The 288,358-nt window shown below is 37.5% G+C and overlaps 1 protein-coding gene and 2 pseudogenes across 6 annotated transcripts; 1 reads left to right on the forward strand and 2 right to left on the reverse strand.

Moving 5' to 3' along the window:
* The first annotated feature begins 60,080 nt into the window (after positions 1-60,080).
* On the forward strand, positions 60,081-225,583 carry KCNK2 (potassium two pore domain channel subfamily K member 2). 6 transcript variants are annotated; one of them, XM_077157811.1, is made up of 8 exons: positions 92,614-92,713; positions 95,374-95,684; positions 122,492-122,609; positions 158,963-159,123; positions 161,474-161,660; positions 175,494-175,633; positions 223,394-223,745; positions 224,256-225,583. In XM_077157811.1, the coding sequence occupies exons 1-7, from the start codon at positions 92,668-92,670 to the stop codon at positions 223,709-223,711; spliced, it is 1,281 nt and encodes a 426-aa protein (XP_077013926.1). In that variant the 5' UTR covers positions 92,614-92,667; the 3' UTR covers positions 223,712-223,745; positions 224,256-225,583. The 6 variants fall into 6 exon arrangements, with proteins under 6 accessions (XP_077013929.1, XP_077013928.1, XP_077013927.1 ...); XM_077157814.1 differs by lacking the exon at positions 92,614-92,713 and adding an exon at positions 60,081-60,190 and having other exon boundaries at positions 223,394-225,583; XM_077157813.1 differs by lacking the exon at positions 92,614-92,713 and adding an exon at positions 70,940-71,030 and having other exon boundaries at positions 223,394-225,583.
* On the reverse strand, positions 82,400-82,702 carry LOC143679071 (non-histone chromosomal protein HMG-14 pseudogene; annotated as a pseudogene).
* Positions 150,234-150,934, reverse strand: LOC143679245 (cleavage and polyadenylation specificity factor subunit 5 pseudogene; annotated as a pseudogene).
* Positions 225,584-288,358: the final 62,775 nt, after the last annotated feature.

The following is a 288,358-nucleotide window of genomic DNA, read 5'->3' on the forward strand; positions in this document are numbered from 1 at the left end:
ACCATAGAACTGTAAACTTGCAACTTAATAAATTCTCCCGTTTAAAAGCCTTTGTTTCTGGTATATAGCATTCTTGCAGCTAGCAAACTAGAACAATGAATAATAGGCATCTTGAAATCGGTATGTCCAAACCCAAGATCCTAATATTCCCTCCCAGACCTGTGTCTTTATAGATTTTGCTATTTCAGTTGATAGCAACCCCACACTTCTAGTTGTTAAAACCAATATCTTGACTTTTCTTTGATTCCTCTTTCTCTCTCATGCCACAGTCCAATCTGATGGCAAACCTATTAGCTCTACCTTCAAAATACATCTAGAAATTCGACAACTTAATATCTTCTGCATTGCTTTGCCCCAGCCTGAGCCACCTTTACATGTCTCCTGGATTAATGCAGTAGTCTCCTAACTGACCTCTCTGCTGCAGCTCTCAGCACAGCACTGGAATAGTCTTACTAAATAGTCTAGGTTATATCTCACCTATCCTCTACTCAAATCTCACCACTGACTTTCCGTTTAACTCACGGTGTAAAATAGTCTCGTGTAATAATTGAGAAGGTCCCCCATGACCAGCCCTCTATGACCTCTTTGATCAAAATTCCCACTCACTTCTTTCTTGCCACACTGGCCTTTTTGCTATTTTCTTCAACACTCCAGGCCTTTATCTGCACTCCCTGCTCCCTTTGCCTGGACTGTTTTCCCCCAGATACCACATGGCTCCCTCCCTCACTTTCTTCAAGTTATTACTCAAAGGTCACAGTTCTAAGGGAACATCGCACATTTAAATTTCTTTCCCTATAGTTTCTATCTCTGTGTTTTATATATTTTTCTCTTCATAACTTATCACTGTATAATATACTATCCATTTTATTTATTTGTATTTTTTATTACCTCTTCTGTACTAGAATATAAGCTCTATAAAAGTGAGCCTGTGTCTCTTTTGCCTTACTCCAGCACATAGAGCAGTGCCTGGCAACTGGAAGGCATTTAATATATATTTACTGAAAAATAAATGAATGAAAAACTTGAGCTCTTAATTAAAAAAAAAAATTTATACTCATCCACAGGCCTAAGGGATTACATAATATTCTTGTACATTTAGCTAGTGGTAAATGAAAGCGAGGGGTAAGGGGTATGGTATGTATAATCTTTTTTTCTCTGTTATCGTTTTATTTCTTTTTCTGTTGTCTTTTTACTTCTTTTTCTAAATCGATGCAAATGTTCGAAGAAATGATGAATATGCAACTATGTGATGATATTAAGAATTACTGATTGTATATGTAGAATGGAATGATATCTTAATGTTTTGTTTGTTATTTTTTTTAATTAATAAAAAAGTTTAAAAAAATATTCTTGTACATTTAATGAAAAAAGGTTACATATATTTAGGATAACTTTGTTAAGTCTTGTCCCACTTGATTGTTAGCACTGTGAAGGCTGGAACCGTATGTGTTTTGCTCACAATTGTCCAGGAACAGGATTAGGGTGAGGCAATAATAATATTTTAATGCAATGCTTTTTTAAAGTCAAAATTAGTGCAAAAATCCATATTGAATAAAATATCATCATTTTAAATAAAGATACTGTTCTAGTTTGCTAGCTGCTGGAATGCAACACACCAGAGATGGATTGGCTTTTAATAAAAGGGGATTTATTTTGTTGGTTCTTCAGAGGAAAGGCAGCTAACTTTCCACTGAGGTTCTTTCTTACATGGAAGGCACAGGATGGTCTCTGCTGTTCTTCTCTCCAGGCCCCTGGGTTCCAACAACTTTCCCCAGGGTGACTTCTTTCTGCATCTCCAAAGGCCTGGACTGAGCTGCGAGTGCTGAGATGAGGAATGCCGAGCTGCTAGGCTGTGCTACATTGCGTTCTCTCATTTAAGCACCAGTTAATTAAGTCAAACGTCACTCACTGCAGCAGACACGTCTCCTAGCTGACTGCAGACGTAATTGGCAACAGACAAGGTTCATGTACCATTGGCTTATGTCGGCAGCAACAAAACTAGGTATGTTCACCTGGCCAAGTTGACAACTGAATCTAACTAACACAGATACTATCAGTGTTTTAGTTTGCTAAAGCTGCCAGAATGGAAAATAGCAGGAATTGATCGGCTTTTATAAATGGGATTTATTAAGTTATAAGCTTATAGTTCTAAGGTCTTAAAAATGTCCAAACTAAGGCATCCAGAGAAAGATACCTTGACTCTAAAGAAAAGCCAATGTCTGTCCCCTGGGAAGGCACGTGGCTGCAGTCTGCTTAGTCCTTGTTCCCTGTTCCATTGCTTCCAGCTTCTGATACAAGTGGTTTTCTCTTTAACCATATGTGGGTCTCACTTAGCTGCTCTGGGGAAAACTCTGGGTTTCATCTCTTACTCTAACATCTCCTGGGGCCAGAGATTTCTTCTCTTCAAGCATCTGTGACTTGGTTTCATACCACTTCTCTAAGTATCTCTGTTGGCATTCCAACAATCTCCAAATGTCTGCATTTAAGCTTTCTCCTAAATGTTTCCCTGTGTCAGCTCTTGTAAGGACTTCAGTAAACTAATCAAGGCTCACCTTGAATGGGTGGAGTCACATCTCCATTTAATCAAAAGGTCATGCCCATAATTAGCTGTAACACATTTCCATGGAAACAACTAACCAAAAGGTCCCACCCTACAATATTGAATTAGGATTAGAAGAACAAGGCTTTTTTGGAGTACATAACAGTTTCAAACCAGCACAATTGTATGACCGAGTTCCTTTAACCTCAGGCTCTAACATGGCCCCACATGGTATCTTTTGGCACCTGATAACCATTCCTTGCCTGAATGAATGAATGAATGAAGGTCAGTAAAAGTGGTGTTGGGGAGGTAAGAGGCGCTATAGCTCTTGAAAGTCTTCTTTGTGCTCTGGCTTTAGTAACAAAGCAGCCAGTGCTTACAATGTACCAAGCATTGATCAAAATGCTTCATGTACATATTAATTATTTAAGAAACTTAAAAAACCCTATGTTTAGGTGTTATTGCTATCATCCCCATTTTACAGATGAGGAACTTGAGGTCTAGAGAGATTGAATGGCTGGTGCGAGTTCATATGCTAGTGAGTGGCAGAACTGGGTTCAGGAGTTGCTTTGTCAGATCTAGTGTGGATCGGAAGTCTGATTGATCTGCAAGGCACACGGAGACAGGCCAGGAAAAGTAAGTTTAAGCAAATTCCTTTTACTATTACAGAGCAAGTTCACACGGACACCAAAATAAATCATGAAAACATAGGAAAAAACAGATGTCATGATCCAAACATTAGGCTGGAAAACTAATGCAGGATTATTTTATGAAGCATGTCAAACATATGGAACAAATTACAAAGCAAGGCCATTATAGTTGTTGTTTTTTTCTTTTTTAAACTACCCTTGGCTTCAGGAACCAGGGTGGAAGTAAACTTAGTTATATGAGAAAGAAAAATGAAGACAGGGGAGAAATGATCCAATCTTCTTTAATATCACAGAGAGGTTGTTCTGATTATTTCCTTATATCATTTTAAAAATTATCTCTCCAAGTGAGAAATTTTTCATGGCATTCTTATGGGCACACAAGCAATTCTTTAAGCTCAAAATGGTTTTGTATAGAAAGGATGGAAACACAGGTGGAGATCACTTGCTAGGGATTACTTACAAATCTATTAATGGTAAATGCCACTGACTTTAGCCACACTTATTTGGAATCTATGCTACTGAGGTTCCATTGAAGTTTATCATCTGAAAGAAGACTTACCACATAACATACGCAAGCAAATTTTCAGGGAGTACCATTAACAGAGTTAATAGAAGGTAATCTCCATACTTTCTATAGGAGCATGGTCTTCCCTTGCTTTGTGTGATACAGAGTGGTTTAATTGCATTTCGTGAGTGTTGGTGAAAACATCTTTGGGAAACATGTTACGGGCTGAACAAATGTAAAAGGGCTTTCCTGTATGGAGTCTATATTTTAAAACAAATTACACAATACTTGTGTGTTGACATAAATTTGGATTTCAGGCTCTCAGGCAAACGTTTTCTATTTACCTCTCCTCATTCCAAACATCACCTACAGAAGTGTACTCAATAAGGATCCTGGAGCCGCAGGCTTCCTTTCTGAGCTACCCAGCGCTGACAGTGCAACCGATACATTTAGATTAGAAAAACTAGGAAAATCGTTGCAGTCATCGTCAGGTTCCAAGTGGAAATTTCTATTCTCACCTGACTTTCTTAAAAATGTGTTAAAATAAAATCTGATTTTCCTTTGCTCCCTTTTCACTTTTACAGGAATTTCTGGGGCCCTTGGAAGCTCCAGAGGGGACTGATAGTCCTGCTTAGTTGCTTTTATAAGACCTTGTAAGTGCTTTTCCACTGGCACCATTTTGTTCTGTGTATTTCTGAGAAGTGGAAACTCAGCTCTTGATGATTTTAGGGTGTGCATGAAATGATCCCTCTTCTAGTCACTAAAAGCTCCTGTGGAAATGACAGAGGTATTTTAAAGTAGTAATTTCAAAAGGAAAGCATAGGCCCCAAATGCCATTTTTCAATGTAAGGAGCAAATTAATTTGGTGCTTCTCAACAGAAAAATAAGAGTCAGGGAGAACTGAGACCTATAAATTAATAATTGGATTTCTTTGATATTTCTTCAGTAAAGTATATGGCTCTGAGAGAAAGTGCTAGGTTTATAACAGTGCTTCTGTTGGGCAATATCACAATAAATTACAGTTTAAAGTTGCAGCCTATAAGAGGGCCGAGGAAATTTCCATGGCAAAAAACCCTGTTATAAATTAATGTGTGACCATGGGCAAGACATTTCACTTTTCTGGGCTTTGGCTGCTTTGTTTTCTCTACAATTCTTCTCTTCTATATATATAAGATGAAATTCAGAAGTTTGCAGATAAATATTCATTCATTCACTGAACAAATGAACATTGGCCATCTACTTATATTCCAAGCTGTGTTCTAGGTATGATGCCAAACAAGGCCAGATTTGGTTGCCACACTTTTGGAGTTTACAGTCCAGTGGGAAGAGATGTACATTAATCAAAAATCATAAAAACAAAAGTAAAATTGCAAGTGTAATGAGTCCCAAAGACAGAAATACTTTGAGCTATGGAAGCATTTATAAAGAATTGAACTATCCCACCGTGAATATTATTATTTGTGCAAGGAATAGTGTAGGAAAAATAAAATGTTTCTGACTATATATTTTTCTCACTCAAAAATAGCTTTAGTGATCTCACAGGGAAAAATTTATCTTATTTCATGATGAGAAGAAAAAACTTTAGTAGCTCATAGGAGAACTCCTTGTACTTAGAAAACCAATTTTGTTAGAAAAAGCCAAGCTTCCCAAGGCCTAAGTATAAATGAGACTCTTCTTTGGGAGAAAAATGGAAGGATTTGTCAATGCATTGAAGGCCCAGTACAAGAAGAGGGAGTAGGGAAAGTGGAGTGGGCAAGATGGCAGATGGCTAGGCAGTGCAGGTTGTGCCTCTCTTAGGGTCTCTCCAATCTTCATTAAAGTTAATAAACTCACAAAGTGTTTCCATAGAAATTGATGTAGATGTTGGACTTTGCAACTCTAGGGAGCAGGCTAAGCAACAGAGGTGCTTAAGGATATAAAATGGTAGGTACATGTTGAAATCAAGGCTGCAGGGCTTTGGGCTTGCACAAGGGTATGGCATTAGATTTAAGGTCAAGTTTAACAAGATTTATGTGGGGTAAGTAGACCCACCAACTACAATTTAAATTATAAGATGTATTAAAATAGAAGAATGTCTAAGGGAAAATTGGCCCTGCTTTTTAGTTACTGAAATGGTATTAGATGGCTTTGATGTCTCTGTTCAGATCCTCTCACCTTCACTTCCATGTGGGCTTCAACGTACCTCATGCCCAAAGCATCTTCTCTTACATGCATATTTTGTTTTCTATAGTCACTGGTGAAAGTCTGCTCTCTTCAAGCATTTGTTCATACCTGAAAGTAGAGAGGAGTAATGCCTTGGAGACACCTTATGGATTATGGCAATAGAAGGGCAAGTACCAACCTCTCCACCCCCACCCCCGCCAGCTGACTTGGGTGGACAGCTCTGAGGGGCATTGTTAGAAGGCCTCAGTAACACCAAACCCCAGCTGTCACAGCATTGACCTCAAAACTTGGCTTTTCCCTCTTCCTTAACTCTCCCCATTTCTTGTCTCCTTCTCCTTGGAATTGGTTCTCAAATAAACTACTACATATATGTCTCAGAATTTGCTTTTGAGGGGAAGCCAAAGGAAGACAAATGGTGATACCTGTGCTTATTTGAACAGAAACAATGTGGTTGCAGATTTCCATCTTTTTATCCCTTAATTTGTTTAGCACTTTGGAATTCACAAAGTCATTTGGTTATTGCATCTCACCTTTGAAATTATTCTAAGAGAGGGCGTTATTATCATCAACCACTTCACATATGGAAGAACTAAGGCCCAAAGTGAAGAAGTGACAAGTGACAATTGTGTAGCTCAATGTCACTTGGTAGTTTCCCAGCTGGGGCTGAAATTAGTTACTCCATTCAACCCAGCCTTCATGGAATGCCTATTGTATACCAGGTCCCGGCCTCTCTCCATGTGTAGGGTCTTTTTTTCTACTTGAGCTGCTGTAGGCTTGATCCAGAAGACAGGAACACACTAAGTGACAATGCCTCCAGTCCCTGGCAGGACTGGCTGGCAGGACCCTCGGGTTGCTTTCTTCTTGGAGTTGGTCCTGTCACCAGAAGGCTACAGGCCAAATCCCTTTCTTGAGGTTCAATCAGCTGAACAGCTCAGGACCAGCCATTTGAAGCCATTCCCCTTCAAAAAGATGGCTTTGGTTGCTTTTTCCCTAATCTCTTTGCTAAGTATGTATAGAAAGGTTGTGATTGAATTTAAATTACAGGCTTTACTTCAAAGTTGTGTAGGCCATGGGTTGCTCCTCACTATTTTGAAGTATGTTGACCCTTAGATAGGCTATGAGTGGATATTAAATTATTCTGCACCCATAAGCAAGGAGCAACCAAGTAAAAATGGCCTGATTTTCAAAAAAGACCCATCAATCTGATACGAAATTTTTGTAAATGATATTGATCTGGATCAATAATACCAGACTATCAGTCCACAAATCGATAAGCATGCTTTATTTCAATTGTGCAATAAGAAGGATGAAAACCAAAACATTAGAAAGTCTATTCTGTTTTGCTAGCCATGATAGGATGGAATACGACAAATTTAGGAAGTTATTGATATTTAATAACAACAGAGCACAGATAAAGGGCCCTCAAGTGTACAATTATCAAAATATGCCTCTCCATTAGCAGAGCTTTAGTTTCAGGCCACCCAATATTTAAAAGAAAAAATGTTTTAAGATAAAAATTGTGTCTTCAAGGCACTCATTCACATATATTTTTAAGAGTCAGAAACCCTGCTTTCATGAAGGATCGGTGTTCTTATTGATCATTTCCCAGTGTTTGTGGCAGATATTTCACAAAGTCCATATTTATTCATTTGTGCAAAGCCTTTTTTTCACTTGTAAAGAACAAAACAAAACCATAAAAGAAAACAAAAACTCTGGAGTTTCTATCGCTCATACAGTCTTTATATTATTATCATTTCATAATGTCACCATACAGTACTTAAGGCTACTATGTGGTGTGACACTTTGTAAGGGATAGCAAAGGGAAAGAAATTATACATATTATATATCTTGATACATAAATATAACTATTTAGCTATAACTATAGATAATTATATATATAACTACATATTTAAAATTATATGCACATATACATAGATAGGTGTATATGCTTTAGCCTGGGTTCCCCTGAAAATAGGGCTTGAGACAGATTTATATGCTAATACTTTATTGGAAAGAGACTCCCAAGGTTGCAAGAATGAGGGAAAAAGGTAAATGAGGCAAGGAACAATGGGAAGCAAATGCAAGATGATGTGTTGACATGTGGGCCACTGCTTCACAAAGCTCCACAAAGAGACACAGCCATCCTACCTGCTGTGTACCTGCTTGGCCAGGTACAACATTGTACAGATGAGATGGCAAAATCAAACATCAAAACTGCCCATCTTGGGAAGAAGTGAGATGCCAACTCTCTCCCATCTTCTGATTCCTGTTGGTCAAAGTTTGCACATGGAAGTCCACTCCTCCACACTTAAGGAGTGGTATCACCTGGTCCCTTTGGAAGATTTAGAGAAGCTACTTCCCAGTGCTTCATCCAAATCTGGAAGCGATGGAAGCAGCCAGGGACTCCAGGTACGTTCTGTGTTTGGTCTCGGGTAGAAAACCAGGAAGCCAGCCCATGAGTACGTTTCGGGGCCAGTGGTTGAGATGGAGCGTGTTTCTGAGGTTCTGGGAAACAAGTGAGGACAGGAGAATGTGACCAGAAGCATAAGATGTGTCTGATGCAGCACAAATACAGGTATCCAGACAAGGCAACAGTATCAACACAATGCATTCTCAAATCTCTGCCTTAAGGAGGAAAATGAAGTATGTGTAAATTTGTTCTGTAAAGAATACAAAAATATGCTGAGCTTTGGAATGGGTGTTTCTATTTACTCTATTTAAAACAGGGTAATGAAGATGTATTTAGAAGAACTGATTTAGAAAGCTAAAGAAAGCTATCTTTACCCTCTTTTTTTTTTTGCTCTTGGATTTACCACTTACAGTAAAACCGTGAGTAACTGGGGATTTACAGGATAGTTTTCCAAAAATGTCAAGAATCAGATGTCTAGGAAGAGATGTCTTCCCAGAGCAGAAGAAATAGTTGGAGCTTTGGATTTCAAAGAGCTTCCCTCCAGGCAACCTATAGAGAAAACAAAAAGAGCAAAGAAGTTAACAATGCAAGTGGAGAAGCTGAATCAATAAACCAAAAATCCAGAAAACTGCAGTGTGGATAATAGCTCTGCAGATAAACAGGACTGAGAATTATAAATACTTAATAGTAGATAAATTTTCTAGATGCTATTAGAAAGAGATCTATGTAGGAAAAAGTTTGCATTCTAGAAATCGACGATTTCAAGGTTCAAAAATAAAACTATTAGACCAATATACTCATAAAAGAAAATTATAATGTAATAAAATGTCAAAGACAAGTTGATTTTAAAAGTAAGAGGCAATGAATTTTGGGGTGGAGTTCTGGAATTACCCATACAGGGAATGGGAGAATGCAAACCGTTGAAAAACAAAAGATTTGGGGGAAATCAGAAACTAAATAACAAAAACAACAGAAAGACATCAGAGAAAGATTTTTGGAGATAAAAATACTTCCAGGAACCTCTAACTGTGTTTGATACTCTAGACTGAGCTAATGATTTTTGTGCTAATTAGCTACGTTCCAGTTGTGAGTCATTTGTTCTCATTTGCTAATGTAGGTCTAAATATCGGAGTTTGAAGAACCCAGAAAGAAGTTGCCCCATAGAAATTAAGCCTCTATACTTAGAGATGCAGACTAGTGGTCTATGAGAGGTGAATCCAGGCTGCAGATGCTTTTCAAAATGTTTTTTTTTTTTTTTGCATAGGCAGGCACCGGGAATCGAACCCGGGTCTCCGGTATGGCAGACAAAGACTCTGCCTGCTGAGCCACCGTGACCTGCCTTTCAAAGTGTTTTAAAAATCAGGAAATATTTCACAAAATTCCAGGTTTCTTTTGAAAGTGAAGGTGCTCATTCCCTCATGGCAATGATGACTGGAGGTGGGGAGCAAACCACCCTTGATACAGAGCAAGTACCTCTCCAGTTATCTCGTCGCTCCCTTTATATGCATGGCATCAAGTACATTTCAATCATTCCTGTCCCTGTTTGCAATTGTGTTTGCAACTATTGTTCTGCTCCAACAATCCCTCCCAAACCATTACTCCAGAGAGCTATCACCCAAGATTTCACATTTTGGTTTCTCCTTAGTGCTTGCAAATTTTGGTTGTCTCTGTTCATGCCTTCAACGCAGCCTCTGATGCTGATGCCATATTTTGATGTTTTACCTGTGCTTTCTTAGGACAGTTTCCCCTCAAAACCCAACTTGGCTTTCCCTCTCCTGCTTTGGTACTGAAAGCTTTCTCTAGTCTTAGTTCAGGCCACCTGGTGTTGTCTTAGTTCCATCCAAGTGACTGAATCAGACTGACATCTTACCGTCAGTGTGTCTCTGGTACATCAGTTGCCTTAAAGGTCTCAATTTGCCATGGCTTTTTATATCCGCATCCTTTGGTGGTGTCCTCCTGCAGTGATTGTGAGTTTCACCTTGCACCTTGCTTTGGCCAACGTGACCTTAACTGATTGACCTGGGCAAGGGCTTTAAAAAGCACTTGTACATACATTTCCACTTCATTTCTTGCTTCCCTGTGATTGCCCTGAAAATCTACCCATGCTATCCTGAGAACATGCCTCAGGTAGCCAGTTGGAAGCATATGAAAGAAATGTACAAGTGAGACACACATGGAGGGGAGCTCAGTAGTCCCAGCTGAAACTATCTTATGCCAGTCTAAAGTCAGCTGCCCCCAAACATGTTAAAAAGCCCAGCCCAGATCAGCAGTTACCTATCCAACACACAGCTCCCTGCATGAGTAAGCCCAGCTGAGACCAGAACTGTCATGCTGAAATGTAGAATAGTGAGTAATAACATGTCCCTTAATTTAAACCACTGGGTTTTGGAATAGGTGTGTTATATGGCAATGGCTAACTGACAAGGTCCCAACTGGTGAGATTTTGGTTGTATTTATGCTATATTTTTCTCTTGAGATATGACCCTATAGGAAGAGCTTGAGCAGTTACTCACTTTACAGTGTGCCAAGAAAATACTCTTATTGTTTTTGGAAGATGCTCAGAAGCAAAAGAACAGAAAATAATTAAAGGGTTGCTTTGGGGTAGATTGTTTTGATTTGGGAGAATGTAAATATGTCTCATCTAAAAACTGAACATGTTCTGGGGAACATTCAAACCCGATGTTTATATAGTAAATGGTATCCCAGACTCATTTTCACCTAGATAGGGGTATCTTGGGCTGAAATACAGAAAATATTTCCGACAAACCCTTGTATTCGCTGTTACTTTGAGGTCTCCATGCAGAAATATGAGTGAAAATAAGTGCTTTGGGGACCTCAGAAGGTTTGGCACTGGATTTTAGATGCTTATCTGAGCCACACAAGTAAAGAATCTGGAATGGAAATCTCCTAAGAATAACCATTCTCACGAAATTTCTGATCCCTCTGGTTTTTGGCAGAATTAAAAATTCCGTGGAAATGGCTCATGTCGCAAGACTTCTGTGTGGTGCTGGCCAACACGGGGAAGGAGAGCGGCCCAGGAAAGGAAAGCCATCCCAATGTGGCTGCATGTTTTCACGCCTTTGAAAGGTTTGGGTTTGGCTCAAACCGAGAAAGAATACTTGGGGTCTTTTTTTTTGTGCCAGCTCTTTCAAATTCCATTCACCTGACTCATGAAGCTTTGAACATCAGGAGGAAACAAGGGAATGAATACATTTTCAATATTCCTGATGTTCAAACATACTTTGAACGAGACTCCTTTTGGCTGGGAGAAAGAAAAGAATACAAAACACCACTGGAGCGAGATGTGCTCTCACACCCTTTACTGAGGCATGAAGTGGCAATGCAATTTGTTTAGCAGTAATATAGGTGATGCTAAAATATAGTTCCTCCCCATAGGTAGCTCACGTGATTGGATAAGGGAGACAACCCTGGATCAGATTGCCCTGCCCTTTCCAAAATTCCACTGGAATTTATAATCCAGCCATGCACGTTATTTGTGTTGTTGTTAACTTTATCATCTCAACTCCATCTCATCATTGCATATACTTAATCTACTTCTGGAACATTCTGCCACCTGTTGTCTTCTTGGAAAATTCTGATTATATTATTGCATTTAACATACAGAACTGTGCTCTTAGTACAGTACCTTGATCATATTAGATACTCAACGAATGGAAATGGACTTCATGATACAGCACTATAGCAAATTTTCCCAGTCTGAGAAACATGAGTCCTCAATCAGCATTAATCTTATTCCTATCTCTCAACCCCATACTAATCAATTAGTTGTCAATCCCAATGGGGTTTTCCTCCTGACAATTTGAATACGTCCTCCCCATATCCCAGGTTAGCCAGGTAGCCCTCTCACATGCAGGTTTCAGAAGTCTGAAAATACTCATTAGTTAGCTAGCACATTTTTATCAACAACTCTAATTCTAAAGTGCTAATTTAAAAGGATCTTTTCTGTTCACTTCTGGTCTCTAGCATCATTTGCAGCACTGAATTACTTGAAGTCTATTGTTATGATGATGTGAAGATGATGTGCTTGTGTTTATTTATATTCGGTTTCAAAATACCAAAACTCTTGGTCATAAAGTTAGAACAGGAGAAGGATAATCTGATTTAGTTTTTTCCTTAGGTTGCCAGTGACTGGGTACCTCATCTGATTACAGTATGAGATGGTACTAATGAAGCAAAGGTCAGGGGTTCACATCTCTGGTACAATTAGTGTTATTATTTTTCACAGACCTTAATCCTGGCCAAGTCTTCTACAAATTAGTGCAATTGTGCCAACGGGTGTCAAGAAAAGAGAGCAAGGGAAGAGTTCAGGGAAAACTCATTCTTACTTCTGGCAAAACAGCTGGCAGTTTATGGGCTTCTGGTGTGTGTGTGTGTGTGTGTGTGTGAATGGAAGGGCTATCAGTGATCATTTTTATATATACACAAATATATGCACTGTCTATGCATCTATCATGAATTACATGATTTGAAAAACGTTCATTGTTTTCGTCAGATTGAAGGATTATATTACCTGAACACTGGTATTTAATGTACATTATCACATTCATTATCATATGAAAACCAGATGTTTAAAATTTGGGCTAGAAATTCCATAATATGGGTTATATTACCTCAGGGTCACCCTACCATCTAACACTCACTGCTCAGCTGTATTTTGTTATGACTTTAATAGAGCAGTAATGTGTTTCTACAAATCTTAGTCTGGTATTAGATGACATGTGGGCTAATTTTGGTGGCTTCAGCAGAATGGTAGGGGGTTATACAAACCAGAATTTTGCTTTCCTAACAATAAAAGAATATGTGAGGAATTATTGCTAAAAATCAAGGCATCTCTTTCTCTCTCTCTTGCTCTTACTCTTCCTTGCTCTCTCCTTTTCTTTCGTCTTCTCTCTTTCACTCTTTCATTCATTCATTTCTTTCGCCCTTTACTTAAAAGTTTTTGTTGTCTACTATCTCCGATGTCCCTCCAACTTCTTCCAAAAGCAGAATCTACCTGCGATGACTAACTTTATCCCAGCAAAGGCTGTTTGAAACCTTCCTCTTATTTGCTTTTCTTAAATTGCTTCTCTAGAGAAAAGATGCAAACAAACAAGCTAAGGAAACTGATAATTCTGCTGATTTTAAAAAATCATAATCAACGCAGTTCAGATAAGGTAAGAAAAAAGAAATAAAAGCCTGTGTGAAACCATGCCAACAATTCATCAGCTTGCATTAATAGGTTCCAGGGATAGTAGCACAGGCACGGAAAGCCTGTTCACCACTGCACTTAGCAAGCACATGAGCTTAAAAATAAACCTTGACTATGTAGATCTCTTTGTCCTTCCAGGAATGGAAAACATTATGCACTTCAAAGCATACTAAGCGTGATTTTAAAATATAGTCGGGATGTTGTTACTGTGGCAATTGGGAGGGCCCTTCTGACTGCTCACAATACATGGATGCTTCCTGTGTAAATAGTGCTTGAGCCGCAAACGAGTGAGAATAAATGGGACTGGTGATTTTGATATGTTCATTCATAAGGGAAAAACTTCTGTCTTTTGAGTTCTTTGGAACAAATGGAATATAGCTCCTCATTTTAATCGGGGTATGTCTTATTTATCCTAACTGCAAAAAACAGAGTATTTGAAGAGCATATTTCACTTGCATACAGCAGCGTTTGTTCATTTTTTAGTGTTTCTGGACAGGAAATTGATTTACAGGGTAACATTCACACAGAAAAGGAAACAGTATGGGACGATGGTTTGTTCGTACAAGTGACTCTGTTTTGGAAATTACGGACAAGAAACCTTGGAGGAAAAACAGCATTAAAGATCAAAAGCATGATGACCCCTGATGAAAACATCACCAAATGATGAACCCACGAGTAAAAAGGAACTTCTACTGTAAGTATCTTATTTATTTTCAAAATGTCTGGAGTATTCTGAGTAGATTTCAAAGCAAGTATTTGATGTAGAGAGTCTTCATTATAGACAGGTCTATAATTAAACTCATTCAGTGGTTCCAACTGAGGGTTAGTTCCTGGAATTTTTTTCCATGAACTTGCAACACTGAGATAAATTGCCCGTTAATTTGGGCATGTTTTATACCATAAGCATGTTATGTCAGGCTTTTATTGTGTGGTTTATTATTTCTGACAATGTATAATTGATCGACCTAAGTATATATAAATTCCATTGCATTTGGATTCTGGCAGTTTGAACTATGTTCACTTTGGTTTCATGTTGTGGTTAATCCCGAAATCAATTACTCATATGTTCATTCACACATATTATTTGTGATTTACCTAGAAGATTAGCTATTTTCTGAGTGAATCTTGTTTGTATAGTAGGGAAGAGATGGCTTAGAATATTGGATATGGGGAAGAAATGGTCTGATAGTTTAAACGTAATCTTGGTAACTAAGACCTAGTCGTTTTTTTTTTCTTTTTTAGTTCTAAATTTATTTGGTAAGTAGTTTTGTTTGAAAATTATTTAGGTTTCTCTATATCAGTCTGCTCAGCCCATAGGATCATTGTGGTGGTCTTGGTTATGTGAACTCATCAAAAGCATAAACCTATGTAAATATTAAATATAGTAAAGTCCATCCTTAATGCCTGACATATAGTACATATATAATTTTCTGAATATTACATAAATGCTGGTGCTGAGTAATGGGGCAAACACCTTGATTGTCTAGCAATCATTTTATATCAGGATTTTATTCTCTGGACTTATCCATGAGTTTGATTGAATTCCATTTAACAGAGAACTGTAAAGCAAAGGGCTTCTTTTGTATTGCTTCTTTCAATAAGACATTTCTTTTAAAACCAAATTTCTAATTCATTATTATTCTTGGGTGTTTTTCTTTGAAATGTGATAGCATTTATGCAGCTTATTTATTTGAAAGTGTAAATTAAAGTTTTGGTGGAATTCAGTATATAAAATAATTAGCTATCAGATTAATTTCAATCAGTTGTAAGTGGCATTGGGACTTGGAATTAGCATTCTGAGAGGCTCCTGTGCTGAAAATTGATGGGTAGACTAAGACACTGGCCAAATACTTAGGATGGGAGTGATGGTTTTTCAGATGTAAAGGGCATGAAAATAAGCTGAGATGTGAGTGGCTGAAGAGACTCTTGGAGTCAAATTGAATGTGGTTGGAGTGACAGAAGACCAGCAGAAATATGGGGAAAGACATTTAGTGGGAGAGACCTGGAGAGGTAAGGTAAAACTCACTATAGATGACAATTCTATTTTCTCTCATGCCAGATAGGACTGTTCTAGCCCTCTGTGCTAAATTTTTTTCTAGAACACTTGATATAGCTACTTGTGAAGCTGAACGCTTGTCCTTCTGCTACAAGTGAGAAACAAGAGTGCTGTACATACTATTTTATTGTATCTGATAGAAGTGGTGGTGGAATCCTTTGCATAGGAATTGACAGACAGGGTAACTAAGCAGCAATAATCATTAAGGTAAAATTCTTTTGGATAATTTATATATTACATTTAAATGGACAAAGTTCCGCATGTTTCCTACTTAAAGATGTATTTTGCAGTAAATTATCCAAGCAGATCTATTAGAATCCAATTCTAATTAAAATAACATATAAGAATCACTTGGAAGTTCTTTTAAGTATTAAAGTATTGGTTGATATCATCTGCATGAATACTTCTAAAGTCATCTGGATTTATTGTGCAGAATTCTGGGACCTCAATCAAGAATGATGCAACGTTAGAGAAGTCCTAAAACTTTTTTTTTTTTTTTTTTAAAGAAAAGGCAGGCATTTGATTGCGATAGAAAAGGCAAGTAAGTAATATATGGTAGAATTTTGGAAGGCAGTCTTGAAAAAAAATTTAAACTAAGGCCCGCTTACAGGATCAGTCCATAATTATTGGTTATAAGCGATAGCTAGATTTTTTGTGAGATATAATTATTTCTAATTAGTTGATTGACATCAAAGAGATCTATCTTCAGAACTGTCAAAAGTTGGAGGAATGAGTTCCATACCACTGGTAGTTTCATATAGATAAGGAGGTTCAGCATGTAGGAAAAAGCGAACATTTTGAGTAAGACAAAAATGTGTGTTGGAATCCCAGATCCCCCATTTATAAACTGTGTGACTTTGGGCAAATTACTTAAACTCTAGTTTCCATTTATAAAATGGGGTTAATATTTCTTTCTTCTTAGAATTGTTGCAAAGATTCAATGTGATAATTCATGTCAACACTCTGGCAGATAGCAAGTGTGCAATAAAATGGTTGAACTACATGACATTTAGGGACCTTTCTAACTTTGAAGTTTTGTGATAAATGCTATCCAAAGATGCGTTAACTCAATGGAAATATCGATTGTGCACCTTGATAGCTGCTAATATAAGAAAATTGTAAAGCAAAACTACATCTAGTGCAGTAAAGTAATGAGTAAGGGAATCAGGATGAATGGAGTCGATTATTTTTTAAAGATGTCTTAGGTAGGTCAAGTCGATGTGATTGACCATTCTATAGTCCTTGATAATTAAGACATTGGAAATCCTAGACTGGTGATTGCTAATTAATTTCCCCTTCCGTCTTTTGTGTATAACCCATGTCGAGTCATCTTAGGAAGCTAGTGGAGCCAGCAAACTCATTCTCTGTAGAAAGCAATTTTTAGAAGTTTAAGTGCTGAAAGTTTCATCTTCACTTGTTTCCTGTAATATCTCCCTATGGTGTCTGCGAAAGACAGGTATAATGTAGGTGGTATATGGCTTATTTTGATGATTTAATTTATTGTGTTTATTTGTGCTGAGCATAAGTCCAAAGTCCACTGGCAGAACCACTATTCTTGGACTATTGTTTAAACTGACTTAAGCAATGTTTATAGATCATATATCTGAAATAAAATTCTAGGAGTTAGATTTTACTGTATGGAAAAATCACTATGTATTTGGGAGAATTCCAGTAGTGGCTATTAAGGAAGTTATTATCTTACATTTATACTATGTCCTTTCCTTTTCAAAATTTTCCATGTGTATTGTTTCATTTTTTCCCTCACTCTTAAAGTACAGAGAAACTATCTTCACTCTGTTTACTGCATAATGCTAATAATAAGCCCAGAGGTTAAACAGAATCATCTAACAAGAAGGTTGGCTAGGAAGTAAGGAGACTTAGAGTCTAGTATAATTTGTCTAATGATTTTATGACCATCTCTGATTTTTATCCAGAAATAGATGACTCATCTGCTTCTCTCAAGCTTTAACAGGAGCCTTATACCTGAAACTAATTAACACTTTGCATTGTGCCATCCACAGAGGCCCAACCAATCTGGCACAAAAAAAGATAAAGTACAACTGGGTTGAACCTCTCAGTTGGAGGTGCACAAAACCTGACAATCAGAAATTATCTGTAGTCTCTATCATCAGTATATTCCAGGAACTCCAAGAAATTAAAGGTGTTCATATTTACTCACATCTTTGTTTTAACAAAGGAGTCAAGGCCACAAATGTACTCTTGGCTACCTGCCCTAGCTGAGATGGCATGGAGCTGTATTTTCTGCTGTTTTTCTGTTCCTTTTGCAGAACTGAAATTTACTAGGCTTATTTCTGACTGGGAATGCTAAAATTCAGACAGGCAAACCAAATTATGCAGGGGCCAGGCATGCAAGGTGCATGAATCAGTCTGGGTTTCAAACACTAGGAAGAGTGTGAGGCCAACTGGAGAGAACCTGACAAGGCACAGGGGTCATGACTTGGCTCAGCTGCAGGTGACCTGTGAGAACATGTGTCCCATGTGGCTACATGTACCTATTTTTATATGGAAGTTGGAGGTCCATAGTTTAGAATAAAATCTCTGAATTTTGAAGTTTTGTAAGGTAATAAGGATGTTAGGAAGGAAGCAAGGAGGGAAGGAAGGAAGGAAGGAAAGAAGGAAGGAAGGAAGGAAGAGAGGGAGGGAGGAAGGAAGGAAAGGAAGGAAGGAAAGTACATAAGCCAAATTAAATTTATCTATGGGTGGATGAGCTACAAGTTTGGAATCACTTGCTCTAAATAATAACAGATTGGACTGAGCTCTTTGAAGATTATTCAACCAATGGACTACCATAGAGTATTGAGAACCAATCATTTACGTCTATTCAGATATGGGTGAATCTCTCAAACAATATTTAATAAAATTAGCAAACTATGAAAGACCATTGATATGGTTCCACTCATATCAATTCCCTGAACAAGGCAAAGCTCATCTGTGCAATTTAAAGTCAGGCTAGTGGGGGAAGGCTGGTAACTGAAAGGAGGCAAGGTGAAGGCTGTTTGAGTATCCCTTATATTGTTTTGCCATGGTTGCTAGTCATAGTTTATGAAAGTAAATCAAGCTGCAATTTATGATAGATGCCATTTTCTGAAAGTATGCCATACTTTGATGCAAAAAATTTTAAAAAGTAGTTGGACCAACTTCTGGCAAAGGAATTGTTTTAGCTGTAATGATCATGGGGCTATATACTTACAAATATAATCTTTGACACCAGCTCAGAGTCATTTGCTTAAAATCAAACTTAAAAATGTAATAGGATTTAATGTATACATCTGGAGAAGAAATAGAGTGCTGGGAAATTCTCATCGAATGTGAGGTGCTACCATTGAGTGTTGCATAAATGTGTATTTAACTGGGGTTGTATTTTCCCGATTGGGGTAGAGACAACAGGGTGGTGACAGGACCACAGGCAGGTGGTGATAGCAAAGCGACATTCCAAGTGGCTAATTCTATTGACTATGGCATCAAAGACTGCATTTGTGCTTGCTGCTCCGGTTTTCTTTACAAAGCCTTCCAGAGCAAGTGGTGATTGGCAGGGGTTGGGGGGAATACTTGATTCAGGCGCTATGAGTAAGAATTCCACCCTGAATCCATGGGTCCTCTGGTGTCTTTTAGGACCTGCCCTTTTCCAAGCCAGGTAACCTAGACTTTTGGTTTATCATGTTGGTCTTTTATCTTTTAAAATTAAGTTTCTTTTCTTTAAAACTATCAGAATTTCTTCCTGTTGCTTGCAAATTACAACCTCTGATATAGACATAGTTCTAGGAGTGGGGAAGGAAGGATACTAATCCTTTGGATTTCATAATGGGAAGTGGCACAGACCCTCAGACTATATACTATGGGTGATTCCACAAAATGAAAAATGTTCACCATAGTTGGCCAACAGGCGAAGCAAAGCAAGACTGGTCCTGGAGACAAAACTATGGCGGAATTTGAAGATGAAGTTTTCTTTTTATCCACAATGAAAGAAAATGTAAATCTATCCAGAGATGAAAGGGTATGAAGTAAACACATAGACACACACACACACATGTACAGATCGCATATATAAATTAACAAAGTGAGAGCAGGTAAATTCAGTTCCATAGTTCTCAGGGCTTGATAAACTAACTCATGTAGGGATAGATTTTGAGGGTCAGGTCGTGGTTCTATCTTTTGACTTCAGCCTAGTAATAGGGTGTCTTCTTTGGTATGCTGAATGCTTTATCCACCAGGAGCCACAACTTACAGCCTAGTTACAGCAGCATGGTCTGACTATCTCACACAAGCTATCCACTCGGTGATTTAGAAATGAAATATATTGATGCTTTTCACGTAAGTAGATTCATATGTGCAACATTCTTCTAGCTCCATTCCTTCTTTTCTTCTCTTTCAAAAGCTTGCCTTTGGCTGGTGGCATTTCATGAAAGTGTAGGCTTAAAGAGGAAATCATGGAATAAAGATTTAGCTGCATTTGAAATCTAATAAAATGAATCTTAGAGAAGACCTTGCTTTGCATGAGTATTGCTTAGACTATATTATTCTTATTATTCCTCCTTCTGTCAGAGAAACAGATTTAAAGATTAGACTAAACGTGGTAGCACAAATAGAGGTGCTGAGGTAGGGCATTAGATAGAGTGATGTCAGGGTGGTTGTTTCCACTATACTATTTTTTTTCTTTCAGAACCCAAGGTAAGAGGTCAAGGGCAAATTGAACAGTAATGTGTAACAGCAACTACTAACTTTTTACTTTGACTTTTTTTGAGTTTCTGAGTACTGCAAGCCTGAAAGAATTCTTGCTGAATTTCTCTTCATGTTTTAAAGGTTTGCTTTATTTTTGAGAAGGGAACAGAATTCTCACTTCTTCAGGGCGATAGTCTGCCCACAAAACATAGATGTTTAGTTTTTTTTCATTTTTGTACGTATATTTGAAGTTAATTTACATAAAGTAAAATTCCTGAATGTTTGTGTTTATAGTTTTGTGAGTTTTGGAGAATGCATTGAACTTTGCACCCACCACGATCAGGATATAGAACAACCCCTTCAGCCCCTCCAAATTCCTCTGTGCTGCCATTTTGTAGTCAAAACCTCCCCATCTCTAACCATGGAGAGATCACTGATCTGTTTTCTCTCCCTGTAGTTTTGGCCTTTCCAGAATGCCATACAAATGAAATCATTGTGTTTGCAACTTCTTGAGTTTGGTTTCTTTCATTTAATGCATTTGCAATGTATTCATGCAGTTGCATATGTTAACAGTTCATTTCTTTTATTGCTGAGCAGCATTTCATTGCAATGATGTACCTGAGTTTGTTTATCCATTCACCTCTGAAGAACGTTTGGACTGTTTCTGTTTTCAGAAATTGTGAATAATATTATTTAATCATAATGTGATCTAAACATTGTTTTTTCATATGTGTTTTCATTTCTCTAGGGTAAATGCCAATGGAACGGGATTGCAAATCATATGGTAAATGTACGTTAAACTTTATAAGAAAGAGCCTAATGTTTTCCAGAGCAGATTTCCTATTTTGCATTCCCACCAGTGATGTGTGAGAATTCCAGTTCTCTTACAGCTTTGTCAGCACTTAGTATTATCTGGGTTCCTTTTGTTTTGGTTTTCAGTTGTTGTAATAAGAATGTAATGGTATCTCTTCATGGTTTTAGTTATTGAGCATCTTCTCGTATGTTTATTTGTAATCCATTTTTCTTTTTGGTGAAGTGTTTATTCAAATATTTTGTCCTTTTTTTTTTTTTTTTTACTGGATGTTGGTTTTCTTATTGCTGACCTTTGAGAGTTCTTTTCATATTATGGATATAAGTCTTTTGATGGATTTGTAATTTGCAAATTGCTTTCTGTAGCTCATCTTTTCATTCTGCTAGCCATCTTTTAGAAAGCATAATCTTTTAAGTTTGACCAAGTGCATTTATCAGTATTTTCTCATATGATCATGTTCTTGGTTTCATAGCAAAGAATTCTTTCCCTAATCTAAAGTCATGAAAAATTTCCCATGTTTTCTTTTTCCAGAAGATTTATTCTTTTATATTTTACATTTAAGTTTGTGATCTACTTTGAGTTATGTTTGTATAAGGTATGAGGTATAGGTTGAAAAGATGATCCTTTATCTGTAGTATGTATGCCTTCGTAGTTTTACTAAAAATCAGTTAACCATATTTTCATAGGTCTATTCCTGAACTCTCTATTCTGTTCCATTAATATGTACACTTTCACTAATATCATACTATCCTGATTACTATGACTTTATAGTAAGTCATGAATCAGAAAATGTTAATCCTCTAAATTTGCTCTTTTTAAAAATCATTTTCCTATACATTTTAGGATCCTCTTGACAGTAGCAACAGAAATTCTTCTGAGAATTTGAGAAGCATTGACATTTTAGTAGTATTGAGCCCTTTTAATTTATATATTTTGTTCTTTTTCAATTTCTCTTATCAATGTATCATAGTTTTCAGCCTACATATCCTTTACGTTTTTGTGAGACTTATACCTAGGTGTTTCATTCTGGGGAACTATTATAGTCATTTAAACAATTCCCATTCCAATTATTCATTGCTAATAGATAGATAAAGGATAGTTATAAAACTAATATTTAAAAAGATATATTCACATTTACCTTGCAAACTTGTTAAGATAATTTTTTCAGTACTAGGAACTGGTTTTAAAATTCTTTGCTTGTGTTTGATGTACATAATCATGCTGTTTGTGAGTAGAGGGTGTTTTACTTCTTCCTTTCTGATCTTTGTGCCTTTATTCCTTTTTCTTGTGTTATTGCATTGGTTGGACTTTCAGTACTGTGTTAAATAAATGTAGTAAAAGCAAACATCTTTGCCTTCTTCCGGTTCTTAGACAGCAAGTATTTAGTCTTAATAACTAAATAATATGTTAACCATGAGTTTTTTTTTTTTTTTTTGGTAGATGCCCTTTATCAGGTTAAGGAAGGTCCTTTCTATTATTAGTTTTCTTTTTTAATATCATGGATGGATTTGAATTATTTCAAATGCTTTTTCTGTATCTATTGAGGTGATCATGTCATTTTTTCCTTTATTTCATTAATATGGTATGTTATTTTGATTGAACTTCTAATGTTGACCCATTCTTGAATTTTCAGGCACTCTCCCCACCTCATTGTGAGGTATTCCCTTTTTATGTATTGTTGGATTCTATTTGTTAATATCTTATAAACTTTTGCATATATGATCATGACAGATGTTGGTCTGCAGGGTTTTTTTTTCTTGTATTGTCTTTTTATTTTGTCAGCATAAGGGTAATACTGACCTCAGAAAAGGTAAAAATTTTCCTTTCCAAGATCCTTGGAATGTTCTGAAGTTAATAAACTGTTTAAACTGACATATAGTGGAATTAATGATCAGCTATGCTATAATGCTATTCCATGTGGAAGGTGGGAATTTAGGGAATGTGTAATAAATAAATGCAGTGGAACACATCATTCATAAAATTTAATGAACCTGCTCAGAAAATTGTTTAACATTCTAATTCAAACATGCTGTGAATTAGGAAACCACATTCAATCAGGAATATCGCTCATCCCCAACTCCCCATCATTACTTTATTTAAGTAGCCCATTTGGTAATTTTTCCATGAAACATAAGACTCTTTGGCATTTCCACATCTATCCTGAACAGATAATAGTTAAGTTCCACAGAGATGAATTTTCTATTGCTGGTGGAAGCACATAGTTCTCTCTCTATCCTGTTAATGATACTGTTGTAAGTTGCTTTAATAGTATCGTACTATCGTGATAACAAATGTATGAATATCAACTGAAAAAGAGAGCCTTAAACTCTGAAATTAGAAAAATGTAGATTAGTATGGTCTTTTTGAACCCTTTTTATTCAGGTAGAATGTGAAAAGTCACTTTAGCATACTATGGTGATTATGAAAGTGAACTCTTCAGTTAGATGCTTGGTTTGAACTTGCCAGATGGGTGACCTCAGGCAAGTGGCTACATTTTTAATTGAGCATTTTCAACATAATTAATTTAAAGTTCTTTTCAAATTTTCTCTTATTGTCTCTAGTCTCCCAGGTGTGAATTCTCTGTTTTGTGTGTGTTTGTGTGTGTGACGGTGAATGTTTGAGTCTTTGGAATGTCTTTTCTATATCTGTCACCCGTGTGCGACATCTCCAAATTACTCACTTTGCCAGGAATAATTCCTGCTGTAGTCCTTTGTGTATACCAGACTGTGATTGCTTTTCATTGAGGTTGTTTTTTGGTGGTCCTGGTTCAAATGCTTCGGGATTCACTGATTCTGAACCACTTTTCATATCAGCTTATCAGAGTGTGTGGCAATTCTTGAGCCATACACAATTCAGGCTTACATTACATCCGCATGTGCCTTAAGATCTTTGACAGGTAACTCTGCATCCATACAGAGTTACAGACTATGTCTACACCTGTGATGGGGTCGTTCATTTCTGGATGAGCCCGTGGTTAGCAGGTAGAAATTCCATGATGGAGGCCTGTACTTCCTGTACCATTTTGCTCATGGAGTTCCAATTCTCTCACCACCATGGGTTCTCTCTTCATTTATAGCAATTGGAGATTTACCTTTATTGATTTAGAGCCCAATAAATTACAACAAACTTATTTCATGTATGGCTGAATTACCAGAAAGTAGGAGAAATGTAAGGGGGGAACTGTGAGCTGACACCAGAATATAGAACAAATAATGAAAGTGAGGTTGCCTTGAAGGCAGATACAAATGTCAGGGATGGCGACCCTCTTCTCCCTGTGGGTCAGAAATTTCTTCATTGAACTGAAAACTTGGAAGGGAGCTAAAATGGCTTCAAATTAGTAGCAACATTTACAGAGATAAATTTGTAATATTTAAAAAATTATAGGTATATATAATCTTGGTATAACAAGTCTACCTCTAGGAATTGCTTATACAGATACATTTATATACATGGGTAAAGTCACATGTACAAGGGTATTTACTTCAATGTATTATTACTATTATTTTTTGGCAAGGGCAGGCTCTGGGAATCGAACCTGGGTCGCTGGCGTGGCAGGCAAGAATTCTGTCACCAAGCCACTGTTTCACGGCCCTACTTCAATGTATTTTAATAGCAAAATTTGGAAATAATGCAAAAACAATTACTAAGGGCAGGGAGAAAGAAATTACAGTGTGCGCATAGCTGCGCAAGCTGAGGGAATGAGAATAAGGCAACTCAATGTGTATTAAAACAGAATATCTCTAAGATATCATAATGTAATTTCCTCCTTGGAATATAAACTTCGTAATTAAGTTGAACGCTCTAGAGATGCAGGATTTTTTTTGCTTGTTTTAGTCACTGGTGTACCTAGAAAAATGATTGGTACATAGTAAGGCTCAATTAATGTTTATTAAATGAGTGTAATTACTATATAGGTAAGAAGTAAGGTGCAGATCAATATATATATATAATATGCTACCATTTGAAAAAATACTATATGTATATATATTTAAACAAGCATATATTTATGTTGCAAAAGTACACCAGGAACACAAAACAGTGTCAGAGGGAGTGTGGCTAGAACAGGGGTGGGAACAGGTCATATTTTTTCACTAGATACCTTTTGTATGGTGTTCTAATTTGCTAGCTGCCAGAATGCAATATACCAGGAATGGAATGGATTTTAAAAATGGGAATTTAATACTTCGCTAGTTTATAGTTTATAAGGCTGAGAAAATGTTAAAACAAGTCTATAGAAATGTCCAATCTAAGCTATCCAGGGAAAGATACCTTGGTTCAAGAAGACCAAAGAAGTTCAGGGTTTCTCTCTCAAGTGAGAAGGCACATGGCGAACAGGGTCAGGGGTTCTCTCTCATCTGGAAAAGCATGTGGTGAACACAGCGTCATCTCCTAGCTTTCTCTCCTGGCTTCCTTTCATGAAGCTCCGTGGGAGGCGTTTTCCTTCTTCATCTCCAAAGATCGCTGGCTGGTGGACTCTCTGCTTCTCGTGGCTATGTCGTTCTCCGCTCTCTCAGAAATCTCTCTCATTCTCCAAAATGGTTCCTTTTTTATAAGACTTCAGAAGCTAATCAAGACTCACCCAAATGGGTGGAGACACATCTCCCCTAATCCAGTTTAACAACCACTCTTGATTAGCTTACATCTCCAGGGAGATGATCTAATTACAGATTCAAACATACAGAATTGAATAGGGATTATTCTGCCTTTACCAAAAGGGGTTTTAATTAAAACATAGCTTCTAGAATCCATACATCCTTTCAAGCCAGCACATACAGTATGGATTTTGCATCCGTAAGTATGCATGACTTATTTTTAAAGTAAAATATTTTGAACAGATTGGACAGAGTGGAGGAAGAAAAGATTGGAAGTAAGAAGTCCAGTTAGGAGACAATAACTGTGGTGCAGGGGAGGATAGGTCAGTGACAGTGCGATACAGAGGAGGGGTTAGATTTAAGAGATAATCAATTGACACCAAAAGGGCAAAAAGAAGTGCATCAAATAAGGTATCAGTGGCTGTGCTGGTTTGAAAAGAAGTATGCCCCCTAAGAAAAGCCATGTTTTAATATAAATCTCATTTCTTAAAGGTAGAATCATCCCTATTCAGTACTGTATATTTGAAACTGTAATGAGATCATCTCCCTGGTTGATGTGATTTAGTCAAGAATGGTTTTTAAACTGGATTAGGGGATGACATGTCTCCACCCATTTGAGTGGGTCTTGATTAGTTTCTGAAGTCCTATAAAAGAGGAAACATTTTGGAGAATGAGAGATTCAGAGAGATTCAGAGAGAGCAACACTACAAAGCAGAGAGTCCACCAGCCAGCGACCTTTGGAGATGAAGAAGGAAGATGCCTCCCGGGGAGCTTCATGAAATAGGAAGCCAGGAGAGAAAGCTAGCAGATGACGCTGTGTTTGCCATGTGCCCTTCCAGCTGAGAGAGAAGCCCTGACTGTGTTCACCATGTGCCTTCTCACTTGAGAGAGAAACCCTGAACTTCATCGGCCTTCTTGAACCAAGGTATCTTTCCCTAGATGCCTTTGATTGGACATTTCTTTAGACTTGTTTTAATTGGGACATTTTCTCGGCCTTAGAACTGTAAACTAGCAACTCATTAAATTCCCCTTTTAAAAGCCATTCTGTTTCTGGTATATTGCATTCCAGCAGCTAGCAAGCTAGAACAGTGGCTGACAGAGTTCAGATAGAGTTGAGAGGCTACTCTGGAGATCCCTCTTACGCAAGCTTCAGTTAGACATTGCTATCTACCATAACTTGCCAAACCCTAACCAAAATCATTCCTGCCAATCCTAAAGAACACCTAGGGCATTATAAGATAAGATTCTACAAAGGTTCCATTCACTTGGATAACTTTCCATAAACCTCCAGATGGGTCCCTGGACCAGATAAGTCCTGAATTGCAGAGGAGCTACCCTCTCCAAAACATCAAGTCATTCCACCCCCCACCCCATATTATCAACAGCCCCTTCCAACTTGAAAAATTTAGAACGGGCATAGCCTAAACACCCCTAAAGAGTGAGAGAAAGATCAAAAGTGATGTGGAGTTGTATAAAGAAGGTAGGGTTTAACAAACAAATGTGATTGCTGAATCATTATATTGATATTTCTTTTAGTCTCCAGTACCTCAGAGCAGCTAGAAATAAAAACCTAAAGTTGTGGCACTGTAACCATACCAAACCCTGAAATCTGTTCTATAGCTAGTTGTTGTGCTGTATTTTGAAATTTATTGCTTTTTTGAATATAGGTTAATTTTTCACAAAAAAAAGAGAAGGAGGAGCATAACAGAGAAGATAGGATTTAACAAATGAGTATGACTGCTGAATCATTATATTGATATTTTTGTTGGTCTCCAGTCTCTTGGAGTAGCTAGAAGAAAAAAACGAAAAATCATGAAAATGTGACCCATATCAAACTTTAAACTCTGTTCTGTAATTACTTGTTAAAATGTACTTGGAGATTTATTGCTTTTTTGTATATATGTCATATTTCACAATAAAAAATGTTAGAAAAAAGAGATACTCAATTGATATTATTTTGTAATAGGAAGGAAAAGAGAAGCAAAGGGCATGAAGTTTCTAGCTTGGAAGACTTGGGAGTATCCCTAATCAAAAAAGATGCACAAGAGAAAGAACTAATCTGATGAAAATGATAATAAATTCTCTTTAGAATATGTTGAGTTTGAAGTATCAAAGGGATAGCAGATTAAAGATGTCTATTAGGCTATTGGAAATATGACTCTAGGATTGGAAATAAAATTTCAGTATTATTTTCTAAATCCATAGATGTAGGTGAGATGTAGAAGTGGTAAGGTAAGTGTGTTGAGACTAGGATTGAGCATTATTATTGGGTTGCATCAATGTATAATAGGCAGGTGGAGTAAGAACCAGCCAAGGACGCTGAGAATGAGCATGGTCATAGACGGTGATAAAGGAGAAAATGGTGTTTGGAAGCCAGAAAAAAGACTTATAATGTAATGATGAGGTTCTTGAGGTTTATTATATGTATGTCTATAGGCTACAGCTAATAAAATCAGCAGGTAGAGCCATCTTCTCTGTTACCTTTCTCCTAAGTTTTGCACAAGCATCAGTTATTTATAACTGCAAGATAGATTATATTTAGCTTATTAATGTGTTTTGGTTTGCTAAAGGTGCCAGCGTGCAATATACCAGAAATGGAACAGCTTTTAAAAGTGGAGTTTGATAAGGTGTAAATTACAATTCTAAGGCCATGAAGGTGTTCAAATTAAGGCACCAATAAGAGGTTACCTTCACTCAAGAAATACTGATGCCATCTAGAACACCTCTGTCAGCTGGGAAGGCATGTGGCTGGTATCTGCTGGTTCTTGTTCCTTTGCTCCTGGCTTCTGATACCAGTAATTTCCTCACTAAGTGTCAGTGGGCCTTTAGTTGCTCTGGGACAAAACTCTGGGTTCTGGCTTGCTTAGCATCTCATGGGAAGGCACATGGCAACATCTGTTGGGCTCTGCCCATGTCTAGGCATCTGCTCACTCTGTTGGCACTCCAAGTGTCTCCAAATTTCCATGTCTCTGTTAGCTCTGAAGCAACTGCTCTCCAAGCAACTGCATCTGAGGTTTCTTCAAAATGTTTCCCCTTTTAAAGGACTCTAGTGACCCCATCTTGAATGGGTGGAGTCACATGTCCATCTAATCAAAAGGTCACAAACCACAATTAGCATGCCACATCTCGTGGAGATACACTAATCAAAAGTTTCCACACTTTGATATTGAATCAGGATTAAAAGAAACAGCTGCCCCCACAAGATTCGATCAGTATTAAAAGATGGCTTTTCTGGGGTACATAATATTTTCAAACTGGCACATAATGTAATGCTAATTGCTGCTTCCTATTAAGTCGCCAAATTGTAGCAGCTTAATAAAATAGAGATTTATTTCTTCCTCAAGAAGAAATCTGATATATTTTGATCATGATCAGTGGACAGCTATTCTCTAAATAGTAACTCAGGGACTCAGGTTCCTTTTATAATGTGGCTCCAACATCGTCAATAGCTGGCTTCAAGGTTAAAAATGTTTATCTTTTTTAAAAGCAGGAAAAAGATAAATATACAGCAGGCTGCGTGTAGTTCAGTTCTGTGGGTAAGGCTTAAAAATAACCTACAACATTTCCATTTCCATACACTGCAAGCAAGGAGGAGAAAAGGAATGGGTCCTAGGAAGAAGAGGAAATAGGTTTGATGATCTGCTTTGAAGCTCTAACCTTTAGGACAGATGGATCAGAAGGCTGAGACATTCTAGACAAAGGGCAAGAAAAGCAAATTACTTTTGCTTTCATAGCATAAGAGTACTTGCTTTCATAGCGTGCTATGCTTTTATAGCGCATGTAGTAATTATATAATTTATGGGATTTGTTTTTGTTTATTTAATATTTCTTTTGGGTACTGGGTAGATAGTAGGTTTAAAAGGATACATGGTCTGTGGGAAAAGAGCAGAGAAGCATTGGGTCATCTAATGGTTTTGAAACAGCAGAAATACAAAATAATTAACAGAAATCACAGAAAATTATGGCAGACTGATTTGAGACATCAGTTGAAATTGGGAGGGGTTTTACCCAATCTGGTAGTGGGTAGGTGGAAAGGACTCATGGAAAGGTCTAAAAAGGCTTCAGAAGTCTAGACCCAGTGAACTCTCAAAATAGATCAACCAAGGCTCCCTTCCAAGACTGATGGAAGACTGACTTCTAGGTTCAAGCTTTACACACTCGTTCGCAAACACAAAGCACTTCATTCATTCAGTGAATACCCATGGGGAGCATCAAACATATTGTTACTGACAGAAGTAAGATCAAATGAAGGTTAAAAGAGAGAGAATGTAATATGCAATGGGTATGTGCTCTGAAAATGTATATATTGTATGACTATTAAAAATGGGAGGATACTAGGGCTAACATATACCAAACAAAATTTTAAGATGCCCTCAGTAATCGTCTTGGTTGGTAATATTAATGTTTTTATTTTAAGACTATTCTATGTTTAATGTACTATAAAACAAATGAGTAATAATGGTATACTTTAATTCTCTCATCAGCACTGACTTTGAGAGCCAGGATTCTTTTTTTTTTTTTTTTTTAACTTTTATTGATAAAACAATGTACAAGCACATACATCTTTAACATAACAAACATTCCATACATGATGTACAATCAGTGGCTCACAATATCATCACATAGTTGTATGTTCCTCACCATGATCACTTTTTAGAACATTTGCATCACTTCAGAAAAAGAAATAAAAAGAAAAGAGAAAAGACTCACACATACCGTACCCCTTACCCCTCCCTCTCATTGACCACTAGTATTTCCATCTATCCAATATATATAATTTTTTAATTTTCACGTTTGTTTCCCATATCATTTATTTTTAATCCATATGTTTTACTCATCTGTCCATATTGTAGATAAAAGGAGCATCAGACACAAAGTTTTCACAATCACGCAGTCACATTATGAAAGTTATGTCATTATACAATCATCTTCAAGAAACATGGCTATTGGAACACAGCTCTATAGTTTCAGGCACTTCCCTCTAGCCTAATACACCTTAGACTAAAAAGGGGATGTCTGTATAATGTGTGAGAATAACCTCCAGGATAACCTCTCGACTCTGTTTGAGATCTCTCAGCCACTGACACTTTGATTCATTTGAGAGCCAGGATTCTTGAATAAGGGAAAAAAAAACAGATACAGATGAAATATTGAAGAATTTAAGTCAAAACTTTTTAGTACAAAATTTGAATTGGAAATATCAACATTAAACTCGTGGTATTTTATATACATATGCATATAATGCATATACATAGTATTTGAATTGTATGTATGAGAACATATATAATGGAATAGTTATGTAGCATGCTATGCATAATGTAATAGAGATATATTCCTTAGCTGTGTCTGTAAGAAAGACCTAATAAAAATTGCCAATCACCCAGTAGCAATGAGAATCCTTAGTCCCAAATTGTCATCTTGGTACACCAGTTTCCCACTAAAAGACACCAAGACATTCTTGAGAAATTGCTGATTTCTAGTTATGAGACAAGGAATGGACAAGATGAACCTGGAACCTCTTATCATATCAGATAACAAGGAAGCTCTCAAGACTATCAGACTCTTGTGAAAAGGGCAATGGAATCAATTAAAAAGATGGCTTACCATTAGCAAAAAATGAGACAATTGAACAGGTTAATAATCACAATGGATTGAAATCCATCAAATATTTAAGCCCATGAGTGCATCATGATTTGAAAAAATATTAATTGGCCATTCAGAGAAGGCTTCCTTAAAAGTGACATTAAGTTGAAATGTGAGGATAAGCAGGAAAGAGACAGTGAGGAAGAGGGGTAGGGAATATGTGGACAGGTCCAGAAGCTGGAAAGAGCTCAGTCCCGTGGGAGTGTAAGGGAGTGTACGGGAGAGGAGCGCAAGGCGGTGTTGGAGAAATATTCAGGGTAGATCACTCAGGCCGTGTAGTCAGTCATACTTCATGCAAATCATGAAGATTTGGTCTTTCATCGTAAATTCAATGGGACCTTATCGAAGATTCATGCAGGAAAGGAAAATGATCAAACTTTTATTTTTGAAAGATCACTCTGGCTACCACAGGGACAATGAACTGGGGGACCCTAGAGCAGAATGGGGGGTGGGGGTGGCGGGGAGAGAGAGAGGAGACCAGAGCCTACTGCAGGCGAGATGAAACTGGCCGGTCTGGGAAGTATGTGCGGAATGCAATTCCCTCTCATCATGGGGGAAAAAAAAACAATCTAAGAAATATCTCTTGCTCTCTGGAGTAATTTTACAAGCTGCTAGGTCCTAAATATCTGATTAAACACGCTCTTTTGTCCTTACTTCACTGATATACTTAACTGAATATAACATCGTTTTCTCTGACAGAAACTAGACTCCGTGTAATATTTATAGTTATACTAAAAAAATCAGGAGGATTTTTTTCATAGACTGTCTATCCAGTAGAATCATTATCATTTTACTTTTTAAGCCTGTAAACTTATACAATTACTTACTTTCGCTGTTTATTTTTACGTTTTCTAATTCAAAGCATAGATCAACAACAACAAAAATAGGTTGCAATTAGAGTCTGTGTTTCTCATTCGGGGCATATTAAAAAGAAAAAAAACAGTTCGTATGTGAAAAGGAGCAATTTCTGCCCTTGAAAAACAGCCATGAGCAAACTAATTTTCAGCTGAGGTGACCATTATGACAATTCATAGTTAATGGCTAGTTACCATCGGATGTTATGTATGTTCTGATTGGTCAGTACTTAAGTGCTAATGTTTGCTAAATATTTAAAAATTGCCCTGCTAATGAAATGAAAAAAAATTTTTTTTTTTGGAATACCTTTTAGTTATTTCATCTTTTATATGATTGCTATTAGAGATTGAGGACAAGCAACATTCAGACCCACCCCATAGAATCTTTTTTGGTTTTGAAGGAAAATTGTTGAAGAAACATAATGTAATGTAATTATGTTATAGGTTGCCCTTTCTTGCATTTTCTGGTTTTCAGTATGCTTGATGAAGCAAGGACACTCCAGCTGGCTTGCCTCCCTTATGCTTTTTTTTTCTTTCTTTGATGCATGTTATTGTTTTGTTTTCAAAAAGGCGATCCCAATTTCATCAAATTGTATTGCGAAAAAAAGTAAAGAGAATTTAATTTACTATGAGTCACCATAGATTTGTTAGTCAGCATTCATAGAACTGACTACCCTTTGCTCCTCAGAGAGAGGAGAAATCTCCACATTCCCTACGATACACGCCAATCCTCTGACAGTTAGCTAGGTGCCCTTCTGAAGTGTGTTGTTTTGGATATTTTTGATGGAAGCTTCACCTCGTCCTTTAAGGATATTTTTACGCTGTGAACTCAGTTAATAATGTTTGGGATTAAATCTACTGAATAAGGATCAAGCTTGAAAATATTATTAATCAAATATAAGGTTTGGCGATAAAGAAGTTTAGATTGTTTTTCTTGATTTGCTTCTATATTGCTTAAAACCCAGTTATTTTCTTGTTGGGCTCTTATCCTGCCTCAGAAGCCAACTTCCAAAGAAAGATTCCAAAAATATTTTCAGCATCTGTATCTTTAGGTCCCAGTGGTTTTCTAATGTGATAATTGAAGGGTGGTACTCATTTGGATTTGTGCATTCTAGAAAGATTGCTTTGTACTTTATTCTATGTTCCCATCACATACTCCCAGACAAGTGATTGGGATTAAAGGATTTGCAGGTAAAATGTGATACGTAGGATACCATCTCTTAATTTCACTTTAAAAATTTTCTTGTTTTCACGACTCTAATCTTCTCATATAATCGAATACATTTCTATACTGATGGGGAGAGTTAATCATTACAATAATTTTAAATGATCTCAACTTTTTAAAAATCAAAGAATGTATATTTTCATTAATGGGTGATAAGTGGATATTGGATATGGAGGATGCATTTTATTAACTTTATAGTAATTGTCATCTATCTTTGGACAGTGAAAAATTATGCTTGAAGTCATTGTGTGAACTGCCCATGATCCTCAGCTTATGAAATCAAATGTTTAAGAAATATGATTTGACTCGATTTTCCAATAATTGAACTTAACTTTTATTTCAAGTTCCCATTTTATCTGGTAGAAATTTAATCCTGGTCAATTTGGGGTTTCTTCCATTGTTTCAGGGTCTCTCAAATCTAGATTTGCTTCTAGGTTCTGTAGCTTTCAGAGCTCCAATACCTTGATGTAGATATGAACATTTGCCTTGGTAGCATTTGCTGGGACATCTGGTTTCTTGTCACTGAGTCCTCACAAGTTGTGGCTGTGTCTTCCTTCTCCTGAACACCAGACTTCTCCAAGTCTGCTTGGTGACTTCTGAACCTTATTCGGAAGCAAGAGAAATGTCTGGCTGTTTCCTTTTTGGGTCTACAGGGAATTCTCTGAAGCTGCCTCAGCCTCCTTTGGCTAAACACCTGAGCAGTCATTGCTACTTGAATGATACCAAGCCAAGGAATACATTACCTTATTGAGAATTTTGGCTGAAGCAAATCCAGGTCATAGGCTACTCTTAAATCCCCAAACCTATCAAGGGCCATGAATCAGACTTGGCCAAGGATGGGGAAAAGGTACGGGTCCCCTTCCCAGGGATTTGAGATCATCTAATCTCTGCCTCTCCCTGATTTTTCTCTTCTTTTCCATCTTAGATCTTCTTTTTCTTCTCTGAACTAGAAAAGAAAAAAACTCTGGGTTTCACACATCATTGTTCTTCCAACTTTCATATTTATATAAAGATTTTGGCTTTTGAAACTCAAAAATCAGGGATATACTTCCTTGTTCTTTCTATCCTTGGGACTATAAGTGTGGAAGTGGCTCTGTCAACGGGCATAGTCACAAGAGTAAAGAAGAATTAAAGGACTGAAAAGAGAAACAGCGCTGTTAATCTATCAAAGTACTAAAAGTTTGGCTGTGACCACATGGCTTCCTATGACTCAAAGATTTTGTAACTGAGAAAGATGACCCTAAACTACAAGCCTTCAATTTTAATGGAGCCATTGCTAGTGTAAAATAGCTGTATCAATCTCTTGGGAATCATCAATCTTGTATCTTAGGTACTTTCTCTGAGTTCTTTTGGTTGTATATTTTTTTTCCTATGAGGTAGATTAGAAAGGAAATTTATTCTTGGAAATTCATGGGCTCTTTGGGTTTTTGCCAGCCATTCTATTACCAAGATATCTTCTTGTGTTCACCGATTAGACAAGGAGAACCACTACTATTATTATTCAGCTGTGCATAACAGCATGCCAATTCCGTGACCCTTTAATGAGTCATCTTTTAAATCCTCCCCTTGGCCATGAGTATGTCACTTTGATATTATTTTATAGCTTGAATGGAAGCATTTAGAGAATGGGAAGTGATGTCAGAATTTTACTTTAAATGACTCCACATACCCTCCCCCACCAATGAAAGCATTACTCAAAGTGTTTGCTAGTCTGATGGACTTTGAATGATGGCTCAGTGTTACTTCACTTTCCATTTCCCTATTAGTGAATTTTAAAAATATTTATGCATATTTGTTGGCCACTTGGATTAGCTTATCTGTGAATTAGCTATTTATATCTTTTGCTCATTTCCCTCTTAGATTGTTGTTTGCTTCCTGTCGATTTTTAAAGCACTCATCATATAATTACAGACTTTAAACCCTTATCTGTCATCTGCACTGCAAACATGTTTTCTAAATCTACCATTTGTTTGCTCTCTTTATTTATAGTATCTTCTGCCACGCAAAATTATTTTTCAGCATCTGTCTAGGTCTTCCCCAGAAGAACTGGTAAAATATGAATATTATATTTAACACTTTAATCCATTTGTCATTTATTTTGTTACATGTTGTGGGATAGGATTTTAAGATTTTTTATTTTTATTAATAAAACCAATCAACATACAGTATGAACATTCTTTTTTCATCACATAGTTGTATATTCATCATTATGATCATTTCTTAGAACATTTACATCAATTCAGAAAAAGAAATAAAAAGAAAACAAAAAAATTTCATACATACCATACCCCTTACCCCTCCTGCTCATTGACCGCTAGAATTTCAATCTACTAAATTTATTTTGACATTTGTTCCAGCTATTATTTATTTATTTTGAATCCATATGTTTTACTCATCTGTCCATAAGGTAGGTAAAAGAAGCATCAGACACAAGGTTTTCACAATCACATGGTCACATTGCGAAAGCTATATCATTATACAATCATCTTCAAGAAACATGGCTACTGGAACACAGCTCTACATTTTCAGGCAGTTCCCTCCAGCCTCTCTGTTACTCCTTAACTAAAAAGGTGATATCTGCTTAATGCATAAGAATAACCTCCAGGATAATCTCTCGACTCTGTTTGGAATCTCTCAGCCATTGACATTTTATTTCGTCTCATTTCTCTCTTTCCCCTTTCAGTCGAGAAGGTTTTCTCAATCCCTTGGTGCTGAGTCTCTCAGCTCATTCTAGGATTTCTGTCCCACATTGCCAGGAAGGTCCACACCCCTGGGAGTCATGTGGGATAAGATTTTTACTTTTTTTTTATTTTCTCCAAAATGGATAGACAGTTTGGTGAGAGAATTTTAAAACAGACCATCTTTCTTTCTCCCCCAAATTGAAATGTCTCTGGGCCAAAATATTACATTCTTATGTATATTCTGTGTCTGGGTTCTTATTCTGTTCCATAAATCTATTTTTTTTAATACCTCTCCCATCCCTGTGTTGAAAATATCTGATGGATCTTACTTACTTTCCATTCACTTCTATAGAAAATGGTCAATAAAAAATTTCTCTTCTTTTCTTTGGTTAACATTCATATGACACCAAAAATGATCCCCTTCTATTTGTTTTGTAAATTGTCATAGATATGTATGCAATATGTTGTTATAATCCTTTCAATTTCTTCTGCATTTGAAGTTATAACATTTTTCATTCCTAAGAAAAGCGAAAGTTTAATTTTCTCTCTCTTTTTTATTAACCAAAGATTTGTCTAGTTTAATGGTCTTTTAAAATATAGCTTTTGGAATTCTTCTTAATTTCACTTTTTACAAAATGCCTGTAGCTTTAATCTCAGCATCATCTTTCTTAATTTCCTCTGCCTAGTGTCTCTTGTTTCATTTTATATCTTCTAATTTTTATGAAGCACATTAAACTAAATTACTTTCTTTTTAGTCCTTCTTTAATAACAGAGGCATTTTAGGGCTATGCATTTTTCTCTGAGTCCAACTTTCACTGTTCCCCATAGGTTTTAAAACTTAAAAAATATATATGATGTATTTCATTCAGTGATATGCACGGATCAGAAGTATATTGTTCAATGAGTTTTGACAAATGCACTCGCCCATGTAATCTACACTCTATTAAGATATAGAACATTTCCATTACCCCAGAAAGTTCACTCAGGTCCCTTTCCAGTAAATGAAGCCCACACTTAGGCAATCATCGTTCTGATTCCTATCACCACAGTTTAGTCTTGCCTGCTGAAAACTTCACATAAGTGGAATCATTCAATAATTCATTGTTATATTCATTTAGGATAATATTTTCAAAAATAATCACATTTTTATATTTATCGAAAATTCAGTACTTTTCGTTCCTGAGTAGCATTCCATTCTATGGATGTACCAGCGTTTGTTTATACTCCCTCCTGCTGCTGAATATTTGTGTTGGTTCTAATTTTTTAAACGGTTTGAACAAAGGTGACATGAATATTCTTGTGCAGGTCTTTTTGTGGTACAATTTTTAAAATTCTCCTGGTTAAATACCTAGGAACTACTGGATCCTATAGTAAGTGTACATTTAACTTTACAAGTAACTGCCAGTGTTCTAAAGAGGTCATTTAAAAATATCACTAGACTGCATGAAAGTTCTGGTTGTTTCATATGCTTGCCAGCGAATGGTATGGTCAGGCCTTGTAACTCAAGCCTTCAGAGTGTTTGTGAAATAGTATTTCATTATGGTTTTAATTTGCATTTTCCAGCTGACCAATGATGTTAAAAAATTAAGCACATTTTTATTTGCTTAGAGGTCATTACTAGCCATTCTTTTGTGACCTGTTTGATGAATCTTCTGCTTGTTCTTTTATTGGATTGTCTTTTGTAGTTTTTAAACTTTTTATTTTGCAATAATACTGATTGACAGAAAAGTTAAAAAGATAGTACAGAGAGGTCCCCTATAGCCTATATCCTTCACCCTACTTCCCCCAATATAACTATATGTTTGTCAAAACTAAAAATTAAACATTGATCCAAAACTATTAACTATAGTGATCATAAATTCCATTCAAATTTCATCAATTATTTCACTAATACCATTTGTTACAATTAATGAACCAATACCGATAGATTATTATTAACTAAAGTCCATAAGTTTCTTTAGTTTTTACCTAGAATGTCTTTTCTCTATTTCAGGATCAATCCAAGTTGCCACATTACATCAAATAGTAATGCCGCCTTAGTCTGTATTGATCTGTGACATTTTCTCAATCTTTTCTTGTTTTTTTTTTTTCCATGACCTTAATAATTTTGAAGTTATACAGTTAGAGAACTGAAGCTATGAAAGTCAGTATTACCCCATACAGCATCTGTTAAGAAAGCTGAAAAAGTGATCAGATTTTGACTAGAAACATGGCTGAGAGATTTCAAACAGAGCCGAGAGGCTATCCAGGAGGTTATACTTACACATTATACAGAAATCCCTTTTTAGTTTATGGTGTATTGGAGTGGCTAGAGGGAAGTACCTGAAACTGTTGAGCCATGTTCCAGTAGCCTTGATTCTTGAAGAAAATTATATAAAGATATACCTTTTACAGTGTGATTGTGAAAACTTTGTGTCTGATGCTCCTTTTATCCAGGATTTGGACAGATAAGTAAAAAAAAGATAAAAATTAAATAAATAATGGGGGGATAAAGGATAAGAAATTGGATAGAGTGAAATACTGGTGGTCAATGGGGTGGGGTAAAGAGTATTGGATTTTGAGTTTTTTTTCTTTTTTCTTTTTATTTCTTTTTCTGGAGTGATGCAAACATCCTAAAGAATGATCATGGTGGTGAATACGCAATTACGTGATGATATTGTGAGCCATTGATTGTATAATATGGTTGGACTGTACGTGTATGAAGTTTTCTCAATAAAAATATTTTTTAAAAAAGATGTTCTGCAAGGCTTCTCTACTGCGAAGTTATTGTTTTCCTTTTCTATACTCTATCACTGCATGCATCTTACATTCAAGGAAAGGGGGTTTAAGCTCCAGCACCTAAAAGGGAGAGCATCTATGTATATTATTTGCAATTTTCTGTAAGAAAGATTTGTTTCTTCTCCTCATTTATTTATTTAATCGTTTGTTATATCTGTATGGACTCATGGAGATATTATTCCTTGGGGTTATATAATCCAACACTATTGTTATTATAATTGTTATCAGCATTACTACTTTTGCTCAGATGTGTCAGCTGCGGCCCTTGGGAGCTCTTTTAGTTTGGCTCCTGTGTCCTTTTGACATGCCCCATTCTTTTTCTCCTTTTTCTCTCCTTTCTCTCTTCTTTTCCTTCTCTCTTTTCCTCCTCCTTCTTCTTTTTCCTCCACCTCTTCTTCTCCCCTTCCTCACCTCGGTCTCCTTCCTCTTCCTCTCTTTTTCATCCTTGTCCTTCTTAATCTCCATTCCTCCTCTTCCTTATTTGTCGTCATATGTGTTTTATTCCGAGCATCAGAAGATGCTCCAGGCTCACCTTGCATTTTCTCTGCCTCAGACTTAGAATCAACCATTTCTTCAAGGAGTCCTTGTTCCTTTTATAGGACAATGATATTTTAAAAAAGAAGAAGCTCTGAACATTTGGTATACTCATTGGTATTGGAGAGTCACTGCTTTTAGGCTCTGTCCTTGGACAGAGCAGGGAGGTGTATGCATGTATACCAAGTCATGTATACACATAGCTCTATATGTTTTGTGTCTCTATGTGTATATATTTAAAAATACATATTAATTCATGCTGATATTGCTGATGTGAGTTCAGCATCACAGGGTTCATTCTAGTCTCCCCACAACTCCCTCTCCCTTTTCTTATTTATAACTTATTTCTCTTGATAGTGAGAAACCTGGATCCTATTACAATTAGTTACTTACTTGTTCAACTCTAATATACAGGTAGCTTAAGAATTGCTAATATATACCTCTGTGAGAAACAAATTCACCAACCAGAATTAGTGCTTGTGTACAAATACTTTTGTCTCTGTACTTACACTATCCAATAAAAATACGGCTTTTTAAAGTTACTTAGGTCAACAACTTTTTCCACACTCCCTGCAGTGATAATATGTCACACATTTGTAATATAGATTCGTTTGCCATCATCTGTGTTTTATTCTGAGTTCTCCTGACTGACAGCCTGGCTGATTTTTTTTAATTGCATGAAGTTTACTTTTGTATTGTGCAGTTCAATGGCGATTTGACAAATGCATAGAGTCATGAACCCACCACCTCAGTACAAAACACACCAATTCCATCACCCTACAAATTCCTCTGTGCAGTCACTTTGCTGTCAACTTCTTCCCTTTCTCCCTGGAAATCATTGATCTGTCTTCCATCCCTATATTCTTGCTTTGCCATAATGTCATATAATTGAAATCTTACCTATGTTACATTTTAGTCTGGCTTTTTTTCACTTAGTGAAACAGATTTAAGATTTCTCCATGTTGTTTCAAGAATCACTCAAGTAGTGATCCGCTGTATGTTTGCACCATAGTTTATCCATTGACATCTTGGTTATTTCCATTTTTTTTTGGTGATGGTGAATAAAAGTGCTATAAACATTGGGGTACTGTTTTTTTTTTTTTTTGTACGAACATAAGTTTTCATGTCCCTAGGATAAATACCTAGGAGTGGGAGTGCTGATTTTACAGTAATTATATGTTTAACTTTATAAGAAAATGTCAAATTACCTCCTGAAGTATCTGTACCATTTTTCATACCAGCAGTAATGAATGAGAGTTCCTTTGAGTCTGCATCTTCACAAGCATTTGCTACAGTCTGCTTTTTTATTGGTTTATAGGCGTTCTTTATATATCCTGGACACTACTCTTTTGACAGATACATGTATAACAGCTAGAAAGAGAAATCTGAAGTGATAGTATGGTAGCCCATGACAAACTCTGGCATCTGTTCTGTAACTACTTTTTGAAGAGTGCTTTGAAAATTATTGCCCTTTTGTTTCTTTGCTTTGTATACATGTTATATTATACAATAAAAAAGTTAAAAAAAAAAAACACCTGCATTGATTTTGATTTGGGTGACTTTGAATATAGAGAAAAATATGGAGAAAATTTACATCTAAACTACTGAATCGTCCAGTTCTTGAAAAATACTCTAACTCTCCACTTAACATTTTTTTCTTTTCTCTCAAGAACTTTTGGTGGGATTCAGTGCACAGGTCTTACAAATCTTTTATTAACTCCATGCTTTCATGTTCTTTGATGTTATTGTGTATGGTTTTGTTCCTTTAATTTTATTTTCCAATTGCTTGTTGCTAACATATAGGGATGTCATTGATTTTGTGTATTGACCTTTGTCCTGTAACTTTAATAAATCCACTTATTGTTTTAACATTTGCTTTGTAGATTCCTTACAATATAAAAAGTGGATAACCATGTCATCTGTTAATACAGCTTGTTTTTACTTCTTTCCAATCTTTCTGTCTTTTATTCTTTATATTCTCATTGTATTTTCTAGTACTCCAGTTTGATATTGAATAGAGGTGATGAGATGCAGTATCTGTACTTTGTTCCTCATAGAAGGGCAAAGCATTCCATATTTCATTATCAAATATACTGTTAGTGATAGGTATGTGAGGCCTTTTTCGTAGCTAATTTTTATCAAGTTGAGAGAGTTGCATTGTACTCCTAAAGTTGCTGAGAGCTTTTAAAAAAAAAACATGAATGGATGGTGGATTTTGTTAAATGATCTTTCTATATCTACTGCCATCATTATATGAGTATTCTTTCTTCTTTATCCTCTTAATTAGTTAATGACATTGATTGGTTTTCAAATGTTAGACCAATTTCATGTTCTTGAGATAAACTCCAACTGGTTAAAAAAATCCAATTGGTTGTGATGTGTAGAACTTTTTACATTATTGATAGGTTTGAGTTATTAATATTTTGTTGAGGATTTCTGGATCTAAGTTCATGAGGGATGTTAGTTGTAGTTTTCTTTTTTGTAATGCCTTTGTCAGGCTTTGATTATCAAGCTCATACTGATATCATAAATGTTTTAGAAAGTTTTCTTACCTCCTTTATTTTCTGAAGAATTTCTGTAGGTTTGTATTGTTTCTTCTTAACAGTTTGATCAATTTTACCAGCTCTCTTTGAAGGAAGGTTTTAAATTGTGAATTCAATTATTTAACAGTTAATAATTAACATTAAGATAGCCATATAATTATTATTAAGATAGTCTATTTTTTCTTGTTAGTTTTGCTAATTTGTTTCATTTAAGGAATTTGCAAATTTCATTTAAGTTATCAAATATGTTGGCATCATGTTGTTCTTTTTATCATTATCTTTTTAAGATTTGTAGAATCTATAGTGATATCTTTCACTCCTGATATTGGTCATTTGTGTTTTCTCTTTCTCTTTTTTTGAGAGGTACTCAATTTAGTAAAAAGGAAGCTATGCGTGGTCAGTGACAGAACCACGGTTAGATTGCCAGTTCTCTTTCAAGACACTAAGAGAAAGCCACTCTCCCCCCAAACTCCTTTTGTTCTCCTAACCTCAGGGGTGGAGAAAATTCAGTCCACTTGTTTATATCCTCAACCCCTTAGAGACCAGAGTCTCTGCATTCACAAAGGACATAGAGACCCACCCAACCCTTCAGGGGTCCAAGGATCTCTTAAGGTCAAGCCTTCCCCGGTTCTGTCTTATTCATTTCCTGGGATCCCCAGTGTCCTCTAAGCTTCACTCAGTCCCCAAATGCAGGAGGTTCACACTTCTTTTGCTCACGTCTTCCAGGCATACCTTGCTTGTGGCTCCAACAGCTGCTGGGTTCTTAAGAGATGGTTGGTTGCATTAAGAGTTGAGAGTGGATGGAGAGAGGATGTGATAAGATGATAACCCTTCTATTTTAGAGTCCAAACAGTATTCCTTCAATTTAAACTTGTGATACTAACCTATGTAGTATGATCTAAAGATTTACACAGCATTTCTAGTAGTGTAGACAGTATTGAAAGATCACTTCTCATTTTTCCATATATCTCATTTCTTCCGCAAGGAATTTGCAAAGGGACACAAAAGGAATCAATGAGATTGTCTGTACTCCTGGACCAGGAAACTCTTTTCCTTTGCTCTTCAATAACTTTTTTATAAATGTTCTTTATTTCTAATGTTTAATCAAGAGGCACGGTTATCTGAAATTCTCCTTCAGTTTGACCCTTTAAACATCATTGAAACCAATGAAAAGCATTTTCTTCCAAGCAATTCTGCTTTCTGAAAACTACTTTGTTTGCTTCTATTTCTCTTCTCTCTCTCTCTCTTCCATTATAAGGTCGTTTACATGAAAATGGTATTGGAAGATGGTTTATCAATATGTTGCAATTATTTTTACCTGCAGCAGAGAGAACTCATCAAATCTTTTGTTGTTGCCATGGAAACAATCACACTAACAAAAGAAGGGAATTAAGATTTCAGTTAGGGTAGAAATTAGGTTGGGCAAATAATGCAGAAGAAATGAAAAGATGCCTACGAGTTGTACCTGAAGGAAAACAAGATATAAATTAGATAATAATTAGTCATTTTGCTTTAAGAATATCTGTAATGATAGGAAATCAAGTTTGGAGTTATTTATGAATTTTGCCGATACAGCAAAGCCAAAAAGAGTGTCAGTCTGTGCTCTGATGGGACTTTAATTTTTGCCAACTGCATTGGGCTACAAAAATAATTATCCTAACATGAACATATTTCTATTTTAACAAGCTAACTCATAACTGAGACTGCAGTTTTTCTAGTTAGGCAGGGACAATTCCATCTGTTTATAAGATTATTTCTCATTTCAGAACAAAATTAATCTTGAAAGATGAAGGGATAGCTTAATCAGCCATTTATCACAAAAGCCAGTGAGCCATATAGTAACTGCCTTACAGTCTCCCCCTAGGAGATTCTTTTCTCCGGTCTGCCAATAAAACCGAACCATAGATGTTAGGTTTCCATTATTTTCCAAACTAGAAATGAGACATTGTCAAATAATGTGGTATTAGGTATTGAAGAAAACTAGTTTGAAGGTAAGTTATTTTGTAAACTGATAGATGAACTCAATTTAAATATATAGGCAAGTCACTAAATCTAACCTGGAGAACAGAAAAAAACTTATAACTTCATAGCATTTAAAAAATTATTGTCAAAACCTAATACAATTCTAGCTAATGAGTATTTTAATGTCCATATGTTCTCTTGCTACAGTATTTTCCCCCTTTTAGACTGTGGATAGTTCAGGACTTTAAATCTTTGCCATGACATACAGTTTGCTGTCTAACAATTTATGATTTTACCCTTTGCAGAATTCATCTACTCTAAGTCTCCTGAGATCAGGGTACTTTCTCCCGAGAGAAGGGATGAATGAAGGTTTTTTCCCCGTCATTGTTTATTTCCTCCCAATAGAGTTGCTTGTCTGCAGCACATTGTAATTAACCAGGCATTGAGCATTCTGACTGTGCCACTTTGAAGAACATTATGGAAAGTCATTCTTTGGGCAGTTTTAGAAATGAGAAAGGAAAGCGGGGTATAATAGAAGGAGCCTGGATTGAGTGTTTAGTATCTTCCAGTTTCTGTGCTAAGTACTTTATATTGCCTTACAGTAGTATCCTTGTTAATGTCAAAGAATTTGGAATACTGGGGTTTAAATTTTGGGGTGTTGGGCAAGTTATTTAACATATCTCTGCCTTACCTCCTTATCTGTTAGGAAAATGAGAAGCCATACACCTTACGGGTGCTGTAATGCACATACTCGCTGCTATTAACTTCAATGTTTAAAATAAACCTATAAAAAAGAGTACTATTATTACCTCCATTTTATAGATGGTGAAACAGATGGCTAGAGACAATCACATTTTGCTCAAGTTCACACTCTCAGTCAGTTGGCAAGTTTAGAATCTCAACCTTGGCCTGTTTAACTTTAAAGATGTTATTCTATATGATGATACCATTTGTGGCTCTTAGCAACTGTGTGATACTGTGAAAGAGTTGATCATTCAGAGCCTTCTTTACACAACTATGTGATTAATAAGATTCCCACGGCTTAATGTAAATAATGACCCCCCACCCCCTGCATTAATGGAAGCATCTGCTTTTAATTAGTAGGGAAGTTGTTGTAACTAGAGGTGAAGACCATCTCTGGGAACGGGCTTGTGGCAATAGCAAGTGCCTTGGGGGTCTTAGTACAACATACAAACTTGCTAGCATTGAGGACTTGGTTGAACCAGTTCTCTCAACTCTCTTTGGGATTCAGCCAAGCTGCTAAACCTTCAGCGTGCACCTGGGCTGTCAAAGGTGACAATAATATCAAGGAAGCGTGTTGTTCTAGTTTGCTAGCTGCCAGAATGCAATACACTAGAAACGAATGGCTTTTAAAAAGGGGAATTTAATAAGTTGTTAGTGTACAGTTCTAAGGTCGAAAAAATGTCCCAATTAAACAAGTCTATAGAAATGTCCAATCACAGGCATCCAGGGAAAGATATCTTGATTCAAGAAGGCTGATGAAGTCCAGGGTTTCTACTCTCAAGTGAGAAGGCACATGGTGAACACAGTCAGGGTTTCTCTCTCAGCTGGAAGGGCACATGGTGAACACAGCATCATCTGCTAACTTTCTCTTCTGGCTTCCTGTTTCATGAATCTCCCTGGGAGGTGTTTTCCTTCTTCATCTCCAAATGTTGCTGGCTGGTGGACTCTGCTTCGTGGTGCTACAGCATTCTCTGCTCTCTCCGAATCTCTTTCATTCTCCAAAATATTTCCTCTTTATAGGACTCCAGAAACTAATCAAGACCCACCCAAATGGGTGGAGACACATTTCTCCCAATCCAGCTTAACAACCACTCTTGATTGGGTTACATCTCCAGGGTGTTGATCTAATTACAGATTCAAACATGCAGTATTGAGTAGGGATTATTCTGCCTTTACGAAATGGGATTTAGGTTAAAACATGGCTTTTCTAGGGGACATACATCCTTTCAAACCAGTACACATGTCAACCTCTAAGGGCTGTTTGAGGAACCAATAAAACAGTTCACATGAAACTGCTGCTTAAGGAGCCCCTGAGCTCTGCCTTGGTGAAGGGCTGGCTGCTGGGTGGACTGCTCTGTCATCTCTCCCCAGCCAAGCAAAGAGGGTCTCAGCAAGTTCTCAGGTCACAGTTTAGGACCTTGACCCAGAGCGTGACTTCCTTCTTAACTTTTGCATTCTTAGGTTTCACTACTCTTCTCCCCATCTTCCACTTCAGTTATAACTGAAAGAACGGAAAACATAAAATTTTCAATCTCAGCTCTCAGTGTTTCAGGAACTTAGGGTTCTCCAGAGAAACAGAACTAAAAAGATTTATTATAGTAATTGGCTCAAATGACTGTGGGGGCTGGCAAGTCCAAATTACCTAGGACAGACTGGAAGCTGGAAATTCCCATAAAAGTAAAGTTGAATTCTCCAGGGGAAGTGGACTGGCTGTAGTAGAGATAGAAATTCTTCCTTCTGACTGCTGAGAACCTCAGTTCTGGCTTTTAAGACCTCCAGCTGCTTGGATGAGGCGACTTCTCACATTCCTGAGGGCAATGTCCTTTGTTGATTGTAGATGCAATCAGTCATAGATGCAATCAACTATCATGCATGTAAATGTAAATCCATCTATGAAATACCTTCACAGTAACACTCAGGCCAGTGCTTGTTTGACCAAACTTAGCCCAGTTGATCCACTCAGTCGAGTATTCCTGCCTTTACTCTTTCCTTTCTGTTGTACTTTTGGAGCTTGAGTAAGCAGCTCTGCCCTTTTTAGGGAATCTGAACATGACCTTGGGTAATTTATGTTTCCTTACTAAACCTCAGTTTTCTTACCTGTAAACTGAAGATAATAAATGCCATTTTCAGAAAGAATCGTATTGAAATATGACAGTATATATAAAATACTTTGCAGAGTGCCTGGCTCATAGGACATGCTGAGCAGCAGTTGGCATGACAGTTAGCATGCCAACTGCTAAGGGGGTATGAAATGACATGAAACTTGAGTATGTAAGTTTCATTTCTTCTGAGTAACTATCCAAAGTGATAGAAAAGCCCAGTTTATTGTCTAGGATGGGATTTGAACATTTTCTGAGATACAGGCTGTCTCTATCCTTAAAGTGGACACTCAAGAAAAAGCATGTAAAGTCAGATTTTTTACATTATTATTTTGCTGAAAATGTCAGCTTTTAAACTCAGATACTTGTCCTCAAAAGTTGGGTGCTGCATTCTTTGATTTGCCTGTGCCCGGGGAGGTATTCAGACATTCCCACCAATGGGAATTTTCGGATGAATCAAGATGTTTACAAGCACTATTTTAAGGTATATAACTTAATAAGGAGGGGCCTAACCTCTTAAACATCAGTTTGTCTTAGGGAATCAAGCTGAAGGCTAAGCAGTGGTCTTTTTTTTTTTTTTTCCTGTAGGTGTTTCACAGACAAGATTCAGGCAGCAGTTGATGGGTGATACATGAAGGCAAGGCAACAAGAACTGAACAAAATTATTTAATTGCATTCATGGGCCTGGCTTGTCCAGAGGGGTATTTTTTTGGGAGGTGCTGGTTGAGGAAACAAGGAGAAGCCAAAGAAACTTGAGAAAGTTTGTGTAGGAGCTGGGGTTTTAGAACGTGGGTTGGTGATGGAGTAAAATGGGGTTGATGATTTGTGGGTCACATTCTGATCCAAATAAATTATAACCTTGGGAGATGGCATCAGCTGAAGCAAAATGAATGGACAAAGGGAGGATTGAGTGAATCTGCCTAAGAGTAATAGCAGAAGAGTAGAAAGAATAAGCACATTATCTTTACATTTGCATTTCAAATTATCTGTCACTGACACTATTGTTTCATCAGTCACCCATGATATTAAACTTAAAGCCATCTTTTATTTCTTCTTCTCTTTTGTCAGATTCTGTCTCAAATTTTACAAACCCTCTTGGGTTCATTTTACTCTAGTGTTTCAGGAATGAGTGAGTGGTCTTGCTATTTCCTATATGCACTCACATCTAGAAAAGTTTTCCCAAAACAAATACCCATCTCGTTTTATTCATCTCGTTAACTTTCTCAAAACTGCAATGGCTCCTACGTACCCACTGGACAAAATACAAATTCATCTTTCCATTCTGGGCTCTCTCCTTGAATCTCATATTCTCTCTTTCTGCATAATACATATGTATTTACCATCCACTGTGTCATATATTCTTCTACGTACCCACAATCATGCATTAAATCAACACTAAGAATCAGTATTGATATCACTCCTCAGTGAAGCCTTTCACAAACAATGTTTAGCAAGATATTAGTCCCATGAAGGGATCAGAGGGGGGAAAAGAATGGCCACATATTAGTACATTTTGGAAACAGTATAAACATTATCTTGGTGATTCATAAAACACATTTGCTTCGAGAATGTCCATGTTAAAGAAACTGTTACTCTTTATTTAGTCCATCATTTCCCAAATTTATTGAAACAAGATACCTAGTAGTAACCCAACATGTACTTTCGAAAGAATGGTGTAATTGAAAGCATGTGGAATTTTGGGGTCAGGAGACTTAGGTTTTCTGAGTCTTAATTTTCTTAATTATAAAATGAGGATGATGATGATGATGATGATAATACTATCTATGTCATAGGCAGAATATTTGATGTTATGTGCAAGTAGTTGATTTAATCATTTAACCAATTGCCACCTATGTCATAATTTACGTGGGTAGAAAGTTGAACCCTAAAAGAATGGAACGACCAATGGATGCAATTTGATGGGGAAATATGACAAACTATAAACACAGGGCAATGCCTTGCGCCATAATTAGGGATCCTGATTGGCCATAGTGGCCATTTTTAGTTATCTGGGGACAAGGCAGTGTGAAATAGGAGCATGCATGCGTTGATGGTGAATTGGTAAGAGTTTCCTAAAAGTTGATCTTACAAATAAAATAACCCTGAGTGGTTTCATATGAAACCAAATTCTGCCTGGCAGAGAAATTTGACTGGAACTTTGTACCATTAATTATGTCCCTGTGAGATGCTGGAGGGATCTAATCTCCTCTGAATGTGACAATTTTCCTTTGCAAACCAAAATTCAAAGAGAACTGTAATCTTGCTTGCTGCTGTTCATCAAAGGATGACCTTGTGAGTAATACTTGAGATAAGAATGTTTAAGGATTATGCATATCTTGGGTTTTTCCTAAATGCATATAATATAACTTAGAATATGCATATAACCTTTGCTTAATATGATAGCCAGCCTCTGAAACTTTTGTCCTTGAATTATTATCTGAAAACCTTGCTATCCTATCATTATGTATAGTTTAGCCTTGGATACTTTTTAAAGATAAAAGATATCCTTGAATAGTTATGCAAGGTGGTCTATGTTTTCTGAACATATTTTCCTAGACACTCACCTATAAATAAAAATTTCCATTCCATTGTCCCTGATTTTGCCATGCTAACAAAGTGTGTCTGCTCTAAGAGGGCTGATGTGTGTTTTATGAATACATCCCTCGATGTTAATATTGATGCAGTCAATTTGTAATAATTAGCCTGTTAATTATGGTGGGTTAAGCAATCACAAAAATATCTGGAACAGCAATGACTTGTTTACAATACAGAAGTGATTGACAAATATTTAGAAATTAAGATATACCCAGATTTGTAAATTTGGTGAATAGAAATTCTCCCCTGGAACAAACGGTTTTGATTTAGAAAATATTTGGGTTGAAGAAATAAAATAGTTCTCCATAGAGATGGCTGCTGGCATAAAAAAATGTATCTAGGAAAATTCCTTAAAGGATGAAATATATATATATTCATGAATTTTAATTTCCAATGCTATATCTGTTCTTTGTTTTTTTTTGTTAAGTGCAGGGTCTGGGAAGCAAACCCCAGTCTCCTGCATGGCGGGCGAGAATTCTACCACTGAGCTATCAAATTTGATCTTAGTATACAGGAATATGGAACTTGGGGAGACTGGATTTTCTGAAGTTTGAGAAGTGTGGGTCACTGTCAGAGTTAGATTGTGGCAAAAAGAGAAATTAATATCTATGAAAACACAATAATGACTTACATACCCCTTGTTTGGGGATGAAAATATCTCTATGGTGATTTTCTAGAAATTATCTAAAGTGATCATATCAAATTTGATTTTCAAAACTTCCTCTTAGCACCTGGGAAAGACTGAAAACCATTAAGTATATTAGTCCTCAGAAGATTCATATAGAGAAAGTTCAGCATGATTATAAGAAAATATCTCCTGGGTTCAACTTGCAGGGAGCTTAAATATGACAATGTCCTCTCTGAAAACATTTTTCACAGAAAATGGGCATATATATATAAGCACCAATTCCCATAAAAATAGTGGGAATATTTGGTTTGGATAATATTAATGAAAATAATATTTATTTAATGCTTACTAAGTGGCTATTATACCAAACATTTTGAATTAATTGTGTTGAAGGACACAAAACTTTGGCATCTTTGAATTTTCTAATTTAATTCTCAAAATAACTAAATTAAATAAGTAGGATTGTTATCTTTATTTTAGAAATAAGGTTTAGAAAGATTAAATAACTTGCCAAGGTCTCACATCTAGCAAATGACAGCATCTAGACTTCTCCTGGGAGTGTCCAATCCCTCAACCTCTGATGTTTTTTTCTTTGGCATGTTCATGCTTTGGGAATCAAACCTGGGTCTCTGGCATGAGAGGCGAGCATTCTACCACCGAGCCACCCTTGCACTGCCTCAGTCCCTGGTCTTAATCATAATGTTGCAATATACATTCTCAAGCCTATTAAGCAATGATGTTGCTATTTACCGCCTCTAGTAAAACCTGAAAATGTCAAATATCCCTGGAAAACTTGTCCTACTCTTTTGGATATTATTTTTTATATTTTGGAATTAATTAAATGTTTTCTCTTGCTTCAACAATGTGGAAACTACAGCTTTTGTATTGCAGATCTAATGAAGCCTATTTTCCTTTAACAATCTCCACATAGAATTAAATGTCTCAATATAGATCTATTCCATATGGAAATTGAGAGATGTCAAATCTGTATCAAATATGGCAAAAAAGGTAGTGTTTCATGTACCTGTGGATAAAAGATTCAGATAATTAAACAAACAAGCAAACAATTTAGTTTATTCAGCTTAAATAGTTTTGACACAGCTTCAAGGAAACTACTGAGCTTTATCAATGGTCTCCCTGGATTGAGAAAATAAAATTCAGTCTTCCTTACCAGGAACGAACTAATCACTGTGCATAATCATCAACAGATACATCACTGCTATTGCAAAGAAGAGCGATAGTTTGTTCCTTTGTCATTTGTGAGTTTGGTATTCTCATCAGTTCGGAACTAAGCTATTGAGCAGAACTAATTTGAAAGTTCTTTTTCATTTCCTCTTCAAACAATGTTCGGGTAGCACTCAGTATGCAAGACTTTGTGACAGTCTTGACTGGTCTAAGAGTTTTTTTCAAGCATAGTGATTAACAGGGAAATTTCATAGCTTCTGTGGTTCCCTGACTATGTGTCTAACTCTGGCTGATCTTATGTGCCGTGGAGAATCATGCTTTGCAACAACAACAAATCCCCCATATCTCGTGTGGTTCTGAAGAAGGTTTGAATGATCATTGAATCAAATTTTATTCAAGTTAAGTGGATCACAAGTGTTTCACCCAGATAATACCACGAGTAAATTCTCTTTTAGGGCTGTAACATGCTTTAGGGACTCAACCAAGGGTTCACCAAACACTGTGCCCTGGCCAGGCTGTGTCAGCTTGGTTGAATGTGGAAAGGTGGTGGGGCTGGTGATGGGTTGGGTAGGGGGGACATGGAGGGGAGAACGGGGTTGGGGTTGCAAAGCCCAGAGGGTTGCTTTTTACAATTTAGTAGTCCTACTGTTTTTTTTTTTTAGCATGTGCAGACTCCAGGAATCAAACCCAGGTCTCCCACATGGCAGACACTGAGTTCCCTTGCACTGCCAGTAGCCCTACTCTTTGCAATATATGGAAATTGGAACAGGTATAATTCTCATCAAAAATTTGTTTTTCTTCTTCTCTTTCTTTTTCCACAGACAATTTAAGAGCTACATGAGTGAAGAATAAAAGTTAATAAAATTTAGGAGTACTGGCAGGAGCATGAGTTTCACCTGCAGTGGTAAACATTGTAGATGGTAGCCCATGGCTGGGAGCAAATGTCTAGGTACCAATCACACATGCCATAGCCCCTTAAGCAAAATTAAAAAAAAAAAGTTAATGTTTTTCTGAGACCTAGCACTCTTCATCACTTAGTAGTGCTCAAGGGAACATACACAGCTTTGATAGCTTATCAAATGGTAGTTAAGTTAGTGTTTAATATTTAGAATTCAAGAAACTCTGATATCTGTATCTATAGTTTTTCCTTTGTTTGCCTTAATTTTAAATTGCTTTATGAAACTTACTGTATAATCTCAGGCTTTATAGTGATTATATTTTATTTAATATGCCTATGGATAAGCTGACCAAGATATCCATTTTTGGTGGACAAGATTTTCATAAATTAGTTATAAAAATATTTGCATCTTTTAATTTTCCTGTAAATCAAAAACTTGAAAATGTTCAGTAACATAGGTCATTACTAAAGTAAAGTTGATATTTCTAATAACTTTCTACTTGATACTTTGAGAACATTCATAGTTTTGACAGCTAATCAAATGTTATATAATTAGTGTTTAAGATGTAAAATTTAATAAACTCTAATATCTGTATTTGTAGATTTTTTTCTCATTTGCCGTAATTTTAAATTGCCTTTTGAATTTACTGTACAAACACAAGCTTTACAATGAGTATTTGCATACTTCAAATATGCTATGGATAAGGGAGCTAAGATATCCATTTTTAGCAGCTGTAAGTATATTGTTTGTTCCTTTAAATAAAATATTTAAATCTAAAAAAGAAATAGTGCTCAAGGTCAGACCTCAAGGAATATATTTTGATTAGTTTTTTGATTTCTTCCCTATAGGATGAGGAATAACTCCCACTCTGGGATAGATAAAATGGAAGTTTTTTTTTTTTAATTACATCTTTTACCTATAGATAATTGTAGACTCACATGCAGATGGAAGAAATAATACAGAGAGAGTCTTTACCCAGCCCCACCCCCACCCCAGAAGGCAACGTCCTACAAAACTATAATACAATGTCACAGCCAGAGTATTGCTATGGATACATTCTACAGACCTTATTCAGAGTTCCCCAGTTCGACTTGGGCTCATTTGTGTATGTGTGTATGTGTGTGCGGGTTAAGTTCTATGCATTTTTTATCACCTGTGTGAGTTTGGGCATCTATCGCCACAGTCAAGATACTGAACGGTTTCATCACCACACAGAACTCTAGTCCTGTCCTTGACCCTGTCCGATCCCCAGCTCTCCCACTATCCTCTCCCCCCACCCCCTGCCCCATTCCTAACACCTGGCCACCATTAATTTACTCTCCAACTTTAAATGTTGATCTTCCAGAAATGTTTAGATAAGTGGAATTACATAGTATAAAAATATATGGGATTAACTTTTTTTGTGCAGCATAATTTCCCAGAGAGTCATTCAAGTTTTGCATGTCTCAATAGTTTGCACCTTTTATTGCTGAATAGTATTTCATGGTATGGATATACCTTAATTTGTTCAACCATTCACCCTTTGAAGATCATCTGAGTTGTTTCCAATCTTTGGCAATTATGAATAAAGTTGCTATGAAATGCACATATAGATCTTTCCGTGCACATAAATTTCCATCTTTTCTGATCCTCAAGAGTGCCATTGCTGGGTCATATGATAATTGCTGTTTTGTTTAATAAAAACTGGCCAAATTGTTTTCCAGAGTGATTGTACCGTTTTTCATTCCCGTCAGCAATGTAGGAGCAATGCAATTTCTTTACATCTTTGCCAGCATTTGGTGTTGTCACAAATTTTAATTTTAGCCTTTCTGATAGGTTTGTAGTGATATTCTCATTTTGTTTTTAATTTGCATTTCCACAATGGCGAATGACACTACACATCTTTTCCTGTGCTTGTTTGCCAGCTGTATATCCTCCTCAGTGAAATGTCCCTGATCTAGCTACTAATTGATTAGTTTAGTTTTAGTTGTTGACTTTTGAGAGATTTTTATATATTCAAGATACTAGTCTGTTGTGGGATATGTTGCTTGCAAATATTTTCTCCCAGTCTTTAGCTTGTTCTTTCATCTTCTTAACACATTCATTTGCAGAGCAAAAGTTTTAATTTTGTTGAAGACCAGTTTTTTAGTTTTTATTTTCAAGGATTGTGCTTTTGTTGCTAAGTCTAGGAATTCTGTGTCTAGTCCTAGGCCCTGAAGATTTTCTCCTATTTTTCCCAAGAGTTTTACATTTAAATCTATTATTCATTTTGAGTTAATTTTATGTAAGGTATGAAGTTTAGGCCAAGGTTCTTTTATTGCTCGTCTCCAGCACCATTTGATGAAAAGGCTATCCTTTCTCCAATGGGTTGCTTTTACATCTTCGTCAAAAATCAGTTGTGCAAAAAAAAAAAAAACCAGTTGGGCATATTTGTATGGGTCTGCTTTTGGACTCTCTGTCTAGTCCCTTGGCATGTGTCTATTCTGGCAATGTCTTGATTACCATAGTTATATTGTAGACTTTAATATCAGATAAAATGATTCCTTGCATTTTCTGCTTCTTCATCAAGATTATTTTAGCTACTTTAGAGCCTGTGCCTTTCCTTATAAATTTTAGAATAAACTTGTGCATGTCTACAGAAAACTTAACTTGGATTTTCATAGGAATTATATTAAACCTATAGCTCAGTTTGGGGTTGTAATAGTTTACTAGCTGCCAGAATGCAATATACCAGAAACAGAATGGCTTTTTAAAAGGGGAATTTAATAAGTTGCTAGTTTACAGTTCTAAGGCCGAGAAAATGTCCCAAGTAAAACAAGTCTAAAGAAATGTCTAATCAAAGGCATCCAGGGAAAGATACTTTGGTTCAAGAAGGCCGATGAAGTTCAAGGTTTGCCTCTCAAGTGAGAAGGCACATGGCGAACACAGTCAGGGCTTCCCTCTCAGCTGGAAGGGCACATGGCGAATACAGCATCATCTGCTAACTTTCTCTCCTGGCTTCCGGTTTCATGAAGCTCCCCAGGATGCGTCTTCCTTCTTCATCTCCAAAGGTCACTGGCTGGTGGACTCTCTGCTTCATAGTGTTGCTCTCTCTGAATCTCATTCTCCAAAATATTTCCTCTTTTATAGGACTTCAGAAACTAATCAAGACCCACTCAAATGGGTGGAGACATGTCATCCCCTAATCCAGTTTAACAACCATTCTTAACTAAATCACATCAACCAGGGAGATGATCTCATTACAGTTTCAAATATACAGTATTGAATAGGGATTATTCTACCATTATGAAATGGGATTTATATTAAAACATGACTTTTCTTAGGGGGCATACTTCCTTTCAAACCAGCACAGGGATGAATTGACATCTTTATTATGTTGAGTCTTCTAATCCATGAACATACACTTTTTAGTATTCTTTGCATTCTTTCATCAGCATCTTGTAAGTTTTCAGCATGCACATCCTATGCATATTTCAAGTGTAACCCTAGTTATTCCGATTTCTTTGGAGCAATCATAAATGGCACTGCATTCTAATTTTGGTTCCTACAGGTTAGTGTATAGAAACCATGATTGATTTTTGCATGCTGGGAAGATATTTTTGATGTTCACAGCTCAGAGATCTCTTGCATTATTATATTATAGATCTCCATCAGTTAATTAATTCAACAAATACTTAATGGGAGTCTCTTATGTGCTAAGAGTGATGGATGTTCAAGGTAATGGGGATGGAATAATGAACAAAATAAATAAAGTTCCTGTACCTATGGAACTTACATTATACTAAGGGGATGGGGGAATAAGAGAGAGAATAAACAAATAAAAAATAAATTTACCATGTGCCAAATGGTGATAAATAATATGGTGAGGGACATAAGTCCTCTTTCAAACTAGGACACCATCAAAGATGGTACTAACTAAATGGTACACAGAAACGAGAGGTATGAGCATGGAGTCTCTCCAGCGAACCGGGATACATGGTTACTGTATTTAAGGTCATGGACACTGGGGTTTGGAATTGCTGTTGTTGATGCACTCCAGGAAAAGCCCACCAGGAACACAGATGTAAGCGAAAAAAGTCCGGCTGATTAGAGCCGTGCAGTGAGGGACACCACACACCCCGGGGAACTGTGGGATGGCTCAGCTAGGGGTTACTGACAGCCTTTTTGCTGGATTTGAGCTCTGTCAGGTGACTGTGGGAAGGTTTTGAGGAAGAGCGGTTTTGTACTTGAGTTGGTGCTGTCAGAAAGTCAAGCAATTTTATGATTGCCTTAATGATCTTAATTTGTATGTGGATGGTGAGCAGAACAAAGTGTGGATAAATCTGTAATTGGTAAAGAAAGAACAATCACTCATATTAGTAGGAACAAGGAGAGGGACATTTTTGTGGTTTGTTTTTTGTCCATGCTCAGACACAATTGTAGAATGGTCTTGTTTTTGTCTCACTCCATCACCCAATGGGGTAGCTTTGTCTGAGGTTGATGTTCTGTAAAATTATTTGTGTTCAAAAGGAGAATAGCAGGGCTTGTTAGAGCCGGGGCTGCTCCAAGCTGATGGTGGCCAGGAGCTGCTTTCTCTTTCTTACCATTTTAATTAAAGTGGTCAGGGATGACCACTCTAACAAGAGGACACTTGACCAGAGACCTGGAGCATGTGAGAGAGTGAGCCCTGGGGACACCCAGGGCACAGCCTCCAAGCCTAGGGAGCAGCAGGTGCAAACACTCAGAAGTAGGCATGTACTTGGCATGCTCAGGAGCAGAAGGAAGGCCAGGCAAGGCTGGAGTGAAGAGTGAGAGATGTGAGTGGTAGGACATCATGTCAGTAAGGCTGCAGTGGCCCAGAACACATGGGGCCTTGCAGGCAATTGTTAGGGCTTTTGCTTTGAGTTGGGGTGAGAAGAGAAACCTTTGGAAGGTTTAGCATATTTAGTAATATAAAAATCATACCTTATTTAAAAATAAAGAATATTCTCACTTTCAAACAGAAAACATTATTATTTATGGTTTTCAGTTATTTATTCATTCACCAAATAATTATTAAGCACCTACTGTATTCCAAGTGGCTGTTCTAGGCCATGGGTTGTACAGCCACAAATAAAACGGACAAAGTACCAGCTGTGATGGAGCTTACATTATAAGCGGTGAACAGGCAAAAAAAAAAAAAAAAAGAATAAGTAACATAATTTCAATAGAAACAATAAACATAATTACAACCAAAGTTAATGCATGGTAATGCCATATCGAATGCTGGAGGAAAAGGGGCTATTTACACAAGGTAGTCTAGGAAGAACCCACTGAGAAATGATATTTGGATGAACCCATGAATACTACAAAGGACACAGAATTCCAAGGAGAACGTGTATAAATGTTTTCAAGTGGGAGGAAGCTGACGTATTTGGAAAGCAGTGCAAAGCCAGTGAAACTAAAGAATGGCGAAGTAAGGAGAGTATTATCAGGTGATATGGTGAGCAGCGACCAATGAGGAATCTTAAGAGAGAAGAGAAACGATATAAGCTGGAGGTTTTTAGATCACTCTGTTTATAGAGTGGAAAAATGGACTAAAGTAGAGTGGAGTGAAAAGCTATTGCAGTGGTTCAAGTGAGTGATGCCGGGAACTTGGTTCTCAGCTGGGGGTGATTTTGCCTCCCAGGGCAACGTTTTTGGTTGTCACAGCTAGGGAGTGGGGAAGGGCTACTGGCATCTAATGGGTAGAAGCTAGTAATGTTGCTGAATATCCTACAGAGCACAGGTGGCCCACACAATAAGGAGTTACCTGGCCCAAAATGTCAATAGTGCTGAGGTTGAGAAATCTTGGATTAGACGTTGTGCAAATGGACGCAAGTGATGATTCCTAGGTTTTTGGCATCGCAATGGGAAGATGATGTTTATTTGTCAGTAATTTTGCAATGGGGAAGAATCAAAGAGCAACAGTTTTGAGTTAAGACTATCACCTATAATTAACATTCTATATATGAGGGTGATTGTGGGTATTTCTCTGAATATTTGCTGTAGTACTAGATTCCTCTCTTTTTTCCTTTCTATGAAGAGAAGGTATGTTAAAGTCTGCTAGGTAAATGCAAGAAAGGAGCAGTAGGTTAATTGTCTCCCCCAAACCCAGAAAGATGCAAGCTTCTCATACTTGCACTTGCAGGGTTTCTCTTATCTGTATTTCTGTGTTTGGCATTTAATGATGAGTTTTGAGGGTTCCTTCTATATAGTCGAGGCAAGGCGAGCACATCTGTGGACAGACATGAAAAACAAAACTCCTCTGAGAAAGCGGACGTAACCTATCTCCTGGAAATTCCCCTGGGATCATAGTAGCAGGAACTAATATCTCTCTGGGCTTTCTGGGTAGTAGGTAGGGAGGCTCAGAAATCAATCAACTGACAAATGTTTGAGAACTTACCAGGACATGAAGTACGAGTTGGAAAATTTGTTGAATGAATGAATGAATGATGAATGAATGAATGAATGAATGAACAAGCAAACAAACAGGTGATGAAGAAAGTGGAAAAGGAAAATCATTACAGATTGTGGAAGAAGTTAAGTGTATGGACTATAGAAAGTTCTCTGAACAAAGAATTCACCAGAAAAAGTGATGTTCCTAGGTTTGAATTCAAATCACAACTGTATCTAGGAAAGGCTAGAAAATTGAAAATGAAAAAATTCAAGAAGTCTTCTCCGGCTTCTTCTTGTATTTCTGTATTATATTTCTAGCTTACAACGTTAGAAAGAAAGTGTCAGGCAGCTGTTTGTGAACTAATTAGAATCCTTGGCCATGATGCTTTGAATTTGTATATCACACCTTTCTCTTTTGTCTTTTCCCAGTTAATCAAAATGGAACTCTACTGTAAAAAATAACAGGGACTCCATAGGATAAAAGTCTGCAATCTTTGAGGCACAGGTAAATTTTTGAGCGTTGCTATTTCTGTAATTATTCACCCCAACGATATTTATGGTTGCCGAGATCTCCCTTAATCCTGGGTGGAAAATGTCACCTGTTTTGGGTGGAAAGGAATAGGATAGTAGGAAACTGTGGAAGGGAAGTTTGAGTCTTTGCCCTCCTAGTCAGAGAGGCTTACACACAGCTCCTTTTAGAAGTTAGCTCTGACTGCCGAGGCCCGTGGGCCAATCTGAAAAACTCTGAGACGTCTCAAAGGTTGCTTTGTTTCCAGCACCATCCCTGCACCAGGAGCACGTAATTCGTCACATGAGTGTAAAAGGTGCTGTAATCTGTTCAGTGTAGTTTAGCCTCCCCAGACATGTCTGGCATGCACGTTTGAAATGGTTGATTCTCCTGCAGGCTGCACTGCACACACCTCGTGCTCTGAGATGTGCTGGGGACAGGCAGGCGCCACCAGTGAATGTTCTGTGCGCGCTTGGAAGGAAAAGTCTGTAAGTTCCGTGGCGAGGTAGCTAATGTGTCTTTCTAGCAATAGCAAGTGATAATGCAAACCATAAAAATATGTGGAGACCAGAAAAATATTACCTGACTGGAGACATTTTTTACGTTGCAAGAGAGGCTTTTTGGCTTTTTTCCCCACTCAAACCAATCAAGGCTGGCTGAGAGAGAGGCTGTTCTCAGCGCATGCATTCTTTAAATTGTTTTTCTTTTTTGTCGAATGTGTTCTTCTTTCAAGATTAGCTTTTGCTTATCTTGTCTTTGCCAAATACTGTTAATGTTCATGAACCATATCTCGAAATCACTAATTTGAATGTTGGGCACACAATTCAAGTATTAGCTCTCTAATTTGAATAATGAACATGGAATTAAAATTTCATGGTAATTTCATTAGATGAGTTACTCATTTAAGACTATTACATAAATATCATAATTTATCCTAAAATTCAAAATACATTAGAATTCTGAAAGTTTTGACCTTGAATAATTAGTTCATATTATTAAAAAAAAGTATCACATTATCTCTCAAAGTAGATTATCATTATTCCTGAGCCGACCAAGATTTAAGATTCATCAGCATGTGGGTGTTTTTATACCACCTTGGGACAAGTGTCTTCTATTTCCCAATCACAGCCTGTGGTTAGAATTCCTCATTCACTTGCTCAGAATGTGTTCCCACTTCAGAGGGAGTAAGAAGCATTGCAGTTCCTCATAAATACGAGACAAGAAGTATGCAAAAAAGACTTAAAAAATGAACTTTGCTCTGTTCATTGATTTTACACCAGATACAGCAAGGTTTTCCTAAAGAACTCGTTCTGTACATACAGGTATGTTCTTGGGACTTTGGGATGTAGCGCAGGAAAGGGACATGCCCTTCTGGTTACTATTAGAAGTGCTTTGATTTTTTTTTTTTCTGAGGAAGCAAAATGAGTGCCCAGAATGCCCTTTGCAGGTTCCTGTCTGTTATTTTTTTTTTTTGGTTTCACTTTCCCCCTTGAATAAAGGGAGAAAAGCTTTCAAGGCTGTCTTGTCCCCAAACTTCTTCTCACCCTTCATTCACCATGGTTTAAACTTTGTGCCTTCTGGTTGGATCTCTGTGGCCAGCAGGGAATGTTCGTTGGGTCCATCGTAGGAATTCTTGTCACTTGCCTTTGATCTTCTGGTCTACCTAAAAAATGCGTTAATCTGGAAATCAAAATCCAGCGATCATCCATTGCACCATTCTTAAAGAATTTCTGGCTGGTGGCATAGCAAATTGCTGGAGAATTTTCTTTTACGTACAGTGGTTTGTGGGTTGCACATCTTAAAGCATCCATATAAGCCTCAGGCCACCTCATAGACAAATTGTTCTGCATTTTATTCTCTTTAAATGGGTCATATTATGTGAAGGAGTACCTTATAAAGGCACCAAAAAAAAAACCCCACAAAAAACACAGGAATATAGGAGCATCAGGATATCTAGAATGACTTATTGTATAGCAACAATATTTGTTATTTATATTTATCAAAAGTGCTAACTAAAGATGAAGAGCTGACATGATGACTTTACACATAATGACTCTTGTATAGAAAAGAGAAATGGGGCCAAGACAATAATGCAAGTAAATAATGCAAGTAAATAATGCAAATAAAATGTTTGTAAAAAATGTGTATCCTTGCCATGTGCATGAGGTAGGATGAGCAAGGGATGAAATAACTTTGGCCTGTGAGGTTCGATGGACCCAGCCCCAACTCCTAGAAACTCATTTCCTATCCCAGAGACTAAACTGCCTCATCAGTAGAATAGGAAAAATATTAATAATTACCGTAAATGTTTGTTGTAAGGACTAGATGTAAATTACTTGCCACATGCCTACCTTGGCGTCAGTGCTATGTAAGTGTATTCTTATCTTAAGAGATAAAATTTATGCAGCGATGCTCATTTCCCAATCTACCTTTAGTTATTTTCCAGCTACATTCATTATGTAGTTGGGAAACCCAATAGTCAGAACAGACCCGTACTTGGGGCACTTCATTTTTTTTTTTTGAATGAAGCTGAGCATGCATACTTAAGTATAGAAGTAATTATGGGATAGTCATAATTTTCTTGGACTTTCTTATCCTTACTTTTTGGCTCAGTGCTATTTTTATTTTTATTTTGAATTGCACACGGTGTGTGATGTGGGGAGAGACAAAGTGATCTTTCAGGGGCTTATAACCATGACAAGACACATGACAAAGTTTCCACAAGAGCAGAGGTGGTACTTGGAGTGTTGCGGGGGCTGGACTGGAGGTCAGGGCAGGGAGTTGCCTCCACCAATGGCATGGTGCCAGGTGTGACAGCCAAAGCGGGACCTGCAGGTGGCAAGGTAAGCTGTGTGATTTCTGCCTTGGTCTGCATTTGCACTTTAGGAGAAGTGATTTTGCAGAGTGGAAGCTACACTTACCTGCTTTTAAGTCTTGGTTCTGCCTCTGAGGGTCTTTCAGCTGTGAAAGACTTCCATTTGTATTTTCTATTTGTGATAATAGCAAATTTCAGATCTGTAATGGTGAGATCGGGGGGAGAGGCCAGGCAAGACAGTGTGACGGAAGGAGAAGAAAGAGAAAGAAGAAGAGAGGGAAGAGAGGAAAAGATGGGCCAGGAGAAGACATGAGGAAGAAGAGAAAGAAAGTACGAGAGAGGCAAGGAGGGAAAGGGCAGTGAGAGTGAAGGAGAGCGAGTGACAGGGCAGTGGAAGGCAGGCTGAGGACACGGGCCCCAAAGTTGGACCAAACTTGCTCTCACCTCCTGGCTCTGCTACTTTCTGGGCTGGGAACTTTGGGAAAGCCGCTTCATTTTGCCAAGTCCAGGGAGGAGAATAACTATCAAGGGACTTAATCGGGAGAATTAATTCAGATCATAAATGTGTGCCAGTTAAGGATCCAATTACTAGTGAGGGCGGTGGTGGTGATGGCCGTGATGATGATAGTGAAAGGCCAAATTAAAAGAGTTCAAGAAAAGCAAAGAGAAAAGAAGTCTGGGGAGTGGGAAAGTAAGATATGAGGAATGACACAGGAAAAGGTGAATGTGAAACTGTCTGCGTGTGTGAATGCCAGGAGGGACTTAACTGAAGTTTTGTCCCCAACCCTCTTTAAAGACTGCCTTTCTTTCTTTTTGCCCATGACCACAACCCTCCACGGGTACATGTGTACCACTTCGCTGCTCACGGGATGGCAGAGGTGCCCACTCCTTGTGGTTGCTGCATTTTCCCCTTTCTTTTTCCCTTCTTTGAGGAATGGAAATGCATCTTATAACTATTGGTGTATAAATATGGGTATACATGCCCACATATTGTGTATGAGTACATGCATATCTTTATTGTATACATCAAATGCAGGGAATACCAAAAGCGAAGAAGTTATTCCTGATCCCCCCCTTTTTTTTTAACCCATCAGTAAGTCCTACTAATTTTACCTCCAAAACATGCACTGAATTTACCCACTTTCTATTTCTACTACTGTCCCACTAGCCCAAGCCACTGTTAGCAATCACCCAGATTCCTACAACTTCTGCTTCCACTTTGTCCCCTGTAATTTTTTCCAAAGATAAAATCATTCCTCTACTGAAAACCTCCAAAGGCCTCCCTTTGTGCTTTGTGTGAGATCCAACCCCTTGCTCCTTGTTTGCAGAGCCCCCTACAAACTCCCCCATTGACCTCCCCGATTTCACTCCACTTTACTCCTCCAGCCAGACTGAAGATGTTTCTCTCTGGCTTTTGAACAAGTCAAGTTTTGTTTCTTGCCCTTTGGGGCCTTTCCAATAGCTGTTTCTTTTCTTTCTTATCTTCATCCACCAGACTTTCTCCTGTCATTCCGATTTTAGCTTAAAAGTCACTGCTCTGTGTGGTTAAGTTTACCACCCTCTGTCTCTTGGATTGTATTGCACTGCCTTATTTCTTTGCATGGGCACGTCTTACCTGCTTTTCTGGTTTGCGTGTGGGCATATACAGGTATGTAGACACCAGTCTCCCTGCCCCTAAAATGTCAGTTCCAGGAGAGTAAAGGCTTCTTCTGTCTTAGTAACAAAATCTTTTCCCAGTGCCAAGAGCTGTGTTCAGCACATATTAGGGACTGAAATACATATTTTGATGAATGTTGTTGAGTTAAAGACTCAAACTTTGAATACAGACTCCTTGCCAATATTTGAAATGCTTTCCTGGTAATCATCATCTCATTCAAGCTAATATTTCGGAGAGGCTTCCTGTCCCTCCCCCAATTTGATAAGGCAATAATGAGTAAAATTTGCTAAATCAGTAGTGATAAAAATAAAGTGAAATACTGCTTAGAAAAGAATTAATATGACTTTTTTCTTTATTATTATTATTATTATTTGTACTTTCGATGTACAAATAGATCTCTCTAGTCAGCTCTAGGCATCCGTCTGCCTCAGGGTAACGTGGGAATTAGGATTGTCAGGGAAAGAAAAATGCAGCATTTATATTTTGACTTTCAAAACAGGATTTTGCAGCAAATTGATAGCTTTAAAAACCAGAGACTTGAAAAAGAACAGATTTTCTAAATTTCTATAGCTCCCATTTAACAGTTCAAAAGGCCAGGCCTGACTCATCTAGATCACAGAATTTTGTATATGGGCAATCCATGGACAGGAAAGGGAAGTAAAAGAAAAGTCCAAGTAATCTAGCCCTAGACATGGAGAAGGAAACAGGAAGGATGTTTGTGGGAGGTAGAAAGTCAGAAACGCATCCCCTCCTTCCCTCTAGTTCTGAGTCCCAGCATGGCAGTGGTGCGTGCTCCAGGAGCCTAGGGGGCACCCAGTGGAGACACTCTTTGGCCCTGCTCCCCTTCTGAGATGAGAGTCCGCAGAGGCAAAGTGGAGGGGTGGGCTTGGGTCTCCAACAGAGATAACAGGGCAACCCAGCATGGTGTGGCATCTTGGGACATCTCGGTCGCAGTGGAAAGCTGCTTCAGCTTCTGTGTGGCATGGGCTCTGTGCTGAGGTCAGCAGACCTGCTCTGAACTCAACAGACTTGGCAGAGCCTTAGGGTCTACAGTCCAAGGCCGAGCAAGAGTGGAGAGGAGGCTGAGCGAGCAGGTTGAGCCTGGGCCCTAACTGCAGGGGGAAAAAAAGACTCATTGGCCACAGAAGTCAAAGAGTTAATCCCAGCAGAATGCCCAGGAAGAGACCTCAATGATGATACCTCTTGGGCATCAGCTAAATGCACAGCAAAGGAGCAGCCTGAGGTCAGAGGCCTCTTTCACCCTCAAAGAGAGAAATGATAGAAACACCTCCCTGTACCTTAGAAGCCACCTCAGAAAAGAAGAAGCTGAAGAGGAGAGTCTGAAGGACAGAGAAAATATTCCCAAAGGACCTGGTAACTCCTAAGAGCCAAGTTTAAATTGCTTGCTCAGATAGGCTTTTGAACCAAATTGGACTCAATTTCTGTCTTTCTTTCTTTTTAAGATTTCCAATGCCTTATAATAGGTGAGGGTTTTTGAGGAAGATCAGTCATTTTAGACAGAATTATGAACCTATATTTTCCCTACATACCTGAGTGTCATGTGAGTTATTTTGGAAACTCATTCTACAGTGTTGACCTGAAACTGGGTTCATTCCTCATTCGGATGCTTTGAGTATTCATGAAATACAAATAACCTTCTCTAGAAGATATGAGACTAGTAATATTAGCACAGAATCTGGTTTTTATAGTACATCACTAATTGTGTGGCTATAAAAATATAAAAGAACAAATTTGAGAACACAGTTATATAAGCTAAATGTTAAACCTAAGAATATTTGATTTTGCAACTGGGAGACTATATATGTAATTTTAAATTTCAGAGTAGGTTTCCTGATTCCAGAAGACATAAATACTCAGAAAATTTGGACCACATTATATTAAAAGAAATAGATTGAGTATAAAATTGGGCCTATGTTGTGTATTGTTTTCTACTTTCCTTTTTAAAATTTGACATTACAGTAGCTAATTTTGTCCTTACTAAATGCCATGCTTGATTTCTAATCATTTAAGATATTAATTCAGTCATATTGAGTACAGCTTTCCATGCCATTAATACTTTTAAAAAGTTTTTATTGTGTATGTAACATTCAACAATGCATTTATATTATAATTTATTTGACCACAGCCCTAATGACGAACAATAAATCTATTAAAACCCTTTTTTATAAATAATTGTGTTTATATATAAAAATTTGTGCACATTACCCAATCAGTCAAGAAATGGTAACATATTAACTAGCTCATACGAGACTGATATTTCAGTATTAATGGGTTCATCTATTAACTACCTATTTTCACCTCCAAATAATATGTCCTCTGCTTTTTGCCAAAATGTTTTTAAGCATCAGTTTAGCTTCCACATAAAAAGCATGGGGTTTGGCATCCTTTTAAGTTTGAAAATAGTTAGAAATGTGAGTCTCTCCAGTGTTTGCATAGTTTATTTTCAATTGTTTTTCATTAAAATTTTTTTGTTGTTGTTGTTTTTAAGAAATATGATCATCACGTATTTGCATGTCTAAACCCTAAAAGAAAACAAATACCCAAACAAAGAACAAGTATTTAAATTGTTTTATTGGTGGGAATTTTTGTGATTCAAAAGTCATTCACTTAGTTCAAATAAGAAACCACCGATAGTCTGTTAAATACGCGAATAGTATTGTGGATTAAAAATTAATCAGTTGACTAGTGCTAGTTCTTGGGGTTTTCAGGTAATAAATACTTTAAGAGTTAGTTTGCATTATATTATTAATAGATATTAATAGAATGTTACTACTATTAACATTAGCAGAAGCATTATTTTTCTCTGTTAAAAAATAGTTGTCCTTGTAATTAGTCTTAACTTTTGACTATTGGGAACATTTTAGGAAATAGTTGAGGAGTAGGTGGGATAAAGAAGGCGTTAGTGGGGATTTCACTTGTTTTATTTCTAAAAGGAAAGAACCTTGAAATTATAGAAACTTTAAACACTGACTGTAAACTCCAGACATTATTTAAAAATTACAACAGTTTGAAGTAATTTGCAGTATAATAATAGATGCTAATGATCTCCAACGCAACATTATTAGTATGGCAGCACTCTCTCTTTTTGCTTTAGCCAATACATGGCTTTCATTAAATAGTACACAGGTTCCTGACAGAGTTAATTGTCTAAGCTTGTTCAAAAGGCCAGAAATTATTCTCAGGGAATAAAAACATTATGCTGGAAACCAAAGTCACAGATAAGAGTGCGAACTTTAATTTAAAAATAAGAGCTGAGTGTGGGGTAACCAACAAAGACAGCCAGTATTGATTTGAACAGGTACAACCTTTTCAGTTTTTTAAAGCACCACTTCAGATAGTTGAAACCCCTTGAAAACTAGACAAGACATGTGGTCAGCTGAGCAGTCCAATTTGTTGATTTATATGGCCAGGACCTTAGCCATCCTATGGTATAGGTATTCACGTATAGATGGAAGCCACTGGAAAAAATAAAGTATCAGACTTCAAACAGGACAACTCTAAGGGGAAGGTAGGGAAAACATACAAAATCAATAAGAGCTTTAAGCCTGAAATATATAATAAAATATATCATGAAAATCAGATGTGAGATGTTTACTCTACTTTAACACTAGTAAAGAGATAGTTTTCTAAGCAAATACATGTTGCAAATAAGAGCATAAGCTCATTTCAACCAAAGACCTGCTTTTAAATCTTTGGGTATTTAAAAAAAATAAATTTTGTTGATTCCAAACTCATTTATTCTACTCTTTAAACATTTATTTAAGCATCTGCTATTTGTTGGGTGTGGTCAGAAATCTTAGGATATAAGAAATGAAGGAAATAGGTCCTGATTTCAAGGGAGGATGAACACACTGGAACAATCAATAAGGGCAATACAGTGGGATAAGAATTAGAAAAGGATGAACTTGGTGCTGGAGGAATGAGAAAGCTTCTGCGAGAGAAGCAAAGAGAGGGAAGGTAATGCTCAGTCTTGGAAGGGGTATTGAAAGATGAGTAGAAATTGACCGAATGGATTTGGGTCAAGGGGTGGAAGCCTTTGAGAGCTTGGCTTGTTTAGGGAAAGGGTGGGCAGGAAAAGCTTGGAACTAGGGGACATTGGTGTCAAAATGAAGTTAAGGAAACAGGCAATTGAAGAGCCTTATCTTTCTTGCCAAGACTTGAATTTTATCCTTGTGACTATGGAAACCACTGGAAATTTCCAGCAGGGTTGTGCTATTATCAGATTGTGATTCCAGCAGCCTTATGGTGAAGAGATGAGGGACAGAGATGATGGAGGCAGGAGGACCAAGTAGCAGACTACTGCAGCAGTCCACAGGAAAACTGATTAGGGAGAAGGTCCATTTTGCTTAATCAGTCCCCACCACAAATGGACCACACCCAACAAACGTCCATTTGGTCCTCTGTGAGGAGAGGACCATTTTACCCATTTTACAGAAAGGAAAAAAGAGGAACAAAAATTGACAAAGCCAGTAGAGACAGAAACTGGATTCAAAGTTGGGTTTTAGACAATTTGCTGTACTGTCTGTTTGCTCTCATTTCTGTCTTCAGACAGAACAACAAAAGAGTTTTCTTATTAAATTACCTTCTCTTTCCTTTGTCTTGATGACTGCCCCCAGCTTTATTTGATTTTGTTTTGGTCTCCTGGATTCACACAAGCCCAGCAATTTCTGCCCTTAGATTCCATCCTGCCCAACCCTGGATTGAACCCTCAGCTGGGGTTTATTCTCTTTTCCACTTGCCTCTAGTAGAGACTTGAGAGCCTAAGCAGTAGGATGGAGAAGAAAGGGTGACAAAAATTTGGGGGATTTATTGACCGGATGGATGTTTTGGATTAGGAAGAGAACAGGTGCAAGGTTGACTTCTAGATGGCTCTCTTGGGCAACTGCTTAGATACCTTCCACCAGTTCCTGAGGCAGTTAATTGGTGGTGGTGGTGGTGGGGGGAGTGCATTATGCATATTTACAGAGAAGAGAAAAAGGAATGTGAGGGCATTTATTTTCCATATTTCCCTTTCAGAAACTTATAGGATTTCCGAATAATGTTTACTGTACAAATGGAAGCATAGATCTGGAGCCAAGGACAAAGGTTTAGGCCAAAGATAGATGTGGGTACAACTTCTATTTGAGCATATTTTCTGGTTACTCTGAGTTGTTTAATGTATACAAGACATACCTTTTTTTAATTTAATTTTTATTCTAGTCAAAGTAATATGAGTATTTGAGAGTTTCACTACAGGTGGTCTGGCAGGCAGTTAGGTTGTTGATCTTTCTCTTGGGGCAGTCAACTCCCCACAGAAGAATTACCTAAGACTCATCCTAGGGAGGTGACTTGCCTGGCTGTCAGCATTTTTCCAGGAGCCAAGTATGGGAAGAGAATATTTTATTAAACTGCCTTAAACAGTTTGACTCACTCTTCTTTAATTTGATCTATATTTCCTCCCAATTTGTTTGGATCAGTGATACTTTTCTTCATGAACAATTATTAAACATCTGGACCAGTCCTATAAATTAGGTGGTAGTCACTATATACTTTAAAATGTGTAAGGTTCTAAAAATAAGCCTTGCAGGTGATTCTGTAATTTTGTTAACTTGCAGCAATGACTGAGAATTTTGCCTTCAAACTCAGTGAAGAAGACCTCCTTTAAATCACCTCTGTTGCCTGAGAGATGCAATCATCATCAGTTAGCATTCCCTCTTAGCTAGACATCTCTCACGCAGGACTCTCTGAAAGAATGACATGCAGAGCAGGTCATTTTGCCTTTTTTTTTTTTTTTTCATGAGCAGGCACCAGGAATGGAACCCGGGTCTCTGACATGGCAGGCGAGAACTCTGCCACTGAGCCACCATCACACCACCCAGTCAATTTTGATTAGGAGGAAATATATAATGCATGATACACTATCCTTCATTATGCCCTAATTGGGGGCCCTGGAATACATTAGAACACTGAGAACCTGAGGGATAGGGTGCTAAATGGAAAAGGAGAAAGAACAAAAAGAAATAGTGCCTCCAGGAAAAGCCTCCCTTTATAAGATTTTCAAAGGATAAACAAAATTAATAGCTGGTTAGATCTATAAAGGCCAGAGCTAAGAGTGACCAGAGAGGTAAGAGACTCGTATAGTATATCTGGCCAGGTTTTAATCGATGAATTCACATGTGGAGTTCTAAAATAGGAAAAGTAAAATGATCCGGAGGTGACAAGACTGAGAAAGAAGCTCATTGTTGTCTATCGATGACATTATTAATATTTTTATTATACTCTAAGTAAGCTACGCAGAATCATGTGTGCTCATGCAAAGACAATTAAAGAAATGAGAGTCTGCATCAATAATTCAGGCTAAAAGAACACTTTTACTGAAATATCTGAAATATTCTGAATAATTGAGAAAAAGTGCATCAATTTTACATGAAAATATTTGTTTGCGCTATGGAGAACTGCTTGAGTTTTTCTGTGTGTTTGCATGTGTGTGTGAAAGGGTGTTTAACATGGATTCAACCAATGAAAATAAATGACTAATTTCACACATATGAGAAAAATTAGGATCTGCCCAAGTCCTGGAAACACGATGTGTGGCTGCATCACCTTGGTGATGAGGTGGCAGATTCCTGTGTCTAGAACAAAGTTTACTTCCCTGGGTGATTTTGACAAGCTTGGACTCGATCAGTATTTTCCAGGGAGCTCACCACTTGGACACAGAGCTGCTCTGGGAAGGGCTGCAGGTGACTCAGAAAGCCACGCCTTCTTTAGATGCAGCTGGAACCTGGGTCAGGGAAGAAAAGGATGATACAACGGGAAAGTTTTGCCTTCCAGGTACCGGAAACAGGCCACTCCTCATTTTTCCTGAACATCAAGGGCAAGCTTCATTGAGGGAAGGGCTATTTGACATTCAAGTGTCCAGGGTGAAGTCCATCTCTGGTAATTATATAATTCACACTTATATTCCTTTGTAGTTTTCAAATGGAAAAGGATTAATTTCCTTTTCCCTCTGTTCCTTCTCCTCATTTATTCACTTTATGTCCTGTGTGGGTGGGTTATGCGGTATTGTGGTACAGTCATTTATTAGCTGTGTTTTAGTCCAGAGATTGTATTATTATTTGATTCGGGAAATCTTGGAAATGAAAGGTGATACAGGTTTACACATTTTTAGATATTGCAATATGCCACACTTATTTTGAATACTTTTGAATTGGGCAATTATGAATTGTATTATCAGGGGCTTGCTTTCTTATCCATTCAGATTTATTTAAATAGTTTAAGCAAATAGTTTTAAAATTTTGTGTAAACAGAAAAATGGAACAAGATGTTAGGGGCTTTTGTAGTTTGAAGCAGCCCTGAGATGAATGCTCTTGAAAAATCAGTGACTGACTGCCACCTATTTGATTTGTTTTTGAAGCTTGGCTTTTGTACATGGGTATCTTGAAGCACACACCTGTGAACCAGAAGTTGTTGAGAAACTTATGTGTTCTTCAAATTTTTTCAAAACATTTTTATTGGTTCTTAGCCTAAATCAGATTTTTGGGGCGGGGATGGGGAGAAAGAAAAGCAAGAAATGGGCTTAAAGACTTAAGCATCAAATTCACGAATTGAGAAACATGAAATGCATTTATCAGAACATTTAGGACCTCAAAACCAAGTTTAATAATAATAAACATCTGGCTGTTGGCTGGAGGTAAGTTATAATTTCTTAATATTTCAATGCCATATCAAGTAAGAATTAGGTGCCCAGAAACCATATAATAAAAGGGACTTTGTCTAGGCAAATGCTTTTAGGAAATCCTTTTTTTTAAAAAAGTAATTAGCAAGTCTCTTTAAGTTCCTGCTTTGTTTCCGTAAATATTATACATCCTTTTTTGATAGCAAAACTTGGTCCTCTTGCCAAGACTGCTTGGTCATCAGTAGTCTGCGTATTGAGTTGGTCTATTAATAAATTATACATCTTTGGAAGAAAAGTTTGCAGGAAAAGAAGGAAGGGTGCCTCTTCTGAAATTTCAAAAGAGAAATTCCCACCTCCTTTACTTGCCAATGCTCTAAACCAAATTTGAATTGGGGGACTGCTGGACTGTTTTTGGTGGGAATCTTTGGGTCAGTGTGCATGGCTCAAGCCATGCCTTTCATTTCTGATCCCTGGCTCCAAAACCAAATGGTTTCCTTTTGATACAATAGATAATGGAGAGCACAGGCCAAGGTGGTCTAACAATGTGTGAAAAAGCATGAAAGAGACTCTTTGCCCTCTCTCTCTATTTCATAGTCATGGAAACTTCTTTTATCATAACCTCAGACCAAGTATTAGATTTTGGAAGATAAAGATTCTCACTCTAAATTTGATCATGGAAAATGAATTATTCTAAAAAAGCTCTGCATGTCTCAATATGGGAAATCTTGACACCATAGTGTTGAAAAGGATTCATAAGATATGATACCATATATGTAAATTTTAAAATGTTCTGTAATGTTATAGCTATACACCTATATTAGAAATACTGTATTTACATTCTCAAGAAGGATACACATCAACTCCAGGGGAGAGGTTACTTGTGGGAAGGGAGGAAGAAGAAAGGAAAATGTTGGGTGAGAGGATAAACTGTGACTGTCTCTGTATCTGCTTTTTCTCAAATAAGGAAAAAAATATATCCAAAGCAAAAATGGCAAAATATCAGTACATTTAAAGTCTGGATTTATACTGTTTTTAGGTCTTTTCCATACCTTCAAAATAGTTAATACTTAGAAATTTACAAAATTTATATAAAGCAAAAATAAATAGAAGTATCCAAAGCTGCTGAAGTAGTTCAGTTCATTTCAACAAACCTGTATTGAGAATCTACTATATGTTGGGTACTGAGGAAACAGATTTAAGGGTGACACAGTCCCTACCTCAAGGAACTAATGGTCAAGAGACAAAGAGGGATATAACAAACACCCTCAACAGATTTGGTAATCACAATTGTCTGTGATGATTCCTAAATAGAATAATTGACTCTGTGACGGACTCTTTCCTAGAAAAATTTTGATGATATCTAGGCCAGATTAATGACCCAAAATCATATTTATTGAATTAAAAAGAATTTACTTTCATATATATTTAATATCTCAAACTAAGTGCTAACAATGCATTGTCAAAGAAAGTGCCTCAAACTGTAATTGATAAAGATGATCCCATGTAATTTAGTCAAGTAAATATCTATTATGCACCTTAGCAGGTGTTTCCTATACAGTTCCTTCTAAGTCTGTCTTTATGACTCTTTTTTTTTTCCCATGGAAACTTAGTCTTCCTAGCTAGATAATGAATTCTTTACGGAAAAAGCTGTCTGTTTTTCACATGTTTATCTTCCATTCTGGAATTTTTAATATAGTCCTATACAATAGACAGGAATGGGTAATATGCTTTGAATGCTGACTGTGTGTTATGGGACATAGCAAAGGGTACTTCACCCTAAATTCAGAAAGGGGAATGGAGGCACCAGGTAAGACAACCTGGAGTTAAAGAAGGTCTACACTGCCCAAAATAATGCATTTGCAATCTAAGGCTATAAAACCACATATGAAAGTGATGCAGATGACGTCCATTGCATCAGGACAAAGAAACACTACCATTAGTTACCAAGGAGTTTAACCAGGAATTTTGGAATCTGAACAATGTGTGCTCTCTTGGAAAAAAAAAATTATTTGAAAACACACATCAGGATTTTAAATTTCCACCCAAACTGTCATCCAAAAGAAAAAACCACTACAAAATTTAGCATTCCACTGTTGGGGCAGATGTGAAAGCAGAAAAGAAGGCAGTTTATTTTACCCATAGCTGTACTTGGTGGCTAACAGATTTCCATCAGCAATTGTTAAAAATAGAATGGTAAATATTTGACATCTCCCTTTTAATTAAAAAGAGCATAATGTGATACTCTCGTGATAGGGATATCTCTGATAAATCTGCAAAGCGGGAACAGGTACAATGCATGAGTCACAGTAGTAGGGACATATTACACCTGTTGGCTGAACAGAACACTCTTTCCTGAGGACTTTATTGTATTTACATGTTGTTTGCATACATTGGCTGGCTTAGCAACCAGCAACTTGAGGTTACAAAAGTTTTACTTTAATTTTAAACTGTTTATTAAAAAGAGGAGTTTTGTCTGTTTCTAGAATGTAATATCTATAACAATGAAGGTGGGGAGAAAAGCAACATGTAGAATCCTGGTTGCTGAGGAGATAGAAAGTAAAGTCAACACAATGAATATAAGGGAAAATTTCATATAGTGACAGTCCAAAATAGTGGAACCACAGCCAAAGGAAAATCTGAGTATGTGCATGGTAAAGAACCACCACATCATCACCACATTTATGATAGTGAGAAGATATCCGTGGGTCAGTCTCTGGGCTCTCAGAGTAGCCAGGTGAGCCCACCTGTTGTCTCCCTTCCTAGGCTAACTGGCTTGCACACATAGGCCCTTTGTTGGCTGAGAATTTATAAGAACTTCTCCCACATCAGGGAGAGTGTGGGAAGGACTCTCCAGTCCAGGAAGGAGTATCTTGAGTTTCAGGGTTGTTTGCTTCTGGAACCAAAGAGCTGGAACCTAACTCCCATTTTTTGTAGCCTCCCTCGCTTCCAAGATCCCAATTGCTCAACCGGCTTCCAGTTGTTTTCTGGGCCAACCCCCAGAAGATAACTGGTCTTTTCCTTTTAGTTTCATTTCTTACCTCGGATCCAGCTTCCTTACCCCTTTCAATGGTTCAGTTCTGTCAGCAGGAATATTATGGAGCTCTTATGCATTTCACGCACTGTTCTACAACAGATTTTCATGTATGTCTCATTAGCAAGTTGAGATTGGCATTATTTTCATCCCTATTTCACAGAAGGGGGAAGCAAGGCAGGGCCAGTTAAGTGGCTGGCACAGGCTTTGAATCTAAGCAGCATATAATTTTCACTACCAGATATGCTGACTTTCTTTCTCCATGTGAATTGGTTTGATAATAGAATTGCTTTAGGTTATGAATGACATGGAAGAATTACAGTGACTTTCAACATGCCAAAAATACCTCAATGTGAATTAAATGCTTTTTAAATAATAAATGTCACAGTTATGTGGAAGTCCTTCTCTGGAGGTTGTAAGAATTAGTGATTATGTGCGTATGGAGCTAGTGGTTTTTTATTCACACTCATTCAACAAACATTTGAATGCCTGCTATATATATTCTAAGAAATCAAAATAGAATTCAGATGAGTTGGTTTTTAGTCTAGTGGAAGAAGCTAGATTTGCAAATACACATACATGTAAAAGGTGCTATATGTGTATATTAGGGTATCCAGGTAACTGTAATCAAAGTTATCAGAGGTAAAGCACAGGGAAAGCTTCACAGAGGAGCATACTCAGAAGGCAACTGCCCTGACCAAACTAAATTAATTTTCTAATTACATTTTTTAAATTTCCAATGCACGAAGTAGCAGATTTCACAGGAATTTGTCAGTCAAACTTAACTTTTCTTCTCATATCTTGTTATTCAAATCACAATTCCATAAATTATGTAGCCCTGAAGTTTCTATGCTAGCTGTTGGTTCCAATTGGGTTCCCAGTGGGTGCTTTGACAGTTCATAAATATATTTGCATAATTAGCTATGCTAGTCCTGGTTTGATGGTGACATGTCTTGTGATTCTTAAGGTCTGAGAGAAGCTTGCAGAGATTGTAACAATCCTGAATCAACATTTCGTCCTTCATTATTACCTAATTATGCAAATTATCCATGGAGGCTATTGTGGTGATGATGGATGAGATGTCTGTGTTTTAAGTGGCTGCTCAGGAAAGATCAGAAGTGTCCTCTCTAATATCAATCCTTAAACAATTCAGATGTGATTTCCAAGCTGAAAGCTGAATCAACCTAGGGTAACAAACCTGTCTCTTTTGGGTTCCAGCTGCAGGCTGTTTGTTGTAGGACTAGAGGCAGATCTCCATTTGAATTATCTAACAGTGAGGCAGAAGAAAGCAGGTATTAGTCTGAAGCCTGGGAAAAAAGTGGAATGAAAGCAATTCCATGATACGTGAGTAGCACCATCTTATAGGAGAAGACATAGCAGCATTTTAGATTCATTCCTCTATGGAGGAAGATGAGCTGAGAATCCATAGGAAGTGAGAGTTACTTCATCACATTTCAGTACGGTGCATGTTTTGGCCTAGTATTTTGGGTGGGAGGGCAGGTGGAGAGTTGCTTCTTCTATTATCTAGCTCTGGACCAGGATAAAGGTTAGATTAGTAAGGTCTAGTGAGGCAAAGACAGAGTTAGACACTATTTATTTAAAATGTTGGTATTTTGTTCATCATGGCTTTTTTTTTGGCATTAATCTTGACTTTCTATATTGCAGTAAAATACTATTTATATTAACTACCGAACTTTTTTGGCACCCACTTAAATCTTTTGCCTGAGAGGACTGCCTTATCCTAGTGCAATATGACAGCAATTGAAAGCCTGGTGACTAGATCACTGCATCTTTTTGTAGATGTGACCTCACAGGGTACATGAGACCTTTACACAGAGATTGCAGTTAGGTGGCCTTGGGACCATATTCAGCTTAAAGACGCATTTGTCACTTGCTAAGTTGCTTATTTTTGAAAATTGAGTTAGCTGCCCACATTTGAAAATTTTAAGATCCCTGGCTTCCCATGAAAAATTGAAAGATCTAATATATCTGATCTATGTTCCCTCGTGGGAGTTGACAAATATCTCCTCCAGTTCACTGGGCTGACTTCACATGCTACCCACCTGGTGGTGTTGGCATTTGAGCCTTAATTAACTGCAGGATTCTTTCAACAATACCTATTAAAGATAGGCTTTCTTTCATTTAACAAATACTGATTTTTTTTGTGCCCACTATGTACAAGATATTATGTTGAGAAGCAAGATGACAAGGTCTCTTCCCACTTGGAATTTTATTTAGTCTCATTGGCAGGTGTTAAATAACCATTTAAGAAGTAGTTTAAGAAAAACCGTGATGGGTCTTTGAAGGGAGAGGGCAGAGCTTCATGGAGGCATATGGTGAGGTGGGTGGGTGGAGCTCGTTTGGAGATCGGGAGGCTTTCCTGAGGAGGGTATGTTTCCTTTGAGGGCTGAAGGATGAAAAGAAGTTGTCTTCTAGGAGTGAGGGAAACACTCTAGAGTGTAGAGTCTGGGACTGGTGGGACTGGTGTGTGGTGTGTTTGAAGGCTTTTGGACAAGAAATAGACTATATTAGGAAACTGGGAGGACATTCTTGGCTGAATCACAGAGAATAAATTGCTGAGCAATTATATATATAAATTATATATAAATTATATATATAAATAAAAAATATAGAGGTGGCCCCTATGTAGCAGGGTATATCCGCTTAACTAGCTGTTTTACTTTGGGGACATTACCTAACTTCTCTGATGCTAATTAACTGTACTTAACTCACACAGCTGTTTGGAGAATTAAATGAGATAGTAACTGGAATGGTCTTAAAATGATGCCTGACACATAGAAAGAACTCGAGAGATGCTACCTATTGTTAGGATTTTTATGATATTGTTTTTAGCAGAGCGAAGCTATTTGGGATCCTAAGATGCCCTGAGGATTTCAGTCTTTATCCTGAAGGTGATGGGAAACTAGTGCTTGGTTTTCATTAGGGCTTTGACATAATCAGGTCTTTTTTTCAAAGGACTGATCTGGCTTTAGTGTGGAAAATGGATTGGAGCTGAGTCAGTGCATGGCAGAGGCCAGTGAGAGGTCCTGGGGAGAGGAGACTAAGCTGCTGCTGGTGGGGATATTCCAGTCTTGATGGTGACACTCCTGTGTTGATCGTTCTGAAGAAGGAGGAGAGTTCTCACAGCCAGCTCTACCGATTTGGAAACTCCACAAAAAGCTGCTTCCTGGTTAGTGTTTTCTTCTGCAAAGAGCACAGCTTGGGGTAATACATGGAACTTTAATCTCTGGTGCGTCCATAAGCTTACCTGGTGGCCTTGGACAAGCCTTATGTGCTCATTTAATCATAGCAACAAAAGCTAGAAGGAAAAGCTAGATTCTGTATATGGTGACATCAGCATCTTTGCTTATTGAACCCATTGAGAAATATTTCTAGGAGATTCCTAATACATTCCCTATTTGCTTTTTTATTATTTTTTGTCTTATGACTTCATTTTAGAAAATCCTTTGGATTGATTTGTTCTTCTCAAAGCCACATTCATTGCTCTCAGACTTTTGAGGTCTCAGGTGGAGGCAAAATCCTGGACTGGCATATGTGCACGACAAATATAAGTTTTAAATTATGTTTAAATTATTATACTGGATGTACTATATTTAAATTAATATGCTGTAAGGACTGGATGTGCCGAAAATTCATCAGGTAATGAAAGTCATCAAGAAATATAGAAAATACTCTCATTCTCTCTGGATTTATGGCTGATTTTAATAAATAAACATTGCATGTGGTATAATTAGTTTGTCTATAATTGGCAGACTTAAAAAATTATCGAACGGATTCATTGTCGTTAAAGGATTTACGTGTGGTACCAGAGTTGGACAGTGTTAAAGTCCAGATTCATATCAGCTTAATGTGCATTTCCTAGTGATGGTTTATGACACTCAGCTTTGAAAGTGGAAAGGCAATTCTGGAGCGGAAATTCCTTTCTCCCTGTAAACCAAGTAAATTCTAATGTTTTCTGAATTTATTCTCTTAGAGTATCATTTTATCAGAATTTCTTTCCTTTACAGTGCCCTAACTTACTGTCTTATTCCTTGTTGAGCAAAGTTTTATATAAATATTAGCTTATTTTTAAATAATTGAACAATTTAATGATTGTAGAGTATACAGTGATTAATGCACTAATATTTATATTCAAAAGACGGGTGTTTTGACTTGCCTAAATTTTCAAAACTAAAAAAGAGATGATATAGTACGAAGAACTGTCATTATAAAAAAAATTAATGTATTCAATTATATGTATATACCATATTTTATTACTCCCTTCATTGGTTGATAGACACCTGTGTTGCTTCTACCTTTTGGTAATTGTAAATAATGCTGCTATGAATGTTGGTGTGAAAATATCTATTCAAGTCCCTACTTTCAAATCTTTTGAGCATATATGTTAGGATGGCTTTTAATTTATGAAATGATCCTGCTGATTTTGATAAATTTTGGCAAGTTTTTTGGCAAAATGACGTTTGTTTGTTTTCATTTTTCAGAGTAAGGTGCTTTAATCTGAAAACCTCTAGGTAATCCAAAGATGTTTTATTAGTATATGGGCATCATTTCCTGAGCACGATTCATTCATTAGCATGTTAACTTCATGATGACAAGAATTTAGTGTATCTTCTTTGCTACTACATAGCTTCAAATGCTAGAAAATAATGTCTTCTAGTGCACAGTAGGAGCCAATAAATACTATCTGAACAAATGAATAAATATATTTATTGAACCATACATTGCATAAGACATTTAGGTGGTGTTACAAGTGGATAGAATTTTTGAACTGAGTCCCTTTGAGATTAAGAGCAGATATTGATACGTGCCAGGGCCTGCCATGATTTGCTGATCCTGTTGGTAGAGGACTGGAGGATTTCATTATAATGCTCAACTTCTCACCATTGCAGAAACTGCATCTGTGACTGTGAGATGGCAGAGCTGAGTGATTAAGCATGTGGACTCTGGAACAGTCTGCCTCAGTTCAAGACCCTGCACCAGTTCCAAGTAGATATCTGTCCACGGGCAAGATACTTTGCCTTTTGGTGCCTTCAATTTCATATCTTAAAATGGGACCTAGTTTTTTGAGGAGGATTAAATTAGTTAAAACCTGTAATGTGCTCAGACAGCTCTTGGTACATGATTCCATCTCAATAAATGTTAATTATTTTTTCTAACAAATCATTAATTAGTTTGAACATTTAAACTTCATTACCTCTCAAAGGGGTCACTCTATTTTTAAAGAAGTCTAATTGGTAGGAAGTACTTTCACATTAAACTGAAATCTACTTTCCTATGACCTCATAGTTGCTGTGAGTTCTGCTTTCTATTTAGAATACGTTTAATATTTTTCCCAGTATGCATACTTCTATTCAAATATTTTAAACCAGTTCATCTCCCTGACTTTCCCTCCTTCTGCCTCTCAAGCCATGCCCCTTCTCCTAAACCTGTCTTCTCTTTTTTGCTAATATCCTAGGGTGCTCAAACACTTAACCATGACATGCTTTCTTGTATTGGTTTTCCTTCTCTGGCCAATCTCCTGTATGCCAATATTCTTAAATAGCAGGCAGAACTGGACGTGATCCTCCAATTGTGTTTAAGGACTATGAGCGCTGACATTTTAGAAATCTCTTAATGTAGCCTAAGGCACTTACTGGGTTCAGCTGAGCATATTTAATAACCATTACTTGGGAAGAGGGCAGTTATGGGGGGTATGAAGTAATGTCCAAACTGAAAGAATATTGGTCCTACAGGTGAGGAAAAGATTGTGAATAAAATATAAATGAATAATAAGGAGAATAAGGGGTAAAATAAATTGGGTAGATGGAAATACTAGTGGTCAATGACAGGGGAGGGGTAAGGGGTATTTGGGATGTGTGAGGTCTTTCTTTTTATTTCTTTTTGTGGAGTGATGCAGAAGTTCTAAAAAATGATCATGGTGATGAATACTCAACTATGTGATGATACTGTGAGCCACTGATTGTACACCATGTATGGAACGTATATGTGTGAAAATTTGTTAATAAAAAAAAATACTGGTCCTAGTGCTGGAACGAGAACCTGGAGGCCCATTGCTCTGTCAGGTATTAATCTTTTAGTTTCTGCGTTGTACAGTTGGGGAAGTTGTCCCAAGGAGGCAGGGTAGAATATTAAGGAGAGTTAGGTGAGGGCAAGGCTTAGGATATGTATATTCTAGAGTAGAAAAGTTCTATAGAATTGTAATGAGCAATGCAGTCTTAACCCAAGTTATCTTTAGTTCCTTGTCTTTTTTTTTTCTTTATTAGAGAAGTTATGGGTTTACAGAACAATTGTGCATAAAATACGGGATTCCTACATCCCACCTGTTCTGGTTTGAAATTGTTATGTGCCCCTGAAAAGCCATGTTCTTAGAAGATGGTGATACAACATTGTGAATGCAATTAACAGCACTGAAATATATATCTGGTTATGATTAAAAGGGGAAATGTTAGATTGTATATATGGCAACTGAATAAAAAGTTTTAAGAAAATCCTATGGAACAATACTACACAAACAGTGAAGTCCAATCTTGTGGGGACAGACCTGTGGGGCATTTTGATTAGGTTGTTTCCATGAAGATGTGACCCACCCAATTGTGGGTGGGACCCTTTGATTACATTGTTTTCATGCAACATGGGTCAAGGTGGGTCTTAATCAGCTTACTGGAGCCCTTAATAGGCAAACATTTTGGAGAAAACTAAGACACAGATGTTTGGAGATGCAGACATAAATGCCCCTGGAGATGCTAAGCTAAGAAATGAAATTCAGAGTTTGCCCCAGAGGAGCTAAGAAAGGACCCACAGATGCCTAGAGAGAGAAAACCACTGGAATCAGAAGCTGAAAGCAATGAACAAGGAGCAAGGACCAACAGCTGCCAGCCATGTGCCTTTCCAGCTGACAGAGGTGTTCCAGATGCCAGCTGCCTTTCCTCTGAGAAGGTACTCTTTTGTTGATGCCTTAACTTGGACATTTTCATGGCCTTAGAATTATAACTTGAACTTAATAAATCCCCTTAATAAAAGCCAATCCATTTCTTAAACATTGCATTCCAGCAGATTTAGCAAACTGAAACAACACCCCACCCCACCAACAACAACTTGCATTGGCTTTAAACATTTGTTACAATTGATGATAGCACATTTTTATGATTGTACTATTATTGAAGTCCATGATTTAACCTGGGGTTCACTATTTGTGTAGTATAGTTTCATAGGATTTTCTTAAAAATTTTATTCTGTTGCTATATATACAATCTAACATTTCCCCTTTTAATCATAACCAGATATATATTTCAGTGCTGTTAATTGCATTCACAATGTTGTATTATACCATCATTACCATCCATTACCAAAACATTTCCACCATTTCAAATAGGAACCCTGTACATTTTAAGCCTTAACTTCCATTCCCTATCTCCACTCCCTGCCCTGTTAACCTACATTCTAGATCCTGACTCTATGAATTTGTTTATTTTAATTATTTCAAATCAGTGAGATCAAATGATATTTGTTCCTTTGTGTCTTGCATACTTCATTCAACATGATATCTTCCGGGTTCACCCATATTGTCACATATTCATTCCTCTTTATAGCTGAATTATATTCCATTGTGTAGATATACCACATTTTATTTATCCATTCATTTGTTGTTGTGCAAATATTTCTTTGAATCCCTGCTTTCAGTTCTTTTGGGTATGTAGCTAGTAGTGGGATTGCCCAGTTGTATGATATCTCTATACTTAGCTTTCTGAGGAACTACTCAACTACCTTCCATAGTAGCTGCCATTTTACATTGCCACCAGCAATGACTAAATGTTCCTATTTCTCTGCATCCTCTCTAATACTTGTTCTTTTTCAGTTTTTTAATAGCAGCCATTCTAATGGATATGAAATGGTATCTCAGTGTGGTTGTGATTTGCATTTCCCTGATGGCTAACAATCCTGATTGGATTTTCATATGCTTTCTGACCATTTGTATATCTTCTTTGAAGAGCTATCTAAGTCTTTTGGCCATTTTAAAATTGGGTTGTTGGTCCTTTTTTGTTAAGTTGAAGGATTTCTTTACATATACTAGATATTAATCCTCCCATAATTCAATATCCTACTCTTTTATGGTTATATAAGAAAATAACCTACCATCAAATGATCTCCCCTCTTAAAAAAAAAGCATTTATACTTTAAAAATGGTATGAGGTGGGATTTCAATTTCCTTCTTAAAAATGTTTCTTCCAGAGCTACTAAAAACTTGCATTTACAAAATAGTTGATAAAAATATTCCTCTGGACTGTATAAGAAGGGAGAAACAAGAAGCACTAGAAAGACATGGCATATGATGCTACTCGGATTTGGCTTCTTTCTCTCCTGCTTCATCAGACGTTGGGTTCTCTTCATTTTTAGTTTCTCCATTTTCTGCAGGTAAATCTTCTTTAGGTTCTTAGTTAGCCAGTTCAACTTGCTTTCCCTTTGCTTCTCTTTTCCCTTTTGGTTGTACTTTGTCTAAAGACTTCTCCTTTCCTGCTGCCTTTTTTGGCTTTGTTTCCATTTTTGCAGGAGGAAGTTTGGCTGACAACCATGCTGATCTCCTCTTGGACTCTTTCATCCCTGCCCCTTTGGCCAAGCTGACCTTCCTCTTATGCATCTTGACAGTGGAGTGGGTGTGTGCCAGGTGTTGTGGGCTGTGGTGTGCTGAGAGACTTTGTGAAGTTGCACTGCTGGCCACTCCGCTCCACCCACCACCAGAGCTGCTGAGAACACCCCCTTGTAACTGTTTTTTACTTTACGTTTATTATATCTGATATGAGTATAGCTACCCCAGCTCTCTTTTGTTTAGTATTTGTGTGGTATATTTTCTTCCATTCTTTCACTATCAGCCTATTTGTGTCTTTGACATTAAGGTGAGTCTCTTACAGACAGCATATAGTTGGGTCGTGCTTTTTTATCTTTTCTGCCAAGCTCTTCCTTTTGACTGGAAAATTTGATCCATTTACATTTAAAGTTACTACTGATAATATATGTCTTTCTTCTGTCATTTTGCTATTTAGCCTTTCAAATCTTATACCTTTATTGTTCCTAACTTTCATTAAAGCCTACTTTGACATTATTTGCTTTCTTGTTTGTCCTATATAGAGTACCTTCTCATTTCTATCTGGATGCATTTTTTTTTTACCTGTTTTCCTTGGGGCTATCATAAGGTTAAACTTTAACATCTGAAATATGTAACAATTATATTTGTTTTGGTACCAATGTAACTTCAATTTCATGCACATGAACTTTTCCTGTACCCTGTCTGTCCCCCATCATATTTTGGTACTTGTTACTACTTATATATTTGTATATTGTATGTCTAAAACCCTAGATTTATTGTTACTTTTTAACTTTTTTTTTTTTCATGTGGGCAGGCACTGGAAAACAAACCCGGGTCTTCGACATGGCAGGTGAGAACTCTGCCTGCTGAGTCACAGTGGCTCCACCCCTAGATTTATTATTATTCTTACATTTGCATTTTAGCAAATGCATTTGCATTTTAGGATCTGTTGGAAGTAAGAAGTGGAGTTATATACCAAGCAATACACAACAATAATACTGGTATTTATAATTACCCAAATGGTTACATTTACTACAGGTCTTTACTTCTTTAGTTGCTGCTTTGAACCACTGTCTAGTGTCCTATCATTCCAGTCGGAAGAACTCTCATTAGCATTGCTTGTAGGACATGTCTAGTGGTGATGAACTCCTCAACTTTTGTTTATCGAAGAATGCCATAACCTCTCCCTCATTTTTGAGAGTCTGGCCAGATACAAATCACCTGCCTGGCAGTTTTCTTCCTTCAGCATTTTAAATATTTCAACCCAGTGCCTTATTGCCTCCATGGTTTCTGATGCAAAATTGGGACTCACTTGTATGTCTAACTTTGCTTTTTCTTGCAGCTTTCTGAAACTCTCTCCTTCTCCTTTGCATTTTATAGTGTAATCAATATATGACAGGGTGTATTTTTCTTCAGATTTATTCTGTTTGATGTTCTCTGAGCTTATTGGATGTGTACATTTATATCTTTCACCTTAAGTTTTGGAAATGCTGTTCTTATTTCTAGAAAATTCCTTCTTCCCTTTTCTCTCTCTCTCTCTCTCTTCTAATATGTATATTCGTGTGCTTGATGCTGTCCTGTAGCTGTCTTAGGCTATTTTTGCTTTTAATATTTCTTTTTTCATTCTGCTTCTCAGCCTGACTCATTTCAAATGTCTTGTCTTCATGTTCAGTGATTCTTTCTTCTGCCAGCCTCAATCTGCTCTGGAATCCCTCCTGGGCAATTTTCATTTCAATTAGTGTGTTCTTCAACTCCAGTAGTTCTATTTGGTTCCCTTTAAAATTTCTATCTCTTTACTTAGACTCTCATATTGTTCATTCATTGTTTACTTGATAGCTTGTGATTTTTTCTTTGCTTTTTCAAGCTCATTTTTTAAAGGCTTTATTTGCTATGACACTATTCTTGTCTTCTCACTGGTGTTTTCTATATTTTTATCCTTTTCTTTTGGTTGGGCCATCACTTCCTGTTTCTTTTTTTTTTTTTTGCCTTTTACTCTTTTATTGCACACTTTTAAAATGCTAACTCTGGGATTTACTCCCTGGGATATCTGTTTCTTGTTTTGTAACCAGCTGGTGACAACACAGAGATTTTCTTGAGCTTCAGCCCCCCTATCAGTCAGGTCTGCCTAAGGCAAACCCAGTGTACAGAGTTTTCTCTGTCCTTCTCAGCCTGTATTTCATCCTGGGCTTTTGCTTGTTAGTTGTTTTGGAATTCCCCTGTGTACAGAAGTTTTATTGTCCCCCTTGTTTTCCAGGGGACAGTCCTCTTGTGGGTATTTGAAGCAGGTTGCCCTTTGTCCTAGGCTATCTGCCCATTGAGTATTTTATACCCCTTTCAATGGTCTCTCTACACTTTTGCCTAGGGGGCAAATTCTGGGGGGAGGGTCGACCTGAAGAGGGCTTTCCCAAGTGGGTCTTCCCCAGCCATTTCAGGGCCAGGGACCCACAAAGGGGGTGCACACTGGCTCCAGAGTGCTCTGTGGAGGGGGTCAGGACAGGTGCCAAAAGCTTCTCCAATGGCTACCCAAAGTTGATACTTCCTGGCCTGCCCAGCAAATGCAACCCTTCAGCTCCCTGCCCCCCACAGCCCTGAGGAGGCTCTGTGTCTTTACATCTCCACCACTTTCATCCCTGTCTGGGGAGGTATGAAATGATGGCTGCCACTGGCTTTGTCCAGAGCAAGTATAATGGTTTGGAGGTTTTATGGACTCAGAAGATCATGTTCTTAAAGCTAATCCATTCCTGTAGGGGCAGAGCTACTGTGGGTGGACCTTTTGATTGGGTTATTTCAGTTAAGACATGCCCCAGGTGTGTTTTAATCCTCCTACTGGAGTCCTTTATAAGATCATGAAATTCAGAGAAAAAGACAACAGAAGCTCAAAGAGAAATTCCCAGAAGCAAGAAACTGAAAGTAATGAAGCCTGGAAGAGAGAGAGACCAGCAGATATTGCCATGTGGCTTGCCATCTGACAGAGGAGTCCAAATATCATCTCATTGATGCATTGATTTGGACATTTTCATGGCCTCAGAACTGTAAGCTTGTAAACTAATAAATCCTCATTGTAAAAGCCAACTCAGTTCTACTGAGCAACTATATTGCCCTAGATTGCATTTCAGCAGTTTGAGCAACTAAAACAGTAGGCTTGAAACAGTGGCTGCTGTTTCCTCTGTCCAGGGCAGAGTTGAAACAGTGGCTGCCCTCAAGGCCAGAACCCAGCCATCCTAATTTTGCTAATCAAAAGCCGTGGTCAGTGATTAACCACACCTATCCCTTTTCTTAGGGAAGAGGGGGGTTTTATGTCCTTTTCTGTTACCAACCATCAGCCAAGGACTGGACCTGCTAAGAGACTGGCGGATGGCCACCGGTAACCAGGTACCAGGCAGGGCAATTTCCAGTTCTTCACTGCAATTTTTCAGTCTCTTCCTCCCTCTTTCCCCTGGATGAATTCTAGTGACCTCTGAAATTTCAAAATAGCTGTTTCTGACATTGCCTGCCTGTTTGATAGTTGTTTGGTGGAAGGACTGAGTCCTGGAGCTCCCTACTCTAACATCGTCCCCTGAAGTCCTTTTTTTTTAATTGCTGCTGCTAGAAATAATTGGGCTTTAGTCTAGTCACCTGTGGAAGCTGGCTGGCTGGCCAACCACAGTCTAGAACCAGTCCTTTAACTTTGCAGGTTGATAAACCTAATTAGCATAGTGAGAGGATCCTTATGGCTCCCTGTTAACCAATTTCACGACTTGTATATATAAAACCACAATGTTATTTATACATTTTTAGTGAGAAATATAAATGACAAGCAAAGTAGATACTTACGTTTGTAAATTAATTTTAGTCTCACCTCATTTGTAAATCCACCTGGGAGCCAAATTTTAATCAGAAGGTCACTTGATAATCAAGAAATCGGGTGATATTTTAGGCCAGATGATCCAGTGAACCCCCACTCCAATGAAGGGCTGTACCCAAATTGTGAGTCAGAATCCTTCCTCTAGTCCAGATAATTGCAAATTATCAGGACACTCTCAGAGTGAATGAATCAGAAACTCTGGGAATGGACTCAGCGATTTATGTTTTAACCAGCTGTCCAGGTGATTCTGATGCACTAACAGGTTTGAGACCATCGCTGTAGACGCTGTATGGACACTATTAATTTGCTCCCTTCTTCATGTTTCCAGTGCTGTCCAACTTCCCTTCTGACTGACACATTCTAATTTTAGCAATATAAATTATTCAAAATAAATACATTTTGGGCCTTTGAGGAATTGTCTTATTTAGGTAATTTGCTTCACTTAGGTCTGACACATTAGAAGGTGTTTGGAATTTAACTCTTTGAGGTTGTATCAGTTATCCATCTCTGTATAACAAATTACCCCAAAACTTACAGGCTGAAAACAACAAATACGATCTCATAGCTTTTGTGGATCAGGAATCCAAAGCAGCTTACTTGGGTGGTTCTGGCTCAGGATTTCTCAAGTGGGTTCACTTTAACATAGTGTTCGTGGCTGCAGGCAACTCAAGGCTCATCTGGAGAAGGAACCGCTTCCAGCCTCACTTACATGGCTCTTGATAGGTTTCAGAAGATCCACTTTCAAGCATACTTATGTGGGCCTCTCCTCAAGGCTGCCTTGTGATATGGCAGCTGACTTCCATCCAAGGGACAGATCTAACAGAGATTTAGAGACAGCACCCCCAGTCTCCTTGTAACCTAACCATGGTAGGAAGAGTCCAGCACCTCAGCTGTATTCTGTTCATTAGAAACAAGTCAGTAAGTCCAGCCAACACTCAAAGGGAGGGAATAACACAAGGGAATGAATACTGAGAGGGAGAGATCATTGGGGGAAACTTAGATACACCCACAGAGGTCATTTTGCTCTCACTTTCTTCAATTTCTTGGACTGTAATGTTTTGATTAGGACTTTTGATCTCAAAGTGTTGGAAATCTCAATACAAACTGGCTTCTATAAAAAGAAAAAGTGTACCTTAAGAGGTGTGGTTTGATACAGGGGGTTGATCAAATATTGTCACCTGGACCTGGTCATTTTGGTTCTGGTTGCTCTGTTTGGCTCCATTCTCAGGTAGCTTCTCCTTTCCTATAAGTATGGTAGCTTCAAAGACTTTCAGGTCCAAGCTCACTGGTACAGAGTGAAATCCTCTTTCCTAGGAACCCAGGCCCAACCCTTTGGCTGGTTGGGTCTACATGTTCATGCCCAAACTAGCCTTGAGGCTGAGAATCACTATCGTATAGACTGAGAGCCAGCATACACACCATCCCTGACCAGGGATGAGTTGCTCTAGAAACACAACCTTCCCCTGCTGTATTCTTGCCTCCCTCTTGAATTTGCAGTCAACCAAAACCTCTAGGAAAGTGCCCACTCTCTTCCTTGCAACCTGCTTTCTGCCCACTTCCACATTCAATGGGTCACAGCATCCTGTTGGTCTACTGCCAGCGCTCATCTCCTCTCTCACTCCCACCCAAGCCACAATGAGTCTACCACCTGGGCTAAAGCAAAATCCTTTCAACTGAATTCTTCCCATGCTTTCATTTTTGTCCCTCTTCTGCTTGTTCTCCATGTAGGAACCAGAGTGACTTTTTAAAATGCCATTTGATGAGGTTATTTCACTGCTGAAAATTCATCAAAGAAGCCCCATTCATCAAAATCCAGATGCTGCGTGACCCACTCTGTCTCTCTCTCCAGCTTTATTGCTGACCTCACTCTCTGAGCTCCCCAAATTCCTCAAGTTTCTTCCTACCTCAGTCTTTTTTATATATTCTCCCCTCTGCTTAGGAAGTTCTCTCCTTGCGTTATGCCTCTTCCTCTCCACCCTTGCTCATTTTCAGGTCTCAACATTAGTGCCACTTGTTAAAGAAAGGCCTTCTTTGACCCTCTAGCATTAAATACTCTCTCACAGTATCTTCTCTTCAAGGTTCTTGTCAGAAGTTTAATTTTATAGTTGTTTCATACCCCCCCGCCCCCCCCAGTCCATAAGCCTCATAAAGTGACCTTGCCATAACTACAAATCTGTGTTTGGTATATAGCAGACACTCAATAAGTATTTGCTGGATGCAGTTTACTCTTCTTCATCTTATACATGTGCAGTTGCACAACCCAGGAGATGGCAAATTTCATCATAAGGTTGGGATTTGGTCTGTGGTCTTGTTCAGTCAGGAGGCCCCTGGTTGATGGTGCCAGGTGAAAGGAAGTACAGGATTAGAACACAACTCTTTTGAGGACCTATGATGATAAGCACATAACTTATTTTCCCACTTTATTTCTTACAGCAATCTCCTGTGAATTAGGTGTAATTAGCCCTGCTTTGTAGATGAGGAAACTGATTGTTAGTGAGAAAAAGCAACTTCCTCAGATTCACATGGTTCAGATGTGACAGAGTTAGAATACCTACAAAGATCTCTTTGACTCCTAATTTCCAGGTCTGATTGGAATTACAGGCTTGCTTATTTTTATACTATGGCATTTTGAGAAGGCCAAGGTAATAAAGCAAAGTAGACATAAAAACAAAGCTCCGGATATTTCATGCTGCTACTTGGGGCAGAACTATAGCTCTGAAACGATATAATTTGATTGGTATGGAATTTGGGGGAGCTACATCTTTTTATTGTGTATTTCAGTGTTCCTCTCCATTAAAATAAAGTGAAGGGGTGTTGAGTAGGCATGCAGCATGAACGAAATAGACTCAAGTTAGCTATTCCAGCATACTTTTGATGGAATTTTTATGTATTAAAAACAAGGACATAAAATTAAACAGGATAAACCATCCCATTTCCTTGTTTCTCCAGTTGCAATGATACACAGACTAATCCACTTCCTTTATATCATCTTACTTCAAATGCCATAAGTGTTTGTTTGGCACAAGAAGGTTCTTAAAAGGATAGGAAGGTTCTTAAAGGGACAGGAGTGTCCAAGGAGGAGGTGATGTGCGGTGGTATTTGAAAGTGGAGCAAGTGTCAGTTTCTCAGTTATTTTAGTTATTAGTGAGGCAGAGCTTTCAGCTTGTTGGAACAATTTTTGTTAAATGTTACAGTTGGGAGTATAGTTCTTATTTTAACCTTTCTGCTGGGTACAGCTATTCCTCCAAACACCCTAGATATATGGGAAAGCTAACGTAGGAACGATGCAAATGGGAAAATGGAGGATAACTGCTCCATGTTTTATTGATGGGGAAAAGTAGGGAAAATGGCCATCACCCTTTTAGGATCATGGTGAGTCTTAAATCCCATGAGTCTGAGGCACAGTGGTGCTGGAAAAGGGAAGAACTATGCAGGCCTCTGGGGACTGTGAGTTAGTCCCCCACTACAGTAAGCACTAGCCAGGCATTTAACCCAGGACCAGTGCTGGAGTAAGGTGTGGTTATTTTTTGCAGAGGACCTAGAGGAAACAAAAAGCATCAAGAAGTTGTTGAAAAAATATGGGGAAAGGAAAAAAGAATATTCAACGCATTTGGGATTATTAGTCTAGAGATTTTAAAAAAACTTGAGATAGGGATAGGGTTCTGAAGATGATGAATTCATCTCAGTTCTTACAGAGATAGGATACCCTGGGTCCGAATACCAGGAAGGAGGCCAGGTGAATGATAATGTCTGCTATTTATTAGCACTCATGCTTTCATTCAGTTGTTTATTGAGCATATATTTAGTACCAGTCACTCAATTGGTTGCTGGGGATAGGTGAACTGAGACATAGGGTAGTTTATGTTTCCTTGGGTCTACAGTCTAGTTTAAAGAAACAGCACACGTGAGAAATGCAAAGGCAGAAGTACAAGGATCCCTGGCAAAGCAAATTGTGAGATATCTGACCACCTAGGATTCAGGGAAAACTTCCAGACAGTGGGGAGATCTTAAGGACAATGTCCCAGTCAGGTAAAGTTGGGGGAAGGATTGGGGAGGGAGGGTGTGTGAGGGAAGGTGACAGCACCCACATAGGCCTGGGATGGAAAAAAGAGGCCAAATAATAAGCCCATTAAATGTGCCCCAGAGAGTTTGGAAGTGTTTTAAGTGAGGGAATGAGAAGATCATATTCACACTTAGAAAGAACATTGTTCTTCTATTTTTATTGCAAGCAGAAGTCAAGCAAAATGTGTTTAAATTCCAGCAAGACAGATATTAAGGAGGTATTTTTAATAGGGGAAAGAGGTGTCGAATATATTCTGGAATTTAAAGTATAAATTGGTATCTTTATCTTGCAAAAGATTTACAGCATTCCTTTTACAGACAGGAGGCCTACTATTATACCTTACCTCCTTAGGTAAGCTTTTTAAGGAAGTACTCCTCGTAACTGGGAAAATATTCCAATCTGGCAGGATGGAATTATGGAAGATAAACTCTCCAACAGTGGGGGTGGGAGCGTGGAGTTCAGTAGGGCTTTCCTGCTGCAAACATTGGAAGGAAGAGAGCATTTACTCTGCGAAAACGGGGTGAAGTTCTGCCGTATCTTATGTGTGCACTGAGAGGACTTTTCTGTCACAAGGGCTGCTTCCAATGCACGCGATTTCTTCAACTGGCCGTGCACCACGGTCTTGGGCTTGGGAAGGGACCGCTACCTGCCCAGCTGGGATCCTGCTGAGAGCGGTGGGAGGGGGGCAGGTTCAGGCTAAGGTCCGAAGTCTGCCACCTCCTTGCCTCCACGACTACTTCGCAACTTCTGTTCCCAGAAGCGGACTTGTCCTGAGAACCTAATCGTTTTTCTTCTTCAGTCCCTCGGCATCCCTGGACTTTTAGCCCCAATCCCGAGTGCATTCCCATCCCCGCCCCCCCCCCCCCCCCCGAGGTCGGAGACTTGGGCTGATCAGAGCTCCCCCTCCAGTTCAAACTCCCTGGGAGGAGGGGTGGGGGCTGATAGTGGCTTGATACCCCCACCCCACCCCCGCGCCAGGAGTAGCCTGGAAGGAGCCGGAGACCTCATTACCTCTCCAGGGGTCTCCGAGAGCCTTTGGGAGTGCGTCCCTGTAAAATTCTCGGCGCCCACGAGGGAGGGGAAGACGCGTGGACCCACACCTCGCGCCTCCGCCGGGAAGGGGATGGGATAGAGCCCTGTTGCGAATGTCTGCTGGATAGTTGGGATGAGGCTAAGGAGGTGGTTCGGGGGGGAGTGGAGGAGACTAAAAAAGAAGGAGCAGGCGAGCCCAAGGGGCTGTGTCCCCGGGAAGGAGGCGGCCACGGGGGCACTGTGGAAGAGAGCACCAGGCAGGGGGGGGGGACGCAGGCGAAGGTGGTGTTAGGAGAGGGGGTGCGGTGAGACGAGCCCCGGCCGTGACCGAGAGGGAGGCGGCGAAGAAGGGAGGTGGGAGGGGGGAGTTTCGAAAAGGTGGGGGGAAGGAGCCGACGAGAGGGGCAAGCCAGGAAGGGACAGCAGCGGCGGGTGGCCGAGCTGCGGGCAGGAGGGCGCCCGGGCGCCGAGACTGTGCCACATAACCCCTCCCCATCCCCACCCTCCCGGAGAGACACCGAGGGCGCTGCGAGGGGGAGATTCACAAAGACATGCGAAGAGGGGCTGATCGCGGCTGGCGCACAAAGACGCCGGGGCGCAGGCTGCACCGACCGCCCCCGCGCCGCGGCGTGCCGGGGTCGGCCGAGCGCTGAGCCACGGGCCAAGCGCGCGCGGCGGCTGCAGCGGCGGTGGCGGCGGCGGCTGCGGGCGGGCGCGGGAGCCCGGGCGCGGGAGCTCTCGGGGTGACCGGGGCCCGGCCGCAGGCGCGCGCGGGGGCGGCGGCGCCCGAGCCCAACTTGGCCTGGGCCTCGCCCTCTGCCCAGCCGCGCCGGTGTCCCCTCCTTCCCGCGATTTCGTTTCTTCTCACGCTTCCCACCCCTCCCGCGTCCAGCCCGGCTCTCCCCACCTTGTAAAACAAAGCCGGGGAAAATGCCTGCCCGTGCAGCTCGGAGCGCGCAGCCTGTCTCTGAATAAGAAGTGAGTACAATGGCGTGTTTGTAAAAAAAAAAAAAAAGCTTCAAGTCCGTCTTTTTCAAAAAAAAAAAAAAAAAAACAACATTTTTGAATGCTGCATGCCTCATGCTTCCCAGCGCCTCGCGGGAGAGACCCGGCTATAGAGCAGGAGGTGAGACCCCCGGGTACGCCCCCCCACCCTCCACCTCCCGCCCGGCGCGCTCTCCAGTCCCAGCCTGTCCCGGGAGGGCTGCAGATGCCCCGCTCTCAGCAAGTGGACATTTTCCGCCTTCGTTTCCCATCCAGATTGGGGCATAATCTGGGTTTCGAAGCAAACCCGTCCCCGGATCCTCTCCTGACCGCGTCTCCCCTTCTCTCTCCTGTGCCTGGGGATTTTGCATCTGCCTTGGGTACGTGTTTGGAACACCTTGGGGGGGAGTTTCCGAAGGAGGAGGAGGGCCAGCTCTTGGGAGTAGCCGACAGGCAGGACGCATGGTGACCCTGGTCGCACTTGTTGCCCGTTGTGTGATGGGACGGGCGGTGGTGCTGAAAAAAGCTCGTTTCTCACGGTCTCCGGTCTCCGGCCGTGGCAGGGAGCAACGGAGACATACCTGGGTGAGGATGAGAGACCAGAATTAAGAAAGGACTATAATCTGCTGGGGGGAAAAAGGAAAGGGGGGGGGATAGAAATGGTGCCGAAGGTGTGTGGAAGGGGTGAGCTTTCAACTCCTTATTCTAAGGAGCCTCTCTGCCTGATCATACATCAAACGAGGTGGAGATGGAAACACAGAGGTTCCCGTTAATAGGGCGAGAGAAAGGCTGTTGTTTTTATTTTGGTATTTCATCAGAGTTTCTGCCCAGTCTGTCAGCCAAACGTTCATTATATGTATTTCTGCTAATTAAAAAATAAGGCAGTATCTTAAAGGAATTAAGCTCCATCAGGAAATGTATTACCTTGATTATATATGTATATATGCACACATATAAATAATAGTAATTATTAATACCTGTCCCCTTCCCCCAAAAGCATATTATGGTGTGTTTAGTTTGGGGTTGGAATTTAGAGGCATCAAGATAAACAGTCCTGAGGTTTTCCAGTTCTATGCTAGAAACCACTAATGTGAAGAAAGAACACAGAGAACTGGAGAGGAGAGACTGGGAAAGCTTTCCTTAGAGTGTTAATTTGAAGCTTCTGTGTGATTTTTTTGCTTATTGTATTCCAAAAATGGTTTAATTTGGATTTTGACTGCTATTTTTTTTCAAACAGTTTAGGGGGTGAGTCTAGATGATAGTAATTTTAGGTATTAGCAGCACTTCTATTAAAAACTTTAATTTGAAAACCTCATGTTAAGCACATACATAGTGCTACTTTTGAGTAAAATCGCTTTTATCAACACTGCATTTTAAATGTGTTTACTAGATTGCTGTTTTACCCAGAGCAGGTGAATATATCAGGATGGAAATGTGTACATACCTGCAGGTAGTAGGTTGAACTATAGGAAATTACTGTGATGAGTTTTGTGTAAGTGGAATCTCCACTTTGAGCCATGGGTACAGTAACCTCGTTACAGCTCTGACTTCACCTCTTTAAAGGAGCCTCTGTCCTCTGCCGTCATTTTACAGCAGTACTTATAAATTGACTCTATTCTCTTCTTGTCAGGTAATTTCAGGTTCTTGTAAAATATTTGGGCGCAATTCCATGGGAATTTCTTGCATACTTGCCTTAAAGTGTCTTTCACATTGGGTTGTCATTTTATAAAACCTATGTTACATATGATACAGTAATTGTGCTTATGTACTGTACCAACTAGGGGCTTTAAATGCATTATTCTGGTTTGAATTGGTGCTTTTTTTTTTTTTTAAGCCCTCTAGGTTTTGGCCATTCCGTTAACTGTGTTAGTTCAAAATTGCCATTCCAATAAAAAATTCGGGGCATATGGTTTCCCCTTAGGAAGTGGAAGTCTAGTATTTCTTGTATTTTCTAAAAAGAATCCATTAATGATATTTTTGAACAGATGAGATTAATAATAAATGGTCTGAGTCACCTTAGAGTATAAGGGCGTTTGTAAGAGAACACATAATCCACTCTAATGGAGCAATTAGCTTTGTACAGGGCATGGAGGGTCTAAGGTGTGAGCCAAGGTTTTAATGTTTTTATCTTGCTATTGTTCACTATTGCAATGGAAGGAATTTGTCTTTTCTTAGTTGTACATAGGATTGTGCCACAATGGGTAGCATTAACTTATTTTTGTTTTTTGAGTGTCAGGTTTACCAGAAAATTACTAATGATTTCCTTTGAGCAATAATATTTGGATCACAATAATTCACCTATAATACGATTTCTTCATTTTATTGAACTTCTAAGCAAAAATAGAAAACGTCCTTTATGTTGCTTGCTTCTGGTCTAGAGGGTAAATTCTTGAGAATAACAATAAGCCGTGAGCATTCTTCAGGATTATTCTCATATTATTTTTACTACCGTTAATCTTAAAAGCTCAGTAGGTATTTGGTGGCTAGCATGGTGGACAGATATAAAAAATGATCACATTTTAGAAATTAATTTGGAAGACCCCAATCACTCTTATATTATTTTGAGTTTCTTGGTCTGCGTCCTGATTTTCCTCTCCCATCTGAAACTCCAGTAGCAATGGAGAGTGAAGTCCCTGCCCCTTGGCCTTGAGCCCATAAATATGGTCCTGGATGTGATATCCTGAGTTTCCACCAGGAGAGAAAGTGAAGCTCAGTCAACCTCCGCTGAGCCCCTAAAGAAGAAGCCCACCCAGTAGCCCTCAGGTCTCCTCCACCCTAACCCTCGTTCTCTGTTGTTGTCAGTGGCGGCACCTGACTTGCTGGATCCTAAATCTGCCGCTCAGAACTCCAAACCGAGGCTCTCGTTTTCCACGAAACCCACAGTGCTTGCTTCCCGGGTGGAGAGTGACACAACCATTAATGTTATGAAATGGAAGACCGTCTCCACGATTTTCCTGGTGGTTGTCCTCTATCTGATCGTCGGAGCCACTGTGTTCAAAGCGTTGGAGCAGCCTCATGAGGTCTCCCAGCGGGCCGCCATTGTGGTCCAGAAGCAAACCTTCATTTCCCAACACGCCTGTGTCAATTCGACCGAGTTGGACGAACTCATCCAGGTAATGACATGAGAGAAGTTGTTACTCATTTCCTCGAAGGAGAGTGCAAGAGTCAGCGTAGCAGGAGGACTCCATCTCTTCCCTTAGCATCCACCTCTTTTTTCAGTTTTTCTCCTTTTTGCTTTTCTTCTCTCTTTTCTCACTTCTGCCATCTTTTCTCCTGTACTTTTGCTTTTCCCGCCCACTGTTCCTTCTCATCTTCTGCTCCTGCTCCTCTGTATTTCTCTCCTGTTGATCTCTCTGCTTTCGTCTCCTTTTGCCCTCTATTAGAACTGCTGGTGGCATCCATGGAAATGGGCTACTTTGCTGGAGACCGGTCTCTTCTAGTTAGGAGATTAATGCCCACTGAGAAAAGATCACTGAGGCAAATGGGAAGAGAACAGGAGGCAGAAAGTGCTTTTATCTTGGCAGTGACCATCATAAAACAGAAAAGATGAGCTTGTGGTGTGACCTTATGTGATGGGCACGTCTCATGGTTAACCAGTCATAGCTCACTTCTTTAGTCCAACCAAAGTAGAACTCTGATAACTACATTTTATATGTATCTAGGGAAGAAGTGATTAATTATTGCTTATCTAAGTCCCAACTAAAAGCAATTTACTACTACACAGAAAAACTGAGTTTTTTTATAAAAACTAATTTAGTTTTAATTTACTCTACAATAGCAGAGCAATACCCTTATGGAAAAATATTTCGTTTTAAACGTTAATCCCACAATGATTTAAAAGATTCAGCTAGGCTCCTCAGAGTTGGCTATATTTTTGTTGTAGATTGCTTTTTCATAAAATAATTCGTTGGCCAAAGCAAGAATGTTGGTCAAGAAGAAAGCCCTAGAATTTTCTTATGAGAAGAGAGCTGACTGGTTTGTGAAACCATGTGAACTGTGCACATACGTTCATTCACCTATAGACCTTACTCTTCTCACCTGGCCAAAATCAAATTGGACTAGAAATTATCTGTAAGTCATCATCTAAGCATGTTTTTCTTTATTTTATAATTGGTTTTACATTATTTGAATGAGCTGGAATAGCAGGCTGAGGGAAGAAATTGTTAGTTTTAATCAGTTGATCAGTTCTAAGACTTTTTTTTTTTTCTTATTTCCTCTTGCCTTGGGTTCCCCAATGGTGCTTTGGTCCCTCATAGGACTCTCTGTTTATAGAAAATGCAGCGAATTCTTTTTCAGCATATTTTATTGAACGTTATCACAGCTAGTATTCTCCTACTCCCTTTATACAATTCATTTCACTGGCTCGAGTTAAATTTTGAAGAGTCTTTGTATACTTATATGCTGAATTCTCTATCACATTTAGGTGACTGTGGCATTTGCACTCCTGATAGTAAACCGGTCAGCTAATATTATTGTCCTAACCCCCCATTCTTCATTCCTACATAAGATCACTTTCATCCTAATTCTGTGACATGTAATCCTAAGAGATTTTAAAAATCTTTGAAAAATCTCCATTTCCCTTGGGTTTTAGCAAAAGAGCTCTTGGCTGTCTTTGGTGGAGGCAGCACGGAGTAGTGTAAAAGCACACATTTGGCATTAGATGGGATATGTTTCAAACTCTTGGTGAATACTTTGCTAGAAGGGTCTTTTGAACAAGTTATTTTCCTCTATAATCCTTAAATGGCCTAACAGGAATGAGGAAAGAACACTCATCCGAGTGTTTAGATGCTTAAAAAGTATTAGGTCTCTTTGTTGTTTTGGTTTTCCCTCCTTTATCCCTTTGTTGGGTGGTAGTCTCTGATTCAGGCAGTTGCAGCTTTATCCTCTTGAGTAAGGTGGTTGGTTTGGGCAGGAAAAAAAATGACTGAAATTCAGGAAGAAATCCTGTGCAAATTTGAAAATGGATTCAGTGTTCAGTATTGCCCAAATTTGTTCAGAACTCTGAAAATAACTTGAAGGTCTTGGCAGGTGGGAAAATAGGGAGATGAATACTGATTGTTTTAGCTACATTGTTTTTGGAATGACCACAAAGCAGAGTTCAAATTGACCTCTTTTATTTTTCTGATCTTCATGGACTTTACATTTTATTAATATTTACTGCTGATGGTGTATTTTTGCTTCTTAAAAATCTTTGTTTTGTGCTTGTGCAGTATTGTTCAGTGCAAAGTTGCCTATTATTTAATATCATATCACTTACCTTCAGAACCCTGTGGTTTTAATAACCTATTTTTTTCTCCTTGAATATAATTTCTTTTGATAAAAGACCAGTGTGTAAATATGGAAAAAGGCAAACGAGCAAGTTATCATTTATTAGAATCACATTTCCTTCACAGTTTAGATTCTTCTAAACTTCCCAGTGTTTTCTCCACGTTTATTTCTCCATTTAAGCATCTTTTACAAACCTCATGAGCTGGTATATTAGGCAGTAATATCATGTCAGTAAGGTTAGTAAACTGAGACTTAGAAAGTCCCAGTGACGTACCCCAAATTGCGTTATTCGGATGAGAATTCTGTTCTTCAGAATCTTGGTCTGGCCTTATTCCTGGGAACCTCTGTTTCAGAGCTCAACTTCTTTTAGTGCTGAAGTGGGAAAGTAGCTGGAGTGGTTGGGAGTCCAGTCCTAGTCCGGGAGGAGAAGGAGTTCTGGATGCTATTTATGAAGAGTGGGGAAGGCAGAGCGAGTGAGTAGTCAGGCTGCAAGGCCCAGTGGCAGGTGCAGTTAATCTAATCAGACCCCAGGGCCCAGGTTACTAGTGACCTCTGTGGATGGGCTATGGGACCCTGGATCTTTGCTGTGACTGTGTCACAGGGCAGGGAATGGGTTGATGAGGGGGAAGAGATGGGAAATAGAGTATTAAGAAGTATGCTCTTAATCTCTCCCCCCTCATCAACCCATTCCCCGCCCTGTGACACAGCCACAGCACAGATCCAGGGTCCCATAGCCCATCCAGAGAGGTCACTAGTAACCTGGGGCCTGTGGTCTGATTAGATTAACTGGTTAGACTGCTCCTGTTATAGAGTCACAGCACGTGTGCTGGTCCTCAATACTGCCCTGATACTGGCTCCTAAAGGAAAGAGTGAGAAGGAGGCAGAGACATCAAGACAAAGATTCCTTTGCAGGTTTGATGGAGAATGGACAAGGTGTTTTCCAACAGCTGGAGTTGTCTGGATGGGAGGGGCAGGGGCATGAGCACATCTGACAAAGTAGACTGGGCTATTCCACATCACAGCGGTGGACTTTCTCCTTGCCTGTTCTCCCCTGCCTGGAACAGACATGACTTTGAGGGTGGTTGGCGGTGGTATATTAGGGGATTCCAGGAGCTACAGGATAAATAAATAAACATATGACTGTTGTCCAGAATATGTAAAGAACTTTCAACCCCCCCCCAATAAGAAGACAGATAGCCCAGTCACAAACAAACAAATAAACAAAACACAGGCAATGGGTTTGAATGGACACTTGGAGACATGCAAATGGCAATTAAACACATGAAAAAGACGCTCACCATCCTAGATGCCAAGGATACTAGATTTTGTTCAGAGAATCTGAGCAGCATTATTTCATACTAATTCTATAATCGTGCATTCAAGGTATTTTTAATAATGAATGCCATTGTTTAAAGCACTGAGATGCAGTAGAGAATGAAAGCAATAAAAATTCTTGCTCCCGATGAGCTTATATTCTACTGGGGGAAGAGGGTATGCTAGCAATATATCTAAGGAGAAAAAATACAACAGTGAAGGGGGAAAGGAAATATCAGGGGGCAGTGAAGATTAAGTTTAAATGAAATGGTTAGGGAAGCTTTACTGCTAAGGTGACTTTTGAGTAGAGGGAGGGAGGGAACTTGCCAAGTGACTGTCTAGGGAAGAAATTCAAGCAGGGGATTCAGCAAGTGCAGAGGCCCTGGGGAAGTGAGAATGTGCTGGTACAGAGGAGAACAGCAGGGCTTCTGGAGGGAGTGGTGGGCAGTGACATCAGGCAGATATTGGGGACCAGATCCTACAGGGCCTCATAAGTTACAGTAAGGAGCAGATGAGTGTCAAGAGCTGGCTTCTGTATCAGGGGCTCACTGTGCTGCCGTGTTAAGAACAGACTTCGGGAGGCCATAAGCACAGCAGGGGGAACAGTTAGGAGGCTGTTGTAATAATCCCGGCGGGAGACAGAGGTGGCTTGAAAGAGGCTGGTGGCAGTGGGAAATGTGAGATATGATCAGACTGTGGATATCTTTTGGAAGGAGAGCCAAGAGACTGGCTGCTGGGAAAGGTGTGCAGTGCAAGGAGAGGAGTCAAGGGAAATACCAAGGTTTGTGTCCTAAGGGCATTTAAAGAATAGGCCTACCATTTCTGAGATGGGAAGGCATACAGGAGGAGCTGGTTTGGGGGATAATGTCAGTTTGAACTTTGTGCTAATAGTGCCAGAGGGACTGGGTTCGGTTTTTAAAGAAGATTCACAGGACCCAAAATAACAGCACTTGAAAGTCTACAGTTTATTGTAGAAAAATGATACTGGATAGTAACAGCCTTCAAGTAGGGATGCATGTCACAGACAGAGTGTATCAGCAAGGTGTCTAAAGAAGCCAGGTGCTCCGATTAGTCTCCTCTGCATGGCTATACCAGGATGGGTTTCTCTCTTGGATCAAGAACACCAGCTTACGTGGGAACACCTCAGAACTAGTGAGCCCAAAATGGGATCCTGGCTGGAGTTTCTTTTATTTTGCTGGTCACGTTGGCATATTCTTGCCATGAAACCAGCTGTAATGGGCAGAGCTCTCCAAAGAGTGGCAGAGCCCTCTGAGATCTCACCTGGTTTAGGTCAAATCATCAGTGTCACTACTATCAGTGAGAAGTGCTGGCAAGCTGGCACTAACCTCCCTGAAACTCCATGGGTCATCGTAAAAAGCAGCACTATTAATCAGTATTTTCATGCCTTTCCCATGCACAGGGATGGTGCTGTATGGTACTTAAGCCAAACAGCTCACGTCAGTTCCAGGTATGCTGGAATTGTCCTGCATAGCCCATGGTTTATCCTGTATGTTAAACATGAGTTGTTTATTAGGCATCTAAGTGGGCACATTGAGAAACAAATTTGGAGTTCAGGGGAGGGCCCCAGACCAAAGGTAGAACTCTGGAAGTCATAATTATATTGAAGATATATAAAGCCAAGGAACTTGATGAAATCACCTGGGGGATGAGTGCAGGTTGAGAAGAGCAGAGATTCAAGTATGACCCCAAGAGCACTTCAGTATATAGAGTTTGTGAAGAAATACAATCCGAAGTTCCAGTGAATAGTTGATTTTCAACTTAGAGTTTCGAGGACATTTCTCTCATTTTAGGGAATAGTCTTGGACTATATCCCCAGACCTCTTAAGGTTTTATATTTCTTTCCATTTCGGCATACTTTAAAAGAAATAAATGTTTAGGAAGCATGTTTCCAGGCATGGGAACCATTGAAGGTGTTTGAATAGAAGAGTCCATTTATGTTTTAGATGGTGACTCCCTTAGCAGTGAATGGGATGGTTTGGTGTATGAGGAGCCGACGTAATGCTGATGGTGTAGTGATAGTGAGTGATCCGACATGGTCTTATGCACAGTGTTTGGGCGGCTTTTCTTCTAGTTTTGGATAGGCACCCAGGTATATTAAGTATTTGGCTTCTGTCTTGGAAGGAGTATAATTATCTTCCATTTTAAAATTTATGCACATGATATATTGCCCAGAAAGTATCTAAGACAGCCTCTTCTTCTTGCCAGTAATTTCACTTTTGTTCAACTTTTTGGATCTGAATGTAGATTTCAGGGACAGAATTCTGACAAAAAGTAGCCTGCAGAGTACCTAAACTTCTTAAGTATGTCATGTACTTTGGGTTCAGATATTGTCCTGTGGGAAACTTCTTGGATGCATATTAACCATCTAGCTAGGGTTATGTTACTGTATTATCTAGCTGTTACTTAAAGGCCTGGACTTCAAGAGTGAGGATTCCTATACTGTACTGTTTTGATAGTTACTACAGAATTTGGCTACCAAAGGAGTATATAGAAGTCCTAAAGAAAACCTTGTCATTATCCAGTTTTCCTAGGAATTCCCCAGGTGTTCCTTCTTAGTGGAATAACCAATGATAGCCTGTACTTCCTGACCATACTATCTTGACTTTCAGAATGAAAGAATTGAAAGGGAAATATTCAACAATATGTGAGTTCAATAAATAATAATTAAAATGTTTTCATGCATTGTTTCCTAATAATGTTCAGTTTTGTCTTGTAAAACAAAGAAGTTTATCAGAAAATATTTTACCTCCAAATGATATATGAGGATTAACTAGTTAATAGTGGTAAAGAAAATTTAGAAAGGTGCTATATGAATGTCATATATCTATAAAATATCACTTAAACTGATGTGACTAATATCTTTAAGTAATGACTAGGAATGTAACTGGTAGCTTGGGTAGTTATTTGAGAATGAGAGCCATTATTCTGTGTACACATCGTAATGAGTTTTAAAATACTTTTTGGCTGACAGCTTGTTTAGTCTAAGCTAAAACAGGACTTAAATGTAAAGCTCAGCCAAAATAGGCATTGTTAGAGTGAGGTTTGACTACTGTAGATGTGTCACTAGTAATTATGATGATGACTCTAAAAGCTCTTGGAGTTGCACTTTTCATACTTGAAGATCTTATCTCATATTTATAAACTGTTTTACACTTTAACTATATAATTTAATTCTCACATTACATAGACATGGGTATTTTAATTTCACATTTTGTAAAATGAAGAAACTGGGGCACAGATGGATTAAGTGCCTTGCAATTCAGAAAGAGACAAGATGGCTCTTGATCAGGTCCTTCCTTGTGACTGCATCTCAGTTACCTTGTCTTAGTTTACGGGAGTGTGTGACACAACGTCTTGTGACACTAGATACCCTATTAATAAATAGTCCAAATTTGCACAGTTTTTTGGAGCATTTTAATATATATTCACTCTTATTTGGTCAGGATGCCCACAGGTTATTGTTCATCATCACCCTTTTGCAAATGAGGAAACTGAAGCACAAAGTGTTCAATTCAAGGCCACTCAACCACTTTTTTAGCTTAAGTTGCTGAAAGTGGCACAACAGCCATGAGAACTGTAGAACTGCCATTCTGGTGGCTCTAAAGCTTGTTTTCATTGTACCAAAATGCCTATTTAAAAGGTGTGTTATTTTGTTTCTTGTTTCTTGACCTGGGCTCCTTTTTTTATCTGGCCCTGTAAACCAAATCAGACTTATGCCTTGTGCATCTAGGACACCCTCTCTTCGTTTTAAGTTGCTGGTGGATTGTCAGCACTGCCCAAGGTGTCTGTGCTCTGTGCTGTACTAGCAGAGGTCAGTAGCAGAAGACACGAGCAGGCCTGAAGATGTAAAGGCAAAGTATATACTCGTGGAAAACTGGAACACAATTATAAGACCACAAATGGACAACGAAAATATTATGCTAAAACTTGTGAGGTTGGTCATGCCGAGGCATGATGAAGCGAGCTGAGCCAGCAGAATCTGTTTAACCTGGGAGGATTCTTACTTGTAAGGAAGAGATGGACCTGGCTGGAAAGAGGAAGAACAGAGGGAAAGAGTTGCCAAGCACACGCTAGTTTAATATTTTAAGTATAGGAGTGCAGGACTCTTACCCTTTTTTTTGCTTTTTAACATTCACAAAGATAATAGTGATTCTTTGTTGAACCAAATTAAAATAATACAAGAAAGTATAAAGAAGAAAGCATCTAAAATTCCTCTACCCCATAGATGGCCAAGACCTTTTTGTAGGCATGTATTAAAAAATATATAAATACACTTTACACACACAGGATGACAAGTATGCATTTTTCCATCTCCATTTTCTTGCTCACCATTGTATAAGGATGTGCAGGAATATTCAAAGTCATGATTTTAAATATGGTCTTTGAGAGTTTTGGCGTGGAGGACCTGACACAGAGGGCTTCCAGTTTCCATCCCCTTGTGGTTGGGGTGGGTGACAGAATGGGGCTTCGGAAATCTCTCACAGCAGCTCTTTATGGTAGACCAGTTACAAGGATCTTTACAGCATGGACCATTTTGGATTCACGTATGCTTTGACAGTCAATCCAAACATAAACTGTCATACTGTATTTCTGAGAAGACAGAATATAGAGCCAAACCATGTACTGACCACAGAGTTCCTTCAGATAGAAAGTTTTTGTTATCAGGTTTATGATGCTACTTGATATAGAAGCCTTTGATTTCACATATTGTTAAATATTGCAAAAATTGAGGCTTCTCTGAGTCATCCTCAATGAGATACAATTTCACGCCCACTAGATTGGAGAGGATGTGGAGAATTAGGAACACTCATTCATTCCTGGTGATGGTGTAAAATGATGCAGTGGCTGTGAGAGACAGTTTGGTGGTTCAGAAAGTTAAGTATAGGGTTACCATATGATCCAGCAATCCCACCTCTATGTATATGCACAAAATAATTGAAAGCAGGGACTCAAACAGATGTTTGCATACTAATGTTCATAACAGCTTTATTCACAGTTGCCAAAAGATGGAAACAACCCAAGTATTCATTAAACCAATGAATGGATAAACAAAATCTGGTATATACATACAATGGAATATTATTCAGCTATGAAAAGGAATGAAGTTCTGATATATGCAATAATATGGATGAACCTTGAGGACTTCATTTGTGTGAAATAAGCCAGACACAAAAGGGCAAATGTTGTATACTCTCACTGATATGAAATAATTAGAATAAGTAAACTCATAGAGTCAGAATCTATAATGTAGGTTACCAGGGAATGCAATGGGGGTAGAGAATAGAGAGCAAAGGGTTAAAATTGATGCAGAGTTCTATTTGGGAAGATAAATTTTGGCAATGAATGGACAGTGGTGATGGTAGCACAACACTGAGAACATAATTAATAGCACTGAGGTACATATTTGAATTAGTTAAAAGGAGAAATTTTAGGTTATATATATATATAAATGCATATATATATATATATATATATATATATATATATATATATACGCACACACATATTTATTACAAATATATATGCAAAATGTTTCTACCCTCCCTTCTTCATGTCTTCTGTCACCTTCTTTTCCTTTCTGTTCTCTTATTCTTAAACAGCTATTCTGCTTTGGCCGTCTCTCCCACGTCAAGATTTATGTTAATTAAGAAAAGGGTTCCTTTTGGTAGCATCTGAAATTAGAGAATTTTCTTTCTCTCTGGTACCTTTCCACATCCATTCCTTACAGTTTCAGTTCTGGATTTAAGACCAAGACTGTGCTTGCTTTAGTTTCTGACAGTGGTCTCTAATGGATGGTGTCAGATGAACTTTAATGAAAGTTCTACAGAAGGTGTTATTTCCCTGGTGATGGTTGGCTCTATGAAGGTTATTCTGTGGTTCTGTTAAACTAAAGCGTAGAATTTCTGGACAGGTAAAATTGAGGATTAAATTTCTGTATCTTTCTTGGGCCCAAATGACTCATTTTCTTATTAGTTAATGAACAGAGGAATGGAATGCCCTCACATTCTCCCTCCCCCAAGGCATTGCAAAAGACAAGGACTTTGGGGGAAGTAGATGGCGGCTCGTTTCAATCGATGCACTGATGTCTGCTCTGAACTTGTAGGCATGGCCTATGACCCATTGATCCCTATTTTTTTATTGATTAAATACCCATATAGGTTAGGTAATACCCTTATCAGTTAGGAATGAGACGATCTTTTTCATCCCTTTCAGCTGTCTGTTTGCCTTTTGTTTTAGTGAATATCTGAATAATGCCACTGAGTCAAAGACAACTGTTTCTCTAGCTCAGTATTCCTACTCTTAGCAGTGGTACCAAGGAACATTTAAAAATAGTGCCAGCAGCCCCTTTGTAAAGCCAGTTTGGAAAGGGAGGGCTGTCCCCTGAGCAGCATCATGACATTATAAAAAAATCTGCCATGAATTTAATATTCATGAATTTAATTTATCTAAGCTGTTTGAATTTAACTGTATTTTAGCCTGTAACTTCTCTTGACATAAGTGGTTCACTTTCCACATTAAAGTTTTTTTCATTTGATTTTTTATAAAATTACATCCTTTCATTTTAAGCCGTTTATGTAGCAAATTTCGTGAAACAAAGTCTTGTAATTCCCAACTAAATATAAAAGCATTATCTTTTTTATCTTTATATCCCTATAGCATCCGGGATTCATTCTCAGTCAACTCTTTATGATTTCATATTCCACGGCCATATGTGACTTGGGTCTTTGCCTTTCTAGTAGCCTTGCTTTTTAATCTCTTCCTTGGCAGTTCTGGTGTTCCCTTGATTATTTTAGTTTTCCTTTCCTGAGCTATATTCAGCTCCGTTAAAACTTTGATAAGTGCCAATTAGAACCGTGGGCAGGATTCCACAAGAGGAGGGTCTTAATTTAGTACAAGACAGGATTTCTGTTTCCTTTCTTTCTTAAAAAAATTTTTTTTTTCTGCTTTATTTCATTTATCTCGCTGGTGATGGCTAATGTTTTGTGTGTTCACAGTTTTGAGCAGTGTCTTTGGCCAAGAGTCACAGTGAGTTTTCAGCCTTCTTCTAGGTTTCTGAACCCCCTACTTGAAAAGTGTAGCATGGTTATTTTCTCCCAAATCCGTTAGTTTTTTCTTAACAAGAATGAGCCTTAACTCTCATTTGTGTGCCTGTTCACCCTGGCTTGTGCTATTTAAAGATCATGGTGATACTTTCAGACTTTGATATTTCCTTATTTAGTGTTAAATTAAAATATCCTGGACACATACCTGTTCCTTTACACTGATCCCTTAAAATATGTATTTATTACATGCAGATTTTTAAAGCTATTAAAGCACTTTCTTTTATATCTGTGACTGAGTATACCATTCTTACAATGAGTCAACTTTTATCAGTCTTTGGTGATAATCTTCTTTTCACATCTATTTGCAGTTTGTCAAGGCTTTCTCTCTGTGGTCTTATTTACCCCTTGTAGTAATTATTTAATTCTTGACACACATTTTTCTGTGAAGAACTGTTTTATTCCCCTGTGGTTAGTTACACTTGCATTTTGTTGTTCCAAAATATTATTCATTATGTGATTTCACTGTGTTTTGCGTTGAGGTTTTTATCAGAAAACTCAGTCTCATTTAGAATTGATTGTTCTATGTAAGTGAGAGATATCAAGGTAATATATTCTCAGTCTATAAGGTTGATAGACATTTGCAGATGGCTGAGTTAAAAAAGTTTGTCTTTTTAAGAGTACATAAGGAGTCCAAATTTACCAGAAGCCTGTAGAAGTGCAATGCATTCTCTGCTAACATGGTAATGATGGGGCCTTTGGGAAATACTAAGCAGTACATTGCAGGGGAGGGCTGGAGAAAGGGGGAGGAATCTCAGAAGAAGCCATTGCGTGGCCACACGGTTGAAATTGAAAGGCATTTTAGGGAAGAGTCTTTAACTTTTAAAATTTCCATTTTTGGGGTCCCAGCCTAGTTTCTTGGCTATTTTGAAGTTTCTGGTCTGGGTTTGTGCATCTGTTCTTGACATTTATTTTGGTAAAATGTGCTTAGAGGAATATGAGGATTATGGTTTTATCAGAATCTCACAGACTTCTAAAAGAGACCATGCTCCTCCTGGTCAAATGGGAACCTCTGCTCTCCCATCAGTACTATTCGTATGCTCTAAAGGATGATTTGAAAGCATTTAATTTAAGTGACAGACAATAGAGCGAATGCCTCTTTCCCCTGACATTGAGTGCTTCCTGTACTGCTCTGAGACTAATGGTACCAGGAAAGTGGATGCTGAGATTTACAAATAAAGAGACCCAAATTTATGTCTATTTAGACATTTTGGTATTAACCCAGAGAATAGAGGTACTTCAGTTGTCCTGCAGATTTGGATTGGAGTCCTTTCATAGGCTTATGGAGTCCCTACCCACTGAAATAGGACGCTCTGTTTCTTGCCAAGAGAGTGACACTCCATTGACAGTGTTGCAGGGATTCCCAGATTTCCAAGCAATGCAAATCCAAATGGACTAGAAAGGAGAAGTACAGCTATTAAATGGATTTAAAGTTCTTTTACTATATTTTGTGCTGAGAATAAAGGGAAGATCTTATTTTTCTTAATATAGTCATGAAGATGTTTAAAATGATGTTCTTTAATGGGCAGCCTTTTTTAGTAGAGCAGCATCTCCGAAGATCAGAACCTAAGTCTTGATCCTGTGGCTAGCAAGGTAGAAGTCAGTGAATGTGGCAGAGGTCTTGTTAGCTCATTTCATGCTTGTTTTGGCTCATTTTGCTTCTTTTAGGAAAAGTAATATTTACAATGTCAGCAGCATGGCAGTCTCTAAAGAAATTTAAAGATTGTTGAATGTTGTTCTGATGTTCCTGTTGCAGTAAGATTTGGTGATGGTCTCAGGACACTTGTTTTCCTATAGCTTCTCAGAACGGGAGGTAGACTGCTGCCGCTTTCTTTGGTTCCAGTCCATGCACATATCATCAAATGCATAACAAAGGAGATAATTGATCCCAAATGTTACTAAGTAAAATTTTGTCAAATTTACATTTAATCACCAGTCAAAATAATTTAGCAGTCTTATATGAAAAGAAAAAAAGAACGGATTTGCGACATAGTGTTGTGAATCTGATTTTTTTTTAGGCATTTGGACACAAACTATCTTGTTTTCTTTCTGAATCTTCTCTGAGAAACATTTTGCATTTGTCATGTTCAGATGGCATTTTAGCTGTTGCAGAGACTTGAGGTAATATAGTTGATGTGAGGAGTTACTCTCTTAAAGCAAATGCTCCCTCATTCATTTATTCATTTTCTGAAGTGAATTTTTTTTCAAAGGTATTATGTTATGAGCACAGGGCATAAAGAACAGGGAGTTTAAGAAAACCCTACTCTCATGAAGTTGCTACTCTAATGGGAGAGACTGAAAATAGCTCCACACGTATCTGAACAAGATAATTTCAGATTCACCTGTTTTGGACATTAGCAATGGCCAAATGAGAGAGTGATGGCATGTGTGGCTACTCTAGATGGGCCATGTCAGAAAACTTTGCTCTGAGGAAGTAACGTCTGAGATGAAATTTAGGTGAGGAAGAGACAATCATGTAAAGATCTTAGGGTTTGGAAAGAGTTCTAGGCAGAGAAGGCAATGCAAAGGTTAGAGCGTAGGTGGTATATCCTAGGACCCATAAAAATGCTGGCAAGGCTGGAACAGCAGGAGCGAATCCAGAAAGCTGTAGAATGTAGTGCGGCAGCCAGGTGGGGTCGCTATAAGTGATCTAAATTTTAAGTGTAATGGGGAATCAACAGATAAATAATTTTACAAAGAAAGAAATATTTGCATCATAATTGTTTTAGGCAAATAATGGTGAATTGCAAGGGGGATTTGAGCAAATGAAATCAGTAAGCTTAGTTGGAGAAATAGAAAAAAAAGAGGAATGCTGGTTTTGCAAAGAATTTCAAAGAAGCAAGACTGGGAGGGGACAGGCAGGATTTGGGCTGGTAAGAGAGGAGAGAATGTTTCAGAAAGGGGTGCTAGAGTGCTGATACTGGCAATGTGTGTATTCTGGGGAGAGAAGAGATGGCTGGTTGAGGATTCTGAAGCTGGTACTAGCTAATTCCATTCAATGTATCTGAGACACCTTATAAAGATGCTTTTAATGAGCATAAATAAGCACTTGGTGATTATTTTGCAAGGACCTGTATGGCAGAAGCCTTTTATTTTATTTTGATTTCCTCAAAATAAATTTTAATATCTGTTTTATGATAGAGATATGTACTCTATCCTTTTACATTTGTTGTTTCTCCTAAACCTTCTGCAAGATTGGTATTTTAGAGCATGTTGCAGCTTAATGCCCCCCCCTCAATGATTGTGTAATTAATTTTTCCTCAATATAGGTTTCCTTTCTCCCTGTGATTAACAAGCCCCAAAGCTTCACATGTATTTTCATTTCTGGTAGATGTTTCATTGGATGCTCAGATTTGGCTCATAATTTGAGCAGGCCTAAAAATCTGTTTCATGAGGTTAATTTTAAATTATTTGGTTTAATTAAAATTATAAATGGTGCTATTTTATAATAATGATATCATTCCTGAGTCATTTTTCTTGGACAGCTGTACCGTACCATTACGCAAATAGGTATGTTTTTGACAGGACAGCAATACCTGCTTTATTCTCCATTACTCAGTACCTCATAGCCTTGTTATTTCCTAATCCATGGAGAGTGTGTGTGTGTCTCTGTGTGTGTATATCTGCTTTTTTTCTCCCTGTGATTCTTCCCTGTTGCAAGATTAAATTGTTTCATATAGCCTTCTAGACAGAGAACTGTTGAGATTTCCTTCTTTTTTTTTTTTTTTTTTTTAGAGAGAGGGAGGAAGGGAAGGAAAGACAGAGAAGGAAGGAAGGATGGAAGGAAGGAAGGGAGAAAGAAAGGGAAACATTTTTAAACATTTTCTTGTTTTATTATATTTTGTTTGTTTGTTTGTTTTTTACATGGGCTGGGGCCGGGAATCGAACCGGGGTCCTCCGGCACGGCAGGCAAGCACTCTTGTCCGCTGAGCCACCGCGGCCCGCCCGAGATTTCCTTCTTGTAAAAGAAAAAAAAATAAAAAAATTGTATATATAAACCAAACTGGTATGTGTCTTTGAGTCTACAAGAAAACATAGAGAACAAGAAAAAATGGTAACTGTATTTGCAAGGCATGGAGTCAACGAAAGCATCATCAAAATTTTATCACAATGTATTTTAATTGGATTAATAATCTTAAGGAATAAACTCATTGAATGTTGGAATTGAAATCTATAGAAGGTATTGCCTTCTCTGTCATTTTAGGACTAAGAAGATAGGCCGGCCAATCATTTTCTGTAGTTAGGGACAGAACAGACAGGATCCACTACTTCTAGCCCCTCAAAGTATCCCCATCCCCTTTTTCCTTCTTTCCCTTATAAATATTAGCATCTTTCTAGGGTTATAGCAGGCTATTCTAACATTTAAAAACATTCTTTTTGAGTAACTAATGAGCATATTGTATTCTTTACCCTCTAAAGCCTCCCCAAACCCTGTAGAGAATGTGACTAGCTGGTTTGCATTTATCATCTGGATTTTCTTGCCACTATTGCTTGTTGCTTTTCTATGTGTTGCTGAATGAAAGAGTGAAAATTTAGGATCAAAGGGAAGCCTACTGAAGCATCAGGAAAAAATATTTTGAAGTCAAATAAAAGTGGGTCGTATCCTTAGGAAGCGTCTTCCCTCCAGATGAAGTTTTACATGGGTATCTAATGGAGATAAATCCAAAATAGATAGTAAAAAGAAGTGAGATAACTTAGAATTTTTTTTTTATTATTATTCTGTCAGGTGAATGAGTGAAATTCCCTGAATATTTACTCATTAAGTGAATATTTATTGAATGAATACTATGTGCCTGGCACTGAGTTTAGTCTGTGGGTTTTAAAGCCAAAAACTCAAGTGAGGCAATTATGATTATGGAAACCACATTAGAAGTAAACTAATAAATATATAAGGTCATTTCAGATCATTTGAAGTGTTTTGAAAAAAAAGTTTAATGGGTTGTATGAAAGAGAGAGACTGCTGGGTGAATTAAAATGGCTGTATGGGAATCTCTGAGAAGTTGATATTTCGGCAAATGTCTGGAAGATGCTGAAGGGCCAGCTGTACCAGAGATGTGGATAACTGGAGGAAGGTATTTCACGTAGAAGGAAGAGTTAGTTCAAAGGCCTAGAGGCAGGTGCGTTGTTGGCAAAAAATCTAAATGGAGAGAGTAGAGAGTTTGAAAGGGGGTGGGGAGAAGGGTATGTTATAAATAAGGCCAGAGAGTAATAGGGCCTAGACTCCTGTAGAGCCTTTAGTTCCCTGTAAATATCTTGGAGTTCACATGGAGTGAGCTGGAGAGCCATGGACGGGCTTTGAGCAGAGCAGGGACATTATCTGGCTTAGTATTTAAAAGGGTCTTTAATACCTATGGCTTTCCTGAGGGAATTAGAATGTGGGGGCACAAAATCCAGTGTAAGCCCCAGGTGGGAGATAGTGGTCCAGATCCAGAAAGAAGCAGCGGATGGGATCAACTTTGTGATCATTTGAAGGAACACCTAATAGGATTTGATGTGAGGTATAGAGGAAGAAGTCAAGAATGATTCATAGGTTTGGGACCTGAGAAACTGGAAGAGTGAAGTTGGCAATTAATGAGGCAGGAGAAACTGAGATGGGGCAGGTTTCAGGGGGGCGGGCATTGGGGAGTTTGATCTGGCACGTGAGCAGTTAAACTTTTCAGATATTCAGGTAGGGATGGCAGGTAGTTCTTTCATATTTGCTTCTGGATTCAAGGGAGAGATCCAGGATGAAGATACAAATTTGGGAGTCATCAGCATCTAGAGGATATTGAAGACTTGAGTTTAAATGGAATCAGGCAAGGAGTGAGGAAGGATAGAGAAAGCTAGGGTCATGGCTCCAAGGTGAGAGGGATGAGAAAATGCAGTCAGAGATGGGAGGAAAGCTAGAGAAGGTGATGCTATATGGGATAAGTGGAGAAAGTTGATGTAAGAAGGAGAGATTAGCTGTGTCACATGCTATTGCAAAGTCCAACTCTCTTCGCCATGACTTGAAACATATAATTAGTACTCCAAGCTGTCAGTTTATTATGCTGATTTTATGCATAATTAGAAATTGGTAAACACAGACTATGACACACATAATTCTTGAGCAATTCCCATTATGCTAGGCATATAGTAGGTCATAAGCAGGACAAACATATAAGACGAGGCCCGATGACTCTCTCTAATACATTATGTACTCATGGACAAAATAAAACAAGTTGTACACACAGCCTCAAACCGATGAATGAATTCTCTTAAGAATTCATTTATAAACGTATTTATCATTTGGAACTTAAAGTGTTTTCTTGTAGAACTCATATGGTGAATGATAGCTATGTTTAAGGGTAGACAACAAAAACTATCATACAGTAACTAATCTATAGCACCAAGATCCGAAACTGCTTGCCAGATTATTTTATGATTGTATTTACTTATTTTGACCATGCCATCCACTTAACTCTGAGACTCTGTGCCTCATTTTTTGTGAAAGGGAAATGACAGGCGTCTGATTCTGTAAATGGATGGTGGTCACAGGGTTATTATTATTATCATTATTTTTGCATGGGCAGGCACTGGGAATTGAACCCGAGTCTCCAGCATGGCAGGCGAGAACTCTGCCCCTGAGCCACCATGGCCTGCTTACAGGTTATTTTGTAAGATGTTGAAACACTTCAGGCTTGCTTGTCCTGTTGGTCCCACATATTTACTTAAGGAGAGATAGCTGTCCCGAGAACACCCAACAGATGCATAACAGGTAAGATTAAAAGTGAAAAAGCGAGTGAGGTTCAAATACGGTCAGTCATCTCCTAAGGCAGACACCCTTTCCTTCCCCTGCCCCTCCAGAGCCTCACAGACTTGTTGCTTTACTGTAACTTCTCATTTCTCTTCCTCCCTGCTCAGTTTAAAGGGTTCCCCCTAGTTTCACCACTGCTTTGGTGGATTGCTGGATTTAAGGGGCCAGAGAAGTAAACACCGCAGAGGATACTGGACTCAACTTGGTATTTCTGCAGATATTCAACCCTGTCCTTCACTGAAGAGAGTAGTGTCATATCCTGGGCCTCTGAGCAGAGAAGAGACCCCAGCTTAATGCTCCTTACAAGCATTGTGAGGCATCTTCCCTTTCATTGATTGCTGTGCTCTGAATTGCTCCTGGAGTGGGTAGCCTTGTGTGAATAAAGATGAACAATACAAGAGATGCAAGTGACTAGTGTAGGAGACATGAGGAGGGGGCCAGGCTGGTCTGCGATGCTGCTGGTTGTCGTGTGACACCCGAGACAGCCTGAGAAGCGCCCGAGGGAAGGATTTAATTGCATTTTTGTGCAGTAACTACTGGACAGGTGTCAAAGGGTGGCTATAGCGTCCCAGTTGGCATGCAGAGCTGTAAGAAATCTTATCAGGTTCCCATTTCTCAGAAAGAAAATGTGTTTCAGCCAATTCACTATTGGCTATAAGTGGTGAGCCTATGAGTGTTTAGTCAAGAAAGTGGGGAGAACCTTAGAGAAAAGCTAAGAAACTAGCAGACAGGATGAGTATGAATCATAGTGTTTTGGGAAGTCATTCAATATATTATTTTTGCTGTCTTGGTTTTATAACACTGAGCCAAGAAATATAAACTTATTAGGCACATTTGCAAGGCTTCCCTTTCTCTGAATAATGTTAGCAATTCATTAGTAAACTTCATCTGCACTGTATTAAGAAATTTTACCTGGAATCCAAAAGCACAGAAATTGCTTGTAGGCTTATTAATGGCAATGAGTCAACTCAGTTGAGGAGAGAAATACATAAATTTTATGGGGCCTGAAGCAAGGAGGTGTCTATCAGAAAATTATTGGAATGTTTTAATGTTGTGCTGTTTTGCCTTTATTGATAACTGACTTGGGTTATAAGGAGTTTGTTGATTTATTCAAACGCAAGTTCTGTCAACTGGTCACTTGGCAGGTTGTGTGTGTGTCTACAGAGCCTGAGGTTTTTCAATCCTTGCTGTGATTTTTTTTATTATATATTCCAGAAAGGCAGGGAAAAAAACGTTTATTTCTTAAAGCTATTATTAAAACATTTGCCTTTTTGTGGATAATTTTGTGAATAATTCCCTTAACTTTCCCTCTTATGATTGTCTTTATATAGGTAAAAGACACTTATTTGCTTTATATTTCTATCTGTTATGGAAATACAGGCTTAAGTGTACTGGAAAATCAAATGAATTGAGTTCAATGATATTCTATTGGAAAAAACCAACAGCATTTGAAAATTTGGAAACTCTAATTTACAGAGTAACTCCTTGTGGTGCATTTTGGCTTCTTTCTTCTCGTCATTTTAGAACTTCAGGCCTTGAAAACATGAATAAATGTTGGTTAGTGTGGTACGCCTTAGGCAACATGTTTTGGAAGTTTTGTCTTAGGTACTGTGTCTTCCTGATTCAGTGTTCTGCCTACTCAATCCTATTTTAAGGACAACCTCTTTTTAAAAGAACTTCCTAGATAAATAGAGTGCCTATAACTTGTATTAAGTGCCCAGATTATTCTTCTAGAACTCTCTGTTGTCTAAACCACCTTTATCTACTTCCCTTGTTGTTTCTTTCTGATTCCTCTCTCTACCTCCTCTCTCCATCTTTTCCTTTTCCTTTATAAATATTTTCCCCTACTTTTGCTGAGGTGGATCGGGAGGTAGCCAGACAGAGATTAATTTCCCATAGAATATTAATATTCTGTACAATAACGTGGAATCTGGGAAAACTTGTGGAGAGGTGCTCAAATGTAGATTTCAGTATGCTTGCTCCACTTCTATTTTGTCTCCTTCAGTTGCAAGGATGTGGGGTCCTGGCCATGTTTTATCCTTTGTGTTACACCATATTGCTCATTTCACTTAAGGTTCAAAGAATCATAAAATTTCAATGTTTGAAGTTCAGTCCTTGTCTGATATATATATCTTCTCCATAGCTACTTTACAAATGGTCCTTAAGCCTCTGCTTGGAGACCATTATTCAAATACACTCAATGATAGAGGAATGGTTATGTAAACTGTTACACGAAGCTATTCATTGAGATTACATGATCATTAAAAATGATGATTATGAATATTTTAAAATACCATGGAGCATAGTCATGTCATATAAAGAATTCAAAGGCAGATTTTATGATTAAAATGATTAAAAAACACAAAAATTGAATATATACATACTGCATGAAGATGATTTTAGGGACCATGAGTGATTTTTTTTTCCATTACTCTTATTTTTCCAAATGTCCAATAATATGTATATTACTTTTATAAGTCAGAAATCTTCCTAAGTGGAAATGATGAGGAAGGACACCTAATACCCAGCAGATTGTCTCTTGTGTCTTATCCGTATCGATGGCATCCACCCCCACTCTTTGCTGGGTCTTGCTTTGGATTTTAAGCTGTTGTTTCTACTAATAGGAAGTAAATTTACACTTTTGAAAGAGCGAGAAAAAGCAGTACACTTTATTAGTCACTTTAAAAATAACCCTGACATACTATGGCATAAGCCCTAAATAGAAGGGAAGACATGGGAAAGTAAGCACGATATTTACTTTTAGATGTGTTTTCTAAAATCTGTGGAAACTACAGACTTTATAGGGAACTGCAGACTTCTTATAGGAAATAGTACCCTTTTTAAATGATGGGAATTACATTTTAGTCTTTTAAAATAGGATGCATTTTTAAAGACATATCTAATGGGTGGTTTTAAACTTAGGTCACTCATTACTTAGAAACATCCAAGGACTTTGAAAGCCTTTTAGGAAAACATGAAATATATTTTGATTCACATTGTTTCCAACAAAAGCAATAGATTAAAAACGTTATTGTGTATTACCTTTCTGGCTTAAATATATACTCAGAAGAAATCATAAAAACAAACTTCTTTACAAGACTCAAAATACAGTATGATTTAATCATCTGTGTTCTGAATAAAATATGCAGATGTTTCACTACATTTTTTTTTCTACATGAAATTAGAAATACATTTTTAAAGAAAGATTACTGATACTAGACTTAGGAGAAGTAAAGACAGCCTGACTGAACAATGTGGCTAGAAAAGTCCAGATAACAAAGTAATTGTATTACCTTTGTCAAAACTCACAATAGCTCATTTAACTGTAAATGCAATAGGGGGATTTCCTTTTTTTTCTTTCTTGAATTTAGGTAGAAGCTTCAGTTTGCCTTCCAAACAGACAAAAAAACAAGCGCCAATTCCACGTAGTATAGAATCTCTGCAAAACCAAAAGATATATTACCTGTAATATGTCTCAAGTTCATTTACCAAGTCAGAGTCTAGATTATATATTAGTATGGAATATTTGATACTGCATGATAAACATAAATGAGCAAATTTACTTCTAAAAAATTAGTAATCTTAAATATGACTTAATATCCTTGGATTTCTCAAGTATATGCAGAGGTTGGCTAGAACTTGAATATCCAATAAAGATTCAGCAGTCATGTTTTTTTAGAATAACATTCTCATTTTTGGTTTAACGTACTCTGAGTACATATTCATCACATCAGAATTGTATATAAGATCCATCTAGATTGATTTGTTCATAATAGTTGCCTACTTATAGGAAGTAGCTTTAAATCTGTAGTAATAAACATGACACTGCAATAAAATTAACCATATTTTTGCACATTGTTCATTGAAACACATGCACCATTCTTTTGTACGTTGACATGAAATTGCTAGGTTTGTAGGCCAGATAGTAACAATGTTCAAATATTTGCCACTTATATGGTTCAGCCTAGTACTATTATTAGCTTAGAGCTGCTTCTGGAATGTTCTTGAGGAACAGTGTGCTAATGTAGCACAGTTTTCAAGAAGTTGTTTGTTCCCTTGGTAGATTATCGACAATCCAAGTGTCTTTCTGAAAGAAATGTCCTTTCATGCAACGAAGCCAATAGCATTGCTTTAGTTACTAGAATATCATGAAAAGACAAAAAGGTAAAGAAGGTGGTCTGATGTATGTGGCTTATGCCCAGTGCAAAAGATGTATTGTGAAATGACTTTGTATGTAAGTTCCCCTGATTTGACATCTATAATGGCCCAAGAAACAGCCCCCCTGATTTAAGACTGGTACCTTTCAATGGAATTAAAGAAGGAGTTTCTTGTGCAAATGATCGACATAAATAGCATTTCAGGCAAATGTGGCCAGTAATGTTAAAAACAAAATAGGGTAGGCCATGGTGGCTCAGCAGGCAGAGTTTTCACCTGCCATGCCGCAGACCCGGGTTCGGCTCCCGGTGCCTGCCCATGCAGAAAAAACAAAACAATACAATAAAACCTTTGGAAATGCATAAATGAAAACAGCTCCTCCTTCATGCAGACATGCCAACCCAAACTGCCTAAACTCCACCAGTGTCTTTATGTGAATTCCAAGCCTGTAAAAATTAGGATCATCTTGAGTTACTCTTTGGTTTTATTAGCAGGATCTTTCAAGGGAGTTCACATCGTCTGACATTAGGTAGTCATGCTATTGACGCATAGCCTGAGGGTTAAGAGTGAGATGTATCAGAATCCCGCAGCCTTTGACAACAGGACTTGTAAATGACAGCATATGATTATTTTTGTGGTGTGACAGTAAATCATAATGGTACCTACCATTATATTTTTTCACAAGGTCCTTTGGCAATGAGAGCATTATTTATTATTTTTCATTCCTCATTACCCATTCTTTAGGTTTTTCAAAATAATCTTGCTTCCATGGTTGAAATGTTCAGATGCAGTGTTGTGAGTGTGTGATTTGGTTTCTTCCTTAAAGATTAGCCTCTTCTCAGGATGGAACTGATTCCTCCACAAGGAATTAGTGGCAAATAAATGTCTATAATTTTACCCAACAGAAATTTGGCAATTTGAGGAACCGTGTTATTATACAGATGCCAGTATAACTATAACTGGATTTAGCCATTGTGCCAATTTATTGGAATAACGTCCTTTTTTTTTCTCAGCTTTTTCCTTCTAGCTGCTAATAACGTTCTTTTTAAAAACAGAAAAAAAAGAGAGCAATCTTAGAGATCCGATTAAAAATTGTTATTGAACCAGTTATACATATATCATTGGTATAACCCAATTAGGTGCTAAATCCTTGTACTAGCATTTCAGAATTTTTAATAGCACTTAAAATTTTTGAATTATTAATGCAACCCTACTTTTAAGATTGTCGCTTTGATAGCACATTTTAATGAAATCCTAATTATGATATTAACAGAGGAGGAATTTGTGGAAAGCATTCAGAACATTCTGTATTGTTTTGATGAACATGAACATCTGAGTATGGGAGGGAAACAACAACATGAGACTGAAACTTCTGGTGTCATCTGTGTTTCACCATCCGTAATATCACCTGTTGCGGAGACAATGTCTTCTTCAGGTCTGCCCATGGTTGATGCTCAATTTCTATTATCTTTTCCTTCAACAATAACAGCAAAAGTAGTCATGCGAGTACTTTATAACACTGACAAAGTTTTTCTTTGGACATTGGACACATGAGAACATTTTCATTATTGTCAGTTATTGCCTTGAATTCCAGGGCTGTGCTAGTCTTATTTGACACAATCTATAACTTTATCAACCATGGTTTTACTTTGGTGTTCTTTTCCATTGTCTAGAAACCTCCGTGCTTCATAAATATTTTTGAATGAATGAATGCGTTAAAGAAATGTCTGCAAAATAGAAAAATATACTTCGGATGAAATAAGAACTCCTAAGTCCCCCTTCCCTGATTTTAACAGGAAGCATTCTCTTTTCCTGAGTGTTAGGAAAGCACAGCTCACTCGGCCGGGCTCACGATGTTTGTGAGCACTTGAGTCTGTGTGGCAGCTCCATTTTTAGAAATTGTGAAACTGTCCCTCCCCATGCAGCTAAGTAACAGCAAGATTATTGCAAGCATCTCTTTCATATTTCTGTAGCACTGATTTTTTTTTCAGCTGCATGGCCCAGAGTCTCATCTTAAAACATAGAAACCAGTAACTTTTTATTTGCTTTGATAAAATAGAGTCCTTTTGTATTTCTTTACTTATTACATCCTTTGTATGTTTGCTCCCATCCTAACATATTTCTAGAGACTTTCTAGTTTTTTAAAGTTTTATTTATCTTTTTATTTATTGGCTCTCACAATTTAAGTAAATGTTATTTTCTTGCTAACAGCCAGTATTGTTCATGTTAAAACACTAAAACCATTGAGGATTTTGTGTGAGCAAAAATAGTTTACTATTATTTAAGAAAACCCAAAACATTGCTTTGGAAATACTAGCCAATGCAATAAGAAGTGAAAAGTAGTAAGATGTAGCTGTTGTGGGATGTGGTGATATAATGTCATTATTAGTAAGCTGTATGCTTACTTACTTTGGTTTTCTGGTTGGCAAAAAAAGTTACACTAAACAAAAGAAATAATAAGCATTCAGCATAGAGCAGTGCTTCTAAAAATAGAGTTCCCAAGACACTTGTAGAGTTTTGATGAAATCAAAGCTATCTTAAAATGTATGTAAAATATTTTTGCCATTTACTCTCATTGTTGTATGAGTTTTACAGAGGCCATATGATATGATATTGCAACAAATTGAATGCAGAAGCGTATGTGAGAATCTAGCTGACTTCTATTAAGCCAGACATTAAGGGGAGTTACAAACTATAAAACAGTTCCTTTCTTCTAACAATATTTTGTTTGTTTTGGAAAACATAATTATTTTTATAAAATAGGTCATGTTAACGTGTATGGGATTATTTTCAATTTATTCATTAATTTAGTCAATAAACATTAAAACATTGGAAATTCAAACAAATACAGTAAGCATCAACAGTTATAAATCACACAAACAAAAGTTCTTTAAGGTATTCAGTAATTTTAGGACTTTAAATAGTTTTTGAGATAAAATATTTGGGAGTCGCTGGTATAGAGAATGGACAGTATACACTTGTCTATACAACAGCAATAAACAGTTATAATTTAGAGTGAAAAAATGCAATACCTAAGAATAGACATCCAGACTTACGTGAAGTATGCCATAATACTTCATTCTAAGATATTGAAGGGGACTCAGTAAAAGGAAATTCATGCCATGCTCTTTGATGGGAAGTTTGTCTATTATAATGCTGTTCATTTCCTTAGTTAATTTATAGATTTCACATATTTTTAAACAATGAAAATAGGTTAAACCTATGGAAATGAAAGTTTCTCTAAATTTTAACAAAATGATTTTAAGGTATGCAAGAATAGTGGAGCAGTAATTGCAGAGAAAATTTTTATAAGAAAGATAATTAAGGAACTCTGCCTTACCTGGTATTATAATTGGAATAAGGAATCAGAGAAATAGAATCAATTATCATAAAATGAGCTTCACTGTGTACTCTGTGTATATGTGTATATATATATGTATATTTGTGTGCATTTAATTTGATGAAGGAATCAGTAGTGTTCAGTTTCATTAACATAGAAGATATAGAAATATAAATAATACTTATCAGTAAAAATAAAATGTCATAAATATTACATATAACAGTATTGCTAAGCATTTGTAAATTGTTGGAGGGCAGTTGTAAATTGATACAGCCTTCTTGGATAGCTATTTGCAACTATCCATCACATGCTTTTAAATAGCCAATTATCTTTAATATGTCAATTGTATTTCTGGCAATTTCCCCTAAGGGAGCATTCAGAAATGAGAAAAGTACACAAATTTGCCATAATGTAAATATATGTAAGTATATGTCATAATATAAGATGTCTAACTGCACAAATATGTTCACAACAGCACTTTTTTATAACAAGACAAATTTTAAAATAATGTAGACACCCACTTATAGGCCAATGATTAAGTAAATGTGATAACGATAGGAAAAACTGCATATGAAGCAGTAGTACAAATAGAGAAAACAACCTTTCACGTACTTCATAAGTCCGACTATGTAAGAATTACAACAAAATGCCAGGAGTAGATACCTTAATGCATTAATAATGGATATCTCTGGATTCTGAAATCATGGGTAATTTTCATTATTCTCTTAAGTCCTCTGTATTCTCCTTTTTTTTTTACGATGTGTGTATTTACTTTACACACAACTATTGGTAATTTAATTTATAGGGTAAGATGAGCCAAAAATATTGTAACCGCTTGAAATGAGATTTTATGTTACTTTTCATCTCTGACTACCTGCTCTTTTTTTCAAGTGACGGTAATTTTTAGAGTGTGGCCATTTGCTAATGAGCTATATAACCAACTTTAAACAAGCCACGTTCCCCATCTTTGTCTTGAATTTCCTTACCTGTTTAATTTCCTTAACCCTCCCATCTTAAAATCTGAAAATTAAGGGATAAATATTAAAAAAACTCTGTTACCAACAGAAATATCTTCTCCTACATTCACCATGTCTCTGTCTTACTGCACGTTTTCTCCTAACATGTTCTCCAGTATTTTGTATTTCTTGATCTTCACCTTCCCACACAAAGTCTGATAATCTGATCCCCTTGGTAAAATTGTATATTCCTCTAAGAAGGGATTATAATGTCACCTTCTGTCTGTCTCCTAGTACCACATGAGCTAGCATCAGGTCCTCTTGGTCTCTATATGAATATTGTCGCTTGATTTTCACCTAAGGGTCCAGAAGATTCTCATTGTCACAGAATTTACAGAAACCTGTAGAAATCCTAGGAATCTAGATATAAATGGACTGACTGACTTAACCATGACATTCATGGCTGTTGCTTTTTCCTTTCATTTTAGCCTGTTTCATTAGACCTTATTGATACACGATCTCTACAGTTAAAGATAACCCAGGCTTGGATGCATATGTTTAAAATTAGAAATTATTAGCAATACAGGAACACTTTTTTCCCTTGATGAAGCTATTATCTGATATTTAAACTGCAGTTTGCAATCTGATGTTTTTGTGATGCATACCAGTGAACAATTGCTATGTTTAGTTGTTAATTTAAATAGAGCACTAAATATATTTTAATGGATGATGATCTGAATGCATATTGGTAAAATATCGTAAGCATCGTGCAGATTCGTTCACTTATTATCAAATGTAATTTTCTTATAATCTAACTGCTTATTAAATTCTTCAGTCTAATGTTTTCATCTCTGATATACCTTTTAAATGCAAAAGCAGAACCTTAGAACGGGTTCTGTTTGTCTAATTAGTAATTTCTGGGTGGAGTAAATGCTGTTTGATGCCTCTTTGTGATTCATGTATACTGATAAATTTCTTTTTAAACTTGCAGCAAATAGTGGCAGCAATAAATGCAGGGATTATACCTTTAGGAAACACCTCCAATCAAATCAGTCACTGGGATTTGGGAAGTTCCTTCTTCTTTGCTGGCACTGTTATTACAACCATAGGTAGGAGACAACTTATTTTGTTTTTTATTTTGATAAAGTTTGTGAGCTAAAATTCGTTTATTTGAATTTTTTTTAACAGCTGCTCAAAATGTTCTACTTAAGATAGAAAACTAGATTTTATTAAATTGCTTTTGAAAAGCGGTTTAAAGGTTTGAACAAAAGGGTGATGGAAATGGATTATTGTCTTAGATATTTAAAATACATATGAAACTTTGGAGCAGAGCAGTTGAACCATTTGACTAATGAGTAGAAATAGCTAAAAAGAGCTTGAATTGATCATTTTCTGGGCAAAGTAGTATGTAATGTTTAATTGTACTCCATTTTTGATTCTTTAGTGTGACAGGACAGGATTTGAGTACAATTTTAACATTCTTTCGCGAAGTTTTTATTTGATAGCTCCTTTTTCAATTTGTAAATTTTAACTCTGCATTCCAACAGACTGTACCTGTTTTTATATACTTGTCTATAATGGTCACTTCAGAGCTTGTCTTCTATATATTGTATTTTTCCAAGAGCACACATGCATAAAAAATAATACTGCAATGGGAGGACTGAAAGAAGAATGAAAGTTTAGGTTCTTGCCGATTTACCTTTTAATCCTATTGTTTGGTATAAGTTAAAATAGTGGAACATTGTTTCCTTTTCGTCCTTGACCATGGGTGTACCTTCTGTGCTGCAGAAGTAGACCTGTTTCTTTATTCAGTCATCCAGTATCCAAGAAATATCCAGGGATGTCAGTGCTGATCTGGAATTAGAACCCTGCTTCCCCTGTTGTGGGGGTCGGGAGGGCTTACAGCTGTGCTGACTTATGAAAGGAGGTGGGTTCAAACCATCGTTTTCAAGCTAGGGAGGGAAATTGCCCATCACAGTTATAAAGGAATTTCAGGTATAAGAAAAGGTTTCTACAAAAAAGGAGCTCTTCCCTCCCACGTAAGCTTGTGACAAGATCTCTCTTCGTGACCCTGCTTATGGGGTCTGAATTAAGATTCTGAAATGGTTATTGTATTCTTTGATGACATTCATAAATTAGAAAGTATATATTGCTTTCAAATCACTACTTTAACTCAGAGTCCTAAATAAGAGAATAATGGACAATCGATGGATGAAATAACACTTAAAATTCTTCCTTTGAGAGGATTTTGTAGTGTCCTGTCATTATAGAAATCCACTGTAGTGCCTCTTTACGCTGGATCACTTGCCAGTGAAATACCTTGGATTGTTGATTTTGCTTTAGTTAAGAGGTCAAAGAACTATATTTACTCTTAAATTTCCATCAGCTAACTCAAAAGTTGTGTGGCTGTGAAAATCTGGAATGATGGAAGCCTTGAGCTTTTAACCATAATAACAGGATGACTTTCAGCTTAGACATCTTGGCCATTTCTACTATGGAAATAACCGTCTTTTGTGTAAACTGCTTAGTGTCAAAAGGAAAAAAAAATGGTTTGTTTCTGCCCAGTGAAAACTCAAAAGTCTAAGTTATAACTCATCATGACCACCACCAAATCATTTTGCAAGAGACTCAGTCATTATACAGATTTACTATTGCATCGTATGCTTATAAACAGTCTCAGTTTTTTAATCGCCAAATTCAGTAAGTTTTGCAGACATGTACTTTAATACATGAAAAAAAGAAATAAACCGTTATTACTGGCCTTACCACAAATTATAGCCATTAAATACTACAATAGCTGATTATTTAGGTTGTTAGGTAACTGCCCAACAGCTCAAATCTCCTACTGCTCCATCTCAGGCCCTTAGGTGGGTTAAGCTACTCATTTGGGAATTTTTTACTCCATGGTCTCTTCTTCCTAAATCAAGGCCGTTTCCTCTTACTTTGGAACAGATCATTGTGTAGGGCAGGTTAAAAATTTTGGCTTCTCTGATAAGTGCCCATTTGACCTCCAAATCATTATTTCATAAAACTCGAGTTTAATTAGTAATTTTGGTAATAATGATAACTGCGTGATCTCTGAAGTGGTTTTGAAATTGTAAGTCCAGCACCAGCGGCACTGCCTTAGTCATTTAAAAATAGGCCTTGAGAGAGTTTTGGAAAATAAATTGCAGTGGCTTTTAAAGGGTGCCCCATACAGACAGTCCTTCATGGAGCTGGACTGGATGCAGTTGCCCAAGGTTTTTCATTTGATTTAATCAATTTGTCTAAAAAAGCCAAAGTGACCTCACTGTTCATTGGAAACATGCCCAAGGGAAGTTTGGTTATGTGAAAAATAGTTAGAATGTTAAAATTTAAGGCCTAATTTCAGAGAATATTTTCTTACACCTGTACACTCTTCTCAAAATCATACCCTTCCAAATACTTCACAGATTCCATCCCACAGTTGCACAGACTGAAACCTTGAACTTGACTGTTGTCCTTTTTATACCTCACTTCCGGTCCATCAGCCGACAGAGTCATGTTGGTTCTGTTTTAAAGACGGATCCAGAATTTAACTCATGCTTTCCATTTAAAATGCCACCATTTTGGTCCAAGCCAGCATCATTTCATGCCAGATTATTGTAATAATAATCTGCTCAGAATTCTTCTGTGTTCCAACTCATTCACAGCAGAGGCCATATACTCTGATTGCCTGTTTTCTGTAGTAAGATGCAAGTCATAACAGGTTGGGAATTTTTTTTACCTGTTTGGGTCTTTGCTATATTCACAAAGCCTGGTGCATGTGGGAGCTTAATAAAGATTTTTGCAATTAAAAACTAATTGAAAAAAAAAAAGGGCAGGCCATGTGGCTCAGCAGGCAGAGTTTTCACCTGACATGCCGGAGACCCACCCAGGTTTGATTCCTGCTGCCTGCCCATGCAAAAAAAAATAAACTAATCAAGGGTAGTTCAGTGGTAGAATTCTCCCCAGCTATGCAAGAGACTCAGCTTCAATTCCTGGTCCATGTACTTCCCAAAAACAAGCAAATAAGCAAGCAAACAAACAAAAACCCAAACAAACAAAAATTCAACAAATGGTGCTGCAATAATGGGATGCTCATGGAAAAAGAATGAAATGTCACCCCTGTCATACAGCTTACAGCAAACAAACAAATCAAATCAACGTTCTAAGTGATATGAACAGTGGCTTACTAGAAATTACATAAAACTAAATTGAAACTTGTGATACTAAATTCTTAGCGAGTCTAACAGACTACATAACTAGCAAAATTATTTAAAAGTTTGTTCCTTTATTTGTTCAACAAATCTTATACCCTACAAACAGTGAACTGTAAGTTAAACCATGGACTCTCATTAATAATATAGTTATGAAAATGTGCTATTATCAATTGTAATAAATGTTCCACACCAATGCAAAGTGGTATATGGGGATCTTGTATTTTATGCATGACTATTCTGTAAACCCACAGCTTCTCTAATAAAAAAAAAATCAGCCAAAAAAGTTTGTTCTTTTATTCAACAAAGTATAAAACATAATTTCCCTGCTAATGTAAAGATAAAAAATAGATTCCTTGATCCTAAGACGCCCACAGACCAATCAGAAAGACCAATGGACAAATAGGAATTTACAAAATAACATGCTCAGTGCTTTGGGAGCATGAAGAACCTTTAATGGGAGTGTACGGTATAAGCATTTTAGATGGATATTGGAAATTAGTTGGAGGGTAAGTAAGGGGAGTGCTTCCTTTTTCCTAGCAGATATTGTCCCACTTGAGACTGAAAAGAGAATTAAGAATTTTCCAGGTGAGTATAGGTGAAAAGGGAGCATTCCAGGTTTCAGCAGCATATGTGGGAATACTTAGGGATGAGCAATAGCCTGGCCTGAAGGGAAATGATAGGTTGTCTAAATGGTTGTTTAAGGTTGAAAGGATTCATTTTTAGGATCACATAAATCATAAGTGGTCCCTGTTGGATATACACTACCTTGGCCCACTTCTGGGAGTGTAAAGGCAATAAAGATGCAGGTCCTGCCTGTAGTATAATTTGGAAGACAAAATTTTACATTTTTAAATTAATTGAAGAATCATAGAAAAATGTCTTGTATAATCAAATGTTATATGGAACAATGAAGAGTTAAGTGCTGCAGAAATAGGGGCAAAGAAAAGAATAACGTGAGCATAAACTGGCAGGAAAGGCTTAATTGCCAAAGCTGGGTTTGAACTGCACTTTGTAGAAAATGTACTGGTCTAGATAGATAGAGGGGAAAAAGTCCCCCAGTATGTGGCATGGCTAAGCAAAAATACAAAGAGAGGAATGAACTTGATTTATTTTGAGATTAGGAAGGTCAATCTTTGATTAGACCAGAGAAAATATGTAATAGAGTAGTAGGAAATATTTTTGTGTGATGTACATGGAAAGAATACAGTGAATATAATTTGATTTTTGAGGATTTGGGGCCTACTATAAGAATATAGAGCATGGATTTTGAGAAAGTGAAGTGACAGGCTGAGAGTGATGTTTGGTGCTGCATCTGTCAGTGGGAGGAGAAGTGGAGACTGAGAGCTGAGAGGGCAATTAGGCGAAGTGACCGAGGGAAGGGGGTGAGATGGGATGTTTGGAGTTGGTGCTGAAAGATCAAAGTAAGAAAAAAAAAAAAGGAAAATATTTAAATGCAAGAATCAACAGGCCTTGGTGATTGATAGGAGACGGTGGATTTGAAATTTTGAAAGAGAAATGAGTATTGCAGTGTTGTATGTCATAGACAGGGCTAGCCCATCCTATTAAGAGCATGGAGTAACAAAATGAACAAAGTTTTACATGTTGTGTTGATTTAGGAAGCTTCATTTTTGTAGCTTTTTTCCTTCTCCCTCATTTTTTAAAATTCTTTTATTCATTAAAAATGGCTCCCTCTTGGAGCTCAGGTTGGGGTTGAAGAGATGGACACCAATCAATTAATTACAAGACCATTTAAGATTGTAGTAAAAGCCACAGAAGAAGTTCTTGGGGCGTGAGAGAGTAGATGATAGGGCCAGGGAAAGGGATGAGAGGCTGCCTTCAAAAGGCTGATTCAAGCAGAACTCTGTGTGGCGGTGACATTTAGGCTGAAACCTTGAAGGACAGAAGGAAACCTGCCCTGTGAAGAAACGTAGGAGGAGGAGAAAAGGCGGAGGGCCAGCGATGGAGAAGGTCCTGAGGTGGGACAGATTTTGGCCTGTTCCTGGGGTACACGGGGTGGGGGGCTGTGTGGCTGGAGCTGGAGGGTTGGAGGAGGTAAAGAGTGGCCAGGATCTGTGACTCAAAAAAAAAAAAAAAATTGCAGATGGAATTAGATTTAACTCTTAGAATGCTGCCATCAGGGGAAGTTAGTGTTTTTAGTTATTTTAAAGCTAATAAATCATTTAAACTCTACAGAGACTGTGGGCGAAATTGATCTGATGAACTATTGTATTCTATTTTGAAGTCAATTTAAAGATTAGAATCAAAGGTAAGGTGATGTATTACCTGAAGGTATTAAAATATAATAAAATTTTCTCCAATGGAAAGTAAATTGGAAGGCCAGCTTAGAATTTGTCCAAGTTCTTAGTCGTGGATCGTGGAGGGTCACACTGTAAATGACAAGGATGGCGCTCGGGTCTGCAGTGACATCAGGAGTCCAGCTATCGTGTTAATGCTTACAGACAACATTTCCTTAGAGTACCATTTCTCATTCTCATATTTACGAAAGATGTTGTTCTCTACCATTGGAGTATAGAGATTGCACTCAGCTATATGGTTTGGAATGGTTCGTTATTCTCTACATTGGACCGACCATTGAGACTCCCCCCTCAACCCCCGCACGGCCAGGCACCGGGAGTCGAACCCGGGTCTCCGGCATGGCAGGCGAGAACTCTGCCACTGCGCCACCATCACATTTCCCAGCCATTAAGGTTTGAATTTGCTTTTAGCTGGATTGAATTTCCAAAGCTGTCGCAATAATGGCCGCAGGTTGACTGCAAATGTATATTTTACCAGTTTGGCAAAATGTTTAATTGGAAATATAAATCTGAAAACACCAAGCAAAAAAAGGAAAGATTTGAATTAATTTTAGCCTGCAGTTCCAGATAAAAAAGAGAGGTGGACTTGGTGAATGCAGAAAGTGTATTGAAAATCGTAAGGCCTTTTGTACATTTTCGACAGGGCGTCTGCTACCTTTTTTTCTTTTTTTTAAAATTTTTTTTTAAACAAAACATACACAAACATTATTACCATCTGATCATTCCATTCTTGGTATATAATCAGTAACTCACAATTTCATCACATCGTTGTACATTCATCACCATGATCATTTCTTAAAACATTTGCATCCATTCAGAAAAAGAAATAAGAAGAAAAAAGAAAAAAACTCATACACACCATACCCTTTACCCCACCCTCTCATTGGCTGCTAGTATTTCCATCTACCCAATATGTTTTAGCCTTTGTTTCCCCTATTTTTTCCTATCCTCTAGTATCTTTTTGTTGGATGTGGTAGACACTGTCACTTAAAGGGTGAGGGAAAATTTTTGAACATTTTCTGTTCAACTTTGTGATTTCATGAAGCTAACACCTGATTTTGAAAGTGAATAGAGTTGGAGGATTGGTGTAGAATTTGACAGTAAGTATTTTCCCCAGGGCCGATAGCAATCTGGCTTTGGATATTGGGTGTCATCCTATTAACTTACATGCTAATAATTCTGTGGTATTTCACTGATCTCTTGGCTGTATTCAGAGAACTGCATATTGGATTTTGGAAGCCTATTTTTAAAAAAGGCTAAGATGATTTCAAGTATCTTAAAAGTCTTACAGTCTCATAAAGTGGCTACCAGCTGTTAGACTACAATATCATAGCATTTTTCTGTATGTCAGTTTATTAAAGTGGATGATTATTTTTCCAAAATGTGTAATTCTGGTACTGTGCAGAATTGGAAGTTGAAATTAAGGAATTGTTTTGGATCTTAGACCCTGTCATTCTTCCCGTCCAATTGAATTCATGAAAATAAAGCCTCTCTTGGGATGTAACTTACGTGTCTGCCATTCAGAATCTTCTTGTAGGTTTTACTTATTTTCTGAGTTAAAATGCATGTTCTCAGAGAAAGCGTCTTATGAGTGGTAAAGTTGGCAGAGTGTAAATTTGTATTTGATAAACATTAAAATTTAATTATTGCATAAATAGTATTGTACACTCTAAGGCAATAATGAAATAGATTAATCATCTTCTCTTCTCATTATATAGATGTTCACATCAGGCAAGAATAGGTTAAATTCGGAGTATCAGCACTCCAAGCCTTGGTTAGAAGGGGATTTGGTAGCCATAGGGGTATAATCTTCTCGGGAATTAAGGGACTTTTTTCTTTTTTTCCTTTTTCTTTTTTGGTAGTGGGAAAGCACAGAGCAAGATGGTAAAGAGGTAGCAATTGCTGGAGGAGCCCTGGTCCTTGGGTAACAAACTGAGTATTATTAGTCGTTTATATCTCACATGTGTTCAAGTCAGGAATTGCTTGCATTCTGGAACAAAACCACTTTCATATATTTCTGCCTATTTCTGAAGAGTTTGCGGTAACAATTTTTTTAATCTTCTGAAAAGCACTCACTGTGAAATAATGTGATTTTGAAATAACCCAAAAATTAAAAGCAAAGAATTGATATGAAGTGCATACCCTGAAGAAAAAGAATCTACTTTTTCTTGTCTCTTCCCCCTCCCAACCACTGAAATCTTGTGCTGTTGTCCTAGATTATAGATTTTATACAGCATTCTACTGACCACAGACATGCAAATATTGCTCTGAATGTTACTAAAGCCAGGTGAGATGATTATCAGAAAAGCACTTTTTCTGAGTGTCTCAAATATTTCATTTGATAAAGAAGGAATGTAATAACATTTGTGTGAGCCTTTCTACTTTCAGTTAGTTATTATGCTGTATATTTGTTTTCTTCCTAACCCTTTATTTGAAAAAAAATTGTTTAAACCTGTTTAATTCTACTGTTGGAAAATTGGCATTATTTATGTGGCACCGTAGCTATAGTATGATGTTTACAAAAAGAAATGCCTGTGTCAAATGAGATCCATGTTTAAATATTGTGGCCGTGTGCACATAGAGTAAAATGCAGATATGGCTAATTCTAAATGGAAAGGAATTCCATGCCACCAGCTTTTCATTCTAACATAGCACTGTGGGGGATAGTGATAATATGAGTAATTAAATGTCACAGGTCATCAAAAAATGTACATTAATAACTAATCTTAAGTGTTTTCCTTTCCAACTTTATCCTTAAAATGAAAAAGTTTTATACCTCTCCCCTCCAAGTTTTTGTTTACCTTAATGAAAATGCTTTCAAGGAGTGAAAATTCAGAAGGCAAGCATCAGGAAAGGAAAAAAAGTAAATAAATTGTATGAAAGAAGTCATAATTTGTCTAAATAGCTCCCAAAGAATGAATGAATAATTTTAGTGATACCTGTAGATAGCTTTAATGGAAACTCTATGCTTTAATTTGATATAAAAATATATATTTAATATATAATATATATAAATAATATATAAAATGTAAATATATATTTTAAGATATTGAGACATGACCTTCTCCTTAATATTATACTGCAACTACATAGCTTGTTGTACATATTCATGCAGGCATTTCAGCTAGTTTTAGTTGCACAGCTTATAATGAAAATATCCCCTCCCTTCTATTTTAATGGAGTGATACAGTAGTATAAACATCAGATTTCATTTCAGAAAACCAAAGTTCAGGTCTTGTTTTTGCAACTAGCAAGGGTTATATTCTTAGAGCAAATCACAGTTTTTCTATAATCTTTAATTTTCTCATTTGTTAAATGGAGCTAGTATTTCCCACAATCAGAGTTGTTATGAAGCTGAAATAAGATTATTTACATGAAAATAGTATGTGCAGTAAACAATGGTGTTCTAATTTAGAATAAGCCAGCTTTGTTTTGGAGTGAATATTATTAATATTTTATTATTAGAGTAAGCCACTAAACTTTTTGCACACGTTTATTTATATCACTAATGTTTACAAAGAAAGGAAATCCATTGTTTCTTTAAGCATGGATCCAGACATTTTAATTCTTATAATGCATATAGTGCCTCCCTTCACATAACGTCTTAGCATTTGCATGGCAAAATTCAATTGATAAAAATTCAGTATCAAATTTGTTATTCCCACAATGCCAAGGGTTATACTTGACTTACTTCTTTTCCTAGTTAATGTGTATTTGGATTTAATGAATTGAATTCATTGGTATTTTAATCATATATTAATAGCCCAAAATGTGATCACAACAATAATATATAATGCAAGTTTGAGACGTTAATATTGGCTATGGAGTATAACCACCTTAATACTTGTATAAACCTGTTTTCTGTCTAAATCTGTGCTGCTGTATTAGTCAGGGATACTAAGTTATGATCTGTAACAAACAACCCCCACATCATGGTAGCCTTACAAAATACAGTTTGTTTTTTGTTCAAATTACATGGCCAATGTGGATGGCTAGGATGACCTGGCTCACTATAGTTACTCAGAGACCACTGCTGGAGTGGCTCCCTCTGTCCATGTCCTTTCACAATCACTGGCTTAGGGAGGAGAGAAGGCGCATTGCACACTGGCTAATAAAGATTCGTTAAGTGCATGCATCAATTACCCTCATATGACATTGGCCAGACCAACTCCAGGTGTATAAGTGGGAAGCACACTCTTACCGTGGGCTCAGAAGAACCAGAATATTTGGTGACAGCCCTAATGACTGTCATATTCTCCTTTTAAATAAACGTCCTAATTGAATACCCTCCTTTAATGCCATTCAAAAGTCAAATTAATTAAACATTATAATAAAGTACATTTCCTATTTTAATTTGCCATTCCAAACTATGTCTGGTCACCTTCATCACTGCAATTAAGATTTTGTGTTTTTCACATACAATATCTAATGTGAACACAAATATCTAATGTGTTACTGAAGGGGTTTGTGTCCCCAAAGCACCTCTGTCTACAATGGTTTTATCGGTGAAGCTGCCCTCAAATTAAAATCATTATTTAAGATCCTAATGTAGCTTTCTGGAAGAAGTTTTGCTGCTATTGGTGATATTATTTAGGGCATCCATAAGCATTTGGAGTACCATAGCAATGATTGCTTAATAAGATTAAAATCATGGTGATAAAACCATTTTGCACATTTAGGGAAAGGAATGAAAAAGAATTCATGTATGTTGTACCTCATGCAGGGGTCAGTAAGCTATGGGCTGTGGGCAAAATCTGGTCCATTATCTCTCTTTTGGTAATTATAAGAGCACAGCACACCAGCTGGTTCATGTCTTTGGCTGCCTTTAAGCTATAACAGCAAAGATTACGACACATACCCTATGCGTCCACAGCTGAACATATTTACTCTTTGACCATTTATAGGAAAATGTTCCCAACCATTGAACTAATGGAAAAGTGTAAGGCAGGGAAAAAGAATTGATTTGTAAGCTGAAGATCTGGATTTCAGTTCTGATTTTAACATTTGTTCGCTGTGTGATTGAACAGATCGTGTAACTTTTTTGAGTATTTTTTCCTTCATGTGAGTAATCTAAATAATTTCATAACAGGTCAATAATAGTTGTTGCACTTGCCATCTCACAGGACCTTTCGAAAACTCAAATATGTATTTAACAGTACTTTAACAACTAATTGCTATCAAATAAAATTTATCATTTTGAAAGAATATAGAGTATTTCTCTAGTTTTCATCATTTTTCAGTAAAGATTTAAATAAGGATTTTGACCCAATTTATACAAGGTTCTGGAAGGTGTATGGTTAAGCTTCAGAAATCCATAGTCATGTTTTCTGGAGAGAAGGTCCAGAAATCTGTAATCATGTTTCTGGAGAGAAGGTGTTCAGCAGATTCTCAAAGACATCCACAATCTGCAAAAGGGTTTAGAATCGTTGGCTTCAATAATTTCCATTTTAATTTTCAGACTTACTAAAATGTAATTTTTGTGGCACTTCACAAACTGAGAGAAAATGCCCTGTTAGAATTGTAGTAAAAATAATGCTCATGTAGAAGCTAGCAGACTAAATAGCTACTTAAAGAACTGAATATAGTGTTGAGAAGGAAACCATGTGAAAATGTATTTCTAAAAATAAGAGTGTCTTATTCTATTGCTTAGCTCTGAATAATTTTATAGTGTCAGATAGTCTCAGTTCTCCCGTACTTCTGCAGGTTCTGAGTTGTTTTATGTAAACATGATAGGAAATGTTATGTTAGAAAACTCTAATGCATTCAATCCCAGTCTGTGACACTCTGAGTTTAAAAATTCAGACTTCAGAAAAAATTTCAGGAAAATGATGTTTTTCCAGAAAAATTAGTCAATACATTCTTTTTGGAATAAATTATGTGATAGAAATTGTAGATTTATAATAGAAAAGGGACTTGTGATAAAAACACTGTTAATTAGTGGATAATGGAAGAAAGAAAAAAGAGGTACAAATGTGATTGTAAATCACATTTCATAAATGTTTTGCCTCTCTACAGTGTTTCCTGATTGCCTTTTATAAATGTTTGCTTAAAATCTGAAGGTGTGTAGTGCTAATTGCATTTCAAAATTCATGGAAGATTTGGTGATAATAATCAAGGCAACTCAATAGGAGTTTTGCTTATGTCAGTATAGAAGGAAGTTATATTCTTTCACATGTCTACATTAGATGTGCGAATGAGGAATTAATGGTATGTTCACTTAAAATCAAATGCTGTCTATTTATAGTGAAATAATTTGATAAGCAGTATATGTACATGATTTAAACTAATGACAAACAAGCAATATAAAGAGTATGCAGTGACTGATAACTTTTCCCCCTGCAGCTGACCTAGTTCCCCAGGCTCATCCCCTACCCAGAATCAACCACTCTTACCATTTTCCTGTTATCATTATACGTGTAGTCTCTATATATGCAAGTGTGTATGTGCAATTGAAAAGTACACATTCACTTATTATAGGAATAAGAGCTGCCCTGCGCCTTGCTATCATAGCTCTTAGAATTTTTTCTTACTATTTCTTGAAGATTTGCTTATGACTTCAGTAGCTGTGTAGTATTCCATTTTAAGGCTATATCAGCTTATTTTTAATCTTCTATTGATGATCATTAGTTTTTGCACTGCAAACATTGCACTGCTTTGAATATTTAAATATACATATGTTTTAAGATTTCATATTTTCCTTTATCTAATAGTACTTTACAACAGCCTTTTTTTCTGCTCATTTTTTAAAAACCGTGATTATGATTTTTTACTTGCCAAATTGTATATAGAAATGAATATTTTCTCATATATGGTAATATTTAGTTTATATAAAAATACAGAAATGCAAAAATATATAAAAAGTGAAATAGCTAGATGAAATCATGTTTCCTCACACTGATTTTCCCAAGCAAGTTTAACTTCATTGATATAATATCATCACCGATTTTTTTTTAATGATCACTGATTTTTAAAGACATATAGTAAGCTAATATCCATGGTCTTTATGGATAGATGTTATAAATTTGAACTTGATGGCATATGATGTCTATCACTAAATGGATTATAAGTCTTTCAAAGTAGCAAGTAAAAATAATATAACAACCTAGACAGAAAATCATTTCTTAATTTCCTTGTCATTTGTAAAGGCTCATAGTGCACTGTGCTGCTTTATTTTTGTAAAGGAAAAAAAAAGATTGTTTGCTTATACTCTTATCCACACATAAGACCCAAAATATATTACTTAAACTATGGAAAAAGAAATGTGGTATACCATATAAATATCCTGGTATTCTGGATTTTTCTAACTATTAGCTTATATAATCCTCAGGAAAATTTTTCAATGAAGGTAGATATGTGGGTGAAATAAATATTTTCATCTGTGCAAATGCCTCTCTCCCTTGCTTTCAGACATGAAAGATAATTTGGTTGGGTATAAAATTCTGAAATCACAACATTTTTCCATCACAGCTTTGTAGATATTTCTGTTTTCTTTTCACATACGCTGTTAACACAGGAGAAGTTTGATACTAGCCTGATTTTCCTTTTTAAGCAGTCTGTTTTCCTCAGCTGGCTTTTAAAAGAGATTCTCTCTTACTCTCATGCTTGCTTCATTTATTTTACTTGGAACTTGGTGAGTTTTTTGTTCTGCATACTTAGCTGTTTTTCAGAAAAACTTTCTTTAATAGTGGTTTTGATTATTCTATTTTAATGATTGTGATTTTCTACCTTCAGGGACACTGGCATATTTTATGTTCTTTCTCTAGTCATCAATTTCTCATAACTTTTTCTGTCTTTACTTTTTCCTGTAATTCTAAGAAATCCTTTGTATTCTGTAAGCTACATCATTGATTAGAATTTATCCTATTTCAATTCTGCCTCCTAATGATCTTGAAAGCAGATTTTACTTTTGTAATTGCACATTTAGTTTTCTCTTAGTCTTATTTCGTCTTTCCCAGCTCCGTTTTCTTCATTTATTTTTAATCTCTTGATCCCAGACATTCTCTCTTGGTTTAGTCTCCAAATTCATGGATATCCTGTTTTATTCTTTTTATTGTGGTTGCCATACATGTTTTGGGTCTTGCAGTATAACATTTTCAGAGACATACTCTTCCTAGTCATTCACTTAGCAAATATTTAGTGAGTTCCTATTGAGTAGTTTCTAGATGTTGGGAATACACCAAACAAAGCAGACAAAAATCTGATGAGAGATTTAAAATAATAGAGACATAAATTATATAGCATGTTAGACGTTAATTATATAATTTTGTGAAATAAACAGGCCAGGAGTATAGAAAAATAGGCTGGGAGTGGTAAGCACAGTCTTAAAAGAGTTTGAAAGATGTTATTTACTTTCCATTTTCTATGTTACTTCCGTTCCAACTTTGAATTTGTGTTTCTAACTGTGGGCATAGGATAGGGGTGGAGGCTTCCAAAGTTCCATCTACTCAGCATGACAAGCTCAGTATTGAAATAGCATCGGTGGTCCACCAGTTACTTCATCTATGTCCACTTTTCTTCTGAGCAAAAACTCCTCGCGTATTCTTTCTCTGTAGGCTCGGAATTGCTCCAGAAAGTATGAAATCGCATTTTTATAGTTATTGAGCTGTCTGTGAGAAGTAGTCTTGTTGCTTTCTTGCCAAAATCCTGCGTTCCAGGATTTAGGTTTTCCAATGCACTAAATTCAGGGTAAAGAGCTTATTCTGAAGTAGTTTTGATGGCTGTGAAAAGATTACATAAAGGGGAAAAATGCGTCAAGAGTCTGTATTTAAGGCAACCTTGGCAGAATTGTCCTTTTTTGTACTTGAATTTCACTTCAAGGTTAAATGAGATATTGTGAAAGAAATTAAGTTGTAAGGATGCAGCATGGAGTGGAAGAGTGGTTTTCATACTCCCCCCTCTTCCCTGCTGTAATCCTCTCTTTAAAATTGGAAAATTTCTAACATATATGAAACAGATAAGTGGGTCTGTTTGTGTGTGTGTGTGTGTGTGTGTGTGTGTGTGTGTGTGTGTGTGTGTGTGTGTGTAGTGGGGCAGTAGTGGTTGTGGTTGTATGAAGGGAAGGCAAACTGGTTTCAAGTAAGGCAGGACTTTGACTTCAGGCAGATCTAAATTTAAACCTTGGCTTTGCCGCTTGCAGTTGCCCCTTGTGTGTTTTACTCAATAGTTTTAAGCTTTTTAGTACAAATACATTTTAAAACCTCTTGTCTGCAGTGTTGTTTTGGGAATCAAATGAGAAAAAAATGATCAAAAGTGCTTCACATCCCAGGGTCTCTTGCTCATGTAGATTCTGAATCAATACTAAGTCCCTCTGTACATCTTTCCAACTCAGATGTTCCCTTTCAGAGACTGAGTTATTGTGCTTGGTGCTTTTTGGAAAAAAAAAAAAAAGCTTTTAAATTGTGGTAACATATCCCATTTTAACCACTTCCAAGTTTCTTTGCTTGGCAGAAATGTATAAATTGGGAGGACCTATTAAATGCAAGCATTCTTGTGGGTTCAGAAAATTATGGCATCACACTGAATGATTTGTCTTTTGTATGGTCTCTTGTGTAGTAGTGTAACAATAGCAACAAATATAGCAGTTATTATGTTCCAGGTACTTGTTTCAGTGTTTTATGTATACTTAAAAAATACGATGCGGTTATTCTTATTCCCAGTTTTGTATAAGCAAACTGAGATAAGTCACGAAGTGTACACGTGGCTTGAAAACACCACTGAGCCTGCCTGCGGTGTCGGCACCCCCTACCCCTGACCATTCTTCCTCTAGTGTCTTCTGACATTCTTTTTACTTGTAAGTATTGACTTAAATGTATGTACCCTTACCATATATAAGGAAACCGCGTATGCTGTTTAGGCTGTTGAGAATACAGTTTTTAAAAATTTCTTTAAGAAAACAAACAATATGCTCAGAACCAGCAACTGTGGATGACTTAGTTAGCCTAACCACAGGCATATTTAACTAAAGTGTCCATAGAATCATTGTAAAGCCTGTGTTTGCACAGTAAATTTCAAAAGCCAATTTAAAATTAAGGCAACAAGGAAAATATCTACATATTCAGATGGCAAATTTCTTAAACTCTAAGTCTTAAACACTACCTGAGATACCATTTGATCTGCTGTCTCAAAACTGTGAATGTTCACAAAATATCAAGTAGAAAGTTCCTTAAAATATCTGCATTGCTATAATAATGACCTGTGCCAATGAAATATTTTCCTGATTTCAGGAAAATGTGAAGATACAGATATATTTACAATTAAGATACGGAAATTTTAACCACCTAAAATGGATATCTTAGTTAGCTTATCCATAGGCATATTAAAAAAAAAAATCTAAGTAATCACAGGAAAGCTTGTTTGTATAACATGTTTCATAAACCAATTTAAAATTAAAGTGAAGAAGGAAAAAAATCTACAAATACAGATATCAGAGTTACTTGAATTCTAAATATTAAACAGTTTCTTAAATACCATTTGATTAGCTATCACTACTATAGCAAAGTTGATATTTGTAATAACTTTTTACTTGATATTTTGAGAAAGCACACAGTTTTGATAGAGAATATAGTTTTTAAACATGTGGATGTACATCCTTAATTTTTCTTATGGTGTATTTTCTAAAAAATAAGATACATAAATAAATAAATTAGTTAGACCATATTTAATTCATCAGACTCAAAGAATGCATGGATATCTAATCTCATATGACAGATGACTCTTAAAGATGCTGGCAAATGCTGCATTTAAGCTGAGTTTGATCAGTGCCTCTTAATGGTTTTGGTGATGTTATCCTTTCATCTTAATAACTCGATTTCAGCTGTCATCACTCAATTTCAGCATCTGGGTAGTTAAGCATCTTTCAAGTAGATTGTCTGTCACATTCTCTTCCAGTATGAGACTGACAGTAGTTGATGATTTTTGCATTGCATTACTTCCCCAAGGTAATAGCCAAGATAAGTATAGGTCCTTCCAACCTAATTTAAAATAAAATTTTATTAAACATAGACAGTCAACACTTGAAAACTTTGCATTTATTTCTTTAATCTGTGCTACCTGTTTACCAGCAATACCTCAATTTTGTTGGCTTCCATTTTCCATATTTGTATAATGGTGGGTTTAGAATTCCATAGGCCATTTCAACTCTTAGATTTTATGATTTTGTTTTAAATAAATTCAGGTGCCTTTTATCATCTATTTATTCATCGCACTTTCTATCTTGAATATAGAGAAATAATAGGCCATCACAAGCAAGATACTATTTAGCAGTCTTGTGAGAGCTGTCACAGTCGTTCCTGCAAAATAACAGGCTCTGCTGCAACAAGGTTATTATATTTACCACTTACTAATGAAAGATGGAAAGTCAGATAGCTGCCAGTGCCTGCAGCCTCCATGGCTGTGACAATGAAAGGTGAACCACAGTAATTTAGAACACTTTATTTCAGAGATTAGTTCATCAGATATCAAGTAGCTGTTTTCTGTTACATAATCTGCAAAGTGAAAAAAGCTTGTTGGCTCAGTCCCTCTTTACTTTAAAGCAAGTTTCAGGGAGAAAGTACCATCATCATCATCATCATCATCATCACCACCAGCAGCGTTATATTTATCAACAGTGAACACTTATTGAGCATCAGTGGCAATACTTGTGCCATGCTTTTAGGTCACTAATTTTAGTTAGCTGATACTCATTGAATATTTACCTTGTGCCAGGGACTGAGCTAGTCCTTTGTGTTTGTTATCTCTTGTAATCCTCTTTACTGTTTTACACATGGGGAAATTGAGGTGGATAGCTAGCTAGTTTGCTAGCTAGATGATGGATGGATGAATGGATGGATGGATGAATGGATAGATAGATGCATAGATAGAAATTTTTCAGTGACATAGTGGCAAAGCTAGGATTCAAATCCAGATGTATAGACTCTAAAATCTGCAGTCTTAACCACTTTGTGCCTTTAGTATATATGAAAATAAATTTGAATTACTCTGTTTGCAATTGGGGGGAATTATTGCAAATCAAATATAATTTAAGCTTCCTTGTCAATTCAAATTATTAATGGTCACCAAGACCCATCTTTATAAAAATAAATTATTTTAAAAGGTTTGTGTTTATTATGTCTATTATATTAGTTCTAGAGCATTTGATGCCAGAGAAATCATAGTTTTATTTTGTTGTTTTTAGATAGTCTAGCTTTATTTGTTGCTTCTGTAGCAATTGCTTGGTCAAGTCTTGATCAGAAACATGCCATTCAATTATATGAACATTCTTACAGGAAAAAATTTAACTATACTCTTTAAAATGGGATTCCCAAGAAAAATATTGTGATGAACAGTTCAGACTCCTGACTTTCAGTCTGTCTTAAGACATGGGGAAATTTGAATATTTGCATTTCTTGCTAAGAAATAGTTCCCCATTTCCTTCATTCTGGTGCTTCATTCTTTAAACCTGGGATAAGAGGAAAGAGAATCAAATAATCGGAAAGGTAAACAGCACACGCATGTACAGCCATCTATAGAAACAACATCACTATACCTTGAACAGATCTGTTTATTGATTTGCGCTCCAGATAAAAATTTGGCTGGGATTTTGTGGCCATGTTGTAAAAACAAACACACACACAGAAAACCCCACCTATCTTTAAGTGCTTAACAGCAAATCCCTGACCGTGAGATGCTCTCAAGTGAGAGACGTGGGAACTGAGAAGGGCTTTGCTAGCAGCAGTTTCACTTCTCCAATATCATGTTCCCTTCAGGCTATTCTTTAAGAATGACGGAATGGTGAGTAGAATACGGTACAGTTTAAATATATGCTCTCTTATCTCTCTCTTGATTGCACACTCTCTCTCCCACTATTTTCCCATGTCTTTATTAAGTAGGTTTATGTAAGTGAAAAGGGGCTATAATAAAGTTCCAGTGTATTAAGGAGACAACAAGGGAAGAGAGGAAATAATAAACACCTAGATTCTTAATGTTGTTTGGCAAAATTCCTGGGCAAGGGAATTTCTGTCTTAGCTGCAGTTGTAGGTTATATAAATGTATCTTGTTAGTTAATAGTGTTCAGTAGAAGTTCACTCACGAAGCAACTGTTACTTCCTATAGATTTGCAAACTTCAAACTGTTATGTAGAACTTTATGTAGGTTGCAACTAAAAATAGCAAGGGAGCCATCTTGTGAAATAGTCTTTGAACTGCAGGCGCATGGTTTCTGGGACAAGAGGGAGTTGGTGATGTTAAAGTTAAAGCAAAATGTCAATGTATCCCTTTGATTTTGTCACTTTAACTGATGCATTCGCTTTTATGCATCTATACATTCTTCCACAGTCTAACTAGGTAAAACAGCAAGTATTTGCAGGATGGTATACCCAAGAGTTAGACCTGTACCCTGGTTATATAATCTGAAAAAACTGTTTGACTAACACTATCTATAGCCTTGATCCCAAATGCTTACTCAGACCAATTGAGTTAGTGGTTTAAAGCTCAGCCTTCACATTCAGTAACCGTTTAACTTTGAGCACATGATTTTGCTTCAATAAATTCAGTTCCACCTTCAGAGAATGGGGATAATTAATGGTAAATAAAACCTCACTGGGTTGTTTTAAAAGTCAAATCATGTTCAAAGGGATTAGCACTGTCTGGCACAGAGTGAGAGAATGTGTATTCAGTAAATAATAATGTTAGCCATTACTTTTATTATTGTTAATGAAAATAGAAAACTGCTCTGTAGTAATGTCCCTACTAGTCTAGAAGAGATGCTCTCATCAGAGTAGTTTTGACTACAGAGGGGCAGAGGCAGGTTTTCCTTGAAGCTACCAAAGCTTAAGCTTCAGGATTCCTTACTTGCATGAGCCTCCAACCTAATTTAGATTCTTTTTTCTTAAAGAGACTTGTCCAGTTGTATATCTTTAGACCCATGCGTCACAGGCAAGTCCGTCAGCATCATTTGTGTAAAGTTAAATATGGTATGTATGGCACTCCCCCCTCCCTCCAACCCCCCTCCATCCCCCACCCCCATCCTTCCTTCCCCCCTCCCCCCCCATCAGTTGCCCTCAGTGTAGGGCAGTGAGTTAGTTGTTCTAGGGTAGAAGCCCAAGGGTCTGTAGTTTGTGAAGTACCATATGTGATTGTGATGCGTGCCCTTAATTTAAAACCAATGATAATGAGGAACAATGTACAACTTTGAGTGTGAAAGATCTGAAATGAGTGCATCTTTCTATCAAGATACTGTTTCCGTGTTTCTTAACTAGAATCATATTTTTCTGGGACCATGTTTCATTGTTGGTGCTTGGTTGGGTTCTTAGATATGCTTTTTTTTTTTTTTTTCCTTTTGCATGGTCAGGCACCGGGAATCAAACCTGGGTCTCCAGCATGGCAGGTGAGAACTCTGCCTGCTGAGCCACCGTGGCCTGCCCTCTCTTAGATATGCTTTTTTTTTTTTTTTTTTTTTTTTTTTTTTAAAGGAAAGACAGAGAGAAGGAAGGAAGGATAGAAGGAAGGAAGGAAGGAAGAAAGGGAAACATCTTTAAACATTTTCTGGTTTTATTGTATTCTGTTTCTCCGTTTTTGTTACATGGGCTGGGGCCGGGAATCGAACCGAGGTCCTCCGGCATAGCAGGCAAGCACTTTGCCCGCTGAGCCACCGCGGCCCGCCCTCTTAGATATGCTTTTGACAGGCTTTTTTAAAAAAAATTTTATTGAGAAATCTTCACACACATACATTCCATACATGGTGTACAATCAGTGGCTCACAGTATCATCACATAGTTGTGTATTCATCACCATGATCGTTTTTTAGAACATTTACATCACTCCAGAAAAAGAATAAAAAGAAAAAAGAAAAAACTCATACACACCATGGCCCTTACCCCTCCCTCTCATTGACCTCTAGTATTTCCATCTACCCAATATATTTCTTTGTTTCCCTTATTATTTATATATTTATTTTATCCTTATTTTTTACTCATCTGTCCAAACTCTGGATATGAGGAGCATCAGACACAAGGTTTTCACAATCACACAGTCACAGTGTAAGCATTATATCTTTATACAGTCGTCTTCAAGAATCTAGGCTATTGGAACACAGCTCAGCAGTTTCGGGTACTTGCTTCTAGCCACTCCAATACATCATAAACTAAAAAGGCATATCTATATAATGCCTATAATGCATAAGAATAACCTCCAGGATAACCTCTCGACTCTAATCGAAATCTCGCAGCCACTGCCACTGAACTTTATTCTGTCTCATTTCTCTCTTCTTCCTTTTGGTCAATAAGGCTTTCTCGATCTCTTGTTGCCAGGTCCTGGCTTATCCCAGTCTTTCTGTCCCACATTGCCAGGGAGATTTACACCCCTGGGAATCAAGTCCCATGTAGGAAAGGGGGCAGTGAGTTCACCTGCTGAGTTGGCATAGAGAGAGAAGCCACATCTGAGCAACAAAAGAGGTTCTCTGGCTGTGACTTTTAGGCCTAATTTTAAGTGGATTTAGCCCATCCTTTGCAGGAATAAATTTCATATGGGTGAACCCCAAGATTGAGGGCTTGGCCTATTGATTTGGTTGTCCTCACTGCTTGTGAGAATATCAGAAATTCCCCAAATGGGAAAGTTGAATATTTCCTCCTTTCTCCCCGTCTCCCCAAGGGGACCTCGTAAATTCTTCTATATTCACTGCCCAAATCACTGTGGGATTTATGGGGCATCACACTAACCTGGACAAACCTTTTGATAAGCTTAAAAATTTTTTTTTAATATGGCTGTATTTTCACTATGGCTTCTGAAAGTCTTGCAGTTTTCCTAGTTTGTTAATTGAGTGAATCCTGAATTTATGTTGTTCTGTTTCTCTCTCCACCCCAACCTTTTCAACTTATGTCCTACTCTGCATGTAAAATAATTTAAATTGTTTTATGCTAAAATAAAATTTTGATTAGTATTTTAGAGGTGATTTCTTATCATTCATATAAATCAGGAGTTGTGCTTTGTGTAATCAGTACTGAATAAAATTAAAAGCAGTAACAGTAGTTAGGACAATGAGAGTATTTAGAGCTCATCATGCCTGTTTAATTAAAATATAAGCTGTTAATAAAATCCCACAGGAAATTCTTTTCAATTCAAAATATTTTCTTGGCTTCTGCTGTGAGTAAGGCAAGATTCGTAAAAGAAATGAAAATGATTAAAACAGAATTTCTCTTCCCAAGAGGTATATTATTAAGAAGAGAGGCAAACGCATGTAACCATATGGCAAGAATTCACATTAGAGTGATACAGAATTTTCTAAAGGAAAATGCAGAGTGCTGTGTGTTGAAAGGAGGCACAGTTGCAGATTGAAAGGCTAAGGAAGGGTTATGGGTGTTGGAAGTTGTGTGTGAGAGGAGCAGAATGGGCAGACAGGATCCTAAGATGATGATTGAAGGGCCTCACTTGTGCAAGGTAGAAGGAGCAAACAGCAGAAAGCATGAAAGGAATCAGGGAAGTTCAAGTGTCCCGTCCCCCCCGCCCCTCCCGCCCCGTGAGTAGCAATGAGTCTGGTGTTACTAGAACTTAGACAGTGACCGCAGGGGGTGCTGGGATCTGTACCGAATGATCTCGGAGCACCTTTCAGAGCTCGTAAGGGGTTTAAAACTATGGAGGGTCAACCATGAAGCTGTGGTAGGGAGAATGAACTATTCAGAGATGGGTTTGGGTGAGAAAGGACCCTTGCCATGCTATTTTGATGCCTTGAGGTTGTGCGGTGCGACTGTTAGGCAGCAGGGAAGGATAATCGAGGGGTGTAGTGCTAAGACACAAGTTTGCCTCATTGTCTACCAAGCCAAATGGCTTTCGGGTCTGGGAATTAGGTAGATTTGAGAGCTCTGGCCTTGTGGGGCCTAATGGTAACATGGAGAAGATTGTGATTATACTGTGAGTGCTGGAGGGGAGCAAATAAAGTAGTGCCCAGAGGACACAGAGTGTGGGAGCCTCTCCTGTCCGCCTGTCAGTAGGACGTGAAAGCTGGAGTCTTCTATGAAAAGATGCTCTGTGAAGAAAGTGTTTGCGATGCAATCCCAGGGGTATTAGAGAAAAAAACATGAAAAGAGAATAGCAGGACAAAAAGAGTTACCTCTACAGTTATCTGTTAGCCATTCACTAAACACGAGACCCCTGTATTACTGTAGAGAGGAAGATGATGATTTTTAAAGGAATATTACTATTCCCATTCAAATCAATAACCAGGAACTGCAAATAAAACCCATGTGCAGAAGAGATTTCAAAGACTACAGGATAGCCAGTAGAAGGATATCTTCGTGAACATCTTTCCATAACCCCGCCATTTTAGTGAGAGCCCCAACTAAAGAATTGTTTGAGAACTTTTTAGGTCCAAGCTCTGAAACTTTATCAGATATTCTTGAAAACCTCAACACTCATAATGAGAAACAGCCAGAGTGGAATGAAAAAAGGGCTACAATGAGCAGTAGATTAGGAAGGTAGCTTCAAGAAGCATAGATTTATGTGACTATCCAGTGGAAATGCATTGGAATTACAAGTATGTTGTTTTAGTTTCCTAGGCTGCTCCAAGCAAATACCATGGAATGCATTGGGATACGTAATGAAATTTATTCAATCATGGTTTTGAAGTTGGGAAAATGTCCAAATCAAGAGATCATAAAGGTGATGTTTTCTCCCCAGAATTGTGGCATCTCGGGCTGGCTGCTGGTGACCGTTTGTCCTTAGCTTGTCACATGGAAAGACTCATTGCAAGGCTTCTGGTTTCTTCCTTCTTTTTTGGGTTACATTTCAGTGTCTTGCTTCCTGTTTCTCTCTCTCTCTCTCTAGCTAGCTATCTCTGTCATTCCACTTACAAGGACTTCAGTAATAGGGTTAGGACCCATTCTGAATGAGTTGGGTCACACCTTACCTGAAGAAGCCTCACCAGAAGGTCCTACCTACAATGGGTTCACATGATTAGAGATAAGAGCATGCGTTTCTGGGGTACATACAGCTTCAAACCACCACAAATGCCTAAAACATTAACCTTGATCTTAAATATCTTTTCTAGTGGAGGAGACAGATTACAACCTTGTGGGATAAGTCTTAGGATAGTAAAATATGTGCACAGAGTTGTTGGCAAGGCAGGAGGGGGTCAAACCTAGACTGGGGACTACTTATGGAGGGCTTCAAGGAAGAATTGATATCACCCTAAATATTGAGTTCTTAGCAGGAAGCCAGGTGAGGAGCAGTGAGACTGGGAGGGAGTACGTTTGAGGCAAAGCGAGTAACATAATTGAAGGGAATCAATAGGAAAGTAATTAAGTTTGGCTAAATTATTCGTATCTTTCTTTTGCTTGGTACTTTTTTTTTATATACTGTGTATAGTGAATTTTCTTCCTTCAAAAGAGTGATCAGTTTCCCTAGCACTAATTGAATAATTGTTCAATTTTCAACTTATTTGCATTACTTATTTAAAAAGTACATTAAAAACCAATACAGAGAGCTTCTGGGGAAGAGGACAGAGTAGGGAGCTCTAGGACTCTCTCCCCTTTGAGAACAGCTAGTAGATAGGCTGGGCTGTGTGAAACAATAATTCTGGGGCTCCAGAGCCCAGAAAAACACTGTATGGCATCCAGGGAACTGGGGAAGGAAGAGGTTGAGAAACTGTCGTAAAGATTTGTGAGTAGCTTGCACTGCAGCTGCTGCCAGTGCCCGTCTCCCCCTCTCCAGGTGGACTGCCTTTGGGGTCCAGTCCTGGGCTAGCTGCTGCAGACAGAAAGGGACATAAAAATCCTTTTCCCAAGAACAGGGGTTGGGGTGGGGTGGGGAGGTGTGCAAGGCCAAGCATTGATCATGGAGTTGATTAGCAAATTCGGCTCATTGGGTCTCAGCTGTGAGTTGGTGTTCCAACCCGTCCCAGAGAGGTCGCAGCCATTATTGCAACCATGCCCTCAACTAGGATGGAGGTTGGTTGTGCCGCTTTGAATGCACAGTGCCTCCTTAGGGCTGCAGGGAACAGTTTGCTGAAGGTACCATCTGCTCGGTAGACCAGAAATGCGCACCTTTGAGGAACTGTCAAAAAGGCTTTCAACATCTTTCCTGACCCTACCCCCCAGGGTTCTTTAGTGCTGGTCTACATCCCTCCATAGGTCCCTGGCCCTGCTTTGGCTGGGCAGTACTGACTTGGAAAGTCCTCTGTGGAATGACCCTCCTCCCAGAGTTTGACCTCCAGGAAAAAGCAGCTAGAGGCAAGGAAAGGCGTATTAAGCAACAACAACAGGGTGAGCTGGTGGTTTAGTGGTAGAGAGCTTGCCTGCCACGTGGGAGACCCGGGTTCGATTCCCGGACCACGCACCCAAAACAACGACAACAACTACAAACAAAACAAGAACAAACAGAATAGATCGAGATTCTTGGAGAAGGAACACGGAAATGAAGCCTCCTCCTGGGGTGAAACAATTGTGCACTTCCTGACTTTAAACCATATTACAAAGCTACAGTGGTCAAAGCAGCATAGTACAAGCATATGGATAGATACATTGACCAACGGGATCGAACTGAGAGTTCAGAAATAGACCCTCACATGGCCAGTGATATCTGACAAAGCTTACAAAATTCACTTGACTGGGAAAGAATATTCTCTTCAACAAGTGGTGCTGGAAGAATTGGCTATCCATTTGAAAAAGGATGAAAAAGAACCCCTATGTCATGACTTATACAAAAATTAACTCAAAATGGATCAAAGAACTAAAGACGAGAACCAGGACCATCAAACTCCTAGATGAAAATGCAGGGAAGAATCTTCAAGCTCTCGTGGTGGGCGATGGTGGTGCTTACACATTACTCCCAGAGCACAAGCAATGAAAGAAGAAATAGATGAATGGGGACCTACTCAAATTAAAAAAACAAACAAAGACATTTGTGCTTCAAAGAACTTTGTCAAGAAAGTGAAAAGGAAGCCTACTGAATGGGAGAAAACATTTGGAGACCACATTCCTGATAAGGCTCTAATATCCAGGATATATAAAGAAATCCTGCAAGTCTACGATTAAAAGATGAACAGCTCAGTTAATAAATGGGCAAAAATCAGAGTAGACATCTTTCCAAAGAGGAAATAAAAATAGATAAAAAGCGCATGAAGAGATGTTCAACATCACTAGTGATTAGGGAAATGCAAATGAAAACCACAATGCAATACCATTTCACATCTACTAGAATGGCCACTGTTAAAAACAGAAAACTGCAAGCATTGGAAATTTTCCAGTGTGGAGAAACAGGAACACTCATCCGCTGCTGGTGGAATTGTCACATGGTACAGCTGCTGTGGAAGACAGTTTGGCAGTTCCCCAGGAAGCTAAATACAGGATTACTGAATAATCCCGCCATCCCTCTACTGTGTATGGAACAGAATAACTGAAAGTAGGGACTCAAACAGATGTCTGCACACCTGTATTCACAGTGGTGTTAATCACAATTGCCAAAAGATAGAAGCATCTTTTGCTTCTATCTAGTGTCAATCGCCTGATAAGCAGATAAACAAAATGTACTGTAGACATACAATGGGATATTTTTCAGCTGTAAGAACTAATGAGGTCTCGGATGTAGTGGATGTGTATATTATAGAATGGAGGTTAGAGGATAAAACATGGGGCTGTATAACAGTGCACCCTGTTGTGGCTGATGGATGTTTCATGAAATATAACAAATGTATGACACTAATACAAGGTCTTAGTAATAGGGTGGTATATGGGGAAAATAAATCTAATGTGAACTACAGACTGTAGTTAAGAGTAATGTTTTAACATTCTTTCCTTAGTTGTAACAAAGGTGCCGTACTAGTGCACAGTGTCAAAAAATGGGGGGTATATGGGAATGTTATATGTTTTTTATATGACTTTTCTGTAAACCTACAAGTTCTCTGATGAAAAAAAAATAGTTGAAAACATTATGCCAAATGAAAGAAGCCAGGCATAAAATACTACATATTATATGATCCACTTATATAAAATGCAAGTATACGTAAGTCTATAGAGACAGTATTAGGTGAGTGGTTATGCGAGGCTGGGGTAGGATGGAGCGATTGAGAGGTGACTGCTATGGGGTGTGGGGTTTGTCTCTTTGGAGTAGTGAGAATGTTCTGAAATTGATTGTGGTGATGAATGCACAACTCTGTGAATATATTAAAAGGCCATTGATGGCTCACTTTGGATGGGTTGTATGGTATGTGAATATATCTCATTAAAACTGTTTTCAAAGAAGTTAGAAGAATAAGAGATTAGAGAAGTACAAATAAAAAAAAATCAGTATGTGCTACTCCTGATGCAGGAGTTCTTTCCTTTTTTTTTCTGTTCTTTCCTTTTCTATTCTGATCTGTCCCATCCTTTCCCATCCCAAACCATTATCTAAAGTTTCGCATATGTTTTGATAAGATTACTTCTGGAGATTTTATATTTCTTTTGATATTGTAAATTAGGTATTTTTCCATAATATATTTGAAACAGTTAATGCTTAAATATTGTAATGTCATTGGGTTCTGCATATTTATTGTGCATTTAGCTGTTTTACTGAGTTTCTCTTTATTAAGCCATTTTCAGTATTCTTCTGTATTTACTAGATATTTAATTACACCTGCAAGTAATATATTTGTCTTCTTCTTTATTATAATTATGCTTTCTATTTTTTCTTGCCATTATATTAGCTAGAACTTTCAGAATAATATTAATCAGTAGCTGTAAAATGGATATTTTCTTTTCTGATTTTAAGGGAATTCCTCCAATTATCCTTTAGCAATAAGCATGCTATTAAATGTTTTGAGGTAGATATTCTTTTCATGATGACAGTAATTTTCCATTTCCAACTTTTATAGAACTGCCAGAAATGGTACATAATATTGTCTAATGTCTTCTTAAGCTATAAATTTAATATATTTGTAGATATCTCAGACTTTTTTGTAAAAGAATTTTAAAAGTTTAAAGTGAAGTAAAGAAAATAAAAATACAAAGAAATCCATTTTTAGTGTCATTCAAAAAACTGTGACTAGAGCCAAAGTGAATTAAACATTATCACATTTGTTGACACAACTATCTAGGTCTTCATACTAACTTTTACTACTCAAACAATAGAAAGTAGGGGACGGTTTAGGGATTGAGAAAGAGATGAAACCAAAAAACTTTTCTAATGTGTTTATTCTTCTACACTGCAGTGCTGTGCTCCCAGAGACAGCTTCCTTTACTTAACCACTGCGCAGAAATTCAGTTGTGTAGAAAATTTAATTTGTTCAAAAGCTGAGGGAGACTAGAGCCAATGGGCTATATCCAAGTGCGTTGTCATGCAATTCAAACAGTGGTGCAGCTACCAACTTGTAATTTTTAGGGACTGCAAACAAAGGCTCTGTCTTGAAGTTGAACCTGAAACAACTTCTTATGCCTCTTAGGCTTTGTAACATGTGCAGGAATATATGGATACTGGGAAGGTTCAAACTTTGTTTCCCATCAATTAGCAACGCTGTCATCAATGACCCAGTTTTGCAGGACTCCGTCTTGATGACCTAGTATCTCTGTCATTAAGCATTTGAGTCCTTCAACTTCATCTTCTCCTGGGTTAAGTTCACCACCAGGTAATTTGAAGAAAGTTGTTCCCAGTTGTAACAGTAACACACGGGGCAGCCGATGCTTATGTGCAATCAGAACTCCTTCTACAGTCCCCCTCATTCCAATTTATCACATTCCTCCCTTGTGCACTGAAATCTGGCTGCCACAGAGCTGCCTTTCTCATAGAGGGGCTCTTTTGTACCAAAAGGATGATGGGTCAGAGGGTACAGGTTGCTGGTGTGCTTCAGGGCTGAGGGGCTCTGTCTGCTGGATGTACTGGTTGCAGAACTGGTTGACCCCCAGGGCCAGCCGGTCTGGGAGCGATTGGGCAGTACCACTGATGAGCTGGCGAGCCCGGGCATCGGCTGCCAGCAGAAGGGGGAGGCAGGGAAGACTTACCCCATGCAGGGACTGATTATCTGGGACCTGCTCAGCAGCCACCGCCTGCCGTTAACACGAGAGACTCTTTTTTACCACTGTGTACTATTTCAAACAAATCCTTGGGAGAGGATAATATTGCACACAAACCATCCTACCCACCTTTATAAAATCTTAACATTGCTGCAGCCTTCGAAATAAGTTTGAAGGCCCTTTGTCATTCTTCCCAATCCGTGTATATAGGGCCCCTGGCCACCATCACTCACTCACTTACTAATCCTGTCGCACCTTTGGCAGAGACCCATGTTTCTAGGTATGTTTGGGCCAGTTTCTGAGCTCTCCATTTTATTTTCTTTTATCTGGCTCTCTCTGTCCAATATTACACTGTCTTGAGCTCTCCATTTTATTTTCATTTATCTGGCTCTCTCTGTCCAATATTACACTGTCTTTGTCGTATAGCCTTATAACTGTTCGGGTAAGTCTTTATAGCATGTAGGACAAGTCTTCTCACCTCGTTCTTTTTTTTCTCCTTTTCAGAAATTTCTTAGCTATTATTGTCCCTTTACTTTTTAAGGTGATTTTTATTTTAAGTTCATCAAATTTCACTGCAAATCCTTTAAAATATTTAATGAAATTGTTTTATATTTGTGCATTTTTGGTAAAAATTGATATCTTTGCGTCTTTCCATTTTTTCAGGTTTTATTTTATGCCATTCAATGATATATTATAATTTTATCCAGAAAGTATTTATATGTTATTTGTCATACCTATTCCTAGATATGCTTATTGCTATTACTATTAAGATCTTTTGTTTCTGTATTATATTTTCGATGTGATTATTTCTGGGAATGTAAAAATGCCATCCTGTCGTAAGAGCCTGGGCGTTGGACAAACATACCTGTGATTAAAATTATTTAAGCTCTCTGTACTTACACTTCCTCATCTAAAAAAAAAGAGAGAGCAATAGTACTGATCTCATTATTGTTTTAGGTTTTTTATTATTGGTTTTATATTCAATTAACATATTTAATTAGTTATATGAGTGCATGGCATGTAATAAGTACCTGCAAATATTATCGTTGTTGTTGTTTAACTTTGAATCCAGAAAACATGTTCTTACTCTATCTTACAGACACACACATCATCCCCAAAATTGTATAGCTTCAACTTTTACTTTATCAATTTATACTTTTTTTGTTTTTTGTTCTGGTCCTAAATCCCAATACAATTTTATAGAGAAGTCATGATAATGAGTATATTTATCTTGGTTACCTGCTATTTCTTCAATTTTCTTCTTCTGAAACTCCTATGATTGGTGAGATCTCTCAATCTTCCATGTCTCTTAAATATTCCTATCTGTCCGTATTTTAAATCTCTTTTCCTTACTGTTTAGAGTTCCATGTGGATTATTTGTCAACTTTTCCTCCACTTACATGTCTATTTCATCTATTTAATTTCTTTAAAATCAGTTATGTTTCATTTCCAAGATTTTTTATTCATTCTTTTTCTCATCCACCTTTTCTTATTTTACTGATGCCTCTTTTGTTGCATAACTTGAATAATTTGTTGTATCTTTTTATCTCTTTTCATTTGCAATACATTCCTATTCTAGGTGTTGATGATGCTTAACTACTTTTCCTAGCATTTGATTTATCCCTGCCTTTTTTTTTTTTTGCTTAGACACTCAGGTTGAGTTAGAAGGCTTTTGTATGCCTTCGTCTCACTGTTTTTACTCTTTATTCCTCACTCTTTCATGGGCCTTGCAGAATTTCCTGATACCATGCATTAAGTTGTTTTGTCCTTGTACAGAGTTATCTCAAGGCTTTTCTTGGGTCTATTCAAGGCTTTTCTTGGACAGTGCATAAATGCTGAATATTGAGAGCAGATGTAGTCTTTGAGTAGATGCGGTGTTTGAACGGGCATAACTTAGGTGTAAATGATGATGGAGGAAGAAGAGATGAGATGAATGACGCTGCCAGAAAATGTAGGAGTTGGGCACCAGGATTGACAGAGGAAAATGTAAAATAATTTTCCTGTCTACTTCCTAGTTGATTATGCTCTTGTATTTCAGAGATCAAAGTAAACATGGCTATAATTTTGCTAATCCAGTTATTAAGTTCAGTGGTTCAATGTGAAAGCTTCTCACACCCATACCATCACCTTTAGTTTCAGTGCATCAGAAATTCATCCATTTGCATGTCTTCATTAATGTTTTAAAGAAAAGTTAGTAGCTGGCATATCTAGGTGGATCGTATTTATAATTTGTAATTTTTAGAGCAGTGTTTTCTTCACCTTGTGTCCTCAATAACTAGCACAGTGATTGACATATAATGTTCACTTAGTAATTATTAATTGAACAGAATTAAATCACCGAATCATAATGCTTTGTTGCTATGGTAATCTTTTTTTCTATATAAAGCTTTATAGATTATGCTATAAAATTAATCAGAGTGAAATAATAGTTGCTTTATTTTTCTTACCTATATTTCCTCTCCATGGAAGCAGGCAGTTTTAGCCAGGTATTTTTAAAATGGGTTTGACTCTAGAACAGTCTACATAAAACAATTTATATTAATTGTTGCATTTCTTATTGCTATTGTCAATAAAAGTAATCATAAACCACTATCTCCATCTTGGAAACTGGCTAAGAGATTCAGGTTCTTCATGAACTGCCTATTAGTCAAATACAAGTCTTACCTCTGGGGTATGTAAACTGACGCCAAGTTTAAGCAGCTTAAGTCTTACTGAATTTTAAGAAGTCAGACCAAAGAGAGTAAAAGGCTACACTTATCCACAAGTGTGACTTGTTACAAGTTGAGTCTGGCATTTTTCAGTGGGAGTGAATTTGTTTGTGAAAATCTGCCATGTGACAGATGTTCAGTAAATATTCCAAGCACACATTTAATAGTGATTTGAGTTTATCATTATAGATACAAGAAATTTCCCAGTAACTAGTTATGTTCTTAAATAACTATTCATTATCATTGTTCACTCTAGAATCACTAAGTTATACCTTCCAAGTCTTTATCTTCTATCTTTCCTTCTGGTGTTATAGGTGCCCTCAGCCCCCCTCCCTCAACCGTACTCACACTCAGCTTTGTCTGGAGTTCTTGTGACATTATGCTGCTATCAGATAGTATTGTGCTATCCATTCCTCGACCTTTATAATCAGCCCTGTTGAACATTCTGTACTCCTTTAGCACCAAATACCCAATCTCTACCCTCTTTCTATGTCCTGATGACCTGTGTTCTCAACTTTAACTCTCAAAGTGCACTCATTAATGTCAGCTCGTATTAATGAGACCCCATTGTATTTTTGTATACTCCTTTGTTTCTGGCTAATTTCACTCTATGTTATTCTTTTAACATACAGCATTATTATACTCTTGTGCAGTCATATTTATCTTTCATTTTCTCTGTAGTTCTGCCCTAGGAGTTATGAATAGAGAATTATTCTCCTGCCTTTCTCTTTTAACAGTATTTTATATAATGGCTTAATCCATCTGATATTATATAGTGTATAATATGAGATACAGGCATGACTTTTATCCCATGCTACTTAATGAATAATTAAGTTCTTTTATATTGGCTTAAACTGCCATAGTTAACAAATATTTAATTTATTTACATGCCAAGGTCCTTTTTCATGCTTTCTATTGTTTTCTTTGGTTAATTTGCCACATAGTTTTAATTATTAAATTTATTAGTACATCTTTTCAATATAGCAGTAAACTTTCTCTCACAGTAGTCTTTCTTTTAAATATGTATCAACCATTTTCATTCGTTTTATTTTCTGGGGAATTATGGAATCCCTCGTTAAGTTATAAAATTATAGAATTTTGCTTGCAAAGATAATTTTATCAATTAATTGGGGCAGATAGTTCAATTTTTAGTGTTAAGACTTCCAGCATAGGAACATTGCATTTCTCTTTATGTTTTTCCCTTTCTTTACCTCTTTTCTAAAGTATCGTGAGGTTTTGGGGTTTATGTGTCAGTCAAGAGTAAGCAAAAACTCATACAAAAATTCTGATGACGTACTAGTAAAAAAAAAGTAATAAAATAACAACAATTATCTCAGTGTCTACACTAGTAGAACACAAAGCCAAGTGGGGAAGATTGGCATCGAATGAATTGTTGCAAATAAATAATTACAAGTGTACAAAGTGATTCGAAAGAGGAATATTTTAATTTGTAGCATTCACAAATTCTGACCAGAAAAATAACTGGCCTTCTTGGGACCGTTCAGATGGGTGTGACATATGTGGACCTGCTGCTGAATGGGCCACACAGGTGGCCCTCCAGTAGCTGACCCTGGCAGTTATGCAAAGAAGAGATTATAACTCCTGCCTGTGATGTCCTCTGCAAATGACAAGTGTTGGCTTGTACGCATTGATGTGGCTTCCATCCAACTCTAACACAGACCACCTACATTTTCTCAGATCTGACTCTGTCTTATTCAGTGATGTGCTGGTAGAGATTTGTTAGCTTGCCAGAAATAAAAACAACAAACCCTAACTTGTTGCATTTGCAGATTTCTATAATGTAAATATTCCCATCTAGCTGATTTCAAGCTATCAGTGTGAAGTGAGCCTATTTGAAAAATTCCTAAAAGTTTTAACAACTGTTTGTTGCAAGCCAGCTCTAGTACCACCGAACCACTTTGCCTGCCCCCAGCCCCCACCTCGTCCTCTGGTCTGTGCCCCATTCCACCTTCTCCAAGATCATACCCCATCAGCTTTCTATACTTTCTTAGCTCTTTGGATGCTGGATTGTGGGCCTCTCCTTTCGTTTTCTTGTTAGGCACATATTATGCCATAAACAGAAATCTTTGCTTTCCCTAAAGGAAGCATTTTTTAGTATGAACACCTTGTTATTGAATTTAAAAATTAATACTGTTTCTTTTTTCATTGCAAGAGCAATCCTGTTTCACCTGGAGGTAACAAAGATGCTCCTCATTGACCAGAGAAAGGGTCAGGAAATCCAGACAATTGTGAAATTTAAAAGCTTAGAATACTATACTACTTAACAGCAGTATGTGCGCGTCATCTGAGATTTGCAAATCCATTACCAATATCAAGTCAGTTAACCGAGTTCTGTATTCTTGGTTAAAACACAGGATAAATCTTTGGAGAGAAGTTAGTTCTTATTTTATATAGGGAAGAGAGGGAATAAAACATGAGGAACCAGCTCCCAAACAGCCACTTGATTCCCTCATCCTAGAAAATATTTGGGGAGCTCTAGCTTGTACCCCATGTCAGAAAACTTCCACTTTTTCCTGTGCGTGTGAGCTGGGGCTTGGCCACTCTGAGGAATACCCATTTGAGGCACAGATTGAGCTTTACAGTGAAACGTAATGGCATAGAGAGAAATATTTGAAAGGTGAAGCCGAGGACATTCAGAGAAGAATTAGATCGGATTCTCTCATTCCTAATTAGTTAGGTCTCCTTTCTGTTTACTTCATCATGAAGATGATGAAAATGACATACAGAGATGCCTCAAGGCACTTGTTTCCATTTTGTGTTATCAGGGAAAGGTAGATTGGCTTTCTAAAGAGTCATCTTTGGATGCTGAGCCAAGTTTTGGTGACATAAATAGGCTTCTGAAGGAAATCCTCTGTCAGCGCTTCTGTAGATGTTCTAGAATAGCCTCCAGGCTGAATTTGAGTCACTGATTGATGAAAACTTTAAGCTCTCATTTTTTATGCTCTTTTAACTTGCACGGGGTAGACCAAATTGAGGCCCCATGAACTATTTTATTTTTTTAAACCTTAAGGGCTGTTTATAGTATTGCCACAGTCAAAGTAAAAAAATAAAATAAAATAAATAAAAGTTGCATCTTTTATTTTTGTCTCCTGGTGCTTCCTGGAGGTGGGTTAGTTCTTATGGATGTGGTTAAAGACTTTTTGTCCCTTACCTAAAAACAGAGAATGGTATGGAATTGGATAACTCAGATGCCTGTGCTATCTCAGCCCACATAGATACTCGTCTGGAGAAGAAAATAGAGGACGGTGTTGAATCTTAGCAGGACTCCCGGGGGTGATCAGAGAACCCATGTCAAAACAGCGGCCCTGCTGACTTGGCAAGGCAATGCATGTTCTTAATACTCTGTTTGTTGATGTTGAACTAGAGGACGGGTTTGAGGTTGTTGAGTTCCACTCTTGGACAGTGGATGGAATGTGCACTTCCCGAGCAGGCCAATCGAAGCATTCTCTAACTTTTTAAGTTTTGGAATGGCTTATTTGGATATAGGCTGGAGATTAGATATCTTATCTAATCTACTGTATCAGTGTTAACTATCCTGGAAAGGGTTATTGTACTGTGATTATTTAAGAGCATGCCTTTTTTTATTTCTCAGGAAATACACACGGAGAGTTCAGGGATACAAGTGCGTGAGGTGTGTGGGTTACCCTTATGTGATTCAGAAAAAAATGTGTATATGTAGAGTAATAATGCAGAGGGGGGGATATGTTGGCAATTACTGAATTTAAGAGACCCACATAGAGGAGGGTTTCTCTGACCAGATGAGAAAGACAAAGATGATTTGGTGAGTTTCATCTGTATATGGGGTAAAAAATATATAGGCTAAAATCACCAATTATCCCAAAACTCTTGCAAACACACATACACACACTCTTTCGTTGGAGATTAAATCCTGTCCTCTTCAAAACATAAGTTTAAATTCGTTTAATCCCTGGTCTTACGGGTATGAACCACTTTGTAAATTGGATCTTTGACCGTGCTGTTGTTTCAGGCAGGTCAAGGCATGCTTGTGAATCCATTTGGAAATACGACCTTTGAAGATGTTTTTAGTTAAGGTGTAGCCAAACTGAACGAGGGTGGGCCTTAGTCCACTAGAGCTGAAGTCGTATAAGCAAAGGCAGATGGACACGGAAGTAGAAGCTGGAAGTGGAATGTAGAGCAGGAGATACACATTGCCATGTGACAGAGGCAGAGACCAGAACCAGAATGCTGTGGACTCCTGGACAAAGTATGGCCCGGGGATACCTTGATTTTGGACTTCTGGCCTTCCAGCTGGGAGATGATAAATTCCTGTTTAAGCCAGCCAATTTATGGCTTAGTCATAACAGCCTTGGCATACTAAGACAATATTCAGCAAATAGAGTATCTGTAGTCTTTTCGAGTAATCATGAAACAAATACAAAGAATTGTCAATTATAAGGTCACAAAAACAAATCTCAATAAATTACAAAAACTGATAATCATACAGGCTGTAATTGTTGACTGCTATAGCCATAAAACTCGAAAACTACAAGAAGCTAATGCCAAAATGTTTATCCACACACTTGAGTAAAAGAAGAAATTAAAACTAAAATTGCTGACTAATTTAATATGAAGGACAATTAAAGGATTACGTATTATAAAAGGGACTTAATGTCTTCTAGAAAGGATCCATTTTTTTAATCCTATTTGCTTCTACCCATTGTTTCTGAAATTATAAAATATAAAGTCAATGAAGTTGAACTGGTTGAATTATAACAAGTAGACATCTTTATACAGAACTGGCAAATCTTCAAAAGCTTCAGAACTTTAAAAATAATTCACTCATTAATTTTTAAGAGTTTATTGCTTTTAGGTAAAAATTTGAGTAAAGACAAGATTTGAAACTGCTCTTAAATTTTAATGCTTAATTTAAGTGTTTGAATTCTCTTAAAATAAGGAAATGCACTCTTCTCACAAAATGATGATGGAAGCGCTACAGTTAACAAGGTTATCCATATAGAGAGATGGAACAAAGTTTAAGGAAAATATTGACTTTATTGCATTTGTTACCTCCTCAGTTTTCATCATCTTGTCAAAGTTTAATTGGAATATTAGCTATTGGGATTATTGGAACATTTGCTTACATATTCAAGTATTTTATATTAAAATGTCATGTAATACAAATCTATGATTGATATGTAATATTTTGGAATTTTTGAATCATCTCTGAATCATGTTTTAAATGATTACTCATCTATACTCTAACGATGAAACTTTTTTTTTTGTCTTTAGGATTTGGAAACATCTCACCACGCACAGAGGGGGGAAAGATATTCTGTATCATCTATGCCTTACTAGGAATTCCCCTCTTTGGTTTCCTTTTGGCTGGAGTTGGAGATCAGCTAGGGACCATATTTGGAAAAGGAATTGCAAAAGTGGAAGATACATTTATTGTGAGTATGATAGACTTATAACTACATTCACTTATTGTTTAATTTTTAAGATTAAAAATTGATATTAATTAATTAATTAATTAAAAAGTGATAACTTTTCTATCACCCCAGGTGCAGTTGGACATTCAGTTATCAGGATCTCCATAACGATTTATACATACCTCTATTAGTATATAACTCACTGTATTATAATTATTCTTATACTTATTTGAATGAATAAATTAGTGCATGGGAAAAACTCAAAAATTGTGTAGAATAAAAAGTAGAAATCCAACAAGAATTTGGATTTATTCTACTAGCTGTTTTCTCTTAAGTAAGTCATTTTTTTACTCAAGCCTCCATTTTTTAATTTATATAATGTGAATTTTGGTACAGCCTCTGAAGGTAAGAGGTAATAAGTTAAAGATTAGCACAACGATTAAATGGCTGATAATGATTTGTTATATAAAAAATTGCTTGGATACCTTTGTTTATTGCCAGTGGTGTTATAAATTTACATAGCTCTTTTGGAAAGATCATAATATATAGCAAGCACAATAATAGTGAGCATATAACTTAATTCAGTAATGTTTATGATAGAAATTTATCTAAGGAGGATAAATTGGTAGAACCAAAAGTAATATGCATGAATGTGTTCAAGGTTACATTACATTCAGTAGAAAAAATAAAGCAACGATGTTTTATTAGAATTTTAAGTTAAGTGATAATAATATGATTATAGGCTTATATTCTTTAAGAAAATTATGAGTAAAGAAAATGGTTGTGTTAGAGGGTAGAGCCATATATGATTTGTTTCTACCATCGTCACCACTATGCATACGTTTTATTTATTATTCTATAATATTTTTTCTTTTCACAAAAATACAGTGAAAGGCTTTACATTTAGCTGCATTGATGAAATCCAACAATTGAACATTGGTTTTTCAATTTAAATTATAGTTCCAATTTTTAACATTTAGTAATATTTCAGATATAAGATAAAAGGTAGCTCTCAAATATTTTTACTGTTAGAGTGGATGCTCTAGTTTGCTTGCGGCTGGAATGCAACACACCAGAGACGGATTGGCTTTCAATAAAAGGGGGTTTATTTAGTTAACGTGTAGTTCTTCAGAGGAAAGGCAGCTAACTTTCAACTGAGGTTCTCTCTTATACGGGAAGGCACAGGGTGATCTCTGCTGGCCTTCTCTCCAGGCCTCTGGGTTCCAACAGCTTTCCCTGGGGTGATTCCTTCCTGCATCTCCAAAGGCCTGGGCTGAGCTGCGAATGCTGAGATGAGGTATGCTGAGCTGCTCGGGCTGTGCTATATTGAACTCTCTCATTTAAGTACCAGCCAATTAAATCAAACATCATTCATTGCAGCAGACATGCCTCCTAGCCAACTGCAGATGTAATCAGCAACAGATGAGGTTCACACACCATTGGGTCATGTCCACAGCAAAAGAACCAGACACTTCATCTAGCCAAGTTAACAACTGAACCTAACTACCACTTATTCCAAATAAGTTTTGTCCTTTTTTTGGTACTGTACTTTTCTTTATTGATATTAAAAGAATCCTATTCTTACATTAATCAGGAGGGCAGATTAGTGGTATGAACTTGGTAATGCTGGATTGTTCATTCATTCATTCAACACATTTTTGAGTGCTTACTGTATGCCTGCTAATGTTTTTCATGCTGCATGTACATCAGTGTATACAACAGACACATCTCATGCACCTGTGGTAATTATATTCCATCAGTCATGAGTTATGTCTATTAGGATTATCCTTTATATAGAATAGACTTTAAATCTATTAATGTTATACCCTAATCAATTTAATTAATAATAGGAAAAAGTCTTCATAAAATTTACAATTCTATCAGTTATCTGTGGTTTTAGATCTTGGTTCATTTTTCTCTATTTTCACATATTTCTATGTTATTTTTGGCCTGCCATCAGTTGTATGCTTATAGAACAGAAGTATTTCAAACATAATTCCGGTTAACAAAGGCCTGCAACAGTTGTACGCCTAAAGAACAGAAATATTTCAAAAATGATTCCGGTTAACAAATAGTGACATAAATCTGAATTATCTTCTCAAAGCAAATGGAATTTGCTTTGAAAGCCTTTTACACGTTGTAAAGCTATGTAAGGGTAAAGTAGCATCCTTTATTAGCATTATGTCTTGAGTTTATTGCCTTTTACCCAATTTCATAAGTAACGACACTTGGAATATAAATATAAAAGGGAATAAAAGACTATGCTTGTGTTAATTTGCCAATAACAGGGTATGGGCTAGCTTTGTCTGCACTCCAATAATCAATCACCCCCCACCCCCACCCTCTCTTCTCTCTCTCCTCTCATGCCTAGAAATGGAATGTAAGTCAGACAAAGATTCGCATCATCTCAACAATCATATTTATACTGTTCGGCTGTGTGCTTTTTGTGGCTCTGCCTGCAATCATATTCAAGCACATAGAAGGCTGGAGTGCCCTGGATGCCATTTATTTTGTGGTCATCACTTTAACAACCATTGGATTCGGCGACTATGTTGCAGGTAAGGTTTTTCTGGCACTGACACGACTGTCCTAAGCCATGAGCTTTAGGCTTTTCATTTGGGTTTACAGTGCAGCACAGTGGCAGAGACGAAGCCATCATTCCATGGCAGTGGGGGTAAGCAGAGGGTGGGGTTGATGAAATTTGTATTTCGTTCTATGAAAGACATTTAAATTGATGACTGTTCAGAGGTTTACATGCCTGTCCCAATTTCCAAAACAAACTCTCGGCATCTTGAATTTTTTTTTGCACTGATTCAAGAAATCAGGTTTAACCTAGCCTTGCTTTCTTGGCTTAGACCCTTTTGTGGCTGGAGTTAGAGATAGCTACAAACCTCAGGAGACATACTTGGCTACTCGAAACCTTTTTCTCTATCATATTTACCTTGGTTTTCAGTTCTCAGGACAGTAATTTTGACCTTATCTACAGTGTCTACATTTTTCTATCTATATTTTTTGACTTTTCCTTTTCTGCGAATGTCATTTCAACTGTGATTTGTTTCATTGTTTTATATCTTAAGTATTAGGTTTTTATCCTTGCAATTCTCTTTTCTTCAATTATATTATCCAGTTATTATTATTGTCATAACTCCAAGTTTAAATAACTTATAATACCTGTGGCAGGGATAATTACAGTAATCCTTCATTACGTATCGTTTTGACTAGCTCCAGAAAACCTAAATCATCCTTTTGAAAAATCCAATTTGAGGTATTAGAAAAACGTGCTAAACATTACAGTAGAGATGTGCTATTAAACTCTCCAGAGTAAACCCACCAGCCTAATTTGGTTTTAAGAGCGTTTTATACTTTCTGTCTTATTTGACACAAAATTCTGACTTAAACATTTTCAGAAAGGAAAATATGATGTATGGTTCTACAGAAATCTCAGAGAGGCCTGATGGTTCTTCTGTTTCTATTAATTTACTAGTTCTGGCAAGCCCTCCTTGTCGGTGATATATGATATCCTTGAAGGTGGGGCTGTATTCATGAGTGAGTTTTGCTTTTGGTCAAAGATACTGTAAACCCATCTCTGTATCAGACAGGAAGACCTGGAAAAGGAAGATATATAACTTTGTTGAAGATGTTTTAATTTTATAATCAGCAAAATGCGGTGAGAGGCATGTCAGACAATTGTAGTCACCATATAAGAAAACAAGGGATCAAAAATATCCCTTGTATCGACTTCTCATTGAAGATGTATAATTGGTTTAAGTAGAAGGGGAGAGAGTGTTAATATAGGAGAAAGGAGAGATAGTGATGAGAATGAGCTGCATACTTGTGGGGCATTAATCTATTTTACCAGTTCATAAATGTCATTAATGAGGTTTTATAGCAACTTTATGGACAATACAGATCTCATGAGACAAGTCTTACATTTTCAGGCCTACAACCTCATGTTGAATGTGTTATTTCAACAATTGACAGATTGTGTCAGCTCATTCCATGGTCCCTTATGATCGGAAGTTTTCTGAAAAAACCAGAATTTATAAATAAAAGAATGTAGGTGGAATCCTAAAATAACATCGTATTTGTGACCACAGTATAAACTGGCTTAGAATAAAAGAACAAATATTTTTACTTCATGGTTTTGTAGCTGATGAAAAAAAATTAAGCTTTCCTTAAGAGATCAGAACTCTGAAACTGGCTTTAAGAAGCCATACTGTCCTGCTCAAGGAGAGAAATTCAGTGATGTCTTCTAAATTGAGAGTCCTGGTGCCATGTTGCAGGGGGAAAAGGGTAACAAGATGACAGTTGCGTGGCATTGAGTTTTATCTACTAAAGAGCAGGTTTGCTATTAGAATTTTGCACTGTACCCCCTTTAAATCCATTGCTTTATTTTTTGCTTTACAGAAGAAATAACCAAAAAATGGCAAAAATATGTCTTGATAATAATTAGCAAAGAAGGTGATATGACTAATGTGAAAAATGTTCCAAAGAACTAAATTAGAGAAGGAGCAGACTGGCACAACTTTTGTTTATTTATCTCTATCTCTTTATTTATGCATTTTGTGGCTATTTTAGTTTTTGTGAAACCTTAGAACCCTGTTCCCAGTAAGGTGGATTTCATCTTTAAACGTGAGGTTTGATCACAGCCGGATTGTGTTTTTGGAATGAGAATGTGGTCAAGGTGGCAGATGTGGCAGAGACTGGGTAGGAAATGTCTGCTATTCGTAGAATTCTTTGGAAAAGCAGGAGTTGTAAGTTTTTCTTTTTTAAAGGATTTGGAAAAGAATTGCCTCATAAAGTATAGTTAAGTGCACAAAATCAGCCTTTGTTTCTGGGTGTCTTGTGACTTTAAATATAAGGTAACCATTGAACTAAGGCAAACACCCCATCTGGGAAGTATCAGCTATTTAATTTTTTTAGAACCTTCCTTCTTGCTATAAAATGTAATTATAGACTGCATTCTCACTTCCTTGGGAGTTTTTTTCACCAGAGGAGAACAAGAGGCATCGCTCTAACTTGAGCTTTCTCATCGTTCTATTGGGCCATAAATCTCAAAAGAAAACAAAAGATGTCCCTCCAGTTATCCTCGCCCACTATCTGCCCTCCTCAAGCCTGCAAAACCTATTCTGAATAAGGTTAGGATTCAACAGAGTAAAATAATTGCATTCAACTTCTTTGGAGACAAATTGAAATATATTCTTTAAACCATGGTGTTTTAAAGGAAAAAAATTGCAAAGTTACTTAGAAATGTTTGGGAAACAGACTGCAATATATATACACATTTCTTAAAGTTGGCATAGCTATAAGGAGCATCTCAGAAGCAACAAAGAGATAATGTGGTGGTTTAGGGTCCGAATGAGCAAGCAAGTCCAATCAGGTGTGAGTAGAAAATATGAGAGCTCCTATTTCTATGTATTTTAAAATCTCATTTATTACTTTTTATGTTCCATAATGTTCTCGATAAAATACATTTGAATGTACTGCATTTCTAATCCCTAAATCAATATATATTTAGATTTGCGTGTGTAAAACTTTATTACGGTTGGTGATGTGGAATCAAAAACATTTAGAGACCACTGGTCCAGACATATAGGCACAGTGTCCAGGTTTTCCTGTTCATGTTTCTGAACATAGGAATTCAGCATTTAGTAATTTTTCCCCAGGAAGACGTCTCCTGGCAAATTTTAATTTTTTATTTATATTTATACACAGGACGTGCTTTAGTGGTTGGTTGGTTACATTAGAGATGATAGCAGCTTCCTCGTTCGCCTTCCTCCTGATGCCCCTTTTTGTCCTTTCACTAACTCTTAATGTTCTAGGGCTAAAAACACCTTGGAGTTCACAAAGCCTGGCCCAGCACTTTAATTTTCATATGAATAAACATACTTCTCTTGCTAAGAGTGATGCCTACCGAGTAACACCTTTAAAAGGAACTTATTTAGCAAATTTTCATTTATTTGATTTTAACATCTCCTGTAACGATTGTCTTCAGATTTGTAGAAGTAAATTAAAGTTAATGGCAATATTACATTTGAGAATTAACTGTTGATTTTCTATGTTGTTTCTCTTTTTTAACTTTTTTATTAATTAAAATAATAACAAACAAAACATTAAGATATCATTCCATTCTACATATAAATCAGTAATTCTTAATATCATCACATAGTTGCATATTCATCATTTCTTAGAACATTTGCCTCGATTTAGAAAAAGAAATAAAAAGACAACAGAAAAAGAAATAAAACGATAATAGAGAAGAAAAAAGATTATACATACCATACCCCTTACCCCTTGCTTTCATTTACCACTAGCATTTCAAACTAAATTTATTTTAACATTTGTTCCCCCTATTATTTATTTTTATTCCATATGTTCTACTCTTCTGTTGATATAGTAGCTAAAAGGAGCATCAGACACAAGGTTTTCACATTCACAGAGTCTCATTGTGAAAGCTGTATCATTGTTCAATCATCATCAAGAAACATGGCTACTGGAACACAGCTCTACATTTTCAGGCAGTTCCCTCCAGCCTCTCCCCTACATCTTGAACAACAAGGTGATATCTACTTAATGCATAAGAATAACCTCCAGGATAACCTCTTGACTCTGTTTGGAATCTCTCAGCCATTGACAGTCTCATTTCACTCTTCCCCCTTTGGTCGAGAAGGTTCTCTCAATCCCTTGATGTTAATTCTCAGCTCATTCTAGGGTTTTTCTCAGTCCCTTGATGCTGAGTCTCAGCTCATTCCAGGATTTCTGTCCCACGTTGCCAGGAAGTTCCACACCCCTGGGAGTCATGTCCCACGCGGAGAGGGGAAGGGTGGTGAGACTGCTCGTCATGTTGTCTGGAGAGAGAAGCCACATCTGAGCAACTAAAGAGGCTCTCTTGGGGGTGACTCTTAGGCCTAAATTTTAAGCAGGCTTGACCTATCCTTTGTGGGGTTAAGTTTCACATGAACAAACCCCAAGACTGGGGGCTCAGCCTATAGCTTTGGTTGTCCACACTGCTTGTGAGAATATCAAGAATTCAACTTGGGGAAGTTGAATTTCTCCCCACTCTCACCATTCCCCAAAGGGGGCTTGCGAATACTTTTCCAGTCACTGATCAAATCTATGTTCTGTTTCTTAATTGTCATTTTATTTTCCGTTTGAGAGAAATCCAAGATAAGTTGTTAAATCATGCCTGCCTTATAGACTGAGAGCTAAATTTGCCCTTCTTCATTAAAATCTAAGAAACAATTATTATTAATTATACGGAAATGTTTGAAAGATCGTCTCATATTTACACAAGCTTGTTTTTACAACTTGTCTTCTGTGTCTATGGCTTTAAAACACAAAAAGCCAACCAAACAAAAAAATAGTGATTCTTAAAGTTGGAGGAAAACAAAACAATTACCTAATTTAGCATAGTTAAAAATACCTTTTCAAAGTGAGCACCTCCTTTAATATATGCTGTTATGGTTAAAGTGGATCATCAAAACCAAGCAACACATTTGTACAGGTTGTTTTGAAGCTGCTCAGAGAAGTCCTTAAAAAACTCCTTTCCATAAAACAGGCTAGTTCACAAGAGGTGATATGAATGAGCAAAAGCCAGATGCAAATTTATAGTTTCACAAATCAGTATCCTCAAGTTACCTAGTATTCTAATAAATACCAAAAATTTCAGCCCCAAATTCAGTTGTTCTGAGAAATCCTTATGGTTGATATTAGGGAAACAGATTTTTCATATAGTATGAATTTAATCAGGTATCCAAATTAATTTTCTTCAATTTTGATCAGTGGAATTTAGAATATTTGGATGAGTAAAGAAGTTTTATTTCCTTTTTTGTATGTAATTGTTGAATCCTTCCTGGGTTAATCAGGCTTCATGCTTAGTGCCTTATGTTTCCTCTATAGAAAATGCAATTTGGGACTTTCCTAGGTGAAACACCTCTTCATCTAGCACATTTACTCTTGTTAAAGTTTTTTTTAAATTTTTTGAAGTTGTATAATAATTTGTCATAACCTTTTTGATTTGGAAAAAAACCTGTTTATATGTTTCATATTTCATGTTAAGAATTAAGTTTTCTTGGAATTATGTTTTAAAAGTCATTATTGGAAATGCGCTCAGAACCAAATTATGGCTTTTCTTTGTAACTGAAAACATGACTCATTCAGGGGAGTGTTTAGAGCTTGTGTTACTGAAATTCTATTATGAACACACATAAATCTTTTTAAACACCTTGGCAATTTTTTGTTCAAAACAGTTTATTCTAGTAGAGGGTCTCGAGCAGACCCTCTAGAAAACAGTGCCTGATACTGCCTAAGAGTTCTGCAGTTATGCCAGAGGCCTCAGTGGCTTAGGAGAAGTTTGAGTTGGTCGGGGAACTATCATTTCAGATTGAAATTGTATTTCCATTTGGGAAAAGGAAAACATTTACAACATCAGTGAAAGAGCCTCTCAATTTTTGAAGCACTCAAAAAACAACTCTTTCAGTTATATCACTATTATAAAATAAAATGTACTAAAACAGAAAATAAGGGTTTTTTCCCCCCTTCCTCCGAGGGTAGGAGGTCTCTACTTAGTAAAAATAATCAAACAACCAAAATAATGTGGAAATCAATATTTGAGATCTGCAGCAAAATGCTTATAGAGCAGGTGAGGAAATGACCCCGTTTTCTTTAGAAAAAAGTCTTGTGTCTTTGTCTATATTCCATAATACATATGTCATGATAGAAAACCAAGGGAGATGCGTGGATTTGAAAACTGTGGTCTAGAAGGGCTAGATTATAACTCAGGATCTGTGCATTTTTCCTTTATAAATATTTTGTGCCAGAAACAACACAAAGAAAATTAAATTCAAGAGAAGAGGACCATCGTATACTCAGGTTCTTAGGGCAGGAAGAGGGCCAGCTGCTGGGAACAGCTGGAGGGAAGAGGTGAGGTAGGGGTGCTCCTGGCACAATAATGCTTGTTTTCAGAGCCACAGGCTTTCTAAGCACCCTTGAGGCCGAGGCACGCCTTGTTTGACTTAGTGTCCTCAGCTTAGGCTAAGTATACGCCGTACAGTATAGGCAAAATAGCCTGGGGGATAAACGATGAAAAGGACAGTGACTAGATGACAGTGACGTGGGCAAACTGGTTCAGTAAAAGCAGCCTGCACTTTGGAGCGAGACAGGCCTGGGTTTGCATTCTAGCTCTGCTGCCTGCTTTTCTGTGCAACCTTACACACATTGTTTTTAACCTCAAACTATGATTTCTCTTTTTTAAAGTGGGGAGACTTCCCACTGGGATTTCAGGGTGCCAATAAAACAATCTTTTTGCTCTTGAATTTTGAACAAACTGTGCGAGTGATGATACATTATCAGCTTTATTACTGCTAAAGGCAGCTGGAGAGTATGGTATAATCTGTGGTCATATGGTTTTACTAATCCCCCCTGCCCAGAATCACTGGAAATGTGGGGCGCTGCAAGGGTAGCTCAGTGGTAGAGTTCTGTTCTGTCATGCGAGGGACCCGGCTTCGATTCCCGGACCCTGCAGCAAAAACAAAAAGAAGAAAATCGGTGCAAATGTGATGAGTGGGGCTACAGCTCCCCTCAACACGGACCCCCCCAGGGCTTTAGGATGGAATGATTTTGCCTGTGACACCCTATGGAAGACATTTTGGGACCAGAGAGGGAAAGAATTGGTCCCAGCAAACATTTTAGGAAACCATTTGAGAAGAGAATGGGTTCCTAGAAACAGTGCCAGCCTGGACATTTCCTGAGCTACAGGTTTTGGAGTTTCATTTGCTAAATTGGATTAGGCTGGCTGATTTCCCTACACAAGCCTCAGAAATGGTCCAAAGAGAGATGGCATCATCTGAAAGAGGCTATCGCACATCATATTAGAAAAAGAGGAAGATTAGAATTATTTTAACTACTTTTGGAGTTTCATTTGCTAAATTGGATTAGGCAGGCTGATTTCCCTACACAAACCTCAGAAATGGTCCAAAGAGAGATGGCATCATCTGAAAGAGGCTATCGCACATCATATTAGAAAAAGAGGAAGATTAGAATTATTTTAACCACTTGGAAGGGTTTATAAGATTCCTGAAACCTTTGTGCCTCCACCCCTCTTTGCTATTTTTATTACCATCTGTCTGCTTTCCTATAATGTTTAGCCAGAAATCTCTTAAAATGGCAAGGACTTGTGTGCACATTTTCAGTGGCGATAAAGAAAAAAAGCAGAGGGGAGACGATTCCTGCCAAGTTGGTGAGAAACCCAGAAGGGGAGAGTGGGTTGTAGCATCCCACAGCCTGCGCTTCTGGAGTCTGTGGAAAGAAAAAAAGATGGCGTGGTGGAGGGGGGATGGGCGGAAGGTATGTAGGAGTCAATCCAGGACGGAGATATTTCCCTTGAATGTACCTATACTAAAATTAATGCTTATAACAGCCATATTAAAAGACAAATTTAGCAAGTTATTCTAACATTCCAGGCATTTTAATTTGGTAAGACTCTTGGATCAAGTGTTGGCTAATGTGGAAATTAATTCATAAATCCTAGATTTTAAAAGATGAATAGGATTTGTGAGTTGTTTGATAATACTCCTATGTATCAGCTTTCAGATCATTCAACTGCTGATATTTTGTCTTAAGAGTTGCAGTTAAGAATAGGAAAATATGTTTTTCCTGGGATTAGAATCCACGAGAATTTGGGGGTTAAACATTTTACCCAAATATAAGAGCTTTTAGTGATTGAACTAATTTATTCCTTTCAAACTGTGACATCCTGTTTATAGAGAAAAGGACATAAAAAGTCAATCTGGAGCAGGAACTAACTCTTCTAAAATCAGTGTCTTGGTAAACTTTGGTGTTATGTGACTCACAACTATTTGGATGAAGATTTGCTGGTTTTGAAAGAGAAAGTGCTTGGAAAAAATGTCATTTTGGTTTCATTGAAATGGAAACATTTGAAAAATGGAATTTGCCAGTGAGCCTATCATATAACAGGCGTCCACAGACATTTCTTAAGTCAGTTCTGTGAATTTGCAGAGCTGTATTTACATGGGCCAAGTCGAAACAATCACGAGATGCATTTTTGCGTCCCTAATTTCCCAGAAATGATTTTTTCAAATGTTGGACAAGGTAAACATTTTTTTTTACATTATTTTTAAGGTAATATTATTTAGTTTGCAAACTATACTCTTAAAATTACTTGTCTCAAAAGAAAGCTGAATTTGCGTCTATCCACATTATTTACTTGATGGAAAAAAGTTTTCTATTTTCTCTGAACCTTTAATATTTGGAAATATTGTAGGTAACTCAGTGGAAGTCTAATTTACATAAGTAATATTATACTCAATATTTTATATTTGATTTAAAAAATATACTTGAAAAAGAAAAGTACACTTGCTGTTTATTAGCTGCTGTTCTCAATGTATAGATAGAATTTTTACGAATCAAATATATCTTGATCTTTGTTTACCCCCAGTCTGTATGTTGACATTAAAATTAATATCTCCTGCTCTGCCTTTTTAAGAATTAGATCTGTATTTAAGGGTCCTGTTGGGAATCTCCACCTGTTTTTACCTGAAACACTTTGAGTCTGTCATGCCCCAGTTTGAATTCCTTTTTTATTTTTTTAGTCATTGTTCCTTCCCCCTATATTTTCAATTCAGTTATTAACATCATTTCCTAAATGAGGGTTTCTGGGCCCATCATAGTGCCCTTCTTTTCACTTATCACACTTAATCATCAGTACCTCATGGTTTTGTCTCTGAAACGTCTTGTCTTTCCCTTCCCTGGGACCCCAATAATTTCTTAGCTAGTTCATAATGATGGTGGTTTCCCTATCAGTTGTTCCCTGCTGCTAGATATTTTTGCCCATATAGTAAAATGCAGATAATAGTATTTGTCTGCCTATAAACATTTACCTACTTCCCCATTGCTTTAGGATCACATCTTTACAGTTGATAAAAACCTGCTTTTTTCTAAATTCTTCTTTTCTGCCCTTCTGTGCCCTGACCCCTGTTCATATGTAGATTTAGCTGCTCCTAAAAGTCCTTTAAATATACATATATTTTCATATCCTGAACTATTCCACATTTTGATCTTGATAATTTAAGACCCACCTTCTCTTAGAAAGCTTCCATCCCCTTTCTAGGTATAAAAACCATTTATTCCGTGTCTGCTCAGAGCAGTATTTTATTCTCTCACATTATCCTCAGTATGCTCCAGTTATGATTAATTATGTATATGAAGGTCTCAGGCTAAATTGTGAATTTCTCAAGAGAGCAACTTGCTTCCCCCGTCTGTGGAAACAAGTAATTGTTTCTATGCTTGGGGCTTAGTATGTACCCCTTTACCATGTGCCACAGAAAGGATGTGCTGAAACATATACAGATTCCCATAGGTGCCGTTAATATGCCAAATGCATGTAGAAGTACTTCAGGGATTAGAGTAAAGAAACAGAGCTTCTTTGCCGATGTTTTCGTAAGAGCTAGGGATTTAATTTCCAATATGCGATTTCCTCTGAAAAGTCAGAGAAGACTGGCAGGCATCCCCTACTAATTACTATTTGCCTAACTCATTGTCTCTAGCATCTATCAGTTCATTGTACTGATGACTTTAAAATATGAACCATCTCTAAAGTTGCCCACTTTGGTAACTGAATTGATTAGTTAGCTGTATTTGTTGATAATAAAATATATATATAGTAAATTTAAATGCATACTGTTCTTTGAATCTCTAAAGACTAGTTTTTATTTTTTATTTTAATGCAATTTTATTGATATATATTATATAATCACATTCCATGTGTTCTAGTTTGCTAGCTGTTGGAATGCAATATACCAGAAACAGAGCAGCTTTTAAAAAGGGGAGTTTAATAAGTTGTGAGTTAACAGTTTTTAGGCCATGGAAATGTCCCAATTAAAGCAAATCTATAGAAACGTCCAGTCAAGGCATCTAGGGAAAGATACCTTGATTCAGGAAGGCCGATGAAATTCAGGGTTTCTCTCTTAGTGGAAAGGCACATGGCAAACACAGTCAGGGTTTCGCTCTCGGCTGGAAGGGCACATGGCGAACACAGCGTCATCTGCTAGCTTTCTTTCCTGGGTCCCTGTTTCATGAAACTCTCTGGGAGGCATTTTCCTTCTTCATCTTCAAAGGTCACTGGCTGGTGGACTCTCTGCTTCTTGTAGCTGTGTCGTTCTGCTTTCTCAGAATTTTCCACATTCTCCAAAATGTTTCCTCTTTTGTAGGATTCCAGTAAACTAATCAAGACCTACCCGAATGGGTGGAGACACATCTCTACCTAATCCATCTTAACAACCACTCTTGATTGAGTCACATCTCCAGGGAGATGATCTAATTACAGTTTCAAACATGTAGTACTGAATAGGGATTAAAAGAAGTGGCTGCCTTTACAAAATGGAATTAGGATTAAAACATGGCTTTTCTTGGGTATATACATCCTTTCAAACTGGCACATTCCACCCTCTGGACCCTAAAAAAGACATTTTTTTTCCATATACAAAATACATTCATTCCATAACAATATCAAAAATCCTTAATCCATTTCACTAGCAATACAAATGAAATACAAACCTAGAAATGGCACAAACTCCTATCAAAATTAGTTACGGGCATAGTCTGTTCTAAGGCAAAATTATCCTCTGGCTCTGGACCTGTAGAAACTCAAGACAAGTTATTTGCTGCCAACATACAAAGGAGGAACAGTCATAGGATACATATACCCATTTGCATAGGGAGGAAGGAACACAGAGGTCACTGGACCCCTACAGTTTCAAAACCCTGCAGGACAAAGTCCTTTAGATTTCAAAGTCTGAGAGTCATTTATCTTCGGGGCTTTAGAAAGCAACAGTCCCACCCTTTCCAAGGGCCTACACAGAGGCCTGCCTCTCTCTGAATGCAACCTTGGGGGTCATTGGGGAGACCACCTTTTTCTCGGCTCCACACTCTCTGAGCATCGGGGCTGCACCTGGGCTCTCTGCCATCTCCAGGGCACATGCTCAACCCCTCCATGTGGTGGCAGCCAGGGTCTCCCTAAACCCCAAGGAATATGCTTCAACTTCTCCAAGGCCTGAGGCAGCATGACTTTTCCACTGCAACAAGGTGGAAGGTGCATCCTCTGCCTTTGGGGCAAACACACCCTCTCCACGTGCTTGGGTGGGTCCATTCTCCTGGCCCGAGGCTTCTTGACTTCAAACCTCAGCCTCCATGGCTTTGCCTCTGAAGTTATTTTTCCTCCAGTGTGTCCGTTCTCTTAGCCCCCCAGTCCAAGCTGGCAGTGGCTCTGTCTGTACAGGTCCCACAGCACTGTCATTGGCTTTCGATGCAGTAGCCTTGGTTCATGCCCATCAGACATAAGGAGTGTCCACAAATCCTTCCTGGATAACTCCATGTCCAATCCTGACTTTCTCTGAAATGGCTGACTGGTTCCACATTTGGCCAAATCCTCATGTGGGGCATTATTCTCTGAGGTCTTCCTTCCTGGAAGCCCAGAATTTTCCAGAATATCAGTTTCTGGTTTTTGTACTCAAGAGTCCAGGTCTCAGCTTATCTTTTTCCATTGCATTTCACTATAAACTGAAAAAAGAAACCAGGCTGCACTTTCTACATTTAATTTGGAAACCTCTTCTGCTAAATAGTCAAGCAGAAGAAGATTTAAAATCTGCTTACCACCCAAAGCCACTAGTCAATTTTGCCAGATTATCTGCTGTTTTTAACAAGGATCACTTTCCTCCCAGTCTATAGTAACACATGCCTTATTTCTGTCTAAGGTTTTATCAGAAGTGTCTTTAGAGTCCAGATTTCTACCAACAGTCTCTTCAAAGCATTCTAGGTCTTCTCTATCAAGCTTCTTACAACTCTTCCAGAATCTTCCCCCTATCCATTTAAAAAGCCATTCCAACATGTTTGGTATTTGCAAACCACAGCAGCACCCCACTCCTGGTACCAAAATCTGTTCTGGTTTGCTAGCTGCTGGAATGCAATATACCAGAAACAGAACAGCTTTTTAAAAGGGGAGTTTTAAATTCACTGCCCTCCCTCTCTCTATGTGGGACATGACTCCCAGGGGTATGGACCTTCCTGGCAATATGGGAAAGAAATCCTAGAATGAGCTGGGACTCAACATCAAGAGATTGAGAAGACCTTCTTGACAAAAAGAGGGAAGAGTGAAATGAGACAAAATAAAGTGTCGATGGCTGAGAAATTCCAAACAGAATCGAGATGTTATCCTGGAGGTTATTCTTATGTATTAAACAGATATCACCTTGTTAGTCAAGATGTAATGGAGAGGCTGGAGGGAACTGCCTGAAAATGTAGAGCTGTGTTCCAGTAGCCATGTTTCTTGAAGATGATTGTATAATGATACAGCTTTCACAATGTGACTATGTGATTGTGGAAAAATAAGGGGGTGGGGGTTTAATAAGTTGCAAGTCAACAGTGTTTAGGTTGTGGAAATGTCACAATTAAAGCAAGTCTATAGAAGTTTCTAACCCAAAGCATCCATGGAAAGATACATTGATTCAAGAAGGCTAATGAAATTTGGGGTTTCTTTCTCAATAGAACGGCATACACAGTCAGGGTTTCTCTCTTGGCTGGAAGGGCTCGTGGCGAACACAGTGTCATCAACTGGCTTTCTCTCCTGGCTTCCTATTTCATGAAGCTCTCTGGGAGGCATTTTCCTTCTTCATCTTCAAAGGTCACTGGCTGGTGGACTCTCTGATTCTTGTGGCTACATCATTCTTCTCTCTCAGAATCTCCCACATTCTCCAAAATGTTTCCTCTTTTATAGGATTCCGGTAAACTAATCAAGACCCACCCAAGTGGGTGGAGACACTTCTCTACCTAATCCAGCTTAACAACCACTCTCAATTGAGTCACATCTCCAGGGAGATCATCTAATTACAGTTTCAAACATACAGTCCTGAATAGGGGTTAGAAGAAGTGTCTGCCTTTACAAAATGGAATTAGGATTAAAACATGGCCTTTCTCGGGTACATACATCCTTTCAAACTGGCACACATACCAAAAATATGTGAGCTCTATTCACCGTGTTACAATAGAATTAAAAGAACACGGAAGTGCTAGAGTTCTCAAAATAGAATTTAAACAATGAAAAAGAAACAGAGTAAGGAAAAATCATTATGACCTGGAGAAAAAAAAAATGAAAGATTTCATCAGGGAAGGATTTTGTAATTGGTTCTTGAAAAATAGATGAATTATGTGAGTATAAATGAGGAATTCCATATGAAGAAAATAATGTGGATCAATTGATGAGAATATTGGGCATCTATATTTTATAAATCAAAATTCAATTGATAAATTTAGCAAGTATCTATATGCTTATTTTATATGAGCAGGTAGTTATTTTGTTCTACTTTATTTTTCTCGCACAGGTGGATCAGATATTGAATATCTAGACTTCTATAAGCCTGTAGTGTGGTTTTGGATCCTGGTAGGACTTGCTTACTTCGCTGCTGTACTCAGCATGATTGGAGACTGGCTCCGAGTGATATCAAAAAAGACCAAGGAAGAGGTGAGAATGAAGAAGTGTCCCCAGACACTTCTATTAGTTAATTCCATAAAGGTTATTTTTGATCACCCATATTTATCTTTAGTGAATTTGCTTTTTGAGGCTATGGGGAAAATATTAGATGAGTTATAATTTATTCACTTAACATACATTTACGAAGTACCTTTTATGTGCCAGGTGCTATTCTATGTAGAGAATAATTTGTCATTGTAAGAGATCTAATTAAAAATATTTTTCTTTGTATTATTTTTTTCCTTTCATTTCCCTTCCTCCTTCCTCAAAAACGCAAAGTGAATTTTATCCCATAAATAACACGTAATAGAAAGTTATGCTTTTTATGAATAAACCAGTAGCATGGAATAATGCATGTTTTATATAATAATGTTTTTTTTTTTGCTATAATGATTTCCTTTATCTCATGTTGCATACATATGTGCAAGGGCATAAATATGCACATACATATATGCCTCAAAGCTGTATGCATTATGGCCGATTTTCCTGTGTATAGAATTTAGCTATTAAAAGGATGTCATTTTTACCTGATTTACATAATTATATATGTAGAAATGTACATTGGAATTTCAATCCATGAAATTTTAGAACTTAAATCTTGATTTTGAAATTTGATAGTATGAAAATTAAATTTTGATTTCAGAAGTACCATTAAATTTATTCTCAGTGTGATGGAGTAATTTTATATTATCCATTCCTTATTTTTTGCCTCAAGGTCACAGCCATCCTTACTGCTTGTTTTGGAGTAAAACCAATCTGTAAAACCAGTACACAGAATGCCCCATTGTCTTCCTTTAAATATCCCCTCCATTTCATTATCTGGTGTTAATAGACCAAGAAACGCTCGTGTCAAAACCTTTGATTCATACAACAAGCTCAGCTCCTTTAAACATGTATCCCCCCACCCTCAGGAAAGAATTAGATAGGAAATTACAACATTAACTTATCTCTACCAACAAATGATTTCTCCTTTTTCTTGAAAACCCATTAGGTCATGTAATTTCTTATTAATTTTTGAGGTGCCAATGGTGTAATAAGTAATGCAACTTTTCCGTTGATGGATACCGTATTTCCCAATTGGAAGTTCACATATTTTATCTGTATGCATCCATCTATAACTTAGTTACACCCTTAAAACCCAAATCATTTTTTTATAAACAAATTAGCAAAACAATACGCTTGGCAATCTGGTGTAAATCTTGTGAAAAGTTCAGCTGTGAACAGTACCCCAACTGAGTCTCCTCCAACTTAGATTCAGTGTGTGTGTGTGTGTGTGTGTGTGTGTGTGTGTGTGTGTGTGTGTGTGTGAGAGAGAGAGAGAGAGAGAGAAAATTATGGTTCTCCTAACCTCATGTGTACTTTAAGAACTGTGAGATGTTTTATTAGTTTTCTAGGGCTTGGCAAAAAAATTACCAAAAACTTGGTGGCTTAAAGCCACATGAATTTATTCTCTCCAGTTCTGAAGGCCAAGAGTCCAAAGTCAAGGTGCCAGCCAAGCCAGGCTTCCCCTGAAGGTACTAAAGAAGAAGAGTCCTGGCCTCTTCCCCCTTCTGGTGGCTCCAGGTGTCTCTTGGCTCGGGGCTGCAGAACTTCAGTCTCTGCCCCTGTTTTTACATAGGCTTCTTCTTCTCTCTGTGCCTTATGTAAGGACACCTGCCGTTGGATGGAGGTCCTCAGCCCAGATAATCAAGGATAATCTCATTTCCAAATTTCTTAACTCCATCGCATCCGCAAAGACCCATTTTTCCATTTTAAGGTCCCATTCACAGATTCTGGGCACCAGGATATGGATGCATCTTTTGCCAGGGCGGGGGCGGGTCGCCATTCAACCCACCATGGATGCTAAGAGAAAAAAGGAGATTGTAGACAGAAATGTTTTGGACAACGTAGCTAATACTCAACATCCAGCCATAAAGTGTCTTGCAAATGAATTAGGGAAAAAAGAAAAACAAACAAATAAATGATCTCTATTTATTTCTTGAATAAAATAGAGTTGAACAGAATATATCTCATGTTGTATCTCATGTTGTTAGGAAAAGTATTATTTTTGTGAAACTTTGTGTGTGGTGTGTGTGTTATCCATGTACACATTAATATATATGCATTATATAAAAATATACATGTGTATTATATATGTATTATATTTATATAGATACAAGTGTATATTGATATTATTGTGGATGACAGTAAAAAAAAAAAAAAAAGGTTTGAAAACTATACTGAGGCCCAGATAGAATTTGGGGAAGTTTTATCTCTTTATGAAATTAGTGTAGGGTATTTGATTAAAGTATAAATACCGGCATTATTAAGAGCCCGGGATTTTTGTGATAGGACCAACAGGTACAAACCATTGACACATTTTTCCAGGGATACCCACCCTTCACATAAATTTAAATGTTACCATTTACCTATCATTTAATGGGCAGCCCGAACTCATGTGTCTACTCATCAATTATTCCATGACTCTCAACAAAAAGCATGAGATGTATCATTGTTATGTTCATGCTCATTAAACCCTGAAAAGTCTTAAACTTTTTTTTTCTTCAACACAAGCCTTTTGGCTTCTACCTAACATTTTGAATAACACGCTTCTTAATGCTTGCATCTGTAGAATGCTCACGTGAGTACAATTCCTGATCAAAGTTTGCCTGAACCTGCTGAAACCTCGGCTGCATCCAAAGATTGAGCCAGTTGAAATGGAACAGTTAATTTTAGTACATACGTGTTTTCTGATTCATAATGTGATTTGGGGAAATGACAAAATTGGGTCATAAAGTGAACAGAGAATGTAAAGATAGAAAAGGAAGGGCAATGTATAATTTATCTAAAGCTTATCAGGACCAAATATTTTATAAATAAAGTACCACTAAAATTTTTTTAACAGTATAAAAAAGACGATGGGGTAAATTTAGTTATGAAATTACTTACTGAAGGGTATAATTAAGTAAAAACCAACTAAATACATTCTAGCTGTCATCTTTAAATAGATGCTGCATGACGGTTTAATATATATTCCTTACCTGTGTTCCTAAAATGTCCCACATACTCCATCTTTTAAAAGTGTCCAGAGGCATTCAGAAGCAACAATATTATTTCCAGTTTTAATTTCAGTGAATAAAAATAATTAATATTTTTGACAACTGTGGTAGTTCTCTATTAAAAATGTAACTAGCATGGAAAGTAAAAATACAAAATAACTTATAGCATCCAATTCAAATGATAATGTGTTAAGACATGTGATTTCTCAATGAAAATATTTTAACTAAGTCCTAGTCGTATCCCATATTTTCAAAAATAAATTTCCATAAGCCATATTGTTAAGGTACGAATGTATAGACCTAATATCATTTCATCTCTGCTTTTATGTTAATGCATATTTTGTTTTCAATGAAGACTAATTTTAATGAAAATACTCCATTTGGAAGTAAGGAAAAATTAGATTGTTTTTACTGAGCGTGCTGAAGTAAAACACACTGGTATAGCTAATCCATCTGAAATATTTGAAAAATAAATGGTTGTTTTTTGGAACAACATTATATTGTTTCAGAAGCGCCGCATATAATTTTAGTTAATATACATTCCTGAAGGAAAACACTAATGGTTTCCTTTAAAACTTAAAAAAAAAATTTATCTGATTTTTTCCATGCAGACATGAGAATTTCTGTAAAAGTGTTTGTCAATTATTTTTGTGAGCTGTAATAGTAGGTACAAATTTAACAGTAAGGTTTGGTATGTCTCTTTTTTTTTTTTTCCATGATACCGTGTACCCTCTTCTAAGGATATGATGTTTCTATCTATAATATAAAGGTTGTTTAAGCATTCTGGATGACACATTAATACTGATTTCTGAGGCAGGTGAAGTAAAAATAAGAAGTGACCCCAAAATTCAGAAGGTAGAATCTGTGCTTGCTTAGAAAGCGTACGTCCCCAGTTATATACAACTATTGCTCATTTTCCTGCTGTTTACATTTTTGGGGTTTGAAAGAACCTGTGACTTCTACATAGTTCTTGCATCAACATATGGTATTGGGGAATGTTCCTGTCCACACTGAGCCAAACACTACCAGCGCCCCTCCCACCGCGTGCCAGTGTCGCAGGCTGTGTGGTTCCATAGCTGTCCACAGTGAGTGGAACGCCAAGCAGCTCTTCTTTATTAATATCATTTCTTTTGTCCCTGGAGATGTTCATGCAAACAATGATGCTTGCTTTAGTAATTTGGCCTTATAATGTAGCAAGTAAACACCCTTTGCTTGGGAAACTCTAGTCCCATGAAACCTTGCAAGACTTGTATTTGGAACTTAAATTTGGCCTCAACATTGTGAAGCAACCTCAGAACTTGGAGGAGCATAGTTTTCTTCTGCTGGTTAAATGGTGGCATTTGGCCTGCTCTGGATTTCACTCCGGGTGGCAATGCCTCCCTTCAGTTCGAAGAGCTAGCACTTACCATAGTTGGACAATTAAGGAGGAGTATTTGCAGCCTGGGTCTTGGAAATGGCGCAGTAGAGCACTTTATCATTATTTCTTATGAGAAAAGTGCTTGTGATATGAAGAGTTTCATATGCCATTTATTCTGAAAACCATAGGGGCCATTGAAGGGTTTTATGTAAGTGAAGTGACATGATCGTGGCAGAAGTGGGAAAGATAGATTAGATGCAAGCAAAGTTGGACCTAGGGGACTCAGGAGTATCCAGATAATATGGAGTGGGGATTCTATGGTTATAATGAGCTAGAAGTGAAAGTATAGATTTCAGAAATATTTTGAAGATAGAATGGATAGGATTTGGTCACCCACTCGCTGTGGAAAGTAGAGAGAAAGGAAGAAAGGCATTCATGATTCTAGCTTTGAGTAGGATTAGAAAACAGGAAAATTAGAGATTTTGAGCAGACAGGAGTAATAAGATAGTTCCATTTGGGGATATGATTGGTGGGCCCATTGGACACCCAGGTAGTTAATAAAAATCAGAACAGCTATGTATGCAGACCTGGAACCTGGAAAGAATGGGAGCTAGAGATATCATTGGGATGAGGGTGGAGGATCACTGTGTAAATAATGGAAGTTGTCAGTAGAGGTGAATTCAGCTAATGAAGATTTGGGAAGTAAGTAAATAATAGGGCTAATGTTGGGACCCTGAGAAAACACTTTCACTTAAGGGACTGGAGATGTAGACTAAAAGGGACTGTTTTGCAAATAATGTAGTTAAGTATAAATTAATTCATGGTTAGGTCTAGTGGAAGGGCGAAGAGTTGAAATTTTGAAAAGAGGGTGTTAAAGTGATGTATCCTATTGGCTGAAGAAATGGTGACAAAAGGAATTCAAGAAAAGGATGACCATAAAATTTCTCAGATTTACATTTTAGTGCATAAAATTTCTCTTTGGTTGAAGGGTTATATAAAATAGGCAAATCAGGTAACTGGAATTCCCTATGAGTTGTGCTCCAGAGGTGCCACTCCCGCAGAAAACTGTAAATATTGCAATTTAGAACTGTGTAATGCTCTTAGAACTGTGCAGTGCCCTGAGTATATCCTAAGGTAGTTCTTTAGCCCAGTTCTAAAAGGCACTATTAACATTGTATTTTATGGAAATAGGAACCCCTGGAACACAGCATCGTTGGACACACAGATATGGTAAAATGAAACATATGGGTATATATTTACGTGTGTGTGTGTATGTGCATGAGGAGAAAGAGAAGAACGGGGGAGGAGAGGAGTTGGAGAGGAAGAGTAGGAGGGGAGAGAGAGAGAGAGAATTGAGTGAAAAACTTACTTTACTTTCCAGAGAAGAGGAACAGTTATTACATAATTTGTGGCTATATGACTTACTTAAACATTAATTGCCAGAGGTGCCTGGAGGACACATGAGTCATTCATAAGTTAAGGTAGCAGAAAAAGCTTTGCAGAAGAAATGAGTACAACTTGAAAAGGCAAAGGGGTGGGAGGGAGGGATGAGATTCTGTGTCAGTAGAACAACTAGATCAAAAGCAGAGAAGTAGGAAAGCAAAGAGTATTTAGGAGGCAGTGTTTAATCCATGGATTAGAAAAGAGGGATTTTGCAAAGTTATTATGGAAAGTAAGCCTGGGAATAAGAGTTGGAGATATTTTTGAGAGCCTTAAGCATCAGATTATAGAGTTTGGGTGTCAGAAATGAGAATGTTGAAATGTGAGAAAAGGGAAAAGATTAGAGGCATGGTGACTCGTTAGAAGATTATTTAAATGTCTTGCTCATTCCTAAATAATTCATTCATTCATTGATTCATTCAACAGACATTTTGAGTACTTACTATATGATGAGTGCTGTATTAGTTATTAGGGTTAAGTCTTCACCTGTGGTAGTTTGAAGCTGAGCATTATTGGGAGAATTCCATGGATGATGGGTTTGCTTACTGATATTTGTACTTCTTGCTTTTACTTTTCTTTTAGAGATAGAAAAAGGAATTTTGAAAAAAGGGCATTTAGTCTTTGATTAAAGATCTGTTCTTTAAATAGCCTGCTTAAACTTTTCCTTTTTTACTCTCATTTTTAATCTTCAGACTGTATAGTAAGCTTTATAGTTTTTGCTTTAATTTCTAATTTATTTGGGGAATACTATCGTTTTGTATTATATTTTCTTGGTATTGATTTTCTTGTTCTCTTGTTGAGTTACTCAAGTAGTTTAAATGACTACTTGAAGTTGAGCTGTGGGCAAATAGTAGTGATCATAAGACATCACAGGTTTCAATTTTAATGCATTTATCTCCTCTTTGGCCAAAAGTTAAGAATAAAATAGAGAGAGGCAGTATCATCATGGGCTATTTTAAATAGGGACTATGTACAGGGCCATTTTGTTCTGTCGCAGGGAGGTGTCCCAAACAAGCTGTAGGGAAAAGATCAGAGAACCTGAACTTTGGAGTTCATCGGATGGCCCATAGTTGGCTCTGCTTTTTGGTGCCCAAGGAGAAAGTTCCTTCTCCATCCAGCCCCAGTCTCGGCTCAGAATATTATCTGTCTAGTACACAAGCAACTAGAAAGGGGGATAAAAATAGAAGAACAAAAATTATATAGGGCTTAAATTATGTTTTATGCCAACAGTAACTGTCCCAAGACAGTACATGTCTAATATCTAAACTAATTTTTTGTGCAGCAATTTCTGTATAACCAAGACCCCAAATTATGTCTCTATATAGTCTCAGTATTAGGTTATATATTGTGAACCTTGGTAGGTCTAATGTTAGGAGGTTCTTTACAGATGAAAGTATATGCAAAAAATAAAGTAGCATTTGAGGGTGGTACAAAATAGAAGCACTGTAGAATATACTTATAGTTATTTCTCTTTTTTGGTGGGGGGATTGCATGGTCTCCCACATGAAAGGCGAGCATTCTACCACTGAACCACCTGTGCACCCCTAGTTTTTTCTCTTTTAATATTAAATAAGATAACAATGTCAAGTGCACAGAACAGTGACTGTCAAAAATAATGGCTAATGAGCAAAATGGAACACAAAGGGGTAAGGTGACTTGATTAAGGTGATGCAGCTGGTGGGTGGTAGATGCAGGACTTGAGCATGGGTGGTCTTGCTCCAGGCCGGGCCTGTTAAATCTCTGTGCTATGCTGCTTCCCAAGTGCTCAAAAAAAGCCAGTTTACGTGTAGTCTGTCTTTTCCTCTTTCCCTTCTTCTTCCTCCACCACCAGCTCCACCTTCTTTTATAGGTGGATAACACTGACATATTAGGAATAAGTCCTCACACCTACCCCATCTGTGACGATGGCCTTTGTGAATTTAGTTTTGTCACTTATTGTAGCATGGTATAGATCAGTGAAGTCTTGCAACCTAAAGTTTTAATATCCTTTTAAGTGAATGGGATGTGTTATATGACTTCTAAGCATTGCGTAGGATTTGAGATCCCATCAAATTGAGTATTAATTATACCTTAACTATTTGCTAGCTTTGCCAACTTCATCGCAGTGCTTAATCTCACTGGTTTTTTAATAAAATGAGGGTAAAGGCACCTTTGTCATGAGGCTGCTTTGAGGGGTTCAGGGTATACAGTATATGATGCAACAAAGTGCTTACAAAATGCTTGCCCTCCTCCTTGGCTGCTAAAGACATTAGCGTCACACTGTTGTCCCAAATCACACTATCCTGTAAAACTCTAAGACTCTCATCCATATACCATAATATATATTCTTTATTAACATAAGATGCTGGGACTGATGTGGTTAGACGTTTTATTTGGTTGAAATAATAAGCAAACATCAAAGAAAAGGTAAACTAGAAAAGATTGAGAATATGTATGTTGCTAGGATTTAATCACAAAGCAAGAAAACACAGTTTCTGTAGGGGAGGATGGTGATGGCAAAGTAACATTGTGAACGTAATTAACACTACTGAATTATGTATCTGAATGGCCTTGGAGGGTGAGATTTTAAGTTGCATATAGGTTCCTGAAATAAACATTAAAACAAAACAAAAATAGGAGAGTACAGAATAACCAAGGGGGAAAAATAGATACAGGGATTTCAAATATGTTAGATGGTCTGTGGATTTTAAAACTAGTTCCTGCATTAGATGTGCCTTAAGTTTACCCGCATTGCTGTTATCTTCATCTTCTCTTGAATTAGACCAAACACATTTCCTGCTGTTTCGACTGAGAGAGTCTGCTCGGATGTCTCCTTTAATTGAACTGAGATGCCGTAGCTATAATTGTTACTGAAAAAAAAAAATCACACCGAAAGATTCCTTGGGTTTGTTTTTTTAAATTTTTGTAGGTTTTAGGTTGAACCCTCCCTATGTATGTCGTACCTTCTTTTTGCTTCAAGTATTTTGCAGAATGTTGTCTGGCATTGGAAATTCAGAGTAATTTTTTTCTATTCATTTGTACATAATAGGAAAATAAGTTAATAGTTTTTTGCCTCAAAGCACTTTACAAGTAATTTCATTTTCTTTATCTAGAGAGCACATTATGGGGATTTAGTGCATCAAGATATAATGGTGCCTATCTCAATTGAGGGTTTGAGCCTATTATTGGTTCGGAGAATTTGTGGTAGGAAAAGGGGGCCACCGTGAACATTGCTTTGAAAATTGTTTTTGGATTTCCTTCATCAAACCAAAGTATTGTGCTTACCTGTATTCAGAGCCAAAATCATTCACATTTCATAAAAATATCAAACTTTTGTCTGCTGAGGACTAAAGCAAGTATCTTTTCAAAACTGGATCAACAAAAAGAATTTTTTAGTTCCTCTTCATAGATGAATCATTCCAAATGAATATTGGTTTGTCTGTTGTTGGTTGGAAGTGAGAGTAACAGGGACACTGAAATTTATTTAAGGATTATTTGGTCATTTTTTTGGCAGCCAAACATGGTGATCCATTTAGTGTTCAGTGGCTGGCGCCCTAAGTGAATTTAGCTCTGAAGTCACTGTAGTAAGTGAATTTAGCTCTCCCTGCCCAAAGCTTGATTTGAACCAAAAGAACAGTTTCCAGTTAATGGTTTGTGTGTATATATACATGTGTACATGTTTGTGTGTACATGTGTGTGTATAATCTCTCACTTCAGGACAAGGAAGAACAACTATTCTTTCAGTAAGTGTGGCAGTCATCAATGCTATTCATGAAGTATTTTCATTTTTCTCCCCTTCCAGCCACTTTAGGTTCGTGCTTTCTCTCCCCTTATGGTTGACGAGCCATATGAATAGTTCTAGCCAATGAGTTGTGGGCAGACCCGATGTGAGCAGAATGGAAAGAAGATTGAATTGCACCTGTGAGTCCCTCCAGAGTTACTTTTCTCTGGCACGAGGACCATGGGAGAGCCTGGTGCTGTGTCCCTGAGTGGGCACAATAAGCAGAGGCTCTTGTTGACTTATTGTGAACATGGAGAAATTAACCTTTGTTGCTTTAAGCCACTAAGATTAAGGGACTGGTGGCTCATTATTACAAACTCTCCTGCCCACACACGTTCAGTAAGGCACTCTATTGGTCTCATTCTCCAGAGAAACAACCAACAGGATGTGAATATGAATATGAGAGCGTTATAGGGATTGAGTCATGTGACCATGGGAAATTCCATAGGGCAGCTCACGGGGCAGGAATCCCAAAGAAAGCTCTCTAGGAGAAGCTGATGGGCTAAAGTTGAGGTAGAAAATCTTTTGTTGGGACTGAAATAATCACTTCTTCCAGAGGATTTCATCGGGACTTCACCTGATTGGATGAGACTGCTCTCATTGCTGAAAACCTTCTCCTTTGTTGACTGTAGATGTAATTGGCCACAGAACTGACTAATGAAATAAATCCTCAAAGGAGCCTCCCAGCAACAGTCCAGCCAATGCTTGCTTGACCAAAAACTGGGCACCATAAACCCAGCCAATTTGACACATGAATTTAACCATCATGGGCACAATAAATATTGTTTCTTGAATACAAGAAGAATTAGATAATAATAACCTGGGAAATTTAAGCTTACTGGAATGCTTATATTTGATGAATTTTATATTGGTTTCTAAATTTTGGATGGGCTGAGGTATGTTATCTGTATTGACCTCACTTAAGAGTTCTTAGTGGTTTTATTAAAACATGAGCATGAAAAGTTTGAAACAAAGTAGAGCAACCTACCCTTTTAGGAAACTGTAGTGGGATCTTAAATCGCACAGAGGCCAGGTATTTTTGTTTCCATGAAAAGGCTCTCAGCCTCTCAACCTCATCATAAATGTCTTTAGTTCCCCGTACTTATTCAAGATTGAACCCGATGATATTGAATCTCTTTACAAGTGAGGAATCTTGAGCTGAAGTTAGATTTCTGAAACCAACTTATAATACCAGAATAATCACAAATCTGAAAGAGCAGAATACCCGTATATAATATTATTTTGAAATTTATTAGGTTGATCTATATGAAATTGTAGAAATTCAATTGTTTTGACATCTCGAACTGAAGTTTTGAGCCAACTTTATATGGTTCAACCTAATATTCTAATGAACTATATTTACAAATTTCTTCAGATGTTATATTAGCAGATTTTGATTGATAAATGAGTTTATGACCTATATATTAGGCATAATCATGTTTGGCTAGCCATCCCTGGTATAATTTCTTTATTCATGATTTGACTAGAACTTCAGAATTCTGTTTTCATTACATATATAGACTATGGGTGGTTTATCGCCTCTCAACTTGAAGACAGATCAACTTATTTTTCTTGCATGTTCCACATATCTCTCCCTGTTATCCTTGTCACCTCTTACTCCAGACTATTGCTTCAGATTTCTCCTTTATTTTTGCATCAGTTGTAATTGCTTCTCATGATGCTGAAGTGCTCTCTGAGGCTATTTCCTCCAACCATGGTGTATTAGTTGGGGTTCTCTAGAGAAACAGAATCAACAGGGAACACTCGCAAATATAAAATTTATAAAAGTGTCTGACGTGACCGTGGGAACGCAGAGTCCAAAATCCGCAGGGCAGGCTGCAAAGCCGATGATTCCTATGGAAGATCTGGATGAACTCCACAGGAGAGGCTCTCCAGCTGAAGCAGGAAGAGAGCCTTTCTCTTCTGAATCCTCCTTAAAAGGCTTCCCGTGATTAGATTAAGCATCGCTCATTGCAGAAGACACTTCCCTTTGGCTGACCACAAATGGAATCAGCTGTGGATGCAGCCAACGTGATCATGATTTAATTCTATGAAATGTCCTCATTGCAACAGACAGGCCAGCACTTGCCCAACCAGACAAACAGGTACCACCACTTGGCCAAGTTGACACATGAACCTGACCATGGCACATGGATATAGATTTCTTACTTTTATTCCTCATTAAACAACTAACATTAGTCTGAAGCAGTTTATAACTTCTGGAAAGCCGGAGGATAATTTAAAGGAATTAGAAAGCAGAAAAGGACAACTTCATGCTGCTAGACCCCACTGACCAGGTCCATTCTCACAGAGCCCCACTCCCATGCCCTCCCTCCCCACACACACACCTTGCCTTGGCCATCTCTATCCCTAACCCCTGGTGGCTTGGTGCCCTATTGCAAAGGTCTGTTTCTTGCCCCAGATGAGTTCATTCTATTGTGTCTTCCTTCTCCTGAGTCCAGAGACCAAACCAGCAGAAGACCAGTTGACTCAATAATAGTATCTGTAAATATATACTCTCTATCAAATGAAGCTAGCCTTTTAAATTATTAAACATTCTGGATATCTGAGTCTGAAGCACCTCTTTTGCACTGTTTTCTCAGGTAAGGGTGTCCCTAAGAATATGAATAGATAGATTCTTGACTTGCATGTCTGTGATTTGGTGAGAAACAAATAAAATTCTCACCAAAGTAGTTACTTTCATAATGAAGGAGGTCATACTACAAAGATAAACTCTAGCTCCCATCCAGAATATCAGACTGCTTATGATCTTGCAAATCTCTATTATTTTTTCACCTTTAGAATTAAAAAAAAAAAGTTGCTCACATCCTGGAGGTGTTTATCCCTGCTACATAGAGTTCACAATCACTGCAAATAGCAAAACCTCTCTATGTCAAATATTTAAATATCTTCTGAGCCAAATGTTTTATATGAAATATTGCTCCAAATTTAGAAAAATCAATCGTATTGGGTAGTGTTACTTACAGAAAAGATCCACTTCTAAAATTGAAGACTGTGGGTGTAAATATGATGATATTTTTCATGGAATTTCTCACAAATGCCATGGCTTGTAATGTGATGCTAGCCCCTTCCAGTTTCCTGATACCCATCTGTGAGAAGCTAGGATATTTTAATGAGGATATTTTTAGCCATCTAGGCATCAATACACACATGCACACACATTTTTATTCCTTTTTGTGTCATTTCTACCACAGTTTGAAATCCTGTTGGGTGGAGGTAGCCTAAATATAAGTTCAGTTTAATGATTACTATTTTTGTTCAAGGCATGTTTCTGAATGAACAGGAAGGGCAGCCAGGATAGATGTAGATGCAGATATAGATATAGAGATATATACCTGGCTTACTTGCTAATATTTTAAAATCTTTTTATCAAATACCATTTTATTAACAGGGCCTACCTTGAGCATCCTGTTTAACCTTGAAACTCCTCTTTTCCTGGCAGTCTTGACTCTCCTTGCCCTACTCTATTTTTAAAATCATATTCACAAATTTCTAACATGCTATATGCTTACTCATTTATTATGTTTTAGTGTCTATTGTCTGTCTTTCCCTTCTGTAAGGATTTCTCAAAAGGGAAGGGATATTGCTATTTTGCTTGCTGTTTGATCAAAACCACGTAAATTCGTACTCAGCATGTAATAGGCACTGAATGAATGCTTGTTGAGTTGAATGAATGAAAACGTGTAGAGAGAAAATGATTCCAAATTCAAAGGAAGGAGTAGAATTCAGAAGTCAGAAAAATTTGGATAGACTTGAGATGATGCAGAGTTTCTTCATCATGCTCGCTTTCATGATCAGCATATTTTTTATCTCTTCAGTGATGAAAGTGGGTAGGACTAGTTTTTCCCTCTGTCAAATCTTGTATAAGATTTTAATTTTGCTCATTTTTTTTATGCTCCCAGTGAAGTGTTATACTTAATGTGGTGGTTTTTATTCAATATTGCTTATTGATACCAAATAAATTATGATTAGTATTTATTGGATGATTAATTTCATAATTAAATTGCTTGATATTTCAGCTACTTGGGATTTTCAACAGGCTAAAGCTATTAATGTTTCAATGAAATAATCTTGGCTAATTACTGTAAGGTTTAGCACATCAGGCTAAATCAAGCAGGAAGCTTAGAAAGTTCATCTCTAGTTCCTACAAAATGCCAGTAATTTTTTTTACTCCTGATGTGACAGCTTTATGACAGGCAGCTTCTTGGCATGTTCCTTACTTTTTTGTTGTATGTTTTGTTTGATTTTTAAATACTGGGCCCTCGTTTTTCTCTGCTGCAGGAAAAAGAGTACTCCTTAAGCCTCTCTGAAATGCAGCTTATAGCAGTTGATTGTATTGTTGTTATTATTATTTTGCATGGGCAGACACCGGGAATCCAACCCAGGTCTCTAGCTTGGCAAGCGAGAACCTGCCCTCTGAGCCTCATGACCTGCCCATAGTTGATTGTATTTTAAACATTAGAAACAGTTTCCAGAAGGTTTTATCATTTTTAAACTTTCGAAGCTATGTAAAATGGCAGGTTCGATGTTCTTCAGGGCATATATTTGATAGAAAAAGTAAAATTTGTACATGCAAAGGTGGAGAAAATGCAAACAGAAGGGCACCTTGTATATAACTGATATCTTCTGAGAGCACTACCCATAGTAATAGTTTTGGACCAAGTAAAAAGGGTGCCAAGGGAAATTGTTTTCTTAACATAAAAATAATTCAATTTTTTGAATTCAAAAATTCAAATTCAAAAAGAATTCAATGGAATTCTAAAAGAGGAATAAGTAAGTTTTCCAAGCTCTTTAATTAGATAATATAGTTAACTGTAATGCATAATGCTAAGCAACCAACTGTTTAGTTTTTTAATGAGAAAACTTTTGCTCAGAAGTGCTGGCTTCAAAATATTAGTTGGTTTTAAATATCACAGCTTTTATTCTCCCATTGGATCTTAGCAGGACTGTGCTTGAGTGGAGATGGTGTTAGTTCGGGGGAACAGGGAAGGTCACCATGACTCAAGCTGTGTTAAGATGTGCCACCCCTCCTAGACGTCACCTGACCCCCTTGCTTAAAAACCGCCCGCACCAGGACCCAGTGGCGAGCTCGCAACTCCCTACCTGGAGTTCCGTGAGCTCTGCCCCGGAGCGCAGGAATAAACTCGCTCACTCTAAAGTTTTTTGGTCTGCCTCTTCTCTTTTTCGCCTCCTAAACCTTACAGAGGGTACGTTTGATTTCTGTTTGATCCACGGAGGGGTCTGAATGAGGCACATTGGTAAAAGATAAATGCTTCCTACCCTTTCCCCCCAGCAATTTTATATACCAAGAGACCTTAGGGACGCTGATGATATTCCTGGCCCCTAAATGCTAATCTGGCTATTTCTGTCTTTCTTCTACATTGATGTCAACATGTGAAATAAAATCTACATAGTTTTTATAATTTGGGGATGCTCTGAGATATCATGCAGTTTAAAAGGCTACCAAAAATGGTAATATTTTATATCGTTTTACATCCAAAATAGGCATCGTTTTACATCCAAAATAGGCAAAGGTTTTATTTTCCTGCATTTACCAACTGGAAAACTCCCAGGCTTCATCCAGTTCTTTTTATGCAGTGGGAAGATTAATGCTGTCATTGATGATTTCTCCTTGAAGGAGATCTAATGACAAATTGTCAAGCACTCTTCTTACTTTAAATAAGCAGATTAAACCTTTAAACAACTATCCATATTTTATAGATGTCATATGCTATAAAATAAGTGGAAATTATGGTTATTTAAAAATAGTAACCACCTAAAGCTGGATTTCATCAAACAGAATTTCCTTAAAAAGAACTGAGAAAGCGTTAGACACACATATTTAAACATAGCCTCTAGGTCCCTTACCTATCAAGTATACCTTAGGCTTTTACTATCATCAAATATATGGTGTGACGGTGGCTCAGTGACAGAGTTCTCACCTGCCATGCCAGAGACCTCGGTTCAATTCCCGGTACCTGCCCATGCCAAAAAAAAAAAAAATGTATGGATATATAAATTGAAGGCACAAAACTGAGAAGTGTTGTTTTGGAAGTTCCCAGGGAATGTTAAAGTTCTAGGATTTGATATTCAGTAAATATTCTGTTTTTAACTCATTCTCCCTGCTGTCTATTTGTGGGTCTTTGCATGAATCTAATTTGACACTGCTAATTGAGCTAGCAGCAGCTTTCACTTATATATGCCTCCTTAAGTCTGTTTATTACACATATTTTCCATCTGTCCACATTTGGAATCCATGAGTTACATCCGATTCTTGTGAATACTTAGGGTCCCAGTTATCTGGGTCTTGTCTCCTAATGGACACACTGATATTTTGAAGAGTTTTGAAAAGTAAAGAAATGAATTGGTTAATGCCTTCTTCTTTTCTCTTTCACTGGAAGTTCCCACCTTTCATTATTTGCAATATACAAGCAACCAACGTTTTCACATATGAAGGAAAAGAATATAAGGAGGCTAACAAGAGGAAGACTTAAAGATCTTTCACCCACGCTGAACATTTGTGTATTGTGAGAGATAATAAAGTTAGGCTGACTTTAGTGGGTTACATGTCAGTAATAATAGGTGACACAGGCAAGATACCTGAGAAGGCATTTGGATTGCTTCTCCCCTGCCTTTTCTCACCTTCCTGAATATCCTTTACCCTTTTAGTATAAAGCCTGTGTGTAATAATACGGGCTTTGTAAAAATAACCAGACTGAGGTAAAATAAAAACCCGTTATAGCACAGCTCTCTGTTAAATGGATGCAAACAAAAATAGGTCAATTCATGTTCTCCAAAGCCTGAAATGATATAATGGATTCCATATATGAAAGCCAACCTGCCTGAAGAGGTTAGCCCTGGGAACATAGGGATTCCATTTCATTTTCTTTCTCAGCAGAGTTCTTTTTTTTAATGTAATATAAGTAAGTTGATGCATTGGACAGCTCTGACTGCCACAGGCAAGGGGGGTTGCATCCATTGTGCTGTCTCTCCATAATTCTTGGAATTATTTGTTGAAGTTGTATTCAAGTTAGCTCCTTGACTTTCCTTTCACAAAGGAGGCTTCCCCACCTTTTATCTTACATTTCCAGAAATCCCCGATTTACAAGCCATCAGAGGACACAGCTTGGGGGACAGGTTCACAACATTTCTTATCTGTGTATTCACATCCTCAGATCTGCACCCCACTGGGGTTGGAACCTGGCTGTAGCTGACTATTTCGCATCCTCGCTATTTCCATTGCCTAGCATTTTATTCTCTACCTCTTCCTCCTGTTTCTCTGGCAGCCTCATTACACTTTAGCCAAGTTAATTGAAATACAGTGGCACACTTGTAAGACAGAGCATGTGCCCACACAGCAAGCTGCATTTCTGTAGAACAAATTTGGCAGTGCTAAATTTGTTCTGAGCAAGGCAGCTGTGAACACTTGCTTAACGTGCAGTGAACACATTGCCCCATCAATGCCTCTGCTACACTTACTTTTTTGAAATAGGTAGGGTTGAGGAACTTTTCTGATTTTGTATTATTTCCTAAAAATACATAACCATTTTTTCTTTTGTTTGCCTAGTGACTCCTGAAATATGTTTACACGTTCAAAAAAGAATAAAACTATCCAACATTTCCATTGACCTCTCCTTCATTCTTGATTGGATATATTACCCTTACGTACCAGGACCAAATAGTCCAGTTTCAAAGAGTTGTTATTCACAGAAACAGAGTCAATTCATCCAACTTATTGAAAAAAAAACCTCAAATATTTTAATTTATATTCATTGCAAATCATGAAAATGAATATCTAAGTGTATACTCCACAGCAATTCTATACACTTACCTGACAGTTCGCAGCTGCTCCAGAACACCTCTCTTCAAAGTTCTGATCCATGCCAAAACCTCTCTGAACCCTCAGCCCATTTGGGTTTTCTTCTATGTTTCTGCTTCTCCTTATCAGTAAGACATATCTAGATCTGTGCTCTCCAGGATGGGCTACTGGCTACGTATGGCCATTTAGCACTTGAAATGTGGCTGGTCTGAACTCATATGTGAAATCTACACTGGATTTTGAAGACTTGTTATGAGAAATAAACGAATGTAGAGTACCAGACTCATAAATTTTTCTATCGATTACATGTTGAAATCATAATGTTTGGGATATATTTGGTTAAATAAAACATTATTAAAAGCAAAAAATATATATGTATATATGGTGATGAAAGGACATTTTATGGACCAGCTGGTTTTATGGTCTAATAGAAATAATGCAAAGCACAAATACAGGCCACATAATGTAATTTAAAAATTTCCATTAACCTCATTAAAAAAGTAAAAAATAATCAGGAGAATTCATTTTAACCCTAATTTTTATTTAATCCAACATGTCCAAACTACTATCATTTTGACATGTAAATGTCAAGTAATGTAAAAGTTGTAATGAGTAAGATATCATATGTTTTGTTTGTAAAAGTTTTTAAAAAGCTGGTGAGTGGTTTATATTTATAGGACAACTCAAATCAGACTAGCTGCATTTCAGGGGCTCAGTAGACACAAGGACTGGGGGTCACTGAAGCAGACAGTACAGCTGTGTTAGGACTGGGTTTGAACCTTTGAAAGTAACCTTTAAAACAAGGCTACTTCTTGTGTGCTGATGATGTAGATTGCATTTGCATACGTAGGAATGTTATTGTCCTTTAACTGATATCATTTCAAGGAGTTAGAACTGAGAAAAATAAAAGTCATGCCACAGAGTCAGTGAAATCAAAGGGTAACTTCATATTACTTCCTTGTTTCTTAGTCTGAAGCACTTCTTGGGGAATATCATTGAGCTTCATATTTCCATAGCTACCTTTTTATTTCATCTTAACTTATCAAAGTGAACAGCCAGATGTGGATCATCAATTATTTTAAAATATTTTTGTAAATGCACTGACACCCTATAGTTGTCTATGGGAGAGTTGAAAAAGGAGAAGTTGGAAAAATAATTTTCTTGGATCCGTTTAGACTATATTGAATATGTGTTCCCATAGTTCATTATGCAAAGTTTAAATATGATAAAGATATTTTTAAACCAATTTAGCATCTATTCAGAGATAAATGTGTTAGTCTCTGAAAACAACAGCAACAAAGAATAACAAATGATGACTTGCTCTTTTCTCACTTTTTCCTTGCTCACTTCAGGCCTTCCTTTTCACACTCTAACACTCTCAGCTGCCCCTCTGTGATTTGCATTGAATCTGATAATGCATCTTATGAGAGACTAGTTTAGCCTAGGAGCCTGCATTATTTTTTTCCTTTGACTTTCATAGAATAAAGATACATCTGGCGCTGTTGGGAATCCCATTTCTAATACGCTTGCACTTCATGGCTACAAACTAGATTTAATGTCACCTTCAGTTTGCCTATGGAACTGGATTTGGGAGCATCGATACATTCGATTTAAATATTTTGATAGATTTCGAGTGAATTGGTTAACAAAGGCTAATTTTATCTAAACAATTTAGTTTTTAAAATCTCTGTTGGGCAGCCTCTACATTTGGGGACAGAGATTGGTGTTAAAAGATATAAAAATGAATAAGATAGTGTCCCAGCCTTCAAGGTGTCTAAAGTCCAATTGGAAACATGATAAAGACCAATAGCCACAATATAATACTACAATAGAGGTATGTGCAAAAATAATGGTATGGGAAAAATGGAATGTGTAGGGTCCTGGTGAATTTGTAGAGTGTAGAAGTGATGACTCATGGGGAATAGCTAGGACAGTGAAGGAAGAAGTCAGGTGGGGACCAATGGACTTAGGCATTAAAGGGCTAAATGGACTAAGTGTTCACAAATGGAAATAGCAATGTGGTCATGGTATAGGAAGATAATGTCCAAAGAATAAGAGAGTTGGAGGGGTTGGAGCTATGACCAGTAACTAGGTTCAGAATATGAACACGTGAGTGGGTACTGACCTCTAGTAGAGCTAAAGTTGTGGGGATGTGGGATGTAGAGGTTGATGAGGCTACTGTGCCCAATGAGTCATTCACACGGAGGTCGGACCTTCCTTGAGATGATGGCAGGAACTGCTGCGAAGAATGCTTGATAAATCAACCACCTATTTGCCATCTCAAATTTAACTTGGCTCAAAAGTGAACCTGATATCCCCACCCCTCAACATCCTTCTCTGATGTTCCACTTCTCGGTAATCATCACCTAACATCCACCCAGTTACCGTAAGAAAAATATCTTTCAGTCTTTTTTGATACTTTTTTCTTTATCACCTTCATTTATTTTCTCCAGTGGTCTCCAAAAATTTTATTGTAAAGAGTTATTAGTAAAAAAAAAAAATCATGTGTACCCCTACTGTATGCATATCTACTTATAAATTGCATACATTACTACTGTGTCCCTGTGCTAGCATATTAGCTACATGTTTGAAACCTGTGCAAAAATAGCAATTTTAAATGATGAAGATGAAATTGTTTAAACATGTTTAATTATACTTATCAATAATACACAAGTATATTTGTTATTCCTAAAAAAATGATTATTAATAATGAGAGCAATGCAATTGTGTGCTCCATTATTTTTTTAAACTTTTTTTACTGTATAGTATAGCATATATACAAAGCAATGAAATAAATTCATTATTTTAAAAAATCTGGATTTTAACACTTATAGAAATTCTTAATTCTGCTTCTTAGTGTAATATATTTTAATTATTTATTTGATGGCTATTGTGTCTGGAAAAGGTAACTCGTGAAGATACATAGATCTAAATGAACAAAGTAGTCCTTTGATTTTACCTATTTAACATATCCTCAGTGTTTCCATCTGCTAAAGCCACTGGAATATAACATACCAGTACTGGATTGACTTTACAGTGGGGATTTATTACCTTAAAATTTACAGTTATAAGGCTATGAAAATGTCCAAATTAAGGCATCAAAAGGAAGATACTTTCTCCGAAAGAAGACTTCTGGCATCTGGGGTTCCTCAATCACATTGGAAGGCATATGGCTGGTGTCTGCTGGTCCTTTCTTTCTCTGAGTTCTCTGCAAACTTCTCTGGGTATTTCTCTCTGGCTCTCTCCACTTTTTCTGCCTTTCATCCCTCATAAAGGATTCCAGTAAGGGATTAAGACCCACCAATTTCAAGATAGGTCACATTTCAGTTGAAACAACCTTATCAAGAGACCCCACCCACAATAGATCTGCACCCACAAGAATGGCTTAAAAGAACATGGCTTTTAATGGCTTTTTAAATTGCCATACAATTTAGTTTTCCATATCATTCAGTTTTCCATATCATTCAGTAATTGTGTATATGATTTTGTTGAGCTAGAAAATACCCATCTTCACTGATGTCAAACTGTCCTTAAGGTCAGTTGATGTTCAGTGGCCACTGAAACCTTTTGTTTGGGAAACTTTTAAACAGTTTGTAAGTACCTTCTTCCAATTGTGCTAAGTATGAAGACATTATATGATGAGTTGGCACCCATTTTTGAACACATATAACAATTACAGCATTTCTAACTGCCCATCAAAAATTTCCATCTCCATTGTAACATTTAAAAAGAAATTTTGAGCAGCAGTTACAATCTCACGTATTTTTTTAGCCCTTAAAGGGGTAGATTAAACGTGGTTGTTGGTTTGAAGATATCTGTCAGGTAGCATACTGCAGAAAACAATTGTCATCACAGAGCAGATCATCATATTTAATGAAAAAAATTCTTAGGTGATCTTTAAATGTTATGCCATGAGATACTCAGTATATTGGTACATAAGGTTTTTCATGGCTGCATCCTATCTCATTACTTAGTGTTACAAAACTTCTATCATTTAAAGATCTTGGTTTTACATAGTTAAGCACATTGCTGATATCCCACAGCCCATAAATACTAATATACCAGAATATATTGATGGCAATGAAGTGAAAGAGCCCTGTCAACCTACCTGTCATGAAAATCCTGCTCTTCCTTCCACCTTCCTTCCTGTACCACATACCCTGTGGTACTGTCTATGACTGGGACCAAGGAAGGGCACATACATTAAATATTAGTAACAGCTTGACAAAAGTAAATGACAATAGTTTTAAAAATGACAAATTTAAAAAGTCCTAATTCTTTTTTTTCTGCAATTTTTTTGTCATGTCATGCAGTGCACACACACAGAAACCAAAACCCAAATCTGATCGTGTAACTCTCTGCTTCGAACTTTCCAGTTGCATCTCGTTGCTCCAAAATTAAAGTTCAAAATCTTTCAGTTAGCGTGATCTGCAGTCAGGCATAATTTGGGCCCCGCCTTCTTCTCAGGCCTCATCAATGCATTCGACTCGAGGGGCATGGACCCCTCTCAGGTCTGTGAACATACCAAACTCTTTTTCCCATCTCCCCTCCCTTCTCATGTGATGCTTCTCTCCACACCCTTCACCTTAGTGGCCTATAGAAATCATTCAGATTTCGGCTCAAATGTCACATCTATCCAGATATCCCATCTGACACCCCCCCTCCATCCAAATAATTCCTTCTTCCTCTTTCATCACATTCTTTATTTTGTCTTAATTGCAGCTAATCATGATTTGTAATTATGTATTTATTTGTGCAATTGCTTGTCTGTCTCCCTCAGTAAACACCATTTGGGCAGTAATCTATCTCCCAACCCATTTCCGTGGGGCTCTGGATCATGACCTGCTTTCCTTGAGACCCATGACCTTCGTCCATAATACACTGTCCCATCCTTCTATCAACCTTCTTGTGAAACCCCAAAATCCATTTGGCTGCTGGCATGTTTAGTCAACAAATAATTACTAAGTGCTTTCAGTGTGCCAGTACTGTGCTAGGCAGTGAAGTAGTATACAGGTGAAACTTGCAAAACATATTGCTTTGAATGTTTTTCTACTTTTAAAACTGAAGACTGTGCTTATATAATTGATGTTGAAATTTCTCCATCTAGCATACATACACTTCGAGAATTTGATACGTGCTATGATCTCCTGTCCCAGTATGCAAATCAAAATATAAGTGTGCAAATCAAAATAAAATACATACGGTTGTAAGAGGTTCACATAGCTTTGGAAGCACGTGGTTGGGTAACATTTCTTCAATCAATCCATGTCACAGACTACCCAAATATCTACATTCCCACTTCAGAAGTCTTGGGTAGAGGGAGAAGAAAAAGTGAAATGAAGGATAAAGAAGTGAACCACAACTTCTTTGTCTGGAGGAGGAGGGAATGAATTCAAGGGGAAAACTTTTTCCTCATTTACTGCCCAGTACTGTGGTTGTGAAACACTGTCTAGAAAACTCTTCATACATTTTGCTTGTGTACTCCATAAAGGTGTTTTGAAAATCTGTACCTGTCCATGCATATTTTTATGTTAAAATCTCAAATTCTTCATTTTAGGTCAGATAGTTCAAAATGATATAATTAAATATTCACATGTAAATGAAAACTAATGTATCTTTCTTAAGTGTGTTAATGAAATATAGATACCACAATGATTTGATATATACCACTGTTCTAGTTGGGTAGCTGCCGTAATTCATATACCAGAAACGGAATGGCTTTTAAAAAGGGGAACTTAATAAGTTGCAGGTTTATAGTTCTAAGGCCATGAAATTGTCCCAATTAAAGCAAGTCAATAAAAATGTCCAAATTAAGTCACCAGCAAGAGATTACCTTCACTTAAGAAAGGCCAATGAAGTTCAGGGTTTCTCTCTGGACTCTGCAACTGGAAAGGCAGATGGAGACGTCTCCTAGCTTTCTCTACAGGCTTCTTTCATAAAGCTCCCCGGGGAACATATTCCTTCTTCATCTCCATAGGTCTCTGGTTGTGTGGACTCCTGTGTTTCTCCAGGCTTTCTCATTCTCTAGGTTTTTTCAAAATGGTTCCCTCTTTTAAGGGATTCCAATAATCTAATCAAGCCCCACCTGGAATGGGTGGAGTCACAGCTCCCTCCAATCAAAGTTTAATACCCACAATTGATTGAGTCACATCTCTGTGGAGATAATCAAATCAAGCTTCCAACCTATAGTGCTGAATAGGGATTAGAAGAAATGGCTGCCTCCATAAAATGGGATCAGGATTAAAGTATGGCTTTTCTAAGGTGCATAATCCTTTCAAAAAGGCACAACCACCAATCTGAATAACACATGAAAAAGCTCTTCTCATTGACACATGATTTCAATTTGTCCCATTACTTTTGATGTCATCTCGATCTTTTAAAGTGGTATCTACCAGACTTACCCATTGAAAATTTATTCTTTCGCCCTTGTAATTAATAAGAGGTTCTTTGAAATTTTATGGTTATCTCTTTCATCATCAAACTCTTTAATTTATCCTTTATTGATTTACATAAGTACTGACTCATGGATTTCTGTTTTAATCAGTGGGTTATAAACTGCTGAAATAATTTATTTTGATGTCAAATTGTCCCAGACTTGGCCAATGGGAGCCCCTTAAGGTCGACTTCTGTGTCCTTTTGACATATGTCCATCATTCTTTGAGCAATTCTTTGCATTCTAGCATAATAAGATGCTTCGGGCTCACTTTTCAAATTCTCTGCCCACCCCCCCACCCCAAGAGTCATTAATTTCTCTAAGGAGCCGTGGTTTCTTTTAGTGGATAATGGTATTTAGAAATAAAGATTTGGGTGTTGGGTTCTCTCATTGCTATTGTATGTGTGTATGTGGGGAGAGGTGTCATTACTGCTTCCAGACACTCAAAAGACAGAGTTAAGGAATATATTTTATATTCATGCATATGCCTATGTCCATTTATAGATGTTTATCTATCTGTATGTCTTGAAAACCGTGACTCCCTTTGTTTTCATTAGTTCCATGGATAGCTCCAGTTCCAGTCTAACGCAACAGAGTTCCTTCTACTCTTTGACCCTTCCATATTTGTGATGACTGATTCCTATTATTCCTAATCTATTATTTGATCAATTTCTTTATATGGAGCCAATCTTGAGTAACTGCTGCTGCCGTCACCACCCCACCCGATGCGTGTGCCCTCCAACCCTGCTTTGGTCTCGAGTACTACATGCTGGGGGCCTCCTTTCTGTGGGTTGCCTCCCTCAACCCCATCAGGCTCTGGCACCCTACACCGAGCTGCCCCCCTTGTGTGGATGCTCCCCTTCCCTTTATGCTACTCTGGCTCTGACATTCCACTCTGGGCACCGTGTCTCCCCCCAACCAGCACACCGACGTTTACCTGGTTCCACACCACCTACCTGCTTCACAGATGACTTGTGTAGAAGAGGAAGAGGTAGAGGAAAGGAACCAAAACCACATGTTAGTGGACTGCTCCTGCATTCCTACAGGAACATAAAGTGCCCTTTTGTCATAGGTATACTAATATTACATTTAGGTTTCCTTGAATTAGTTTTAACATTTGATTAAATATTTTGATTTCATTCAAGTATATAATGCATATATTTTGTGCAGAATGCCTTTAAGGTTCCAGTCTCCCCCTCATTCAGTTACTGTTTTAGATTTGATATCATATTGCCCAGCCATACACCTTTAAGAATTTAAACAGAAACAGATGGTAATCTCCTTATTACCAACCCCCATCAGAAGAGAGTAGGATTCATAGGGTTTCCATACGGTACTGACGACTAAACAAATATACAACACAAATATATAATAGTGCGTGGAATTTTATTAAGAGTACATGAATTATGTCAAATTGTTGTATGAATTTCAATGTCTCCATCTTTACAATAAGAAAAATGGCATTGCATAAGATTTTCCTATCCAAAAAATGGTGTTGAATTGCGTCAACCCCATACATGAATTGCTAAGGTAACCCCAATACCACACCAGTAGAAAGAATTTCAAGGGTATTCAGTCACTCTACCTAGGGGACAAAAATAAGAAGTTGTTACTCTGCAACAAGGGAATGCTTGGGTTTGCAGCCCCTCCTCATCATCACTGAAGCAGCGAGCATTACATATAATGGTTAGAAATCTTTAGAAGAAGGATATTTAAAATCATGGCATTAATACTATTATTTTTCTCAACACTGTTTTTATTAAAATGATTATGATTAATCTTTACACAGTGATGTTAATATGTGTGGTATTAAGAAGAGGAGAAATTGCTACTAAAAAAAGCAGTTTAGATTACGGAGACCTCATGAATATTTCATACACTTTCCTGAAAACCAGAGAACAACATGATGTACTATTCAGTCAGGATAATGTGCCACTTAAGTAATCCTTTTTTTTTTTTTTTTTTTGTTAAACATGATCGGTAAAGACAATGATTTGAATTGTTCTTTTACACAGTACAGTTCAATGAAATGTCAATACTTCAGAAAACGAATTAATGATAATTGTTAGAAATTATAGTCGAAGTAACCTTTGAAGTTGGAATGCAAAGAAGGCATCAAATTATTTTTATAAATTTAATCAGAGGGACATTTTCAACTCAGCTAGCTGCTTTATAGTCCTCCAGGCATAAATAAGCATCTGAACACTGAGAAAGGTAAATTACATTCCCACTGTCAAAAGGAACAGGAAAAAGCATTGGTCAGAGATGAGAAAACTCTTCTTTAGTTCTATTCCTGGTGAAAAAAGTTAGTTATTATCAAATCCTGAATGCCCCTTTTTGCTTCAGATTTTTGATAGCCTCCCTCAGGCAAAGAGTTCCCTATATATATTACTGTGTCCTCATCAAGAACATAAATAGAATCTTTTGTTTTTTGGGGTGCATGGTCGAGGAATTGAACCCAGGTCTCCTGCATGGAAGATGAGCTTTCTACCACTGAACTGTGCACCCAAATAGAATCTTTTGAAAAAAAAAGTTGAAGCTTTTACAATTGTAATCTAATATTTAAGTTGGTTGTTGCTGATTGGAAAAAACTTTGTATACAAAAATCTTCAGTGTATTATGCAGTTTCAGATAGAAATTCCCCATTCAGTTATAACTCCAGGAAGAGGGTTGGCTTATTATTCATTATGATTATTATTCATAGTTAGTTGAGGGTTTCATGAGAAGAGAAAGTAAAGCCATTTAGAATGAAAAATATAGATAAGACAAGGTAAGATCTATAAAGGTGACAATGACTAGAACAAGACTGTCAGACTGCCAAAAAAATGGCCCTGTCTATGAAGTGAGAATGGGGAGTGATACAAAAGATAAGACCAATATAAAGGGGTTTAAAAGAAAGAAAATTTGAATTACTATCTCACAACAGAAGACTGTGGGTTTGCTATTTCCACATTTCCAAAGCATACCACAAATTTCCACTCTGAAGTAGTTGGCTGCAAATAATTGCAATAACATCCTGGTACTCTCCTTGGGAGATGGACAGTTTAGAATATTAACAACTTTTGTTTTTTCCCTTCCCTTCACGTCCAGAAACCAAAGCTGTGTAAAGGGTATTGTGAAATTTCAAAGCTAATGGGTAGTTGTGGAAAATAGGATAGTAATGATTCTGGGTGAAAAGCAGAAGCAGAGAACTCTAGGTTTTCCAGTTTAATGGAGAGGCACAGAACGAGTAAAGGCTTTTCAAGAGGACAAAATTTTGAGTGGCTCAGAGGGTCACAGTGAAATAGAGAATTAAGGTACATAAATCGTTCAGTTTACAATTATTCTAAATTTGGGGGATTCCCTACTTCGTGTAGATAAATTAGCCAGCAGATTTAAGATGAAGTAGTGTTTAACCTTTTGATAATTGTTTGTTGAATTTTATGGATAATGGAACTCATGTGACAGCATGAGTTTTAATTATTTTCAGTTGTAGAGCTTATACAACAGTGAAAAATCTAGGTTATCACAGCTGGTGGAGAGACAGTGACTCCTGCTATGTGGAGAAGATATTTTTAGTAGAACTCACCCTGGAATCTGTTCTCTTATCAAATGTCAGGGTAGGATCATAAATCCTCGTGTCACAGAAGCATAGCTTAGAAACAGATTAGTAGGAAAGCGAAAGTGTGAGAAAGTATTTCTCTGCACAAATTGGCTCTACTTCTTGGAAAACCATGTCGCTGTTTTTACTGCATGGTAGTTTAGAGGAAAATAATCACCTCAGAAATGCAGTTGACAAAGACTGCACATTTAAAAACTATATATTTTAAATTAAATGTTCAACTCTGAAGACTGAGAATTCGCTTCAGAATTTTGCAAATTTTTCTGTTTACAAGAAAGTAACTTTCTGTTACCAAGAAATGACTATTCCGATGAAGACTGACCTGGAAGTTAGGCAACGAGAGAGTCCGAAGAGAAATCATCAAACCGACGAAAAATTCAGAAGAGGGAATTGCCTGTCTTCACCCCTAGAAATACAGTGAAGTATAACACATTATACTCTAGTAAGCCAGGTATAGTTCCAACTCAGAAATACGGACTTAAACATTCTTAATCAATTTTTGTTTGTTTTTTTTTGTAGTGTTAAAAAGTAAGGAATCCTTCAGGGTATTATTTTACTTTGATATCTAGTTAGGAAAGACTCTTAGAGGCAACTGAAATTCTGATGAGCAAATAAATAGCATTCCATAGAGACTCTGCCCTCAGAAGTGAGTATTGCTCTATACTGCATCTATGTAGATGTTGTAACACCAAAAAGGGGAGTTTTAAAAGGAGAAATAAAAAACCTTCTGAAAACTTTTTTACCTCAGGAAAGCCAGCATCAAGCTCAGGGCCGGCTACATGGTAACCACTTCACAGGTGATTGGGGAAATCCAGTTTCCATTTTTGCATGCTTTCAATATCATTGGCTATATGCATCCATGATTTTATAAACATCATGTTAGAGTAAAAAATATAGATACTTTTTTTTACTTGTCTTAACAGAATCATAATAGTAGAAAATAGTCTCTATAGCTGGTTTGAAGCTTTGATTTCTTATATGATGTTGACTAATGTCAATATTATGCTTTTAAAAGTCAGGCTCAGAAGATATTTTCTGCACACTTGCTTTTTTCCCTTTGCTGGAAATTATTGCCAAGAACAAATTTCAATGAATTATTGATTTATATCAAAGGAGATGAACATTTTAGTGGTTATTAAAATAGGTTTGTAAGTTGCTTTCTCTTTAGGTTGTAACAACACACTGCTGCAAAATTTATGCAGCTACCAGTTTCATATGGGGAAGAAAGCTGTGTTAGTCAACAGGCTACAGTTTTCTCAGTATTTATTAAGAAAGTATGCAGGAGTCCAGTTAATTCAAATTGCCATGCTGCTTACTTTTATGAGGGGAAGAAATTAATAAAATGCAGTCTTTGGCATTAAGCTTACCATCTAGATGGGGAGACTAAATTTATTTCATTAAATTACTAAATCACTGCCTGAGATGCTGTAGTGTAGAGCTGGTGGGAAGGAAGGGTGAGCATGTTAAATAAATAGGGCAGTGATCTTTACCCTCAAGGCTATCAGGGCATGTTCCCACGAGACACGTCTAATTTAATATGCATAGGAAATATTCCAGAGACTAACTGGGAAACAGTAGTCTGGACAGAATTCCTACATGTTGCCTTTTCCTGACTTGTAGGAAACACTAATGTGTAGAAGTTCTTGGCTCTGCAGAAAGTTTTGTGTTTGTTGTTAGCCCAACCTGAGCGACATGGTGACTTTGTGAAATTTGCTTCTTGAAAAGCTTCACACTGAGCCCAAGGGAGGTACTTAGTCCTGGTCCAATTTGTCATGACCACTTGAGTTTCAAATTGCAGTAGAGAGATGATTGAAATATTTTAACAAGTCTCTCCTCAGGTTCCAGTAATCAGATGGTTCTTTGCCATGAAAAGGTAGAGATTACCTGAGTCTGCACAAAGAGGGGCAATGGGGACCCTGGACCCTGAGTCTAAACACGATGCAGATCAAAGGGAAATTTCATTGTCTACCCAAACTGGAAATGCTCTTATCTTTTGACTCAGTGTTACTGCTTTAGTGATATTTTTACACACTAGCACAGGTGTAGGTGCACGATTATTCACTAAGATGTTATTTCCTAGTGGGAAAAAAAGAGAGCTTTCCCAATTGTCCATTAATAGAGAAATGATTACATTATACCATAACCATCCATCTGATGAAATTGTGTTCAGCTGATACAAACCATGTGATAGACTAATGGGTACTAATATTGAAACACGGCTGTTCTAGTTTGCTAGCTGCTGGAATGCAATATACCAGGAATGGAATGGCTTTTAAAAGATAGCATTTAGTAAGTTGCAAGTTTACAGTTCTAAGGCCATGAAAATGTCCAATTAAAGCGAGTCTATGGCCAATTAAGGCACCAACAAGAGGTGACCTTCACTCAAAAAAGTCCCGTGAAGTTCAGGGTTTCTCTCTCAACTAGAAAGGCATGTGGTGAACATGGTGGCATCTGCTAGCTTCCTCTCTGGGCCTCTTGCTTCATGAAGCTCCCTCAGGGGCATTTTCCTTCATCTCCAAAGGTCACTAGCTGGTGGACTCTGTAGTTCTTGTGTCTCTGGTGCTCTCGTCATTCTCAAGCTTTCTCCAAAATGCTTCCTCTTGTAAAAGATTCCAGTAGTAATCAAGACCCACCTGGAATGAGTGGAGTCACATCTCCCTCTATTCAAAACTCTATACCCACAATTGAGTGAGTCACATCTCCGTGGAGATAACCTAATCGAGTTTCCAACCTGTAGCACTGAATAGGGATCGGAAGAAATGGTTGCCTTTACAACATGGGATTAGGATTAAAACACAGCTTTTGTAGGGTACAAAAATCCTTTCAAACCGGCACAATGGCCAAAATTGGTTGAGTGAAAAGGGGAATTTGCAAGTCAGTGTATTTATTTTTAGGCCACTTTTACAAAATTATTGGTGGTAACTATAATGGAGCAGGAAAGAAGAAAGATAAGTGTGCATAAAAAGAAAAACAGTTGGAAGTACCTGTGTCATATATTACCACATGTCAGCATCAAGGCATGAGATTACAGATAACTTGTGTTTTCAGGATACATTTATTCATCTAACAGGTATTTATTTCAAGTCTTCTATATACCATGAATTATTCTAGTTGCTAAGGCTAGTCATAGAGCTTACATTCTAGTTGGAGGTAGAAAAGTAGCAAGTGAATACATTAACATTTGAAGTTTAGATAAAGAAAATCTACTACTTTTATAATAAGAAGATTTGTTAAAAAATAACATAAACTAGGAGAAATCATCAAGGAAAAATGTAGGTGGGTCCTGTGAAGGTCTACAGCCTTCCTTTTTCGGGGAGGATTGGCTGTGAGGCAAGAGATTGATAACCACAATAAAGCTAATGGAGTAGCTCTAATTTTAGGCCCATGAGTTCTGACAGTGCCCCAAGAATTGAGGCAAGAATTAGAAGTCTGCTCCAATGGATGTCCTCCAGGCAAGTGATTATTTTTCAGTGCTACTTGTATGCAGGAAGAAATTGAATACACGAGCTAATTATTGTACTTTTTACAGACACTTAAACAAAAATGCAGGTTCTTTCCTGCTTCCTTTATTATATTAATCCTACTCTTATTAGAAAAAACACATCGTGCCCTCCAGGCAAAAGCTGCTAGAGGCAATGAAAGAAGAGAGAAAAAATATAGAGAGGCAAAATAAAAACAAACAGAACAAATCAATATTCCAGAGAAGGAACAGAGGAAAGGAAACTCTGTCCTGGGGGAGAAACAATCGCACAAATAATACAATCCTAAAAATTGTACTGTATACCCAGGGCAAGAATCTGATGAAGAAAAACTGAAAAAAAAATCTGATCAAATATAGCAATTCTAAAAGCCTAGAATAAGTTGAACCACATGTCAAAGAAGAGCCTCAACACAAAAGCCAAACAACAAGAAATCCTTAAGCTAGGAGGAAACTAACCTTCCGAGTAAACTCATTAAGATAATCAGATGCCTAGATATCAGCAAAAATTACAGATCATATTAAGAAACAGGAAGATATGGGCCAGTCAAAGGAACAAATTGAAATTTTGGAGGAGACACAGAATTTAGAACAATTATTCAAAGATTTTCAAATGAACTTCCTAAATCAGTTTAAGGAGATGAAGGAAACTATGATGAAGGAGTTAAAGGATACTAAGAGGAAACTGGGTGAGCAAAAAAGAATTTGAAAGTATAGATAGAAAAATAAAAGAACTTATGGAAGTGAAAGTTTCCATAGAAAAGATTAAAAATACCTTAGAGTATATGACAGCAGATTGGAACAGGCAGAAGAAAGAGACAATGAACTAGAAGAGAGGACAATCGAAATCTCACAGAAGAACAAGTATAGAAATGAATGGGAAACATCGAACAGTGTCTCAGGGATTTGAATCATAGCATGAGGTACACAGATATTTTAAGAAAATTATAGACCAATTTCTCATGAGCATAGATGCAAAATCCTCATCAAAATACTTGGGGACATTGAATCCAACAGCACGTTAAAGGAATTAAACACCATGATTAGGTCCAGCTGTGCAAAGAAGGTTCAACACAAGAAAATCAATTAAGTAATACATCACATTAACAATCAAATAGGAAAGACTGTATGATAATGTCAATAGACTCAGAAAAGGTGTTTGACAAAACACTTTATTATTAAAAACATTTTGAAAGATAGGAATAGAAGGAAACTTTCTGATCATGATAAAGGGCATATATGAAAAAAATCCACAGCTAATGTTTTACCCAATGGTGAAAAGACTGAAAATTTTCCCTAATAGATCTGGAGCAAGACAAGGATGCCCACTGTCATCACTGTTATTCAGCATTGTGCTCGAAGTTCTAACTAGAGCCATTAGGCAAATAAAATAAATAAAAGGCATCCAAATTGCAAAGGAAGAAGTAAAACTTGCGTTATTTGCAGTGACATGATCTTATATATATACAAAGTCCCACAAAAACTGCAACAAAGCTACAAGAGCTGTGTCAGTTTGAAACTATTGTGTACCCCAAAAAAGCCATGTTCTTTCATCCTTATTCATTATTGTAGGTTGGAACGCATTCTGGTTTTTGATTAGATTATCTCCACAGAGATGTGGCATGCTCAGTTGTGGGTGTGGTCTTTTGATTATGTGGAGATATGACTCTGCTTATCCAAAGAGGGTCTTGATTAGTTTACTGGAGTCCTATAAAAGAGGAAATATTTTGGAGACAACTTGGATGCAGATGCTTGGAGAATAGTTGCTTCAGAGCTGACATAGACATGGATGTTTGGAGATGCTTGGAGTGCCGACAGAGAGAGCAGATGCCTAGACAAGGCAGAGTCCAGCAGACATCTCCATGTGCTTTCCTATGAGATGCTAAGCAAGCCAGAACCCAGAGTTGTATTCTGGAAGAGCGAAGTGAAGACCCACAGATGCTTGCAGAAGAAACCACTGGCATCAGAAACCAGAAGTAACAGAACTGGGAACAAGGACCAGCAAGCAGATGCCAGTCACCTGACAGAGGTGTTCCAAATGGCATCAGCCTTTCTTCAGTGAAGGTAGCCTCTTGTTGGTGCTTAATTTGGACATTTTCATGAACTTAAAACTATAAATTTGCAACTTAATATATTCCCTTTTTAAAAGCCATTCCATTTCTTATATATTGCATCCTGGCAGCTTTGGCAATTCAGTACAAGAGCTAACAACCGATATCAGCCAAGTGGCAGGTTGGAAGACCAGCACACAAAAATCAGTATTGGTTCTGTACACTAGTAATGAGTGATCTCCAAAGGAAATAAAAGGAAAACGTTCTACTTACAATGTCAAAAGAATCAAATATGTGGGAATAAATTTAAACAAGGATGTAAAGGACTTGTTCATAGAAAACTACAAAACTTTGCTTAACGTAACCAAAGAGACCTAAATAAGTGAAAGAAAATTCTGTACTTATGGATTTGAAAGACAAATATTATTAAGATGTCAATTCTACCAAAATGATTTACAGAGTCAATGCAATACCAATCAAAACCCCAAAAGTCTACTTTGAAGAAATGGAAAAGCTAATTATCAAATTTATTTGGAAGCGTAAGTGGCCCTGAAGAGCCAAAAACATCTTGAAAAAGAAGAATGAAGTTGAAAGACACATTTCTTAACTTTAAAGCTCTCCTGGTTTGAAATTGTTATGTATCCCAGAAAAGCCAAGTTTTCTTAAAGGCTGATCCAATTTTGTGGGGGCAGCTAATGTTCTTTAATCTTGATTCAATATTGTAAGGTAGGCCCTTTTTTCTTTAATTGTTTAAATTATTTTTTGATCTTTAACTTTTTATTATATAATATAACATATATACAAGGCAGAGAAATAAAAAAGCAATAGTTTTCAAAGCACTCTCCAACAAGTGGTTACAGGACAGATCCCAGAGTTTGTCATGGGCTACCATATGATCCTCTCATATTTTTCCTTCTAGCTGCTCCAGAATATAGGAGGCTAGAGGGCTTAAATATTTTTGTATCATCACAATCAACTTTTTCCCTTCTTTTTTTGTGGAAGATGACATATAAACAAAAAGTTATAAATTTCAAAGCACAGCACCACAATTTGTTGTAGAACTTATTTCAGAGTTTGACATGGGTTACAATTCCACAATTTTAGGTTTTTACTTTTAGTTGCTCTAAAATACTGGAGACTAAAAGAGATATCAATCTAATGACTCAGAATTCATGTTCATTTGTTAAAGCCTGTCTTCTCTGTATAACTCCACCATCACCTTTGATCTTTTCATCGCTCTCTTTAGGGGTGTTTGGGCTATGGCCATTCTAAATTTTTCATATTGGAAGGCTCTGTTACTCATATGGGGTAGGGAGATGGAACTATCTGATGTTCTGGAGAGGCTGCACTAGGTTTCAGGACTTATCTGGACCAGGGACCCATCTGGAGGTTGTAGGTTTATGGAAAGTGACTGTAGTGCATGGAATCCTTGTGGGATCTTATATATTATCCTAGGTGTTCTTTAGGATTGGCTGGAATGGTCCTGGTTGGGGGTTGGCAGGTTATGATAGGTAGCAAGGTCTAACTGAAGCTTGTGTAAGAGCAGTCTCCAGAGTAGCCTCTCGATTGTTTGATCTCTCTCTGCCACTGATGCTTTTTTAGTTACATTTCTTTTCCCCCTTTTGGTCAGGATGGGACTGTTGATCGCACAGTGCCAGGTCTGGATTCACCCCTGGATGTCATGTCCCACGTAGTGCGGAGGGCAATGATTTTACTTGCAGTATTGGGCTTAGAGAGAGTGAGGCCACATTTGAGCAAGAATAGAGGTCCTCCAGAAGTAACTCTTAGGCATGCCTATAAATAGTCTAAGTTTCTCTGCTACTTACATAAGCTTCACAAGAGTAAGCCTCATGATTGAGGGCATGACGTATTGATGTGGGTGCCCCTAAAGTTTGACACAGTATCAGGTGATTTCCTGATGGTAAGGTTTAATAGTTCCATATTATTTCTCTCCTCCCTCAGGGGACTTTGCCAATACTTTTTGATTATCTGGTTAATATACTCTAGGATGTATCCAGGCATTAAAATAATCTGTACGGGATTAAAGGACCTCTTTCTTATTCTGTGCTCCCTGTGTTTCAGTTGTTCAAATGAGCTATACAGATAGGTTGAATGAATTGCATTATGCACTACAGAAAATTTCAGTTCCAGACCAAGTAAACCTTATTTCCATTGGTCTCAAAGAGTATATGTGGTTCTAAAATGTAGACATTGTCTTCCTTACCTCAGTGTTCTGAATTACTTTAACCCCAACCTGTTTGGCTTCATTCTCTTCTCTAAATATCAGGTTATATGTATAAAACAGCCTCACAAAATCCAGAGATAATAATCACCACTCCAGACTTAATGTGTCTGCTCTAAAAGCTTACAATCTAGGCCCTTGTTTTCTTATAAGCATTTTCTAAAGGTGACCATACCATTCTTGTTCTTTTGTTTCTGGTTTATTTTGTTTCACCAAATGTCCCACTTGTTCATTCACATCGTTGCCTGCCTCACGACTTTGTTCCTTTTTGTAGCAGCACAACCTTCGTTCATAAGTGTACACCATGGTTTGCCAATCTACTTCTCCATCAGTGCATCCTTCAGCCACCTGCATTCATCAGGCATCATGTATAATGCCCAAAGTCCAAAAGTCCATCATTTCTCAATTTTAGATAATTCATTGTTCCCAAGAGAAGGAAAACCAGTAAACACACCCTCACCAAACAGGAAATCTAAACCCCCTCTTAACTCTTGTCCCTTCCCCATTATTTACTTCTGTTTTTGCTGTGGTAGTGCTAATGGTTTCCTTTTGAACATAGCTCATAGCATGCAATAGCAGTTTTCCCTTGTACCCTTACTTAAACACACTTTGTACAGGAATCATAACTTTGAAGTAATTCTTGCGAGAACTAATTCATATTTCTAGTGTTAATCAGTGGTACATGTAGGTCTATACAACCCCTTTCCATCTTGTTCATCTTCAATGTGGTACTATTACTTCTAGACCCATTAGACAAACACCTTCACTCTTATCTACTAACCGTTCATCCATCTGTAGCTTCTGTGTATCTCTGAGTCTCCTATATTCTGTATTATAAGCATCTGATTATACCTTTACGCTGGTCATAAAAAGTATCTATCCTTTTGTGGCTGGCTAATTTCACTCAGTGTATGTCTTCAAGGCTCATCCATCTTGTCATGGGCTTCAAGACGTCATTTTGTCTTACTGCTGCATAATATTCCATCATATGTATTGTGCTGGTTTGAAAGGAAGTATGCCCCCTAAGAAAATCCATGTTTTAATATAAATCCCATTTCATAAAGGTAGAATAATTCCTATTCAATACTATGTGTTTGAAACTGTAATTAGTTCATCTCCCTGGATGATGTGATTTAGTCAAGAATGGTTGTTAGACTGGATTAGGGGACAACATGTCTCCACTCATTTGGGTGGGTCTTGATTGGTTTATTGGAGTCCTATAAAAGGAAATATTTTGGAGAATGAGAGATTCAGAGAGAGCAGAACGATGTAGCCATGAGATGCAGAGTCCATGAGCCAGCAACCTTTGGAGATGAAGAAGGAAAACGCCTCCCAGGGAGTTTCATGAAACAGGAAGCCAGGAGAGAAAGCTAGCAGATGACGCCATGTTCGCTATGTGCCCTTCCAGCCAAGAGAGAAGCCCTGACTGTGTTCACCATGTGCCTTCTCACTTGAGAGAGAAACCCTGAACTTCAACGGCCTACTTGAACCAAGGTATCTTTCCCTGGATGCCTTAGATTGGACATTTCTTTAGACTTGTTTTAATTGGGACATTTTCTTGGCCTTAGAACTGTAAACCAGCAACTCATTAAATTCCACCTTTAAAAGCCATTCCATTTCTGGTATATTGCATTCTGACAGCTAGCAAACTAGAACATGTATATACCACATTTGTTGATCTGCTTCTCTGCTGATGGACATTTAGTTTGTTTCCATCTTTTGGTGATTGTGAATAATGCTGCTATGAACATCTGTACATAAATGTCTGTGTTGTTGCTTTCAGCTCTTCTGGGAATATATCAAGTAGTGTTATTGCTGGGTCATAGGGCAACTCAATATTTAGTTTCCTAAGGAACCGCCAGTCTTCCATAGTGGCTGCACCACTATACATTTCCACCAGCAGTGCATAAGTGTCCCAGTTTCTCCACATCCTCTCCAACACGTATAGTTTCATGTTTGTTTAATAGCAGTCATTCTTATAGGTGTGAGGTGGTATCTCATGGTAGTCTTGATCTGCATTTCTCTTACAGGCAATGAAAATGAGCATCTCTTCATGTGCTGTTGAGCCATCTATATTTGCTGTTCAGAAAAAATGCTTATTCATATCTTTAGCCCATTTTATAATTGGGTTATTTTTTCTTTTGTTGTTGAGTTGTATGATTTCTTTGTTTATATAGAAAACCAGACCTTTGTCCGGATATGTGATTTCCAAATATTTTCTCTCATTGAGTTGACTACCTCTTTACCTTTTTGACAAAGTCTTTTGATGTGCAGAAGCATTTGATTTTCAGGAGTTCTCATTTATCTATATTTTCTTCTGTTGCTTGTGCTTTGGGTGTAAAGTTTAGGAAGCTACCTCTATTACTAAGTCTTGAAGATGTTTCCCTACATTTTCTTCTAGAAGTTTTATGGTGCTAATTCTTATATTTAGGTGTTTGATGCACTTTGAGTTAATTTTTGTGTAGGGTGTAAGATAGGGGTCCTCTTTCATTCCTTTTGGCTATCAAAAAGTTCTTCCATGCCCAATTATTGAAAAGACTATTTTGTCCCAGTTCAAAGGATTTTGGGGCCTTGTCAAAAATCAGTTGACCATAGATTTGGTGATCTATTTCTTCACTCTCGATTTGATTCCATTGGTCAGTGCGTCTATCTTTGTGCCAGTACCATGCCGTTTTGACCACTGTGGCCTTATAGTAAGTTTTCAAGTCAGGGAGTGTTAATTCTCCCAAATCATTCTTCTCTTTTAGGATGCTTTTAGCTATTTGGGGTCTCTTTCCCTTCCGGATGAATTTGGTAATTAGATTTTCCAAATCTTCGAAGTAGGTTACTGAAACTTTGACTGGTACTATGTTGAATCTGTAGATTAATTTGGGGAGAATTGACATCTTAACTATATTTAGTTAGTTCCTTTCGTCTTCGTCTTTACACCTGTTTAGACCTCCTTTGTTTTCTTTTACAAAGTTATGTAGTTTTCTGTGTACAAGTCCTTTACGTCCCTAGTTAAATTCATTCCTAAGTACTTGATTCTTTTAGTTGCTATTTTGAATGGAATTTTTTTCCTTAACTCCTCAGCTAGGTCATTGCTTGTGTATAGAAGTATTACTGATTTTTGTACATTAATTTTATCTCCTGCCACCTTGCTGAATCTGTTTATTAGCTCAAGTAACTTTGCTGTAGTTTTCTCAGGATCTTCCAAGTATAGTACCATGTCATCTGCAAATAATGAGAGTTGTATTTCTTCCTTTCCAGTTTGGATGCCTTTTATTTCTTTGTCCTGTCTGATTGCTCTAGCTAGAACTTCTAGCACAATGTTGAATAATAGTGGTGACAGTGGGCATCCTTGTCTTGTTCCTGATCTTAGGGGGAAAGCTTTCAGTCTTTCTCCATTTAGTACGATGCTGGCTTTCAGTTTTTCCTATATTCCCTTTATCATATTGAGGTAGTTACCTTTGATTCCTATCTTTGGAATGGTTTTATCAGAAAAGGATGCTGAATTTTGTTGAATGCTTTTTCCACATCAATCGAGATGATCATGTGATTTTCCCCTTTTGATTTTTTAATGTGTTATATTACATTAATTGATTTTCTTGTGTTGAACCATTATTCTTGCATTCCTCATATAAACCTCACTTGGTCATTGTGTATAATTCTTTTAACCTGTTGTTGGATTCAGTTTGCTATTATTTTATTGAGAATTTTTGCATCTGTGTTCATTAGGGAGATTGGCCTATAGTTTTCCTTTCTTATAGTATCTGTACCCAGCTTTGGTATTAAAATGATGTTACCTTCATAAAATGAGTTAGGTAAAGTTCCTTTTTCTTCAATTTTTTGGGAAAAATTTGGCAGGATTGGTGTTAGTTCTTTCTGGAATGTTTGATAAAATTCCCCTGTGAAGCCATCTGGCCCTGGGCTTTTCATTGTAGGAACATTTTTGATGACTGATTGAATCTCTTTACTTGTGATTAGTTTGTTGAGATCTTCTATTCTATCTTGAATCAATGTAGGTTGTTTGTATGTCTCCAGAAATTTGTCCATTTCATCTAAGTTGTCTAGTTTGTTGGTGTAAAGTTGTTCCTAGTATCCTCTTATGATTGCTTTTATTTCTGTGGTAATGCACCCCTTCCTATTTCTGATTTTGTTTATTTGCATCCTCTCTCTTTTTTTCTTTGTCAGTCTTGGTAGTGGCCCATCAATTTTATTCCAACTCTTGGTTTTATTGATTCTTTCTATTGTTCTTTTGTTCTCCCATTCATTTATCTCTGTTTTAGTCTTTGTTATTTCTCTTCTTCTATTTGCTTTGAAGTTAGTTTGCTGTTCTTTCTCAAGTTCTTCCAGGTGTGCTGGTAAGTTCTTGATTTTTGCTCTTTCTTTTTTTTTTTTCCGCATGGGCAGGCACCAAGAATCGAACCTCGGTCTCTGGCATGGCAAGCGAGAACTCTGCCTGCTGAACCACTGTGTCCCGCCCTCTTGTTTTTTAATATAGGCATTTAGGGCAATAAATTTCCCTCTCAGCATACCCTTTGCTGCATCCCGTAAGTTCTGATATGTTGTATTCTCATTTTCATTCATCTCCAGATAGCTACTAATTTCTCTAATGATTTCTTCTTTGACCCACTGGTTGTTTAAGGGTGTGTTATTTAATCTCCATATATTTGTGAATGTTCTCATTCTTTGGTGGTTATTGAGATCCAGCTTCATCCCACTGTGATTAGAGAAAGTGATTTGAGTAATTTTAGTGTTTTTAAATTTATAAAGACCTGGGGCTTACAAAGCCCCAGCATATGATCTATCCTGAAAAATGTTCCATGAGCGCTAGAGAAGAATGTATATCCCTGTGCTTTGGGGTTCAATGACCTATATATATCTGTTAGGTCTAATTCATTTATCAAGTTGTTTAACTTCTCTGTTTCTTTATTGATCTTCTGTCTGGTTGTTCTATCTGTAGAGGAGAGTAGTGTACTGAAGTCTCCTACCATTATTGTTGAAACATCTATCACTCCCTTCAGTTTTGCCAATGTCTGTCTCGTACTTTGGAGCTCCTTGTTTGGGAGCATAAACATTTATGATTGTTATATCTTTTTGGTGAATTGACCCTTTAATTAGCATATAGTGTCTTTCTTTTTCTCTTATGATGTCTTTACATTTAAAGTCTATTTTGTCCAATACTAGTATAGCTAGTCCTGCTTTCTTTTGGTAACAACTTGCGTGGAAGATATTTTTCATCCTTTCACTCTCAATCTATTTGTATCCTTGTGTCTCAGATGAGTCTCTTGTAAGCAGCATATAGCTGGATTATATATCTTAATCCATTCTGGCAATCTGTATATTTTAATTGGTAAATTTAGTCTGTTAACATTCAAAGTTATTACTGAAAAGGCATTTCTTGAATCTACCATCTTATCTTTTCTATTTTATTTGTCAGATCTATATATTCTTTTCGCTCTTTCTCTTTGTATTCTTTAAATTACCCTTAGTGGTACTCTTCAATTCTGTGCCCTCCTCCAGACATCCCTCTCCTGTTTTTTTTGTTTTTTGTTTTTTGTTTTTTGTTTTTTTTCAGCTGGCAGAACTCCTTTTAGTATTTCTTGTAGGGCCAGTCTCTTGTTGACAAATTCTTTCAGGACATCCTTATCTGCGAAAACTTTAATCTCTCCCTCTGTTTTGAAGGACAGTTTGCCTGGGTACCGAATTCTTGGCTGGAAGTCTTTCTCTTTCAGGATCTTGAATATATCATACCACTCCCTTCTCACCTCCAGGGTGCTAGTTGAATAGTCTGAATTCAGTCTTACTTGGTTTCCCTTGTATGTAGCAGATTTTTTTTCTCTTGCCGCTTTCAGGATTTTCTGCTTCTCTTCACCATTTAACAGACTGATTAGTATGTGCCTTGGGGAAGCCTATTTGGATTTATTGTGTTTGGAGTTTTTTGGGCTTCTTTGACTTGTATATTTATGTCCTTTAGGAGGATTGGAAAGTTTTCCCCCATTATATGCTCAACTGTTCTTCCTAGCCCTTTTCTCCTCTCTTCTCCTTCTTGGACACCAGTGATTCTTATATTTGTGTGCATTGTTTTGTCTGTCATTTCCCTGAGTTCCTATTCAGTTTTTTCCATCTTTTTTGGCATTTGCTGTTTTGTGTCTTTGAAATCAGTAATCCTGTCCTCTATATCTCATTCTTTCTTCTGTCTCTTCCAATCTGGTGTTGTGTGCCTCTAGTATGTTTTTTATTTGGTCAACAGAGTCTTTAATCTCCGTGATATCTGCTATTTTTCCATTTATTCTTTCAAATATCACTTTATGCTCTTCTACTGTCTTCTTGATCTCCTTTTGTCATTTGTTATCCCACTTATTTTATTAAGTAGATTTGTATGAACATCTCTGATGAGTTGCTCCAATGTCTGTGTCTCCTCTGGTATTTTAATTTGGTCATTAGGCAAGGCTATATCTGTCCGCATTGTGATAAGCTTAGTGATCTTCTGCATGTAAATATCTTGACTGATTTACTTTGGGAATTGATTTCTTTCAGTAGTCTAAGGCCTTGTGTTTGTGGGATGGTTGTACAGCAGGGATCAGGGTATGGGGTGGGGCACTCAGTGCAGTGATTTGTTTCAGGGCAGGTATAGGCATAGGTTGGGGTTATTACACTGATTCTTATGAACATGGGTGCCCAGCAGCCAGATAGGATGTAGCTATGCGGGTGCACCAGTCTGGGGGCGCATATCCCTGGTGTGTGTGGGTCTAAGGCATGGGGCCATTTGTGCACATGCACAGAGCTGTGGCAGCAGGTCAGCATTATGCTTTCATGGATTGGGAACAGATGTGATCCAGCTGCACAGTCAGCACTTTCTCAGAGCTGGGATGTGTGGCTGAGGGCTGTGCACATGCGCGGTTCTAGGACTGCTGAAAAGTGCAGTTTCCAGAGCTGAATGACATGACTGGGGGCCCGTGTGCATGCATGGGCTGAGGAGTGCTGTAAACTTATGCGTACGCAGAGCTTGGGGTAGCGGGGCAGAGTGAGGCTGTGCAATGCTATGGGTGGGGGGACAGGGGTAGCCTGGGTATGGAGGTTAGTGCCTTTGACAACTGTCCCTGCTGGCAACAGCCTGCAGGGAACAGGGAGGGGGAGGTAGTGCTTGGGAGGGGTGCAGGAGAGGTGGGTTGGCTGCACTTGGGATGGGGATAGGAGGTAGATATGTGCACTGGGGGCTGGTGGGGTGCAGGTGCCTGGAGCACGGGGAATGGGAGCGGTTGATGGGGTTCAGGTGCATGGGGTATGGGGTGATTTGCCGATCATGGGGCTGCGCCGGTGAGGGTAGCACACCCAAGGAATGTGGCCTGGCTTACTTCCTAGTCCTGTGTACCTGTCCATGCACTCCCACAGGCTTCGCTGCTCTGCACCTCAGTGCCAGGCTCCAGCTTTCTGCATCTCAGTTCCTTGGCCAAGGCTCTCCCAGGTCAGTCACTCTCCTGAATTGCTATCTCATTTGCCCTCCTGTCCCTTCTCTAACTTCTCCATGGAGCAGGGCTAATCTCAAGCTACTCCATTGGGTCATCTTCCCAAAAGTCAGGGTAGGATCTTTTGATTAGGTTGTTTCCATGGAGATGTGACACACCCAACTGTGGGTGGTACCTTTTGATCAGAAGAAGATGTGACTCCACCCATTAAAAGTGGGTCTTGATTAGTTTAATGGAGTCCTTTAAAAGGGGAAATATTTGGAGAAAGCAGATGCAGACATTTGGAGAGCCGGCACAGAGACATTTGGAGATGCAGAAAGAAACCACCCTTGGGGAAGCTGCTTGAAACCAGAAGCCAGAAGAGAAAGCCAGCAGGCACTGGCATGTGCTTTGCCATGTGACAAAAAAATCCCAGAAGCTTTCAGCCTTTTTTAGTCAAGGTATCTTTTTTGGATGCCTTAGTTTGGACATTTTTATGGCCTTAGAACTGTAGGTTTATAACCTAATAAATTCCCCTTATAAAAACCAGCCCATTTCTGCCATACTGCATTTCTGACAGCTTTAATAAACTAAATAAAAACAAATTACTAAAACTACAGTGGTCAAAACAGCATGATACTTGCCTAAAGAGTGATTTATTGACCAATGTAATCAAATCAAGAGTTTAGAAATTAAGCCTCATATATATGCTCATGATATCTGACAAAGCTACCAAGTCCAGTTAACTGAGAACTGGATATCTATATGCAAAAGAAAGAAAGAGGGCCCCTATCTCACACTGTATGCAGACATTAACTCAAAATGATCATAAATCTAAGTATAATAACCAGGACCATAAATCTCCTAGAAGAAAATGTAGGGAAGCGTCTTCAAAATCTTGTGGTAATCAGTGATTTCCTAGACTTTACACCCAAAATGCCAGCAACAAAAGAAGAAATAGATCAGTGGAACCTCCTCAAAATTAAAAACATGTGTGCTTCAAAGAACTTTGTCACAAAAGTGAAAAGGCAGTCTACTCAATGGAAGAAAATATTTAGAAACCACATATCCAATAAGGGTTTAATATCCAGGATATATAAAGAAATTCTACAACTCAACAACAAAAAGACAAACAACCCAATTTTAAAATGGGCAAAAGACTTGAATACACATTTTTCCAAAGAAGAAATACAAATGGCTAAAAAGCACATGGAAAGATGTTCAGTATTAATGTTAGGAAAATACAGATCAAAACCACAATGAGATGTCATTTCACTAGAATGGCCACTTTTAAAAAAAAGAAAACATAAAAATGCAAGTGATGGAGAGGATGTGGGGAAATAAGAACCTTATTCACTGCTGATAAGAATGTGAATTGGTGCCTCAGGAAGCTACGTATAGAATTGCCATATTACCTGGCAATCCCACTGCAAAGTATATACCCAAAAGAACTAAAAGCAAGGACTCAAAGAGCTGTTTGCATGCCAATGTTTATAGAGGCATTATTCACAATTGACAAAATATAGAGACAACCCAAGTGCCCATCGACCAATGAATGGTAAACAAAGTATAGTATATCCATATGATGGAATTATTATTCAACTGTAAGAAGGAATGATGTTTTGATGCATGCAGCAATATAGATGAACCTTGAGGACATTATGTTGAGTGAAAATAAGCTAGATGCAAAAGGACATGATTAGTATATCTCACAGATATGAGCTAATTATAATAAGCAAGCTCATAGAGTTAGAATCTGTAATGTAAGTTTCAGGGAATAGAATGGGGTTTGAGAAAGGGGAGCTGATTCTTACTTTGTACAGAATTTCTATTTAGGTTGATTGTAAATGTTTGGAAATGGAGAGTGATGATACTAACACATTATTGTGAGTATAATTAGTAACAGCAGATTATGTTGATGCATGTGGTTGAAATGGGAAGTTTTGGGTAGTGTATGGTGCTAGAAGGAAAGTTAAAAGATAAACATGGGATCAGATATACAGTGAACCCCATTGCAAATGGTGGACTGTGGTTAATAGTGCAAATATAATAGTGCAAATATAGAATTATAACAAATGTATGACACTATTAGAAGGTGTTAATAATAAGGTGGTATAGGGAAAAATACACCTAATGTAAACTATATACTATAGTTAACAGTAATATTTTAATATTCTTTCTGCGATTATAACAAGGTGCCACACTAATGCAAAGTGTGTATAATAGCAGGGTATATGGGGCATTGTAATTTTTGCATGCTTTTTTGTAAAGCTACAACTTCTCTAATTAAAAAATAATAATTTACAAAAATATGCTGGTGAAAGAAGGCAGACACAAGCTACGACATGCTGTATGATTACATTTTATAAAATGTAAATATAAATAAATTTGTAGATACAGAATTAATTTAGTGGTGATTTAGGGCTGGGGAGGGATAGAGGGGTTGAGAGGTGACTGCCAAGGGGTATGTGGCTTTTCTTTTTGGGGTAGTGAAATTATCTAAAATCGATTGTGATGATAAGTGCACAACTCTGTGATTATACTAAAAGCCGTTGATTGTACACACTGGATGGATAGTGTGGTATGTGAATACATCTCAATAAAACTGCTTAAAAAAAAACAGATCTGAGAACTATGGGCAGGGAACAAAATACACTGTGATGTATTCAGTTTAGAGACACTGCTAAAAGAGGTATACAAGGCAGCTAAGCATAAGACCATGAGTGAAATGTGGCAATACTTACCATGGCATTTTGTTATATTAATTTCTACGCTGAAGCATTGCAATTCGTCCTGCTTTCTAGATGTAAACTAACTGTAAATTGACAAAAATTCTGTTCTTTGCTCCCTGATTTTGATCACAAACACTGAAATATTTCTTAGGCTTATGTTTTTTTCTCTATTGCTTTTATTATAAGAGATGAATGAGGAGTATCAACTTTGGGAAAAAAATATTCACAACCACAGTTCAAAATCATTCTAGGCTTGAGTCATCACTTACTTTCTTTTTTTTTTAAGAATAAAAAATTGAGATACAAAAAATAAAATAAAAATAAAAAACCTCTTAAAGTAAAAATAGATAATCAAATGTGTATAGATGAGTGATTTTGGATGTGTAAGGAAACATTGATCTCTCGTGTGCCACCCTCCAAAGAATTTTGAACAGTTTCTACTCTGTTTTTGTGCTCAAGCATGTGCACACGCACACACACTCATACATTTATATCTGTGTCCATCCAAGAACATTACAGATCCTACTTAAGTATATGTACATATATATCCCCTTGTAATGCAGCTCTTCAACATAAAGATCACCCTCAATTATATTTTCCATATTCAAGTTTAAAACAAAAATCAACAGAGTTAAAAAGAGCTGCACTTATCTGCTTTTACCTGGGAGAGTCTGTGTCATTAAGAAATGAGTTCAGTGGGTTTCCTTGAGCTGAAATCAGACGTGTTAGCAATAGAGGAAAATCGTTTAATGTTAGGAAGGATTCTGGATATAAGGTTCTAGTTGGCTAAGAAGAGGATTTTAAAGTTTCCCATGATTATTGTTCTGTTTAGATCAAAAAGTGCAGATAGAATTTCAGAGAGGCTGGAGAAAAAAGTCTGATGAGCTCAGGTTCGTGCAGCAGATACTATGGTATGCATCTCGCTTGGGACTCAGCAGATTTTTTTCTTTACCCCTCAAAAGGAAATTATTACACATAATAAATATATGAGGTCTTTCATTTACAGAGTACCTTAGTCCATTCATCCTGTTATGACAACCCTGTTTTACATGCTACGACATAGCTGTTTTAACAATTGAGGAGAAAGCAGCTCAGCCTTTTATCCCACCACCACTCCTTGAGGAATTGTGCCCTGGATTTAATCATTTCCGACTGGGCTTCAGAATGGACTTTCCAGTTACTTCTTTGCTTTCCCTGAAAACAGAAACAATATTTTATTGCTCATTTAGGAAACAGAGAATTCCTAAATGGCAAACATGGGATTTTGCCATCTGTATAGGATACACATTTGCTGCACACATTCTGGTCTCTGAAAGCTAGGTTTGCATCCCAAGAAAACCTCCCTGCAGCCGAACTAGCCGTGGTCACCTGCACCCACATGCCAGCCTCTTTAACTCTGCCTTGATGCTTCTATGTTTTGCCTCCTTTTCTACATCCAAATAGTAACTGAAATTACATAACTTTTCTTTTGGAAGTTAAGATACAGGTTGACTTTTTTTTACAGCATCAAAAGTTCACTGCCAGATTCTTCTGGAACACAGTTTAGCAAAGTTAGAGGAAAGACCCTAAGGAAATTTATTTCTCCTAAGATAAAAAGCCGACATTTTCAAGCTAAACAGTTGAACCTACCACAGCTAATAATGTCTACTCTCTCAACCCTCCAAAGTCTGCAGTGTTGGTTCTGTCATTTGTGCTTTTTTGGGTGGTAGCTGGGTAAAACTGACAGTTACATTGTTCAGTCTCATGTGCCTCCCAAATTAAAAGCAAACAAACAAAAAACCAGAAAAGAACAGTTATTGTAAATTACGACTTGCAGTCATGAGGTGTAGATACTGTCCCGCATGTTTTATAAACAGGTGACATTTCCCACCACCAACCACATGCCATTCAGTTTTCTGTTTGTTGCACCACTGTATAAAATGGTAGCACCGAAGTGGGACAAATGATTGTTGTACACACTTTTGAATTACCTTGCATGGTCTCATTTGAGATCATTGGTGTAAGAATCTTTGACTTTTTTTTTTTACATTTGGAAACATCAAAATAAAAATGAAAAAAAAAATAAGGTTCATTGCCAGGATTCCTGTATACAAACACCAGGCACACCCAATGCCTCTGAAATGTAATTCGATTCACAGAGTTTTAAGATCCCATATTAATTTTCGAGCCAGAGCTCTAGCAAATGAAATCTCGCTCTGCCCAGCTTGCCTAGTTACGTCAGTTCTCAGGCCCCAAAGGCTGCCATCTTCCTTTGAAAATGCCAAAATGAAATGAACAGAGGATAGCGCACCCAAAAATGTTTGTATCACTTCAGTGTCTCTTTCTTTTTTCTCCACATGTGCCCTCCAGGTGGGAGAGTTCAGAGCTCATGCTGCTGAGTGGACAGCCAACGTCACAGCCGAATTCAAGGAAACCAGGAGGCGGCTGAGCGTGGAGATTTATGACAAGTTCCAGCGCGCCACCTCCATTAAACGGAAGCTCTCGGCAGAGCTGGCCGGGAACCACAATCAAGAGCTTACTCCTTGTAGAAGGACCTTGTCAGTCAACCACCTGAGCAGCGAGAGGGATGTCTTGCCTCCCCTACTGAAGACTGAAAGTATTTATCTGAATGGTCTGACGCCACACTGTGCTGGTGAAGAGATTGCAGTTATTGAGAACATTAAATAGCTCTCCCTTTGAAGAACTTTAGGCATAGCCATAGGTGAGGACTTCCGTATGCTCTTTATGACTGTTGCTGGTAGCATTTTTTTTTTAATTGTGCATGAGTTCAAAGGGGGAAAAAAATAGATCCATCCATCATAGTCATCTACCATCAAGAGAATTTGGAACTCTGAGCCAGCACTCTCTTTTTGATGATGCTTGTTAAATGGCCCACTGTCTTCGACAAGTGGAAAACAAGCAAGGTCTGATGCCTTTTTTGTGCCCAGACTGTTTTCCTCCCTCTTTTCCTAATGTGCCACAAGGCCTCAGAATGAATTCTAATTGTTTTTGGTAATAATGTAGCTTAGAGGGATCAGTCCTTAACTTTTCAGGGTCTACCTAACTGAGCCTAGATATGGAGCAATTATGGACGACAACATTTCTTTTTGTAAATGGCAAGAAGTTCTTATGCAGCCTTTTACCTAAGAAATTTCTGCCAGTGCCTTATCTTATGAATATACAGAACCTCTCTAGCTAACGTGTGGTTTCTCCTTTCCTGCCCCATCCCTAGGCCCACCTGTGCAGTTCTTTTCCCCAGGACTCCCATTTAAATACCATACCTTGCTGGAACCTGTGTGTGAAATGACTGAAAGTGATGATGCCCAAAGAAGAAATAGATGCCAAATTAGATGGACATTGAAGCAACACTCTAAAAAACCCTAGCATTAAAGGCACTGCAGAGAAAGGAGGTGAAAAAAAAATGGCCCTTCTGAGTTTTTACTTGACTCAGGTTACCCACTGGTACAAATATACAGTGTCATTTTTACAGGCTGGTAAAATTGGCTGCTCCCAAACAGTCCCCTTTTTTCCCCCTGTCAGTTATTTGAAACTTACCATTCATTTACTGATAGCTTTGCATCTCTGTAAAGGTGGAAAAAGAAAATCCATATATATAAGGAAATCCAATGATCCGACAGAAGACTGTTAAAAATGGATATGACTGCAGGTGATTTAAAAGTTGATGTAAATTAACCATTCTGATGAAAAAAGATAGCAAACAAATGTTATGAGCATTTGCTAATAAACAATATACTGCCAGCGTATGTTTGCTTTTTGCTGTATGAGAGGCTTCCTGTAAATTTCCCCCCTAGGGTGACTTTGCCACATCAAGAGAGGGGATGCAGCTCTCAGAGCAGGGCAGGGTCAGAGCCTACTGTGGTTATTCCTCTGGGGTTGTGACTGAGTGTAAGAGCAGAAATTGAATCTAGGGTCGTTGTGACTCTGCGCATGAAAAAAAAATGCAAATTGGAGGCATAATTCATCTGTAGCATTAGAAAAAAAGCTGTTATAGCACAATTTAAATCTTGAGAGTGTTTATTATTATTATTATTATTTTAGATAGAAAAGGCTGAGAATCCTTTTTAGTTTCATTTTGTATCCTGTGAGTTTGGGGATGTTTCCAGGATTCAGAAGAAATTCAGTAAAAGCACCCAGCGGATTGCTACCTTTTCCTTTATTTTCATACTTCGGTCTGTTGTACATTGTACATATAATTTTTCAAATGCAGAAAGAAGATGATTTCCCTAAATATAATTGCAAAACTGATCTCTTTTTCTCTCTTTGTATCTGAGTGAGTGGCATTCAGATTAGCGTCTTAAAAATTCAACCCAGAATCTTAAAAAAGAATGACTAATAGATGCCTATTTTCCAAAATTTAAATTTAAGCTAGAAATGTAAATATTAAGTTAATTTGTGGAAGGTACTTTTATAAACATAAACAAGTCTCACCAAAATTTTAGAAAGTCAGGCTCTTTCAGAAAGAAAGTTACACCCATTTTCCTCAGTACCTGTTCTGAAAGTTCCTATGATGGAATGCGCCATGTATAAACTGTGAATTGTATTGACAAATAAAGTTTGTAATTAAAGTCAGCATTTTCTCAAGTCTCCTGCTTGCTGCTGAGAATCTGTGTCTGACCTTGGCTCAGTAGAATTCTAGGGTGTCTCTTTTCACTGTGAGTTTTCTGGTGGCTCCCTCACTAAACATGTTCCAGAAATATTTTTAATGCCTTCTTCCCACCCCTGTTAAAATGCGTGTGGAGTTTTCTTATTGGTGGTTATTATTCAAAAGTAAGTATCTTGAAGTTCAATTTTTAAATTTGATGTTTAAAATAGCATATAAATACAAGATGATTTCTATTAAGTTATGACATAGCTGCATCTGATTTTATCACCGTTAGACCTTGTCTTGATGCTGAAGTAGCCTTGGACACTGAAGACTAGGCTCCTAATGTTTTTTTTTTGTAAAAAAAAAATCAAATTAAACATCCTGATTATGTTGAGGCCTAAAGAAGGGAGTTGGAAGACAAATGTCTATACCCCATATTCAAATATTTGTATTTCATGCCTTGTTACTCTCTTAAATATATTTACTTATCTTTTCCTAAACACCTCAATTCTCACTAAATATCCTAAAACTCAGTAAATATCTCAACAACATCCTTAGATAGGATTGGGGGAAATCTAAGAAAAGTTATGTATTATGTCAAATAACACCACCTTTGTTCTCTCAAGGTTTTTAGTCTTTATTTCTTGTAAAGAGAACTTTGATAAAGATTTTTGATATGGTCTTGAAATTTCTAGTGAGCTTGTTTTTCCATTGGGCCAGCTGTGAGTGGTTTTGCCCTGAAGAACATTGAAAAAAAATTAAGTATTAAAACCAGCAAGGAGCAGGAACTCCCTGAGTGCCATTCTTAGTCACGGATTCTAGCAGATGTTCCACATTCCCTTATAACTACTAAATGTACGTGAATCTTTTGGAGTTCTTTCAATTTCTCACATGGATCTAAGTATTTGCCACATAGTTTGTGTCCTGCACCTTTTTTTCCTATAATATTTCACTCTTGAAATTTAAAATAAATTGAAACTTCTGAAACCAAGAGGGAATTGAATAATTTGAACTTGGCCTTCAAAAAAAAACAAAAATGAAGGAGTAGCATGATGTACTGTTTCTCAAATTCTAAGGAACATGTAACATAAGAAAGACCAAATTCCACCCATCTCCATATCAGAAATCAGAGAGTTCTTTGATTCCTGAAGCCAGAAGTTGGAAGAGACTAAGAGGAGTTTTATGTAGAATACAAAAACCAAAAAATTAGACGTTCTGAAGATTTAAGGTAGCGGTTTCTTCCTGAGAACTGGAGGTCTAGATCATCTTTTGTCTTTTCTTTTCTTTTTAAAAACATTTGCTGTTCTAGTAAAATCATAATTTATGTGTGGTTTGAGTTCCTTATTAAAGTATGAGAATAAAATTGCTTTTGAATTAAGTGAAATATCTCTATTTGAATTCTAATAACTCCATTAAAATTATGGTTCATTGTTATGTAATTTTTGCTACAGCATGAGTTTACTCAAATATCATTGTGTGAAACATCTGACCTGGCACATCTTCATGTGGTCATTTCCAAGGTAGCATGAAGTAATGTGGTTGCTTTTAATAAGGGGGGAAATTTCATGAACTCCAGGTGAGTCCTCCAACCCCACCTAATTCAAAGGTTTGTACAGCAGTTTTTTCATAGCACTCCTCACCCCCACCATGTGTCAATTACCCCTTTCTAAAAGACAGGGTTAGTTTTCAAGGACCAGTAGATTTAACTCTGCTTTTTGGCTTTTAACTTCCACTATTTCCTCACTAAACCCAAGATTTTACTATTTGTAATATTTATAAGCCATTCATTATTTTCCTAATTCTAGCATTATCAAGTATTTTCAATGTATTATGCTTGTCCTAATTTACAACTATTTTTTTTTTCTTGTCTGTTGTGCCTTCTCTAAGTATTTTGGTACATTTACCAAAAACTACCTGCCTAATCTTTCTTCTTCTTCTTTTTGTTTCCACTCTTAGATTTCTCTCAAGAGTTCCAGATCCTTCTAGCTAACTACCACTGGACATCTCCAGTTGTCTAAGACATCTCAATAAATCCAAAATCACTCTTTTATCATCTTTCCTCAAACCCAAACCTCTTCTTCTGGTGTCTCCGATTTTAGTGAATGGCACCACCATTCATTTGGTTAGATAACTCATCAGTGAAGTCATCTTCTCTCTCCCAAGTCCATATTCATTCCGTCACCAAGACCTATTGACTTGTATCCTAAGTATATTTTGAATTTTTGCTCAGCTATTACCTTAATCCAATTCACTACCATCACCATCACTCCTACTATTAAATACTAATTGCTCCTCATTGATGGCAGAGCAGTCTTTTTAATATGCAAATCTGATCTTGTCATTCTTCAGTTTTCCCTTTTTTTTTAGGAGTAAGACGAGGATCCTTCACATAGCCTACGAGGCTTTTTTTAGTCTACGTTATTCCAACCTCTCCAGACTCATCTTGTGTCACCTTCTACCTCTTTGCATTCCAGCCCACTGCTTTCTCCCTTTTCTCACAAGACTTGGCTGATATTTTTGTCTAGAATGCTTGCTCTCCTCTTGCTTCTCAAGTGTTTTCACCTAACAAACTCCTACACATCCTTCAGAACCCAGCCTTCTCTGTCTAATATTTTCTCTGGTAAGCTTTCCCTGACAAAAAGGTGCCTTTGTAATATACTCTAAAAAGCCTTATTTCTTCCTTTTAGTTTATGGTGATATTCATCACTATTCTTATTTGATTAATATTTGTCTTTTCCACTAGGATGTATTTCAGCTGTTTTTTCATACTACTTTATTCCCAGAGCCTAGCGCAGTACATATAGTAGGTACTCAATAAATATAAGATGGATGAATATAGGAGTAAAGATTAAAATGGGGGAGGGGGCTAACTGTTGTAGTCATCTGAAGTAATTTGGTGAATAAAGTTCCACAAGCTGTATTTCTCAGCTCCACAAATATTTACCAGTCTCTTTTACTGTAGTAAATGAGATACAAAGAGCAGCTATTCCTCCTGTTCACTAACAAGACAGTAGCAGTTACTTACTGTGTATGATTTTATATATAAATGCAAAACCAGTTCTTCAACTAGAATGACATGAGTTTATGTATCATTTATACTCCTGTCCTTATAAGCAAAGGTTTTTCTATTTTCATTTCCAGAGTTAACTCACAATAAATACTAATCAAGCTTTTCAGTCATTATTTGATCTTAAAACATATTAAGCATATTAGCTAAGACTGATAAATGAGTGCCTTTTATTAGTAGAAAGCTAAATGCATATTTAGTATCATTGCCAAATAAAATTCCAGTTTTTCATGCTTAAGTGTATATAAGCAGTCTGGGTACAAATCCATAATATGGCACATTTTATACTGTGTCTAGTAGAGAATTTTAGTTACTTACATGATATAATTTTGAAATTAACCATAGAATAAGCATTATTTTTCATTTAGTTGATGCCTGACTTTTGGAGACGGTGTTCCTTTTTATACTTTGCAATTAGTAGACAGTAGTTTGCAGATGATTTTTATCATCCCATTTACTTTGTTTAAAACATTTTAGACTTTAAGTATTGTTGATATTATACTCATTAATTTAAAAAAATTTAATATGCATCACTAAGTGGCAGTGTCTGGCTCAGATTCAAATTTTGTCATTGCCCAAGTTCTTCAAGACTGAGAATCTTCAGCATCAAGTTTCTGTCAAGACACCAAACTAAACCCAGCTCAATTCTCCGTCGGGCAGGTGCAGCAATTCAGAGTTTGCAAATGGATTACCAAGTGTAGAACTCAAGTGTATGAATCTCTTTAATGATTATATCCTATGTGCAAACAAAATATTACCCTGCTCATGGTTTACCCAGTCAACAGCTGAGGCTTTTACGTGCCAATCACCGGAGATACCAAGAGAAGTAAATGTCTGTGCTGTAAAGGCAGAAAGCCATAGAGAAGACAGAAATGAAAACAAATAACTTAACAGCTAAATGATAAATACTACAAAGATATATGAAGAGTACTAGAAGTATAATGAGTACCCTAAGGGAGGAAAAACTATCCATTTGGATTGCAAAAGGCCTCAGAGAGGAACTTATGTCTGAGTTGGTCTTTGAAGGAACTGTCGAATTTCACTGAATTTAAGGGATAAGGGTCAGTAAAACCATGCCACCCTTAGATGCTATAAGTAGTTTAGTATGGTTTGAGCAGACTGTATATGACTTTACTGGAAAATGGTTGAGAACACAAAGTCTGGAGTCAGCTGGCCTGAATTCACACCTCTGCTCCACCCATCTTAACGCTCTGATCCCAGGTAGAGTTTGTCTACATCTCTGTTCCTCATTTTCCTTATATGCAAAATGTGGATAACAAAAGTTCTAATTCTTAGGATTGTTCTGAGGCTTAAATGAACTCATCCCCCACAAAATGGCACTGGGTGGCAGAAGACATACAGCATAGATGCTAAGGGGCGTGAACCAAAGGATCCTGCCTTTTTATGGACTGTGATCCTGGGGGGAGGGAAAGAGGTAGGGCTCAGAGTAGGGAAGGACTGAGTCAGAGTGGAGAAATGATGCCTCAGCACCACTTCCCACCCCCAAAGGAGATCTCAGCAAAGATGCCCGGGAAGTGCTCAATTGATGTCCTCAGTGAGAAGACCTGTGAATGGAGGCACCTGGTTGTGCAATCAGACTATAATGCACTGGCTGTGTACCGAGTCTGGTTTGGAGAAGGTAGTTTCTCCATGTAGACTGCTAGGCAGAGCCTGGCCACTATCTAATATCACACTCATGATTTTGACCACACTTATAGAGTAGGAACTGTTATGCTTTTCTGAGAACTTGGGTTTATCATTGGAAAACCACTAATCAGATCTATACTTTTAAAACTGGTGTGGAATGGATGCTAGGGAGAGAGAAATGAGATATATGAGAGGAGTCAGAGGAATTCTGCAGAGAGGATTTGAGTCTGAACCATGCTAGGGGCACTGGGTGGATGCTGGTAACTTCAACTAGGATTGGAACATGGGGGTAGGGGTAAGCCTAGAGAAGGTCTGAGGGTGAAACTGATGTTTCAGAATTTGAGGGGCCTGTGAAGTCACCAAAGTAAAAATCCTCAGTCATCAGAATACTCAAATGAGCTCAAATGAGGGACCCCAGAGAGAGAACATGAATGTGGCTACTACAGGCATTAGAAGTATTTCACATTCCAAATGGAAACCTGAAGTTGGCCATAGTCAATACTGTTAAATAAAAACTCCTTCTTAATGTTAACCCAGTTTTGGTTGACATATGTAGATTAGGTGTATTTCATTGCATGTCAAACAACATCACATATGCATCAAATAAGACGGTCTTGGAAAACTTTCAGCCTAAGTGTTAATGAGCCTCACTTGGGGCTGAACCTATTTTCTGGGTGTACTTTCTTTGTGGTCAACAATTTTCATCAACAGAGTATATGTAAGTATATCCTTTTCCTTAGCCCTGCATGCGCTATTTTGCCTCTGTCAATTTAACATGTTCCCAGAACATCTTCTCTTCTTGAAACTCATGTGATGAAATAAAAAAAAAATAAATGAAAACATATGGCAACCCTAGATGGCACTTCACACCCATGCTCCCCCTTTCTCTGAGGAGCTGCCCTCTGCAGAACAGAAGTCCCTTCAATGTGACATTTCCACCCCCACCCCAATGTTGGCAGCCCGCAGCCAATGACTGACATCAGGGACACAAAAGGCAGCCATTTTGCCTCAAGGCGGCACTAACTGGTATAACTTACATGCCACAGCTCCCTGCAGGGTCAGGCTACGGCTAGCCTCCTGCTGAGACCACATCCCTGATTAGTCCCTTTCTCTGCCTTCTCCTGTTTCTCTCACTTTCTCCTGAATGCACTTTCCCCAATATCACATGCACCAGAATCCCTGCTCAGGCTCTGCTTTGAAGATGACTGTAGAAGCTATAAAGTAGAAAAGACAATCAAGCTCAGGGTGGGGAGAAATAAAACAAAAAATATTTTACAGATTTGATGTCGCTGAGCCCATTGTATGGCTCTAAGTTTCAGGACAGCCAAAGTGAGAAGTGAAACATTTATCAGTGACTTGGTTCTCATTTCCACCATTAAAAGGTATATTCATGTGTTATGGAAACAAAGCCTTTCCAGGACTAAGTTCTAAAAATAGATTTTTTTTTTTTAACATGGGCAGGCAGCAGGAATCAAACCCGGGTCTCTGCCACGGCAGGCGAGAACTCTGCCTGTTGAGCCACCGTAGCCTGCCCTAAAAATAGAGTTTTATATGTAACTTCATAAAGCTAACAGAGAGTTAAGGAGGGGATAATGTCCACAATAGCCCCACAACATGTTATAGTGGATTTCATAAGACTGTTCTTTACATTACTTCTAGATATAAAATAATGGGATAACACTAGCTTTAGTTAAAGTATCTCTTCTGCATGGTAAAATAATATGATTTGACTGCATATCTTTCTGGTATCTGGCTTTATAAAGCTTTGAATTTCTATGGTAGGCTTTTACTAACTTTAGTGTTTATAAGAATAACCAGAAAGTTGGTTTAAGACACAAATTTCTGAGTCCTATCACTAGACAAGCTTGTTAAGTCAGTTTAAAAAGAATCCCAGAAAACTGCGTATTCATATATACCCCCTCTGCTCATTGTCTGAGAACCACACTTTGAGAAAATGCTGTAGGGACTAGGTAGAAATAGGTTCCTAAAAGGTCCTTTATATCAACAGAGTTTTTTTATAAGAATTGGGTAGCAGAAATTTCAGTGTTATTCTCTGATAGCTGACCAGATTACAGGTACATGCCATTGCAAATAGAGTATGGATTGATAGACTTTACAGATTGAATATGCAGATACTTGGCATGTCATCTTTTTGTGAACATTGAGGTCAGCCAAGTTAAAACTCCAGCTTTGATGTTGCCAGCATGGAGGTGGGCCAAGAAAGGAATGTTTTGTAGAGGTGTGGTTAGGAACAAGAAATAAGTGTACTTACAATTCAAGTAGGAATTCATGGAATCTTTCTTATTGATAGTTTGGAATTAAAAATCAGCTTTTCCCTTGAGTTGGATCCACCTTCTATATTTGATCATTTTCCCACGTCACATTTGGAACTTTTTTTTTGCTAGAATCCTGAAAAGAATGAAATTTAAGTGACATCAAAAACACAGGGAAATGTCTGATTCATTGAAATGATGTGGCTGTGGCACAGATTGAAGAGATTTAAAGTTTACACCTACGCTTATGCCCTTCATCAGAGGTTACCCAGTGCAGCAAGCTGAAGAAATCAATACAAAATAGCTAACCACATAAAACTGTAATTAAAGCAGAGTAATGATTAACATCTAAATGCAACACAAAACTTAAAAAAATGTGAAAATATGGCTTCTAACTAGATTAGAGTTTTTCAATCACTGTAGTATTGACATTTGAACTGGGTAATCCTTGTTGAATGGAATGGTCCTGTGCATTGTGAAATGTTTGGCAGCATCAGGGGCCTCTACCCAGTAGATGCCGGGAGCACCTCCCAACCTAAAATGTCTCCTGACATTGCCACATCACCCCAAGTTGAGAACCACTGAATTAAGCAATTTTTATGTGTTATAGTAAGGAGTGCAATAATGTCTATCAAGGGGAATTATACACTTCAAGGAAAATAAACAGGTGAACACCTAATTAAGCATACGCAATTTAGAGAAACAAACTAGGGAATACTGCTATAGATGCAACAAAATTTGAGAGCCAAGGGAGTGAAACTGGTTGAATGAGAAAAGCTAGCAGTACCTTTTGAGTTGACTGACTCAATTCCAGTGATGAGAAGAATTCCCTTGATTAGGTTTAGACTACGTAGGATTAAAGCCATTGTTGATATTATAGTCTGAAATGCTTACATTTTCCCCTCCATGGGCAGTCATTATAACCAAAGGAAGTGGTCAGATAGTAAGTAGGTAGTCCCATCTGCTATGCTTGCTGCAGGCCTGCCTTAGCCAGCTTTGCATTTTGGATTTTTGTGGCCTAGGAATAATCCTTTCTCAAACTTCCTTTCACCCATGACCTAAAACTCCTGAGAGGGATGTGAATCCCCTTTGGCCTCGCCTCACACACTTGTTCTCTAAGCAAGACAATTGCTGCAATGGCACTGTCTCCTTGAAATGGTCTTATATCACGTGAATCCAAGTAGTAATTTTCTTCAGCAAAATGAGGAGGAAAAAAAACTTGTATTTCCTGTAAATATGTGGATGCTGTCCCATGGCAAAGCTGAATTACAGAAGCTGAACATTTGCAGATAGATAATTTCTTCCAACCAGCCATGGAATATGACCAGCATCACAATAATGGATCCTAATTTCCATGAATTATCTTGGCAGTGGCTCTAAACAGAAAAACTCTACTTAATCAGACCCTGATGAATTTCTGACAATTAGGTATAGCAATGCCGTCTGCAAACTGTAGGAGCGCTGCGAAGGCCAGTGATTGGAAATGTTCTTGATTTATGTGTCCTTTTTACCCATATGTGTCTGGGATTTTCCAAATCTTTCTAAGTTGATGCTCCAAAATTGTTACTTTACTAGCTGACTCTGACCTCTTGTATATGACTGTGAAATACCAAAGCTCTGTGTCAGCACTTACCAGAAGAATTCAGTGCAGACCCCTACATCGATCAAAATGGAGAAGTAAGGAACCCCAAGGCTTTTTCCCTGCAGGAAGCTCTGGACAACCAGTAAGAACTGGCAGAAATACCATTCTAAAAGTTCCAGGAAACAGTTAATGAACTGCAGCAACAGGGTGGATTCCAAATTTTAAGAAAAGGCATCTTAAAAGTGACAGGATCAAGATTATGGTGGAGTTATACAGAGAAAGTAGGGTGTAACAAATGAGTTTGATTGCTGAATCATTATATTGATATTTCCTTTAGTCTCCAGTGTTTTAGAGCAGCTAAAAGTAAAAACCTAAAATTGTGGAACTGTAACCCATACCAAACTGAAATATAATTCTACAACTAATTGTTGCTTTTTTGTATATATGTTATTTTTCACAAAAAAGAAAAAAAATGATGATTATATTATATATATATATATATTTCTTCTATATATTTCTCCAGATCCAGTGATCTGGAGCAGCCCAGAAGGAAAAATCTGAGATGAGGGAATGGTGCCCATGACAAACTCTGGGATCTGTCCTATAACTACTTGTTGAAGAGTGCTTTGAAAACTATTGCTCTTTCTTTCTTTGCTTTATATATATGTTATACTGTACAATTAAAAAAATTAATTAAAAAAAAGTGGTAGGATCAAGACTTCCTGTTGATCAAGATCTCAGTGAAAGATGTTCCAGGGTACTGTTCTCTCACAGAATCTTTGTACTAATAGCAAAAACTGCCAGAGCTATCTCCCTCAAATCCTCAGAAAACAGTTCAAGTGTTGTAGTAACTGATGAGTGTCAAGTCAAAACTATGCAGCTTTAAAAATGGTGGGAGAAACTCATGGTGTCCTTGTCGCCTTCTCTGGTATGGTGCGAAACCATCCTGTGTTCACATCAAGGCTTCCTGGCTCTGTCCAGAGGTAGCAGAGTAACCCCTATGTGCATACTGGGGTGCCTGTATGTCGGTACCAATCTGTAGAGGGGCAGCCTATAAGACTGAGCTAGGAAACTCATCTCAGGCCCACCCTCCAGAACCTGCCCTGCAGGCAGAGACAGCCAGCAGACAGCTAAAGCAGTGTAAGAAACAATAAGTCAAAATGCCCAAACACAAAAGATTGCTGGCTTTAAGAAACTCAAAAGAGCACCCTGAAGAGGAATGAGGGGGATCTATTTCATGGGGAGTAGAAAGAACATTTGCAATCCTATAAACAAGGGAATTCCTAAAACCACAAACAGGCACAGATCCAGGACAAGGCAATGGGATGACAAGTTTAGAGTGCTGAAAGGAAAAAATTGCCAACCAAGAATTCTGTATCTGGCAAAATTGTCTTTCAAAAATAAGGGAGAAAGAATACGTTCCCAGATGAAAAGAAGCTTAGGGAGTTTGTCACTCCTAGACCAGCCTTACAGGAAATGCTAAAGGGACATTTTGCATTCACAGGTTGAAAGGAAAGAAAGGATAATAAACAACTGACTGAAGCTGCATGAAGAAATAAAAGTCTCTGGTAAAAATAATGGCATGGGTTAATGTAAATGCCAGTACTATGGTATTTTTGGTTTGAAACCCCAGTTTTTTACTTCCTACAGGATATAAATGACAGATACATAAAATGTAGTGATAAATCAATGGTTTTGAGCTCAATACATAAAAATGTAATTTGTGACCACAGCTACATTAAGGTGGAGGTTGGAGGAACATACGAACATAGTTTGTGTGGGCTATTGAAGCAAAATAGATTGTTAGAGATTTAGTATGTTAAATTAAATCCCCATGGTAACTACCAGGAAAATAGCACAAATTATACAAAGTCAGAGACAGAAAGTTGGTTTCAGGTTACCAGGGACAGTGGGCAGGGCCAATGAGGAGTTAATGCAAAATTTGTATAGGGTGTCTATTTTTTTTTTTTTTTTTTACATGGGCAGGCACCGGGAATCGAACCCGGGTCCTCTGGCATGGCAGGCAAGCGTTCTTGCCTGCTGAGTCACCGTGGCCTGCCCTGGGTGTCTATTTTTGATGAAGGGAGAATTCTAGTAATGATCTAGGATGATGGTGAAAGTAACATAGGATGAAAGTGATTAATCCCACTGAGTTGTGGACTGGGAGGGGATGGGATGGGAAGATTTTTGTTGTATATATTTCCACAATTTAAAAAAAAGAGCAACTAAAGTGACAATGACAACAAATGCAAAACATTGTTCTTGGTAGAATCTAAGAATGGAGGAGAAAAGGTTCAAAGGAACATTATTGGGATATATGAAAAAATTGGAATATAGAATGTAACCTTTATATCAATGTTAAATTCCTTGAACTTGATAACTGCACTGAAGATTCTTACATAAGTGAATATTCTTGCTGTTAGGAAGTCTTTCATATTCACAGAGTATGATGTGTGCAAACTACTCTCAGATGTTCATACAATAAACAAGATAGATAGATAGACAGATAGACAGATCGATTGATATGGATTGATAGAATGATTTGTCAATGGGACAAAATGTTAAATTGGTGTATCTGGGTATGTTAGGGTAGATGGTATGTTGAAGTTCTCTGTATGTGGTTTGTAATATTTTTACAAGTGTCATGTATGTGTCAGAATACAGTGTATAGTATATCCTACATCTTAGGGATCAACAATAAACACTAGCAAGTTAAAGTCTTTGAGAAGTTTTACAGTGAAGTTTCAGTATTATTTAAATTACCCTAACACCCAGCAGGTTAAAACAACAAATATTTATTATTTCACACATCTCTGAAGGTCCAGAATCTGGGAATGGCTTAACTGCACAGTTCTGGCTCAAGGTGTCTTGCAATGTTGCAGTCAAGCTGTTGGACAGGAAGTAATCATGGGAAGGCTTGACTGCAGCAGGAGGCTCTGCTTCAAAGATGCCTCACTCATAAGGCTACTGGTAGGAGCCTCCATTCTTCATGGATGTCATTATGACATGGCAGCTCACGTCTCTGAATAAGTGATCTGATGTAGAGAGCAACTGGAAGTCTTAGCTTTTTTTATGATTAGTCTCTGAGTTCACACATGGTCACTTTCACTTTTATTCTGCTCATTAGAAGTGAAGCACTATATTAAGCCAACACTCAAAGGGAGACAAATTAGGCTTCATCTTTTAAAGGAAATGTAAAATAATTTGCAGACATATTTTACACTACCATAGAATCCAGTTGTTTAGTCCATCATTTTATTAATTTATTTGACTACAGAAGCCTCTTCAAAAGTAATACCTATCATGGTTAGTGGTCCTGAAGAATGGATCATAATTAGAGAAACCTGTTAGATTTTATTATTTTATCAAGGAAATGTGATCAATGATCAAAATATGGTTGTGTGTCTCTGTGTATGTAACTTGACAAAGTAACAGTCTTGGTTTCCTCTTTAGTTCTTTGTAAGAGAAGTTGTGGGTTTACAGAGCAATCATATACAAAATACAGGATTGCTATATATCATCCTATTATTAACATCTCGCATTGGTATGGAACAGTTGTTATAATTCATGGCACATGTTTACAATTGTACTATGAACTATGTCCCTGGTTTAACTTAATGGTTCACTATTGGTGTAGAGTAGTTCCAAGGATTTTTTTTTAAATGTTATTCCATTACCATGTATGCAATCTAGTATTTCCCTTTTAATTCACATTCAGATACATGTTTCAGTGCTGTTAATTACATTCACGATGTTGTGCTACCATCACCACATCCCTTACCAAAATATTTCCATTGTCCTAAATAGAATCTCTGTACATTTTAAGCTTTAATTCCCTATTCGCATACCCCCACCCCATCCCCTGGTAACCTACATTGTAGATAATGACTGTATGGATTTGCTTATTCTAATGTATACAATATTTACTCTTTTGTGTCTTTCTTATTTCATTCAACATGATGTCTTCCAGGACCTTCCATGTTGTCACATGTATCATGGCTTCATTCCTTTTTATGGCCTAATAGTATTTCATTGGATGTGTGCACCACATTTAGTTTATCCATTCATCGGGTGATGGACAAAAAAAATCACATCTTTTGCGATTGTGAAAAATGCTACAATGAACATTGGCGTGCAAATATGTGTTTGAGTCCATGCTTTCAATTATTTGGGTGTATATACCTGGTAGTGGGATTGCGGGATCATATGGTAATTCTTTTCTTAGCTTTATGATCACCAAACTATCTTCTACAGTGGCTGCACCATTTTACTTTGCCACCAACAGTGAATAATTATTCCTATTTTTCTGTACCCTCCAACACTTGTTATTTTCAATTTTTTAAAAAATATCAGCCATTCCACTGGGAATGAAATGGTATCTCATTGTGGTTTTGATTTGAATTTCCTTGATGATGTTGAGCATATTTTCATATGCTTTCTGGCCATTTGTATATCTTCTTTGGAAAGTTGTCTATTAAAGTCTTTTGCCCGTTTTTAAATTGAGTTGTCTTTTTGTTGTTAAGTTGAAGGATTTCTGTTTATATTCCTTATATTAAATCTTTATCAGATATGTGATTTCCAAATATTTTCTCCCATTGAGTAGGTTGTCTTTTCACTTTCATGATGAAGTACTTTGATGCATAAAAGTTTGTTTAAATTTTGTTGAAGTTATGTGTATCTATTTTTTCTCTTGTTGCTTGTGTTCTGCCCTGGATTTCTGCAGACTTGGTTCCCTTTGCCCAGGTTTGCGTGGGGTTTTAAATTGCTGCTGTGAATGACTCTATAGTTTTCATCAGTGGCAGATGGAACCTGTGCTGTGCTGCCTCCACACAGCTCACGAACTGTGCAGGGGCTGAGTGTGGAGGTGTCGTCCAGCCTGGCACGTCTGGGAGGGAAATCTCCTACCTGACCTTGGAGATTATTTTCCTTTTTCTTTGATTCAGCATTTGTGGAATCCTTCTCCAGATTCCGTCATCCTCCAAAGTTTTAATAAAGTGGTATTTGCCTTTTTATTTGATGATTCTGAGGGGAGACTTTTCCAGGGGAAGTCTTATGTGGCCCTGTTGATGACATCACCCATCCTGCATTCTCTTTATTAGGAGGTTTTTGATTACTGATTCAATCTCTTTTTACTAGTAATTGGTATTTGGAGATCATCTATTTTTTTCTCGAATCAATGTAGGTAGTTTATGTATTTCTAAGAATTTGCCCATTTCATCTATTTTATGTAATTTATTGGTGTCTAGTGATCGTAGTATCTTCTTATATTCCTTTTAATTTCTGTGGTATCAGTAGTAATTGCTGTTCATTTCTGATTTTAGTTATTTGTGGCCTCTGTCTTTTTCCTTGTCAATCTAGGTAAAGGTCTGTCAATATTTTTTATCTTTTCAAAGATCCCAGTTTGTGGTTTTGTTGATTCTCTTTATTTCATTTATCTCCACTCTAATCTTTGTCATCTCCTTCCTTCTGCTTGTTTTGGATTTCACTTGTTCTTCTTTTCCTAATTCTTCCAGTTTTGAGGATAAGACTTTCATTTGAAATAGATCTTCTTTTTTTCCTAAGGTAAAAATTTAGAACTATAATTTCCCTCTTAGCACTACCTTTACTGCACCTCACAAGTTTTGATATGTTGTATTTTCATTTTCATTCATCTCAATATATTTCCTAATCTCCCTTGTCATTTCTTTGACTCAATGGTTAAGAATGCAATGTTTAATTTCCACTTATTTGAATTTTCTATTTCTCCCTCTGTTATTGATTTCTAGCTTCATTCCTTTGTACTTGGGGGATATACGTTGTATGATTACAATATTTTTTAATTTACTGAGATTTGTTTTGTGTCCTTACATATGGTCTATCCTCTAGAATAGTACACTTGAGAGAAATGCATATTCTTTTTATTGGGTGAAGTGCTCTATATCTGTCTGTTATTGGTTTAAAGTACCATTCAAGGCTTGGGTTTCCTTAAGGATCTTCTAACTAAACGTTCTATCCATTATTTAAAGTAATGTATTAAGTTCTCCTGCTATGCAGGTAGAATAATAACATTTTCCCTTCAAATATGTCTGTATTTGTTGCATATTTTTTTGGAATTTGCTGTTAGGTGCAGATATGTTTATAATTTTTACATTTTGTTGAGTTGTACATTTTATCGATATATAATGACCATCTTTGTCCCTCATGTCTGCTTTTGACTTAAAGTCTATTTTATTGATATTAGTATAGCTACTCCCCCCCCCCCCAGATCTCTTTTGGTTTCTATGTGCATGGTATATATATTTTTTCCATCCTTTCAGTTTCCACTTACATTTATATTTGAAGTTAAGGTGAGTCTCTTGCAGATGGCATGTAATTAGGACATGTTTTCTTATCCATTCTGCTAATCTGTGCCTTTTGACTAGAAAGGTTATTCCATTTATATCTAATGTTACTATTGATGATGTAGGACTGCCTTCTGCCATTTTGCTTTTGAGCCTTTTGCATGTGTTAGGCCTTTTTTGTCCCTCAATTCTTCCATTAAAATCTACTTTTTTTTTTTCTTTTGATTTTTTGTATTGTACCATATTGAGTGCCTCCTCTTTTCTATCTGGATATATTTTTCTTCCTTCTGGTTATCATGGAGTTAAAATAAGATGTAATATTCTAAACAATCATATTCAGTTTGGTAACAACTTAATTTCAAATGCATACACATATGCTTTTCCCATAACCCTCTGTCCATCCACTTTTTTTTTTGGCAGTTGTTATCTTTTACAGTTTTGTATATTGTATGTCAAAAAACTTAGATACATCATTATTTTTAATGCATTTACATTTTAGCCCCTATAGGAAGTAAGAAATGGAATTTCATGCCAAATAATTCACTACAATAAAGCTGGCATTTATAATTACCCAAATGGTTACCTTTACCACAGGTCTTTCTTTCTTTATGCCACTTTGAGCCACCACCTATTGTCCTTGCTTTCAGTCTGAAGAATTCACCATAGCATTACTTGTAGGTCAGGATGAATGGTAACAAACTCCCTCAGCTTTTATTTATCTGGGAATGCCTTAATCTCTCCCTTTTCAAAAAAATTTTTTTATTGTAAAATATGATATATATGCAGAAAAGTGATAAATTTCAAGGTACATTTTAACAAGCAGTTATAAAACAAACTTCAAGGTTTGGTATGGCTTAAAATTCTACAATTTCAGGTATTTCCTTCTAGCTGCTCTAAGACACTGGAGACTAACAAGAAATATCAATATAGTAATTTAGTAGCCACACTCATTTGTTGAATCTTACCTTCTCTGGTACAACTCCTCCTTCTCATTTGATCCCTCTCTCAATCTTAAGGAACATTTGGGTAATGACCATTCTAACTTCTTCGTGTTGAGAAGAGGTGTCAACATTAGGGGGTAGGGGATGCAACTGGTTGATGCTCTTGGAGAGGCTAGTACTTCTGGGTTTCAGGGCTTATCTGGCATAGGAACAATCTGGAGATTTTAGATTTATGAAAAATAAACTAAATTAAGCTATTATAGAGTCTCAGATAGAACCCCAGGTATTCTTTAGGGTTTCTGGGATGCTAGAAATGCATTCAGTGTATTCAAATATATTCAAGCCTGTTTGGGGCTTGTTATACCACAGCAATTTGCAATATCTAGCTGAAGCCTGCATGAGAGTAACCTCTAGAACAGCCTCTTAACTCCATTTGAAATTTCTTAGCCACTGAAACTTTATTTTGTTACATGTCTTTTCCCCCTTTTGGTCAAAAAGGCATTGTCAATCCCATGGTGCCATGGCCAGGTTCATCCCTGGGAATCATGTCCCACATTGCCAGGGAAACTTACACCCCAGAAATCCTGTCTCATGTAGGGAGGACAGTAATGAGTTTATTTGCAGAGTTGGGCTGAGAAAGAGACACCATATCTGAGCAACAAAAGAGGTTCTCTAAGAAGTGGCTTTTATAATTAAAGGTGAGGTTAGCTTCTCCAATACAGAAATGAATTTCATAAGAGCAAACCTCAAAATCAAGGACTTGGCCTATTAACTTGAGAGTCTGAATGCTTAAGAGAATATCAGGAATTTCCCAGGTGTCTCCCGTATTTTTGGAAGAAAATAAAACCAGATATAGAATTTTTACTTGACAGTTGTTTTCTTTCACCACATTAAGTATTTCAACCCATTGCCTTCTTGCTTCCATGGTTTCTGATAGTAAACTGCACTCAACCTAATTGTGACTCCTTTGTACATGGCATGTTGCTTTTCTCTTGCAGCTTTCAGAATTCTCTCTTTGTCCTCTGCATTTTATAGTGTGTTCAATTCATGGTGGGATATATTTTTCCTCATGTTTATACTGTTTGTGTCCTCTGGGCTTCCTGAATGAACATATTCATGTATTTTGCTATGCTTGGGAAGTCCTTTGTCATTATTTCCTTAAAAATTCTTCCTGCCCCTTTCTTTCTTCTCTTTCTAGGATTTCCATAATATGTTTATTGGCATGCTTGATGGTGTCCAGAGGTTATTTAAGCTGTTTTTGCTTTTTATAGTTCTTTATTCTTTCTGCTCCTCAGCCTGACTTATTTCAGGTGTCTCCCAGGAGAATTTCAAGAGCAGATTGGAGCTGACAGGAGAATGAATCAGTTAGCTTGAAGACAAGACACCTGCACATCGATATTTTACAACTTTCATAGGCATTCTATATACTACCTGTTTTGTTTTCTTTTTATGTTCGATAAAGAAAGAATTGTAGATATTGTGAAAATATTATTCATATGCAAAATATCTTCTCATGATAAAATCTACATATGTAATGAAGGCATTCTTAAATATTCAACATTATGGAATACATTTCACTTATCAAGAACCTCTAATAATCAGTTTTCTCTTGCTTTAACAAGATTTACATTTGTAAATGTGCAGGATGGATTATGAATTATGTGAGACGGAATGATTTGTTCAAAATTATTTTATTAGTTAACATTGTCATAAAAGTCTGCATCTTAAGCATTAAGTCTGGCAAATCTATTGTAGACAAAGATATTATATGTCACATTGTTCTCACCTTTTGAGTGAATATGTGACAATGGCTCATAGCAGAGCAAAAAAAAAGAATAATTATCTTAATTTTTGTCTGGATAGCTTTGCTTACTTGGGCAAAGCATGGAGGGGATGACAGTGTAAATGCCCTTATATGCCAAAGAATTCCTCTCTAATTTATGGGCATAATCTAAAGTTGCTGACCAGTCATTATATAAATGTTTGCTTGAAATATTTAAGAAATTGTGTGAGAGACTATGAATGGTTCAATAAGAACCACAAGTCAAAACAAGGCATTATGGGGTTGGATAAGACAGAAGCATTGATTTCATATAATAATTACATTTTATTTTAGAGTCTACAAATACATCACCCCACATTCCAATGTATTACAAGCTCATACCACATCATATCAAAGATTTGCGCAGTTGATTCCTGCAAGCTTTCAGAATTTATCATCCCAGGATGTCATATTGATGTCCTCATTTATTTGAAAACAAAAAATGGTTTTCGCTGGATGTCACTCATTAAGCTCTAAGGGAAATATGTCAAAGAATCAGTTTTGCTTTTATATAATTTCTGAAATAGCACATACCAGTTTTTGAATGGGATTTCTTTAAGACATGTACAAAAAGAATGGGACTATAAAATAATACCTACCATTAGAGATGTGAACACACGTTGGAGAAGGTGAGAACTCATTCATCTTGAGGTTCACAGAAGGGCTTATGCAAGAGCTGATGTGTGAGCTGTACCCAGCAAGGGTGATGGTATTTGCCATTAAGCAGGAGATGAAATTCTTTAAAATCCTTTTATACCTCGTCCTTTCTCAACTCTCCTTTCTATGGATTATCATGTCAGTTATGTCTATCTTTTAAATAGTGGATCTTTTTTACAGTTTGGGTTCTTTCAGGAATCAGACTGCGCAAGTGAGTACCAAGAGACAGCAAGTGAATCACCCAGGTTCCACATCATTCCTCTGTATATCCATTGTTTAAAGGCAACCCATCCTCCTACTTTCAGGCTCAATTACTTGTGCCAAGATGGTGCTTTCTCTTTTCACCTGTTAAACCCTGGACATAACAAGTTTGAAGTACTCTTGAATCAGCTAAAACTTGTTGTTCAACAGGGTTTTATTTGTGTTGTTTTGGCAGGGCGTGCCTTCTTTGGGGACCAGGATATACAACCCTTGTAGAGCTCAGACACAGGAAGCAGAGCATTCCCAGTGGCTCATTGTCAATGATGGGAAGTGGGACCATATCTTCCATCCCTTGGTTTCTAGACACATGTATTCTTCCTACAAGGACAGAATACCATATAGAGGTTTCTGATTTAACGCAGAGACTGCATCCTGAAGGATGGCACCTCATCTTTGAAAGCTATTACCTTCAAGCTGGTGTGTAAACTGTGTTTTCAGTAGTTGTTTCAATACTCAACCAGTTGTTCAATATAGCAGCTTCAGGATAGTGTGGTTTGATATTCAATTGGATTTCATGGTCAACAATCCACCCCCACTTCATTGTGCAGCCCTTTGGTCAGAAGTTATGTTGCATGGGATTCTACGCCTGTGGATCAGGCATTCTATAAGTCCCTGGAAAGTGATTCTTGCTAAGGTTCTGTGGGCAAGAAGGCAAACCCGTACCCAAAGTAATTATTCTTATAAGGACAAATTTCTGGCCCTTCCAGGATAGAAGGGTTTCAATGTAGTCAACTTACCGCCAAGTGACCAGTTGACCTTCTTAACGAATAGTGCCACTGGAAGAATCCCACACTGGACAGGAAGGTCTAGTCCTATTATGCACCTTTGATGTTCAGTTATTAGCTGAGAGCAGTCTTGCAGAAATATGGTCTGATATGAACTATGTGGTAGAGCCATATTTGCAGAAGCAGGAAGTTGTCAATCAGCTATATACTGAGCAGCAGGTTTTCTGGAAGGGAGATCTGAATGTAAGATCTGCATGGCTGTCACAAGCAGTTTATCCCACATACTCCACTGGAATAATGGGGAATGGACAAGAGGGCAAATGACAATAAAGATATCAAATATTTCTTTGTCCTTGATTTTGTTGGCTGTTGTCAATACCTAATGCACCATATCTCAGCACTGATGGCCTCTCTTCCCCATACACCTCATCCCACATAGTATACAAGAAGAGAGTTTGCCTCGTTTAACAGCTTCCAGTGTCCTGAGAGGGTTTCCAGAATTTAGTTTTAATTTGCCCAGATGCTCACTGACTGGCGAAGTGAATGCGGTTAATGAAGCCATTTGTGCTCCCTATCCTTAAAGAAATCCAGAACTCTCCCACTTTTTTTAAACCTGACCTTAGACTTAATCTCATATAGACTCGTCTTACTATCTATGACCAAAGTTTGTTTGTGACAAAGGTAATAACTTGGCTGAAGGGAAAAAGTGAGAGACGAACCTTTAAAGGTAAATTCTGGCTAGATTATGGATGCCCTGAGGTGATGTGGTTTGACTTTCCATTCTATTTGCAAATTGTCATTGAATATCGTTTTTGGTGTAAAAGAATCATTGTACCACAGGTAGGAAATCTTCCCTGTACCCTACTGTGAAAAAAACACAGTTAGAAATGATGCCTCCTACTCTTTTAAGGAACACTAGGTATGAAAGAAAAGATGCATCTTTTCATTACTCACTGTTCTTTTAATGTCCATCTGGGTGAAAATTTACGTGTGACTCTTTGTAGGGTTTTACTTCTGCTGCCAAGGATCATTTCTGCAGTTAAGCATATTGTACTTGATAATGTTGAGAGAAGGGAAGTGTTTAACCCCCAGGTTCCAAGGGACTGGATTGTCAAATAAGAAAAAAATAGATGTATCAGGACCAACACAATGTCAGGGAAAGTTCTGGATTAGCCCAGGAGCAATGTTGATTATAATCCAAATATACCAGAAACTTCCATTACCTTTTAAGTGAATCTATATGTCTAGTGACTTTGAAACCAGATTATATATAATTATCTCAAATAAGTTGGTATAATTACAGCATATCCAATTATATCCATTCAGAAGCAATATTTCTTTCATTGATCCATAAAGTTAGTAAATGAAGATTTTAATAAGTGCCAGCCATCTGAGAGTGAAGAATATGAATTTTGATACAGCTTGGAATATTAGTAGTTTGGAGAGTCAATTTTGTCCCCAAATATTTTTTCCATTGGTCTCCTAAAGAAATTGTATCCTGAAAACCCCATTAGAAGCAAAAATGCATCTTCAAAAGAGACAAAAATATTGCCCCCATGATTACAAAGTTTTCTCATTTCTGGGAGGTTATCCCAAGGCAATAATTTTGAGGAAAAAAAATCTATAAATGCAAAGATGTTTTAGAAGTGATGTTTATCTAAGCAGCATTTCCCCAGTCTCATCAGTTAACAATAACAGGTAGGGTTACATCATTACTAAGGAATAAAAATTTGGGGGGTCTTTTCCCTATCTTCTTGAGAATGACCTTCCTCCAGGTATTTCTAGGAGTCCCCAGAGGTTGTCTCTCATGTGCACCAAAATCAGTTTTCTCCCCAGGCACAGCCATCTCCCATTTAGGGATTACCGCCTACTGCTTTTGGGGAACAAACCATCAGTGATGCCCTGAATCCTCCCTTACTTAAGCTGTGTCACACTATCTGTGGCAAAATGATGGAGAATCCTTGAAGCTATTTTGCTTCATTATATCAATACTTTATTGAGAAATTAGGTAATAAAAATGACTTCAGTTTTTACTTACAACCTTTTTGTCTCCCAAATACGGAAATAAGCCCATGTGGCTGGACTGGGCATGGGTTTTGAATAGCAGCAGCAATGCTATTCTAAAAATCAATATGCTTCCTTATCCTGGCATCTTGCTGCTGCTAAGACAACCACACACCAAAGCCAAATCTGTCAGCCTATACAGCTGCTTGTTTTTTCACTATACTAAGCTACATCCCAGTAAGCCCTGCTGCCTATAATCATGGAGTTCCCATGGTAAGTAACAGCCAGCAATAACTTTTCCTATAAAATGCCTCGAGATATCCATTCATGAAAAAGTATCTAACTCCTGAGCCAAGATTCCTCCTCTTTTATCAAATCATTGTCCTGATGTTGGAGGGATGCTCCTTCTCTTCCAGACTGCGGAAGGGCCATTCAACCAAGGTATTGTGGAGAGGCTTTACTGCCACTTCTTTTTAGGCCTTACTAGGTTAAGAAGGAGTCCAATTTTCAACCTCAGTCTTAAACTCTAACACCATCCTTCCCTTTTATCCCTGCTGTCTACATGATTATTATCACACATTGTTGTAGCCAGGGTGTGTGTTTGGGAAGGGTCAAAGCATGCATATCATTCCTTCTGCAGACTTACCATCTCCACTCAACCCAACCTCACACCATAAGTCACCATCTGGCAACAAGTATGGGTAAGAGATGGAATCATTCCAGGATTTCAAATACACTGGAGGCCAAAATAGTTAAATCCTTGGTTGCTGTTAAAAAAGGCCTGAGCTGTTTCTGAAAATTAGAAGGTCACATGTAAATGATATATCACTTTCTCCTTTGCTACTTTTTGTCCAAATTTTTATATTAAATGCATATGCAAGGTACAGTGTGGTGGCTCAGTAAGATAACATATCATATATCTTTTGACTGATTAATTTTTCTGTTCAGTAAAGGGTTAGAAGAGGATTTTGACCTAGGAAACGTCTTGACTACTTGAGGAATTCAAATGCAATAGCACATCGCTACAATTTTAAGAGGCAGACTAGAAGTTAGAATAAATTCAGGCTCTACGGATGCTGTAAACCAACTCCCAGTCCTTTCAATTGACTGGAAAAAGTTTGTTACATTATGTGGACATAACTGGTGGGTTTAACAAGGTAATTATCTCCTGAACCAGAGTATGTATATGATATCTGAAATACTGGTGTTTAATCAATGATGATTAAATTGAATTGAATGATGTGCCCTTTGGAAGATTATTTCTTTTAGTCTAAGAAATTCACCTGGTGATAATCTCTGTGGAAATTTGTCTCAGTAGATATTGACTTTGAAAAATAGGTACTTACATTCAACTAGAGAAGAACTAGTCATGGTGGAATGGAAAGTGTCCTAGCCTTGGTGATAATCCTAATCTTGCCACTATCTGACTATAAAAAGACAAGCTATGCCTCAGTTTCCCCATCTTGCAAAGGCTGAGGTTTTCCCCATTTTGCAATGCTGAAACTGAATAATCTCTTTAAAGACAAATTTTTGAAACGATGGTACCTTTAAGATCAAAGTACTTTCTTTTGTAACCTCCCAAATCATTGAAATCTTTTTACCATGATGATAAGTAAAAATAGGAATGGAAAAGAACTAGGGACAGACCAGGTAAGCCCTTCAGAGATGAGAAGTGGCAGAACTCATATCACCAGTGGAGAGAATGAGTGCTCAGTTTATCCTAACATTAGAGAAGAACTCATTCACTTACCTTCATTTTCAATCTTATTTCAAGCCAGCAAGATCCTTCCATGCAAGGCCATGAGAGAACAGTCCAGGATGCAGAAGATGTCAAAGCATTTTGTTTTATTTTATGTGACATTTAATTCCATGGAGATTTTAAACATGTTCGACATGTTTTAGTTGTCATGTTCCTACAGAAGCTCTTTAGAAAGCATGCTGTCATGTTGCCAAATGGAATATTTGTTCCTCTAACTTCCTACATAGTGGCTATTAATCAGTCTCTAAGGTAATTCTAACTGTAATGTCTCTAAAGCAGATTACAAACTTACAGCCAAAGAAAACTGCAGGTCTTAGTAGACCCAAGTGATCCAATTAGGTGTCCAAGAATAAATATGAGCAAGAATAAAGCAGATATGAGACCTTAACATCTACTGAATGTAGGCATGATGACTAGTTGTTCTTTGATGATTAAAATATAATCTTTTCCAAAGTGCACATATTGTAGCTAAATGTTTTTTTTTAATATCTACAGAGAGGCATCTGTTTTGCTTATTGTAGTTATCACATAAAAGTTTTCTTGAAATTTCAAATCTTGCCTTTCCAGCAGAGAGATCAGCCCCGACAATTACGAGTTAATCTTATAGAAAATGTATTTTGATTGTCGTTTTTCCAGTGTTTGAATTTATATTTTACAGTCTGTAAGAATGAAACTAAGTTTAGCTGTCACAAAGGGGATGCAGGCAGGGAAAGGGGAGGGCCTCCGATGCAAGCTTAGCACTGGCACCAAATCCTTAATGACGAGGGTCATTAAAACTGTAAAACAATCAAAGGGGGAACCTTCAGCAGGAAGTTCTAATTTGTTAGATTTCCCAGATAGGCTGTAACCTCTGGAGTGTCCAATCAGTGGAGAAACAGGGAGGGTCTGCAGGTCTCTCACAAGTATAACCCTCTCCACCTTCTATTGGGTAGTGTGCCAGCCACCATTTTGCGTTTGGCTAGTTGCCCCGTTCTTGCAAGATTCTGAATAAATTCTTTCCTCCTCCACAATCAGATGAACGTTTGTTCTCCTTCAGGTACAGTGTTCTTTCTAACAGCTTTGGGGGCTTGTCCAGGATCCGAGGCTTTGGAGGAGGACCCCCGGGCAGGGCCAAGGGAAGGCACGCCCTGCCGATGGCGCGGTCTCAGACTCCATCACTGGGGGCCGCTTTGGACAGTCATAGAGACCCAAGACCGGATGTTTGTTAGCACCGATTGGGAAAGAGAAAGAGGAAGGGCTGCCTCGCAGTTACCAGGTGACTCTGTGCACAGACCAAGCTAATAAAGTGGCTGTTATGTTGCCTTGGCGGTCGGGAAGGATCCTGATTTGTCTGAGGTGGAGTGTATGTGTCTGAGATGCACAAAGCAAGCGCCAAGTCCCAAACCACCTCCACAAGGAAAAGGGGGCTGGCGATGGGTGGCCGAGTGAAATGGTGCTGAGGGAAAGGGACCTAGGTAAGACTCAGGATGGGGAATAGAGGCAACCGGCCAGCTGGGAGAAAAAGGGAATGGGTGCTGGTAGAGGCCCTCAGGGACATTCCCCTGGGCAGTCCATTAGGGAGAATGATAAAATACTGGGCTGATAATGATCGAACAAAAGGGAAGGACAAAAAAGAAATGGTGAAATATTGTTGTTATATTTGAACAAAGAAAGCATTGTGCCACCTGATGTATTCTGGCCAAAATACGGGGCAGATGAGGATTGGCTTTGTGCAAACCTCCTGCTCTGTGTTAATAATAAGAAGCACTTCTCTAAAGTTGAGTCAGATTGTGCCATGTGTTGGCTAAAGGAAAGGGGGACTCCTCTCTATCCTGCAAAGGTGACCCTAGAGCCAAAGGCTAAATCTTGAGAAGCTGCAGTCTGGGATCCTTTATTGAGCTTGCCTCCCCCCTCCCCCCCCACTACCTTTTGCTCCTCCCTAGGGCCAGGGACTGTTGGACCCTGAAGGCCCAACAAAACTAACTCATTCCCCAGCCCCACCCTCAGGAGTGGGAGGGGAAATCAAGGCCAACTGCTCCACCCACAATAACTCACCAACCATTGAAGAAGGAGTTGAAACAATGTAAGAAAGAGATAGGGGATTTTCCATTTCCAGGGTCTCCTGAGGGAGAAAAGGTGAGGGAACATAAATCTGTTGAGTCTCTTTACCCTCTGAGAGAAGTACCTATTGGATCACAGGAAATTGGTTATATAAATACCCCCTTGACGAGTACAGAAGTGAGGAACTTGAAGAAAGAAATGAAATCATTAATGGATGACCCTGCAGGGCTAGCTGAACAACTGGATCAATTTTTAGAGCCCAGCTTAAATACCTGGTCTGAACTTATGTCCATCCTGAATGTCCTCTTCATGGGGTAAGAAAGGAGAAAGGTGAGGAAGACAGCTATGGGAGACTGGGAGAGACAGCACCCACCCGGACAAGGGGTGATGGCAGCAGAGCAGAAATTCCTTAATGTAGATCCCAATTGGAATAATAATGATCAGGAGGACAGGGCACAAGTGAGAAAGCTTAGAGACCTCGTTATACAAAGGATAAAGTTGGTGGTACCCAAATTTCAGAAGTTAAATAAGGCATTTTAGGTGGCCCAAGAAAAAGATAAGACTCTTTCTGCTTACCTACAGAAAAAGATAAGTCTCTTTCCGGGACCAGGCAAGGAAATACTCAGGAGTGACCCTGATAGTCCTATGGTCCAAGGACAGCTTGTGAAAGGTCAGCTATGTGAAAGGGTCTGGGCCTGACATTCAGAAAAAGATTAGAAAAATGGACGGGTGGATGGATAAACCACTGGAAGAGTTATTGAGAAAGTCCCAGAGAGTATTTGTGAAAATGGAAGAGGAAAGACATAAGCAGAAAGCTAAAGTCATGATAAGCATGGTTGACCACATGGTCAAGGAGAAATTAGAGGTAAAGCAGGTAGGAGATAGGCAGAGGCAAGATAAAGGAAGAGTCCAGCCCAGAGGAAATAAAGGGGAGAGGAGAGCATGGGACTCAGCAAGGTCTTATCATCGTGGGAAATCTGGCCATTTTAAAAGGGAGTGGCTGAGTTTAGAGAAAAAAGTTTGGGTGATACCCCTGGTGAATTTTAAAAATTAGGGGTCAGTGGCTCCTTGTCTCAAGAGCCCACTGGGAGCTTCTGGTAAATCTGAAGGTGGCCCATATCAGGAAGAAATTACATTTTTGGTAGACTCTGGGGCAGCTCAATCTTCTGTGAATCACATCGCAAAGGGGATTAAATTCTCTGGTAGCTCCCTCACAATTTCAGAAGTAAAAGGGGAAGGATTTAAAGTCCCCATTTCCAAACCTACTAATATCTATTGGAAAGGGAACCAAATTATAAGCTCCCTATTATACATTCCAAAAGCTGAGAGTAATTTATCAGGAAGAAACCTGATAAATATCCATGGGACTGGACCTGAAGGTAAGGGATGGCAAAGTAGAAGTTGTCTTAGCTTTGCTGACCAAGGATGATGAGAAAGACATCCAAGAAAAAGTATGGATGAGGGAGGAAAACAAGAGGGATGGTGCAAGTTCCCCTATAAAAAGTAAAGTGAAAAAGGAAGGGGAGGTGGTTTGTCAAGAATAGTCTCCCATCTCATTGCAGGGGAGATGAGGACTTCAGCCCATTATTGAAGGTCTCCTTCGAGATGGGCTCTTGGAAACCCGTATGTCCCTTTCAATACTCCCATTCTTCCCATCCAGAAAGCATGTGGTAGTTAGAGGATGGCACAGGATCTAAGAGCCATCGATCAAATTGTTCAAGTTAGACACCCCATGGTTCCTAACCCTTATACTCTACTTGGTAGAATTCCTTACCATCATAAATGGTTCAGTATAGTAGATCTGAAGGATGCCTTTTGGGCCTGCCGTTTTGACCTGGAGGGACTTATTTGCCTTTGAATGGGAAAATCCCTTCAATAGAAGGAGGCAACAATATAGGTGGACACTTCTACCCCAGGGCATCATTGAATCCCCCAATCTCTTTGGGCAGGAACTAGAAAAAGTATTGGAAAAGTTGTTGGTCCCATTTGAAATCACCCTTTTACAGTTTGTAAATAATCTGTTCATACTGGGTAAAGAAAAACAGGGGGTTGCCCAGACTGCGAAGGACCTGTAGAACTTCCTAGGGGACCAAGGACTGAGGTGAAAGGGAAATTAAATACTTGGGCCATCTCATACATGAAGAAAAAAGGAGTATTAATCCAGAAACAATCAGGCCATAGTTGGATTGTCTCTTCCCTGAACAGAGAGGGAACTAAGGAAGTTCTTAGGATTAGTGGGGTACTGTAGATTGAGGATAGATTCTTATGCCACTCAAACTAAAGGATTATATCAAAAACTCTTGAGGAAGAACCTGACATATTAGAATGGAGGGAGGGAGAAGTAGGAGCCTTAGAAGGGCTCAAATGGGCACTAGTACAGGCTCCTGTTCTAACTCTCCCCTCCCTTGAAAAGCCTTTCCATCTATTTGTTACAGTAGACAAAGGAACAGCCTTAGAGTTCTAACCCAATTTTGGGGAGGCCAAAGGAGACCCATAGCCTTCCTTTCTAAACTTTTGGACTGTGTCTCCAGAGGATGGCCTGAATGCATTCAGGCTGTTGCAGCAACCACTCTCCTAGTAGAAAAAAATAGGAAACTAACCTTTGGTGGGACATTAACAGTCAGCACCCCTCATCAGGTCAGGATTATTTTATCCCAAAAGGCAGGGAGGTGGTTGACTGATTCCTGAATCTTGAAGTATAAGACAATCTTAATGGAGAAGGTTGACTTGGTTTTGACCATAGGCAATAGCTTGAACCTGGCCTCCTTTCTTTGGAAAGGGCCTGACCAGATGGAAGCCCTTGAACATGACTGTTTGGACTTAATGAAGTATCACACTCAAGTTTGGCCTGACCTGGGGGATCTCCCATTACATTCAGGTGAAAAATTGTTCATAGATGGGTCTTCTAGGATCCTGGAGGGAAAGAGGCACAAAGGTTATGCAATTGTGGATGAACTAAATTATGAAATAAAGGAAGCTAGTCAATTGCCCAATGATTCGTCAGCTCAAACTTACTTATAGTTTAATGCATGCAACTTACTTGCATGCATTAAACCAAGCTCTCGAATTATTAGAAGGAAAAGATGGTACAGTCTATACTGGCTCTAAGTATACCTTTGGGGTAGTCTACACCTTTGGAAAAGTCTGGGAAGAAAGGAGACTAATAGCAAAAGGAAAGAATTGGTCACTGAAGAATTAATAATACAAGTATTAATTAATCTCCTCTTACCAAGTAAAATATTATGCACATAAATGGACACCAGAAAGGCCATACCTTTGAGGCAAAGGACAACAGGTTGGCAGATGAAAAGGCTAAGGAAGCTTCCCTTTGCCCCCCATTGAAGTTAATGGTCTTAATACACTCCATTTCCAGAGAATTTGAGGCCCCTGTATTCTCTGAGAAGGAAGTAAAGGAACTGGAACAATTGGGAGCAAGCCCAGACATTCAGGGGAAATGGGTCCTCCCGGATGGCAGGCAGATATTGAATAAACTGGTAATGAGGGAAATACTAGCAGTCTTACATTAGGGAAGTCATTGGTGAGTATAGGCCTTGTGTGACCTGGTTCTTAAACATTTTGGGTGTGTGTCTCTACACTATAGCTAAACAAACATGTGAATGGTACATAATATGTCAAAAAATCAATAAAAAGTTTCTAAGGAAACAGGTACAAGAGGGGAGGGAACCAGGCCTTAGGCCATTTCAAAGCATTCAAGTTAATTATACTGAAATGCCTCCAATGGGACGTCTAAAATATATTCTGGTTCTTGTAAACCATCTAACAGGCTGAGTGGAGGCTTATCCTCTAGTCTCAGCTACAGCATTGAGGACTTCCAAAATTATCCTTGAACAAATTGTTCCCTGCTATGGGTCGGTAGAAAATGTTAATTCTGACAATGATAGCCAGTTTACCTCTCGCGTACTGTGAGGTGTTAAAGCTTAAGCTTTGGCTGGGATTTTCATATACCCTGGCATCCACCATCCTCAGGAAGGGTGAAAAAAATGAATCAAACCTTAAAGAAGCATCTTTCTAAACTTGTCTTAGAAACCAAGTTAACTTGGACTGTCTACCCATAACTCTGCTAAGAATTAGAACTGCCCCTAGAAAAGATTAGGTATCTCCTCTTATAAAATGCTCTTTGGCTTGCCTTTTCTGGGGAGAACTAGAGATCTCTCTCCTTAAAATCCAAGGACCTCTTCCTTAAAATTATGTACTGGATTTGTCCTCTACTCTGTCATCCCTCAGGCACATGGCTTTTTGGCCCAGACAGCACTTCTTGAATTTGCTGTCCATCAACACCAACCTAGCAGTTGGGTACTTGTCAAATTGTGGAAAGAGTCCAAACTCCAACCATCCTGGGAAGGACCCTATCAAGTTCTGTTGACAACTGAAACTGCCATCTAGATGGCAGAGAAAGTTTGGACCCACTATACCCGAGTGAAAAGTCAAGGCCGTACTAGTTTCTCACCTTAGTTCAGGAAACCACTCTTCCTGTCTCTCTAGACAGGAAGAATGGCTCCAGGATCTTGGGACCATGGTCTTGCATACCCAAGCATGGGATGTGACTGTGGATAGTACTGGCAATATCTCCAGTTCCACCACACCATGAGCAAGTCTTTGATGGTATCGTGGAAAGGGTATCTTCTGACCAGTTTTGCCCAAAAAGTGGAAGGGGACCTGTGCTGTCATCCAATTGGCCATCCCAGTCACCCTGGCATTTGAAAAGGAGAAGGATCAAGTTGATTTAGACATAGAGGTACCAAGGGAAATCCCAGATGAGTTTAAGATTAAAAACCAAGTACCTGCAAGATTTGAGTCATCCTTATTCTGATGGATCACCATCAACAAAAATGTGAATTGGATTATTCAGCAAAGATTTATCAATTACATCAAGGATGCAATTGAGGGAATAGCAGAACAGTTGGATGCTACTAGCTGAATAACCTGGGAGAATAGGATGGCCCTAGACATAACGTTAGCCAAAAGGGAGGCATTTGCATTATGGTTGGGTTAGTTGCTGTACATTTATCCCCAGTAATACAGCCCCAAATGGAACTATCACCAAAGCTTTATAAAGTCTGAAGGCCTTATCTGAAGAATTGGTAAAAAATTCAGGTACTGCTGATTTCCTCACGAGATGGTTAGAAAACTGATTTGGGAAGGATAAGGGCTGGCACTGTCCATGCTAGCTTCTTTAACCATCATAGCTTGGGTACTTACAATACTTAGGTACTGCATTATCTCAGGTACCCAAGGGTTAATTCAGATACTTATCAAGAACCTCCTCAGAGAGGAAGATCCCTATGATGAAGAGTGTGAAAAGGCTCTTAATCAGGTTTGAAAAGAGACCAAAATAGGAGACTAAAGGTTTGAAAAGAGAGGGGATTTGTAAGAATCAAACTAAGTTTAGCTCTCACAAAGGTGATGCAGCAGGGAAAGGGGAGGGCCTCTGATGCAAGCTTACAACTGGTGCCAAATCCTCAATGACCAGGGTCATTAAAAATGTAAAACAGAATCAAAGGGAGAACTTTCAGCAGGAAGTTCAAATTAATTAGATTTCCTGGATAGGCTGTAACCTCTGGAATGTCCAATCAGTGGAGAGTCTGCAGGTCAGGCACAGATATAACTGTCTCAGCCTTCTATTGTTTGGCGCACCCACCAACATTTTGTGTTAGGCTAGGCACCCATTCTTGTAATATCGTGATTGAATTCTTTTCTCCTCCACAATTGGTTGAGTTTTTTCTTTTCTTTTTTTTTTTGCATGGGTAGGCACCGGAAATCAAACCCGGGTCTCTGGCATGGCAGGTGAGAATTCTGCCTACTGAGCCACCGTGGCCCGCCCAACTGGTTGAGCTTTTGTTTTCCTTCGGTTATGGTGTTCTTTTTAACACAGTCTGCTGCCTTCCAAAATATTGAATAGCTTCACAGTAATATAAATATAAAATTATAAACAAAATAATCATGGTGATGGCTACACAACTGTGACGATATTGTGATTCATTGATTGTATACTCTAGATTGAGTGATGGTGCTTGAAGATACCTCAATAAAAATACCAAAAAACGTGACCAAATATTTTATGGAATTTCTTTAAGCTCTTCACACAGATATCTAGATTGTGCCTATTGCTAGTGCTTACTATTTTTTTATTAACAAAATTGCAGCTTCACCAAAAATCATGCAGAAAATACAGACTTCCTAATACTCCCCCCCACATGCACAATTTTCCCTATTGTTGACACTTTGCAGCAGTATGTTACCTTTGCTAAAATTGATTAAAAGATATTATTATAATCATACTATTGACTATAGTTCATAATAGACATCAGGTTTCACCGTGTGTATTGTACAATGTTATAGTTTTTTTTTTTTTTTTTTTACAAAATTTAGTCTAGTGAGTATATGCAACCTAAAACTTCCCCATCTAACCACATTCACATGTATAATTCAGTGTTGTTAATTGCATTCACAATGTTGTACTCCCATCATCACCATCCATTACCAAAACTATGCCAATACCCCAAACAGAAACTCTGTAACAATGAAGCATTAATTCTCCAATCCCTACCCTCACTCTATCCCCTGGTACCTTGTATTCTACTTTCTAAATATGAATTTGCATATTTAATTATTTCATATGAGTGAGATCATACAATATTTGTCCTTTTGTGTCTTCCTTATTTCACTCAACATACTATCTTCAGGGTTCATCCACGTTGTCACATGTATCAGAACTTCATTCTTTTTTTATGGATGAATAACTTTCCATCATATATATATATGATGAAAATAATATAAAATCATATATATGTATGTGTGTAAAATCTAAAATATTTTGTTTAATCATTCATCTGTTGATAGACATAAGGGTTGCATCCACCTTTAGGCAATTGTGATTAATGTCACTATGAACATAGGTGTGGAAATACCTGTTTAAGGCCCTGCCTTCAGTTCTTTGGGCATATTCCTAGAAGTGGGATTGCTGGGTCATATGGTAATTCTATACTTAATTTTTAAAGCTGTTTACCATAATGACTGCACCATTCTACATTCTCATCCACATCAAACGTGTGCTCCTGTTTCTCCATATCTTCTCCATTGATTTTTTATAAAATCCTAAAGGCCTGTACTGTGATTTTCTTATTGGTACTTATTAGAGGCCCCATATAGCATCCATGTTTGCCTCATGCTTAATGTGTCATTGGATCTGCTTGATCATAAGGTAAAAATAGAAGAACTGCCTTGCACTGAAGAGCAGCAAAATCTTTTCTTCTTCTGGTCAGCTCTTAAAACAGACACCTTTTTGGACTTCAAAGTGGCACACTCAAATTTGGTATATGTTGCAACAAAAACAAACAAACCCACCAAGCATTTAGCTTTTTTGTCTAGTGGTAGGTGTTGTTGAAGCAACTTGTCTTTCACTTTAGAGTGGTAGTTTGATATGGGCTGTAACATCAGACCTACAGAAATTTCACTGAGGTGGCTAGTCCATGGATTTTTACTTGGTTTATCAACCACCTGCTGGTTTGTGAATAAGAAGTCATCTAAAATACTTGTTTCTTTCTGTTCATTGTATTCAGTCCTCAAAATATCATCAATGTAATGGTCTGGCATGATGTCATATAGAATTGCAAAGATCATTAAGATAGCTGACATAGCCCTTAAGCAAGAAAGTGAGGATGCAAACTATGTCTTCTAGTCCTTACAAATTAGTATGGAGATAAAAGCATTTATCAAGTCAATAGCTACTGTCACTTGCCTAAGGCTGCTTTTATTTGCTCCAGTAAAGATATTACTCTACAGTAGCCACTGTGATTGTAGCCACCACCTGATTCATTTTATGATCTCAGCCATTCTCCAAATGCACCCCCATTAGACACAGGCCAAGCAGGCAAGTTAAATGGCTATGTTATAAGTAGCATCAATCCTGCTGCTTACAAGTTTGTTTGTTTTTTAATTATAGTACTCATCTATGTAATTCCTCCAGAGATTTGGTCTTATTTTGGTTATTATCCAGGTAGAAATAAAGAGTTCCAGTTGCCTTATGAGTCAGAGGGCCAATGAGGAGATGTTGATATTGGCCAAGTGTATCTACTGATATTATTTATCAGAAACTGGGAAATGATCACAGAGTGGAGTGTTGAACTACTGACACCACTGTGTTTCAAATTCAGGATGAGACACCATCTCTCACCTAACTCTCATAAGCCCTTCTTTTGATTGGTGGCCCGCTGTAGAATTTTGGGTGCCCAGGAATATGTGGCAATTAAAATTTAGTTTCTAGTGATCCTTGAAAAATCTGGATTTTTCCTTTCCCTAGTGCATTTTTGTGCTAATGAATGGGTTGCTAATAAGTGGCTATAAGTCACTTTGGGGAAAGAGTAGAATATTTATAGAATATACATATAGCAGTGCTACAAGAGCCTTCCTCCAGGGGATCCAGCCCCATTTCGATCAAAGTATTGTGGTTTTCTGAATTGGCTTAGGTCTGAAAACAATGGAAAGCCATTTTTCTCTATTTTGGCAACTCAAGTCATGTTTTGGCCACCCAACATAAAGTTTTTCTTGTAATATAGATGAGAATATATTTTGATTGGCCCCTATGCCAGTCAAGATGGTAGAGTGACAAGCTTCAGGGCTCCATCTACCCATAGAAGCTTTGAACAACTAGCAAGAATTGGCAAAAACAGCTTTCTCAAAGCTCCAGAAAAACAGTTAAAGGACTATAATAACAAGGTGAGTACTAGATCAAGAAAATGGAAAAATGGTAGGATCTCATGGTGCCCAGGCTGGCCCCCATACCTCACCCACTTGGCTTGGAGCCAGCCCAAGCTCCCAGTGTGGATGCCGAGTCCCAATTCCAGAGAAAGCACAATAACCTTTGTGCACAAATTGGGAGTGAGTGCATATATATTTCTGGTCCAGACTGTTCAGTGGTAGTCTGAGGGACTCACTATCCCTCTTGCTCTGCATGTAGAAAGCAGCTCAAAGAGCTCTACAGTAGAATATTGTGGGAGGGAAGTCAAGTCATGCTGTCTGGGGCAAGAGATTTCTGGCATTCTGGAGGTTTCTCCAAAATTCTTCTTTTATAGGATTCCAGATTTAAAGATGCAGTACTTCCTCATGGCTCCAGGGAGTGGTTATTGGAAGGGCTAGATGTGCTGAGAAGGCCAGGTAACACAGATTTAGATAACCTTCATAATCCCCTCCTCAAGGCATTTGGAGATGGTCTGTGCCCTCTATGTGGGGTCCTGACCCTATTTTGGATAGGGAATCCTGACTTGGGAAAGTGCTCTCCAGGGTAACCCTTTTCCCAGAAAATGCCTTCTGGGCAAGAGCAGCTAGAGACCAAAAGGAGTGCAAAAATCTAAAGAGGCAAAAACAGAAATAAACAGAATTGATCAAGATTCCCACAGAAGAAACCGAGAATATGAAGCTTTCTCCCGGAGGTGAAACAATTGCACAAACAGTGCAATCTTAAAAATTATACCTCATATTTAGGGTAAGAATCAGATGAAGGAGAGCTAAAAAATCTCATCAGTTAAATGCAGGTTATTCTTAAAGTAAAGAATAAGGTGGACTAAGCACCAAAGAAGAGCTTTAAGACAAAGGCAATCAACAATAAAAACCTAGGCAAGAGAGAGAAACTGACCTTCAGAGTAAATGTACTATTCTAGCTTGCTAGCTTCCAGAATGCAACACACCAGAGATGGATTAGCTTTTTTGTTTGTTTGTTTGTTTGTTTTTAAATGTTTTTATTGAAAAATCTTCACAAATATACAGTTCATACATGGTGAACAATCAATGGCTCACATCATCATGACATAGTTGTGTATTCTTCACTATAATCATTTTTCATGAAATTAACTTTTAATAAAAGGGGATTTATCTAGTTAAAAATGTATACTTCTTCAGAGGATAGGCAGCTAACTTTCAACTGAGATTCTTTCTTACATGGGAAGGCACAGGGTGATCTCTGCTGGCCTTCTGACCAGATTTCTGGGTTCCAACAACTTTCCCTGGGGTGATTCTCTTATGCATCTCTGAAGGTCTGGGCTGAGCTGCAAGTGCTGAGATGTGTTGCTTGGGCTATGCTGTGTTGAGCTCTCTCATTTAAGCATCCAGCCAATTAAATCAAATATTTATTGCAACAGACATACCTCCTAGGCAACTGCAGATTAATCAGCAGCAGATGAGGTTCACATGCCTTTGGCTCATGTCAACAGCAGTAGAACTAGGCACCTTCACCTGACCAAGTTGACACCTGAATCCAACCACCACACTTATCAAAATAATCAAATGCTTACATTCAGTAAAAATTTGCAAGCCATACCTGAGATGGGAAGATATCACCCAGTCAAGGGAACAAATGAAAACTTCAGAGGAGACAAAGAATTTGGAAACAACGAATCAAAGATATTCAAAAGAATCTCCCAAATCAATTCAAGGAGTTGATGGAAAATATGGGTAAAGAGATAAAGGGTATTAAGAAGACAATGTGTGAGCATGAAGAAGAACTTGAAAGCGTAAAAGAAACATCACAGAAATTATGGGAATGAAAATCACAATAGAAAAGATTAAAAGTACCTAGAGTCATGCACAGCAGATATGAACAGGCTGAAGGAAGAACCAGTGAATGAGAAAACTGGACAATTGAAATCTTGTAGGCAGAAGAATGGATAGAGAAAAGAAATGGAAAAATTGATCAGGGCCTGAGAGATATGAATGAAAGCATGGAGCACATGAACATATGCATCATGAGTATCTCAGAAGGAGGAAAGAAGGGGAGAGAAACAGAAAGAATGTTTGAAGAAATAATGGCAGAAAATTTCCCAGCTCCTATGAAAGACACAAATATTCATCTACAAGAAGCACCACATACTCCAAACAGAATAAATCCTAACAGACTTGCTCTGGGACAGGTACTATCAGAATGACAAAATCCAGAGTTAAAGAGAATTCTGAAAGCAACAAGAGAAAAGTTATTGCTCACATACAAAGGATCTGCAGTAAGACTAAGTGCTGATTTCTCATCAGAAACTATGGAAGTGGGGAGGCAGGAATATGATATATTTAAGTTACTGGACGAGAAAAGCTGCCAGCCAAAAATCATCCTACACAATACGTTGAGCAAAATTAGCCAGAAACAAAAGGACAAATACTGTTTCATCTCATTAATATGAACTATGATGAGCAAAGTCTGAGAACACAGGTTTACAGTATTTGTCCTTTTGTTTCTATTTTATTTCACTTAACACACTGTCCTCAAAGTTCATTCACTTAATTGCATGCCTCACAACTTCACTCCTTGCAGCACAGGTAACCTGATAACACAGATTATCAGGAGATGGAAAGACAATAGATATTAGGCATTTGATGCTGAAGGTGTACAGAATAGTCAACAAGATTAATTGTAAAGACCCAGAAATGGATAGTAGAATATTATCTGATGGTAACGCATGTTGTAAGTATAATGAAAAAAAGCTGAGTGTGAGAATGGTTGAAAGAGGAAAGCTAGAGGCATTCTCCCCATTGCAAGGTATTGAAAATAGGATGGTATACAGAAAAAATATAACCAATGCAAACTAGAGTCTATGGTTAACAGTAACATGGTAGCATTCTTCCATTCACTGTAACAAAGGCAATATACCAAAGCTAAATGTCAATAAGATGGGGATATAAGGGAGGGGTATGGGATTTGTGTTGTTGTTTCTCCTTTTTATTCCCCTTTCCCCCCTTCTTTCTTTGTGGAAGAAATGGAAGTGTTCTCAAAAGACTTTGGTGAATTCATAACTATGTAATTTTTACTGGAAGCCATCAATTATTTATTTAGCATGTATTGTATGTTGTGTGAATAAAATTGTTTTTTTTTTAAATAAACAGAAAATACAAGTGCTGAAGAAAATGTGGAGAGAGAGAGAGACACCTATTCGCTATTTGTGGTGAAGTAGAGCAATGTAGTAACTGTGGAGGACAGTGGGATGCTTCCAAAGATTAATAAGTATAGGGTTGCCAGAGGATCCAAAAGCCCAGTACATGCTTGGGAGAACTGAAAGCAGGGATATGAATAGACATTTGCACGCTGGTGTTTATGGTAGCACTGTTCACAATTTGCAATGGATGGAGGAGGCCTAAGGGTACACTGATGAATGGATGGAAGGGCAAACCGAGGTGTATACATACAATATAATATTGAGCAGCTGCAAGAAGGAGTGAAGCTGTGAGGCATGCAACTAGGTGAATGAACTTTGAGGGCAGTATTTTCAGTGAAATAAAACAGAAACAAAAAGTCAAACATTGTAAGGCTTCGCTAATATAAGCTAACTGCAATGAGCAAACTGAGAATTGAATTCAAGAGCACAGGTTATCAGGTGATAGAACATGGACAGAGATTGGATAATCAACAATTAAGGAGTGCAGAATGTTCAATAAGTTCAATCAAGGCTAATTGCAAATGTTCTTATATTGTAAGCTCTTAGAGCAGTCATATCTATTACAGAGTTGTAACTGTTATATTCAAATTCTGAGATGCTAAATTGTTTGTGTATAACCTAGCAGTTCCCTGGAACTTTGGGTATCTGTATGACATGTGAAACTCAGAGTTAGAGTTCTGCAGCCCTGAAAGTCAGCATTGTTCCATACAGCAACTGTTAAAGAATCTAACAAATAGATCAGACTTCATTAGAGATATGAATGAAATGGACTTAGTTAGGACTAAAGTATATCAGAAAACAGGGTAAAGGATGATATTGATTGTATTTTAAAACTTCAACATTTGTGTGATCAGGGTAAGGGATGATATGGATAGTATTTTAAAACTTCAATGTTTGTGTAAGATCAAAGGAAGAGATGTTTATTTAGTACAAAATTTATATTTTCTGTAGCACACTATCTAATTTAACCTGTATGGACAGTTGATTTAAACAACATAATTGCATGGAACCTAGAATAGAGAATGAGATAATTGTTATTCTGTACAGGTTAATGTAATATCTCAACATATCCCAGAAAATTTGGGGCAGAAAATAAAAAAATATATTTTCAAAGTGCCCTTGGTGGACTGGGGGAAAATATGGAAACATTAAACTTCCCCACCTTGAGAATTTCTGAAATTCTTGCAGGGATTAGGGACTTTCAATTTAATAAAAGAAGCCCTTAGTCTTGGGGTTTCCCCTTATGAAAATTTTCCTACAAGGGAGAAGCCAAGCCCACTTATAATTATGCTTGAGTCACCCCAAGAGAACCTCTTTTGTTGCTCAGATGTGGTCTCTCTTTCAGCCAGTTCTGCAAATAAACTCACTACACACTCCCCTACATGGGATATGACTCCCAAGAGCTTAAATCTCCTTGGCAATGTGGAGAATGACTCCCTGGGATGAGCGTGGCCCTGACATTCTGGGATTTCCAACACCTTCTTGGCCAAAAGGGGGAAGAAAGAAATGAAACAAAATAAAGTTTCAGTGGCTAAGACATTTAAAATAGAGTTGAAAGGTCATTCTGGAGGTTATTCTCATGCATTATACAGATATTCCTTTTTTAGTTTCTGGTGTATTAAAATAGGAAATATCGAAGCTCCACTGGCGCAATTGGTTAGCGTGCAGTACTTATAAGGCATGTTAAAAAATAAAACAAAATAAAATAGGAAATACCTGAAACTGTTGAACTGCCATCCAGTAGGCTTGATTCTTGATGATGATTGTGTAACTATGTAGCTTTTATTATGTGATTATGTGATTGTGCAAACCTTGTGACTGGCAATCCCTAATCAGGGTATAGGTCAATGAGTATTATTTTTTTTTCAAGTCATGCTTCTAGAAGAAGAAAAGTTTAAAATATTAACAGATAAACGGAAACTGGGAGAGTTCATCAACAATAGACCAACCCTACAAGAAATACTAAAGAGTGTTCTGAGGATGAAAGGAAAAGACAAGAGAGAAAAAAATGAAGGAGAATGTAGAAATGAAGATTATCAGTAAGGGTAACTAAGAGGGTAAAATGAGAAACAAAGAAAAAGATATAATATATAGAAACAAACGATAAAATGACTGAAGTAAGTACTGCCTTTGCAGTAATAATGTTGTCTATTAATCGGTTAAGCTCCCTGAAAAAAAAGACACTGATTGGTAGGATGGATAAAAAAGTGTATTCCTTTTATATGTTGTTTACAAGAGACTCACTGAGACTCTAAGACACAAAGTGATAGTGAAAGGTTAGAAAAACTCTCTGTGTGCAAGTATAAACAAATACAAAGCTGGGGTAGCCATACTAATAGTGAACAAAATAGACTTTAAATATAAACTATTATATAAGATAATGAAGTATATTAAATATTAATAATAACTTATTATTATTAATAATAATACTTAAGAAGACAACATATCAAAATATATGGGATGCAGGGAAGGCAGTGCTAAGAGGGAAATGTACAGCTGTAAACACTTACATCAAAAAGAAGATACAGCTAAAATAAAAGACCTCGTGGCACTCCTGGAGGAAATAGGAAAAGAGCAGCAAACCAATCCCAAAGCAAGCAAGAGGGAAATAACAAAGACTATTGTAGAAAGAAATGGAATTGAGAATTAAAAAAAGTAAAGAGAATTAATAAAACTAAAAGTTGGGTCTTTGAAAAGATAAATAAAATCAACAATTCCTTAGCTATATTGGCAAAGAAAAAAGGAAGAAGATGCCAATAAATAAAATCATAAATGAGAGGGGCACTACTATTCATAGGAATAAAAAGGATCATGAGAGGGTACTATGAACAAATAAATACATGCCAACAAACTGGACAACCTAGATGAAATGGACAAATTTCTAGAAACACATAAACTACACTGACTCCAGATGAAATAGAAGACATCAGCAGACCAACTACAAGTAAAGAGATTTAATCAGTTACAAAAACCTCTCGATATAGAAAAGTCCAGAACTGGATGATTCTACCAATCACTCCAAGAAAAATTAATAGGAATCCTGCTCAAACTCTTACAAAAATTTGAAGAGGGGAAACAGTATCTAACTCATGCTATGAGGCCAACATCACCCTAATACCAAAACCAAATAAAGAAAACTACTAGAAAAGAAAATTGCAGACCAATTTCTCCTATGTACACAGATGCAAAATTCCTCAACAAAATACTTGCAAATTGAATCCAACAGCACATTAAAATAATTATATACCATGATCAAGTGGATTTTATTTCAAGTATGCAAGGTGATTCAACATATGAAAATCAATTAATGTAATATACCACATAAACAAATTAAATGGGAAAAGCACATGATCACCTTAATCAATACAAAAAGGGCATTTGACAAAATGTTTATAAAAGAAAAGCCATGGAAAAGAGTTGGAAATCAGCAGGAACCCAGAAAAGAAAGAAGAGAACATGTGATGGAGTAGCCAAGCAACCCCAAGGAATGCCAGCCTGCCACAGTGCTACTGACACCAGGAGGAAGGAAGCTTATCAGTCTCCCAAACCATGAGACAAGAAGTTTATGTTGTTTAAGTCTACCCATCGGGTGGTTTTTGTCATGACAACTCAGGCATAATTAAGACAGTTGTTTGTAAAGAAAGTCCACACAATCTCCCAGGACCTATTTCAAATGTCACCCTCTCCACAAAGCCTCCACTGATCCTCTAGCTGGAATGAATCATTTCATAGTGGATATGTGACCATGGTACTTGGTGTCTGTTTCAGTCCCCCAGCAGACTGTGTACTCTTCGAGGGCAGGGGCAATGCTTTCAGAATGCAGAGCATAGCTCAATATGCATTATGGTTTATTTTCAGATTGCAAGTTCATTGTTATCCAGAGTTTTCCCCCCTCCCTCTTTTCATCTTCATTCACTGGGACATTTGTGCCTCAGTCACCATCATCACCATTGTCACCACCATCGTTATTTCACACAGACATGCATTTTTAGAAGTTGTAAAATGGTGAATTTCTTTCTCTAAACATAATGGGGGAAAGGCTACTTATCTTTAAAATGTCTGCGTTGAAGGTTTAAAAAAATGCCATTAAACACACTATATTTCTGAAACCTCAATTTCCTGTGAGTCATCCTTAAGGAAGTACAAAATGAAAAGAATTAACACAGATTCCAGATGGGAAGACTCCTTGAAATACTCTCAGAGTTGCATGAAGATGTCCTCGGAATTCAATTGTTTGTGATTTATTAAGCTCTACTGGATCTGGACAAGAAATGTGTGGTCCAGCCAGCTCCTTCTCTCTCTCCACAAGTCCTCTTATCTCAAGTCCTCAGTCTAAATTTATCTAAATAAGGAGGAATGTTTTGGGTTTGTAGAATTCAATTATAGTTAGTTAGAACCTTCTTAAATCACTTGTTGTAACAGGAATAGATTTCAGTTTTACTTATTTTTTATTCAGCAAATCAATTATAAACTAGTAACAAGCAGCAATACAACATGAAGATTAAGAGCATGGGATGTGGAGTGAAATGCCTTTGGTTTCAGTGCCAGCTCTGCTATTTACGAGCTGCAGGATCACAGACTACTTTCTTGACTTTTTTGTGCCTCCGTTTCCTAATCTTACCTATCTCCTAATATATGTCTGCACCACTAAATTAATTAACACACATTAAGATCTTAGAACATGATCCAGAGCAAATACTCAGTAAGCTTTAGATATCATTATTATAATAATTATAATTATAATCATTAAGATCATCATTGTCCCCATCTTGCTCCCAGCACAAGCCTTGTCTCTCTTTCTTTCCTATTTTCCTTCCTTCCTTTCTTTTTTTCCCTCACTTCCGCCTGTTAACATATATTATTAAGGAGCCATTGTGTGTCCTCTATGTGCTAGAGAAAAAAAAGTGAACACAACTCACTACCTTCCTTTCATGAGAAGGAGCCTTTGTTCATGAGGGGGAGCCCAATAATAAACAAATAGATCTATAACAGAATATCAAAGAGCAATGTGTGATGCTACGAAAGGAAATAAGGCAAGGTAAAGTGAAGATGGGACTGTTGTGAAAACAAAGAAGGATGATGATATACGGAAAGATAAGCTGAACTAAAATGGATAACTTTTAGGTGTCACCATTTATAATACGTGCTTGCCCTTAAAATTTATGACAAGAAACTTAGTCATCTAAACTATATATTTTCTAACTTGTACTTGACCCTAGGGTATTTGGAAACCTGAACTGCCATAGAATAGAGCAGACCAGGAAGAAAGGGGTTCTGAAGATTTGACGCATGCTACTGAATCTGTAGGGAAACCACAGAACCTAGAAAGCAATGGTGGAGGGCAGTTAAAGTTGTGACCAATATTAGAGTGGCCATGGCCAAGTAATAATAGCAGTAGCACCATTTTACAAAAATTATGAAATGGAGATGTAGGTAAATTGAGTGATTTGCCTTGGTTTCATAATTTGTAAAATGGGAATATTAATACCAACCTCACTGGGACATGGTAGAGATGAAAACTGATTGATAAAAGGAAAGGTTGAGTGACTCAAACCCAGCATGGAAAGACCCCAGCAAGCCTGTCTCAGGGTTCTAGCAGCCAGATTAACATTGGCACCAAGGAAGTCTTGCTCAAAGGTGAAACTTCCTCAGATGAAAAGATGAGTGTCGTTTTGAGATATAGTGCCTAGTGGGGTGAGAAAGTACAATATGTCTGGCACTGATGTTTGAGGAACTGAAGCAAGAGGGAAGAGATTCTGGAACATAACTATAGGGTAGTAGCACATTATGACAGTCAAGACAGAAACCCAGCTATTTGAAATGAGTCCCAGGGTGATATGAGATGAACAGCAAATGCTGCCTTTTGACCCATGAGAAAATTGATAGGGTTTCATATTTCCAGATGGAGATATGTTCAGTCCTTATACTTAGGGTATAGTTAAGACACATGGAGATCAAAGAAAGCAGAAAATTTATGATGACAGTGAAAAAAATGTGTAAGTCGTAAATGCACCATTATTATTGATTATAAGTTAATCTTCAGCACTCCCAATCCTTGATTTTTAAATAATCATGGCTGCCATATATTTACATTCCTGAATGTTTTTTATTAGCTATAAAGCTACAGACATAGATGCATGTCGTAGAAAGCACATAGGTTCTTGAAGTTGAACCCTAAGTTTTGCTTTTAAATCCTAATCAATGTGGCCTTAGACTAGTCATTGAATTTCTCTCAGATTCCACAGCTGCAATGCTGGCACCATTCCTACTCTATGTTGCTTATAAAATTATTAAGATAATGTAAATTAACACACTTGAGCATGAAATATTAGACATAAAATGTGATGTTTTTGTGTTCCTGTACAGTTGAAGGTAAAATTTTATTAAACAAGCTCCTAAGTAAGATTTTATTAAACAAGCTCTACATGCTAGTACATTGTATACTGGGCGCTATCGTTATTTAGGGTATTTGTGGTGATTCTTTGGTCAGGTTTTCAACTCTTGTAAAAATGAATCATTGCTTCTCTTTATCTGTTCCTAATTGCGAAATTTGTATGCTGGCTTTCCTCAATTTTTTTTTAAAAAGCCAGGCACAACATCTTGAATGCAGGTTACTAAAACATTCACCTTGGTGAGAAAGTTGATCGGAAGCTGCCAGGATAAGTGTCCATGTGTGAACCTGATAGGTGAGTGTTGAAGCCTCCTCAGACTCTTCTTTTGTGGTGCTCTGAACTGAGTAGACTTCAGAGGGGGTCTTAATGGCAGATGGAAACGATCAAGCGTCTATTGTAACTACAGAACAGAGGGCCTAGCTGTATTATGCTGTTGTCCATGGCCTACTAAGTGGAGAAGTAAGAAGGAATAAGAACAGAATAGAAAGAATCTAAAGTTCGCAAGGGTCTAGTGCTGCAACATCATGTAGCTTGTTCACTTTCTTCTTTTTCTGCAAGTACACTCTTCGAGGAGTCCCACCGCTATGAATCTGCTTACTTTTCACCTTAAAAAAAAAACACTGGGATGAAAAAAGATATTTGACTCTCTGCTGCCGTTGTTTAGAGATACTGCATCTAAATGGACCTGGACAATATCAGGAAGGAAAGAAGGCTTAGGTAGGCAGATTTCATTATTTAAATGCTCTGAGTGAAGGTGCTAAAAGGTCTTGGCTATTTTGATAATGGTGGTTGTTTCTAAGAGTGAAAAACTCACCATTGCCTTTTAAGGTATGAAAAACTGCTCTGTGTTTTTCATGGAGTATGCAGCATAGAAAGGAAAAGGGTATTTCTGGAATATAAATCTTCAAATCCCAAGTCTACAACGTGGCATTAAATGCCCTTAGTTGCTGGTATATAAAGCTAGACAACCCATGAAATAAAACCTTTGGACTCTTCTACACTTCATGTGAAGTGTCAGCTTTATTTATCAAAATTTTCTAAGTCTGACAGCTCAGAGCATTGTTGGGCATGTCCGTAGAAACATTAGAAATGTCCACCATATGACTCTCCCTGATCAAAATTCCATGCAAATTAAAACCAGGGGTGTAGTTTTCTTCTAACCAAAACTAACTTTGCAACTGTGTCATCCAGATGGGCAATATCTGTGACACTTTCTTTATGGATTGTACACAAGTAATGCTTTGAAAAACAGAGAAACTGTTGTTTTGGCAATTGATTGTCAAAGCACTTGGGATACTTATTTGTGGGTCCTTTACTGGAAATCTGAACATCTAACTGACTCAGAGGATGACTTTGTTTGGTTCTTCTGCCATTCGGTTTCCTCCTAAGCCCTCAATGTCTTTTACACAACTTCGCTTGCTATCATGTTCTATTAAGACACAGCTGTGGTTCAGGGGCGTATGTGTGACATTTCAAGTTATATACTCAAAGAAGGACATGTCCAAGTTAATCAATTATGATTTTGAGCAGAGTTCTGAATGGCAATGATTTTCTTGCAGAATGAAAGAGAAGGGACGCATGTTTTTCTACTATTTTGTTGTTGTAGTTGTCTATGAGTTTGTTTACTGTCTCAAGACATTTACAGTCATCTTATTTTCCAAAAGGTTATATCTCCAATAGTATCCTATTCAAATGAACAATCAGGTTATGTGTTCATAACAAAATTAGTCTTTAAAAAGTCAAATTGAGCCTGTTGTTGGCAGAAAAATTCTGAGTGTTATTAATGGAGATGGTTTAACTCATTTAAAAGTTTCATGTAAAACAGATTACCTGCTTTGTCCTTCTGCACAAAAACCATTACTTTCCCCTCTGAATATATAAACTAATTAGACTTTTTCAACTGTTTCAGTTAATGGTTGGAGATTCTCAACATAAAATTAATTTCATTTCACTTTAAACAATAGAAGGTATGTAACATTCATTCTTTATAAGGTATAATCTATGTCCTTGGGCAACTTAGAGACCAAGAAGGTTGTTAAATGCCTATAAAATAATAGAGTAAGAGACTTATGAGTGATATCTAAACAAGCAAGGATTGAAACAAACAAAAATGTGATATTTCCTCCACAAAAAGTAAGAGGGTCAGGTGGGCCTTGGTGGCTCAGTGGCAGAGTTCTCACCTGCCATACCGGAGACCCGGGTTTGATTCCCAGTGCCTGTTCGTGCAAAAAACAAAAGTAAGAGGGTCGTTGATAAAAAGACAGCCAAACCATCTGGGTGTTTGGGAGCTGTACCAATCATCTGATGAGCTAATAATACTACATGTTTTGACAACGTGTAGGATGGTTTTAGCCAAGTGGTAAGAATGATTTACAATTTATTAAGCTGATCCCCAGAGCATGGCAATGAGGAGTTCAGTATCGTTGTGGTAGATCCATAGTGTGATTGTCATTCTGGAGGCAGAGCACCTGAATACAGGCTCCAGGAAGGGCTCTGAGTTGCAACCTTTAAAATCATTGACCCATCTCCTTAGTACCCTCTTCTAGCTGGGTAGTTGGTGTGGAGAGAGCATATTTCAATGAGACCAAATAAGTCCCATCTGGGTGGGCCAGCCCTCAAATTTTCCTAAGAACCAGTCCACTTGATGACTGCTGCTGACAGTAAAATTGTAGAATTCTTTGCCTTTCTTCCAAGAAATAGTTAAGGCTCTGAGTTTAGGGGATCTTTCAAAGAAGGTGTTCAGATGCGTCGTTGTCCGCAGCGTGAACATTATCTCACAGAGTACCTATGCCTAATTGCATTTGTGAAAATAAGTGCTCAGATATTAGGCAATTTATATATTTATCTGGAAGATAATGACTTAGAAATAAGCTTTCATTGTTCTTAATGTACTATTATTGACTCTGTTCCTTTGGAGATCTGAATTCAAGTCCAGATTCTGCCACTTATCTGTGGATCTGTTATCTATAAAACACCGTTCTGACTCTCACATATTCATTCATGGTTATATTAATAATCTACTTGAGAAGATTTGATGGCTTATGAACAAAACACTAGAACAGATATTGCTTAATCTAATGTGATAATCACTATTTTAACAAAAGCAGTCTGGTTGCGTGAGTTATCACTTTACCTGCATGAGTATTATGATATTAATTATTTTATTTCAATTGAATTGGCTGATTAATTCATCCAAAAGCACATTATTTTCTACTAGTTTGCCCTCTACTCCACCTCAGTATATTGGATGATCTCTTTTACCATAGTTAATTAAGTCAGACTATTGTTTTTATTGCATTTAGACATAAGGTATAGAATGAAACAGAGTACTTATAGGCAAGGGCTTTTCTTAGTCCCATGAAATCATATGACAAATATAATTAAATACTTCGATTTTAAATTTATTTATTTATTTATTTATTTTGTGTGGACAGGTACCCGGAAATGAACCTAGGTTTTGGCATGGCAGATGAGAACTCTACCTGCTGAGCCACTGTGGCCCACCCTAAATTTATTTTCTTCCTAGTGGTTCTCAAAGTGTGGTTCCTGGACCAGTAGCATCAGCATTGTCCAAAACTTGATGGAAACACAAAATTTCAGCTCTCCCCCACCCCTTGTCAGATCTACTAAATTAAAAACTGCGGGTGGAGATTATTATAATAAATCTATATTTTCACAAGTACTTCTGGTTATTTTGATGCACTCTAAAGTTGGAAAACCACTGACCTAGAACCCAAACTTCATAGGGCAGAGACCATGTCTGAATGGTCTGAATCCCCAGCAGCTAGAATAGTGTTTGTGTTTATTAGATACTCAATAAACACATTTAATAAGTGAAGGAATAAATGGATAATTTTATTACATTTGAGAAAAAAATAAGTTTCTCACAAATAACAAGGAAAAAAGCAGAAATGAGTAAATATGATGGAAGAGAGTATGAGAATCCAAGATGATCTTGAAGGATGATTTGTTAGATCCAGTGAGAATAAATTTAACATAGATAAATATAGATTCTTATATTTGGATAAGAGAAAGAAATGCTCCTGTACCAATGCATGCTAGGAATATATGCTGTAATATGTAAAAAAAAAATGCATTTTAATTTTAAATGAATTTGATATGTCAATAATAAGTATTGTTAAAAATACTGATGTAATCTCAAGTTTCAGTATAGAAAGTATGATATTCTATCTTCAACCTGGAAGGTTCATTTTATTGAATTCATTTGTGAGAGGGAGAGAAACACTTGAAGCATTAAAAGGGACTGACAGGGCTTCATTTATGTGTTTAAAAATCAATAAAAATTAATGTGCTAATAACTGAGGCTTAGGTGCTCAGAAAACAAAGATGAACAAGACACAACCATTGATTCTAAGGAGCCCACACATATCAGAGGGTCCAGACATTTTACAATAGGACATGTAACACAGGTGCCTGCTATAAAAGAGTTCTCATGGGGTAAAGTGAGGCCAAAAGGGAAGCTTGATCAATAAGCTATGTGAGTCTGAGAAGAGATAGGTCTTAAAACATGGTCTCTTAAACACAATTTTTTAAAACCTGGAAATTTCTTACTTCAAGAAGAGTAGACAAAGTTATAGCTATCATAAAAGGTTGATGTGCCATCACAGCTTTATAGCTTTTCTCTTTAAAGGCCCAGAGTAGTAAATAGGACCAATGAACTTACCTCTGAGAAGACAGAAAGTTTGACGTAAGAAAGAACTTTCTAAAAGTCAAAGCTATCAAAGAATGGAAGAACTTTTCTTTTCCACTTTTTCTATGGAACAAAGTTGGAGAACGTTGAACTTTTATGGTCAGTTTTTGCTCTGAGATTCTATAATTTGCTGTAATTCTAGTTTGGACACAGAGCAAACAAATGTTCTGGCCTTTTCTTCCTCTTTATTTTAAAAGCAAAGTTATTTTAAACTTCTTATGATTTATTTAAATTTCTCGACAATGCTTCCAATTGGCCAAGCCCAACCAGGAGCCATGTAAAAGTAGCCTTCCAGGTAACAAAGCAGAGTAGAGAAAGTTGAAGAGTGAATCTGAAATGAATGGCCAAACTGCACAGTTAGAAGGGAACAATTATCTGGGAGAATATAGAGTACTAGGCAAAGCAGTACAGCTTGACATCAAGCAGTGGGGACCAAAGGAGATTCTTGAGTAAGGATGATGTGACAACTTTACCATTTTAGGAAAACTAAACTCTCAGAAGCATATAAAATGGATGATAGTGGAGAGAAATTGTGTGCAAAGGTTTCTGGCTGGTAGGCATGACCCAGATATGACATTTGGAAAGTAAAAGTGGAGAGAGAGGGCAGTACATGACACAACATGTATCATGCCAACTGATCTCAATGCAATTGAAAGGAAGAAAGGACCCAAAATTTTAGCCCAATTTCAGGTTTGTGGGTCAAAGAAAATTGTGATTACAACAGGGCAATGGAAAGGAACTGTACGGAGTCCAGAGAGAAACACCTAGTTGAAATGTTTCCAGGACATTTCCTTAGCTGAATTCCTCTTAACATCAAGAGAGAGCCTTACCTTTATGTAACATTTTGGTAATTATCCCAATATTTCAAACTTGTTCATTATTTTTATATCTATTAAGGTTATCTCTCATCAGTAATCTTTGATGTTACTATTGTAATTGCAATTGTTTTTGCAAGTACTTTTTAATTAAGGTATATACATTGTTTTTTTTAACATAGTACTTTTGCATGCTTAATAGACTACAGTTTAGTGTAAACATAACTTTTATACGCACTGGAAAACCAGAAAATTCATGTGACTCACTTTATTGTAATATTCACTTTATTGCTTTGCTCTGGAACAGAACCTGCAATATCTACGAGGTATGCCGGTGTTTTATGAAAAATTTTTCTATGAACATATAACTTCTCTATGAAAAAAGTTCTTTCTAACTAATAATAAATAAAAATTGATATAAACAATAAAAAAAAAAAAAAAGAGAGAGCCTTACCTGAAGAGAATTATTCAGTTACTTTACCTGTGGTTGGATCCCTAGTTGAGGGAAAAGGTTTATGCTTTCACTGAAGATTTATCATATGAATAAAAGACAATTAAATTGCCATTGATTCCTAATGCCTTTGTCATTTGTTCTAAACTTTATGTTGATTCTTTTACATTAATAACATCAATATAATTAATGTTTTTGTTGTTGTTTGCTTGTTGTTGATTTTTTAAATTTTTAGATTTAAGTATTTTAATGTAGGTGCTTCCGGGAAGTCACGTACAGGTTTGCAAAGGAGGTAGTAAGTTCCTTTTCTCTAAGGTCTTTAAAATTCAGTGTAATATTGTTCAGATAATTGCTTGTGTACTAAATTAATATATTTTTAAAAAATAATACTCTATGTTTAAGAGAGTGCAGGACAGTGGTATTTCTCTTCTATAGTCGTTTATTTTTTATGGGATATTTTATTATGGAAAATTTCAGAGAGAATAGTAGATACTGATACCACTTTTTAACCTTAAATAAATGTGGTTTTTTTTGGGGGGGGGTGCGTGGTCTAGGAATCAAACTTGGGTCTCCCGCACAAAAGGTGGGCATTCTAACCACTGAAATACTCCTGCACCCTTTTTTTAAAATAAATGTTTCTTTTTACTTTTTAAATAAATTTTTTTTCACTTTTTACCTTTAAAAATGACCAATTTATGGCCAATCTTGTTTTATTTCGTTCCTACCCACATCTCAAGTTATATTTAAGAAAATTCCATATACCATCTCTAAATATTTCAGTGTGCTTCTCTAAAATTGATGGATTTTTTTAAAAATATGAAATCACAATGCTATTACTGCATCTAACAAAATTAAAATTCCATTAATATCACATCAGGTAATCTTATAATTTTGTTATAGTTTTCTTTTTGCTTCTTTCCAAATAAGGTCCATATATTACAATTGATTGGAGTATTTTTTTAAGTTTCCCTTAATCTATAGGTACCTATTCTCTCCTTTTTCCTTTCAATTTTTTTTTGGAAGAGACATTTTGTCTTATACAGTTTCCCACAGTCTAGATTTTGCAGATTGCATCCCCAGGGTGTCATTTTATGTGTGCTTCTTTCCTCTGTATTTCCTGTAAATTGTTAGATGAATGTACAGGTTAACCAGTGTCTGTTTCAATTTCTTAATTCAAGAGTGCTTCATAGTAGTGTGCTCCATTAGGAGGTACAAACATCTGCTTATCTCTCTCTTTTTGTGTTTAATGTTAGCAGCTGTTGATATTCACTGTCATGAGTGTAAAATTTATAAAATATTTTTTTTAGTTTTAAATTTTTTTAATTTTAGATTTTTTTATAAAATAAATTTATAAAATAAAATTTATAAGAAAATTTATAAAATAAAATTTATAAAATAAATTTTCCCCAAAGAAAGTGCCAGTATTTCCTAGCACCTAAATTACACTTAGGGTATGCTGAAATAGCTATTGATAGGCTCACCAGTCTCCTACTTACCTCTTATATTTTTGCCTCCTAAAATATTTTATTTAACAAGTAATTTAAAAATTAAAAAACTAACATAGGAATAAAAAAGCATTATGTTATTTGAATGATTATATATAAGTGCAATTTCACAAAGCCCATTTACTTTTAAGTATTTTCTGTTTCCTTTATTCCATCTCATCAATTTTTTAAAATAATTTAGTCTTTTAAATAAAGTTTTGCCCTTTTTTTCCCAGTTCAAGACCCTTTTCAGCTGACATTATAAAGAGCAAATGTTCTTTCATTCTTTTTTTTTCTTTTTTACAGCTATCAAGGTACCTTGCTTTTCTAAGTCATTGATAGATAACTCCTCACTTTGGAAATAATGAATTCTTATTTCACATCCAATATTTTGTTTTCCAACATGATTTTGCTTTAAGTATTATATGATGTTAATAGTCAAAGTTAAATATTGAATATTTATTCATGATAAGAGAATTATAAGGATATGAGTTACTATTTTTTTTTCCATTTTTCTCTGACTACCAAATATACTTGTTATGTATTTGGCTCACATTCATGTGAAATGCCATTTCCTTTTCCATTCTTGAATTTCTCCTATTTGCTTCTTATTTCTGAATAAGAAGAGGTTATATAATTTTAGGATTCTGTGCTACTCATGAATGGAGCTTTTAATGTAAACACATTCCCCCCCTACCTCTCTTTTCTTCTGTTGTCTTATCATTCTGATTAAATCTGCTGGTATGAAAAGCCATGAGCTGGCATGGTAAGCTCTGGAAAAACAAAGCTGTTCTTTCTTAATCACTTGAGAAAGTGGCCAAGGTTTCTAAAATTAAAGGAACAAATAAATCAAGCAAATCCCAGAAAATATTTACACTTGGAAACAATTTATTTTAAAAATATGAATGTAGTTTTGCTCTTTTTAAAAACTGACATTTCTCTTTTATCAGGCCATGGTTTATCATAAGAAAGAAAACAAAATCCAAAAAAAGCAAAACAAGTAACCAGGCTATACAGTGACCTTTAGAAAGGTCTAGTTAAATTCTATAACCTATCTAATTGGTCTGTTTACTTTTTGTTGTTGTTGCTCCAACAGGTGTGAGAGAAGGAAAATTTCTCTCGAAAGGAATCAAGCAGATTAAAGATGGTAAATTACTAAATTAGGGAGAGAACTCAAATAAGAAACACCATCAGTACAATGACCAGATGGTCTGGGAAATGACACAAGAGAATGCCACAGCTGAATAGAAACCCACTCCTATGAACCAATCAGACCATTTAATTGAAGTTTAATACAAAACCAGAAGAAATTTAATGATAGAACAAACTTTAAAGAGCTATCAGCATTCTGCCTAGCATGCACTCTAGTTCTTTGAATTTATTTTTATTGTATACTACCAGTTGGGGCTAATCATAACCAAATGTTTGAACATGTATTCTATATAGTTGGTCTCCACCTCATATTTTGGTCCCATATGGTAAAGAGTTTTCCACTTGAAACCTTAATTATTCCTATGCATGTGCGTGAGTGGACAGGATGTACATATCTATGGAAAATAACAGGCCTCTGAGTTGCATCCTGATTCTCAAAGAATAACTCATACCCACAGGAAGCCATTGACTTTTGCCTTCCCTCTAAAATAACAAAATCCCCTCGTCTGCCTTATAGAAGCAGAGCCTTATGCTGTTTCTTAGAATTCATAAAATTCTTTAAGACCTAAAGCTGTAATGATGTAAAAAACAAAGGTTCTTTCCCTGTGAACTGTAGCTTCTTCCTTTGCATGGACCAGGCAGACCTGCCAGTTCTCCACCACAATCTGACAATTCCAGAGCTAAAGGGGCATCCAACGGTGCTTTGATTCAGCTCCCATGTTTCTAGCCAGGTGAATGTCAAGATACACATGACCAATATAGTTATATATGCAATTGATAAAATGAGCACACAAGGTATTTTTACTCAACCAACTTTCCTATGAGGCAAATAAGTATTGCATTCATTCAAACAATACCTTAATGTGATTTCGCAACTCAACAGAACAAAGCTTTTATATGTTAGAAAACAAACGTAATGGGCTACCACTTTTCTGCTTAGATTATATCTTGCTTGGAGACCAGTTTTTGTTGCTAATAACATTCATATGTGTTTGCTGATCTTGCCTATTACATGCCTCACTAATCTACCACCTCAAAAATTTTCCCATCACATTGCTTCCTGATGAAAATATTCTCTCCATGAACTTTAATTAACTGGTGATAAACTTTCGCCATGGAAACTTTGTCATATTCTAACACTGAGTATCTGCATACACATTATCTAGAGCTCACACATCTAAAACAGTCACTTTTAGCCAAGGGTTCTCCAAGTCACAAACGGTCACATCTGACTCCGTTAACAGTGTATGCATAAAAAATATTAAATCACTAACAACCTTTCTGTAATATTATACAAGGGCTTTAGTGATAGACTTTGTAAACTTAATTTTTAAGTAAACATCATTTCTAATGGACTCTGACTCCAATTCTACCACCTACTTTTGTAGATTCTTCTTGGTTTATTCACTCTTCCCTTCTCAGTGTTTCTTAAATTAGTTAAACTCTCTTCCTACAATTTTTTAAGTCCCCTTCCCTACATTACTCGGATGGTTGAAGCATATCTGCTTGCCTTACTATTAATTTGACAGCTAAATGAAATCTTCATTTACTTATCTTCTTCAGGTGACTCAAGACCAATATCATTAAAGGTAGAAAATTTACACCTATTTTTATTACTTAATGTATTTAGAGGAGATGTTTTCCATTGATCTGTCTTTCCTCAGCCCTTCAGTTGTCTTGGTTATAAGGGTCTAGAAATGTTGGCTTCTGTAACAAGCAAACAAACAAGAAAGTGAGGGAACAAACTCTTTAGGGTAATGCTGATTATTCCAGATAACTAATTAAATTGGTCCGTACACAAAAGGTGCTCAAGTCATTTCAGAGTAACGTATGTGAATTCATGCTTAATACCTGCAATTCTGATTGTGGTTTGGAATATCTGTGGAGTTTTTTTGATAGGGAAGCCATCATTGCAGTAATGCTGGAAGCGCCAACGAATAATGAGACAGTTTATTGTTACAAACATTTAAACCAATTCGTAAGATTTTATTGTCCTTAGAATCCCACAATTGTATTGACCACAGTCCCACTCCTTCTTCTTTAATTCCACCTGAAACTCATAGTCTCAAGAAAGTGATGGGCACATCTGCCCTTTTGAGAACTATCGGAGGTCAAAACAGTCTAACTGGAAAAGTGAAAATTTCAGTAACTCAACTGACTGCTTTGTGTACAAGATGCCAAGCATCTGGATATTTGTGATGCCAAAGCCTCCAGACGATTGCCTGAATATTTTATTCTCACCCAGCATGGTCTTTGGCATCATGGATTCAAAGCATCAGGTTTATTTACACAATGGCTCCAAGCCAATGGCTAAAGAGTAAGGGGTGGCCGACCCACTGGAACTGCCCTGTCTTATAAAAGTACACACCTGCTGTTAGTCACTTCTTTGCTCTACACACTAAGAGGGTTGTGGGAAGGAGGCTGCAAGCAACAGGAAGGGGTGTATGAGATCCGAGACAAAAAGAGAGGCTTGATCTTGAAAGACTTTAGAAATCAGGTTAAGGAGTTTGGACTTTAATCTGAAAGAATAAAGAACCACCAAAGTGTTATAATCAGGGTAATGCTAGGTTTACACTTTAGTTAAGAAAAACTCACTCTGATCACAGGATATCAACTTGACTGGATTCAAGGGTAACTGGAGATGGTAAATATTCTACAAAATGACTAACAGTAATCTAGGTGGAGTATTTATTGCTAGTGGTGATGGAGAGAGAGTGAATGTTTTTGAACAGAGGGGAAATGAACAGAAATATGGTAGGAAAATTAATATGGCAGTGATATGTAGGACAGAGTGGAGAGGAAAGCAACTGGAAGCTGGAAGACCAGTTAGGAGAAAATTATAATGGGCAAGATGAAACAAGGGTCTGAACAAGGGAGAAAATAGATATGAGAGAAGTGGGAAAGTTAGAATGTTTAGGATTCAGCAGCATCTTAAATAAAGAGTAAGGATAAAGGTGTATTTTAAGGCTAGTGAGGTTTCAAGCTAAGGTGATTAAGAAGACAAGAAAAGAAATATGGAAATCAGAGAGCTTAGCATTGGTGAAGAAGGTGAGTTCACCTTGAGATTTTGGTGACAGTTGGAGATGGCTCATAGCAGACATTTGGCAAGGAGTTTTGAAATGCAGAACTGGACCTTAGGTGTGAAGTTAAGACCATCTACACATTTGAAACCAGAAGAGTGAATGAAATTGCCAAGGAGGGAAGTGGGTAGAAGACCTTCCTGTTGCGTCATAGAAGAGAGAGGCTGAACTTAGAGCCAGAGAAGGAATCCTTCCAGCATGGTAGGAAGAGAAAAACAGGGAAGTAAGGTGTCACAGGAGCCATTTGGCAGACTTCCTATCCCTGTGCCCCTCCACTGCTTTTGTTTCCCAGGAATTTAGACTTTGCGGATCTTTCCTGCTCATCTGAGCTGCCAGTTTGTAAAGGAAAGCCCACTCTTGCACTGTCATGAAAGAATTTTTTTTTATGCATTGTTCTCTGCCCATAGCTCCCTCAAGTCTCTTTCTAGCTATGATTTGTGATACGTGGGGAAAGTTCTCTGCTTTACTGTTTGCACTCTAGTTTCTCTGGTTAATCTGCTTTCATAATCCTCCTGGGTTTTCACCCTGGGCTTGAATCATAACATGATCCAGGTATTCCTCTCTGGAATGAGCATGAACAAAATTCCAGCCTCACTGCCTACCCCTCTCCCACGGTCTCTGAGTTAAGAGGTCAGTGATCGTGGTCATGATGATAGGCTTACACTGCTGATGCCCTTATGTCAACCAGCAGCCACCCCCTATGTATGACCCTCTTCTAATTTCCAGTGCCCACTGGACTCATTGTCCCCTTTAGAATGCATAGTTGACATTTTAAATTCTGAATATACTTAATTATAAGTATATTTAGTCTAGAGGCCAAGGGAGAAGAAAAGATAAAAAAAAAGGGGACATGAAGTCAAATACTTCAGAGAAGTTGAGAAAAAATTGGTAATAGAATAGTTAATGTTTAAAAATAATGCATTATTGATACTAGAAGAAAGAATATAAGGATATAAGGAACAATAGGTTTCTCTATTTTAGAAACTAAACCTAGGTAAGCAAGAATTTAAGATGAGTTTTATCAAGCATCTCATTTAATACCTTTCATAAGGTATTCAGTAATGGAAATTTCAACTTGAATCATTCTCTCACTCTCTTGTTAAATGCGTCCTTGTGGCCAGTGCACAGTCATGCCAATGCTGCAATTTGTACTCTCAGCAAGAATTCCCTGATGTTTAGTTTCTAACTTTTTCATTACTCCTCACTTCCAAATGCTTTTTAAGAAGTGATTCCTATTGCTATTAGATCCTTCCCAGCTGGTCCTGCTAAACATTTATTTGAGGTACTAATGTGGATGAAAATCAAATAGGCTATAAGGAAAACGAAATGAGTTTATGGCAGGATGTATTCAATAAATGAGAAGCAAGACTGGCATTTTCCTGCCCTCTTACAGCACTAACAATATTACTATGAACACAAAAAGGACAAGCTTAAGAACAAATTCTTCCTTCTGCACTGGCTGTCCCACATTCCACTGGCATCCTGGAATGTGAAAATTTGCTTTGAGGGCAAAATCTAACTCAATTAGTAATAAGAAAATCTCTGACCCAGAACATCTGAAATGTCCATGGGAGGTTCTTTTCATCTTCTGATTGCTTTTGGGTGAGTAAAAAGATAGGGTTGCTTTGAAAATACCCAAGACTTGGAAATCGCCACTTACATAATTGTCTAAAATGAGACACATGACTATGCAAACTGACTGTCAATGCTTAGTATTCATAAGAATAGAGGACCTGAGAATCAGTGTATTTTAGAGGACAATCCAAGCAGTTTTCCAAGGTTTGTTTGTTAGTCAATACCAGATACTGCTTGTTGTCAACCCTATACCCTATGCTCCTTTCTCACTTGAGGGCAGAACCCTGATTTTATCTGGGTTTTATTTTATTTTATTCTGGTATCCATCCCTTCTCTAGAGGACTCTGTGAAGGATAACTCCATCCCAACTTCACAAGTAAATCCAATCAAGGTGAACCCTTTCTTTTTGCTTGTGATGAGTTTAAGGGAAGGCGTACGACCCAGTTCTGGCCAATGAGTAGGGACAGATCTGTTGGGGGCATCTGAGAAATATTTCCCAGCTGCCCTTTTGCTTCTGCATTTCCTGGGCCTAGATGTGAAACCTCTACCAACCATGAGGATAGCTGGTATTTGGGTTGAATGGTGATCCCCCAAAAGATGTATCCATGTCCTAAGCCCCCAGAATCTACGAATATGACCTCATTTGAAAAAAAGAATCTTTGAAGATGTGATTAAGTTAAAGACCTTGAGATGAGATCATCCTAGGTTATCCAAGTTGATCCTAAATCTAAAGATAAATATCCTTATAAGTTTACACGGAAGAGAGACACAAAGGAAAAGAAGAAAAATCCATACAAAGAGGAAAACAGATCCTGGGGTAATGCAGCCACAGTCAAGGAATGCCTGGACCCAAAAGCTGGAAGAAGTAAGGAAAGGAATTTTCTTAGAGACTTCAGGGGTGTATGGCCCTGCCGGCACCTTGACCGCACCCTTACGCTCTCAGAACCGTGAGAGAATAAACTTCTGTCGTTTTTGAGCCACCGAGTTTGTGTTCATAGGTTATGGCAGCCCTAGGAAATGAGCATAGCTGGCTTTAGACCAGATCTGCCAAATGCCTGAATGGAGGGGTAGAAGGGTCTTGCACCCCTGATGATCTTGAGCCAGTGAATCCAACAACATTAAAACCCACCTTCCCTGTGGGCTGCCGACTCAGTGAGATACTTATTGAATCAGATACTTTTTAATTGCAAGCAGATGCATTTTTACTGATTCAGGGTCTACCATTTCAATATGTGCCAGTTGACCATTGTGTGGGATGTAAAGTCTGGTATTTTTTCATATTTAAAGCAGACATCCCAAATTAAAAGAACTTTAATGTTATGTATGAGAGAGCCGCAAGAGTCCTGAATATCTTTCTCTTAAAATCACTTCAAATATTAACAATTCAAAATTGTGAATATCATTATGTCAGACAGTAAGCTAGGAGTTTACATATATTCCCTTTGCTTCTCATGTTAACTTTGTAAGGTAGGCATCAATCATCCCCAGTTTTCAGATGAGAGCCAAGTCACTAAGCAATTGGTATAGGAGTACTCAGTGAGGATAATAATAATAATAAATGATAACAATTAATATTTTTTAATGCTTACTATGTTTCAGTTACTTTCTAAGCATTTTATATGCATAGCATTCACTCACTAATTCTTATGCCAACTCTATGAGGAAGATACCAATATTATTTTCTATGTTTTATAGATGATGAAACTCAGAAAGTGCAAGTAAATTTCCCCAGGTCACTTAACTAGAGAGTGTCAGGGTGGTATGCAACCCTTTCCCCCCAGCTGTAATCGCAGAACCGTATCCTTGCTGACTTCCTATACAGTAGAGCCATGATTCAGAATTACATCTATATCTAAATTCCCTGTAGGTCTGGAAAGAATGTTGAAATGTATTTTGGCTGCCTTCTCTGTTTCATAGACCCAGAGTGAAACGAAAATTAAGACAAACAAACCATTGCGATTACACGAATGAGGCAGGCATACACTGTGGCTTGGGCAAGGGGAAGTCAAATGGCTTGCATCTCTTTGATTTTAGAGATGCTGCTATTGTGTCCTAGAGAACTGCAAGGAAAGGGTGGGTTTAGGAATAAAATGGTGTTGTAGCACAAATGAAACAGCATCTGAGGCCTTTCGTAGCCAGTCTGCCAGGGCAGTGATCCAGCTGATGGAAGAATTTTATGTAAGTGATCAGACAGTGAAAGTTGTTAGCTGGATGGAAGAATCAACAACATATTACAAAATGGATGCTGAGGATATAGTGCAATTAACATGATAGTATATATAATTTTATTTATTTTGTCCTGCCAAATTGCGCATTAACTGATTGTTAATCTGATTACAGTGTGCAATTAAGTTTTCATCTTCCTTCTTTTCTTTCATTCACCAACATTTACTATGAAGCTGCCCCTGCTGTGCTCTCTTAGGCTCTAGGGCTGCATCTCCAGGCAGCTTCCCATCACAGTTGGGATCAATCTAAGCCCTTCCTTTGATCTACAAGGATCTCGCCACTGCAATTTCTTTGATCCCATTTCCTACTGTGCCTGCCCTTGCTCACTCTGCTTTCCCTGCAGCTTGTGGAACAAGATGAAAAACTTCTGCTTCAGAGCATTTGTTCTGAGTCCTCTCCTCCCAGACCAAATTTCCCCCAGATATTCACACAGTTCACTCTCTTACTTCATTCAGGGCTGTGCTCAGATGTCACCCCATGTGTCACTATACTCTCATGCTGTTTTGATTCGTATTACTTGTTTATTACATATTTATCTGTTTATTTTTTTATTGTCTCCCCTACCCCTGTGGGATTCTTATAGGGGTTTTGTTTTTTGCTTTTGTTTGTTTTGTATGCTATATGGTGGGGTCACATTTCATTATTTTTCCATGTGAGTATCTTGTTATTGCAGCACCATTTGTTGAATTTTGTTTGTTTTGCTTTGTTTGTTTGTGGGGAAGAGCAAGAAGTAGGAATTGAACTCAGGTCTCCCGCATTGCAGTCAAGAATTCTACCCCTGAGCTACCCTGGCACCCTCCAGGGGCTTTGTTTTGTTTATGGGTATATCCTTGGCCCATATGTTAGAGGCTGATACATAGTTAGCTCTCAGTCGATATTTGCTGAGAAAACAAAAGGTGGTACTAATGGCTAATACAGGAGCTCTGCCCTCCAGAGGCTCACAGTTTAGCACTGGCCACTTAATATAAACCAAAGAGTTTAATATAGTTAGGATTAGGATTTTCAGTTAACAGTCCTCTCTTAGAAAGTACACGTAAGTGTAATTCCAAGGATGTGTTAGAAAACAGCCTTTGTAATTTTTTTTTTTTGCATGGGCAGGCACTTTGAATTGAACCCAGGTCTCTGGCATGGAAGGTGGGAACTCTGCCTGCTGAGCCACCGTGGCCCACCCAGCCCTTTCCGTTTTTATACCTAAATGTAGCTTAACCATAAGAAGAATTTTAAAACTCAGCCTTTCCTGCAATTTAAAAATCTGCAGGAATTGCCTTGATTGTTGATATGGAAATTGCTGGTCTTTATTGGATACTGCTGATAGTTAGGTCTCCCGTGTAACATAACAATTAATATGAGACAGTAGCACTAACAACAAATCTAGAGCAGGCAAGGAGTACTGTTCTCGATCCCATATCACAACTAAAATTGACTTATTAAATTTTGCAATAGCCTTGGATTTGGAAATGTAGGTTACATGAACAAATTCTATTCAAACAAATCCAGCACATTCTTTTTTTTTTTTTTTTTTTTTTTTTTTGTGCTGAGCATGGGGCTGGCCTGAAAATTGGTGCCAAAATCGGATGTATGACTCTGGAAAAAGGGTATCCTACATATTCTCCAAGAGCATTTCTTTGCAAATCAGGTCAATAAACCAGGACACGCATGAATCTCCATGATTGATAGTGTAGAAACCACATTGGTCATATACAGGAAACCTCATAAAATAGATGTATTTATAGAAATGTCTATGAAACATGCAGTTATTTTTTAACAAGAAAGAGTTGGAGCTGTTATGTGCAGATGTATAAATTGCCTCACAAATAACGTGATTGTAACACAGTCCACGTTTTCAGATATCATACGACAGCTTCACCATCAAGCACTTGCCATATATGGCATAGGACTGGATATTGCACTAAACGATCTTATCATCTTGGATCTTGATCTCTGAAAAGTGCATGCTCTCAAAGGAGAATTGGAAAGGCCATTCTTGTGAAGAAACCAAATGTGCTCAAAAAAAAAAAAAAAGACTTTCCCCACCCCTGTTTTGGCCATCAGCATGCAGCATGGAACCTCTTAGATCAAATCTGCTCTTGTTGTTGGTCTTTATGGGTTATAGTGATGGACATGACTGAATAATTCAGTGGTACCCATTATTGCATAGTGCACTAATAAAAGCTTTCAACGGGTAAATGGATAAGTAACAGGACAACCAGGTTCTTGCATCTAGATTGCTTATAAAGTATCAGAAGGCCTGAAATATGGATGTTGCTAAAAAAAAAAAATCAATCAACTCTTGATTCATTTAGAATGAATTGTATTAAACCTTGAACAGTCATCTCCCCACCTTACTTTTATCCTCATAGAAATGTATGAAATCATGCAAAGTGATAAGAATGCAAAAGAGGAAAAGGTTATGACAGGTAAGTTCTGTCTTTTGGTGGGATGTAGGTTTCAAATTGGGCCCCAAAGGCTGAGTATGATATAAAGAATATTGGAAAGGAAATTCCATGGTTGAGAGAGGTAGTATAACTAAGTGATACATTGTTGTGGCAATGTAGAGAGGTCTTACCCTGAAGAAGCTAGTAGAAGCAGGACAGTGTGAGAGTTCTGGTCAAAATGAAAATAGAAGATCTCATTTGTTGCTCATGCTTTGTTCCTAGCATGTAGAACAGAGCCTGGCATATGTTAGACATGCAGTAAATATTTACTAAATAATAATTTAAGAAAAAAAAAAAACAAACCTGGATATAGGCTTTGCTATTACTGTCAAAGAAAAATCACAAAGCACCAAATACTAAACTGAAATCCAGGGGAGAGGGTGAGTCTGTCTGAGACACCCCAGAGCTCTATTAGGGAAGTGTTCTCCCATCTCAAGGTACAACATGGTAATAACCTGGAAGTAATCACTCTCATCCTTACATAAAAAGTTAGAAAAAATGAAAATCAATGACTCTTAGACCTGTCAGGGAATTGAGGTCACAGGGAAAACTGCCACTCTGAACTCTGGAGAGACAGAAAAATGGGGAGAATTGCAGTTGATGATCTACTTATCTAGAGAAGAAACTGCAGGAACCATAAACTGTTAGGAACATTTAAATGATAGTTTTGATGACTTACTAGAGTCTGAGAATAAGAAACTTGAGATTTGAAAATGAAAAAATCCTAGGGGCCATAGTCTCAGGGAAGTACCACACTTCTGTGGATTTTACCTCTAGGAACCCCATCAGATTCTTATGATAATGAGCCCAGAAAAATTCCTTCATGTTTCTGTCAAGGGGAAGGAAGAAGTAACATTTTGGCACATGCTCTCCATAGCCAAAGCCTGCTCTGCAGGGGTAGATTGTTAAGCAGAGTTTTATCCCTCCTGAGGGAAGGGCAATTATCCTACCCCAGTCCCCTGTAGTTTTCTTATCTCATCTAAGGTGTGGTGGTGGTGGTGGGGAAGTGGCTAAGAAAAGTCTCCAAAAAGATTCAGGCCCACTAAAAACTGAGTTTTAGTCTTAAGAATATAGAAAGCTTCCCTTTGCCCTACACCTTATCAGTACATCTCAATAGGACTCCAGTTTAACAACAGTGGATTATAGCAGAAACAGTGGTAAGTCCCTAACTTCATTTAAGGAAGAGTTCTTAGGGAAGCCCAAACACAATGGAAGCGACAAAATCAAGGACATTAGAAGAACTTGAAGCCTCTGGTAGCTACAGCTACAACAAACATTAAACACAGCCCAACTTATGTAAACATAGATTTACATAAGACCTCACACTAAAGACCTATTTACCTCAATTCCTGATAGATCATGTCCAGGTTTCAACCA

Source organism: Tamandua tetradactyla, chromosome 4, assembly GCF_023851605.1.
Source record: "Tamandua tetradactyla isolate mTamTet1 chromosome 4, mTamTet1.pri, whole genome shotgun sequence".
Lineage (NCBI taxonomy): Eukaryota > Metazoa > Chordata > Mammalia > Pilosa > Myrmecophagidae > Tamandua > Tamandua tetradactyla.

Coding starts and splice junctions, on each gene's coding strand:
- KCNK2 (XM_077157810.1), top strand. CDS start 92,668: ATGCTTCCCAGCGCCTCGCGGGAGAGACCCGGCTATAGAGCAGGAG. Junction 159,124..161,473: donor AAGTGGAAGATACATTTATT/GTGAGTATGATA, acceptor TCTCATGCCTAG/AAATGGAATGTAAGTCAGAC. Junction 161,661..175,493: donor ATTCGGCGACTATGTTGCAG/GTAAGGTTTTTC, acceptor TTTCTCGCACAG/GTGGATCAGATATTGAATAT.